General features: G+C 43.6%; 7 protein-coding genes across 11 annotated transcripts in view; 4 read left to right on the forward strand and 3 right to left on the reverse strand.

Moving 5' to 3' along the window:
• Nucleotides 1–7,193, reverse strand: part of umodl1 (uromodulin-like 1) — a gene marked incomplete at both ends in the record, with an annotated part of 91,805 nt that extends 84,612 nt beyond the window's left edge. The window contains 3 exons of the mRNA XM_084320478.1: nt 2,678–2,872; nt 5,637–5,668; nt 7,183–7,193. Of these exons, the coding sequence (XP_084176604.1) occupies nt 2,678–2,872; nt 5,637–5,668; nt 7,183–7,193 (238 nt within the window). The remainder of the gene's footprint in view (nt 1–2,677; nt 2,873–5,636; nt 5,669–7,182) is intronic.
• The window catches only part of zbtb21 (zinc finger and BTB domain containing 21), a 33,459-nt gene extending 10,421 nt beyond the window's left edge, over nt 1–23,038 (forward strand). Inside the window, exon 2 of the mRNA XM_084320139.1 lies at nt 16,784–23,038. Within this exon, the coding sequence (XP_084176265.1) occupies nt 16,789–19,878 (3,090 nt within the window). The 5' untranslated portion in view covers nt 16,784–16,788 and the 3' untranslated portion in view covers nt 19,879–23,038. The remainder of the gene's footprint in view (nt 1–16,783) is intronic.
• Nucleotides 23,039–30,304: 7,266 nt separating this feature from the next.
• Nucleotides 30,305–33,773, reverse strand: atg101 (autophagy related 101; the record flags this gene model as incomplete). The annotated part of the gene is made up of 3 exons (XM_084320479.1): nt 33,174–33,773; nt 32,776–33,063; nt 30,305–30,397 (listed from the first exon to the last, which is right to left on the reverse strand). Exons 1-3 carry the CDS (start codon nt 33,423–33,425, stop codon nt 30,305–30,307), a joined length of 633 nt encoding a protein of 210 aa, XP_084176605.1. The 5' UTR covers nt 33,426–33,773.
• Nucleotides 33,774–35,754: 1,981 nt separating this feature from the next.
• On the forward strand, nt 35,755–108,988 carry c2cd2 (C2 calcium dependent domain containing 2). Of its 2 annotated transcripts, none has more exons than XM_084320776.1 (13): nt 35,755–36,982; nt 37,561–37,656; nt 49,073–49,192; nt 60,032–60,133; nt 65,414–65,530; nt 78,013–78,121; nt 83,859–83,967; nt 84,200–84,264; nt 85,112–85,227; nt 85,682–85,850; nt 86,487–86,728; nt 88,367–88,664; nt 106,888–108,988. In XM_084320776.1, exons 1-13 carry the CDS (start codon nt 36,683–36,685, stop codon nt 107,112–107,114), a joined length of 2,070 nt encoding a protein of 689 aa, XP_084176902.1. In that variant the 5' UTR covers nt 35,755–36,682; the 3' UTR covers nt 107,115–108,988. The 2 variants fall into 2 exon arrangements, with proteins under 2 accessions (XP_084176902.1, XP_084176903.1); XM_084320777.1 differs by having other exon boundaries at nt 85,682–85,811.
• Nucleotides 108,989–111,201: 2,213 nt separating this feature from the next.
• Nucleotides 111,202–186,636, forward strand: prdm15 (PR domain containing 15). Of its 4 annotated transcripts, none has more exons than XM_084320033.1 (24): nt 111,202–111,253; nt 111,857–111,896; nt 111,986–112,079; nt 117,865–118,018; nt 119,512–119,664; nt 125,740–125,848; nt 127,928–128,011; nt 128,438–128,662; nt 130,538–130,717; nt 131,943–132,037; nt 132,622–132,709; nt 132,971–133,147; nt 136,736–136,830; nt 138,151–138,282; nt 143,602–143,748; nt 144,499–144,662; nt 144,767–144,846; nt 149,503–149,622; nt 151,156–151,287; nt 156,462–156,545; nt 158,761–158,936; nt 167,772–167,852; nt 178,869–179,090; nt 185,654–186,636. In XM_084320033.1, the coding sequence occupies exons 2-24, from the start codon at nt 111,866–111,868 to the stop codon at nt 186,185–186,187; spliced, it is 3,357 nt and encodes a 1,118-aa protein (XP_084176159.1). In that variant the 5' UTR covers nt 111,202–111,253; nt 111,857–111,865; the 3' UTR covers nt 186,188–186,636. The 4 variants fall into 4 exon arrangements, with proteins under 4 accessions (XP_084176159.1, XP_084176157.1, XP_084176158.1 ...); XM_084320031.1 differs by lacking the exon at nt 111,202–111,253 and adding an exon at nt 111,675–111,730; XM_084320032.1 differs by lacking the exon at nt 111,202–111,253 and adding an exon at nt 111,675–111,730 and having other exon boundaries at nt 132,971–133,138.
• Nucleotides 186,637–214,566: 27,930 nt separating this feature from the next.
• LOC311233513 (40S small subunit processome assembly factor 1-like) lies at nt 214,567–215,349 on the reverse strand (the record flags this gene model as incomplete). The annotated part of the gene is made up of 1 exon (XM_084320480.1): nt 214,567–215,349. One exon carries the CDS (start codon nt 215,347–215,349, stop codon nt 214,594–214,596), a length of 756 nt encoding a protein of 251 aa, XP_084176606.1. The 3' UTR covers nt 214,567–214,593.
• Nucleotides 215,350–219,772: 4,423 nt separating this feature from the next.
• Nucleotides 219,773–252,762, forward strand: ripk4 (receptor-interacting serine-threonine kinase 4). Its single transcript, XM_084320216.1, has 8 exons — nt 219,773–220,056; nt 225,990–226,281; nt 236,625–236,773; nt 237,167–237,216; nt 239,228–239,386; nt 240,123–240,235; nt 249,029–249,266; nt 250,417–252,762. The coding sequence occupies exons 1-8, from the start codon at nt 219,869–219,871 to the stop codon at nt 251,670–251,672; spliced, it is 2,445 nt and encodes an 814-aa protein (XP_084176342.1). The 5' UTR covers nt 219,773–219,868; the 3' UTR covers nt 251,673–252,762.
• Nucleotides 252,763–288,358: the final 35,596 nt, after the last annotated feature.

Genomic DNA, 288,358 nt, shown 5'->3' on the forward strand with positions numbered 1-288,358 from the left:
TGTCAGTGACAATTCACTCAGTAGTCACAATGTGTCCAAGGAACTGCAAGCGGTGTTGCATTAAGTTGCACTTCTTGAGGTTCAAGATGAGGTTTGCCTTCTGCAGGCGGAAAAAAACATCAGCCAGATCCTGAAGGTGCTGTGCTTCAGATTTTGAATAGACTATAATGTCATCTATGTAAACAAAGCACTTGACTCCCTTAAGATCGGCTAGCACCACTTCCATTAAGCGCTGAAATGTAGCAGCAGCATTCTTCAAGCCAAAAGGCATGACTCTAAATTCAAAGAGTCCGGCATGGGTCACAAAGGCAGTTTTCTGCTGACTGGCTGGATCCATCCTCACCTGCCAGTAGCCACTTTTGAGGTCTAAGGTGCTGAACACCTTTGCACCATTTAGCGATTCCAAGATTTCATGAATGTTTGGCATAGGGTAGGCGTCAAGATGGGTCTTGGAGTTGAGACCCCTATAGTCCACACAGGGGCGATCACCTCCATCCTTTTTCTTAACGATTACCATAGGCGCAGCCCAGGGAGACTTGGAAGGTTGGATAATTCCTTTTTCAAGCATGGACTTCACTTCCCTATCCACAACAGCCTTTTTCTTCGGTGAGACCCGATATGCTTTTTTTCTAACTGGCTGCTCATGTCGTTTGGATGGTGTGTGTCACCACCTCTGTTTGCCCAAGCTGCTCTGAACAGACCTTTGGCCACTGGAGTAGAAGGTGATGTAGGGCTTCCTTGGTGGACTGATCCATGTTAGCCTTGCTGACAAGTACTTGGAGATTGACTTCTTGCTGGGCTATAGGGGGCGCTGCTAAGTACAGCCCCACCCAGGGTTTCTGTTAGAAAAAATTGTTGCCGGTCTCCGTGTCCTGCAAGATTTCAATCTACCGGACAAATGGGATCAATTCCGGTCAGAGTTTATTGAGCTTAAAAACAATTGATAGGCAGGCTATATAAAGAATGACATCCTCAAGGCATGTAGATTTATAATATTTTAACTTAAAACTAGGCTACTTTTGCGTATACAGTCATTATATTCCAAATCAAATAAGTCCAGAGACTCCGTGCTGCTGCTGACTTTAAATCAAATAGGTGTCTCTGGGCAGTCGGCCCGACATTAAATACAGCAGTGTGTTATAATCACATTTTTATTAGCTAACTAATTCCGTTATATTGGACATTTGTATTAATTATATCAAGCGAAGAACTGAGAAATTTGGCAGAGAGAGACGGCAACATTGTCGTGGGTTTGCGTGATGACTATCTCCGCCTCCCAGTCCCAACAAAGCGATAAACAAGCAACTGCAGAGCCGCAGAGCCAGCGGTGCTTTCAGGTCCGGTCTGGGGACCGCGCAGCAGCGCCACCCACCCAACAGCTGAATTGCCAATGGCTGAATTGGAGTATTGCACTGTGCGCGCACAACTGTCAGCTCTGCGGCTCTGCAGTTGCATGCTTCTCGCAAATCTAGCTCCTGCTGCCAAACCAAATGAATCTCGACATCGCTTCACCAATAGTCGTTATCAGAACACGACACACATATCATAATAGAACACACATCGTTGTCATTATTAGACCTGCTTGGTGAAGCAACAATGAAACAAATGTAACTATGACCGGAGAGATTTAAATATGTCAGACTTCAACAGATTTTGCCGGTCAAAAACCGGTAATTACCGGACAACGGAAACCCTGGCCCCACCAATGGCTTCCTCCTTTCATCCCAGTGACCCTCCCATCCTACCTCCTCTTGAAGAAAGCGATGGAACTGGAGTTTCCCTCCAAGCCTAATCCCATATGTCCCTGACTTAAAGTCAAGTTGGATTCCCGTCTTAAACAGGAAGTCAAGCCCTAAAACAACTGGGAAGGTCAAGTGTTCTTTGCTCATAATGTAGGCATCCATCAGCCATAAGTCCTCATGCAACTCAAAACAAAGTTTAGCCCGCCCCCAAGCAGGATGAACTTTTCCATCTGCCAGGAGGAATGATTGCTCTGGACTTGATGTCAAGAATTCCTGAGGTTTCTTTATGTGTGTCCAGAGAGGCTCTTGCAGCAGGGTGTATGTAGCTCCTGTGTCCAGCAATGCATTGCACCTCACTCCACGAACCAATATTAGAACTACAATCTTACTCTGGTGTCCTTGAATGCTGGAGTCACTATGGGAGTCAGGCAGGAGTGTGCTCACATACCCTGGTCCTGTTCCCCTGTAACTCTCCTTTGGCTGTGTATCCTTACTCGGTTTGGGTCTCTTTCCCCACTCTCTACTTGCATTAGCATTGACTTTATCCCAATAGGAAGACTGACTAGACCAGTCGGCTTCAATGAGAGTCTCGATTCTCACCAGCTCATCAACTGTGTGGGCGGTTCCTCTAACACTACTAGCTAATTTGGGATTGCAGTTGCGCAAAATGAGATTGACTATCTCCTTTTTACTGTAACCTGGCCTCCAACGCATACACAACGCTCTATACTGGAATGCAAAATCTCGAATACTCTCTTTTTGGCCTTGAATCCAGTCCCGAAGCCTCTTCTCTCCTTCCGCCTCATAGTCTTCTGAGAGGAATGACCTGAGAAATGCTGATTTAAACTGTGCCCATGTCTTGACCCTTGATCTTTCCACCCGCCACCAATCTTTGGCCCTGTCCTTTAGCAGAGTATTTAGTGTTGCCAAAATACCTTCATGGGTCAGCTGATGAAGGGCCAGGAACTCCTCACACTTCTCTATGTATGACAGCGGATCAGTGTCGTCCTCTGGACCACCAAAGCAAGGAAACTGGACTTTCACCGGCAGTTTGTAGCTGTGAACAGGTGCTCCCATTTCTCTCCCCGAGCTCCCTCTGAACTCAGCAGGCTCGCTCCTAGGGTTGAAAACTGAAAAGTGAACAGATGGTGCATCATCCCGTACAGGAGTGCTAGCCCTCCTGATGGGGTTTTGTGGTTGAGCATTAAGCTGTTTGTCTCGTCTTTTCAAACACTCCACCGTTGACTGTTGGAGGTTATTAATATCGCTCTGAAAAGTCTGTTGTAGTCGTTGACATTTACGGTCAATGTAATACCTGAGAATGTCATCTTGTCTAGTTGTATTTATATGGAAAGCTTGGATCTCTCTTTCCACAGCACTCAAGCGTGACTGAAGCTGTGTAATGTTAGTAGCTACTTCGGCTTCCCCCATCCCAGAGGTAGATAATGCGCCAGAATGGATAACAGTGGCCTCAGGTTGCCGTTCCTCACTACCCCCAGAGCCGTCATCATTCACATACAAGTCATCAAGAGTCTCAGCTAGATCCTGTACAGGATCTCTTCTTGTCACAAAAGGGCCAGCTGTGAAGTCTATAAGAGCCTCATCAAGTTCTCCCTCTCCCTGGTCTGAGGAAACCTCTTCTCCAACAATACTCCCTTGAATAGGAGAATGCATAGATGTAGCCATGGTATAGCAACCCCAAACTAACAAAACAAAACAAAAGCTCCTAACAACAACATAGAAAATATTTTTCACTTTTTTTCTTCTTTTTTTTAAGTCCCTTCGTGGTTGCCATTTCTGTAACAAGCTTGAAATAATAAACAAACCTGTTCAGCAATAAAGAATGAGAGTACTGGAACAGTGTTAAATTCAAAGTGTTGTATTAAACAAAAGGAGGATCAAAATAAATGGGGCATCCCATAGCAACATATGGTACAACAAAAAGCATCTCAAACCAATAAGAACAGTCCTGTCAGCTTTACAGTCCATTAGCACCAACATAAATGTTCAGGCCTACCAGACCATGCAGCCCTGCATGGTAGAGCTAGTAGTGTCCAACAACACTCAAACCTTTGAGTGTCCAAAAGGTGATAAGTCCTGGGTTGATCCACATCTTCAAAAAGGAAAAGAAAAAGAAGTAATCCACTGGGAAGCACAACTGCAGCTGAACTGTCCTCGGTTTATGGAGAATCTTTTAGGAGGCCTGAAAAATCCCTCCTTCATCTCACAATAGCAGTAAGCCAAACAAAACTCCATGAGGCAATTATGACGAACCAGAGGTTATCATATAAAGGGAGTCAACACACGTGATACAAAGTTAACAAAGAATTTATTTAATCCTATCTAAACAAATAATAATCGAATTAAACAACAAATGTGTATAACAGACTGGACAGAGGATCACAAGTTGGTTCACTTGGTGGCTGATACAACCTGTGTCACTGTCTGATGGGGAAAGCAGATGGGAGAAGCAGATGGGAGAAGCAGACAGAAGGTAGAGCCATATGAAATCCGTTTTATTTTTTTCCAAATTCCATTTTATTTTTTTCCAAATTCCGTTTTTTCCGTTTTAATATTTCAGAATTCTGTATTTTGCTTTGTACGCTCATTTTACCATCAGAAATAGTGTCTAATAAGTGGGAATGAATAAATGTCCACAATTTAATAAGATATAACAGTCCATTTAATAGGGCTGTCTTAAATACTTCGAAGCTTCATTCATTTATTTCATTCGAATATGAAAATAAAATTTGATTATTAAAAAAAATAAAAAGGTATATATATTTTTGCAAAATCAACTCTGCCTCTCTTTGTTAACTACAACAAGCAATGCCATTTGTTATTTAAGATGAGGTTGGACTCGGCACTGACAGATTTGTGTTCATTGTGCTGCCTTTATGAAGCCTCAAATGACTGCTTACAATATTTCATGAAAGCAAAGTGTTTTGTTTGTCTAAGATTTAAAAAGGTTTAAACTTTACAGCACTGACAAAGTTGAACAAAGTGCTGTACAAGTCCCACAACATAAAAAAAAAAAAAGGTAAAAAAAAAAAAAAAAAATTTTAATAATTTTTTTTTTTTAGTTGATTCCATTTTTATTGCTCGATTCCGTGATCGCGGATTCCATATGGCTCTAACAGAAGGGTTAGACAAGGGAAACATATATAGCCTACTGTGCAGGCAGCTCTCTGCACTGCACAGGTGAGGGTAATTGGGTTAACGACCTACCCACTCCACCCTGCTCTCCCCATTTGCAGGTAAAGTGGGGGTCGTCACACCCTCCCCCTAAAGCTAAGGGTTCTACCCTATTAACAAATCACACTTTTATTTACAAACAAGCTAACCCAAATGTAACAATAATACTTTTTCCCAAATTCAAATCAAAATCCCCATTCCCCTCACCATCCTGCCTCCGCTCTCAGCAACATAGGGCCCTAGGTAGCAATTTTAAGAGAGCAGGAGACAGTAGGGATTGGGGAACAGACAAAACAAGGGTTACACATTAGACAACAGAACACACCAATTTCAAAAATACAAATTTCTCAAAGGGATATGAAAGAGCTAAATAAAGCAAACTAAGAGTCACTGGTTCAAAAACCTCACAGCAAACTCTACAATGTAACTCTTTATTCTCTCCCTCTAAATTCCAATCAAAATGGTTTATAATCTTCTTAGATATCCCTGGTATATACAAATAAACAACATCAATATCAAACAAACGAGTCCCCAATTGTCAAACATAAATATTAATATGTGGAGCAAAAGTACCTGAGCTTAGGAGTGGAGAAAGCCCTTATATGTCACAAACAAAGCAACAAACAAAGTGTAACAATAACAATTTCAGACACTACTCATCTCCAACACCCCTGCTGACCGGTCACCCCTTCCCCTCACCCTCCTGCCTCCGCTCTCTGCAACATAGGATCCTAAGAAGCAAATTAAGAGAACAAGAGACAGAAGAGATTGGGGGAACAAACGAGACGAGAAGAACAGAGAATGTTAAAAGATGATGCACTTCAGTGCATGTGAGCGGATCGGAGCGTGAGCGGCGCGGGGCGCGGAGCGGCCGGTTTTGACGTGAGCGAGGAGTGGGTTTTAAAATGAGTCGGCGCGACGTCCGGAGCGAGAGTTCTCCTCCGCTCCAATCCACTCCAGGCCGCTCACAGTGGTTTAACACTGATGTAATATATACATGCAGTACAATGCCAAAGCAACAGATGGCGATGTACAAACATGAAGGCCATTTTCAACCAATGAGAAGGGTGAACCTGTGATAGGCTGTTCGTTCAGGCTTTGTCACTGTAGAGACGCCCACACTCACTCCAGTTAGAAAAAGTATATCGACGCCATTGTTGTTGACGTTAGCTTACATGCTAACGTTAATGGCAGCGACCATAGCATTGTGGCTCGGCTAGCCTATCATCGCTTAATAGAGATAGTGAATGGATAAACAACGTTATTTAACATTGCAGAATGGCTACAATTACAATGCGGCTCAATACAAACAATTGTTAAGGGGCCCAGGGGGTGTAGACTGTTGTAGTTTGAGCTCATTTACACCATGCTCCAAAAAAAGAAGAAAAAAAACTGCCGAGCGATCTGGCGCGGGGAGCGGGGAGCGCTCGATTCAAGGTGAGCGGGGAGCGAGCGGAGAGCGACTTGGGGGCGGGGTCAACATGAGTGATTAGCGGAGCGGACCAAGCTTTAAAGAGCGAAGAGCGGATTTCTCGGCCGCGCCGATCCGCTCACGTGGTCTGATGCACTTCAAAACAATGGAGTCAACCCTATAATTTAAATCTACCATTTAAATTGAAATGGTCAACCACGCCCAGACGCATGTCATTAGGTGCTGGAAAGTTGCAGGCACAACAACACCATCCATCTCAGCACAATGACCATAAAGAGATTTTATCTTATTTTTGTCCCTTCTCTTTCTCTTTCCAATTCTCTTTTTCCCCGTTTTCATTTTCTCCTTCCCAACCATCTCACTCTGAATAGTCATGGGACCACCAACTTTCTGACCAAACCTCAGGTCATTAGGGCTAAACCCTGTGATCTCCTGGGCAACCTCTCTGGAAGCCAGTAGGAGCCATGGCAGTCCCCTCTCAGGAACGGGTACTGGAGAAGTGGAACAGAAAGAAACATTACTGTAGTCCCCATTATCCCCCCCCCCCCCCCCCCTTTAGATGGGAAAAAGTTGGTGGGCGTTAGGAGGTTCACATGTTCACATGTTATTGCATTTTTGCCTTTGGCAATAACATTTGTCTCATCAATCCTTCCAAACGGCATGGCTGTATCTAACCGCGTTTCTAAAGCCGGATCACTGTCCTGCTTCCTAACTAATGTAGTCTGCGACATGGACTGAAATGGGTCAGGCAGAACCAAACTAATACGAACAGTCTCAACATCCGCGCCCTGGGAAGCCCCCTGCGCATCACACCTTGCTGTCATTGCCTGTGTCACTGCACAGGCTGGATGCTCAATGACAACATCTGATATGTTGTCATTGTCAACATCGTCAAACATAGGACTAGGAGAGTCTTGTGAGTCTGGACTAGGAGAGTCTTGTGAGTCTGGACTAGGAGAGTCATGTGAGTCTGGACTAGGAGAGTCATGGGTGACTACACTTGGGAGAGGCCCCTCGGCCCGCACCCCGGCAAGACTGTCACCCAGTTTGATGTCCACACCATCAACAGGCAACTCAGCGCACACACCTCTCTGCACATCACCACTTCCCAAACCTGAAATGAGAGAAATGTTATGCACAGGAACAGGGAACACAGACCACGTTGGACGAGGAGAAAACAATAAATCTAGCTCCCTATGCTGCAGATCTATTTTGGCAAGCTCAGCCTTTTGCTTAATCTCCTCCAAAGCGAACCCTTGTCTGTGCTCTGCCTCATCCAAAGCCAACTGCCGTAGCAGAAGTTCCTTAAGTTCTGCCGCTCAAAACTGAGTGCCATAGTGCACTACTGGCCTAAACAAAGTGAGCCACACCCACAAACAAAGTGCCAAACGACACAGGCCTACAAAACAAACAAACCTATGCTGGGACAATGAAGCGTGAATACCAAGAAAAACAGTCTGATCAAATGAAACCTCCCCCCCTGACTAGCTACAGTGCCTAACTAACTAACTAACTACCTCAAAACCTCAATCTTCGTGCCACTACATGCAGGGGGTACTCATGCACTGGAACTCTCTGGGCAGAAAAAGTACCTGTTATACAGCCACTCCTCTGAGCCAGAAACGTGCTCCCGAGAGGACACAAGCGACAATGCTAGTGCCTGACTCTACCCACGTTTGCAGCCGCCTAAAAAAGAAAATACCAAGACAAGTCCCCCTATTGGAAACCTGGTATCTTTGCCTAACTGGGGATTTATGGTTCCTAAAACACACAGACTGTATTATTAAGGCATCAAACTCCAAAGCCTCAACACAAGCAAAAACAAACAAAACAAAGTAACAAATCTCTACCACAAGAAATCTGCACAAACAAAAAACTGCTACTTTCCCCAAATACCAAACAATCAAACCCCAAGAACAAAAAACAAATCACATGTGCCTACTCCCTAACACTGGCATACAAATAATTAGGCTACAAACAAATTCCAACCAACAGGCTACAAATACAAATACTAGCTGCAAACCTCAGGTCACAGACACTAGTCCAATTAAGTAGCCTAATTAGAGTATGCAGAACTGTGGAACATCATGCAATGTCTCTTCACGCTGTCTCATGGACAAGCTGCAGTAGAAAGGGGGTACTCTGTTAACAAGGATATGCTTGTTGAAAACCTACAGGAGAAGACGCTAATAGCAATGCGCTTGGTCCACGATGCAATGGCTGGGCACACAGATGAAGGTCTTCCAAAAGACCTCAAGCAACACTGCAGAGGAGCAAGGACAAGATATGAGATGTATTTGGAAGACCAGAAGAAGTTGAGAGAGCAAACCACCAAAGAGAAGAAAAGAAAGGAGCTCTGCCAGGAAATCCATAAAGTGAAAACAAAGTGGCGTTGCCTCCGGCTTGGGCCGGCCGTCATACTATCTCAATTGGCAGAGGTAGCGGGTGGAAGTCGATGGGTGGTAATCTGGTCGTTGTGGACAGCGACTCCTACAGGTCGGTTGGGGACGCCTGCACAGCAGAGACAGGAAATGGCGGGGTAGTGTGAGCCTCCCACACGTTACACCTCGCCAATGAGAGTCCGCGCTGGCAGGTGAAAAGATGTGACAGGCTGCCTCCTCGTGTACCAGAGGGGACACGTGATGCAAGGCTTCTATCCTCCCTACAACCGACCAGTGGGGGGAATATGCGAGTAACGTTCAAGACAGGGGAGGGGAATTGGCACAATGGAATTGGGATGGGAGAAAAATAGAAAAAGAGGAGAAAAAGTGGAGAAAGAAGATTTTACACTGCTATCAAAATCGGAAAGGGGTTGCTGAGAAAAGAGGTGGCGGCTCTAGAAGACAAAGCCCTGAAAGAGCTGCAAGAGTCTGTCAATAAGTTAAAGCAATGAGGTATGCGCAATAGCCTTTATGGATGTATGAAAGATTGTAATATTTATTGGTCACCCTCCTAAAGACAAATATAACACCATTTTAGCTTATGGAGATGACCAATTTTAACTCAAAATAACATTCTGTTTCAGATCTTCAGACTGTAGAGAGGAGGAGGAAGAGGGAAGGGGCAGGAGCCAGGAGGGCACAGAAGGAAAGAGGGAGGAGGAAGAGAAGAGGAGCGAAGACGAAAGAGGAGGATAAGAGAGTAGAGGATGACAGAGGTAAAAGGAAGAAGAGTGGATAGGAGTTGAGAAGAGTAGGAAGAGAAGACAGGAGCAGACACGAGGGGAGGTGTGGAGAGAAGAGGATAGAATGAGATAGGAGAGGAGTGGAAGAGAGAACATATATCAATCCCAGTGCTCATGTGTTTCAAAGTTCCAGTTCAATAAATTGTTGTTCATCTACAGCTTGTTGCATTATTTCATGCATTGATATTATCAATAAGACATAATCTCTAAGTATTTACAATGTAGTCTTGACTGGCACATATTTTAAATCAAATAAGTAGTCTGGTGTCCTAGGGGGTTGTGTGTGTGAGGGCAGGGAGCGAAATTAACTTTTTGACTCACCGGCCAGTGGCGGGTAGATGGGAAGAGTCTACCCGCCAAGCATATTTCTTACCTGCCAAAAAAAAATTGATTAAAAAAAAAATATATATATATTTTATATAAAAAAAAAATTTAAATAAAATATATATTATATAATCATACTTGTAGTTGTATTATCTGCGAGACATCGCCACCACGCAATAAGTCAAAATGCTTGCTATCTGCAAACAGCTCCACTGTCTGTGTGTATACTTGAGTAGCCTCCAGCTCCAGCAAGGATTCTCCGGCCCTGCAGCTAGACCCTATATTCAGCTAGACCCTACATTCAGCATGCAAGGATTCTCCGGCGATGCAGCTGGACCCAATTTTAACGTTACGGTTATTTTGTCAAATCACATTCAACATGCCCTCAGCTAGAATACGCATTCAATCAATGTTTTTTTTTTGATCCACTTTTTCTCCCATTTTTCTATATTTTCTCCCATCCCAATTTCGTATCATCCAATTCAACCCTCCCCTGTCACGAACGCTGTTTCTTGCCTCCCACAAGCCGGCTGCAATGTGGACTAAGTCATACATAGCACAAGTCCCCTCCGGTACTTGAGGTAACAGCAGTCGCATCTTTTCACCTGCGCAGCTCGATCTCTCAGTGTCGAGGAGTAACGCGTGGGAGGCTCACGCTGCCCCCGACACTTCCTGATTCTACTGCGCAGGCGCACCAACCGACTTGTAGGAGTCGCTTGTTCACAACGTTCGATCCCCACCCTTCAGTTTTCCCTCCCCGTAATACGGCCAATGTGTATTACTGCGGACGACCAGCTAAACTGAAAACAATGTGGAGAGCTGGATTCGAACACGCGAATCCTAGCGTCTCCACACTGGTGGCGAGTGCCTTGCCCACTACACCACCTAGCCGCCTACATTCAATCAATGTTATAAGACATTGATATCAGGAGCTATCTGTAGCTACTGCTAGCCCGGTAGATAACGTTAAGACAATTTAGTTTACTGGGACAGATCGATCTAAGTGAGCTAGCTAACGCAAGCTAGCTAACGAGGGAACGGAGGTACGTATTATGCAGCTCATGGAGGTCCGATCTAGACTAGAGCAGACTGCTACCATTCTGAGAGCTTAACGTTAGCACTAGAGCTGCGGGCGAGCTGCTACCATTCTGAGAGCTTAACGTTAGCACTAGATGCTGCAGGCGAGCTGCTACCATTCTGAGAGCTTAACGTTAGCAGTGGCACTAGAGCTGCGGGCCGCTCTGTGTTGATACGAGCAGAAGCCAATAGTATCCCGCTGCAGGGCTGGGCGGATATGACTCGTTGCCACGTTTTTTTTCAAAATAAGAATATCATACGAACCGAATGCTGCTAACTGCCGGAGCCATCGATATTATGACTCTAGCTGCGCTTGGGCCGGAAATGAGACCCGCACAGATTTTCAAAATAAGAGTATCGCTATGAACTACACGTCCACACGCCACACGGCGGGCAGGGCTCTCAGTGGCAAGCGCCAAAGGTAAAAACTGAGCGCCCCTGGCGGGCGGCGGGCTTTAATTTCGCCCCCTGTGTGAGGGGATGGGGGCGGAAAGCTTCAGGGGCCTATAGATCATCACTTAATATGGTACCTGGAAAATCAGGAGGTAGCATGGAAATAATTTCAAGGCAAGCGTGGGAACCCTGCCTGAATGTGTTGTTACAATGTATCTATTTCTAAAAGCACAAATCCAGAGTTGAATGCATAATATTGTCATTTGACGTAAACACACATCTTACAGCGTGATAATGGGGGGGGCGGGGGCAGGTCCAACATTTTACTGTGATTTTACTTTGTATAATGTGTATGTGACAAATAAACACTTTGACTTTGCCACTGTGGCGCTAAAATTATATATAAATTTTTTTTTAAAGTAAGTGGGCGGTACTTTAACACTGAGTCTTGACTTACTATTCGCTCTATATTCTGATCTACAGTTCAGAAAAACTTAAATTTGGTGTCAGAATGTTCACAACATCATCAACTTGTAAGAAACTGCCCAGTATTTACCTCGATTTCTATGGTAAAGAAACAAATAGCCACATTTGGCCAAAACCTCTACATCTATGCTCGCTTTAGTCTCCTACGGTGTGTGTGGGGGGTGCGCCAATAGACCCACCAATAGTAAGTGTTGTTATTATTTTGACCAAAGAAAATATCTCTTTTTTTCCCCCCAACTTTGCACTTTTTTTTTTTTTGTATTTTATTTTTTTATTATTTTTTAAACAAACACATAAACAAACATGACAACACACGATAAGATACACAAGCATTAGTTGACAGTGCACATCCAATGAAATCACATTTTAGTTAATTGTCATATATAGGATATACCCTTAATACCTGTTATCTAAAAACCTACACACATATGCTCCAGCTCGTACCCCCCCCTCCCGGACCCCCCATTGGATAATCCATCCATTTTCCCTCGCTCCTAACCAGACATTACCATTATATGCTAGCTTTTATTTTCTCCACCACTTCTAACCACAATGTCATTTTGGATTCATTGAGACCCAAAATTCTTGCTGTAGATATTTCTTGATAGATCACATCGAGATATGTAATAATCCAGACCTTTCGGCACATTTTTTCCGGTTGGAACCATTGTGATGCTATCAGCTTTTTAGCCACTGTGATACCCGATAAAACCAATCTCTTTAGCTGTGGATGTACTGCACACTCAAAAACATCATTCAGCAGTAATACAGAGGGGTGTACAGGTATATTCCAAGTTACGAGATTTGATAATTGCTGGGTCACCTCTTTCCAGAATATTTTAACTGGTGGGCAGTCCCAGTACATGTGCATAAATGTCCCCTCGTCCCCATTTGTACATAAAGAGCATTTGGAGTCTTGTATAAGACCCTTTTTTTCAGTCTTATAGGAGTCAAGTATGTCCTGTGAATATAGTTAAGATTGATTTGTTGATGGTCCGGGTTCCTTGATGTGAGTCGAACATTTGCCCAGGCTTCTTGCCAATCAAAATCACTTTCCAGGTCTGGTATATCCCTCCTCCAGACGGAGTCTAGGTGGAGGGTTTCATATGAGGACGTTAGTAATTGATGATAAAAATCTGAAACAAAACCTCTTGATGTCTCTCTTTCATAGAAGAATTTGTGGTATCTGTGGTGTTCAATTGGTTTCGTTAATGGAACACCTTGAGTCTTCAAACATAACAATAACTGTAAGTAAAAAAGATGTGTGGACTTGGTGAGATTAAATTTCTTCTGTATTTCTTCATAACTACAGAAACCCTGTTTGTTAAAAACATCCCCTAATGAGTGTATGCCTTGCTTTTCCCATATAGGGAATCTTATAGGTCGTTTTCCAATCAAGAGTGCATTGTTATTGAATAAGGGAGTATGATTGTGCCATTTATGTGGGTTAGGATATTTTTTTTGTGTTTCACGCCATATCCGGATCGCATGAGTAATTATGGGGCCAAATTTCCGTTCACAATGCTTGATTGGTAGTTTAGTGTATGCTATGTCCTTCAGTCTATGTGGGGCTACTATGTTTTCTTCTAATTTTCTCCAGGATACTAATGCTTGGGGATCAAACCATGTTGTCAATGGTCTTAATGTGTACGCCTTAAAATAGTGGAAAAAATCTGGAAATGCCATGCCACCGTCTGCTTTATTTCTCTGTGCGGTGGATCTTTTTATACGTGGTGGTTTGTTATTCCAAATAAATTTGTATGTGGAGGAGTGTAATCTTTTCCAGTAACCCTCTGGAGGGGGTAACGGTAGCATTGAACTGAAGAAGTTGATTCTAGGTAGTACGTCCATCTTAACTATTGATATCCGTGCCTGTACTGAGTTTTTAAGTTTTGCCCACCTATCAAGGTCGTCTTTGATTTTGTTTTGGATTTTTGTGTAATTGTGCTTCACCGTTTGTCTTATGGTGGGGAATATTTCCACTCCCAAGCATCTAAAATGTTTTACCATAGGTATCTCTCCTGGGAGGGTTATATCTTTTTTTGCAGGGGTGTTAAGTGGAAGGAAAGCCGACTTCGGCCAATTTATCTTGAATCCCGATAAATCTCCAAAGTTCTCAATCAACTTGAGCAGATGAGGCAGTGTGGTGTTGGGGTTTTGCATGAACAGTATTACGTCGTCCGCATATAAACTAATTTTATGTTGTGTGCCCTTGATTACGATTGGTTGTATGGATTGGGATTGTCTTATATATTGTGCTAAAGGTTCTAATGATAGATCGAATAGTCCGGGACTAAGAGGGCAACCCTGTCTAGCTGAGCGTGATACCGGAAATATTCCGGAGGTGATTATACCTGTAGTAATCATGGCCGATGGGTCTTTGTATACTACTTTAATCATATCAATGAAACCTTTACCTAACCCCATCTTCTCTAATACTGCCCATAGATACGACCATTCCAGCCTGTCCGGCATCTAGTACGTGCAGTATTCGTCTTATGTTATCAGTGATCAGGCGGCCTCTTATGAAGCCAGTTTGGTCCGGATGAACTAAAGACGTCATATGCTTTTGTAATCTGATGGCTAATACCTTAGAGTACAGTTTGATATCGGTTCCGAGGAGGCTTAAGGGTCTGTAACTACCGCACTCTGTGGGGTCTTTGTCTTTTTTGAGAAGGACTGTTATGAGTGCAATATTGTCGTTTTTATGGAAGTTCCCCTCCTTGACTGAGTATAAGATCATATTTAGTAATAAGGGTCCAATTATGTCCCAACAAGAAAGGTACATTTCTGGTGGGATACCGTCTCTTCCAGGAGCCTTACCACTTTGCATTTCGGATATGGCCTTCTTGAGTTCCTCTAGTGTGATCGGTGTTTCTAACTGTTTAGCGTCATCCTCTGAAAGTTTAGGGAGAATAATTTGATTAAGATATGTGTCCATTTTGTTTTGATCGAAGGTCGTTTCTGATTTATATAAGTCGGAGTAGAATTCTTTGAATGTATCGTTTATTTTTTCAGGGTCTGTTTCAAGTACTTGTTGTGCTCTAATGGTAGTTATATCTGCAAATGTTGCATTAATTCTTAATCGCATGGCTAATAGGTGACTAGGTTTAGAACCTTTGGAGTACTGCTGTTGTCTTGTGCTACGTATTTGTATTTCCGATTGTTGTCTGTATATGGCATTGATCTCTTTTTTTAGTACCTTAACTTGATTTTCTAGTCGAGTTGAGTTGTTGTATTTTAAAGAATTAAATAACGTTGAGTAAAGCGTTTCCAGTTCAGCCAGTTTTGTGCATCGATTCTTGCGCATTTTGGAGGAAAAGCTATCAGTGAAATCCTTGATCATTCCCTTTACCGACATCCATATTATTCTGGGGTCTTGCACCGAGTTTGCATTCTCCCGTAGGAATACTATAAGAGCTTCTTTGAGTTGTGTAATGAATTCCTTGTTATTAAGCAGCATCGAGTTAAATCGCCATCTTGGGGCTCGGGAAGATGGTATACCAAATGTTCCTTTTAGGAGTAAATAACAGTGATCTGATTGGGTATCATTTCCACTTCATAGTTATCAAATAGTCTCGGGGATGCAAAGACATAATCTATTCTGGATAATGTGTTATGTCTCGCAGATCGACAAGAGTACTTTCGGGTCGTGGGATTAAGTGATCGCCATAAGTCATTTACACCTGTAATCTTCGACCAATCCTTTAATGCATTAGATTAATTCTTTTGTTCGCTGGAAAAGGCGAGGTAAGATTTGTCCATCCTTGGATTCCAAATGGCATTAAAATCTGCACCTATTATAAATGAGTAATCGGGAAGGTCTAACATTGCTTTGGTTAGTGTAGTGAAGAAACCCTCTTCGTACAAATTTGGGGCATATACCGCTGCCAACGCTATTTTCCTGTTCTTGTTTACAATCATAGCTATAGTTATACGACCATCTGCATCAGACCATACTCCCTTTAATTCAATATTCAACTTACGTCTAACGACTATGGCTACACCTTGAGTTCTCGTACCAAAAGAAGAGTGACTAATATTATGATATGTGTTGTCCGCTAACGTATCTATGTCTTTCTCTAGAATGTGCGTTTCACTTAGCAGAGCAACGTCCACCTGTTCTTTTTTCATCAGTGTGAGCACGCTTTTGCGTTTGTGTTGGTTATTTATTCCCCCAGTGTTCAAGATCATTATATTCAAACTAGCCATAATCTATACATGTTGTTGTGTAGTTATTGGTAATGCTTCTGGAGTGCGAGGCAACAATAGATATACATCCAACTAGAGAAGTCCCGTTGAGAGCCGAGCTTAAAAACATACATACCGGTATATACAAATAAAAATCCCCTTCCCCCCCCCCCCCATCGAGAGTCGTACAGGATTGTGTCCCATAGACACATCCTACACTTATGACTCCCTCCCTTAGGCCACCGGATTACCCAAATTGAGTTTTGTAATCCTATTCTTCCTATGCTAATTGCCATAGGATCTAAAACTTTCATTCTAATTCGATAGAATGTCGCTTTTGGTCTTGCGCCTTCCCATTAATGTACTAACAATAGTTTGAAAAATGAAAAATATACCTTCATTAATATATTCATTTGAACCTTCTACTAACTTATGTAGGAAACATCAGAAAAAAGGAAAAGAGTGGAGATAAACACTAACCCCTTAAAATGAGAAAAAATAACAATGAAAGATAAAAAATAAAAAAAGGAGTGAGAACTAATATAAAACTCATCAGAGAAAAACAGATGGAATAAAATTGAGTAAAGAGAAAAAAGAGAAAAACAGAGACTTTTAGAGCTACATTGTGCAAATCTCTAAATCAGTGGACTTTGCACTTTTTTCAAGTTTGTGTCAAACCCAAGGCTGCACAAATCTGTCGTATGCATTATCACCTTGACAGAACTGCAATTAAAGTAATTTTCTTGTCTTGTCTTCTAGCCATCATGGAGAGCCTGGTGCACTACAGCAATCCCTGCCATGCCCCCTCGATGCTTGGGGCTCTCAATGAGCAGCGCTTGAGAGGCCAGCTCTGTGACACGGTCCTGTTGGTGGGAGACCAAAGATACCAGGCCCACCGGAGTGTTCTGGCTTCCAGCAGTGAGTACTTTCAGTCCCTCTTCTCACGGATGGACGCGGCAGACGCCATAACCCTAACCCTCAAAGTCATACACTTGGACTTCTGTGAACCCGACGCCTTTGAGATAGTGCTGAATTACATTTATTCCTCCTCGCTCTTTGTGGACAAAGGCAGCCTGGCGGCGATCCAGGAGCTGGGCTACAGCCTAGGAATCCCCTTCCTAACCAACATTGCAGCGACCAGGCCTCACGCATCCTACAGAATCTCCCGAAAAAGGCTGTCCTTCTCAGAGGAGGATGAGAATGACGGTCAGGCGAGGAGTGTCATAGTGCGTAGAGTCTGGGGCGACGCGTCTGTTCCCAGTCGCTCTAATTATCAGAGGAAAACATCTGAGAGGTTGTCGTCCCCACATTCTACTAGAGAGCAGAGTCAGCAGACTCGGCCTCCCTCACTACACAACTCGCATCACGAATCGGTAAAGAACCCTGAATCCACTGCCATAAAATCCGATGAAACAAGTATGGATTCTGAAAGAAAGTCTATCTATCCGTATGCCTCCATATTAAAGGGTAAGGCATCTCATGCCATGTCAGCGAGGCCACAGCTCACGTCGTCAGTGTCTTTCAGTGACGCAGACATACAGCACATTAGGTTACAGTCAGGTCTCAATGTAGTCACTAAAGAGGAGGAAGAGGAGCCTCTCTACCACCTGAAGGGACCCTTTCAGGGTCAGGCAGGTGAGCCAAGCCAGACAATTGACAGGAGTGGCCCGCTCATAAAAAGCCTGCTCCGTAGGTCACTGTCCATGGACAGCCCTGTCCCAGTCTTTTCTCCCACACTAGAGCTCAAGGAACTGCACAGCCGTGAACAGTCGGTTGTTAAGATGGCGGCAATGGCAACAGGGCAGGAATCATCGGAGTACAATTGCAGTCCAAAAATATCACCTCCACCGGTTCTCAGGTCCAAGTGCCACAGCAGGTACAAAGAAGAAGAAGACACTCAGGTAGGAGGGGAGGTTCACGTGAAAGCCGAGCCCAGCAGTCCTCTCGCTGACCCCGTGGAGATCATTCGAATCACGGTCGGGGATAGTTTGGCCAAAGACTTTCAATCAAATTATGACCACAGCTCCAGGCTGGACTTAAGTCCCGCTGGGAAAAGAAAGACTAGGGCAGACAATAGAAGGTACCCGTTCAAGAAGACTAGAGGGATGAACGATCACCTCCCTCTTGACGACATCAACGTCTCAGACTCGGCACCTCAGAACGCCACCACGGCGGACGACCGTGATGACGATGACGCTGAGCAGCTGCGGCAGAACAAGGTCTTCAGATGCTGGAGCTGCTTGAAGGTGTTCAGGTCCAGCGCGGGGCTGCACCGCCACGTCAACATGTACCACAACCCCGAGAAGCCCTACGCTTGCGACATCTGCCACAAGCGTTTCCACACCAACTTCAAAGTGTGGACCCACTGCCAAACTCAGCACGGTGTCGTGCAGAACCCGGCATCGTCCTCCAGCAGCTCCGTGCTGGACGAGAAGTTTCAAAAGAAGTTGATCGATATCGTGCGAGAGAGGGAAATAAAAAAGGCCTTGCTTTGGAAGCTCAAGAGGAACAAACAGGGGTTGCAAACGCCGGCGTTGACCAAGAAGAGGTCGAGAACCAACTTCATATGTCCGTACTGTGGGAAGGGTTTTTTGTTCCAGTCTCAATACAGACAGCATTTAAGGACACACCCGACTGAAAAAGCTGACCAGGAGACGGAGAGAGAAAGCATCCTCATTCAAAAACAGGACGAGATTGTTGAACAGAAGGAGAACACGGACGTCGAGGTTTACTCATGTAGGCTCTGCAGCGTGAAGCTGTCCTCGCTCTTTGAGCAAGGGGACCACGAGAGGGGTTGCCGACACGCCACGGTTTGCCCATATTGCGGCCTCCGCTTCTCGAGCCCGGTGGTCAAGAAGGATCACGAGGTGCACTGCAAGTACAAGAAACTGACGTGTCTGGAATGTATGCGGACCTTCAAGTCCTCCTTCAGCATATGGCGCCATCAGGTAGAGGTTCACAACCACAACATGATGACCGTTAAAGACCAGATGAACCTGAGGCATCAAGAGGAGAACAATGGAGAAGAGAACGACCTTCTCGGACAAGAGCACTACAGCCACCATGAGCCTATAGCTCCGGGGAGCTCCAGGGAGGACACCGTCTACAGTGACTCTTCGGGTCCTCCTTTATTTGACTCAGAAGACTCTTCATCCTTTGTGCCTGAGGACCTGAGCATGGGCAAGCTGGTAGTGAAAGAAGAACCAGTCGAGGAGTCTGTGAGCGAGAGGGAAAACACAGAGTCCAGCGCCACTGAAGAATCGGGTGTGTGGCCGTGTGAGAAATGTGGGAAGTTGTTCAGCTCTCACAAAGACCTGGAGCGGCACCAGGAACTGCTGTGCCACATCAAACCCTTCATCTGTCACATCTGCAACAAAGCCTTCAGGACCAACTTCCGCCTTTGGAGCCACTTCCAGTCCCACATGTCCACCGCTGACGAGGCTGGGGCCAGAGAGGGGGTGGAGAGGCACCCTTCATCTCCGTCACCCTCGCCACCCCCGACGCCTCAAACCTCGGGGCGTCCTGCCCCACAGGTTGCTCCGCTTAAACCAGCTCAGAAGGGGCCAGTGGCTGCAGTGGTGGCTGAAGAGCCTAGCAGTCCAGATCCTGGCAGCTCCTCTGTAACCACGACCAAAAGGCCTGAAGTGGAAAGGCAACACAGCAGCCACAGCCCCTTGTCGAGGTCAAACAGTGTGGAGAATCCAGCCGGTCCTCAGGAATCCGACACACTCTTCTACCATGCGCCTCCCCTCTCTGCCCTGACGTTTAAGAGACAGTACATGTGTAAACTCTGCCACCGAACTTTCAAGACGGCCTTTAGCCTTTGGAGCCACGAGCAGAGTCATAGTCTGTAATAGTAAGCATCACAGGAAATGATGCGAGAACGTTTATCTTGAGACCCAAAACTTAACATAAGCATTTACTCATCGTGTCTCAGCCTAGATAAGAAAGACTTTGAATGTATAGCCTATTTGCTTGCCTCCATGTCCTATATCCCGTGGCCATGTGCATTAGAGGTGTGGAAGTGAATGTGTGCAATTAACTGCTATTTTCTTGTTCATTAGATGCTTTACAAGTGATTTGATTATTTGCCTTTGAAATTAGATATACTCTTATCTATTTCTGACTCCCTTCATTTGCTTCTTCTATTTAATGATTTTTTAAAGTACTTTATATTGGGGCAGTGAAATCGAAGATCAGTGCTTTAAGCAGTCTTTTGTGTGTTAGAAGAAAGCAGCCGCAGTGCTTTAAAGCCCAGATTTTCTTTTTAGGATGTTGGATTTTTAATATATATATTTTTTTTTACATAAAGAAGTTGATATTAATGGTCTCACCAATCATCTATTGAGGGGAATCAGAAATGTATGCATATGATCTTTTTCTTTTGCAATGAAACTTGAAAGTATGATTTATAGTTGCATTTCTTTTTTCAGATTTAGCGTTCCACTTCAAATAGATACATTTGTTTCCTATTGATAGTTTTCTTTTATATTTTGTGTATACTTTGTATACTTTGTTATTGCTTTTGTGACGTTTCATATTTAGTGGATCATAGAATTGAATAAGACCAAATGTATGCAGATTAAAGTCACAAGCCATAGTTTCAAAACATTGTAGCATTCCTGTAGTTGATTTCATTATGCATGGGTAAAGCTGGAAATGTTTAAGTCATCTCAATTACCCTCTAGAATGCACTGACATACTGTAGAGGTAAGACTGCTGGTTTTTGACACGTTCTACTAAAGTGAAATATCCCTTTTAAGTATCTTCTAATAGCAGATCGCAAAATATCTTCCAATATCTATATAGAAATAAATGAACAGCATAAACAATGAGCATCGGAGCCCTGCCTGTATGCACAAGCTTCTTGGAAAATGGAAACATTTCCCCAAATGTTGCTAAATGTTATTAGTTTCACTAAATATCTAGTTCAAAGGTGCTCAAATGTTGTTCTTCAGGACCCAGGACACACTATGATTACAGACTCCCTTCAAATGTAGTTGCCCTTACGAAGAAGTATCATGGTAGTGGTAATCGTTTCAGTTTTACCCTGGTACTGGCCATTGTATAAATAATGTAGGCATATGGTACAACCATGGTAAAAGTTATGTATCGCTGTGGTACCATTTCTCATGTACTTGAATAATACCATGATATTGGACTTTGTAAAGTGACAATCTTTGGTAAAGTGGCTTAGAAACTGTACAGCAATATACAGGTAATTAACTAAGAAAATAAACTAAATATCTGTATAAATACCTGTACAAAATGGAGTTAAAACATTTATTGAAAGCTGATGCTTCCAGAAAGGTCTGGTGTCTCAGTTTCAGTTTGCATCCCCTCATATTTTAGAGTCATGTCCAAAAACGCTGGCTTGGCTAGTTGCTCATTATTTTGGCTACTATGGAAGTGAAATGAGATCCTAGTGATTTTCAGAGTGCTGAGGTGGTAGGTGCCTCGTGAGGGGAACATTTAGCTAAGGTGGTGTTGGCATGGAAAACTCATGGGAAAGATGTCAAACTGTGGTCAAAAGCGCATACCGCTCAACCGTGACAACCATATATAGACTATAGGGATGTTAGGTCAAATAGATGCGCAACCCTGTATCAAACTGACTTCAAATGTAAAGGCAAGGGCACGAACAACTGGGTGAATCTGGAACAATTCTTTGAGCACTTCATAAAGAGAGATACTATGCTGAGGTTACATTGCATGAATCCCCTGTTAAAAATAAATAATAATCTGGCAAAGAAGTCTATCGAGCAATGGGAAAATGTCATATGGCCAGATGAGTCACCTGTCACCCTGCTTTCAACAAGTAAACGATTGCATGTATGGTTCATGCCACATGAAGCCTATAGTCCACTTGGTTCCAGGGTTGCAGTTGGCTCTGTGGTGGTGTGTTTTTTTCCTGACATGGGTTAGGTCCACCACTCCACGGTAGATGCCAAGAAATATAAAGTAATTCTGAGTGATCGCCTTCATCCGATCATCTGAGTGGTTATGCAGAGATAATTGGCAACAACTTTTAAGTGAGAATATTTTTTCCTTCCAGCTTCCTAAGTCTAAGTTTGAACTAAGTCTAGGTTTCTGAGAGGTTTTGTACATACAGGCACAACTCTCACCATCAAAACGTCAAATTCAAGATTCTAAATTATTTATTGTCATGTGCACAGTTGAACAGAGTTTGCCGTACAATGAAAATCTTAGTTTGCTAGTCCACCCTTCACACACAACCACACAGATCATACAATACTTAACAAAAAAGAACTATTTAAATACAAGCGAATGCTAAAAATAAGGAGATGTTTTTTTTTAATAAAAAAGGTATAAGATATATATATACAAGGCACAAGTGAGTAACATTGACATTATTGCACATTCCGTTCACAGTGTAGGATCCAGTAGTGTTTACAAATGTAAATATATGGAGGTGACAATGGGTCAAATTAATGTGGATAGACCTGTGGGAGAAGGATGTCACAAAAGATACATAGTCTATATGCCAAGGCACATTAAAGCTGCTTGTGGTGGCCCAGTGCCCTTTTAGGACACTTACTTCAGGTGTTAACATTATTTTGTCACTTACCCAGTAGCTATACTAAAGGCTTTAAGTTGGTTTGTGTTTTGTGCTGATCCTACATTCAAAGAATAAAAAAAATTAAAAAGTCCTCTCCATTACACCTTAACATTGTGTCCTCTTATATGGAATCTTAGGGCTGAAAATATCTATAATTAAGCTCTTGCGATTATGGATGGAAAGGCCCACGCCACTACACAGAGACTTGTTAGAATGTGGTCACTTGAGAGAGCATGCTTTATACATACCCAATCTGTTATTACAGTGAGATAATGTAGCGTCACTGATGAGAGTGTTGTATAAGAGGTATTCACCCATAGTTATATTTGAATTACATACATTTGAGTTTCACTCCAAAATGTTCTCCATTTGAATATTTTTTTTTACCCACCATGACAAATTGATTGCTGGTATAGAATTATAATTCTATGAAATATTACCAAAATTATACCTTTTTAAAATTTTATAAATATTGAGCATTGAACTTTGGGGGGGGGGGGGGATTCATAGCTGAAATAAAAACCCTTTATTTGGAAATAAATCAAGTAAGCTTTAGAATCTTTGATGGCCTTGTGCAACTTTAGCACATTTAGTTATGTTTTCATAAAAGCACAACATTTTTATTTTAGGTTAACACATGTTTTTTTTTACTCTGGCCTTTAGAGATGATCCAGTCAAATAAGGGTGCATGGTGTGTGTGGAAGCAGACCTGTCTCTATTTGGGGACAGTGAGAAAGACTTCCATGTTGCTGACCTGCCCGAGACTCATTCTATAGATTGTGTTTTTGATTGTATTCAAATTTGTTTTACAGTGGCATTCTTAAACAAGTGTACTGTACTTCTGCTGTGGCTGTCATGGTTTATAAATTCAATCTGGGATGGTGAACTCATCCAATTTTTTTTTATTATTATTATTATTATTATTATTATTATTATTATTATTATTATTTTGGTTACACTACAGCCTGGGAAATTTCAAGTTTATGGATTGATTTTATTAACAGATTGCAGAATGGGTACAATACAGTACAGCTCAATACACACAATTGTTAAGGGGATGCAGACCAGAGAAAGACTTTCGTCTTGTTTACATCAGGGTCCCCCATTTTCAATTCATCATAAATGGAGTGACCCGTCACTAAATGAAAGGAGGAAGCAACATTGCAACACAAACTTCTTTGAGAAATTCTGTATTGATTATAGTGCTCTTAAATTTGTGAGAAAAAACATTATGAAATACATGTCAATGAAACTAGTAGAATATAATTTTGTGTATATGGCAGTGTTTGTACTCTCAATTTCGTACCTATTTTGTTAGTATACAAGAATTTATCTTTTTAGTATTACTGTGCTATCATTGCAATAATGGATATATTTGTATTCGTACTGGTTGCATTATTGTTGCTTTTGGAGACAGCAGTTTTGTCTAGAGTTTTTCTACAGTTTTTTGTGCTCCATTTCTGTAATAAAGAGTAATAACGGAAAGTGACTAAGTACAATTATTTGTGTTACTCATATCAGTGATGGCCCAGTGCACACATAAACAGGTTGCATGCTTTCATATCACCCATCATCACACCCACTATAATGTTACTGACATCAGACACATGCAGTAATGTTGAAACAATAGAAATGAGTGGAATCTATATATATATTTTTATATGTAATTACCTTTTTTTTTTATTGTGCTTATTAAGTTATGCTTTTAAGTTATGCTTACATAATACACAACATTTGTTCAAGTCAATCAACAATTAGAATTTACTCAAAACAGAAACTCGACATATTTAAGTTAGTAGAACTTTTTATTTAATGTTTTTAAACATTGAGTATACAAGATTCAAGAGTTTATTCATCACATACATACCAGGGCATACAGTGAAATGTGGTTGGCCATGCCCGCTATACGATTGTGCAATAAAACAATAGTAATAGTAGTAATAAAAATTAGATAACTAGAATAGACATGATAAATAGACATGTTAACAAATCACTGCATCCTATGTACACTCCTATACAATGTGCAGTTTTTCTTCTAAGTTATTTTCTTAATAAAGTGTCCTTATTCTCTTGCTATGGCCTATGGTGCGTTTGTGTGTGAACAAGTGTAGAATGTTGTGTGTGTATGTGTATGTGTGTGTTCATGTGTGCTTGTGTGTGGAGAGTTCAGTGTTCTGATGGCCTCGGGGAAGAAGCTGAGCCTAGCTTTCACACTAGCCATTCGGGGTCGAATCAGAGCACGATCGCACCAAAACTCTTTTCTTGCTGCGTATATACGGAGGTGCTTGCCTGACCGCAGCAGCTTTAACAGGCTGTTGTTGTGGTGGTGAGGGTCTTTCATGATTCTGCAGCCTCTGGATTTGCACCTCCTGTTGTAAGTCCTGCAGGGGTGGTAGTGCACTACCCGTAGTACGCTCTGCTGAGCGCACCACTCTCTGTAGGGCCTTCCTGTCCTGGGCTGTGCTGTTTCCAAAACAGGCAGTGATGTTCCCAGTCAGAATGCTCTCTACAGCCCCGGAATAGAAGGAGTGGAGTATCTACTCAATCTATTTAATTACTTTGAACATTCAGGTTTACAGTGTGTTACACACCTTGAATCTGCTCTATGTCAATTTCTCATCTGTATTACAGGAATCTTCATTATGCATGTCCTTGGTAGTGTTGGAGATATTACCTTCTTACCTTTTTCATTCAAGCTTAATTACAGCTCTCTCAGGTGGTTACTGGAGCTCTTGAAAATAGCCATCCCTTGTTACAGTTTTTTTTTTTTTTTTTTTTTTACAATTTGCTTGAAACGTTTTTTCAAACGGTTTTGGGGCCTTAAAGTATTTTATAGACCATTTCAACTATTTTAATTAACTGCTGTAGTCACACTTTGCGTCTCAAATGAATAGTATTATGTCATCACAATGACAATAACAAACACAGCTCAAAACTCCAAAATCTGACATTTAAACTGCTGAACATTTAAACGTTTCTGAAATGCTATTTACTAATAGGTAAACAGTGGCCCACACATATCCCATCTTCTCTAACATGGATATAATCTATAAAAAATATTGTGAAACACTCAGATGTTGTGCATCTTTTTCACTTTAAGCATTTTGTTCATTTACATTTTGTCATTTAGCTGACGTTTTTATCCAAAGCGACTTACAAGTTTTGTACAACAAGACAACAGGAAGGGTATAATAACATAATGTGGGTGTCTTATGTAGGGGTGGGGGGAAACATTGATACAGCAGCAATATATCAATGGGCGGCGTCAATACTTTTACCAACTAACTTGCATTTTTCCGCGATCTGATTGGCCACTGACGTTTCTGGTCATGTGACATCTGCGCCAATCGTGTGACGCCTGTTTCTATCACTGGTTAAGCTTAGGCACTCTTTCGAAGTTGGTTAAGGTTAGAGTTTGTCTTAGAGCAGGGCGATAGAACACCAGCCCTGATTCCAAACTCTAACCTTAACCAACTTCGAAAGAGTCGCCTAAGCTTAACCAGTGATATAACTAGGCGTTAGGTAGTTTGCAGGCTGTTAGAGGCGGAAATAGGCGCAGAAACAGGCGTCACGCGATTGGCGCACATGTCACATGACCAGAAACGTCAGTGGCCAATCAGATCGCAGAACGTGGAACTGGAAGTTTGTTGGTAAAAGTATAGACGCGACCAGGTTGCCGTGTTGCCAGTTACCCAGGTAGGGTATCTCCCGGGCCTTTCTGTGTGGAGTTTACATGTTCTCCCCGTGCTCACAAGGGTTTCCCCTCCCGATAAGATAAACCCAGTGGAAAAACATGCACAACAGATCGTTAACGCTGTTGCGTCCCTGACGAAGACGGACAGGAGCACTTGGATTGGTCCCCGGGCACGGCGCTCGCTGCAGCCCTTGTCTGCTCCCGGCTGCCCTTGGGGGGAAGGACGACAGGATGGGAAGTGCAGAGAACATTTCGTCAGAAAATATTATCACTTAAAAGTTGTTGTCTGGGTGGCCGGGTAGCGCAGCGGACTAAGCGTCTGTCTACCACCACAGAGCCAGTGGGATCGAATCCGGCTGTGGTGCCTCCGGCTTGGCCGACCGTCCATACTAACACAATTGGCAGTGTTAGCGGGTGGGAAGCTGGCGTGGGTGGGTCCTGGTCATTGTAAACAGCGACTCCTACAGTTCGGTCGGGGCGCCTGCACAGCAAGGGAAGGATCTGGGAGAGGTAGTGTGACCTTCCACACATTACACTCTCCCAGTGAGAGTCCGCGCTGCCAGGTGAAAATAAGCGGTGGGCTGGCTGGCTGGCTACACGTGTCGGAGGAAGCGTGTGATAGTCTCCGCTCTCCCAGACCGACGGTAGGGGGTAGAGTGCGCAACGACCAGGAAGGGGATTGGGAATTGGCATAACGACTAACATTGGGTTGGGAGAAAAAAAACAGAAAAAGATGGGGGGGAAAGATAATTAAAAAAAAATTGTTGTCTATTATCTCTGCATAACCACACTCAGAGGATGCAGGCGATCACTCAGAATTTTGCATGCCGATATCGATACAGTGTAGTATCGATATTTAAAAATAAATAAAAAGGTGTTTATATATTTTTTGGTTTACAATGCGATTTTACTGATTGGAGTGAAGTGAACATACTGAATACATTATTGCAGATGTTAATCAAGTTTTCCATTGGGGACATAATTTACAGTTGAAAAAAGGTAATAAATTGCAATATTGTGACTCTATGGTGATAACATCGTATTGTGGGGCCTCTGGTAATTGCCACCCCTACTCTTATGTAAGGTAGCATGTGCTCTTAGTACCAACACCTTCGCTTTTATATTCAACTAACACACCTGTCATTCGTTTTGAGTGAATTTCATCATTGCAGTCAGTGTTGAAGGGAGGGAAACATTTAGACAAATGAGATTAAGTAAGGACTGTTATCTGCAGACGGATGGATATTGCTGTGTTTTTTGTGTGATTTTTTGTTTTGTTGTATTCATAGAAAAAAAACATAGGGTCAACAGATGTTTGTATGGACACAAACAGCTAAAATAATGGAGACAAGAAAAAAAGTTTGCAAATAATTAATAGGTAGATGGGTATAAGCGTACCTACATACACATGGTATTGTGTATAATATATGTAATTGCAAATGGGCATCTCATGTACCTACATATGTATGTATTGTATACGGTAACTTCTACACATACAAATAATATTACTATACATACACACGTACAAATAATGCACCTAATCACATATGACACCCATACACAATTATAGTATGTGTATATTAGAGTGAGAGTTGCATATACATACACACAAGCACTCGCTCAATCATACGCATGTATTCACACACATCCAGAAAAAAGTTTAAAAAGGGGGAAATAAAGCACATTATGGCTCACTATTAATTAATGAGGCTACGAATTAAATCAAACTCTTGACACACAATCCATAGCAGAGGCCCAAGTATTCAGTGTTTCTAGTATTTTGGCAACGTTCATTTTAGCAGTTGATCTTTTTATTAATAAACATGTCATGAAAAAGCATCACCCTACTTCCATTGATCAGTGCAGTGTGGATCATACCATCCATCATTGTATTTATGACCATACCATCATTGTATTTAGCTGCTGTTGATGCTGCCAGAACTATTATTTTTTGTTGGAATGATATAGATTAATATTTGGGTTGTATTAAAAAAAACAGTAGAATTTTACATAATGGTAAATACATATACAGAATATTGGTTTAAGTGTCAGTAATATATAACCAAAAAGATTTCACAGAATTACAGTACCAGAGCATGCGCATTAGAGTATACCACCTCTGAACATTTCTCACGTCTATCATTACCTGTTAATTTAAATTTTATTCTGCAGTCTGGAGTGAGGTAGGTTAATCTAAAATGGATTACTTGGGCAAGATTCTTTGATGACGTACAAATATTATTCCAAACATTAGGCCAGTCAATCATAGAAAAATATTAATTTTGATTATTGATATTCTGCCATGAAGTGAGACATTCAAGTATGTTTTGGAGTGTTTTTGAAGCTATGTGCTACAGTGGCAACTTTTTGGACTATAGAAACTACCTTAGGAAGTCAACTTGGAAACTGTTCTAATTTGGAAAATGTCAAACTGGAAATCCTTCCAGCTTCATGCGTCAGGCCACCCCCCCTGTGCAGGAAATGTTTACATAGGTGAGGAAATCCATTCAGATATCTTTATGTAAAAGTCTGCTATCCAACGTAAATAATGTGATCTTACACAGTTTTTTCCAAGTTACTTATCAAGTAACTAAACATTGGTGTATGGCAATATTCATGCATGTACAGGTAGTTGACAATAATCTAAATGAAATATCTTCAGTGGTAAGAAATCGCTTGATCACCAGCAACCAACAAATTTAATTATTGATCACCAATCATTTAAAACATTGTAAATTATGGTGAGTTATCATTTACCCAAAAGGTACAATCTTGACATTATTTATTTAATTTGTTAATAACCAAAGATCATTTCAATACTTTGTTTATTAAAAAACAACGACAAAAAAACACAATATTATTTGTTGTGTCAAATGTTCATCAGCTACACTTTAGACAAATTAAAGCATGCAAATAAAATTTAGCTTTTTCACATTATACAATAAACAATCCTGGGGTATATAATCCTGACAACAAAGAAAAGAAAAGCTGCCACACCACCCTAGAAAGCAGTCATCTCAGACTGGCACCTTGGTCAAAGTGAAGTATATTCTAACCATGTAAAATAACTGCTATCAATGTCCATCAAAGATAATAGATTCAGATGCAGCTATCCATAGCTTTGGGTGATTGTAGCCTAGAAGCTAAGAGAAGCAGGCATGTGAACAAAAGGTCCCCAGTTAATCCCAGAACTGGCTAGGAAAGTCTGGATGGAGGAAGTGAAAGGAGTGTCTTTCTCTCTGACTCTCAACAGCTGTGCCACCGAGGTGTCCTTAAGTAAGTCACTTGATCCCCGTTTAGTGGCCAACATCAGAAGACTGTGGTTGTTTTTGGATAGCCCCAATGTGTGTAACCCCCTCTCTTCTCCCTGCAGCTACCACCCAAAGTAAACCCAGAGGCTCTTGCTAGAAATGGTGTATTTCACAGCAACTTCTGGAAGCAGCATAGTCATGCACAGGAAGTCAAATGTTTAAGGGGGTGGGGTGGGGGTATTTAGCCTCCCTTTCCTGCAATGTTGCAGGGAATTATCACAGATAGGAATTTGCTTACTCTGTCGTTACTGGAGAAAACTGGTGCGGGTGACATCACAAACAATACAATATATGATAAATATTTGGATAGAGTTTCATTGTTTTAATTGTGTTCCCGCATGTTGAACACTTTCAGATAGCTTGTCATCAAAATCCTGACGTATTGCATGTTGGGGAATCCTCACAGCGCCAGGGTATCTTTAATAATAATAATAATAATAATAGATTGGATTTGTAATGCACTTTTTGTTCGCTGGGATCCCAAAGTGCTACACTACAGGGTTAGAACATAGTTAAAAAATAAAAAATAAAATAGTTATTAGTAAAAACAATCAAATAAAATACAGAATAAAAGTAAGATAAAAATAGAACATAGTTAATTAAAAACATAGTATAAACAGACAATTTAAAAACAACAGCGCAAGAAAATAAAAATAAAAAGCTAACAGTTGAATAGGTAGGTTTTCAGGCCTGTTTTAAAAGAGTCCAGAGATCAGTCTTCTCATGGTGGTGCTTACAGAGGCACCCAGCGAGTCGGTGATCTGGTAAGTGATTTTGTAAAGGTATGGCTGGACATCATTGAGAGTTGTGTCAAACACATTGATTGATTGATTGAAAAGTTTATTAACAGATTGCAGAATGGGTACAGTACAGTACATCTCAATACATACAATTGTTAAGGGGATGCAGACCAGAGAAAGACTTTCGTCTTGTTTCCACCAGGGTCCCCCATTTTCAATTCATCATAACATATATGACATACATGACATACAGATAGACAGTACTGCTACATCTATACATTTATGACATATCAGATTTGCAAATACAGTACTGTTTGTGATACAAAAGTGTTCAGAAAAGGAGTGTATATACATTTGGCGTAGAAACTGTACATTGGAGGAGGTTGGTGGGGTGGGGTTGGGTGGGTTGGGTGAGGGCTGTACATTGGAGGTGGGGGGGGGGGGGGGGGGGGGGGGGGGTTGGGTAGGGGACACACACACATTTTACACTGTACATTGGAATGTTGACAAAGCCTTACTTGGTCATTTACTGTACAACTAGGTTAGGACATTTGTAGGGGCCAGTTTCGAATTGCAGTCTCACGTAGGTGTTTTTTGAGAGTGTTTTTGAAGGTGGGTAGTGATTCACATTCCTTTACAGCTTTAGGCAGGGCGTTCCACATTGATGTGGCATAATTGCGAAACGTGTTTAGTCCCTTGTTTGAGCCGAATCTGGGTTTTACATGATTTGTGGAGCTCCCTCTGGTGTTGTGATCGTGGTATTCACTGACCTTTGGGAAGTATTTTGACATGTACATGGGTACCTTGGTCGCGTAGTGTATCTTGTAGACCAGGCCCATTGCAAGTTGCTGTACTCTGTCGTCTACTCTAAGCCATCCTAGGTTGTCAAAGTGGGCAGGGGTGAGGTGGGTTCTAGGAGTCAGGTCAAGTAGTAGTCTGACTAGCTTGTTTTGAGATGTTTGTAATTTGTTTTTTAGTGCCTTTGAGGTGCTTTGGTACCATGAGGTGCAAGCATAGTCGTAGTACCCTTGAATGAGTGCTCCTGCTAGAGTCTTCAGGGTATTCTTGTTTACCAGAGAGGAGATCCGGTACAAGAATCGCGTTCGTTGGTTGACTTTTTTTATTACATTGGATGCCATTTTGTCACAGGAAAGATTAGCCTCTAGGATGGAACCCAGGTAGGTAATTTCATCTTTCCTTGTGACAATATTGTCACCCACTGTAACCGAGAAGTCGTCAGTCTTGCTGAGTTTGTTATTTGAACCGAAGAGAATGGACTCTGTTTTGCCCATGTGTAATGATAGTTTGTTGTCGGCGAGCCATATGCAGATTTTGCCTAGTTCCGAGCTGAGGGCTTTTTCAACCTGTAACTTGTTCTTGTCAGAGACCAGCAGGGCTGAGTCGTCCGCAAACAGGAACAAGTTGCAGTCACAAGCTGACGACATGTCATTTGCATAAATTAGGAATAGTAGCGGTCCTAGTATGCTTCCTTGTGGAACACCACAGCTCACTGTGAGGGGGGGGGATAGGGTACCGTTTACTTCCACCATCTGTTCCCTCCCCTCCAGGTAGGATTGTATCCAGCTCACTGATAGACTATCAAAACCAATTGCTTTTAGCTTGTCAATCAGAATGGTGTGATTGACAGTGTCGAAGGCCTTTTGTAGGTCCAGCATGACCATGCCGCAGTATTTGCCCGCGTCCACCTCTTGTTTGATGTGGTCGTTCAAGTAGAGAAGGCATGTGTCAGTGGAGTGGGATGTTCTGAAGCCAGATTGGAATTCGTAGATTAGATTTTTTTCCGCGAGGTATTTTTCGATCTGTTCGTATACTATTTTTTCCATGACTTTCGAGATGGATGTAAGGATAGAAACAGGGCGGTAGTTACCCGGGTCTAATTTGCTGCCCTTTTTGTGCAGGGGTGTTACTCTCGCAATTTTGAAGTCCTTGGGGACGTGTCCCTGTTTTATGGAGAGGTTTATTATGTGTGTGATGACTGGGGTGATGGCTGCTGCTGAGTCTCTGAGGAATTTGGAGGGGATGTTGTCATGGCCAGTGGCCTTGTTTGGTTGGAGGGCGCTCAGTTTTTTGAGTACCTCATCTGTAGTTACTATTTCCAGTTTGAAGTCGTCTTTGTGGACGCCTAGGTTCATGTAGTATGCTACTATGTGTTCTACCCCATACTGCCCTGAGTGTGAGGGTAGTTTGTTTACCAGTGTTGTGGCTATGTTTGTGAAGAAAGTGTTTAAGTAATTGGCTACATCCAGCTTGTCTGTGATGAGCGTGTTGTCCGTCTTTATGTTTATGTTTGAGAACCTGGTTTTGAGTTTTTTACTGCAGCCTAGTTGATTGTTGAGTAATTTCCAAAGTTCACGTGGTTTATTTTTGTTTTCCTCGGTTTTGTCATTGATGAAATTTTTTTTTGCAGTTTTGATCATGGAGTTGTCCACCTCTGACTGTGTGGGCATCTTTGGGAGGTATTCATGGCGGTTTATGACCTCTATAACGTTGATTACGTTCTCACCAAGCTTCTCACCCACTTTCTCCCGACAGATCTGTCTCTCTTGCTCACTGGCCAGGTTTACAATATTGACTTTAATGCTCCACACCTCCCAAGGAATGCACTCGTCAGAAAAAGGCCATCGGGACTTCTTCTTCTGGTAGAACTCCAGAGAGATTTGCCCGCCATCACTATCGGAGTTGCTCAAAGCATCCTGTAATGAATGCAGAGTAAACAAAGAAATTATCGGATGACCACTCACTGCATGCATGATACTCTGTAATCAAATATATAACAAATATATATATATATCATCATGATTACCTTGAAGTCACACACAACTTTCCTGATCACTCTGTCAAGCTCATCTGATGATACCCTGACAAAGGTGAAGTCAATAAAGTCGCAGTCTGTGTCGTGTGTGCCAACGGCGCAAATAGAGTATTTGCACTCTTTCTTGTAGTGGAATTTCCCCGTGCTGCGATGCATTAGAATGGTGTGTAGCAGACCAAGCATGGCTTCATAAACCTGTCTTGCCTCCACTGTCACCTCAAGGACTTCCGAACGACAGTTCATGGTGAAATGTGTTCCTTTTAGCGAAAGTACGGGTTTGAGCTAGCGTTAGCTAGTTAAGAATCGTAGTACGACAATGTGGTCCTTTGTCGTTATTCCTCTTCCATAAACAGGATTATCAGCTCCAGTCGCTGTGGTGGTGGACAGTCGTTAGCTAGCTGGCTAGCTTGTGTTGTTGTTCACATCATCACATGATACCTATAGCTATAACAGTGTCAGAAATGCCTTTCGCAGATTGTGAATTTAGCTAGAGGAACTGTAATGTAGATAACCATTAGCATTAGCTACATCGCATAGTGCGTCTAGTTTGTTAAAATGTCTAACTAGTGTGAGCAAACACAAGGGCTATGATGAACTGTTGCCCAAAGAAAAACTATCGATGTTATGAAGGAGGAGCCACACAATTTCTGACAACGTCAACAAATACGGCAGGCGGTGTAGCTCAAAGTACTATACTTTGGCGATTTCACCTTTACCGGTCACAAACAATGTATTTTTTTCCATTGACAGCGTTTACATTTTCCCATTTAATATCAGTACATATTCGTCTTAAATGCTACAGTAATTGCCACTAAGTGCATTCAAACGTTTGATATAAAAACAGATACAACTTCGCGTCCCGCATCATAGTCTCGCTATGCATGCTGGGAATAACTTCGTGTCACATCCAATAGGGTCCAGCTGCAGCGCCGGAGAATCCTCTCATTGGGCAAGCCTGTGAATGAATGAATGATGAATGAATGAAAACGTTATTTAACAGATTGCAGAATGGGTACAATACAGTACGGCTCAATACACACAATTGTTATGGGGATGCAGACCAGAGAAAGACGTTTGTCTTGTTTACATTAGGGTCCCCCATTTTCAATTCATAGTGACATTTATGACATACACAACATACATGACATTTATGGCATAGGGACATACATGACATACAGGTATTTACTGTTACATTTGTGACATATACGATATTCAAATATACAGTACTGTTACCCATAGATCCTGACAGAGTATATACATATGATGGGGAGGGGACTGTACATTAGGAGGGGGTGGGTGGGAGAGAAATATACGGTGGGGAGAGATACATATACGGTGGGGAGGAGACTGTACATTAGGAGTGGGTGGGTGGGAGAGAAATATACATACCGTGGGGAGAGAATAATATATACATGCGGTGGGGAGGAGACTGTCTATAGGAGGGGGTGGGGGGGTTTGGACATTTACGGTGGCCAGTTTCGAATTGCAGCCTCCCGTAGGTGCTCTTTAAGAGCGGTTTTGAATGTGGGTAGGGATTCACATTCCTTTACAGCTTTGGGTAGGGCGTTCCACATTGATGTGGCATAATTGCTAAACATGTTTAGTCCCTTGTTTGAGCTGAATCTGGGTTTAACATGATTTGTTGAGCTTCCTCTGGTGTTGTGGTCGTGGTATTCACTGACCTTTGGGAAGTATTTTGACATGTACATGGGTACCTTAGTCGTATAGTGTATCTTGTAGACCAGGCCCATTGCAAGTTGCTGTACTCTGTCGTCTACTCTAAGCCATAGGTTGTCAAAGTGGGCAGGGGTGAGGTGGGTTCTAGGTCAAGTAGAAGTCTGATTAGTTTGTTTTGTGATGTTTGTAATCTTGTTTTTAGCGCCTTTGAGGTGCTTTGGTACCATGAGGTGTAAGCATAGTCGTAAGTATACCCTTGAATGAGTGCTCCTGCCAGAGTCTTCAGGGTATTCTTGTTTACCAGAGAGGAGATCCGGTACAAGAATCTAGTTCGTTGGTTGACTTTTTTTTATTACCTTGGATGCCATTTTGTCATATGAAAGATTTGCCTCTAGGAGGTATGTGGCAGCCACGAACCTACTTTCTATAGAAGCAGCTATTGGATTGATTGATTGATTGAAAATTGTATTAATGTCAGCCTTGTTTCGAACTGGTTATGCTTAGGCCCCCTTTCGAAGTCGCCCTCTTTCGAAGTCGGTTATGCTTAGAGTTTGGAATCAGGGCTGGTGGTCTATCGCCCTGCTCTAAAGATAAACTCTAAGCATAACCGACTTCGAAAGAGGGCCTAAGCATAACCAGTTCGAAACAAGGCGGACATTAATAAAATGTTCAATCAATCAATCCAATAACACACGCTCACTTAAAACAGCGCACCTCCGAGCTGCTTCTATAGAAAGTAGGTTCGTGGCTGCCACAGGCTTGCCCCTTGAGAGGATTCTCCGGCGCTGCAGCTGGACCCTCCTCGTCACATCTCTCGCGACTTGTCTCCTCGGCTCCTGGGTCGCTGCCTCTCTCTCAGGAGTTCAGCTCATCTTGCTCCTGTATCCGCGGCGGTTAATCAAGAAGACGCGACCAGTGTTCTGCGAAGATGTATGAATTATTGGACCCAAAACGTCTGTGAACTTTGAAGTGTTTGGTGCACTGGGCGTAGTTTATACCAGTGACACACTGGCGGACTCGCGTCAGCAAGGTGTTGAAAGTGGTGTGCGCTGAGAGGAAGGCGAACACCGTAACAACGCTGCGTTGTCATTTCCTCAACAAGAACCACACCACTAGGAATCCCCAGCTTTAGCGATATAACCTTAACAGATATATAACCTTAACATTAGCAGCTAGTCCGGTTATCGGTCCCCAAGAGGTTTTGCCACCCGAGCCACAACAAAGCAAGTCCAGAAGAAGAGATGGTGCTTCGCTTTGAAGAGCTTTTCCGTGAGACTTCCCATTCACCTGGATATTTTCTGGTGGGTCTTAGTTAGCTTACATGTGGACAGTATAACGTTAGTTATGTAATAATAACTAATTAATTTGGAGAAACTTTGTTCGCTCGTTAGTCAAAGTTGAAATACCGAATGATCGTAACGTTAACTGTTTACTGTCGCTAGCTACCTAAGCTAACTAACAACAATCAGCTTGGGGCTGTTTCGCCTGTAATGTAGACGGGTCGTCACTTGAGTCTCGAGGTTTATATATTATATATTGTGTATAAGCTCCGGTATCTCTGTGATCCTTGTTGTTACTACAAAGTACCGCACCAGTGAACGCCAACATGACTGACCACAACTTTGGGTTAATTATTTGGCAGTCGAGTCACTAAAGCGGGTAACGTTACCAAAATGTTTTCGGAAGGATCGCCTTCTTCACCGTGGACTTTATTAACGCTCACCGCCGGCTAGTGAGAGGTCGTGAGAATGTCAGCGGATTTCTTGCAAGAGTAAAGGTGTGTGTTTTGACTTCGGGGCATTGTCGTCATTTCGTGGTTAAGGATGTCTGACTCCGAAAGTTCCTTTTCATATTTTGGCTTGGGAGACCCGCAGTGGCTTTGCATGGTCACACTGTTCGCCGCGTCGCTGGTGACCCTGCTGCTGTACTTGGTGCAGTATTTCCAACAAGGAGATCTAGGAAGAGGACTTCATCATCACCATCACACACCGATACAGAACAATGCTGCGGCGAAGGAGGAAGCGGACGCTCTGTTGGTCTGGGCGCTGTCACTGAAGAGCTGGACAAGTCAATGGAGAGGAGCTTGGTGCAGGGCGTTGAACCACGAATCGGGGAAGTCGGGGGTAAGTCTCATGCATAAATGTATAGATGTAGCAGTATTGTCTATCTGTATGTCGTGTGTGTCATCTATATGTTATTATGATGAATTGAAAATGGGGGACCCTGATGTAAACAAGACGAAAGTCTTTCTCTGGTCTGCATCCCCTTAACAATTGTATGTATTGAGCTGTACTGTACTGTACCCATTCTGCAATCTGTTAATAAAGTGTTCAATCAATCAAAACCACGGTTTTATACCTCTCTCTGGTTGATTACTTTCATGAAAGGTTATTTTTTTATTATTTTTTTAATGACAGTATGTTGTGATGTCTAAAACAATGTATTGAAAGGGCTGACACTGGCGGGCGAATGAATTATTTCCATACTCATAATCTCCCACATATCTGCGAAATCCTCAAAAGATTATTTCCAGCCCATTATGGGCATGCTACAGTGCGTGGAGTGTTCCTTCAACAGGGCTGATCATTGTTCATTTCTCAGCAAACACTTGGCTAATTATCACACTTGTTCTTTAATCCCCATGACAATGAGGTTTGTTATAGTTCTGCATATTTCTAATTTGTTCCCCTTTCCCATACAGGGCTCTGTTTTGATAACATTTCAGGAGGATGGTCTTCAGTCATCAGATTTGGTGGTCAGCCAAGTGTCCAGCTTCCAGAAGTCTGCTGGGCAGAAGGTACACTAGTCAGTTATCCATTGCATGTATACAAGAGGCTTGATTGTGTTACGTACATGCAAACTCCGTTGCCATTTTGAATCCAGAATAGGTCATCTGTGTGATTTGTGCAGATCAAATGAGGTTTTCAAATGGGGAGGGGGTGGGGGATCTCTGATCATTCTCATTACTGCTGGGCTAAATACAACTCTGAGCAGTGAGCCATAGGGGATTGAAAGCAGAAAGCTATGCCTTCTGAGTAGATCAAATTATAGTTGTCATGACTGACAGGAATGACGTGTGTGGGGGGATGCTACAGTCCTGGACCCCAGCCTTTCTGGAACGCACACACTATTGCATTGGTCACGTCTAGGATCGACTGTTGATAGACCATACCAGTTTGTGATGCTGCAGTAAAAAAAGAAGAAGAAATTGCTCTTGTGATTATTATTTAAACTAAACTAATGCTGAGGGAACTTGAATGTGAATGAAATCAAGAAAGCAACATTCAAGGACAGCAGTTACCATTACCTTATAGTAACCACATTGAAGCAAGCTTGTCACCCCTTTTCATCCCACATGAGTCTGATGGTTGAGATTGGTTTTGAGTGATCAAATCAAGTTTGTGATTCGAGGATGGTGTTTTGGATGAATGGGGTGTTGAGTGTCAGTGCAGCATCCTCTTCCTCTTGCAACAAGGAATGTTGCACTCGTTTTGGCAACTTAGACCAGCAAATTATTTATGGATTTCCCGTTTCCTAGCTTATGTACTCTTAATGTCACAATAACCTGCTGCTAACGTCTGTGTATTCCCACCCAAAGCGCTACTAATGGAAAGGGTTACTCCATGGCCAGTGCAACCTTTTAACTACCACACTACAGACGGTTCCGTCTGTAGTGTGGTAGTAAAAGGGTTAACCCTCTGTAGTGTGGTAGTGAAAGGGTTAACCCTTTGTCGTGTGGTAGTGAAAGGGTTGACTTAGGAACATCTGAGTCACACCATGTCTTATTAGGCTGCTTTGGCACTTGGAAGACATGTCCCCCTCCCACAAGAGCCAAACTGTTTGTAGAGATGTCACGCAGTAAGCACGTTTTCTTCTTTTACAACCGTGTCACAAGAGTCATACTCGTGGTGTCTTAAAGTAGTGTCTTAAAGTTCTTTCATACTTTTTTATGGCAGCAAACCAGAAAAGGTTAATGAAAAAAGCCAGTCGTCATCATCCTGTTTCATGAATCAAACAAATTCAGTGCTAACCCTCAATATATGTGTGCTGGATGGTGCACAAAAGGAATCCTGCCTATATATATATATATTAGTGTTGCACGATACAACGATACTAGAAAAGTATCGCCATACCCAGCTGTTAAAAACATTTCAATACTCCATTTTATTAGTATCGATACTTTTAGAATAATAGCCTGATGCTGTGTATTGTCTATGAATAGGCATAGAAAGAAGAGTAGGGTATATCTGCAGAGCCGCAAGCCCAACGTCTGGGCGGGGCTTCGTGGCTTGGACTAGGTTTGACTGTGCGTGGGGGGGGCGTCGTGGCTTGTACCTTGTTTTGCACTACTGCGGATGAGGGGGGGGGGGGGGGGCTCTCTCTCTCTCTCTCTCTCTCTCTCTCTCTCTCTCTCTCTCTCTCTCCTTGTTTACGACATACACAACATCGTCTTGTGTTACATTTGTGATTGATTGATTGAAAACTTTATTAACAGATTGCAGAATGGGTACAATACAGTACAGCTCAATACACACAATTGTTAAGGGGATGCAGACCAGAGAAAGACTTTCGTCTTGTTTACATCAGGGTCCCCCATTTTCAATTCATCATAACATGACATACAGATAGACAATACTGCTACATCTATACATTTATGACATACCAGATCTACAAATATACAGCACTGTTTGTGATACAAAAATAGTCTAAAAAGAGAGTATATACATTTGAGGGGGAAGAAACTGTACATTGGAAGATAAACATTTAATTGCATTATCTGAAATTATCTGCATTTAACATCCTGCTATCCTCAAATTTACAATTTACATTACATTTGGTTTACTTGAGGTAAATTTCACCCCAGCAATTTAAACCTCTAGAAAATTATTAAAATTGTAACCAAAGTTTGTGTCTGGGGTGCACAGGGTAAAACAATTAGATTTTACAATATTTCAGATAATGAAATTAAATGTTTATCATCAACTATCTAGTTAGTATTTATAGGTACATTGAGTCCATCCTCACCTCCATCACACTATGGTACGCTGCAGCCAAGGACAAAGGCAGGCTGCAGCGTGTCATCCACTCTGCTGAGAAGGTGATCGGCTGCAATCTGCCATTTCTCCAGGATGCGTGAACATTTAAGGCAACCAACTTGTGTTCAGCTTTTCTCTGATTGGCCACGACCCCCCGCCCCCTTTTGCCGCGAGCACGGCAGAGGTCCCTGCGAGCGGCAGAGGTCCCAAATGTAATGAATGAAATGCGGAGCTGTAATCTTTGTCCGAATCGAATCACGCGAATACACAACGCATTTATCAAAACAACTACGCGATTCACTCGTCACTGTACATCAGTGGAGGCTGCTGACTGATTAACTAGAAACTGTACATTGTAACGTTATATAATGTATAATGTTATTTCGCGTTTGTAACGTCATAAAACAACTACCAGATTCACGCGTCACTGTACATCAGTGGAGGCTGCTGACTGATTAACTAGAAACTGTATGCTGTAACGTTATATGTTGTTTCGCGTTTTTAACGTCATAAACCAACTACCAGATTCACTCGTCACGCTACATCAGTGGAGGCTGCTGACCAGATTATTATTATATTATATTATATATTAAATTATATTTTTTAAACATCCCCAACGCTGCAACACCCCCATTCCTCCCAGGTGTCAGGCGTCAGGCTCCTCATTCGCTTCCATTCATTTTGGGGACCATGTTCAAATATCATACTTCTGAAGTATAAACAAACTATACTGCTGTGACGATTTTGAATATCTTAACATGTATTTACGCCCTTCCTCTACGCGAGGCCACAGATGGGTTTTATGTAACACAAGGACAATGAATGAATTTTCTTCTATTTACAAATAATTGTTGATTATTACTGTTACTGTATTGTTTGTCTTGTTTCATGGGCTGCCAAAATGTTATATTTTGCACCAGGGAACTTGAAGGTTCATGCACAACATGTGTGTAACCTCAACCCTGTATTGCAAAATTAAGTGATATACAATTTTTTATATATAGTTATGGCGTTAACACTTTGGTTGCCTAAGGTTAAATTAATGATATACCATAGATTGCCAGCGCTATTTGTCTATGGAGAAAGTCCCCTTCTTTGCAGGGCTATAACTTTTTAAATTCTATTGCTACATTGCCATTATTAGGGCCCATTCAAAGTCCTATATGTATTGTTCATTGTGTAGCAACGTTAAACTTTTTCATTCACATATTCATAGTAAAGTATGGTCTAATGTATAAGTATGTTTTCATCTCTTTCTGCAGCTTTCTCCAGAACGTGATATATAGCCCCAAATGCATTATATTGATGATGAAATACAGTTTGATGGCAATCAGCGCGATATAAAAAATTCCAACTAGACGTACTTCTAGAAGTTACTACACGTCATCTGATGTTGACCGGATGGGCGAGGGGGCGTTTATAATTCCGTGGGCAGCGTTATACCAATCATCTAATGTGGGTCAAATGTTGATAATATCAGTTATTATCGAAGAAGGTAACGTTACACGCTGAAACTCACCCCAGTCTCCGCGCGCCGCTGGGCGATCATCGTCGAGTAGAAATTTTATCATTATGGGATATATTTTTACCCGGTCCATCTCCAGCTTGTATAATGGTATATACGTCCAAATCATGTTGTTTATCGAGTTATTGGCAATCGATCACTGTGTAGCGTGACGAGCCAGAGTCACATGAACCATAGCGAGCGCCCGGAAGTACTACGGTCGTCATGACAACCTCTATTCAACATCCTGTTTTGGCGATTGCGCCGATCGGCCACCAGATGGCGCTCCTGAACCGCCAGAGAGCTCAGTGGGTCCTGCTGGTGGATCTCAGGCCAGCGGAGGGACATTATGAATCCGATCGCAGATTTTTGAAATATTGATATAAGGACGCTGTACAGCGTCCCCCGGCAACTTTAGCATGGCCAGCAAAGACGTGAAAAGACGTGTCCCGGCACTCAAAGTGTTAAGCAACCGCGCGAACACTGCTGATATGGCATTAACCAACAACACAACGGCGTAACGAGCACCTCTGGCATTAACCAACAACACAACGAGCACCTCTCAGAGCACCTGGGGGAGCCTCATGCGCATGCGCGGCCGACAGGTCACTCTCTGCCGCGTTGCTCTCTGCCGCGGGCGGCGCAACAACACACAGAGCGGCAGGGCTAGCGCGGTCACATGGCCGTGTGGCCAAATCAGAGAAACGCTGAACGAAAAGCTGAACACAAGTTGGTTGCCATAAATGTTCACGCCTCCAGGACCTGTACGCCTCTCCAGAACTCTGAAGCGTGCAGGTAAGATTGTGGCCGACCCCTACCACCCCGGTCACAACCTGTTTGAGTCACTCCCCTCTGGAAGGAGGCTGTGGTCCACCAGGGCCAAAACCTCACCCCACAAGAACAGTTTCTTCCCCTCTGCAGTGACTCAGTGAGCCTCATCAACAAGGCTCGGGACCCTCACTCACTGTGTTACATCAACACACCCTACTGGACTATATACTTGCCCACTGCATTGTTACTCATTCTAATTAGTGTATATAATTGACCACATCTGCCCAGTTGTACAGCCCTGGCCTATTCCTATTTTATTTTTATATATGTGCTATATTTAATTTAGTTTATATCCCATATAATTTTATTCAACCTCTTATTTACTGATTCTGATGTAACTCTAACCAGTTAATTAACAGTCTCTCCATCAATGTAACTCTAACCATATTTGCATATCTTGTATGTCACAAACTTAAGAGATGGCAACCTCCACCCTCCTCTCAGCCCTTGCAACCTCCTTCGACAAGCTCTGTCCCCTCGTTGAGAAACCTGCCCGCCGTTCCCCACCCAGTCCATGGCTGACAGATCCAGTGAGAGAACAAAGACAGGTCCTGAGAGCAGCTGAAAGGAAGTATAGAAAGTCACGCCTCACTGCTGACATCGACACATATCACAACCTCTTGTTAACATTCTCCAATACCATTACTAATGCCAAAGCTTCTTTCTTTCACCATAGGATCGAGGCCTCTGCCAAGAATCTTCGCAAACTGCATGCTACCATGTCCTCCCTCCTCACTCCCCCCCACCCCCCCCTCCCTCATCTTTCTCTGCCGAAGACTTTGCGATCTTCTTTGAGGAAAAAGTGGAGAACATCCGCAGCTCCTTCTCCCAACCCCCACCCATTCCAAATGCTGAATCGAGAACCTCATCCTTCACTCTGTCATCTTTCTCTCCCATTACAGAAGCCGAGACCCTGACACTGGTAACGTCGAACCGTCCGACTACATGCCAGCTGGACCGGCTACCTTCCCCACTCCTCCAGACCATAGCACCAGACATCCTCCCATTCCTAACTGCAACCATCAACTCCTCACTCAACTCGGGGGTGGTCCCCACCTCCCTAAAACAAGCCAGAGTCACGCCCCTCATAAAAAAACCATCCCTGAACCCTACCGTCATAGGCAACTACCGTCCTGTCTCTCTTCTCTCCTTCCTTTCTAAAACACTTGAACGTGCTGTATCCAACCAACTTACTGCTTATCTCTTACAGAATGACCTCCTAGACCCTAATCAGTCAGGCTTCAGGACTGGTCACTCCACAGAGACAGCCCTCATTGCGGTCACAGAGGCACTTCACTTAGCAAAAGCGAAAGGCCTCTCCTCTGTCCTGATTCTCCTAGATCTATCTGCAGCCTTCGACACAGTCAACCACCAGATCCTCCTCGCGGCCCTCGCAGGAATGGGAGTGGCTGGCTCTGCGCTGACATGGTTGTCATCATACCTCAATGACCGCTCCTACCAAGTGTCATGGAGAGGGACCCTGTCGGCCACCCGCCCCCTGCGGACGGGTGTCCCCCAGGGCTCGGTTTTAGGACCCCTTCTCTTCTCCCTCTACACTAAATCACTGGGTAACATTATCACGTCTCATGGCTTCTCCTACCACTGTTATGCCGACGATACTCAACTCTTCCTCTCCTTCCCTCCCTCAGATATCCACGTCTCTGAGCGGATCTCGGCCTGTCTGTCCGACATCTCCGCCTGGATGACGACCAACCACCTCAAACTGAACCTAAGCAAAACAGAATTGCTCCACCTGCCGGCCAAATCCTCCCCCCTGACCGACCTTTCCATCACAGTCGAGAATGCAGCTGTGACCGCGTCCCCGACCGCCAAGAACCTTGGTGTTGTCCTCGACGACCAGTTGAACTTCTCTGCTCACATCGCAGCGACAACCAGAACCTGCCGATTCCTCCTGAGCAACGTCAGAAGGATACGCCCCTTCCTGACAAAAGAAGCCACCCAACTCCTCGTCCAATCAACAGTCATCTCCCGCCTCGACTACTGCAACGCACTGCTCGCTGGCCTCCCGGCCACTGCCACTAAGCCTCTTCAACTCATTCAGAACGCAGCGGCCCGCCTGATCTCAAACCTACCGAAGTCGGCCCATGTCACCCCACTTCTTAGGGACCTGCACTGGCTCCCCATTGCTGCACGAATCCGCTTCAAGGCCCTCGACCTAGCATACCGTGCGGCAAAGGGAACTGCTCCCGCCTACCTCCGGTCAATGGTCTCTAACTACACACCCTCAAGACCCCTACGCTCTGCATCTTCTGGCCGCCTCAGACCTACTCCTATCCAAGCTCCGGGAGGGTCATCAAAGAGAAGTCGCCTATTCTCAGTCCTTGCCCCACAATGGTGGAATGAACTACCCACCCCAGTTAGGACAGCCGAAACACGTCCAATCTTTCGCCGTCGACTAAAGACGCACTTCTTCAACCATTATCTGAATTAAAAAAAAAAAAAAAAATCTAACCCTAACTAACCATACTGTCATGCACTTGTCCTAATAAACTAACCTACACTGTAGCACTCAACACTTTGATGAACATTGTTACTCAGCTGATAGAGTTGTGCTCTTCCTGATGGCTTGTCGTACAGAACTTGTAAGTCGCTTTGGATAAAAGCGTCAGCTAAATGACTAAATGTAAATGTAAAAATGTAAATGTCCAAACCCAACCCCCTCCAATGCACAGCCCCCCCCACCCAACCCCCTCCAATGTACAGTTTTCCCCACCTACCCAACCTCTTCCAATGTACAGTTTCTTCCCCCTCAAATGTATATACTCTCTTTTTAGACTATTTTTGTATCACAAACAGTGCTGTATATTTATAGATCTGGTATGTCATAAATGTATAGATGTAGCAGTATTGTCTATCTGTATGTCATGTTATGATGAATCGAAAATGGGGGACCCTGATGTAAACGAGACGAAAGTCTTTCTCTGGTCTGCATCCCCTTAACAATTATGTGTATTGAGCTGTACTGTATTGTACCCATTCTGCAATCTGTTAATAAAGTTTTCAATCAATCAATCACAAATGTAACACAAGACGATGTTGTGTATGTCGTAAACAAGGAGAGAGAGAGAGAGAGAGAGAGAGAGAGAGAGCGAGAGAGCCCCCCTCATCCGCATGCGCAGTAGTGCAAAACAAGGTACAAGCCACGACGCCCCGCCCACACACAGTCAAACCTAGTCCAAGCCACGAAGTCCCGCCTCAAACCTAGTCCAAGCCACGAAGCCCCGCCCAGACGTTGGGCTTGCGGCTCTGCAGATATCCCCTATTGGGGCATATGGAATCCGCTAATGTCTTATTTCTAAGGCTGTCAATCTATTGAAATATTTAATCTGATTAATCGCATGATTGTCCATAGTTAATTGTGATTAATCACAAATGAATCGCATATTTTGTATCTCTTCTAAATCTACAGATCTTACCTTACAGATCTTTTTCAAGTTTTAATACTCTTATCAACATGAGAGTAGACAAATGCTTGCTTTATGCAAAAAAATTCATGTTTATTTATTGCCACAATGAGAAATACTGTCCAGAATCGTCAAGTAACTAAGATGTGCAAACTACATTGTAAAACAAAATTCTGAAATCATGAACAAATTTAATAAAAGCCCAACAAAAAAAATAACAGATGGGCATACCAATTTACTAACTGTTACATTACATAGTAATGATTACTAACTTTACACTGAACTATTCATCCCCATTTATTTTTGTTTAAGCAGCCCTTTAACACAAAAGGATGACCCTCATGCATTGCAAATTTGCATCAAGTCGCGTGATGCACAAAATAACATAAAATAAACAAATCATTTAAAACAATGAATAAAGTGTGCATGAAATGATAGGGTCAAGAAAAAGTTAGGAACTTGTTACATTCACCCACACAAGGGCTGAGGACTCTCTCTCACACACACTCCCACCTCTCTTTCTCTTGCCCCTTCCTCATCTCTCTCTCTCTCTCTCTCACACACACACACTCTCCCAGCTCTTTCTCTTGCCCCTTCCTCATCTCTCGCTCTCTCTCTCTCTCGCTCTCACACATTGAGTCAGAAACAAACATAGTGTCGAACCTACCCTGGGTAAATAAAGGTAAAAAAAAAACCAGCCCGTTAATCTCTCATCCAAAAAAATTGGCGTTAAAAGAATTTGCGCTAACTCATTAATAACGCGATAACTTTGACAGCCTTACTTATTTCACAATTCAAAGTTTCTGAATGGACTTTTGGATTAAACCAAGTTGTATGCTGTGATGAACGGTCTTTCCCAGCAGAACACTTACCAGCAGTTACTTAATGTTACACAGGTCGAACTACGCACGCTTTAGCTTGTCAACGTTAACACATTGTCTGCCACACAGTTTGCCCATCTTATACCACTCTCTGCCAGTGCTGTAACCCTATGGAGTCGTTCACCTTCTTTGCAGGGCTATAACTTTTTAAATATTATAGCTATATCGACATTACTATGGCCCATTCAACATCGGGTATCTATCGTTCCGGATGTGGGAATGTTATATTTTTCCATTCATACATTGTCGTGTTAGTACCGTCGTGAATATAAGTATGTTTTTAGAGTGTAGAGCAGTAATTCCTAGAAGGCGAGTTATAGGCCCCGACGCATATTATACATAATCGATTGGCGTTTCGTTCCTATACACGCTATATTAAAAAATTCAAATGCATATGATCGCTATACATTATGCTCCATCATGCATGAAGGAAAGGGGGGGGGGGTCGTTTATGATTCTTTGATTGTCAGTAACGGCTTTCTTTACAACATCATACGTTGTATGGATTCATTGCAATGAAATAAATGCACAATCGAGCTGGAATTAACGGTATATTCCTCTTACCTGTGACCGATGAGCCTGGAGAAAAAAAAATCAAATTATTTGATTTAGATCTGCTAGATACATTTTCCGTTTGTACAACGCAATAAACGCCGAAACCATATTGATTCTTGCGTCTCGAGAGCGATCCAAAGTGCGCTCGAGGTGTTTGTCTGGATCCACGTAACAAGATAGCTCTGCCGGAACTTTCCCCCCGATGCACAGAGCGCCACATCCGGTTTAGAGGGAAGTGCAACTCGCCCGAAATCCACCAGGCAGCGGTATTGAGGCGTTGCAATATCAGACAGAGTCCAGCTGGCTCCCGGAGCCTTCCTGGATGAATTATGAATGCCAATAGCGAATAAAGGAAATAACGATCATAAAAACGAGTAAACTCGTTGTTGGCGTTATTAGATTGGCGGGCAATAACGAGTAAACTCGTTTTTGCCGCAGGATGTGTTAAAGATAGCAGGAGCTGTCTGCCAACACAGATGTTGTTTCAAGAAATGTATTCACAAAATTGATTACCATCCAAACGTTATTGAAGACTCCGACTAACTTTTCCTAACTATTTTGTGACCGCAGCATTTGCATTCTCCTACAGTGGGGGAGGGGAGGGGCCGAGTGAGTCTCTCTCTCGCTCTCTCTTTCTTTCTCATACATTTTCTATAGGCTACTCTTTTTTTTTACATGAATTAGGCTAACAATCCTGAATCCTGAACCTATTTTATTCAAAAGGAAGATATTTATTTACATGTGACTGTGTATTATCATCTTTTTTAATATAATTGTTAGGGGTGTCGGAAAAAATCGATAGTAGTAGTATCGTGATACTTTGCGTGGCGATACTGTATCGATACAGGGATGCCAAGTATAGATATTAAATTATTCATAAAAAAAATTATAAGGAAGTTGCATTGTTAATTTCAATACCTGTAATAGTACAGTAGTCCACACACACACACACACACACACACACACACACACGTGCATTCAGTTAAGTTGGAATATGACTGTAATACAAACAGTTCAGTTTGTCAGGTACATGCAACACAGATTACAGTGTTTACATCTGTCTGCTTGAGAAAATACCATGTTCTGCAATAAAAATGATTGAAGTGAGATGAACAGACTGAACTTTATTTTATTAGATAAAACATGTTGACAAAGTTTTACTTTGCAGTTGAAAAAAGGTAATAAATTAAATTTGATCCAAAAAAATACAAGCAATACTCGCGATATATTTTGTATCGCGATACATATCGTATCGTGAGGTCTCTGGCGATTCCCACCCTGTATTTCTTGTGCTGGCGCAAGCACTAACATAGTGTGGAGTGGAGAGATTACACATAATAACACAGTATATAGCTCAGCAGCTGTAACGGAATCATTTTATTATTTGAGTTTCAACAGCATCAACATTTTAATTAAATGCGTGTGTGTGTGTGTGTGTAGAAGCAGAAGCTTACATACTATAACTGTCCATTGGCTCAGAACTAAGGAGACAGAAAAAGTGACAAGGGCCTGGAAGAGAGGAATAACCAGCATCTTATAATGAGATGCCTCATATTTAGTCATTCAATCTCTCAGGAATACATTTAGGGTGAGCCCTTCAGTGATGCTGAGATTACATTAGGTCCCAATAAAACGAAACAAAATTGGACATAATAAGAAACACAAAAATCTGCATCAGTTGAAATAAACAAGTCAAAAACAACTCTTGTTTCTCTCATTGACGGAGGAAACTTATACCCAAATGGACACACACACAGCGTAGTCTTTCACACACACACACGCACATGCACACACGGCACGCCACACACAACAGCAGACCGTGAAAGTGAATCAATTCCTGGTACAGCAGATACAGCAGATACCTTCCCTAGTCAACCAAGTTATTTACATACAATACATTTGCATTACATTTGAGTCATGTAAAACTGCAGTCACCTCCCTGGCGTCAAATGCATGGCCTCTCCGTTTGTCTTCCCAACAGGCTGCCTGCTGTAAAGTGGTTGGCGAGAAGCTTCAGTTCTCCCTCAGTGCTGCATCGACAGCCATGGCCACAGCTCCGCCCTGTCTATACAGAGTCAGCATCGCTCCTCTGGAGCTGCAGGTAAACACTGAAGCCGCACTGACATGATGTGTGTGTGTTGGGGAGGAGGTCTGAACCTCAGTTGTTTGTGACTGTGTTGTTTTGGATGTGCAGGGCCTTCCTTTTATTTTATAATTCATATATTCAAATTTTATTTTCTTTCTTTTCTTTGACATGAAACAAGACAAAACACAATACAGTAATAATAACAATAAACAGGACTTCACAGGACATAGCAATACGAATAACAACAATAATGACAATAGAAATAACATAATTAATATTTATTATACAAGGAAGTATCTTCAAGGTTTATGTATGCATTTATTTTTATCGTCACATCATTTTCAAATCATTATAAGTTTATGTTCTACCCTAAAAATGACACAGCGTTACTTGCTTTACCCTAAAGGGAGAAATAATGTTGGTTTGCAAATTTTTGTGCAATATCTCTAACACAATGAGGAATGGGGTCACGCATCTCCTCGGAAAGGCTTCTTGCGTGGTTTTATGGGAAGGCAATGATGACGCCCCTCTGATTCATTGAGCACGATGTGCTGCGTCGCCCAGAACCGCCTCGCCCCTCGCAGGAGAATTAGATTAAATGGCCGGGGTATCTCTCAGAGCTTGGCAAATGTCCTGACGACCTCGTATAAATCACGGTCAGCCCACGTCGCTCCCAAGACCGTTTGCATTGTAAAGGTAGCCCACTTATTTCATGTTCACTTTGTCAGGCAGGACAGGCGTAGGATGATCTAATGGGAATCACTGGTTACATGTGAAAACAATCCCAACTAATGAGTCAAAAAAAAAAGGTATACTTTTTATTACAGTAGAATAACAAAAATAATAAATACAGAACCTAAACATGAAAACGAATTATATTATCACAAACACCACAAAATACATTGGACATTTCCTCCCCCACTCCCACCCCACCACCCCAGGACCCCAAAACTAATGAGTCATTCTTAACTCAATCTGCGCCAACAACAAGTATATACGTGTTTGCTCGCCATGTGTTGAACGCCAACCACGTATATATACGTTATTCTATTGTTTGATCTTTTTCCTTTGATCCCTGCGCTACAGACTCGCCCGAAGCGATCTGAATCATTTTGGCACAGCCACATACACTTGAACTGCAATGCCGATCGACTATCACCAGGTGGTAGTATCATCTGTGTCTGAATTGGAATAGCTTGGTGTTGATAGACGTCTTCCTTTTTTTTTCTTTGTAGGGGCTCCGCCTCTTGCTTGAACATAGATTCACATTGATCGCCTTGAAATTCCAATGCCTAAGCGTATTTGACCATCGAAACGTGTATAGAGATATACACTGGTAATCGCGATGGCGATGCGATCACTTGGAATTATCCTTTTTGGAATACCTTATGGCTAAGGTAAGGTACATTCTATGTCTATTTTACCGAACCTGAAACATGTTTTTCTAATGATCACAGTTCTGTGTTTCACCGGACGTAAAACATGCTTGACAAACACAATCACAGTTTTGAGTTAAAACAACCCCCCCCCCCCCCCCTTGATGATTTTGTGAAGGTACATATGTACATGTCGTATACCTTTTGATTTGGGGTTTCAGGGAATCAACCAGAACGATATGAGCTTATTGCACATAAAGTTCAGCGTGTAATAAACTACAGTGTGTGGAAACGGATGCCTTTTTACATGTTGGACTATAAATAGTGTTTGTCAAATTAGCCATACCATTTTCCCCATAGCTATAATATAGAATATACAAATAGCTCCGCAAAGATCATGAATTATTGCGAAAACAGTCACGAAAAGCCGGCCTACTGTGACCGCAAGATGCGCGGTTACTGTGGCAGAGAAAGTTAATGAGAAATGTACTCGGGACGGGCATTGATTTTCGAATATTCAAATAGTAATTAAATTATAAACAATCTATTAGTTTATGCGAATATCCCAAAATGAAATATTTTCAATGTGTAGTGTATTGAGGAGGGACCTATTAACTGTTGCATTGCTGAACGGCTTGCTAACTAGCCAGGTAGCTGGCTAGTTAATGGCTGAAAAAACAAAAGAAACATGAAGAAAGAGAGACTGGAGATGTTACATGGTAGCAACGTTTTGTTCGTTTGTCATGTTCAGTGTTTCCCATTAATTACCTAGACTGTGGCGGCCCGCGGCCGTCTAATTTGTCCCGCCACAGTTTTATAATGAACCGAAAATATTTTTTTTATTATTACATTAACACATTCAGTGCCAACAACGAGATTTCTCGTTATTTCTCACCAATGCGTTGGCTGCCAATAACGAGTTTTCACGTTATTTAATCGTTATTTCTTTTATTAGCGATATCCATTCATTTTTCATCCATCCAGCCTGACGTTATCATTGGGAATGGCTCTGAGCTCAGAAAAGGGCAAATACCGCCGCCTATCATCTCCCGGATGGTAATGCACATCATTGGATTGGATTGGGTGAAAAAGTGCATCAGAGGAAAAACTCCGGTCCAGGGTTTCCCCATCTCTGGCAAGCAGTGTCTGTTACCACATTCACTGGGGAGGCTCGGAGCAGCTTTCGATTATGTGTTTCGGACTATAACGTTGGATCAATAAACACGATCAATATTTGGAATGGCGATCAGGAATTGGATTAATCTTTTTGCAGAACATCTGATGTGAGGTAAGGACTCTATTTTACCAGTATTGGGTTAATCAGATGTTTTTTTCATAGCGATCACAACGTGTCTGTGTGTGCATGTATGACGTTAGTGCTGACTAGGGATGCCCCGATCGATCGGCCAGCGATCGGTATCGGCCGATATTCAGTATAAATATGAGATCGGTGAATTCCGATAATGCTTTATTTTCGCTGATCGTTTCAGTTTAAGAATGATAGGGATGCCCCGTGCCGATCGATCGGCCAGCATGAGACCTCCGTTAGCTAGGTAGCTAACGTTAGCTCATGTTAGCTCACTGTTTAAACAAAATGACCCAGTAAACTAAATAGTTCACTTTATTTTAATACATGATGCATTGTCTAACGTCATCTAGCCGGCTAGCAGTAGCTACAGATGGCTCCTGATATCAATGTCTTATAACATAATTGACATTATTCGTTTTTGCAGCTGAACATTGGCTAATTAGCTATCATGCTTCATAACAACACTGCGAAGATGGCAATGCTGAATGTGATTTGACCAAAGCAGATAGGGATGCCCTGATCACGTTTTTTGCCACCGATACCGATCGTCTTGAGCCATATCGGCCGATACTGATCCGATATTGATCGTTTTTGGTTTTATATTTTTTTTCTTTTTCTTTTAAATATATACTTTTTTTATATTTTTCTTTTTTAATATATATATTATATAATTATACTTGTAGTTGTATTATCTGCAAGACATCGTCACCACGCAACAAGTCAAAATGCTCGCTATCTCCACTGTCTGTGTGTATACTCTGCTTTGGTTAAATCACATTCAGCATGCCCTCAGCACAGCAGGGTATATCTGCGGCTGTGGCTCTGCAGATATACCCTACTCCCTCAGCTAGCCCCGTTTGTGACTGCGATGCAAGCCGGGGCTCGAATACGCATCGAATCAATGTTATAAGACATTGATATCAGGAGCTATCTGTAGCTACTGCTAGCCGGCTAGATAACGTTAAGACAACGCCTCAGTGAACTATTTAGTTCAATGGGACATTTCGTTTTGAACAGTGAGCTAACGTGAGCTAACGTGAGCTAACGGAGGTATCAACATGCACTACTAGACTATTGCTGGAGCATTTGTTGATATCAGGAGCTATCAGTAGCTAGCCGGCTAGATACCGTTAGACAATGCCTACTAAAAGTGAATAGTTGACTGGGTAATTTTGTTTAAACAGTAACGATAGCTAGGTAGCTAACGTTAGCTCACGGTCCCATTCACTATAGACTAGAGCAGAGGAACCTCCTCTGTGTTTACACGGGTGCAGGAGGGGCAAGGGAGGAGGAGCGGCAGTTTGCAGCTCCATGTGTCTGAGACAGACAGCGAGTGAGATCTCCGCTAAGAATTGGATCATGTTTTTTGATCGGTTTTTACGATCGGCGAAAACAAAGCATTATCGGAATTCACAGATCTCATATTTATACTGAATATCGGCCGATACCGATCCCTGGCCGATCGATCGGGGCATCCCTAAAAGCAGAGTATACACACAGACCGTGGAGCTGTTTGCAGATAGCGAGCATTTTGACTTGTTGCGTGGTGGCGATGTCTCGCACATAATACAACTACAAGTATAATTATAATATATATATATATATATATATATATATATATATATATATATATATATATATATATATATATATATATATTTATAAAACCAAAAACCATCGGTATCGGCCGATATGGCTCATAGACGATCGGTGATCGGTATCGGTGGCAAAAAACGTGATCGGGGCATCCCTAGCGCTGACCAGGTCATGGATAATAGATTTTTCATAAGTACACATATACTATCGATAATCTAGCGTTTATTTGAAACTATTCATAAATCAGCCGATAAATTACAACGTGTTTTGTGTATTCCACTAAAGGGCTATTATCGTGGAATTTCTCTGAAATTACTAGAACTCTCCGAAACTATACTCGTATTCAAAACGGTATAAAACGGAAATGTACCAATGAAAAAACAATCTGTTTCATACATGTTGACTGCAAGCAAGTCATTGATAAGCGAGGGGTGTTTTAGACCCATAGCCATAATTTAAGATATAGTTTAAGCGTTCGCAAATATCCCCGACCTCCCATTGACTAAAGCGCTGGCACTCAAGGGGTTATCTGTGTAAAGGGGCGTGGCACCCAATGTGTTAAAAAAAGGGATTTTTTTTTTATATATATTTTTAAATATAAAGTTTGCTAATAGGGATGTATCAGTAGTATTGGCAGTGGTAGTAGTCGTAATAGTAATCCAGTATATTTTTTTATTTTCTAAAAAATAAACCAGTTCAACACACCACTTTTGCTTCATTTCTTTGATGGCTCAAATGTATGCTCTAGTCCAGCGTTTCCCAAACTTCTCCTCGAGGCACCCCAGCCGTTCCATGCATTTGTTAAATTCCACCACCAGCACACCTGATTCAACTAATAAAGGCTTGTTAAGTTGAATCAGGTGTGCTGGTGGTGGAATTTAACAAATACATGGAACGGCTGGGGTGCTTCGAGGAGAGTATTGGGAAGCACTGCTCTAGTCGATTTTGTGTTTTGAGCACAAAGTTCATCATAGATCTAGCCTCTTTATTTTGCATGTACAAAATACATGTACAAAAAAAAAACAATTCCGGGGGAGCATGCCCCCGGACCCGTCTAGACTAGAGGGTCCGAGGTTCACCCACCGCAGTCTCGCAAAGTCCTGTGGGAAACACTGATGTTGCTTCACTAAGTTCACACATTTCAAGCATCAGTGATGTAACGGTCAGAATTAATGCTTTTGTTCCCAGAAATACACTAGCTTTGTCCGCTAGCGTTAGCTGTTAGCAATGACAGCAGCCGGCTAGCTTGCTTGTTGGATTATCTCACATTCAACTATTAGTCAAACAAACCAAAACCATACGTTAACGTGGAAGCTCAGACATTTCAAGCATCAACAATGTGACTTTTCTGAATGAATGCTTTTGTTCCTGGAAATAATGTTAGTCTGCTGTGACTTGCACATATCTAGCCGTTTGCAATGACAGCAGCCAGCTAGCTCGCTTCTTTGATTATGTCACATTCGCTATTAAGTAAAAAACGAAATATGTTAATGTGGCGGGCTGTTGGGTAATGATTCACAGGCAAATAGTTTTTGGCTCATCCACAGCATTTTGCAATGTTTCCCTGCAAGTTCTCCCTCACCAAATGTACACGCTATGTTGAGATTAAATGGACCAGATGTGAGAGATCTTTTGTATATGGATATGTTGCAGTTATTGTACATTGTTTTTAAGCTTTTGTGTTAAGACCTCACAAATGTGAGAGGACCGTAAGTGGCTGTGGATGCTAACCCAATTGAATGAAGGCTATTTTTAAACCAATAAGGTGCTTTGGTTGCTTTGCCGTCGGGCTGATCTCATTTTGCCCCAGTAAATACAATCTCAGTGACGGGTTAGAAGGCTAAAGTTAGGTAACTGTAGGTTGGTGAAGCAGAAATCCAAGGCATTTATTTGGAATGAGTAATAAACACACACACACACACACACACACACACACACACACACACACACACACACACACACACTACATTGGTCTATTATTTTGCCACTTAGTCTATTTAAAACTGCACAGGTGTCAGTGTGTCAGTGTGTCAACAGTAGTACCAACAGCTTTTATAGTATTGTATTTTTCATTTGTTTTTATTTAAAAAATATTTTCTTATATTTATAATTTTCTTTAACGTAGTTTACTAAAAATATATATTTTAGCTTTAATTTTCGTTTTAGTTGACTATAATAACCTTGAGTACTACTGGGCTTTTTTCATTGTTGTGGGGAATTTACGTGACATTCCTACTTACAATGAGATAGCAGTTACCTTTTTACAATTAGTCTTTAAACTGTTTTCTAGCATGTTTATCTTTTTTTAAGTGTGGATAAATCAAATACCTTTTCCCCACCTGCCCAGCAAGTATAATATATCCTACCTGCTTGACCCGTTGAACCAATACCAGTCTGTCATTAATGCAGGCTGTGATGTTGTGCTGCTGGATCCATCTAGACGTTCTCCACTGCTATCTGATAAGGCCTTTGTTTGGTAACACAGAGGCGGCTGAGCGCTCACAGTGGAATCCAGGCATGCCGGGACAGGACGGCCCAGTCTGTTCTCTCTGTCTCTGGGCCTAGTGGACACTGTTGCTGGACTGCTCAGTTTACTGTACAATCATTGTTGCTCAACGTTCCCTGCTAGACTGAAGCAGTGTTGTTTCCCTCTATTTCTTTTTCCCACTACTTGGCTTTGTGGATGAGAGAGAGACGTTTTTGTAAATGTGCATAGGATGTTTACATTTTGATTTTATTTAATTACGGATCCCCATTAGCTGGTGCCATAGCAACCAGCTAGTCTACCTGGGGTCCACACAAAAAAAACATACAAAAACATTTATTATTGCAAGTCAGTACTCAACACACCATTATGAAACTAACAATTAAGATGGCTAAAATTACATGCAAGCACACAAAAAAAACAAAAAATCTACTGTAAAATGCAGCAGATGTTTTGAGGCAGGTTATTCCAATGAGTTAATGCTCTAAAATAAAATATCTCCTTAACCCTTTAATCGCCAAGGACGACTTTAGATGTCATTCCTCGCCATGCGTAATCTGCCAATGACGTCGTACAGCGTCTTTGAGATCAATATTTCAAAAATCTGTCATGGCAATCATATTTCACCCACGGAGACTTGAGATCTCCTGTAGATCTCCTCTCAACTCTCCAACGGTTCAAGACCGCCATCTGGTGGCCGATCGGCGAATCGCCAAAACCGGAAGTGAGCGGCCGGAAGTGGTGCTCACCCATATTTCGTCCGGCCACTCGCTATCGCTACTAGCGGGACTCCATCTTGATACACTGGACTTCGATCCGTTGCCAATAACTCGATAAACAACATGATTTGGACGTATATAGTATTATACAACCTGGAACTGGACCAACTAGATCGACATCCCATAATAGCGAACTTACTGCTCCACGCTGATCGCCCAACGCTACGAGGAAGCCCTGGTGAGTTTCAGCGTGTTTGATTATTATTATACATACGAACTGCTATGAACAACATATCACCCATACTACATGAATCATTTAAAGTCGGCCACAGACTTATAACCCCCCCCCCCCCCCCCCCCCCCCCTCTGATCACCAGCAGATGACGAGGCGTGACGTTTAGGACCTTGTAGAATTGAAATTTTAAATCTGACGTCAATCGGTATCAAACTACATTTGATGATCTAATATATGTATTTGTGGCTATAACTCACGTTCTATGGAATGCTGCAGAAAACGATAAAAACATATTTATACTTTAGACCATATTTTAGTATGAATGTGTAAATGAAAAAGTAGAACGTTGCTAGATCCTAAACGATGGATACTTGATGTTGAATGGGCCATAGTAATGTCAATTTAGCAATACAATTTAAAAAGTTATAGCCCTGCAAAGAAGGGGAACATCTCCATAGACAAATAGAGCTGGCAGAGGACGGTATAAGGATGGATATAAGCGTGGCAGAGAAAGGGTTAATAAAGCGTTGGTTTTTGGACCTGGCAAATCAAGCTGCCCACTACTGGAACCTCTAGTGTAATGCTCGTGCACAGTATTACTAAAAACAATCTGTTTATGTATAAAAACAGGAGTTTACTGCTCATGACCAACTTGAACAGCACAAGTATATTAAAAGACTATCTATTTTCAACGTTAAGCCAAGAGAGGCGGGCATGCACACTGCTCACATTAGACCTTAGTGAGCAGCCCAGTACCAACCGTGCTGCCCTGTTCTGGACCACCTGGAGCTTCCTGAGGTCACCACTGGCAGCAGATGACCACATTACAGAGCAATAGTCAAGATGACATAAAACTAAACTTTGCACTATCTGACATAAAAGGGGACGGGCAACAAAAGAAGCACATTTCCTGGAAATACCAATTGCTCTTCCCATTTTCAAAACAATATAATTAATATGCTGAGACCAAGACAGGGTGCAATCCAGCATCACTCCAATGAGTTTAGTACTTTCAACTTCATACTAGTACCCAGTCATGCACAACTTTAAGTTCTCTGCTAAAAACTTCATTAAGTACATATAATGTGTATACATGTATATAAAAGAGTATATGGTGTTGGCAACACATAAAATTAACATTATTTTCACATCCTCATTATTCTTTAGAATTTTTTTTTGATGAATGTAATGTATTGTAATGTAAGGATTTAGTTTAAAAAAAGGAAATTGGAATAATTGCCAAGACAACATTATAGACCACCGCAATACTTCCGGTATTCTGAAATCATGGGAGAGAGAGAGCGGGGAGAGAAAATTAATAAATGTGGATGAGAGCCTTGATATTAAGTGGTTGTAGGTACGGCTGTGGGGGTGCGGGAGACATGATCCAATAGACTTTTATACGCCTGAGTCTCCTGAACACGGAGAGAGACCAGTCCCAAGTCGATCGGCACTTTCTCGGCCGAGCTATAGTCACCTTTCCGCATCTACTCCCGAACTCTGCATGCACAGATTGATAAACCTAGAAATCGAGACACTCCGTGGGCAATCTGTGCATGCGTAGTTTGAGAGTAGGTGCAGCCGCGCCGCTCTAAACCACATTTCATGGGTGCATGAGGAAGGATAATAACGATAATCTAGCGTTGATTTCAGGAAGATTCGATAATCAGGCGAAAAATGACCGTGATAAGTGGATTCCACTAAAACGAAATTTTCGCGTCTTTTTCCTGGGATAACTCGGAAGCACCCAAACTATATTCATATTTAAAACGGAAATATACGGATGAAAAAATTATCAGTTTTTTGCACGTTGACCAGAAGCAACTCACTGACAATCGACGGTGTTATTAGATCCATAGCTATAATATAAAATATAGGTTTAGCTCTACAAACAAGGTGAGCGTTTTCATGGGGTTAATGGGCGGCAAGGCCAGATGCACTTCCCGGAAAGGGGCGTATCACCCAATGTGTTAATGGGAAATTCAAATGAGTTATTTTTGGCGATAGGATAACTCTAACCTACATCATTTTGGTCATACACACGTGCCAGAATTAATCTGAAGGAAATCCTAACATGCAAGGTGTCTAAATTATGTGTTTTTAATGGGGAATAAAAATACAAGTACATTTTTAGGATAAGATAACTCTAACCTACATAATTTTGTGTTTCTAAATAGCCAAATTTACACTTTTCTTGCTGTCTAAGAATGAGTGGCACCCCTTGATGTCTGGCCAAGGGGTTAAAAATGGTAAAAATCTGCCATTTTGAAATCCAAAATGATGTAGGTTAGTTATCATATCCAATAAATAAGCCCGTATTTGAATTCCCCACAAAAAAAACACATTTTAGACACCCATCATGTTAAGATTTCCTTCAAATTCATGTTGGCACAAAAGTATGGCCCGCCCTACTCTGGGATCCTCAGGGTGAAACTTCAAGGTTGATGAAGGAGGGGTAAATGTTGTCAGATTGAGGACAAAATTCACCAGGAGAGTTTTCTTGACTACTATAACGGACTCTGGGGGTTGGAGCTTAGACTTTCCAACTTTCAATTTGAAGGACCACCCTAGTGTGCTGGTTAGGGATGGCCCGATCAGAATCTGACCCGATCATGTCGTATTTTAATTGATTGGTAATGATTGTATTGGCTATATTATATACTTTTTTTTTTGTAAAAAAAAATTAAGAAAACCAGTAGGGGAAAGCTGGGATGTGTGCTGTTTTTTTCTTTAAGCAGAGCTATTAGATTACCAAGCATATCTGACCTACAGTGGATTTTTCTTTTATTATTATCTAGAAAAATACAAATATCGGCTCAGGATTCAGTATCGGCAGACATAAATATAAAATTACTCTGGCAGGGGGACTTGATTGGGACATCCCTAGTGCTTATAAACTCGCAAATATACAGGGAAATTGTATGACATTATCTGCTGCTCATGTACTATATGTCTGTACTTGCAGGCTGCAAGATGGCATGCTGTCGCAGCTAGGTTTTATCATGCACTGCTCACCAAGTTCCAAAACAGAATCCCAATCAGCTTTCGACACCCACATCAGTGACCAACGTAATGTCTTATTACCATGGAAACCTGTGTGTCGTCATCTTGTTTCACCCTTCTGTGTTCCCCAGCTTGACCTACAGATGCGAGAAACTGAGGAGCAGATCAAGGTGAGCTGGGGGGTGTCCCAGCTTGAGACCTGGGACATGCAGCTCACCTCCGCCTTACCACAGGTAACTGAGAGCACAGAGCCACAAGGCTCCAGTATAGAACTGCTGTCTGAACCATTGGTACTATGATTAATCAAGACTAAGACTAAGCCTTTGATGTTGGCGGGGTGGGAGATTCAAACTCCACCCCTAATTTATATTGGTTCTTCAAGGGGAAACACTTAACTTCCTGTTTACAACAGGGTTCACACAAGGTCCTTGAAGTGCTTAACACAGGGGGCGCACTAGTTATCGCTTGAATGCCAGCCTTTTGGGATTGATTTTCCGATTTTCGCGGAGCTATTTCTATATTCTATATTGGCTATGTGTCTAATACGCCTCTCGCTTATCAATGACTTGCTTGCAGTCAACATGTACGAAACGGATTGTTTTTTCATCGGTACATTTCCGTTTAATACCGTTTTGAAAAACTGAAGTTTCTGAACATTTCTCGATTATTTTTTTGTCATTTTCCGGCTGATTTATGAATCGTTTTCAAATAAACACTAGATTATCGATAGTATATGTGTACTTATGCACGCTAGAGAAGCGGGCTGAAAAATCGATTATCTATGACCTGGTCAGCGCTAACGTCATATACACACACGTTGTGAAATATGTGAAAAAAACATCTGATTACCAAAAGACTGGTAAAATAGATTCCTTACCTCACATCAGATGTTCTGCAAAAAGATTTTTTCAATTCCTGATCGCCATTCCAAATATCGATCGCGTTTATTGATCCAACATTATGTACTCGAAACACATATTCCACGCTTCTCTGAGGGTCCCCAATGAATGCAGTAGTCTCGGGTTACATTGCCTGAGAAGTAAAATGTGGAATCCGGGTTTTTTTCCCCCCATGCATTTCCATTGAGTCCAATCCAATGGGTGCAATACCATCCGGGAGACGATAGGGGGTGGTATTTGCCCTTTTCGAGGTCAGCCTGTCCCAATGATAACGTGAGGCTGGATTGATAAAAAATTTATGGATATCGCCAGTGTTGGGCAAGTTACTTTAAAAAGTAACTAGTTACAGTTACTAGTTACTTCTTCCTAAAAGTAACTAAATTACTTACTCCGTTACAAATGATAAAAGTAACTAGTTACTTCAGAAAGTAACTATTGCGTTACTTTCAAGTGTTTTTTTTACATAAACAACATACACAAATCTAAACTATTTTAATGTTGCTGTGGGACAAAGTGAGACTAGCCTCCAATCAAATGCCATGTATGTAGATATTATAATTACTATGTTTATATAGTGGATCATACAAATACAAACACAATAGATGTTTTGGAACTTTTGATATGTATTGCCCCTCAACAGGCCACAACTGGGCAACATTAAATTATGCTTGTTAAGCACTATACTCGCTTGTGTTGTCGATGACTCGCTGTGTGTCAGACTCTGGAGGCACCCACCCACCTCTACCTCTGATTGACTTACCATGACGTTTTACTCAACCTCAGCCAATCGCGCTGAGGTTGGCTGAGAAGAAGAACAGTATGCCTCTCGGTGCAGAGATCTGTCTGATGAAAAAAAAACAGCTTCAATCATAGACAGTAACGTGCTGCATTTTTTGGCAGTAACGGTAACGGCGTTATTAACACTATGGTCGCCAAAAACGCCTTACCACGTCATTCCCCGCCATGCTCATTCTGCCAAAGACGCCGTACCATGTCTTTGATATCAATATTTCAAAAATCTGTGATCGCAATCATATTTCTCCCCTGGAGACTTGAGATCTACTGTTGATCCCCTCTCAACTCTCCAACGGTTCAAGAGCGCCATCTGGTGGCCGATCGGCGGATCGCTCAAACCGGAAACAGGAAATGGAAGCTGGTGCTCATTCCAATTCGGTCCGATCACTCGCTAATAGTCCCAGGACTCGAGCGCGACACAATGGATAGTGATCCGTTACCAATAACTTGATAAACAACATGATTTGGACGTATATACTATTATACAACCTGGAGATGGATCGCATATTTCTACATCCCATAATAGGAATATTTCTGCTCCACGCTCATCGCCCAACGGCCCGAGGAAGCTACGGTTAGTTTCAGCGTTATTTTTTAACGTGTTCGATATAAACTGCTCTGATGATCATATCACCCACACTAGATGAATCATCTAACGTTGGCCACGGAATTATAAACGACCCCCCCCCCCCCCCCCCCCCCCCCCCCCCATCCGGTCAACATCAGATGATAAGTAGTAACTTCTAGAACAGGGCTATTCAACTAAATTGTTCAGGGGGCCACATTGTCAGAAACCCAAGGGGCCAGGGGCCGGACTGCCACGGCGCCTCCCCGTGCTATGAATATATGTACACTTGACACAACACGCAACCACATTTTCACAACTTTTATTTAACTACATTGCAAAAGTAGTATACTTTTCAAAAAAAGTGCTTCATTTATGTGCCACATCTGCAACATCTCCTGCAGAAAGTGCTTCATTTATGACTGTGCAACAACTGCAACATCTCATCTTCAACATTTCAATATAAAAATAAAATAAAAAACAAACAAGTGCATGATGTGCATCTGAACATTCTAACATCAACACTTGAACAAAAAAACACTTATAGTGCAGCTGAGCTTATGAAAAAGTGCTTCATGTCTGTGCAACAACAGCAAATCACAGCATCTTATTAGCACTTATTGTCCACTCTTAACTCTCAAACATCAGGGGGGTGGGGGGCAGACAGGCCTAGCCTACATACACACATCTAATGAGAGCGATTGCACTTCTTTGACTGGGCAATGGCAGAGAAAGAGGGTTCATAGGAAGTGAGGGCTACCCGCAAACAGTGATGCAAATGCTCATTTGTCAAGGAGGCACGTTGCTTGTTTTAATGGCATTCATGTGAGAGAAACTGGATTCACAGGTGTATGTTGAGCCAAACATTGTTAGCACAGATATTGCCAGTGTTTTTATTTTGGGGAATGTCTTGACATGAATAGACTTTATCCAAAATGTTGTGGTGGATTCATTCTCAAGTGCCTGCTTCAGAGCAGATGCTGCTTGCATGTCAATTATTTCAAGTTGCAGGAGACCTCATGGTACCAAAGCACCTCAAAGGCGCTAAAAACTAAATTACAAACATCTCAAAACAAACTGGTCAGACTACTGCTGGACCTTACTCCTAGAACCCACCTCACCCCTGCCCACTTTGACAACCTAGGATGGCTTAGAGTAGACGACAGAGTACAGCAACTTGCAATGGGCCTGGTCTACAAGATACACTACACGACCAAGGTACCCATGTACATGTCAAAATACTTCCCAAAGGTCAGTGAATACCACGATCACAACACCAGAGGGAGCTCCACAAATCATGTTAAACCCAGATTCGGCTCAAACAAGGGACTAAACACGTTTTCGCAATTATGCCACATCAATGTGGAACGCCCTACCCAAAGCTGTAAAGGAATGTGGATCACTACCCACTTTCAAAACCTCTCTCAAGGGACACCTACGGGAGACTGCAATTCAACACTGGCCCCTGTAAATATCCTAACCCAACCCCCTCCAATGTACAGTCATTTACCTAGTATGGTTTTGTCAATAGTCCAATGTACAAGTTTGTTTGTTTGTACAGTGTCTCCTCCCCCCCCCCCCCCTCAATGTACAGTTTTGCTTGTTTATACAGTGTGCCCCCCCCCCCCAACCACCTCCAATGTAAATCACCCAGTATGGTTGTCAATATCCCAATGTACCCAACCCCCCCCCCACCCAACCTCCTCCAATGTACAGTTTCTACGTCAAATGTATATACTCCCTTTTCTTGACTCCTTCTGTATCACAAACAGTACTGTATTTGCAAATCTGGTATGTCATAAATGTATAGATGTAGCAGTACTGACTATCTGTATGTCATGTATGTCATATATGTCCTGATCAATTGAAAATGGGGGACCCTGATGTAAACAAGACGAAAGTCTTTCTCTGGTCTGCATCCCCTTAACAATTGTGTGTATTGAGCTGTACTGTATTGTACCCATTCTGCAATCTGTTAATAAAGTTTTCAATTCAATCAATCAATCAATCAATCAAACCTTCATCAATGTGAAGTGATGCAAGGAACTCTTGTCCTTTTGTGGAAATAGCAGCTACATTGGCAAATGGGTTGCTCACAAAATGCATCAATTCTCTGGACATGTCAAATTCATCAAATCGACTTGCAAAGTTTTCCCTCAATTTATCAATGAAATCTGTCATTAATTGAGTGACTTTTGGCTCAATTGTGCGTGTTAACGTTGACATGAAAAGAAAAAAGTTAAATTTTTTTTTTTTTTAATTATCATGTAATCTTTGGCGGGCCGGTCAGAATCAGCCCGCGGGCCGCCAGTTGAATAGCCCTGTTCTAGAAGCACGTACATTTGAAAATTTGTATCTCGCGCCGATTGCTATCAAACTGTATACAATCATCAATATAATGCATTTAGGGCTATAAATCACGTTCTGGAGAAAGCTGCAGAAGACGATAAAAACATACTTATACTTTAGACCGTATTTTAGTATGAATATGTGAATGAAAAAGTATAACGTTGCTACACCCTGAACAATAGATACTTGATGTTGAATGGGCCATAGTAATGTCAATTTAGCAATACAATTTAAAAAGTTATAGCCCTGCAAAGAAGGGGAACTTCTCCATAGACAAATAGAGCTGGCGTGGGATGGTTTATTAAGAATATAAGCCTGGCGACCAAAGTGTTAAGATTGGAAGAGTAATCATTTAGATTACTCGTTACTGAAAAAACGAACGCCGTTAGTAACGCCGTTATTTATAACGCTGTTATTCATAACGCTGTTATTCCCATCACTGGATACGCTAATAAAAGCAATAACGCTTAAATAACGAGATTTCTCGTCGTTGGCACTCAATGTGTTAAAGTGCTTGATAAAAAAAAGTCAAGGCCTGGAATTCCTTGATTTTTTTTTTTTTTTAACAAGGTGCTTAAAAAGTCCCTGAAATTAAAATCTACCTGCATTGGAAGTTTTGTTCATCCATGATCAAATTGTTCTGAATCAAGATTTTTTTTTTTTTAATCTAAAGTGTAACTAATTGTCGGAAATTGGTTTTAAGCCATAAATATTGGATCAGACCCCCCCCCCCCCCAAAAAACCTGTATTTAAAAGTGAATTGTATCCTTTTAAATGCCCTTTTATAATGAAAAATAGTGCTTGGAAAAGTACTTGAAAGTCCTTAAATTTCATATTGCAATGTCTGTGGGAACCCTGTGAATGGTGTAATTTGAGTCTTGCACCACTGTCTCTCTCTCTGTCAGGGCGATGCCCACGGCTCCAGTGTGGCAGCAGTGAGGGAGAAGCTGAAGCAGCTGCTGTGTGCGGCGCGTCCCTCTGTGCTGCTGAGCTGCAGGCCCGCCCAGGCCACGGAGCTCAAGGTGAGCAGAGAATACACTGTATGAAAGAGCTGCAGGCCCGCCCGCCTGTACCCGTTCCGCAACTGTAAGTTACTTCCGGGGTAGGCCTGATTGGCCCCGACAGGCACGTGACGCGGCAAACTCAGGACGCGCAACGAGGCTGCTGAGAGCTGTCGCGTGGAAATAGGCTGTCTATTGCCATTCTCTAAGACAAACTCTAACCTTAACCAGCTCCTTAACAGCGCCTAAACTTAACCGTTCTAACCTTAACCAACTCCGAAACAATGCCTAACCTTAACCTTAACCTTAACCATGCCTAACCTTAACCATAGAAAGAATATTGCCATTCTCTAAGACAAACTCTAACCTTAACCAGCTCCTTAACAGCGCCTAAACTTAACCGTTCTAACCTTAACCAACTCCGAAACAATGCCTAACCTTAACCTTAACCATGCCTAACCTTAACCGGCGAAAGAATACACGTTAAAAAAAGAATCACGTTAAAAAAAAAATTTGATGGGATTCGAACTCGTCAACAACGGACCGCAGGATCGCAGGACCGCTGCTCTGCCAGGTGAGCTGAAGCGCCGAATGAAAATCATGGCGGATTAGGGCGGTTCCATAATTCCGCAAGCTCTGCCGCTCCGCTCCGCGGAGCGTGCCGCGCGGCAGAGAAAGTTGCGCGTCACGTGCCTGTCGGGGCCAATCAGGCCTACCCCGGAAGTAACTTACAGTTGCGGAACAGTTACAGGCGGCCCGCCCAGGCCACGGAGCTCAAGGTGAGCAGAGAATACACTGTATGAAAGAGCTGCAGGCCCGCCCAGGCCACGGAGCTCAAGGTGAGCAGAGAATACACTATGAAAGAGCTGCAGGCCTCCCAGGCCACGGAGCTCAAGGTGAGCAGAGAATCAATGATTTTATTTCGGTCTTCTTTTACAAAGCAATGTACAGTAGTAGAAAATTTATAAAATAAGGAAAATGACCGAAAAGGTGTAGGCTGAAGTCGAGGCTTATAATTGCCTTCCCTTTTTTACATTACATTATTTACAAAAAAAACACAATTCAGTACACAATTTTGCAAAAACAAAAGGTTACAAAAGTTTCATAGTTTTATATACAAATCGTATACACATTTATTTATGTTTTTTATATATATTTTTGTCATGATTTTAATAGTTATGTTACAATAAAATATAATTAGGATAATACCGTAATTCCTCTTAATAGTGACCCCGGCTTGTATTTGCTTGAACTGTAGCGGGTACCAGGCTTTTATTAGGAGGAGGCATGTATAAGAGAGAGGCCTATATTTCAAATTTTCAAACAGATCATAATGAATAAATCAACATTTTGTGTCGGTTTGAACCCAGTAAAATGTACTGGGTTCATTTATTGAAACCAAGTGCTGTATGAAATAGTAAACAGTGCAATTACAGGTGGTCACTGGTCATTTCAACGTTTTCAAAGTGAAATCAAGTAACTTTACCTTAGCAGCTCAGTATGCAGCTCAGTATATTAGTAACCCGGCTTGTATTAGGAGGTCGGCTTATAATTGCTTAGCTCAAGAGCGCACCCGGCCATTAATAGAGACCTGGTTTGTAATTGAATACCGGTCACTATTAGAGGAATTACGGTAATAAGGTTTTATATTTATTTATGATATTTTTCAGTACAGTCTACAAAACCTGATATTTTTATGAATACACTGCAACTTGTACGAACAAGCCGGGACTGCTTTGCATCCATCGTTGCTGTGATAATTGTAGTCCATTTGAGTACATCTCAAATGACTGAAAATGTGATTGACAAAACAGCTGTTCTAACTGATTGTGATTAGAGTTGTTCCGATACCGATACCAGTATCGGAAATGCCTCTGATACTGCCTAAAATGCTGGTATCGGCGAGTACCCTCTAATTCTTTGCTCCGATATCATTATGACGTAATTGATCAACAACACGTGCAGTATCTTCCTGCTGAGAGTGAGCGTTATAAAACAAACGTGTTTTTAATCGGCCGTGAATTAAAGTGTCAATGCCGTTTGTCATTTTAACAGCAGATACTTTCTTAAATTCCATCGTCCGACAGCGGTGTGACAGGGAGCTTGCTGGTGTTATTTAGCATTAGCTGAAGAGCTAGTTTTAGCTTAACGTTACCTTGGCTAATGTATAGGAGCCAAAGCACTCATGCGTTATACCTTATTTCTATTGGCTTAGTTGGCTACACTGTTTAGGTCTACATTTCAGAATACAATGGGACTTAGCTGTATATTTAGGTTATTGTATTATATGAATGTTTATATGTTTATTTTTACAACCTTACATTGAAACGGCATTAGGAATATTGATTGGATTTAGATAAAGTCATTGAACCGTCTTATTTGTCATAATAGAACATTCTAGAACATTTGTGATGTCACAGTATGTCATAAATAGAACATTCTAGAACATTTGTGATGTCACAGTATGATGTCATAATCAAACATTCTAGAACATTTGTGATGTCACAGTATGATGTCATAATCAAACATTCTAGAACATTTGTGTATCTATATTCAACAATTCTCTCAGAAGAGCGCATCTTGAAAAAGTGCTGAGCAGTACTGAACAGATAGACTAAACAACATAGATTGGAGCCTGTATTTCTAGACCAGGGTGCCTTGCCTACCGTTTTGCTGTGGAAAGAGCCGGCAAGTTGATTTACGGCTTTCAGGTGTGGAGGAATTTTGTCATGTGTCGAGTCAGCTGTGATTTTGGAGACTGGGAAAATACAGTTTTCTTACCTTGTAGTAGTGCCGTGAATATTTAGGAAAATAGCTTTAGGATCACTTCTGTAAAGAAAGACTTCGCTGTGGAAGAGAAATAAACCTTTTGGATATCTTTGTTTTACACCTGAGCGGCTGTGGACATTATTTTTCTTTATCAATGAACGTACTGCTCACGAGTAAGCAACTTTAACCAGTAGAGTTGACTGTCGGCCCTCATAGCTAAAGTTGGGACTATTCATAATCCAGCAATAATGGCTGCAGACCTGCAAGCAAAGTACAGCAAGTTGGCAAAGGAGTATTCCAAGGTAAATCACTTTTTCACCAGTACTGTTACATTCTTTCCATCTACCTTTAGCTCACGCTAGCTAACCTAGCTCACGTTAACGTGGCTAACCTGTGTCGTCACTGATCGACAATTAATGACATAATGCGGACAGCCATACCTGTGACAATGTTTAGCTTTTAGTGCCACATGTCTGAGGCGGAGTCTCAAAAGAGAATGTTGAATATTTATTGTCCTTAAAAATCACAACATACACATTACTACTAGCCAGAGCCTCTGCTAGGAGCTAACAAAAACGGAGCAGCCTGGATAGGAAGTGCAACAACGTGTCCGTGCGGAACCAATGTACCAACAACCATTCCGTGGGTGAACTCATTGAGCATAGTTGTCAATTAATGATACTAATACTAATCTATACAATCATCTGTTGTTGAATAAATACCATTACTTTCTAGTTATTACTTAACACTTTGATCGCCATGGTTAAATTCATAATTTACCATCCCTAGCCAGCTCTATTTGTCTATGGAGAAGTTCCCCTTCTTTGCAGGGCTATAACTTTTTAAATTCTATTGCTAAATTGACATTATTATGGCCCATTCAATGTCCTATATCCATTGTTCAGGGTGTAGCAACGTTATACTTTTTCATTCACATATTCATACTAAAATATGGTCTAAAGTATAAGTATGTTTTTATCGTTTTCTGCAGCTTTCTCCAGAACTTGATTTATAGCCCCAAATGCATTATATTGATGATCAAATACAGTTTGGTAGCGATCGGTACCAGATGAAAAATTTCAACTGGAGGTACTTCTAGAAGTTACTACGTATCATCTGATGATGACCGGATGGGCGGGGGGTCGTTTATAATTCCGTGGGCAACGTTATATCATTCGTCTAGTGTGGGTCATATGGTCATCAGAGCAGTTTATATGGAACACGTTAGAAAATAACGTTGAAACTCACCGTATCTTCCTCGCGCCGTTGGACGATCAGCTTGGAGTAGACAGTTTTCGATTATGGGATGTTGATTTAGATGAACCATTTCCAGGTTGTATAATACTATATATACGTCCAAATAACATTGTTTATTGAGTTAGGGCGAGCGATTGATTATCCAGTGTGTTGAGATGGAGTCCGGCTAACGATCGCGATTGCCCGGACGAAATATGGATGAGCACTTCCTGTTTGGCGCGTCACTTCCTGTTGGCCGATCTGCCGATCGGCCACCAGATGGCGCTCTTGAACCGTTAGACAGTTGAGTGGAGCTCACCAGTACATCTCATGTCTCCGGAGGAGAAATATGATTTCGATCACAGATTTTTGAAATATTGATATCAAAGACTAGTTACGGCGTCTTCGGCAGAATGAGCATGGCGAGCAAAGACGAGTTACGGCGTTCCCGGCGATTAAAGTGTTAAACAGTATCTGTAGCTGTAGAATTTTTTTTAAATAATTTATATAATGTACTTTTTTTTATTAATGTATGCACTGGTATCGGATCAGTATCGGTATCGGCCGATACCCAAAGCTTAGGTATCGGAATCGGATCGGGAAGGAAAAAATGGTATCGGAACATCTCTAATTGTGATTCTATAGAGCTATACATGGGGACATCGCATCAAACTATTTATCCTTGCAATGTTTAATCTATAAATTACTCTCGTGAAGATTTCAAGGGAGGAAAACACGGGTAAAGAGGGATGCGACTGTTTGCATCCCTTCACTGTTACAACAGCTATGTCCATATTCATATCGACCTGGTGTTGTTCAATAATTATACTATTCAATGTACAGTCAGACCTGTAGTGACACTATATTGCCAACCATGTAGGCCTTAGGGCTGTCTTAAATACTTCGAAGCTTCGTTCGATGGCACAAGCTTCGAACATTAAAAAAAAATCGAAGTTAAAAAAAAAAAACGTTAAATTTTATTTTTTTTACTTCGATTTGTGTGTGTGTGAGAGAACTACCCATCCCAGTTAGGACAGCCGAATCCCATCCAATCTTTCGCCGTCGACTAAAGACTCACTTCTTCAACCATTATCTGAAATGATTAAAAAAAAAAAAAAAAAAAAAAAAAAAAAAACGTGACTAACCTTACTGTCATGCACTTTTCCTAATAAACTAACCTACACTGTAACACGCAACACTTTGATAAACATTGTTACTCAGCTGAGTTGTACCCTTCTTGCTGTCTTGTCGTACAGAACTTGTAAGTCGCTTTGGATAAAAGCGTCAGCTAAATGACTAAATGTGTGTGTGTGTGTGTGTGTGTGTGTGTGTGTGTGTGTGTGTGTGTGTGTGTGTGTGTGTGTGTGTGTGTGTGTGTGTGTGTGTGTGTGTGTGTGTGTGTGTGTGTGTGTGTGTGTGTGTGTGTGTGTGTGTGTGTGTGTGTGTGTGTGTGTGTGTGTGTGTGTGTGTGTGTGTGTGTGTGTGTGTGTGTGTGTGTGTGTGTGTGTGTGTGTGTGTGTGTGTGTGTGTGTGTGTGTGTGTGTGTGTGTGTGTGTGTGTGTGTGTGTGTGTGTGTGTGTGTGTGTGTGTGTGTGTGTGTGTGTGTGTGTGTGTGTGTGTGTGTGTGTGTGTGTGTGTGTGTGTGTGTGTGTGTGTGTGTGTGTGTGTGTGTGTGTGTGTGTGTGTGTGTGTGTGTGTGTGTGTGTGTGTGTGTGTGTGTGTGTGTGTGTGTGTGTGTGTGTGTGTGTGTGCGTGCGTGCGTGCGCGCGCGTGCGGGGCCATTGGGTGGGGCCGGGGGACAAATACACTGGAGGAAAGTAACCCAGCTCAGCACTGCCCAAATTATATCATCACTATTGCCTGTTTGAAGGATATCATCCTCAAATACATATACACCTACATGCCTTGTAGAATTCCACACATAAGAAAGAAAGATACTGGGATGAATAAACAAAATAGGAAATAAAATTTAGATAAGGTGCTACTGAGATGTTTTGGTGAGTTCTTTGTTTTTTTGTGGAAGTTGCCCTTCTTAAAAATGCATGAACATTCACTGATAATTGGTCTGTAGTGGAGTCTACAAGGTCTACATTGCCGGACCATGTAGAATCCGGACCTTGTAGACTGACATAATTCTGTGCATAGTTTAGTCTACACAGGCCATATTTCAAATAATCAAAATCTTACTTCATTCATCTTAAACATTCTTGATTTGGGGGATTGGTAGTTCCCATGAAATCTGCAGTTGTTCAAACGACAACAGTGATCCACCTTGAATTAAATCACACAGCCGAGTGAAACCTTGTTGGCTCAGTCACGAAAGGGGCTACTTAATTAATTAATCCAACCCACTTTATTTATAGAGCACATTTAAAAACAACAAAGTTTATGAAAGTGCTGTACAAGTCCCACAACATAAGATAAAAAAAAAATATATATATATATATATATATATATATATATATATATATATATATATATATACAGGGCCGCCTCAGGGGGTGTGCGAGCAGTGCGGTCGCACAGGGCCTCGCGGGAAGGGGGGCCTCGCAAAAAAAAAAATTAAAAAAAATTAAAAAAAAATATTTTTTATTTATTATTTTTTATTTTTATTTTTTTTATTTTTTTGCGAGGCCCCCCTTCCCGCGAGGCCCTTTTTCATCACATACCTAAAATCTAGTTTTGCTTATATGCTTATATATTTCACATTAGACACGTTTGTAGAATGTGTCTGACTTGTTCCTGGGTCTGCACCTGGGTCACTATTGGAGCTCTGGTGCTCTGCAGCATACATACTATTGGTTTCAACGAAGGGAGTGGTTACTTACATCATAGTACGCCGCCGGAAACTTAAACGAAGAAGAAGAAGAAGAGTCAGCTGCGTTTGAATATTTCACGCGTGCAGCTTTTGACTATTATGCTTAGTTATGCCAGCCAAGGTCGGTCATTATCAGTCGGTCAGTCACCAAGGAACGTTGACGAAAGGCGGGACAAATGGCCGGAGCCTTGTCATGCAGTCGGGATATAGCCATGGCCCATGATGATGTCGGCTAGTAGCTAGCTTAGCTAAAGGCTATCTAGCGTTAGCTAACCTGCAGCCAAGGATGAAGAGGATGGTCGTTTGGCAGATGAACTTCGTCAACTCCACGCGGTTGTCTCCATCCTCTTGGACGTTTGGTGAGTTTTTAACCTATTCTATTAACTCTATTCTATTCCCGCCGTGGACATCGCTCTCTCTCTCTCTCTCTCTCTGGAGCTAAACTGGCCGACTAGCTAATAGTACTACTAGTAGCTAACGGTGTGTGCCTGGTGTCAGCACCTGGCTGTATGTAGCCGCATAGCTTGCTTCTGCGTTAGCTAATGGTTAGCGATAGCCTGGTTGAGCTAACTGTTAGCCAGTTAGCTGTTTGGCTTCGACGTTAACTGCCGGCTGCGCTCGGCTGGGAACGTTCGTTTGATGCTATCAGTTAGCCTTGAGTTAGCTGTTAGCTTGTGCTACGACCATTGACATTAGCCGTGAGAATAGCAGGGGGTTCTGGCACTCTGACTACGACATCATCTTTGACAGAAGATGTAGTCGGGCCTGCACCATGACAAGGCTCTGGCAGCAGCTTATTTTTGTCCCGACAGCGAGAGGCCTTTCGTCAACATGGAGACCTGTGTTACGGCCTTTCGCCCTGCGTTCCTTGGTGCAGGTAAGATTAATGAAAATGTCATGACATTACCCCAGTGCCCCACTCTTCCTTCCTTCCCCTCCCGAATGTTTTATTAATAACAATGTTTTTTTCCAGGCAAAACATATGCTACTTCACAACATTTGGAGATACGACATGTGCTGTGTGTGAATGTCTTGGTCGTTTGTGTAGCTTGGGTAGCGTTGGGCCGTTGGCCAAAGCTGTGTGTGGCCTGGTGTCACAGTACCTGGCTAGCCTATTTAGCTGATGTCGGCCATTGGCTCCTTGCTGCTTTGGTTTCTCTGGTATAGACCCTCTTCTCTTTGGATTTAAGTGTTGATCTTTGTCCTTTTGGATCTCTCATACATGCTCTCTCTCTAACATACACACACATGCTCTCTCTCTCTCTCTCATACATGCTCTCTCTAACACACATGCTCTCTCTCTCTCTCTCTCTTTTTCTAACACACACAGTCTGCCTATGGCGGCCTTTCTCGATGGCTAGGCTGTGCTCGCTGAGTCTGTATTAGAGATGTTCCGATACCATTTTTTCCTTTCCGATTCCGATACCTAAGCTTTGGGTATCGGCCGATACCGATATTTATCCGATACCAGTGCATACACAAAATAAATAAATAAAAGATTATATAAATTATACTCTTTTTTTTTCAGATACTGTTATACTGTTTTTTAGTAATAACTATAAAGTAATGGTATTTATTCAACAACAGGTGATTGTATAGATTTGTATTAGTATCATTAATCAATGAGTATGGGGCTGCAGCACTGCAGATATACCTTACTCCAATGATCCACACGGACATTAAACTGTGTTACACTCGCTATACCCAGTGGCTCTGCAGATATACCCTACTCAGTCTGTAAGCTAGTGGCAGATAGAACGTTTGAATGTTGTGATTTTCGATGCAAAATAAATATTCAACATTCTCTTTTGAAACTCCGCCTCAGACTCTTATCCTTTGGCACTTGGAACTTGCTGTACTTTGCTTGCACGTCTGCAGCCATTATTGCTGGATTATGAATAGCACCAACTTTAGACACGGTAACGTTATCAAGCTAAGTTAGCTGACCTAGCTCGTCTTCCCGCATTGACATTTGATAACGTTAGTCAGCTAACGCTAGTCAGTAGCTACTTAACTTAAATACGATTCACCGTGGGTGCATTATTGTTGATAGACGGTCACGGACAGTGTCAGGTCCTGGAGAAAGGACAGGCGATCATCTGATTTGATGTAACGGGCGGATGTTGTTCCAACTAGCTAGCTTTTCAGCTAATGCTATCATAACACCAGCAAAACACATCCTGTCCGAGCTCTCCGTCACACCGCACTGTCGGGGACAATGGAATTTAAGAAAGTGTATCTGCTGTTAAAATGACACAGCATCACACTTTAAAACACGTTCATTTTATAATCCTCACTCTCCGCAGGACTCGGCAGGAGATAAATTACATCATGGGATCGGAGGCTACAATTCACATGTATCGGCCGATACCGATACCAGCATTTTAGGCAGTATCGGCGGCATTTCCGATACTGGTATCGGTATCGGAACAACTCTAGTCTGTATAGTCAAGGATCTTCAGTCACAGTGCTCAGGTATTCTGCCACTGTGTACTCTCTGTTTAGGGCCAAATAGCATTTCAATTTCTTTCCAATGTGTCTCTCTCTCTCTCTCTCTCTCTCTCTCTCTTGGATTTAAGTGTTGATCTTTGTCCTTTTGGATCTCTCATACATGCTCTCTCTCTAACACACACACACATGACAAACACACATGTTCTCTCTCTCTCTCTCTCTTTCTAACACACACAGTCTGCCTATGGCGGCCTTTCTCGATGGCTAGGCTGTGCTCGCTGAGTCTGTACATAGTCAAGGATCTTCAGTCACAGTGCTCAGGTATTCTGCCACTGTGTACTCTCTGTTTAGGGCCAAATAGCATTTCAATTTCTTTCCAATGTGTCTCTCTCTCTCTCTCTCTCTCTCTCTCTGTACACTGTATATTGACTGTAGAACGGGAGTTAAAATCGAAGCTCGGCCCCGAAGCTTCGATTGCCAAAAAAAGCTTCGAAGGTCAGCCCTAGTAGGCCTATGTAAAGACTGATGTGACTGTTGGTAATATGTTTATATTCAGCGGTAGCCATCTCTTATGTTGTATTCATCATATAATTTCATGTACTAATGTCAGACCTGCATTGAAAACAACCGTCGTATTACCGTAACCTCTTAAGCCCTAGCCCTATTTTCTGAAAATCTGCCTAAAAATACATACCGGTACCTAAGTAAATGGAAGATTGTTCCACTTCTACAATCTATTTGCATGTTCTTGGTATCTAGGAACGTCTATAGATCTTAGGGAATGTATTCCCAGTGTCAGAAATATTGTGTCTCAAGATTCAAGAGGTGTATTACTCTTACTAGGCTTGAGTAAATTGTAATAAACGAAAGGAGAATATACATTTTATTTTAAATTAAAAAATGTTCATTGGCGGTGAATAACACCATGCTAAAATTGACCAGACATGACATTTTATGAATTACCACCGAGCTCATTCAGCACTTTCTTGAGATGATGTGTACAAAAAAAATCGAAGCAAATTAATAAAGGGAAGATGATTAAACAGAATGTTTTGTAGATACAGTACTGAATTCTGCCATCCGGACACATGCAATTTGAAATATGATTATAGAATATCAGGCCTATAAATGACCTTATTATGGCCAAGTCGCACATCTATGGATTGGGCCAAATCTCCCCTTTCCAATGGCACAATTCAATCTGGATTTAGTATCACCAGGCGTGATTCACAAACCGTGAATGAAATCTACTGTAAGTAATTAATTTATCCGCCATTTTTCATCAGATTGCAACACCGTTTTTTGCTAGACGTTCACAGAAAGGTATAGAAACGTATTTTTATAATAATATTTTATATTAAAAATATAATTTCTGGCAACGTTCAGGTTTGTTCCCGCCGTGAGATATGATCCCGAAAATAAAGAAGAAAAAAAACCTGAAAAAGAAGGTAGATGATTGACAGGGGCTGGTGTGAGCTGGGAAGTGTAGTTTTCTTTTTATTCGAAAGAACATCGAAAGCCCTGGGTCTCTTCTCTCAAAAGACTACACTTAAGTTAGGTTGCGCCAAATCCTTGCGTCATTCCTCGTCTTTTTCCAACTCGATGCCCTGAGATTTCTATAACTCATATTTCACTAATAACACTTAAAACCATTGGTAAACAAACATAGTGCTGAAAATATACACTTTGACTGCTGTTTTGACAGGGTTAGGGTCTTTACTCTTGGCTACATTTGAAGGGGGAAAAAAGCAACATTAATTCATACATTCTGTACAGATGGATTTATGGCGTGATGTCATTGTCGGTCCGGTACCGGACCGCTCGGGCTTAAAGAGGTTAAGCTCTGGTTAGGCTTGTATAGTTTGGATAAAGCCTGCATTGTCATCATCTTTTCACATTAGCTGAACATCTTTTGGAAATCATTTCAAATTCACCATCACCAGTATTCATTGTTTGAGTCAAAAGCTTGATTGTGGAGGTGTAAACCATAAAGACTAAATGCAGCAGTGGTAGCTACATCACATTGCAGGTTGTGTAGCCTATTCAAATTGTGTTCCTTGAAATGTTTTTTTCTTTTTTTAAATAAATATATAGCTCTGTAGCCTAAGCAATCTGTTTCTGTATCGGCCACACATTTCTATATCCCTAATTAACACATCTCTCTTTGCAATGCATGCATACCTAATTAACTTAAAGGGGACATGTACTATAAATGTCATTTTTCAGTCTCTAGCATTGTATTATAGTAATAGGAGTTAGTATCAATGTGTTTTAGTGTATAAATACCATATTTGCGGATTGCTCTGATTCAGCTCAGATCATTTCCTTCTTCAGTAAATTAGGCCATCCTGATTTGAAGGCCTGAATGACGTTACTCATTCTAGCTAATGCCCGCCCACAATCTACATAGACTGACTGTACACAGCGAGTGAAAACCACTTCCTCATACTCTGCGTGCACTCTGGAGGGAGAGAGAGAGAGATAGAGAGCATTCAGGAGCACTTGGGGGGGGACCTGCTCCGCCACACGCACCTCCGAACGGGAGAGTGATAGAAAGAAAAAAAGGAAGAGAGGGAGGAAGGGAGGCCCCCCCCCACAAGCTGCCGCGAGAGGCAGAGAAAAAAGAATGGCCTGTCTTTTCTCTCTCTCTCTCTCTCTCTCTCTCTCTCTCTATCTCTCTATCTCTCTATCTCTCTCTCTGTCTACCAGTCGCAGACTGTGGACTGACTGTCACTCAAAGTGCTTATGGGCGGAGCCAGGCCATAACAGCCTGAAATCTTGAAGCTGAAAAATTATGGTTTTGAGTACTTGATTAGAAATATAAAACAATGCATTTTTTTTGAAAAAAAAACGTACAGATGTCTTCAATACACTCACAGGAATTGTGTAAAGTTGCCCAAATAGTGCTAGGAATAGCAGTACATGTCCCCTTTAAGAAACGCAACAACATTGTATACAGTATTCTAGTTTTACCTTTTTTTGCCATGGAAATGGTATTATCTTTTCCTTTGTATAGGTAATAAACATTTCTTAAAAGTCATTACATTTTAAGTTGAGACTTGTTCAGATACCCTGATATAGTTTGATTACTTTATTATAATTGATCAAATTCACAGTCATTTGGATTGACTTTACAATTTCAAATACATGGGTTAAAAAAAACATCAAAACAGACTTATATGGTTCTTCAGTGCAAGGGTTAATTTGCTCTGTGTGTTCTCTCTGCCAGGAGGTCCGTAGCAAGTTGGTATCGCCACCAAAGCCGCCCCGTGCACACGACTGGAAGCTGTTGGTGAAGAACTTTCGGGTCACGCTCAACCAGGAGGATAGTGCGGCAGGTAATGTAGGACAGTAGCCTCTTGTCACAGGGTTGAAATTGCAATGGTAGAACATTCAGTTCAGACCTTGGTGACGGTCTGAACTGAAAACGTATAAGAATGTCCCTTCACCTTGTCGCCCCCCCACCCTCACTCATCTGGTTGGCATGTGGGTGAAAACTGCTCTTGATGCTTCAGCCCCATCATGGTGGATTTAACATATGGCAGATGTTTAGCTGTTGCGCCATTGGTTCTGCTATGATGGATAAAACATACAACAAAACACATGAGTAAATGTGACCTATTTAACTTTGACATCACTGCTGCACCAGAGGATGGAAGCGGGCGATACATTCAAATGATTCAAGACTGTGATTCTGTAAACGGGTCAGCTGTCAAGACTCATGGAATATGATGGTGGGATACTTTACCATTGCATGCAGTGGAAGACAATGAAGTAGATATTTTAGTTTGGTGGCTTAAAGGCAGAGGCTGCCGTGTCTGTTTTTAAGTTGACCCAAGGCGTCTATATTACCAAGGTTTTAGTCACCGGTGTGGAAGTAAACAACAGCTGGTGCTGACATGGGACCGGTGGTCGTGGAACTTCTACATTATCATTGTTGCTGTCCAGAGTCCAGGGTTCGAAATTAACGGGGGCTTGGGACCAAATGCCCTCGAAAATCAGTTAAGGGGGGCAAAAAAAGCCCAAGACAGTTTACTAATTATATATATAATTATATGCTCTACAGTGCGAGCATTTCACTCATTTTCCCCTAAAAATATGTGCGAACCGGGGGAGCTCCAGTAGCTCACCGCGTACCTCGAACGCTATTTCGTCGTCAGGGACAACCGTGCGCGTCACGGATCTGGGGTAGCGAGTTCGACTCCCGGACTAGCCGTATTTTCTCAGTGTCTTTCCCCCGATCTATACCCCCATTCAACCTGTTTCTGTCGGTCATGCTTGACCAGAAAAAAGCGATAAACGCTAAAAGAACCAGCTGACTGGTCAAAGTTTAAAAAAATAAAAATATGTGCGAACCGGAAAAATCATTTACTCGCAGGGTGCGAGTGAAGATTACAAACTCTGTAGTGCTTTTTTCGCTCCGCTGCTAATCGTTCAAAAACTACAAGTCCCACATTGCACAAGCCTCATAAACGTTCCAATCACAGTAGAGTTTCCTGTGGTGACGCGGCTGGTTTCATGCGAGAGAAAGGACACGATAGATAACAGTACGCGCTGGAAAAGAAAGTCACGGCAAGTTATACATTCAGAATCAGACAACGCTAAAAATTCAGCCAGCCATGAAGCCCATTAATTTTTATTTTGAGCGAAAGAGAGACGAGGAGAAAGAGGAATCCGGCAAGGCAGCGGATAACGTTATATTGACGGCTGTTAACGCTAGCGAAGTTAGCACACGCACATAGTATTGCACAGATGTGAGTCCCGTTCCCGTTTGCACACGCACGTACACACTAGGGATGTGCATCTCCATCACTGAGGCCGATGCGATGCGCATCTCGATACGGTGCCATCGATACGATACATTAACGATACATTTGAAGCACCGGGCGATGCGATACGATTCGATACGATTTGATTTAACATAATGCGATTCGGGGCGATACGATGCGATTCAACACGATGCAAAATAATGATACAATTTTATGGTATGACAGAGGATTTGGTTGTATTCCTTATATGCAGCTTATATTATTATTAAAAATAAAATAATCTACTGTAAGACAATTTATATAAAAACTCTTGGGTGCCTAAGACTTTTGCACAGTACTGTTTTCTATCCACTTTAGCTTAAAAACACATGCACACAATTTATATACACACTACTGTGAGACAATAATAATATTTCAGATAATGAAATTAAATGTTTATCATCAACTATCCAGTTAGTATTTATATTGTAACGTTTGGCCATCATTGAAGAGAGAGAGAGAATCACAAACGGTGGTTTAAGAGAAATATTTAAAATGTGATTCATTCATTGCGCACTAGTTAGATGACCAATTGCGCATGTTATGACTTTGAACGCCTGCCATTTCCACTGCAAAGACGCCACATAAGTAACGATATGATGCGTCAGTCAATGAATATACAAATCAACGTCGACGTCATCAAGGCAAGCCTAGTGTGTCAATGCACTGAAACACCAGCTGGCCAGTTCCAGAACACATCCATCAGTCTCATAGTTTAAAAATACAAACTTTGGGCGGTCAGGTGGCGTAGCGGAGATTGTGCTCGTCACCAATGCAAGAGGCTGCGTTCTCGACTCCCGGAGAGTCAGCATTGCCTTGGCTCGGGCTGATCGCTATACTAACTCGTTTGGCTGAGTTAGGGAGAGGGGAGCCGTGGGTGGGTCCTGGGCGTTGTGGACAGCGACCCCTACAGTTCGGTCGGGGCGCCTGCTCAGCGAAGGTAGGATCTGGTGAGAGGTAGTGCGGCCTTCCACACGTTACACTCTCCCGGTGAGAATCTGCGAGGCCAGGCTGGCTGCCGGCTGGCTGCACATGCGTCGGAGGAAAGCATGTGACAGTCTCCGGCCTCTCGGACCAACAGTAGGGGAAAGTGCGCAACAACCAGGAAGGGGGTTGGGAATTGGCATAACGACTAACCGTGTGGGATGGGAGAAAAATCGGAAAAAGAAGGAGGGGAAAAAAATAATAAAAAAATAAAATAAAATACTAACTTTGAACTACCTATTTTAGTTCTCCTAGGCGTTCTTTACACTCTTTCATGCCCCTGGTGCTGGTACCGTGGAAGCATGTAAACAAAGTGGCACAAATTGTAGTGAGAGGTCTATGTATGCAGACTAGTGTGAAACGTGCATGTTAGGGTGCATCAAAATACACATTTCCAGCGTATTGATTTGTCTGGGTGCTAAAAGTGTTACCATCCATATAAAAACAATACATTGCAAAATATTTTTGCAATACGAGGTGATTTAGAGGTGGAACGGCACATCAGTTTTTATGGCAAAAGGGGGTAACCGTAACAGGGGGTAATAGGTAGGTACTGTGTCCCTTCACTCTGTCCTCCCCCAACATGACCTGCTGTTAGAGTGTGTGTGTGTGTGTTACGCACAAGGTTGCAACATTGTTACATTTCAAGCACGGAGACCTGTCTGCTCCCATATTTCCACACATTTTACCCTCTGTTTTGAAAACATTTCCTCGCACCTGCAATTTTTGGGGGGTGGGCTTTGTGAGGTGTAGTCTGACGTCACTTTAGTTTCCCGCGCGGTCCACCCGTATAGGGATTTATCATTGGGAAAATGTATTATCGGCTATTGTAATAATTCTGCCTCATGGACATTGGCAAGCTTGGCAAGCCCTTCTATCACTAACATTATTGTTTAAGCATTTTTGGTTGAAATACAATTATACGTAATGTTGAGCTATAAATTGTGGATGAATACACACAGAAAGGTACAACATGCCAATGTTCATGGTTTATTTGTTTTAAACGAGATGATTTAGAAATGTGTCCATTGGAAATACATTGCAATTTCAAGCGAGGTGGACCGGCCGGAATGAGATTTGCAAGCCAAGTCCAATATTTTTCAAGGGGATTCTCTATCTTCAAGGTTTTCGTAAATATTGGATTCACTAGACCAAGCCAGGCCTGGCTCATGTCCTAACAAGGTTTAAAACGCTGGATCCTTGCTGCATGTTGTAACAGAGTATTTAGCTTGCGGCTATGCATGTCTTGTCTTCCAGCCCATCCATTATTTACCATCATAGATGTTCGATTGGCTGACTTCCTGTTACCCGTTGTGGAATAATAACAAAAGCAATATTTAACTTCACTGCAGCCTGATTGATTTGGTCAGCTTGATTTGCTCAAGATTATTAATTTAATTTTAGAATTGGTTATAGGATCATGTGTCGTCAACAGGTTGTGTTCTGTATATAGACTATAGTAGTTAGCGCTGTGTTTTGCTTTGTGTTTTGCAGGCAGTATGAATCCCCTGTGTGTTAGTAGTTAACACTGTTGTTGTGTTCTGCAGGCAGTATGAATCCCCTGTGTGTTAGTAGTACTGTGTTCTGCAGGCAGTATGAATCCCCTGTGTGTTAACACCGTGTTTTTCTGTTCTGCAGGCAGTATAAATCATCTGTGTTAGTAGTTAACACTGTGTTGTTGTGTTCTGCAGGCAGTATGAATCCCCTGTGTGTTAGTAGTTAACACTGTTCTGCAGGCAGTATGAATCCCCTGTGTTAGTAGTTAACACTGTTTTTATGTTCTGCAGGCAGTATGAACCCCCTGTGTGTTAGTAGTTAACACTGTTTGTATGTTCTGCAGGCAGTATAAATCCCCTGTGTGTTAGTAGTTAACACTGTGTTCTGCAGGCAGTATGAATCCCCTGTGTTAGTAGTTGACACTGTGTTCTGCAGGCAGTATAAATCCCCTGTGTGTTAGTAGTTAACACTGTTTTTGTGTTCTGCAGGCAGTATGAATCCCCTGTGTGTTAGTAGTTAACACTGTTCTGCAGGCAGTATGAATCCCATGTGTTTGTAGTTAACACTGTGTTCTGCAGGCAGTATAAATCCCCTGTGTGTTAGTAGTTAACACTGTTTTTGTGTTCTGCAGGCAGTATGAATCCCCTGTGTGTTAGTAGTTAACACTGTTCTGCAGGCAGTATGAATCCCATGTGTTTGTAGTTAACACTGTGTTCTGCAGGCAGTATAAATCCCCTGTGTGTTAGTAGTTAACACTGTTTTTGTGTTCTGCAGGCAGTATGAATCCCCTGTGTGTTAGTAGTTAACACTGTTCTGCAGGCAGTATGAATCCCATGTGTTTGTAGTTAACACTGTGTTCTGCAGGCAGTATAAATCCCCTGTGTGTTAGTAGTTAACACTGTTTTTGTGTTCTGCAGGCAGTATGAATCCCCTGTGTGTTAGTAGTTAACAGTGTGTTTTTGTGTTCTGCAGGCAGTATGAATCCTCTGTGTGTTAGTGATTTGATTTGATGTTTTTTATTTTCGTGTCTTACATACAGGTGTATGCCCAGCCCATATGGGCTTACAAGACACATAACAATAAGTATATAATAGTATACTTTACCAATTACTTAACAAATGACATATAGACCAAGATGGCCACAAGAATAATAAAATACAAGAAAATACAATAAAACGTAATATAACACAAGCTGTACGCAATGTAAATAAACAAAGAAACAAGAGGAATTCAAATACAATTATATAGGATACAGTGTGTTTTGTCTCAAGTGCCATGCCTTCTCCAAAAATCCTGCAAAACCGAAGATGTCCTCCACAAAAAAACAACTTAACATACAACTCTCAGACTGCCAAAACAAATCCGGATTTACAATTTGAATTTTCTCAAATAAAGCCCTTCTCAAAGCGGTGTACAAAGGGCAATAAAAAACAAAATGATATTCATCCTCCACCACTCCCAGATCACACAGAACACACAACCGCTCCTCCTCAGGTTTACCCTGGAATCTACCCACTTCCACAGCCAATGGCAGGGTGCCAGACCTCAACTGGGCACACAGAGACCTCCGTCTTCTCTTTAAGTTTAACATTACATAAGGTTCAGTAAAAGTTAACTGTTTTTGTGTTCTGCAGGCAGTATGAACCCCCTGTGTGTTAGTAGTTAACACTGTGTTCTGCAGGCAGTATGAACCCCCTGTGTGTTAGTAGTTAACAGTGTGTTCTGCAGGCAGTACTGTATGAACCCCCTGTGTGTTAGTAGTTAACAGTGTTTTTGTGTTCTGCAGGCAGTATGAATCCTGTGTGTGTGCTGCAGCTGGATGACCCTCCGCAGAGGTTCTCCACATCAGTCCTGAGGAACACAACCACGCCTGCATGGGATCAGCCATTCATCTTGTAAGCTAAGCTGTAGCTGTCAACCACAGCTTTCTTCAGAACTAGTTCAACAGGAAAGGCCATTATACTATCACATTCAGCTACCAACGTATTTCTCATTGTTATTGTATTACCACGAAGTCCGGGAAGTAGTCCATATGTTTTTAATTGCTTAATGTTTCCACCTGTACCATCACTTAACCCGATCCTGTCTTTCTCAATTGTTCCTCTCTTTCTCTCTCACTCTCACCAGTGAGCTGAATGGACGATCAAAACAGCTCAACATCCAGTTGCTGGATGACGGGAAACCCCAAGACAGTAAGAGTCTATTGACTGAGTATAGAGTCGTGTAACACGATAACTACCGGTTGCCAGCCTGTATATTATCTTCAGAGCCGGGAGTAACATGGGTGTGGTCAGCCCAGGTCCGTCCCATATTGTGGATGTTCCCAGCCAGAGTCTCTTAGATGGGATTGTTCTTGGTCACACTTGGCCTCACACCGAACCTGAGACAACCTCTGGATAAACATGTTGTTGTGCTGCTTGTAGAATGACCCATCCCACTTCCCTTCTTGTTATTGTTTGCTAGCGACCTGCTTGTGAGATCTGTTGATGCCTCTCTCTCCACCATTTCATTTAGCAGTGTTAGTGTCAATTACCAAGTGCCTCGCTGTGCCTGTTGTTGGCTTCTAGATCTCGTCTTCCTCTTGAGGAGTTCTCCAATTTTGTGATCTCTCCATTTCTTCTTTAGGTAGCAGCTGGCTTTTAGTTGCTGGTAGTTCCTTGCTTCTGTGCTGTGGCTTCCGTTCACAACAAGTTTGGCATTTTTATTTCAGCTTTTAGTTTTATTTATGTTTTCCACCATCGCATTACCCACATGTGGTCTTATGACACAGGTCTATTACTGAGCTTTCACACTAAGCAGTGCAGAGTAGACGCTGGTTTCACAGTAAATATGCAGGGGTCAACTTAACGTGGGTCGACCCTTTCATCCTGATGGTCATCCTGGGTCTGAACCGGGTCATTGCTTTGGTCTGAACAGGGTATTGGTGTTCTATTACGAAAGAAGAGGCCTTGTCCTACTATTCTTGGACACAAGCCATAACTACAGTATGATGATGAATCATCAAGTCTGATCTGGATGTGTGTATTTCTCTTTTTTTAGATTCCTTACTAGGTCAGGTGTCGGTGCCTCTTGATCTCGTGAAGAAGCAACCCAAAGGACCGCAAACATTTGCACTTATGACCAAAGACCTAGTGACTGGGTCACTTACTACTGAGGTAGGACCAGTTTATATGCTTATCTGATATTTTACATCAAATGCTGAATCAGAATCAGAAAGGTCTTTATTTGCCAATTAGTTTTCACATACAAGGAATTTGCTTTGGACCTTATCTCTGCGACATTAGCGGACAGACATTAACAGACAGATAATACAATAAAGAGGTGGAGTAAAATAAAATGAAATATGAGCCAAGTTAAGCACAATAGAATAATATAATTATGAAATTAAATATAGGCCAGGGCTGTACAACTGTAAATAAGAGGTTGAATAAAATGATATGGCATATAAACTAAATTACTATCGAAAACTATTGAGAAACTATTGAGTTACAATTAAACACTTAAACAGTTCATGTTTTATACATAAAATAACTGAAATTCAGAACGTCATTGATTATTTCCTTTTTTTGTGTGATTGTTGTCACTGTCCACCTAATTTTCCTCTCCTAGTTTACCTACCTGGAACCCAGTGAGGTGAGGTCCTGGCAGCACCCCAACCCAGCCCCTACTAAGAAGGTGGAAATGGACCGTACGGTCATGCCTTGTGGCACGGTAGTCACCACCATCACCGCTGTGAAGAGTAAGCCAGGCCGACCCCTCCCTCTTGGACTTGTCACTGGTAGGCACAGCATCAGCAATTCAAGCAGGGGAGAGGCTTAATCTGAGAAGTAATTTGCTTTTCCCCTAATTGGTATAAAACGGAGCAGATGTATGCATATGGTTGTATGCCTGTACACATGGAGGTTTCTGTGGATTTCAACCCTGCGTACGTCACTACAATAATACAAGGCTTTAGATTTACAGTAGTGCAGGGGTTCTCACACTTTTTTATACCACAACCCCATTTTATTCAGGATTCTTTTTGGCGCCCCCTCACTTGATCTATCGCGTAATTTCAACGGGGAATTAAGGAATATCAAAATAAAAGCACACGTTGAACTTGATCATGCATATTTATTAGAACATTTAATTACAGCACTGTTATCAATACACATTTATAAAACGAGGCATATTATGTTGCCAGAACAGAAAAAAGTTTAAAAATGTGTACTTGCCAATGCGCGACCCCACTGTCACCTACCCACGACCCCACTTTGGGTCGTGACCCGTAGTTTGAGAACCGCTGCAGTAGTGTATTTGGATAGAGGAAATGGGCCAAGAATTTCAGTTAATTCTTCAAAAAATATATATATTATTATCAGCCATAACTTCATTCCAGGCATTAATAATGTCCCCTTTTTGTCCTTTCTTTTAGAACCTTGCATAAAAGCTTCACCAATCAAGTCCAAACTGTCGGAATGTCGCATGTCGGAGCTGCCGTCCTCACTGGGGGGCTCCGTCAGCAAGGCCCTGTCTTCCTCCGACACCGAGCTGCTGATGCTCAACGGCACCGACCCTGTGGCCGAGGCTGCCATCCGACAGCTCCACCAGTCCGCCAAGCTGAAGACCAAGTCCCCGGTCAAGAAGAGCACCATCATCATCTCCGGCATAACCAAGGTAGAGACCCATGCAGTCAAACAGGGTTTAGCTTTTATTATGCAGTACAGTATATAGACCACCGCAACACTTCATGGGGGAGAGAGAGTGGGTGTAGAAAATGAATGAATGTGTGATGAGAGCCTCGACATTAAGTGGTTGTAGCTACGGCTGTGGGCGTGCTGGAGACATGATCCAATAGATTTGTATACGCCTGAGTCTCCTGAACCACGGAGAGACCAATCCAAAGTCGATCTGCACTTTCTCGGCTGAGCTATAGTCACTTTTACGCACCTACTCCCGAACTCCGCATGCGCAGATTGCCCATGGAGTCTCTCTGGATTGTCCAGAGATCTAGGTTTATCAATCTGCGCATGCGTAGTTCGGCAGTAGGTGCGGGAAAGTGACTATAGCTTGGCCGAGAATGTGCTGATCGACTTGGGATTGGTCTCTCCGTGTTCAGGAGACTCGGGTGTTATAAAATTGGATCGTGTCTCCAGCACCCCCACAGCCGTAGCTCATCATCATCAGGTGGCTTCTTCGTTCCGAAGGTTGCCTATCACTCTCCAACCTATTCTGTCTCCTCTTCTTCTCTCCAACTCCGTGACTCCGCCTCTCACTCCGCTCCAATCACAGACGTCATCTACCCAGCCTCTTCTTGGTCTTCCACTTCCTCTCTTTCCATTCACCTTCCTATTCTAACATTAGCCTTATGCCTCCAGTATAAGTTGGCAATTATTCTACAACCACTTAATGTCAAGGCTCTCATCCACATTCATTCATTTTCTCTCCCCGCTCTCTCCTCCATGAGGTCAATGTAACGCGGAAGTGCAGTGGTCTATACCTTGGTGATGAATTAATGATTGCATTTATAAAGAGCTTTTCTAAGGCACTCAAAACGCTTTACAAAAGTAGGGTGGAAATGGCCTCCTCCGCCACCAATGGGATACAGTACGTGGGCTCACTGGCTGCCATACACCAGCACCAGGCAGACAACTCACTACACAGTGGCTGAAAGTAGGGATGCACCAATAGGGAGGTGTAGTCTGACGTCACTTTAGTTTCCTGCACAGTCCACCCGTACAGGGATTTATCATTGGGAAAATGTATTATCAGCTATTGTAATAATTCTGCCTCATGAACATTGGCAAGCTTTCCATTTTTGCACTCAATGAGTTCCCTTCTATCACTAACATAAATTATTGTTTAAGCATTTTTGGTTGAAATAAAATTATACGTAATTATTTTACGATTAATTGCGAATATTTTCATGTTGAGCTATAGATTGTGGATGAATACACACAGAAAGGTACACCATGCCAATGTTCATGCTTTATTTGTTTTAAAATTAGACTATTTAGAAATGTGTCCATTGGAATTTCAAGCGAGGTGGACCGGCCGGAAACAACAGTGACGTGACCTACACCTCCTTATACTGGTCTGATGATACCAGGCAAAAACATTTCCCCAATTCTAAAATCAAATGCCAAGAACCACGTGTAACCTGCCAGAAATCAAAGCAAAGTGACTTGATTTACTGCAGTGTGACACATTGAAGCATGTTAGATGGATTTATATCTTATCATTTATCAAGTGCTGTATAAAGTGTATGATGATGATGATGATGATGATGAGGGTTTTGGCTTTATTATTTTCCAGACACCCGTGTCTCAGGATGACGAGATGGCTATGATGGCAGACTACGCTGCGGCGATGGACGCTTCCATGTCGGAGAGGGGTTCTACTCAGGACGTCACCGTGTCGGAGACGGGTTCTACTCAAGACGTCACCATGGCGATAGCATCGGGAACGAGTAGCCCTTCGGATGTTACTGACGCCCAGGAGGGCCCTAGTGGACTAGGTCGTCCCCCAGTAGACTGGGAGAGCCACACCGAAGACTTGGACAATACCTCCCTGTCCCTCTGTGTATCTGAGGCCAGCTGCAAAAAGAGAACAGGTGAGAGGTCACAGGAATAATCTCCTAGCCACACTTAAGGTAGTGGAAGTGGATTTGTTATCTTGTTAACACTTTCAGCGCCAGGGGTCGCTGTTTACCTTACCGTTGAAATGCCATCGCCTTTTAACATGGGGATACGTGGCTGTGTTTGCAGGCCTAAAGCTATATTATATATTATAGCTATGGATCTAATAATATAGTCGATTGTCATTGAGTTTCTTCCGGTCAAGATGCAAAAAACAGATAATAACTGCATGTTTATGAATGAAAATATCGAATAAAAGAAATTACGATGAAAACCTGCGTATACTCGCGTTTTCGGGGGTCCTGGCGCTCAACCTTCGGCGAGTTAACCCGACTTTAGTCCGGTCCGGCGCCCAATGTGTTAATGTCCTATCAAGGTTTGGGATTGTTCCATGGTAATACCAATCAAATGCGGGTTAGGTTTACAATGTGAGTAAACTATCTGACCATTCACTATGAATTGAAAATGGGGGACCCTGATGTAAACAAGATGAAAGTCTTTCTCTCGTCTGCATCCCCTTAACAATTGTGTGTATTGAGCAGTACTGTATTGTACCAATTCTGCAATCTGTTAATACAGTTTTCAATCAATCAATCAATCAAACCACAGCCTAATGCCACGTTTATACTCCTGTGCCTGCATTTGTCTAATCTATCTATCTATCTCTATCTCTATCTATCTTATCTATCTATCTATTTAAAGTGCACCAGTCATACAGACAATCACTTTGTTTTTAGGGAACAAGGACGCTGCTAGCTTGTCAATTTTATGTTTTAAATCTTTTTATTTTTCATGAGGTTTCACATTCAATCGACAGATCTACAGAATGTTCAGTGTCGCTCTCATGAACAATTTTTAACAATTTTCCTTGTGCTCCCCACTCAATCCATTCTCCCATCTCTCACTCACACTCACACACACTGGGACATACACGCGCACACACGCGCATACAGGCATACACACATACACACATACACTTGCCCACATACACACAAATAAACAATTTGACAACAAAAAAAAGAAAATAATAATAATAAAAATAAAGTAAAATAAAGGGACAGTAGGTAAATCATACGTAAATAAGGAATAAGGAATAAAAGTGCAAATGTCGGTATTGTAAACAGTGACATTTTATAGCACCCAGTTGCTCACACCCGCTTATCGATGGCTACTCCGACAGAGAAGGGTCCGGGCCGCGTGTAGCTGTTCCGCAACAGTAAGTGACTTCCGGGGTAGGCCTGATTGGCCCCGACAGGCACGTGACGCGCAACTTTCTCTGCCACGCGGCACGCTCCGCGGAGCCCTTACGGAATTACGTAACCGTCCAAATACGTCATGACTCTCATTCGGCGCTATAGCTCACCTGGCAGAGCAGCGGTCCTGCGATCCTGCGGTCCGTTGTTGGTGAGTTCGAATCCCATCAAATCTTTTTTTTTTAACGTGATTTTTTTTTTAACGTGTATTCTTTCGCCGGTTAAGGTTAGGCATGGTTAAGGTTAAGGTTAAGGTTAGGCATTGTTTCGGAGTTGGTTAAGGTTAGAACGGTTAAGTTTAGGCGCTGTTAAGGAGCTGGTTAAGGTTAGAGTTTGTGTTAGAGAATGGCAATATTCTTTCTATGGTTAAGGTTAGGCATGGTTAAGGTTAAGGTTAGGCATTGTTTCGGAGTTGGTTAAGGTTAGAACGGTTAAGTTTAGGCGCTGTTAAGGAGCTGGTTAAGGTTAGAGTTTGTGTTAGAGAATGGCAATAGACAGCCTATTTCCGCGCGACAGCTCTCAGCAGCCTCGTTGCGCGTCCTGAGTTTGCCGCGTCACGTGCCTGTCGGGGCCAATCAGGCCTACCCGGAAGTCACTTACTGTTGCGGAACCGGTACACGCGTCCGGGCCGCTGCGTGTTCAGCTCCATTTCCCAGACCCGACCCCGTGGGGGCAGGGTTTGACAGCCATGCGCAGGCAACCAGGCACTTATACGCAGACAAAGAGCCTCAACAGATCAGCTAATCTAATCTGCTAAAACTCCACGTCTGTTATTTAGATATGACACATTTATAGGACTACATTATGAGTTTCCAGTTGAGTATAAAGTGGATTCCAAAGTTCTTGAAATAAGTGACCCTGGTTGTGCTTTTCAAGCGTTATCTTTTCTAAGGGAAGAAACTGAGATATTTGTTCTATGAACATATTGAATGTTGGTGCGATTTCATTTTTCCATAGAAGAAGTATACATTTCTTTGCAAAATATGTTATGTATACCAACAGTCTGCATTTCTTTTGGTCTAAGTGGCAGTTTGTTATATTATTTAATAGATAGACACATGGTGATAACTCAAATTCCAACTCCATGACAGATTTAGTAAATAAGTGGATCTTGTTCCAGAAATGCTTCAATTTGCTACATTGCCAGAACATATGCAGAAATGTTCCTTCTTTAATTTTACATCTTGGGCAATTTGGTGAGTTTTCTTTCGAGATTTTGTGCATTTTTACAGGAGTAAGGTAGAATTTATGAATAAATTTGAAATTACTTTCTTTGATCTTATTGCTTGTAAAGGGAAAGAAAGTTCGATCACAGATATCTTGCCAATTGTTTTCTTCAAATTTCGTTGCCAGGTCCGTCTCCCAGCATCTTAATAGAGCTGGGAAGACTGTTTGGCATTCATTAGTTAGAATTTCATATAGTTCACTGATTTTACCTTTAATTGTGGATGAGGTAGTTAGTTTTTCTTCCAATTCTGTCATTTCAAAGCTTAACTTGTTTTCTTTAGTAAGTGAACTTAAAGTGCTTTGAATTTGCATATATTTTAAGAAGTCTGAGTTAGGAATGTTGTATTCTTCTCTTAGCTCCTGAAATGCTTTTAATTTCCAGTTTTTATGAAAAAGGTCTTTAAGTTGAGTTACCCCCAAGTGTCTCCACTTGTTTATATCAGTTGAATGAAAATATTTTTTTAGGTCAGGGTTTTGATGAATAGGTGAATAAACAGAGATGCATTTAGTTATGCCAAACTTTTTCGAGCAATCTTTCCATGCAGATAGGGTATTCACAACCGTGAAATATTGCTTTATATTTTCTATTTTGTCAAAATTCTTTATAAAAAAAAGAGTTTAGAGGTAAAGGATCAACCTGTCCCGCTTCTATCTGTATCCAGTGTGAGTCTGGTCCTCCCAATGACCATGATACTATAGTTCGAAGTTGGGCTGACCAGTAGTAGTGTTGGAGATTGGGAAGACCTAGACCACCCATGGACTCAGGTTTCATAAGAGTCAGTAATTTAATCCTTGGTTTTTTATTGGACCAAATAAATTTTGAGATACGTTTATTCAATATGTTAAAATATGTTAGGTAGCAGGGTACATTTTGAAAGAGAAAGTTCAATCTCGCAATTTTAAATAAAAAATGTCAAGCCCTTTGTTATATATATTAGTGCCGTCAATAGATTAAAAAAAATGAACTAATTAATCTCACAATTATTATTTTTTTATCCACTTTTTCTCCTTTTTTTCTATTTTTCTCCCCTCCCAATTCCGTTGTGCCAATTCTCCCCTCCCCTGTCTTGAACGTTGCTTGCATATGCCCCCCACTGGCCGGTTGTAGGGAGGATAGAAGCCTTGCATCACGTGTCCCCTCCAATACACGAGGAGGGCAGCCTGTCGCATCTTTTCACCTGCCAGCGCGGACTCTCATTGGCGAGGTGTAACGTGTGGGAGGCTCACACTACCCCCGCCATTTCCTGTCTCTGCTGTGCAGGCGTCCCCAACCGACCTGTAGGAGTCGCTGTCCACAATGCCCAGATTACCACCCATCGATTTCCACCTGCTAACTCTGCCAATTGAGTTAGTATAACGGCTGGCCAATGCCGGAGGCAACGCCGACAGCCGGAGTCGAACCCGGTGTCTCTTGCGTTGGTGACGAGCGCAATGTCCGCTGCGCCACCCAGCTGCCTAATCTCACAATTTTCTGTAATTAATCTAGATTAATCTAGATTAAACATTTTATTTTTCTACTTAACACTAGCCATATCACTGAAGAAGGACATAGTTCCGAAACATGTCTGTTTCCAATTCAGGCTGCCATTAAAACTATTGAACCTGAGAGTGCTGGTCCGGCTATCCTGCTTTTGTTATATTCAAATTTATGGGATTACAGCACCCAGTGTCAGAACTTGAGAGCGCGGTCTAACTTGACAATCTACTTAACACTTTCAATGCCGGAGCTTGGTGCCCCTGAACATGGTTGAATGCCAGCACCCACTTCAATGATAGCGTTGTGAACGCATAAACTATGTCTTAAATTATGTGTCTAATCTGGCCGTCGCTTATCAATGACTTGTTTGCAGTCAACATTGTCGAAACTGATTGTTTTTTAATCGGTTCATTTCCATTTTATACCATTTTGAAAAACCCTTGTTTTCTTGAAAGTTTCAGGAAAATATAAAGATTCTGTGATAAACGGCCTTTACTGGAATATTCTGTATTGTAGTGTATTGAGAGGGGACCCTATTAACTGTTACACCGCTGAACGGCATGCTGGGTACTACAGCTTGCTACCCAGGTAGCATAACAGTCTGTTAACAGCTGGGAGAATAGAAAGGAAATATGAACAAAGAGACACTGGAGATGTTACATGGTATCAACATCGTTTTGTACGCTTGCCATGTTGTTTCACTAAGTTCACACATTTGAAGCATCAGTGATGTAACGTTCAGAATTAATGCTTTTGTTCCCGAAATACGCTAGCTCCGTCCGCTAGCGTTAGCTGTTAGCAATGACCTTGCTTGTTAGATTATCTCGCTATTAACTCATTCAGCGCCAAAGACGAGTTAACTCATTTTTTGGCCGCCATGCGTTGAGCGCCAAAGACGAGTTAACTCGTTTTTAGATCCTTTTTTCTTTTATTCGATTTTTTAAATTCATTACAGGCTCACGGACCTCAGTGTTACCATCGGAAATCATTCTGAGATCCCGAGAGTGCATTACCGGCCGCATCCTGCTAGGTGGCAGTATCGCCCACCCTTTGAAACTTTATTTCACACTGTGTCACATCTAATTTCGTCCAGGCGGAGAATTTAGATCAAGCCAAGTAAATTGCTTCATCCGAGCACTTCGAAACGCGTTCAGCACACTTGAGGCATATCTTGTGCCACTTCATGTCAGGGACCCGATCGACATCAATACTGGAAATCGCGATCAGACAATTGGAATATTCTTTTTGGAATAACCCAGATCAAAGGTAAGGACTATGTGACTATCAATTCCACCTTGATCCTACAATGATTTCATATCGATCCAGGTGATCAACGTATGTAGTATTCAAAACTAATGCCGTTGCTGGCTATCAAAGCATAAAAAAAACGACCCCCCCCCCCCCCTTTCATGCATTCATGATGAAACATAATACCTATTATATACCTTTGATTTAGAAATAGTAGCGTGTCCAGGCGAGCAACACGAACGCTTTTAGCTAAATGCACATATCGCTCCATAACGCAGTTACAAGAAATTAGCCAGGATCACTCTATGAAACTATACAATATTGCGGCTGGGTGGCGCAGCGGACTAAGCGCTCGTCACCAACGCGAGAGACACTGGTATCGAATCCGGCTGTCGGCGTTGCCTCCGGCTTGGCCGGCCGTCATACTGGCTCAATTGGCAGAGTCAGTGGGAGGGAAGCCGGTGGGGTGGTATTCTGGTCGTTGTAAATAGCGACTCTTACAGGTTGGTCAGGGCGCCTGCACAGCGAGGGAGGGAGATGGTGAGGGTAGTGTGACCTCCCACACGTTACACCTCACCAATAAGAGTCCGCGCTGCCAGGTGGAAAGATGCTGCTGGCTGTCTCCTATGTCTCGGAGGAAGCATCTGATAGACTTCAGGGCTCCCTAGACCGACCAGTGGGGGGCACATGCGAGCATGAAAAAAATTATTCTTTTTCACATGTTGTACGAGGGATAGTTACTGTCAAATGAGCCATAGTATTGCCTCCATAGCTATAATATAGAATATAGATATAGCCCTGCAAACACAGCGACGCACAGTGAAAATCCCTATCTTTTACAGCGGTGGCCCATTGAGTACAAGGATGGATAGAACGGCTGGCCGTGAATGAGTTAAGTAAGAACAAACTAATCGAATAGTTCCAAGTGACTATCAAATAGTAATTTTGTGAGTTACCCATCCCTAGTTCCCGCTTCTAGATCAGTATCACTCAGTAGCAGCCTACCTCATTAAAAACTGACTTAATTGGAAATGCTTGGACACTGACTTAAAGGTAAATCAGTGCTCTAGCCTTTTCTATATTTGGTTTGGTTTTAATACAGTATACACATGTTGTTGCCTCTGAACAAAGCAGCCTATTCTGACCCCCTACCCCCCTTGATACTGTTGTACTGTATCCTGACTGGTTTGAACTCTCTCCTTTGCCACCTCAGTGAAAATCGGAGTAAGTTCTATCATGAGAAACCTTTAGCTAGTACCTTAATCAGGGTTGCGTTGGTTATTTCAAAGCTGGTTGCACTATACGTTTTATTGACGTCATGTTCCCTCGCGTGCGCACAAGATGTAGCCTTCAATATATAAAGAAATGATATTGTCAACAGATATGGTGGAAAAACAAACAATGTTTTAAATGTAATTGTAGTTACATTGTTAATTTAGTTTGTATTTACTTTTCTAGTTTAAGTTGTCACGTTTGTTGTTGGATCCCAGAACCTTCGAGGTGGCCCGTTTATTTTAATGAACATCAAAGATTTGGTACAGCGGGTTGGGGTGATCATTTTTTTTCATGGTGCTGAATCCCCTTTCACATTCTGCAGTGCTGCATGGAATGACTTTTGTGCATACCGGTAAGTATTTTACTGTGTAGTGTAGTGGTTGGATAGGATAGGATGGAATAGACACAGAGCTCCCTGCCCCCTCCCCTCAGGTTTGGTGTGAACGATGGTCTGACTCAGGCAGAGCACCGTTCACACCAAACTTGTGAATGTGATTGCCATTAATGGATTGCATTCCACGCGTTATTGTTATGCTTATGCTAGGTAGCCAGGTACACGCGACGAGTCGAGTGCAGCGCGTTCTTGAGTGCACGCACATGCTGCTCACAAAAGCTGGTTACACGGTGTGCAACCCCGTCCCATGAGCAACGCACCTCTGACCTTAAAGGGGAACTATTTTACTATTTCTTTCACTATTTGGGCACTTTTACACAATTCCTGTGAGTCTATGGAACACCTCTGTAATATATATATTTTTTTTATTCATTGTTTTGTATTTCTAATCAAGTCCTCAAAAACAGCATTTTTCTACCTCAAGATCTCGAGCTGTTTTGAGCCTGGGCTCCTAAACCACTGTGTGGCCTGCGCCGCCTCTTGAACATTAACATGCAGCGGTGTCTTTATGACATCACATATAGGCACATTTTCAAATGACTCAGTTCAGTGAGGGTGAATATTGTGAGAGGAGAATTGGAAGAATGCGCCAATATGAGAATTTTGAGACATACCGTACTTTTCGCACTATAAGCCGCACCTGAATATAAGCCGCAGCAGCTAAATTGAATGATGTGTACATATATAAGCCGCACTGGACTATAAGCCGCAGGTGTTTTAATGTTTAATTACCATATGTAATTAGCATTGGGACACAATACTGTCGGACAAATAACAAGAATTAACTAATTTACAAGTTGTATTAAGTTTAGCAAATAAGGGAACAGATAAATAAAATGTCAATGCAGTCAAAAAAGCAATATTTAGATTTTTACATTTTCGGGTTTGGTCACGTCGAGTCACATATAAGCCGCACCGCTATATAAGCCGCAGGGTCGAAAAATGGGGAAAAAAGGTGCGGCTTATAGTCCGAAAAGTACGGTAGATCATATTAATATAAGTTCACATAGCTAGGAAACAATGCTAAACACTCAAAAAGGCCATTTATAAGATAGTTCCCCTTTAACAAATTTTTTCGCCATGGCATTCATAATTCATCCAGCCTCCCTCCGGATCGCAGCCGGACCCTGTTCTGATATTGCAACGCCTCAATACCGCCGCCTGGTGGATGGTCGGGCGAGTTACACTCACGCCAAACCGGAAGTTGCGATCGGTGCATCAAGGAAATTCCTCTGCCAGAGATATATTGTGGCGTGGATCAATATACACACTCGAGTGCATTTGGATCGCTTTCGAAACGCAATAATCGATATGATTTCTGTGTTTATTGCGTCATACAAACCGGAAATGGATCTAGCAGATCGACGTCAAATAATTGGGATATTTTTCCTCCAATCATCGGCGAACGGTAAGACGAAACTAACGTTACTTTCAGCTTGATTGTCCATTTCTTTGTTTGCGATCCATCTGATCAATATATCAACCCATACTAAATAAAGCCGTTACTGACGATCAAGGAATTATAAACGACCCCCCCCCTTTCCTTCACGCATGATGAAGCATAATGTATACCGATCATATACATTTGAATTTTTTAATATAGCGTGTATAGGAAAGAAACGCCAATCGATAATCTATCATATGCTTCAGGGCCTATAACTAGCGTTTTTGGAATTACAGCAGAAAAGCTTAAAAACATACTTATATTCTCGACGGTATTAACACAACAATGTATGAATGAAAAAATATAACGTTCCCACCTCCGGAACGATAGATACCCGATGTTGAATGGGCCATAGTAATGCAGATATAGCTATAATGTTTAAAAAGTTATAGCCCTGCAAAGAAGGTAAACATCTCCATAGGCTTACAGCGGTGGCAGAGAGGGCATAATGATGGGCACAATGCATGGCGCCCAATGTGTTAATGATGAGTAGACTAGACTAGATAATATCCATGTGACTTTCAGATGGAATCATTGAGATATTAAAGGACCATACCATTCTAATCTTGACTTCTCGCCATTAGCATAGATTGCCCGTCTTCAACAGATTTTGTGTACATAAGTGTATACTTTAGTAGATCTCAGCCTACCTTTTTGTATGCTTTTTTCCCGCTACACCCTTTTGAAAGTCACTACATTGTTTATTTAATCTGAAATCCCTGTATTACTATTTTCCCCAGGGTTCGTAGTTCGTACGGGTGCTGGAAATCCTTGAAAATGCTTGTATTTCAATGTGGTGTTTTCAAGGTTTGAATAGTGCTTGAATTATGTATAAAGTGCTGGAAAGTTATTGAAATTGTAATTGCACTGTATACTTTAATAATAAATCGTTATCTGACTGAATAGTTTGCTTTTTAGATAAAGAAATAAAACTCGGAGAGAGCCTAAATGCTTTTGCCTTTCACGCAAAAGTCCTCTCTCGAGCCTCGCCACTCACGTGATTTCGCTTGGATTGACCCTTAGTGTTTTTTTTTATGTGTGCCATCTGATGGAACAGCGTGTGGGGCAGCCAACATGCCGGGAGGCTGCCGTTTTAATTACCTCTGACTTGAATATACAAAATATAATGCATGGTTGAAACGAGCACATCCTCGAGTAGCTTGCTTTAATCCCAGTAACGTTAGCGAGCTTCTTATTTATTTGTTTAAACGTTAGCAAGCTAGTGAGCTATTATTATTATTAGCGTTGCCACAGATGGCTATGTTTATTGTTCATGTTGACAACGACAAGTGACACCGTATATTAACACATTGGACGCCAGAGGTCGCTGTGGGCGTATGGCCGTTTGTGCCAGCGCTGTAATGCAATGGGGGTAGATCCCGGTGTTTGTAGTGCTAAAACTATATTAAATATTATAGCTATGGATCTAATAACAACGTTGAATGTCAGTGAGTTTCTTCCGGTCAACATGCAAAAAACAGATAATTTTTTCATCCATACATTTCTGTTTTATACCGTGGTGAATATGAGTATAGTTCTAGAGTGATTCTGTGTAATCCCAGGAAACTACGCTATGCAGCAATTCGTGCAATTCACTAAACTTCATTTCTCGCTTGTACACGGTACTGTTTTGAAATCACATCTATATTATCGGTATTATGTTTCATCATCGATGCATGAAAGGGGGTGGGGGGGGGAAGCCGGCTCTCCGTGCTTTGATCGCAACCAACGGGACACGGCCCACACACACCACAGACACATGCTGCAATTGCGGGGGGAAAAATGATCGGATCAACGCAAGATTGATAACATGTAGTCCTTACCTTGTCTATGATGTACTGCAAAAAGAATAATCCAATTATCTGATCGCCATTCCAAATACTGGTCGCGATCGTGTGTCCAACATTATCCACCAAAGAAAATTAACGGGGGGACAGGGACCCTCGTCGATTCCATCCCTATAAGCGCTTGTCTTGCTGGAGTGTTTAGACCCCGCCTGCACGCTGCAGCTCGGCCTAGAAAACAAACCACATCATTTCAAATGGGAGTGCATTAGCGGCCGCAAGGCGTTAGGCGGCGGTATCTGCCCGTTGCGGTCTCAGACAGAGTGCCACACAGTCCTACAGCATAGTAGGATGAATTACGAATGGAAATAGCGAATAAAAGAAATAACGATCCAATAACGAGTTTACTCGTTGTTGGCAGAATTCGATTGGCGGGTTATAATTAACGAGTTAACTTGTTTTTGGCGGCCATTGTGTTAAGGTGAGTTAATAAATTCACTCTGAAAATCTGCTCCGCTCTGATAAACTGATGACGTCCAGTGTGCACAACTACTTTCGTTTAGCTAACGCCATTATGCATCGGAGCTGTGGTTTCGCTGTGATCAACATGGCTAACAAGCAAATCTTTCTATTTTAAGGAATGTTCTGTAGGATATGTCTGCAACATAAGAAGCCAGCTACTAGGGGTAGCTGTTTGTGTGAAATAACAAGAGAGGAGACTAGAGCTTGTGTCAACTGTGTCTGTCTGTATTGCAACCAATAACATGGGCATCATATAGCTTACTTAGGCATGGTCTAATTCTCATAACCCACGACTGCGTGTGGTGTAATGGCTTTTATACAACTGGTGCATTCATCCAACCTTATTGCTATACAATAAACACACATTAATTGAAAATTTATTGACAACCATCCGCAGAAAAAGTAGTTCCAAAATAAAAGAGACGTTGCCTCCGTGAGCAGCGCTGTTTCAAGGCATTCCATCTGTGAGCGTGTGTTATGGGATTGATTGATTGATTGAAAATTGTATTACAGATAGACAGTGCTTACATCTTTATACAATTGCAGAATTCATCCAACCTTATTCCTATACAATAAACACACATTGATTGAAGCATAATGGACGTTGCGTTGTCAGGTTAGATGCCGTTTACAGTCAAAGTTTTGCTTGTACACGGTTGCAATTCAATTCCCCCTCCTCACAGTCCTCGCCAGTTGCGTTAAAATACGTCATTGGTTATAGGCTTTTTAAACAATTTAATAGGCTAAACTTCGTTTTATCTTCTTTAATTCACATTTGTTATTACCAGATTGCAGAATGAGTACAATACAGTACGGCTCAATACACACAATTGTTAAGGGGATGAAGACCAGAGAAAGACTTTCGTCTTGTTTACATCAGGGTCCCCCATTTTCAATTCATCATAACATATATGACATACATGACATACAGATAGACAGTACTGCTACATAGACATTTATGACATACCAGATTTACAAATACAGTACTGTTTTTGTAGGGTGATTATGGTTTATTTACATTGATTGTAACATTCCCGGTTATAGTGCAGTTTGTGAAAAGAGTATCTGGGTCGTTATTTTGCCTCTTAGCTGGAACAGAATTCTCAGAACCTTCTGCACCTTCTGCAATGCGCTTTTGCGCAGATGAGCCTGCGAGAACATGGCTATAATTTCGCCTGTCTTCAAAATTTGGGGTCCAATAGGATTGCAGGAAAGACTCGCATCTATGGCCAGTGACAGACATAATCTCCCTCGATTTATATTTTGAATAGGTTGCTTCAAAGCATGCCGTCTAACAGTGAAGTGAGCGGTTGTTATTGGTTTGATTGATTGATTGGACATTTTATTACCAGTGAAATGAGTGTCCTTTTGACTAATGGCATCTAACAACAGACGTTGCGCGATATTTATTTTGTTCCACAATGACTCATGACCCACCAATTACATAATCCAACTATGACCTCTGCCAGTGGGTCTTGGACTTCCTGACGGGCAGACCCCAGGTGGTAAGAGCCGGCAACTGCACCTCCTCATCCATCACGCTCAACATAGGGGCCCCCCAGGGCTGTGTTCTGAGCCCCCTCCTCTACTCCCTGTACACACATGACTGCGTAGCACAGCGGAACAACAACACCATCATCAAATTTGCTGATGACACAGTAGTGGTGGGCCTGATCTCTGCCAACGACGAAAGGGCCTACCTGGAAGAGGTAGAGAACCTGTCACAGTGGTGTCAGGAGAACTGCCTCTCCCTGAACGTCAGCAAAACAAAAGAGATGATTGTGGACTTCAGGAGGTCGGGGGTCAAGGACTACAGCCCCCTCAGCATCGACGGGGCACCGGTTGAGAGAGTGAACAGTTTCAAGTACCTCGGAGCCCACATATCCGAGGACTTGACATGGACCAGTGGACCACACACATTGACAGTGTTGTGAAGAAGGCACGACAACGCCTCTACTTCCTCAGGCGCCTAAGGAAGTTCCAAGTCAGTCAGAAGATCCTTAGGAACTTCTACTCATGTACAATAGAGAGCATCCTGACTGGCAACATCACCTCCTGGTTTGGGAATAGCACTGCACAAGACCGTAGCAGACTACAAAGAGTGACACGTTCAGCCGAACGCACAATTGGAGGGGGGCTTCCCACAATCCAGAACATTTACAACAAGCGGTGCAAGGGGAAGGCTAAGAGAATTATTAAGGACTCGAGCCACCCGAACAACTGCCTCTTTGAACTGCTGCGGTCAGGCAAGCGATACCGGAGTCTTAAGGCGAGCACAGAAAGACTCAGAAGAAGCTTCTATCCCCAGGCCATCAGGCTGCTAAACGAACAATAATCACTATGCAACAACCATCAAATGCACACAGCACACACACCCACACGCACACACTCACTCAAACAAACAACACACTGCAGCACCCACTCTCCACACTTTAGATCACACAAACACACTTACACTTTATATTTATTGATAAAGGATTTGCACTACAACTCGTACACCTACTGTGAATTGTACCTAAATTGCACCTCGTCCCATTTCTCCATTTCTGCCTTGCACTATATAGTATTGTATATTAGTACACTGCACAGTATTGTATATTGTATGGTAACTACGTCTATTCTGCATCGTACATTGTACATATGTCTAAACTGAACACTGTGACCTCATTTTTTTTACTTCTAATTTTACTATGTTATTTTATTTCATACTTATCTTGTCTTGCACAGTCTCTGGAGCGCAACAGTAAGAAGCATTTTGTATAAAAGTATTCTGTACTTCTGTATGACAACTATTAAAGAAACTTGAAACTTGAACATTGTGTAAGAAACTAACACATTCCATGTGACAGAATCGTTTTTGAATTAGTCGTTATGGCGCTTTCAACACATCCATTCGTAAAGATTATTGTCCGCCATCTTTGGTTTTTCCTAAAAAGTCGAACTGGCGGGAGTGATTGTAATTCGGTTGTGGGCGGGTTCTGGGATCACGAGCGTGGGTTATGAGAAATAACCACGTCTAACCTGACTGTTTCAGCCAATCAGAATCGAGAAATTTGCATGCCATTGTATGAATCCTGGTACCTGCTGGGACGTACCAACTGAACACACCACTGTGGGGGGGTTGTATAAAAATCCTAGGTTGATTTGATTTTGTATACATTTTAAGGCTCAAGCAGCTGATTGACTGCCTACCTCAAAGACTGTTCTCTCTCTTATTTTGCACATTTTCAGTAAATATTTTATTGAAATTGAAGTTTTATCTGGTGATTATTTGAGTGATTGTTTCATATTGGCTCAGCTAGGTTACCGTACTTTTCGCACTATAAGCCGCACCGGACTATAAGCCGCAGCAGCTAAATTGAATGATGTGTACATATATAAGCCGCACTGGACTATAAGCCGCAGGTGTTTTAATGTTTAATTACCATATGTAATTAGCATTGGGACACAATACTGTCGGACAAATAACAAGCATTAACTCATTTACAAGTTGTATTAAGTTTAGCAAATAAGGGAACAGATAAATAACATTTCAATGCAGTCAAAAAAGCAATATTTAGATGTTTACACTTTCGAGTTTGGTCACGTCGAGTCACATATAAGCCGCACCGTTATATAAGCCGCAGGGTCGAAAAATGGGGGAAAAAGGCCGCGGCTTATAGTCCGAAAAGTACGGTATATAGGATGCCAAGTCTACTTCATATTGGTTGTTTATAGCACAATAACATCTGATTTAATGTGATGGAAGAAGTGAAATGATCATTTTGAGTAAATATTTAATTTACCACAGCCGCATAAGATGCTGGAAAAGCTTGAAAAGGCACCTTGAAAATGCTTAAAGTTCTTGAATTTTGCTTTGGAAAAGGTGTAAGAACCGTTTACTGATTCACACACATCTCATCTGTCTGACCTGCGTTATAACTTTGGTTCTGCCCTCCGAGCTGTCAATCGCAATGGAGCCAAGGGAACCGCTGAGCTGAATTTTACGCTTGAAAAATTCTTCCTTACAAGTGCTGCATTTCGCGGCTGGGTGGCGCAGCGGAGATTGCGCTCGTCAGCAATGCGAGAGACTCCGGTCTCGAATCCAGGTGTCAGCATTGCCTCCGACTTGGGCCAGCCATCATACTAACTCGTTTGGCTGAGTTAGCGGGAGGGAAGTTGATGGGTGGTAATCTGGCGTTGTGGACAGCGACTTCTACAGGTCAGGTCTGGGCGCCTGCACAGCAAAAGACAGGAAGTGGTGAAGGCAGCGTGACCTCCCACGCGTTACACTTCACCAATGAGAGTCCACGCTGTCAGGTGAAAAGAGAGCCGCTGGCTGTCTCCGCATGTGTCGGAGGAAGCATGTGGTAGACCTCAGGGCTCCCTAGACCAACCAGTAGGGGGCACATGCGCACAACAACCAGGTAGGGGAGGGGGGGAATTGGCATAATGACTAAATTGGGATCTGAGGAAAAGCACAGACAATCAGGCGGAGAAAAAGAGGATACAAAAGAAAAGTGCTGCATTTCAGGTTTCCAGGTACACTCTTTATGAATATGGACAAAACGTAAACAAACATGATATCTCAAATAAAGCAATTCTGGGGGAAATTGTGGAGGTTTATGTACACTATGTGGATGAATGAATGAATGATGAATGAAAACTTTATTTAACAGATTGCAGAATGGGTACAATACAGTACGGCTCAATACACACAATTGTTAAGGGGATGCAGACCTGAGAAAGACGTTTGTCTTGTTTCCATCAGGGTCCCCCATTTTCAATTCATATAGACATTTATGACATACACAACATACATGACATTTATGGCATAGGGACATATAGGTATTTAGTACTGATACATTTGTGATATAAACGGTATTCAAATATACAGTACTGTTACCCCTAGATCCTGACAGAGTATATACATATGATGGGGAGGGGACTGTACATTAGGAGGGGGTGGGTGGGTGGGAGAGAAATATACATACGGCGGGGAGGGAATATATACATGCAGTGGGGAGGAGACTGTCTATTAGGAGTTGGTGGGGGTTTTGGGCATTTACGGTGGCCAGTTTCGAATTGCAGCCTCCCGTAGGTGCTCTTTAAGAGCGGTTTTGAATGTGGGTAGGGATTCACATTCCTTTACAGCTTTGGGTAGGGCGTTCCACATTGATGTGGCATAATTGCGAAACGTATTTAGTCCCTTGTTTGAGCCGAATCTGGGTTTAACATGATTTGTTGAGCTTCCTCTGGTGTAGTGGTTGTGGTATTCACTGACCTTTGGGAAGTATTTTGACATGTACATGGGTACCTTAGTCGTATAGTGTATCTTGTAGACCAGGCCCATTGCAAGTTGCTGTACTCTGTCGTCTACTCTAAGCCATCCTAGGTTGTCAAAGTGGGCAGGGGTGAGGTGGGTTCTGGGGGTAAGGTCAAGTAGTAGTCTGACCAGTTTGTTTTGTGATGTTTGTAATTTTGTAATTTTGACTGGAAAATGAATCATTGATAAGTGACGGGCAGATTAGACACATAGCCATAATTTAAAACATAGATTAGGCGATATTAACGCTAACATTGAGGTGGATGCTGGGCATTCAAGCACTAAATCGTGCGCCCCCTGCTGGGCACTGAAAGTGTTAATTGGTATCACTCCGAAATCACGTTTCAACCAAGTCACTAACGTAACGTTGCTGTCATGAGCCTGCGCTATGGTACCCTACAAGTGATCAAATAAATAAAACATCCAACTCGCACAACGACTCGGCAACAAGTTGCATGCGGGCCGCACTAACACTAAACTTTGATGTCAAGTAGGGGGCCGCAAAATATCATCCAGCGGGCTGCGAGTTTGAGACCGCTAGAGGATATAGTGGTCGCTCCCTTCTTCGTTCATCATTCATTGTTTCCATAGTGTTTATGTGTACAATTTATCCACTTAACCTAATTCACTTCCATCATTATCATCATTTTAATTAGATTGTCAAAGGAATGAATATCTGGCAAAGCTCCTATTTAGTTTAGTTTATTTATTTAGCACATTATTTAAAAACAGTGCTAGTAGGGAACGAAGCCCAAAAGGCTTGTACAAAGTTCCACTCTCATCCCATCAATGTCCATAATCAAATATGAACGAAATACAGTAAACATGGTCAAGAAAAGAAACTCAAAACAAGATCAGAGACATAAGGCAAACACCATAACGAAAGAATTTAAGATAGACACGGATAGATATCGTGTTCAAAACACAGCAACAAGAGCCACAAAAAAAATGTACAAGAAGGCAAAGGAGAGGAGAATAACATGTGAAAAATATATAATGAAGAAAAAGAACCAGCCATATAGGTAACACTGAAGATCATGTCAAGTTTCTATGATGCAGAAACCATGACAGGGTTCTCACTTTGTTTAAAACGAGCACTAAAGAGGAACGTTACCTTGGCAAAGATTGAAGTTGTTATTTTCTGCCAGATGAAGTTGTATTTCTGTTTATCAGACAGGAATTGCAGCCCCATCAACAAGGCAACTGAATACTGTATTGTGCCGAATATAAAAGTTGAGTAGAGTTGTTGAGTTTATTTTATCTCGAACAATCAATCATATAAAAAACACAATCAAAATTATAAACTAAAGAAAGAAAATAGTTTCTTTAAAAAAGAAATTCCTAGAAACGGCCATTGTCTTATTTTCGGGGGCGAGACTAAATGTCGCCATACAACAGATTACGTCTAACGAGTACATTTCTTTCTCTCTGCACCTTCCTCTCCCTCTCACACACGCCTGCAGTAATGGGTCACTGGGTGCAAAAAAAAACACATGCGCATACACACCTGACAGATCATTTTGGAAACCCACGCTCTGCGTAATACCTACTTTTCGGTATCCCACTTATAGGGCATGGGATAGCCCCCATGACACTGCCATATTACATTTTTTCCCATTTTGCAATAAAAAAAATGGAATGCCTTGGTAAATCTCTCATTTCTCCACAAAGCACATTTTGGCCTCCTTAATTGTTGGTCCAATCATAACCAAATTTGGCCAGGAGAATTATGGACAAACCAATTCAACGGTTGTTAATGTTGACAGATTTTCGATAGCTTCTTTAATTTAGCTAATACTCAGTGTCTCCCACCTACCCCTCCTACCCAACCCCCCCCACCCACCCAACCACCACCAATGTACAGTCCCCCCCCCCCCCCCCCACACACCCACCCAACCCCACCCATCTTTCACCATTCACAATAATGTGAATTAATAGATCATGCATATGCCAGCAAAGTAAAGTATGAATGAGCAGTAGGAGGAGCTTTTATTTTCCCCGCCAGACAGAATTTCTGGAAGATTATTTTTCCAGACTTTAATCCTTTTCCCCTCTTTAAAACCTGGCAATAACAACTCTGTACCCTAGTTATTCCAGCTATCTCAAAGTTGCTTATAACTTTAGAGAATTGAAATATAACGTGTGTATAACAATCCCACCCCCTTAAATTAAGTGACTTTTTCAGTCAGGCCCCCCTTGGGTAATTGGAAACATTTAGTATGCCTGTCATTTAATTACATTAAATGTCTCTCGTTTTCTCTGTCCACAGGCAGCTTCCTGCACAAGAGCGCCAAGCTGTTCTTCCGCCGACGGCACCAGCGCAAGGACCCGGGGATGAGCCAGTCTCACAACGACTTGGTTTACCTCGAGCCACCAGCGACGGTCGACCGGGCCAGCCGAACAGCCACGCTCAGCCGCATGCTCAACCGCAAGCTGCTTCCTAAGAATAAGAGCAAAGCAAACGGCTCCACCTCCTCAGGAGAGCCACATGCGTGACCCGACTAAGGCTGAGACCACTTATCGATTTATAACTGCGTGAAATCGATAAGTGTCGTCACTTATAGATTTGTTTGCATGTGTAAAAGAATAAAAGGATTAAAATACCTTTTTCTTAAAAAAAGAAAAAAAACGTATTTAATGTTAGTTCGTGTGTGTGTCGTGGGCCAACTACAGCATCGCAAAAACTACAGTGAGTGCACATGACACACACACACGAACTAACGTTAAATATATATTTTTTTTCTTTTTTAAGAAATATTTGATATTTATAATTTGTCCCGATTTATCTATTCTTCCAAATGACATATTGTCTCAGCCTTAGAGCCGACCCTGCTTTGGCTCCTCGCACAACCCTGAAGACCATCACCTACTCCACTTTGCACTGGGAGAGACGACCCCTCTGTGCCCAACCCACTTACCGGGTCACCTCTATTATGAATAGGAAGACTGTGCAGTTGGAAAATGTACTTCTTTATCCCCCTTTTGTTCCTGCTCATTTGCTATAACTTTTTGAGAGAACCATGGGAGGCCACGTGTGGGTGACTCTATCCTTCATTTCTTTACATTCATGGCATTTCAGAGGATTTTATTTTGAATTGTCTCCTTTCGTTTGACTTTATGCAACATTACTAAATATTTTCTCTGGCCTTGCAAACCACAGAAAGAACATTGGACAGTCGCCCCATACTGCTCTTTAACACTGAGGGTAAGGTAATCCATTTCTGAGGGTGTTCTATGGTGGCCCAAAAAGGACCAAAGATTGGAAAAGTGGTGTTTGGTATGATTTGCACATTTTTCAGATAATTTGTCTGTTAAACATGAGCTTCTTTTTACAGTGCAATGATGAGAGCTACTCTTACGAGACTCCGACGATAAGGTTTTAACTAGTATCCGGCCTCTGCAGTTATGATTCCTGTTTGAGTAATTGACAAAGGGAGACCGTCTTTTCACACAGGCTCTGTAAAGTGGGAGATTATTTTAAGAACAGTATATTGACTGGAGAAATGTCATATCAAGCATTTAATTTGAATTATTTCAAATTAGCAACACTATACACTAATTAATTACCAGTAGCACAGAGAAAAACGAGCTCCAAGCTTCTAGCAAATGTAATATCTAAACTAGATATTAGAAGTGATTACTCAAACGGATATCCAGAAAATGTTTGCCTAATGTCTAATCTACATATCTGAACATATCTGATCACTCATTTGTGATTGACATCTACATCTAAATCCATCAGCATGTCTATTTCCCAAAGTAAAATCTCCCATATAGAAAACAAACACCATTCCAAAACATTGCAGTGATGTGGTGGATAACACAACAATTTTAATATATATATATAATACTGACTTCTCATTGAATTATTATTTGTTGTTATTTTATTTGCTGTGTTTTCAAATGATATGCAATTTCCACTCAGCTTCCTAAATATGAATCCTCTACACTACTGTTATCAATGAGGTTGTTATTGTGGAAAAGGGAAAGTCAAAAGAACCAATCTTGAATGAGGGACTGTGACACTACCCCAAGCCATACTTGTTGAGGTGTTGACTAATGAACTGTTAAATTACATTAAGGTTGCTTCACGTATGCATTTCCATCAAATTGAGTTCTCATTCTATTTTAATGTTTGACTGTTTTTAAAAACATGTATTGTACCTTTTCAATACCTGAACAAAAAGTGTGAAAATCTTTTGGGGGCTATTGAATGGTTTGATTTATTTTATTTAAATTTCTTTTTTACCCAGCTAATGATTGTATTATTATTTTTGTAAACGGCTTGTTGAAAAGGTGTTTTTGAATATTGGTTCCTTCATGTTAACTACTGTTTTCTTTTAATGGATTAAACCTACTTGGTGAGTTCAGCTATAGCCTTGTTGGGTGAGGCCGCACACTGACGGATGAAAACGGACAGCTACCCTGCGGTCCTTTGATGTGGGTTGTTATCTCTGGGGAAAGGCTAAGTTTTAGACTTGGACCAACTGTGTGGCTCCATGTCTTGATTTGTGGTCACCAGGCGAAGGGGATCTCACTCACCGTCAGACTTGTGTTTTGGACTGTGGAATGTGACGAGCCACGAGAGGCCCAGCCCTGCACTCTCACCTGCTCTCTCTCAACTCTACAAGTAGCCTCTCTGCACATGCATATCCAAGAAATTTTAGTTATTGCGTTGAGCTAATAATTACATTGGGCTTGCATGCCATTCGTGTTGATATACTATGCAGATACAGTGCTGGTTGTATTTGAACTGTGGTGGGACAAATATTTACAGAACAGGGATATGATTTTCAGGTTTTTCTTTGTTTCTTTTGTGGTGCGTGAGGGAGTGTTGTAAGAGTTCTGCTATCTCCCCACCCTGCATGCTTTCATTGCCATTTTCCTCGGCAGGTTGAAGAACATAATATATTCCATTATAAAGAAACCAACCAGTCTGCCACAAACGCCTTTTAAACCTCTTGAGGAGGACAATGACACATTGGTGGTTTAAACATGCAGACTTAGCCCTTATACGTGGCGGTCTGCAAGTATTCATCTATTATGCATTAAGTAAGTAGTAGGCCTGTTGGTGAGTAATAAACTGCTTCCTGATGTTTTATTGGCATCTACTCGGTGCACAGAACCTGAATGCCTGCTGCAGAACGTCGGTCTCTACCATGCAGGGATTACCAATTAACATATCAGGTTATTTCATCTTCTCCAGCAATAAATATTGACTGAAAATGTACTGCGTTTTTACCCTTTTAATTTATTGGCTTGGCTATAAAAAAAATGATATATAAATATATTGATTGATTGATTGATTGAAAAGTTTATTAACAGATTGCAGAATGGGTACAGTACAGCTCAATACATACAATTGTAAAGGGGAAGCAGACCCGAGAAAGACTTTCGTCTTGTTTACATCAGGCTCCCCCATTTTCAATTCATCATAACATATATGACACACGACATACAGATAGACAGTACTGCTACATCTATACATTTATGACATACCAGATTTGCAAATACAGTACTGTTTGTGATACAAAAAGTGTCCAGAAAAAGAGTATATACATTTGACGTAGAAACTGTACATTGGAGGAGGTTGGGGGGGGGGGCTGTACATTGGAGGTGGGTGGGGGACACTGTACATTGGAATACTGACAGCCATACTTGGTAATTTACTGTACAACTGGGTTAGGACATTTGTAGGGGCCAGTTTCGAATTGTAGTCTCCCGTAGGTGTTCATACATACAGTGCTGAAATTCAAAGTTAAGTGCAAAATTATTGTGCACCTTTGATCGATTGAAAGTTATCTACCCAAAGCTGTAAAGGAATGTGAATCACTACCCACCTTCAAAAACACTAACCCAGTTGTACAGTAAATGACCAAGTATGGCTTTGTCAGTATTCCAATGTACAGTGTCCCCTACCCAACCCCCCACCTCCAAATGTACAGCCCCCCACCCAACCTCCTCCAATGTACAGTTTCTACGTCAAATGTATATACACTCTTTTTCTGGACACTTTTGTATCACAAACAGTACTGTATTTGCAAATCTGGTATGTCATAAATGTATAGATGTAGCAGTACTGTCTATCTGTATGTTGTGTATGTCATATATGTTATGATGAATTGAAAATGGGGGACCCTGATGTAAACAAGACGAAAGCCTTTCTCTGGTCTGCATCCCCTTAACAATTGTATGTATTGAGCTGTACTGTACTGTACCCATTCTGCAATCTGTTAATAAACTTTTCAATCAATCAATCATCTAAACCTTTAATAAGGATGTGTTTATTTCGGACTTTTGGTTCAATAGTCTGATATTTAAATGTACAATGACTTCCTGTGCTGATTTAAAATATAATGGTGACAGTGATGTGCTTTTGCAGAATAGTGGCTGGCTGTGGCGCTATAGTAGGCCTACTAAGGAACATGTACATTGAAGTCCCGGAAACGCTCTTATGCAGTCGTTGATTCTTGGAAACGTGGGTGGAAACCGGTTGAAAACAAGTCGAGCAGTTGTACAAGACTACAATCCCCACAATGCAATTCCTGCCGCTTGTTTCCGGTCCTGCGCCGTTTCTGGAGCGGATTGGAACCCGGAGTCAGGATTCGATAAATGTGTAGTCCTTTGGAAAAGAGGTAACATGTTTATCACAGATTTGTGCAGTTTTCCATGAAAATAATGACGCAGGTTTGTAGAAAATGTGCAGCTTGTCCTTACAGTTTACTCGGCTTCGCGCTGAGACGCCTCGTTCCCGGCGTGTTGACATTGAAGTGTGCTGGCTCCAGATGGGCTTTGCGTCTCCGTTCCATCCGCCATGCCGATTGTTCTTTGTTACAGACTGAAGAGGACGGAGCATTCTGAGATCGGAGTTAAAACCCGGCTAGAGTTTGGAATCCAGTGAAATCCTGGATCCCATCTCTACCCGGATCGTATACTGTTCATTCCTGGGTGTACCGGGAGCGTATGCCAAATAAACTAAAATACAAACGAGTTTCTTCATATTTATTTTTACAATCCGTGTCCTCTGCTGTAGTCAGTTCTGGTGCATGGAAGATAGCCAAGTGTCTTAGATTGAATGTGTGATGACCTGGAAGACCAATTTCACATTGAATGTAAAGATTCCATATGCTAAAATGTACATTTTCATAAATTATTTCTTTATGATTAGCTGTTTGATAGCAATGTTTTGCCCTCCTCCTATGATCTTCCATGTAATAATCTATTCACTGCATTTGTAGGTTTGCATAATGGCTGAGCAGACACCAGATGAGTTTATCTGTAAGTATGAATACAACTCCACAACTCTTGTGTGTCTGTAAGTAAGAGAGACACTGTGGTCTGACTGTGTGTTCCCTCTTATATCCCAGGGTGTGAGGACTGTGGCCAGTACCATGACTCGGAGTGTCCTGAACTGGGACCACTGGTGACCGTGCAGGACTCCTTCGTCCTCAGCAGAGCCCGGTGAGTGACCGGCTCTATCCAGTATAAATGAACAGCCTACCATCGGTGATGCTGGCCCCCAGTGGGAATCAAACCCCTAACCACTGCGTTGGAACCATGCTCTACCCCCACTGAGTGAAATGTATTTTGTCAGGGTTCCACTGCTGTCACATTCAATTTATACTTGTATGACGCCTGAAGCTGGGCATAGACGAGGAACAACCAATAACGGGGACATCCGTGCTCGGCAGAGACTGGAATAGCGATGTCACGTGTCTGGCTGCCAAGCTATTTGTCTTGTTATGGACAGTTTTGTCTCCCACGCTTTTTTACATTCCACATAACTATCATCTTTATAATTAGATGGCTTGTAGATGAAGGGTTCTGTCGTACACATGTTATTGTAGCCACATTCATAACCCATTTGGTCACATGAAAGCTGTCCACAGGCGGGAAGAGACATATTGATGTACGGCTATGCAGGTGGTAAAAGATGATCACAATATGTACAGTGTTCCACACGGCTTGTTAGGTTATTTGTGGTGGTGCCAAACTGGGACGGGCGATGTGTGGAGTAGTGGAAAGACAAGTGCATGCAAGACAAAGACATTATTAATGTCCTAGGAAATATATTTTTGTGGTTGGTGTTTTTGATACTGTGGTGGGCTCTATGGGGAACCGTGGATCATGGAAAACCTGGATTGGTCTTGAAATGGAAAAAAAGTGTTTAAAAGTTATGGAAAATATTAGGAAATGTCATGAAATGTTTATCTTGAATTCAACTTCAAAGAAAGGAAAGAAAGAAACTGGTAAATGGTGAGGGGGTGGCAGTGGCTCAGGAGGTAAAGCAGTCGTCCGCAGGTTCCCGGTTCGATTCCCCTCTCCTCCCGGGCAGCGTGTCGAAGTGTACTTGAGCAAAAGACACTTAACCCCTAACTGCTCCCGATGAGCAGGTTGGCACCTTGCATGGCTGCCTCTGCTGTCGGTGTGTGAATGTGAGTGAATGGGTCAAATGTGAGGAACAAATTGTAAAATGTCAGGCTTGGCAGCTGATAGATTGAGAAGGAATAAATTAATAACCCCCAAATAACAAATTTCCTGATTACTTACAGGTAGAATCTGTAATGACGTCATAACAGCGACCCCTAGGCAAAAGACCTTGCTTAGAGTTTAGTTGGGTTTACCCCCCCCCCCAATTCAATCAAATCAAATCAAATTTATTTGTAAGGCCCGACAACACACGTTAATGTCCCCATGGGCCGGACACGTCTTCTTTAAACAAGTCAAGAAGAAACATCACAATAAGTCAAGAACAAAACAAGAACACCATAAGGTCCAACACATTTAAAATAAATGCAAAATAAATGAATGCAACACTGAACACTCCCAGACATACCCCACGCGAAGGTAAGGAAAAACTCACTAAAACCTAGCAATAGAAAAAAATGCACCACAGGCAATGTGGAGGAGAGAAACCTTAGAAGGGCCATTCAAGGGGGGATCTCCCTTCTTAGATGTCGGTGATAGTAGTGTTGCAGACTAACAGTTGGTAAGCATGCACTCATGTGTGTAGTGAAACACAGATGAGTGCATGCAATAGCAACTGAACATTTTGAAAAATTTAAGATAAAGCTGATAGCGATAGCAACTGAACATTTTGAAAGATTAAAGATATAGTGGATCTATTTGAGGCACAGGGGCGGCGCAAAGAGGGTCGCATCCTCCCCGTCTTAATCACGGGACGTTCAACACTCCGACTCCGGTCATCACTCCGAGACAGCCGGAGACAGGGGGCGGCGCAGAGAGGGTCGCAACCTCCCCGTCATCATCGCGGGACATCCAGCACTCCGGTCATCACTACGAGACAGCCGGGGACAGGGAGACAGGAGGGCACGCAGAGAGGGTCGCATCCTCCCGGTCTTCATCATGGGACGTCCGACACTCCGGTCATCACTCCAGGACGGCCACTCACAGGGAGACGGGACAGGCGTTAGACAGCTCGCGTGATTGTGGTGGGCGGACATAGCAATAGATACAAGTGGTAAGCATATATGTGAATAGAATAGATATATGAAGTAAGCATATTATGTGAATAGAATAGAAGTACTTAACCCAGCAATGAAACCACGTTTCAGACGGTAAGAAGCTGATCCATGGCCTCGGTGGTGCACGTAGAACAGTCACTGCAATCTTGGCCAAGACCCAGAGACATCCACCACCTTGGTCAGCACTACGAGACAAGCACTCAGAGAGATGGGGGGGGGGGGTTAGAGAGTTCCCATGTTTGTAGTGGGCGGAGATGGAGCAATAAATACATGTAGTGAGCATATGCATACATGGTGACAGTAGAATCATAGTATATAAGAAAATTGTGAAATAGAGTAATAGATAGAACTACTGCAAGCGTATGGATACAGGATGAGATACAAGACAATAGCTCAGGGCCGTATGCCCCGGGCCCATGGGGGCAGGAGGAGTCACTCAGAAGGTTCAGCACTGCAGGCCAGACAGAAGGCGTTATGAAGCTGTTCCATGGGACCGGTTGAGACGGAGACTGCGGTTAAAAGGTTCTCCCATATCTGCAGAAAAGCAGACATGGGAGAAAATAGACATCCTAACTAAACTAGACAGATTAATCTAAAGGTCAGTCCCTGACCAGGTGAGATCAGGGTAGGTTGAAGGAGAGAGAGAAAATATGGGTCTTAACACATCCAGCGCCAAAAACGCTGAACAGCGTTTTTGAGATCAATATTTAATTTTTTCGCCATGGCATTCATAATTCATCCAGCCAACCCCCGATGCCCGGGACCCTAGATGTGACTGCAACGGCTCAATACCACCGCCTGGTGGATGGTCAGACGAGTTACACTCTCGCAAAAACCGGAAGTGCCATCGGTGCATCGAGGAAATTCCTCCGGCGCAGGTAGGGAGCGCGGTAGACAAAGGCTCTGTGGCTGGCGGATTTCTTTTTAACCCTAGGAATCGATAGAAGCCCCGCATTTTGTGAGCGCAGAGCATGAGCGGGCGAGTATCAGGAGATGAGATCGGATAAATAGAGCGGTGCAAGCCCATTAAAAATGTTGTAGGTGAGGAGTAGCACTTTAAAGTCAGATCGGCTTGAATAGGAAGCCAGTGTAGGGCGGACAAAACTGGTGTGATGTGATCAAATGTTCTAGTTTTAGTTAGTATCCGTGCAGCCGCATTTTGCACGAGTTGAAGATTTTTGATGCTTGAATTAGGTAGGCCTGAAAAAAGTGCATTACAGTAGTCTAGACGTGATGAGACAAAAGCATGAATTAGGGTTTCAGCATCAGCCAGAGTTAAAATGGGGTGAATTTTTGCGATATTACGAAGATGGAAGAAGGCAATTTTGGTGACATTTTTTATATGTGCATTAAATGAGAGGGAGGAATAAAAAATTACTGAGGTTTTTTATGGTGGAGCTCTGGGATACATGACAAGTATCAAAGTTGAGGGAGATGTCCTGAAACAGGCCTCTGTGGTTTGGGGGACCAACAATTAACATCTCAGTTTTATCTGCACTAAGGAGTAGAAAGTTTTGCGACATCCACTTTTTGACGGCAAGCAGGCAAGCCTCAAGATTTTGTAATTGGGAGGAATCATTCTGCTTAATAGGTATATATAATTGGGTGTCATCAGCGTAAAAATGAAAGTTTATGCCAAATTTGCATATGATATTGCCGAGGGGTAGCATGTAAATCGAAAATAGCAAAGGGCCCAGGACAGAGCCTTGTGGGACACCACATTGCACTGGGAGGGTCTCGGATGTTAAATCATTATAGACCACGCAGTGTGTTCTATCAGTTAAATAAGATTTAAACCAAGCAAGTGCGTGACCCCGAATGCCAATCATCGTGCAAAAGATGGGGGAGCCCTCTAAAAGAAACAATACTTTTTAAACTATACTACTAACAATACTCTTTAATCTATAGTACTAACAATACTTTTTAATCAATAGTACTAACAATACTCTTGAATCTATAGTACTAACAGTAACAATACTTTTTAATCCATAGTACTAACAATACTCTTTAAACTATAGTACTAACAATACTTTTGAATCCATAGTACTACTAACAATACTTTTTAATCTATAGTACTAACAATACTCTTTAATCTATAGTACTAACAATACGTTTTAATCCATAGTACTAACAATACGCTTTAATCTATAGTACTAACAATACCCTTTAATCTATAGTACTAACAATACTCTTTCATCTATAGTACTAACAATACCCTTTAATCTATAGTACTAACAATACTCTCATCTATAGTACTAACAATACTTTTTAATCCATAGTACTAACAATACTCTTTAATCTATAGTACTAACAATACTCTTTAATCTGTAGTACCAAGTAGACACTTGTGGATATTGTTGTGGAAGATTTTATTTAGCAAAGGCAGATGAGCTGTAGAAATTGAGATTGAGTCAAGCTATTTCAAAAGAAAATCGTTTATTTCTGTGATCACAGAAGTATACTCCAGTTTGAGACAAGACAATGTGACCTGTACAAGCGCCTGACCAGAAATGGAGGACGATCTCTGGGCAGACTTACAATTATACACAAGATTGATATGAACAAAAACAACAGGGGTTCATGGGGTTTGTCGTATCGGAAAGATAAGCTGTCGTGTGCCTCGTGCAGACATCTATCTTGTTGTTAGCGTTCAAATGTTGCATCTGGGCCTGAGTAGAATCTAACAGTGAGTGGATAGGTGATTTAAAATGGTTTTCAGGCAAAACAGGCCGCCTGTACACTAGTTGAAAAAATACGCTGACTGGTCAAGGCAAAACAGGCCGTCTGTACACTAGGTGAAATATGCTGACTGGTCAAGGCAAAACAGGCCGTCTGTACACTAGGTGAAATATGCTGACTGGTCAAGGCAAAACAGAGAATATGTAATAACAGAAACGCATGACATTTTCCATAACAATATAGTACTAACGGTTGACTTTGACAAAAGAGCCCCCCTCCCTCTCTCTCTCTCAAATGACTTGGTATACGTTGCACACCATAGACGTATATAAAGGCTAGATGACTCGCCCGCGCTGCTGGCCAATGGTGACCGACGTTGCCATCTTGCCACAGGCAGCACGCCCACTCATAACATGAATGTCTGGTGCATGTACTATTGAAATAACCATAGCTTGCTCAATTTTCAACCGATTTTCAAATGCTTTGGTTTGTTATAAACGTCAGAGATGTAGTTATCATACAGCATACTTATAATGGACGTTCATATGAAAAATATTTCAACATGTCCAAGCATCATATCATAGCCACGTTAATAACGTTTGTAATAAACCAAACCATTTGTAAATCGGTTGAAAATGTTGCAAGCTATGGTTATTTCAATAGTACATGCACCATAGACATTCATGTTATGAGTGGGCGTGCTGCCTGTGACAAGATGGCCACCGGTGAACTACGCTGGAGACTCTTTAAATTAGTATTAGCAACAGTAACAGTGTATTGCACTACTATTACTACTACTGTTAACTGTTAACTGTTACCCGTTATTGCACAAATTTATTGTTACCTGCTACCTGTTATTGCACAATTTTATTGCACAATTTTTTTTGTATTGGATTCTATTATATATTGTACCAATTGCACATTGTTGCGGGCAAGACCACCCGCATTTCATTGTATATCCGTATGCCGTGACAAATAAAACTCTTGACTTGACTTGACTCCGCCTTGCACCATCTAGTTATATATATCTATGTTGCACACTGACTACAACTCTGGTTCCATGTGTTTGTGTGATGGATCAGGTCCTCCCTGCCCGGCAGCCTGGAGATCAGACAGGTGGCAGACGGGGAGGAGGGGGTGTTCGTCCAGCGACGACTTGTCAAGAGGACAAGGTTTGGGCCATTTGAGGCGAAGAGGGTCTCCCACCTGGAGAAAGAAGGGCCATTTCCTCTGAAGGTATGGCCACAATACATCCTGATCAACACTTAAAGGGGTATTCCACCGGAATTGACTTTTCGGTTGTACTTGTGCCAAAGTAGATATTTTCTTAATATAATATATCATATAATATACGTTTAGTTGTTGAATGAGTTTTGAGTTATAAGCTCCCAATATAAGGAAAATGACAATGACATCATTGAATTGCACTGCCTCACATGGTTGAAAGAAAATTGTATGGACAGTCACGTTAACGTACCTATATTAACACAATGGCCGCCAACAACGAGTTTACTCATTATTGGGCGCCAATCGAATAACGCCAATAACGAGTTTACTCGCTTTTGGGATCGTTATTTCGTTTATTCGCTATATCTATTCATAATTCATAGCTGCAGCCTCTGCAGACCCTTCAGAGCCTGTCTGAGCTGGCAGACGGTCAACACCGCCCTCTACTGCCAGGCGGAGCTATTGCATCTCATTGAAAATGAGCTGGTGTGTTTTAGGAGGCGATCTGAGCCGGGCGGTGGGGTTTAAATATTCAGGCGAGCCTGTTCTATACAACGATGGCATTGAACAGTAACTCCGCCCGCCCGTCATTGTGAAACGGTCGGTAGTGTGGTGCGGACCTCCACAAGCATTATTTGGAATTGCGATCAGATATTTGGATTATCTCTTTTGCATTACATCAGATACAAAGTAAGAACATGATATATGAATTTGATTGTTGATCTGACATTTATTTCTACCGCGATCACAGCTATCTGTGTGAACCGTGTATGGCTGTTTACCGTTGACTGCGGTGGGGGGGGGGGCGAGCGCCCCGCTATGACGGTCATTTCATGTATGGACGAGGAGACATACTAATGATAATCTAACGTTGATTTCAGGATGATTAGATAATCAGCCAAAAAATTACAACGTGATGACTGGATTACAGTAAAATGCCTTTTCTCGCCTTTTTCCTGGAATTACTGAAAAACACCCAAACCATACTCTATTCAAAACGGTATAAAACTGAAATGTACGGATTAAAAAACAATCTGTCTCGGGCATGTTGACTAGAAGCAACTCACTGAGGGTCGACGGCGTTATTAGACCGATTGATATAATATAAGATATATTTTAAGCATTCGCAAATGTCACAGTCTAAAACTATATCCATTGAATAAAGACCTGGCGATGAATGGGGATCAGCGCCCCCTGCTGTGGTGGTCAATGTGTTAAACAGAATAAAATAAACATGTTGATGTTTAATTTAGGTACGGGAACATGACTGCAACTTGATGATTCAAGGAAATCACTTGAGCACTCATAACTTGAAATTACATTTTTTTAGAAATATCTCGGCACGTTTTAGGCAAATGTCTAAATGTATAGAATTACAACCTAAAAGTCAGTTTCTATGGAATACCCCTTTCAACGAATCCATCACTTATTTGATGTTTAGTGCAGCATCTATTCTCTGTATTCTTCTGACTCATTTCCTGTTGGTTTCTCCGTGGGTATAGATCTTCCAGAGAGATGGCATTGTGGTGTGTTTTGACTCCGCCAACGAGGATGATTGCAACTGGATGATGCTGGTGCGGCCGGCCACCGACCACAAACACCAGAACCTAACCGCTCACCAGCAGGATGACGAGCTGTACTTCAACACCTCACAGGTACCTAGGGATGGGTACCGAATCCGGTACGTCTACGGGTACCGACCGAATCACGTCGGTTCTAGACCTGCTGTCATGTGACATGTAGGGTATGTAGTTCTAGACCTGCTGTCATGTGACATGTAGGGTATGTAGTTCTAGACCTGCTGTCATGTGACATGTAGGGTATGTAGTTCTAGACCTGCTGTCATGTGACATGTAGGGTATGTAGTTCTATACCTGCTGTCTTCAGTGTCTTGTGACATGTAGGGTATGTAGTTCTATACCTGCTGTCTTGTGACATGTAGGGTATGTAGTTCTAGACCTGCTGTCATGTGACATGTAGGGTATGTAGTTCTAGACCTGCTGTCATGTGACATGTAGGGTATATAGTTCTAGACCTGCTGTCTTGTGACATGTAGGGTATGTAGTTCTAGACCTGCTGTCTTCAGTGTCTTGTGACATGTAGGGTATACACAGGTCACAACATGTTTACAGGAACGTTTTGGAGTTGTATTTGGAGTGTATTTCGTGACTGTAGGGCACTGTAGGGAACGTCAGGGTACAGGTCTGACCCACTTCCAGTGATGAAGCTAAGCTACGCTAACGGAGCGGCTGTTCCCTAAGCCTAATGCACGCACAGAGAAGAAAAGGGTATGTATCTTCTTGTCTAACTCCAGGGAAGATGGCAAATAAGCTAATTTCCCAAAATGTTGGCGTTTTCCTTTAACACTATGATCGCCGATGACGAGTTTAGACGTCATTCCTAGCCATGCTCATTCTGCCGAAGACGCCGTAACTTGTCTTTGATATCAATATTTCAAAAATCTGTGATCGAAATCATATTTCCCCTCCGGAGCCCTGAGATACACTGAAAAGCTCCACTCAACTCTCTAGCGGTTCAAGAGCGCCATCTGGTGGCCGATCGGCAGATCGCCAACCGGAAATGACTCTTTGAACCGGACATGCTCATCCATATGTTGTCCGGGCACTCGCTATCGTTAGAGAGACTCCGTCTTAACACAGTGAACATCGATCGGTGCAAATAACTCGAAAAAACAACATGATTTGGACATATATACTATTATACAACCTGGAAATGGATCGGGCATTTCTCCATCCCATAATAGAACAAATTCTGTTCCACGCTCATCTGCCAGCGGCGCGAGGAAGCTACGGTAAGATTCAGCGTTATATTCTAACGTATTCCATATAAACTGCTATGATGAACATATGACCCACCCTGGATGAATCATCTAACGCTGCCCACGGAATTATAAAAGACCTCTTTCTTCACTCCTACACAATGTGCTGCAAGCTGCTTAACCCTTTCACAACCACACTACAGAAGGTTAACCCTTTCACTACCACACACTACAGTCGGTTCTGTGTATTGCCAACGATAGGTTATGACTATAAGCAGGCAGCGCACCGAGGAAAACCAGGCAACAGGCTGTTAACCCTAGCCTGGAGACTGCGGACGAGACAGGCGCCAGAAAGGACAGCTGAACACAGCCGCCCCGGCGGAAGGGGCGTATGCTGGCGTTGTTGCATGACCAAGGCTCCATTTAAAAAAAAATCCACCCAGAGGGATCGAGGCAGAGAAGGCTGACACGATTGGCAGACGTCATGAACGTGCAGGGGCACCCTCAACCGGTTAACCCGGGAGTTGACACTGCAGCAACACACCAGAGAACCAACCACCCAGGCGTTACCCTATGCGGTGGTTGGTCCCATAACCCCTCAGGAAAAAACCCCAAAACACACCTGCGCTGTCGCAGCCCGTGTTCCAGTTTCCAACAGGGTTATCCCGGGCCTACGGGTCAACAAAAACATTACTTCGGACCGGGCCCGGTGATACGGGGAGCACAGGGTCCCCCAAGGAGGCCAAGACCACCCCAACAGGCCCCTCTTCGCCATGCGTAAGAGAAGAGCGTAAGAATGGAAAACCAGCCCCAGCACCCCGTACTTGGTATTCCCAGGAGGTCACCCAACCAAGTACTAACCAAGACCAACCTGCATGGCGGCCGAGATCCGACGAGATCGGGCGCGTACAGGTTGGCACGGCCGTAAGCCATTACGACAGAGTAGAATACAATGTACCCAACAAGGGTTCCATAGCGCTCAACCCTGTGACACCCGGACCGACCTAGCATTTTTCCCCCTGAAAAAACCCAAGTCCCTCAGGGTACCAGAACAGCAGATCTGCATCCCCGGCGGACAACGGGTCCAACTGATCCGGACCAGCGCGACCAGAACCAGTCCCGTGCCCTAACCACGCCGACATGCCAACTCCAGGAGAAGGGGCAGATATGCGTGTTGATCTTAAACATAAAAAGAAGGCGCCACTCAGACGTTCCGGTGCGAACCGCGCCCGGCAGCCCACCCCCAGGGCGTGAGACCCTTCCACATATGTTCAGATCCATTCCGTTATCATCCCCTGATATGAACGAGAACCCGTCGACAACCACACAGGGCGTCGGAAGAGGAAAAACCCCCATCCCAATTGCTCTATAAAAACGCTGTTTTAACCCCAAGCAATCAAGGCGCGCCAGTCAGTTACCTAATGTCCAACAGAACATCCTGAGCTAGCACTATGTGTGCGTTGGGCATATCCACATCAATAATAGGCTATTTAGACCATCTTATTGAATCCCCAAGACGCCCAGGGGAACGACAAGAGGGCGGGATGCAACCAACTCCATGAATGAATGAATGAAAACTTTAACCAACAGATTGCAGAAAGGGTACAACATAGTACGGCTCAATACACACAATCGGTAAGGGGCGGCAGACCTGAGAAAGACGTTAGTCTTGTTTCCATCAGGGGCCCCCATTTCCAATTCATATAGACACATCCAACTCTTTATAATAATAAAGAAGAAGCATCACCCGTATGAACCCAACTGCACAGCTGGGAGTAAAAAACCCGTTTTCACATGATTTTACATCCAGTCACTCTTTTTTAATCAGAGAGTAAAGACTAGACCCTCCCAGAAAACCTTCCCACACAAGTGGTAGTCATGAGAAAGACATGCCAACTGTGAGTCACGTGACCAACTGACTCAAGTTTACACATAAATCGAGCGCAGCAGACCCGTGAGCCCTACGCTCTAACTCGACACCTTAAGACACCGTAACTCATGGAAGGCGTCGCCATAGCAACACCGCTATGACGGGGGGAAATTCTGCCGGCTCCTCTTTGTAATAGGAGTTGGCAGGATAACCCCCCCCCCCCCGCCAAGACGTCTCACCGGCTCGGCCCTGACTGGCTCAGCAGAAGAGATAAAAATCTCCTAAACCAATCAAGTGGGAAGGAGGGGTTTATTCGACACCCCCTCACAAAAAACCCTTCGTTCCCTACACACAGAAAACAACCGTAGCCATTTTGAAAACCTCCGGTAGAATGCTAATGTATAGCGTAAGCTAATACAATGCCCGCTACCCACAAAATGTGAACAGGATTTACAACAAAAACAAGTCGCATGTGTGTGAATCCTACACCCGTTGACTATGTCGTACATAGCAAAAAACGCTGACCGAGAGTAACGGCTAGGCCGTGGAACGTGTGTGTACGAGTATTACTGCAACTAACACAGCATTGTGAGACACATATACTTAGTTCAAGCAATGGAATAACACCAGTTTCTACCTGCATGTGGAGCGTCAGGCTAATAAAACCGCCTATGACTGAGTGTATGTTGCAGACCTTGCTTAATCTCGTAACACAACACGACTCATCTCACAACGTAAAAGTGCAGATTCATATTTACACAACCCCACCATATGATTTGTTGAAGAAACACACAGTTTGTTTGGCCAAAAAACATAGTCCCCCTTATGTCGGGGAACTTTTTATTATCACACGTTTTTTTAAGGCACAAAATCATAGAGGGGCCGGGGAGGGTGTAAAGGAGAGGGGACACAGAGGGGAAAAGTCACTCTCAGCGGCGTCTGCCACCTCGCGCCGCTCGAGTCTTGCCACCCCGAGGAGCCCCGGAGGGACGGTAGGTTACTGTCTGCTGGTCTCGACGTTCCCTACCGTCTCCTCCGGTCGTGGATGGGCCGGCGGTAGCAGAAGCGCCGTCTCTTCTCCTGGCCTTCTTGGAGGGGCCAGCAGCGGCGGTAGAGGCAGTGGTAGGGACGACGGAGACAGCTCGACGTCGTGGAAGCCTTCTGACTCCACCGGCAAGGACGGGAGGCGGAAAATGGGGTTGGAGGATGGATCTCTCCTCTGCCATCTCTCTGCATGTTGAGGTCATCAACCGCAGGGCCTTCCCGAACAGACCAGCGTCGGAGAGGGCGGCCGTCAGAAGAGGGGCTCTCTTCCGTTCCGGCACACGGGCCTGCTCCAGCCAAAGATGACGCTGGCCCAGGGTGGCCAGGGCGCGCACTTTCCCCATGGCTATGGCCAGCACCTGGGAAAGGTGCAGGACAGCTCCTGCCGCCTGGGTGATCTGATCGCATTTTACCTCGTTCAGATCCGTGCCGCCCGTCATAATCCCTGATACAAATCTAGCCAGGTGGGCGATGTTAGACGCCGCAGCCAGCGATTGTGTACCAGCGATGAATGACTGGTCACCCCAATATGCCAATCGCCTAGCCGATCTACCCTGGAGGACCGGCTTGCATAAGGGTTCCCACACCATATCCGGACAGAGGAGAGCGGCCATCGGACTATCAAGCCGAGGCACGCCCTCCCCCATACCTTTGACTAACCCCGACACCCGCGTAACTGGTACGTAGGTGGGGGTTAGTCCCATGATGTTGACAACCGCCTGACCCTGACGAACATAGGCCCCCATTGAGGGGAAAAATGGGTAGACAACGTCCACCCCTCTCACTGGGCGACGCTGCCAGCGATGACCTATGAGATCATCAGGGACAGGTGCAGGCAATGGCAGCGGCAGCGGCACGCCGTTTGCGGCGGCGGCTACCGCCATGAGCTCGGGAAACAAAGCCTGCAGTTCCCCCTGCGGACCTTCCTCCACCGAACCCGCATCCCTCACATGCAGCAGGCTGCAACTGGTCAAGGAGCCACAGTCTGATGTGGCCGATAGTAGGGCATCCTGCTGATGAGGCCAAGGTGGTTCCTCGACATCTTCGAACAGGGAGTCCCACGGAGCCATTTCTCCCCCCTCCGGTGTTTCCTGGATAGGAGGGATACTCTCCTCCACGGGACCATCATACAAGAATCCGTCCGCCTCTTCCATGAAGTCCTCAGTTTCCATTGGAAATCCAGAGCCGGACGCATCCTCGCTGGTCTCCAGCAGTTCCCCAAAACCAGGCCGTTCGCGCCTGCATGCTACCATCTTGCGACGTGAACGGGCAGACGCGAAAAGTTTGCGTCGCAAATCCTCCGGCTCCAGGACAACCCCCCATTCACCAACGGACGATTCCCTGGAACCAGAGGAACCAGAGTCGAGATCAGGCCATCGCCGGAGCGACGGCACCGACTCCTCGGCTCTTCGGAGAGGCAAACTATCCATCGGCTGTCTCCTGGGCTGGGTCGGCAACCACGAAAGTGGCAACAGCCCAGCACCAGAACGCACGACGGAGGCGGGAATGGAGAACCGCTGGTGAAGAGTAGGTCTAGCGGGTCTACTCTCCGAAGAATACATTATGACCCAAACTTTTTCTTTACAACAGATATGAGAGAAGAAAAAATTAAGCACAATGTAGACTTGTCACAACTCTTTTCAACTAATCAACACGTCAAGTGGGGTACTACCGAGGCACTTCCTTGTGGTGAAAGCGAGAAGGAGAGCAGGTGACCACACACCTGCTTATGAAGGTAAGCTGATGAGGGGTGTGGTCAGACTAATACTGGTATTAAAGGTACATTTGTGGAATTTATTCAGTGCGCGTGCACGTACGCGAGGGAGTGCATGAGTGATGCCAAGCGGATCCCCTAATGAAACAGAACTGTCGTGTGGCAGTGAGAGGGTTAACCTTCTGTATTGTCGCAGTGAAAGGGTTAACTATTTGTCGTGTGGCAGTGAGAGGGTTAACCTTCTGTATTGTCGCAGTGAAAGGGTTGACCCTTTGGTAGTGTGCTAGTGAAATGGTCGAGCTTGACCTCCCTCTGTCCTCCAGGACGTGCTGCCCGGGGCCGAGCTGAGGGTCTGGTACGGGGCCTTCTACGCTAAGAAGATGGAGAGGCCCATGCTGAAGCCACCAGTCCAACCACCACCAGCAGCAGCAGGTGGGCATTCCCGACCTAGTATTATGGTAGTTTGTTTGGTGTTTTTACTGTGGTACTACTGGCCATTGGATGAATAATGTTGTCATGGTACCGCCGCTCGCCATGTTTTCATTTAGTTCCTAATAACACGGTAATACAACTAGTAGCACTAAAGAATTATGTCAAAGACACTCACGGTCAAAATGTATTAACAAAAGGGAAAAGTGAACCATGAGTCAATGCAAAAAAACTAAAGATTTATTAGGGAACTTTACAGGCTTAGAGTCCCAACAAACACAGAAGGCACAAAACTCTCTTGGAGATGATCGAATAATAATCTAATTTAAACCATGACAAAAAAAAATCTACATTGTGTAACTCCTTTCTCACTACCATGATATGTGACCAAAACATTTTTGTGAGGTAGTTCCCATGACCCTAACATTTAAAACACAGCCACTTATTTGTCTTCTATATCCTGTTTACTGTTCGAGAGCAAACACATTGTTCCCATGGGGAGAAAGAAATCATAGGGGCCACCAACTCATTTGCTCCCAGGGTTAGGGGGAAAGCCTGTATCATAGTGAGGGTATGTCACCTAGTGGCAGAGCTGCAATGTTGCATGTTTAAGAGATGAGTCATTGTTTTGGTCTGCGGTTAACCAGGCAGACAACTCACTACACAGTGGCTGAAAGTAGGAGTCTGGCGTCACTTTAGTTTCCCGCACGGTCCACCCGTATAATTTATCATTGGGAAAGTGTATTATCGGCTATTGTAATATTTTTGCCTCATGAACATTGGCAAGCTTTCCATTTTTGCACAAAATGAGTTCCCTTCTATCACTAACATTATTGTTTGAGCATTTTTGGTTGAAATAAAGTTTGTTGTATAACGTTTTTAATTTGTCGTTAAAAAAGAACTACACTTGCCAGTGCTGTCGCCTAATACAGCCAGGAGTCTACGCTGTGGTGACGTCAGTCAGCAGCGCCAAAGTGAGTGTAGTTCCTCAGTGAATGAAAACATAAACGTTATTATTTAGCTACTTTCACGATTAATTGTGAATTTTTTCATGTTGAGCTATAGATTGTGGATGAATACACACAGAAAGGTACACCATGCCAATGTTCATGCTTTATTTGTTTTAAACAAGACGATTTAGAAATGGGTCCATTGGAAATACATGGCAATTTCAAGGAGGGTGGACCGTGTGGGAAACACCAATGACGTAACCACTACACCTCCCTATAGGCGCAGCATTGAGCCCATATCCAACAGGTGAAAGTAAGCCGGTACCATCCATCACATTTTAATAGGATTAGAAGTGGACTCTGTATCGTCAAAAGATGCTCGGCAACCAACTCTAAATAAAAGCATGATGCCTTTATGTATTTTGCATCGTTTACAAAAGGCCCTTTTCAACCATGGGAAGTCGACTACCACCCCGAATGCAAAGAAATATATAAACTGTTTGGGGGATCATTCCATTTGGGCTGTGGGGGGTGCTTAATGTCTGAAGGAGTTGACTGAAGGCGTCTTGTCCTGCAAAAGCATGCAATTGGTCCACTGATGGACACATCTTGATATTTGTCTAGTGTGTGAAATCCTCTTTCAGTGCCTCTGTGCCCGTTTTCTTAGGCAGTTAGCCTCGCTGGTATTCGCACCATTAGCGTTAGCCACGCTTCTAGACCTCTTTGCTTTTGGAAAGAATGATAAATATATTTTTTAAATCTACTAAGAGGTTGGCAGTCGACCAATGCTCCTTTCGATCGATTAGTCGACTATCCGACTAGTCGAGGTCAGCCCTACTGGAATGCCTAGACATTTTCCAAACACCAGCTGACCTTTGACCTAATCTTTGTGGGTCTTTACACCGTGGTGCAAATGCAGACAACGGTGAGCTGAAGGAACATTAAAGTTCAATGAAAAGTCCCAAATGTTCCAGGTAATTTCGGGTTGAAACTGAACTAGAATGATCACAGAGTCTAGTTATTTTAAATACTATAGTTTGTCCCGAGGCAGTAGCCCACCAGCCACAGATCCTACCTGGGGTTTGAGCGACTATATATCAAGCCTTTTGACTCGACTCTGATCTCTCCCCAGATATGTCTCCATCCTCCACCAAACCAGAAGCCTTCGGGAAGGCTGGAGCTCCTTTACTCCTAGTGGTAGAAGAGAATAATGCAGGTAAGCTCACTCACAAATATTCTCCAAAATATGTAAACCGCATTGTACACAAGGTCCTTGAAGTGCTTAAAGTGATTGATAAAAAAAAAAGAAAAAATGTCTAGGCCTGGAATTCCTTGAAAACAGCCAATTTCTTATCTAAAGTGTAACTAATTGTCGGAGATTGGTTTTAAGCCATAAATATTGGATCAGATTTTCTTTTCAATAGAAAACTTTAAAAGTGAATTGTATCCTTTTAAATGCCCATTTAAAATGGAAAATAGTGCTTAGAAAAGTACTTGAAAGTCCTTGAATTTCATTTGCAATGTCTGGGAACGCTGTGTGGAGTAGAGGTGGGGTTCAGGCTTTGTGGTCACACTGCAGTTTAATTTCTGATGGATACACCCCCCTCCCTGGAATAATAGTATAATTTCTCTCTCCTCGCAGGCGACCTGTTGAGTCACCTTCAGGAGGTAAAGACTGTCACCCCGCTCTCAGTGGACCAGCTTCTGTCCCAGGAGTCTGGACTGGCGGCCCCTGATGATGATGATGACGACGTCACTCCCGGTCCTGTGCCCCGCCGCACTGCCAAGCCGCCACCCAAGAGGTTGCATGGACGAGGAAGGAGGGCCAAGGGACGCAGGTGTGGTGCTGTTTTGAGGAAAAACAGAGGTGAGAGTTGTAGCATGGCATGGGTTTGGTTGCTGTTCAGAAGACCTGGGTCAAAATTGTTTTAAAAAGACATTCTTCGTGTTTGGAGTGGCAGATTGGTGGGTGGGTGTGTCATATAGGATAACCTATTGGTGGGGGGGGGGTCATATAGATGTGTCATATAGGATAACGTATATTTGTTTCATATAGGATAACCTATTGGTGGGGGGGGGTCATATAGATGTGTCATATAGGATAACGTATATTTGTTTCATATAGGATAACATATTGGTGGGGGGGGGGGGGGGTCATATAGATGTGTCATATAGGATAATGTATATTTGTGTCATATAGGATAACATATTGGTGGGTGGGTGTGTCATATAGGATAACATTGGTGGGTGGGTGTGTCATATCGGATAAGGTATATTTGTGTCATATAGGATAATATATTGGTGGGTAGGTGAAGATAATGAACATGCATCCATCAATTCTCTGTGGCCCCAATGGGAATCAAACGACACAAGCTCTGGTGAGCGGAGGGACCAGTGACACATATTTAAAGGGGAACTATTTTACTATTTCTTTCACTATTTGGGCACTTTTACACAATTCCTGTGAGTCTATGGAACACCTCTGTAATATATATATTTTTTTTATTCATTGTTTTGTATTTCTAATCAAGTCCTCAAAAACAGCATTTTTCTACCTCAAGATCTCGAGCTGTTTTGAGCCTGGGCTCCTAAACCACTGCGGGTCGTCGTCTTCCCCTGAACATTAACATGCAGCAGTGACTATATGACATCACATATAGGCACATTTTCAAACGACTCAGTTCAGTGAGGGTGAATATTGTGAGAGGAGAATTGGAAGAATGCGCCAATATGAGAATTTTGAGACATAGATCATATTAATATAAGTTCACATAGCTAGGAAACAATGCTAAACACTCAAAAAGGCCATTTATAAGATTGTTCCCCTTTAATTGAATCTCCCTCCGTCCTCTCCCTCTGTCCTCTCCCTCTGTCCTCTACATCTGTCCTCTCCCTCTGTCCTCTCCCTCTGTCCTCTCCCTCTGTCCTCTCCCTCTGTCCTCTCCCTCCGTCCTCTCCCTCTGTCCTCTCCCTCCGTCCTCTCCCTCCATCCTCTCCCTCCATCCTCTCCCTCCGTCCTCTCCCTCCATCCTCTCCCTCTGTCCTCTCCCTCTGTCCTCTCCCTCTGTCCTCTCCATCTGTCCTCTCCATCTGTCCTCTCCCTCTGTCCTCTCCTTCCGTCCTCCCTCTGTCCTCTCCCTCCGTCCTCTCCCTCCGTCCTCTCCCTCCGTCCTCTCCCTCCATCCTCTCCCTCCGTCCTCTCCCTCCGTCCTCTCCCTCTGTCCTCTCCCTCGGTCCTCTCCCTCCGTCCTCTCCCTCGGTCCTCTCCCTCGGTCCTCTCCCTCTGTCCTCTCCCTCGGTCCTCTCCCTCCGTCCTCTCCCTCCATCCTCTCCCTCCGTCCTCTCCCTCCGTCCTCTCCCTCCGTCCTCTCCCTCCGTCCTCTCCCTCGGTCCTCTCCCTCGGTCCTCTCCCTCTGTCCTCTCCCTCGGTCCTCTCCCTCCGTCCTCTCCCTCCATCCTCTCCCTCCGTCCTCTCCCTCCGTCCTCTCCCTCCGTCCTCTCCCTCGGTCCTCTCCCTCGGTCCTCTCCCTCTGTCCTCTCCCTCCGTCCTCTCCCTCCGTCCTCTCCCTCCATCCTCTCCCTCCGTCCTCTCCCTCCGTCCTCTCCCTCCGTCCTCTCCCTCCATCCTCTCCCTCCGTCCTCTCCCTCCGTCCTCTCCCTCTGTCCTCTCCCTCGGTCCTCTCCCTCCGTCCTCTCCCTCGGTCCTCTCCCTCGGTCCTCTCCCTCTGTCCTCTCCCTCTAGACGCTAAGCCCTCCCCGGGTGAAGGAGAGACCCACCACGGGAGCAGCAGTCTGGGTCCTGCTGACACCACTGCTGTGAAGAGGCCCAGGTCCAGGGAGCAGAAGAGGGTTTACCGCTGTGGCCTCTGCAACAAGGTGTTCCAGAACAGCAGCAACCTCAACAGACACGTCCGGTCGCATGGTGAGCGTTAGTGTTTCTAAGGCTAATCCTCTTCTGTTGATTAGTTAACTAACACCGTTAGGGGGGGGGGGGGGGGGGGGGGGGTATTTTTTGGCAAAAAAGTCAAGGCCTGGAATTCTTTGAAAACAGCCAATTTTTTAACAAGGTGCTTAAAAAGTAATTGAAATTCAAATCAACCATTTGCATTGAATGTTTTGTTCATCCATGATCAAATTGTTCTGAATCAAGAAATAGTTATAGTTTTTATTCTGTTTTAATAAAATCTGACGAGTCGCTGTCTCGTGCGCTCCAACTGCTTTTCCTCATTTATTCGCGTGTGATGCTCTAGTTGGTGAGCAGGCCAAGAAGATGCTTAAAAAAAACAGTATTTAAAAGTGAATTGTATTCTTCGAGTGACATCCTTGAAACTTATAAATAGTGCTTGGAAAAGTACTTAAAAGTCCTTTAATTTCATTTTGCAATGTCTGTGGGAACCCTGGTGGGGGGGGGGGGGGGCTGCTTCTTGGAATGATTTCTCATACAATAGTACTCAACGATATGCTTTGGTATTTTATACGCATTACATTTAAAATGGCCCTTCTTCTTGGGGAGCTCCAGTAGCTCACCGCGTATCTCGGCGCTATTTCGGCGTCGGGGACAACCGTGCGCGTCACGGATCTGGGGTACACGAGTTCGACTCCCGGACTCGCCGTATTTTCTCAGAGTGTCTTCCCCTGATCTATATCCCATTCAACCTGTTTCTGTCGGTCATGCTTGACCAGAAAAAGCGATAAACGCTAAAAAATGAAGTTTTAAAATGGCCCTTCTTCATGATTGCATTTATTTGCAGAAGGACAATTAATGTGGGAAAGCATTTTCATATTTGCTGATTACTATTCGACGTGCTGACTAAATCAAAAGTTGACAATTTTGTGACAAAGAATATCTCTAGTCGAAGGGAGCCCTGGTTGTCATCTGTTAATTTATCTCTCTCTTGCTTCTTTTGGGCTGTTTCCTTCAGCCCCTTGGCGATCAGTGTTTTATGTTAATCTAAAAGTCAATACCCCACTAACCTATGGACAGTTTAAAAACACAATTACAAATCTCCCTGTTTTGGTCTGTGACTGTCTGTAATTTTTATCTTATTTAATTGTTGTAAATGAGGAAAACCTCAAATGCCTTTTTCGAGGATAAATAAAGGTGTGAATGAATGAGTGAATTCATCTTTTTCTGTGATGTTCTTCAGGCGATAAGCTATTTAAATGTGATGAATGTGACAAGCTGTTCAGCCGTAAGGAGAGCCTGAAGCAGCACATCTCCTACAAGCACAGCAGGAACATGGTACGTGCTCCTGTTTGTAATTATTAACACCCATTCAAACACCATCAACAGGCCCCAAACATAACCTGCTAAATTCTAGAAGTTGGACATTTCTAAAGACCCACCCTCTTTCCTTGATCCTACAATCACAACGGTTGCTTCCCTTGTCCGAGGGAGGCAACCGTTGTGATTGGAGGATCAAGGAAAAAGGACAGGCTTGATATAGGTTAGGTTATCTGTAGTGACGACGAGGTCTTTAGTCGTACAGGTGTTCTCTGAATGGGTTAGGTGTATTGTAGCTGATTAAACACAAGGAAGGACTGATTGCTTGAGAATCTCTTCTAGGTAGGTCTCTTACAGATACAATGACGCTCACTAGTTTTTAATAATTATATTTATTCTTTTTTTATGATTAAAATACCTTTATTTTACATGGCAAGATGCATGATCAATCATGAAATACTCAAGAAATTGGTCTAATCTGGTTATTTGTAGTTTTAGCGTCTGTAGGTTTTTAGTAAACATTCTTTGGCCCAGATTACGTGTGGAGAATAATTCCCCTGCTAAGTATGTTAAATGTATTTCCTGTGTCTCTCCTCGAACAGCCTGATCTGGAATACAAGTACAAATGCAACACGTGTGAGAAGTCATTCCGCCTTGAAAATGCCTTAAAGTTCCACAACTGCAGGACCGGTACGACCTGAAACTTATGATTTGCTTTTTGTGTTGTATCATCAAGATCAATTGATGTTATCTCCAGCTTTAACCCTTTCACTACCACACTACAGAAGGTTAACCTTTCACTACCACACTACAGACGGTTAACCCTTTGTCGTGTGGCAGTGAAAGGGTTCTTTATTGTCGCAGTGAAAGGGTTAACCCTTTGGTAGTGTGGTAGTGAAAGGGTTAAAACAGTATATTAATATGAACACGTTGTTGTTTTCTGTTTTCCAGATGACAAGACGTTCCAGTGTGACATCTGCTCGCGGTTCTTCTCCACCAATAGCAACCTGTCTAAGCACAAGAAGAAGCACGGCGAGAAGCTCTACTCCTGTGAGATCTGCAACAAGATGTTCTACCGCAAGGACGTCATGCAGGAGCACCATCGCAGGCATGGTGTGGGTGAGTCCTGTGAGTGGAGACGCACCAGACACAGTCGAATTAACTCTAGTAATAAGAAACACAGTAGCAGGGTTCGCACAAGGTCCTTGAAGTGTTTAACTTTAAAGTGCTTGATTTTTTTACCAAAAAAAGTCCAAGGCCTGGAATTCCTTGAAAACAGCAAAAAAGAAAATACGAGGTGCTTAACAAGTCCTTGAAATTCAAATCAACCATTCGCATTGAAAGTGTTGTTCATCCATGATAAAATACTTCTGAATCAAGAAATACAATTCTGAAGTGTAACTAATTGTCGGAAGTTGGTTTTAACTCTTAACCTGCCACCCCCAAAAGTGGCCTTTTTAGTTCTCATTTTTGAGGACTGCATACTTTTTTTGCAAACCAAAACAACATACGTTATACTTATAGCACATGCATGAGCCTGGACTCTTTTGAAAGATGACATTCTGAAGTTTCTGATTCAGAAAGATAATTACATTTTAGTGCTAACGTAATAGAGTAACATAGGTCTGAACTTGAGTTGTAGAAAAACTTGTTACTCAAGTTTTTCTGTAGTAGTTAGTAGTCCAGAGGTAGTATTTCCCCAGAAGGTGGTATGGCTTACAAATCCATACGGACCCATAGCCTGAAGCCTTATGTAGTACATGTCCAAATTCCATAAAGATCCATTCAGAAATGAGTGATTAGGAGTGATTTTGGTCAACTGTGTACAAAAGAAAAACTGAGTTTTCTCATAGACTTCAATTCATTCGGCTGTTTTTCTCTTCCTGTTTTCGCTCGTTAGTTTTTCACCAGATCTCTGATTCATACATCCGCAGGTGGGGTATCATTGGAAAGCCACACTTATTGGCTACAACCCAACAATCATTTTCGAGATCGGATCTAGATTGACGGAACTAGAGCCCCAAGAGTCGGGAGTGGTATTTTGTGCAATACCGTGTACTTTGCACAAGCCTCAAATACCGGCATGTAACTCGCGAACCACTGAACGGATTTTGTCGGATTTTGTCGCTATTGACAGGCAACAAATAAGCCTTAAATTCGATATACAAAATATGCACACCTGAGCCACTAGGGGTCGCCAAAGTGCCAGTGGGCAAATCATCCTAAAAACTTCCCACATGCGGGACGTTGCAGGTTAAGCCATACATATTGAATCAGATATATATATATATATATATTTTTTTTGTATCTACTTTTTTCTCCCATTTTCTATTTTTCTCCCATCCCCAATTTCGTATCGTCCAATTCTACCCTCCCCTGTCTCGAACATTGTTAGGCCATGCCTCCCACAAGCCGGCTGCAATGTGGACTATGTGGGCTAATCGAAAGGACTAACCTAAAGTTAGTTGTTCACCAACAATCTACAGACACAAACAAACACAGAACCGGACTGTTATATTAAATTAATTGATTGATGTTTAACGCGTCCGTGTCCAGTCCTTTCGATTAGCCCCACCGTTCATTGTAAACAATGATGCATGTAGTAGTTACTGTGTGTTGTTGTAGCCACCGGTTAATTCGCGGTTACGGCGTAATCAATACTTCCATTTGTATAAATTGCGTTAAGCGGAGTTTAGTATTCCTGCCTGGCTGAGGAGCTTGTCGCGGCTCATGCGCATGCGCGCGCTCGGCCAATCAGAGCAACGCGGAAGGGCATGTTGGCTGCCGAAAGTATTCACGCGTCCCCTTCGGTACTCGAGGATGCAACAGTCGCATCTTTTCACCTGCACAGCGCGATCTCTCAGCGTCGGGGGTCTGCGTTTGGAGGGCACGCCGCCCCCGTCGCTTCCTGATTCTGCTGCGCAGGCGCACCAACCGACCTGTAGGAGTTGCTGTCCACAACGTCCGATCCCCACCCATCAGCTTCCCACCCCCTAATACTGCCAATTGTATTAGTATGAACGACCAGCCAAGCTGATAGCAATGCGGAGAGCTGGACTCGAACCCAGCGTCTCCTGCATTGGTGGTGAGCGCCTTGCCCACTGCACCACCTAGCCGCCCCGGATCAGATTTTATATATATATTAAAAAAAATGGCATTTAAAAGTGAATTGTATCCTTTTAAATGCCCTTTTAAAATGAAAAATAGTGCTTGGGAAAGTACTTGAAAGTCCTTGAATTTCTTTTTGCAATGTCTGTGGGAACCCTGAGATAAGAAACACCAGATACAGTAGACTTAACTAGTAAGATAAGAAACACCAGACACAGTAGACTTAAAGGACATTTTGGGAAATTTGCTTATTTAACATCTTCCCTGGAGTTAGACAAGAAGATACATACCTTTTTTGTCTCTGTGCGTGCATTTAGCTTTGGGAACAGTCACTCCGTTAGCGTAGCTTAGCTTCATCACTGGAAGTGGGGGAGATCCGGAGCTTCATCACTGGAAGTGGGGGAGATCCGGAGCCTGACGTTCCCTTACACTGTATACAGTCACGAAATACACTCCAAATACAACTCCAAAACGTTCATGTAAACATGTTGTGACCTGTGTATTCACCACGTGGAGAAATAAAAAATAATTGAATTAGACAATTACGTTTTATAAGCAAATATACTCTGAACTATTTTTTGCCTAACCACTCCTCTCTGAGCACAGCCAGTGATTTCAATGTGTTGTCGTGATTGTTGACATTCTCATTCATTCAAAGGATCCGAACCGATTGAAGTTTATGGATACCATGACTTAAAATCCTCTTACCTTGACGATTAAAAGCCTCCCCAATTTAGGAAACAGTAATCCAATGGCTGGTATTGTTATACCGGACGCTCTGAGCTAACCGGAGCTAACGCAGATCAGGATGGTAAAGCATATATATTCTGGGGTTTTCAAAATAAAAGTGCGACGTTTATAGCAGCGGAAAACGTTTATTTTGTACATTATCTAACGTTAACACGAACCTAAACTAACTTTAGGTTAGTTGTAACGTTAGTTTAGGTTCATGTTAATGTTAGATAATGTACAAAATAAACGTTTTCCGCTGCTATAAACGTCTCACTTTTATTTTGAAAACCCCAGAAATTCCAATTATTTTATGTTGATCAGCTAGATCCATTTTCCGTTTGTATGATGCAATAAACGCAGAAAGCATATTGATTCTTGCGTCTCGAAAGCGATCAAATGCACTCGATTGTTTGTCTTGATCAACATAACAAGATATCTCTGCCGGAGGATTTTCCCCGATGCACAGAGCGCCACATCCGGTTTAGAGTGGAGTGCAACTCACCCGAAATCCACCAGGCGGCGGTATTGAGGCGTTGAAATATCAGACAGGGTCCAGCTGGCTCCCGGAGCCTTCCTGGATGAATTATGAATGCCAATAGCGAATAAAGGAAATAACAATCATAAAATATTTTATTGGGTTTGAATATATTTCTAAATATATTTGTTTACAACATTGTACTTCTCTTCAGATGTAATAAAAAAAAAGTGCTTTAGTTTCAACTTGCTACACCGTCACGCGGCTGTATGGGATGGCGATTCGGCTCGCTAAGCAACCAACAGGGATCACTCGGACCATGACTTACTGTACATACCATATCATAACCGTAATGTCTTATTCTCATCTGTGTACTTGTAACTGTCTGTATCTCTGTCCAGGCCACAAGCACCTGAAGAGAGAGGAGCTGGAGGCCAATGGAGAGGAAGCGACCAAGTACAGGAAGGAACCCTCGCCCTGTCCCATCTGTGCCAAGGTAAGATCACAAACGCAAAGGAGAGCTACAAGATGACTTATGACTCAACGTAAACATTAAGAATAATCTTTCAGCGAGGGCTGGGCAATATACCCTTATTAAATATCATCAAACTGTGTCATCATCAGTGTTGTAGTTGAGTCACTAGATCTAGAGTCCGGCTCGAGTCTCGAGTCCCTAGTGTCCGAGTCACCAAAGAAAAGGAAAAACGGGGCGGCTGAGTGGCGCAGTGGGCAAGGCGCTCGCCACTAACGCAGGAGACGCTGGTATCGAGCCCAGCTCTCGGCGTTGCTACCGGCTTGGCCGGCCGTCATACTAACACAATTGGCAGTGTTAGAGGGTGGGAAAGCCGGTTGGTGGGGATTGGACGTTGTGGACAGCGACTCCTACAGGTCGGTTGGGTGACGGCGGTGCGGCGGAAACAGGAAGTAGCGGGGGCAGCGTGAGCCTCCCACGCGTTACTCCTCGCCACTGAGTTCGAGCTGCTGCGGTGAAAAGATGCGACAGGCTGCCTCCTCGTGTACCGGAGGGGACACGTGATGCAAGGCTTCTATCCTCACTACAGCCGACCAGTGGGAGGCATAGTCTAGCAACGTTCAAGACAGGGGAGGGAAGAATTGGATAATACGAAATTGGGATGGGAGAGAAAATTTAAAATAAGGAGAAAAAGTGGATAAAAAAAAGAAAAGAAAAACGGTATTTATCTATTAACAAGTCCTCCTCTGAGTCTGCACCTTCCGAGTCCAAATGCAGTCGATGCTAGAGTCCAAGTCGGAGTCATCACATCAGTGCTCAAGTCCAGGTCGAGTCACGAGTCCTGAAAATCAGTCCAGGACTCTGACTCGAGTACTACAACACTGGTCATCATATGGTAGATGTTTTTAATATTGTGAATTTGGCCCAGTAACTCTGCAGACTCCCCTCGCATTTTTCATTTTCTCCAAATAATGTTCAAATGAACCATAAATAAATCCTCCATTGTTAGTTATACGGAGAAGCGTAACGTTTTTTTGCCTCAGTGTCAGTGAATAATCAGATGTAAACAAAGTTGTACCCAGCCGGGACCTCTTAACCCTTTCACTACCACACTACAGAAGGTTAACCCTTTCACTACCACACTACAGACGGTTAACCGTCTGTAGTGTGGTAGTGAAAGGTTAACCGTCTGTAGTGTGGTAGTGAAAGGTTAACCTTCTGTAGTGTGGTAGTGAAGTGGTTAATGCTGAAGTGCGGATTGATATGAACCAAGTGTTCTGAGGCACAGGTCTAACCACATGACTTCCCTCAATGACTCATGTGCGTGTGTGTGTGCGTGTACAGGTGTTCTCCTGCAGGAGTAACATGAACAAGCATCTGTTGACTCACGGAGATAAGAAGTACACCTGTGAGATCTGCGGCCGCAAGTTCTTCCGTGTGGATGTCCTGAGAGACCACATCCATGTTCACTTCAAGGTGAGAGTCTGTATAGAGGAGGAGCTTCAAGGGAAGCAACCAATCACATGTCTTCACTGCCAATACACAATCTACATACAGGAGGAGCGTTCGAGGGAAGCAACCAATCACATGTCTTCACTGCCAAAACAGAATCTGTATAGAGGAGGAGCTTCAAGGGAAGCAACCAATCACATGTCTTCACTGCCAATACACAATCTGTATAGAGGAGTGTTCAACCAATCACATGTCTTCACTGCCAATACACAATCTGTATAGAGGAGGAGCTTCAAGGGAAGCAACCAATCACGTGTCTTCACTGCCAATACACAATCTGTATAGAGGAGGAGCGTTCGACCAATCACATGTCTTCACTGCCAATACACAATCTGCATAGAGGAGGAGCGTTCGAGTGAAGGAACCAATCACACGTCTTCACTGCCAATTAGGGCTGCACGATTAATCGGTTTTAAATCGAAATCGCGATTTGGAATGATGCAATTATCAAATCACAAAAAAAAAGAAAATCACAATTTCTTTGACTTTTTTTTTTTTAAATGTGTTTAACCAGGAAGTCCAATTGAGATACAAGATCGGTTTGGGAGAGGGAGGTAAGGGGTTTTAGATTGTGTGTTGTGAAGTTTAGACTTCAGAGAGGGAGAGTAAAGTACAGAAAAAAAGGTAGCGTTGGGTACCGGTATCGATTCCCAGGTAAAAAGAAACATGTTCAGGCTCGGTGTCCCGAAAAGACCCACCGCGTAGGCCAGATGCAAGCCGCATTTTACAATAAACCTCTGTGGGGCTGCTTAATATTTTTTTAATTATAATCGCAAATTTAATCGCAATCGCAATATCTGTCAGAAAAATCGCAATTAGATTATTTTCCAAAATCGTGCAGCCCTACTGCCAATACACAATCTGCATAGAGGAGGAGTGTTCGAGGGAAGCAGCCAATCACATGTCTTCACTGCCAATAGACCACTGCACTTCCGCATTACATTGAGCTCATGGAGGAGAGAGCGGGTGGAGAAAATGAATGAATGTGGATGAGAGCCTTGACATTAAGGGTGTCTTCTCATTAGGAACGGGTGCTCCGCTCTGTCCTCGCTCCGTCCTTGAGTCCGAACTCCCCCCCTCCCTCTCCCCCCTCTGTTTTGTGTACACACTGCAGTCTTGGTTCGCTCCCAGCCAGGCACAATTGAGAGGAGAGCAACTCTCTATAGTCTATATATTTCTGAATTAACCAAAACAGTTACATGGGACATTTTCGCTGTACCTCGGGAAGTAATGTACCAGCTAAACCTACACGATGGGTTAGATACACGCAGGATTTTGGATACTTTTCCTACACTAAAAACATTATGGCCATGCCGCGCGCTAACCACATAACGGTAACCACTGGTTGGTTTTGGCCGATTATGCTGTCCACTGCATCAAACCAAGGAAAATATATTGAAGCCTCATCTTCTTCACTTTTAGCCCGACATTGTTGACTAATCTGTTGTACCCATGCACGCACATTTTCTAATAAAAGCATTATTAGACATGCCAATCCAACAAAAGACGTGCTGGTCACGCTGGAGAAAAGAAAAGAAAAGATGTTGCGTTTGTCTTTTACATGTTATTTGTTATTCTAAGATGCTAATTCATCTGTATCTGGATAACCAATGAACGGATTTTGTCGAGGCAGGTAGCGTTATTTCGGGGAAATTGATATCTATAGTCTGGTATATTTTTCGTCCAGGAAAAATGGAGGCTCTAATTATTATTATTCATAGAGACTCTCAAGCAATAATAATTATTACAGCCTCCATTTTTCGTGGACGAAAAATATACCAGACTATAGATATCAATTTTCCCAAAATAACGCTACCTGCCTCGACAAAATCCATGCATTGGTTATCCAGATACATGAATGATCATCTCAGAATAAGTGGCTTTGTACACACGTTTTAGCTTATCTTTTACAGCTTACGTTTTGGGCAATAATTATTTAGAGGCTCCATTTTTCGTGGAAGAAAAATACATCAGTCTAAATAAATGCATTCGAACAAGAAACCAATGTATAGCAATGGCAAAATTGCTTACAAAATTGCTTGGGCTTGTAACGTGGCTTCATCGATCCACTGAGCCGTGAGGCTCAACATGCTTGTTTGGTTGAGGTCTGAACTCGCCAAATTGCCCATAAATATAGTTTTTGTGGGTATTGTCCAGTTGTTGCTATATGTTTTTATCTGCCTAAAATGCAAGCAAGCATGAAAGCATTGTTTGCTTGCACACCACGCCCTGCTCCGTCGTCGGGGACACTGGCGCGCACCCGAGACCACCTATTCCAGCGGTCCCGTCTTGGACCAAATCAGCGTCCCCGGTGACGGGGGGAGCGTTCTCATCACACTCTATTTTGGTGCGATCGTGCTCTGATTCGACCCAGAATGGCTAGTGTGAAAGCCCCCTGAGTAGTTGTAGCTATGGCTGTGGGGGTGCTGGAGACATGATCCAATAGACTTTTATATCTATCGGCCAATACTGACACGATCCATCGACCTACTGAACAGTATAGACTTGGAACATTAGGTTGGGGACAGTGGACAAAAACGATTGAGATTATATTCAAATCTTCTCCATTAAATGTATCTAACATGTTTCTATTTGTCAAAAGAATTACAGCAAATCAGGTTTCTTTGCTTTTGATTTCTGACATGTTGCACACAGTTCTTGGTACTGGATTTGAGTACCAATACCCCATTTTAGCCTGGTATCAGACCAATATATGATACCAGTGTCATAGGTTCTGGTGGATCCCTGGAGGTTTCACACTACACTTAAGCCCAGGTCTATATAGAGAGCCTCAAGGCTGGATCCACCAAGCAGAGCAGTTTCTAGCTTTTTGTGGGCCCTTAGCGAAATGTTGTTTGGGGGCCCCTATTTTGTGAAACTGGTGGGGGGATTCCAAACCCTTTAAGGTGGGCATGCATTTAACATTTAACTGCATCAATCTGGTGCACTTTAACACATTGGGCGCCAAGGGCGGAAAAAAGTCGGGTTATCTCGCCAGTGGTTGAGCGCCAATCACGAGAAAAGTCGGGTTTTGGTCGTTATTTCTTTTATTCGCTATATCCATTCATAATTCATCCATCCAGCCTGATGTTATCATTGCGGCCGGTATTGCACATCATTGGAATCCCTCTGGCTTGGGCTGTGCATCGATCTAAGAAGTCCGGTCCGGGTTTTCCTTCTCGGGCATGAGTAACGTTATAACACATGGATTGGGGACACTGGAGCACCGTGGATTCATGTGTTTTGGTGGATAAACGTTGGACACACGACCGCAATCAATATTTGGAATGGCGATCAGATAATTGGATTATTCTTTTTGCAGTACATCATAGACGAGGTAAGGACTATATGTTACCAATCTTGCGTTGATCCGATGATTTTTTTCGCAGCAATCACAGCGTGTGTGTGTGTGCCGTTGGCTGCGATCAAAGCACGGAGGGGCGGCTTTTCCTCCCCCCGCTTTCGTGCATGCATGATGAAACATAATACCGATAATCTAGCATTTATTTCAGAATGATTCAATAATCAGGCGAGAAATGGCACGATCTCTAAGGAAATGCATTGAAGCGCTGTTTGCTGGAGTTTCTTGGGATTAGACAAGATCACTCTAAAACTATACTCATATTCACCACGGTATAAAACGGAAATGTATGTATGTATGTATGTATGTATGTATGTATGAAAGAATTATCCGTTTTTTGCATGTTGACCGGAAGAAACTCACTGACAATCGACCTGTTTATTAGATCCATAGCTATAATATTTAATATAGGTTTAGCACTGCAAACACCGGAACTTATTCCCATTGAACAAAGCGCTGGCACGCAACGGCCCAACGTCCATAGCGACCCCTGACGCTCAAAGTGTTAAGAGGAAAAGAGGCTAGATCCGTGAAAAAAAATTATATATTTTTTTCTCACAAATTCAAATCAAACATCTCAAGTTGACCCCAGCAATGACAAAATGATAATAAATAGGAAACACTGGGGCTCCCCTAGATCAAGAAACTCCTGACAATGTACAGGATTTACAGAATCTGCATTATAACATCTCCCAAATGCACATAAATGAGACAGATACTGCATTTTCCTTACATTTCTGACTTACAATATTGAAATTTAAATGGAACTATTTAAGATAAAGTTAAAGTTAAATAAGGTTTGAAAATGCAACTACATTTTTGTCAGTGAGCTTATGTATTTTTTTCTTTTTATAAAGGAATGCCCACTTGCGGTCATAAGCAGTAGCCTATCGGTTAAAATTTCAAAGCTGATGATTTGTTACATCCCTACAGGATTGAGTGAATACAAATATTATTTTTAAATTATAATTATTATAAAATTATAAGGCGCCCCAGTGGCGCACCGCATACTGCGACGCAGACCTACGCGGTCGACCCAGGTTCACCTCCCGCTCCCGGACGGATTTGCTGCATGTCCTCCCCCACATCTCCCGTTCTACGCTCCCATTATACGCTAAAAATTTAAAATTATGGCATTTTAGGGGGCCCCTATGTAACCGCATAGTCCGCATATGGCAAGAAACGGGCCTGCCACGATGACCATGACGAGTTTTGAATAGGAGAAAACTGTATTTATTTATTCATTTGTTTCTCTAAAAGAGGCTACAGCAGAAACCATCGACAACATTTCCTTGACAACAGTGTGGAAATTCAGTGATCATCACTGGAACCAAGATTCTTTTGATTTAAGCAACTCGCTCTAGAACGCTGGTCCCAGATCAGCCCCAGGGGTTGTTTACTTTTGCATCAGTGACTAAACCTTATAGAAACCTTAGGTTCAACATGCTTCCTCTATACCAGCGGTTCTCAAACTACGGGTCGCAAGTTCGCAACCCAAAGTGGGGTCGTGGGTAGGTGACAGTGCATTGGCATGTAAAAAAAATTATAAATATATATATATTTTTAATGCCTCGTTTTATAAATGTGTATTGATAACATAGTGCTGTAATAAAATATTCGAATAAATATGCATGATCAGGTTCAACAACGTGTGCTTTTATTTTGATATTCCTTAATTCCACGTTGAAATTACGCGATACATCAAGTGTGGGGTCGCCAAGAAAAATCCTAAATAAAATGGGGTCGTGGTATAAAAAAGTTTGCTGTATACAGGCTCTGTATAACCCTCTTAGGCTCAGTGGGTTCTCAGGTACTGACGGAACGAGGAGCATTCACACAGTGTGTTCCAAAGCGGCCTATAACCCAGACTTGAATCACTGTGTCCAGCGGGTTGAAGTTTTCCTCGTAATATGTCTTTCCAGGACATAGCCTTGATGGACGAGCAGGAGAGAGAGGAGTTCATCCAGAAGATCGGCATCTCAGTGGCCGATAGTGATGAGACTGACGATGATGATGAAGATGAAGAGGACAATCCAGAGCACCACAAGTACAACTGCAAGAAGTGCCAAGTAAGCTACACACACACACACACACACACACACACACACACACACACACACACACACACACACACACACACACACACACACACACACACATACATGAGATTTGAATATGAATCAAGGTTCAATTTAACTGTGCTATATTCATTCATTTGAATTTTGACATGATGTTTAACCTTTTCACTACCACACTACCAAAGGGTTAACCCTTTCACTGCGACAATACAGAAGGTTAACCCTTTCACTACCACACGACAAAGGGTTAACCCTTTCACAACCACACTACAGAAGGTTAACCCTTTCACTACCACACGTCTGTAGTGTGGTAGTGAAAGGCTAACCTTCTGTAGTGTGGTAGTGAAAGGGTTAAGTACTCATTTTCATCATCACTGGGTAATTGCCGGTGGGGGGGGACACACACACACAGACCTTCATTTGTAAGACTATGGACTGTAAGACTATGGATAAGCATTTCTCACACATACCAATTTATTCTCGTGAACCCATTTGTAGCATATGAACAGTTGAACTACGAAAAGTTGCACACCAATTTCTGTTCTTTGTTGCCACTTCCCTGTGACTTTTACGGTTAAATTAATGTTATAATTAGGTTAGGGTTATGGGTTAGGGGTGGGGTTACAGTTGGAGCTCGCACTTACCCTACAAAAAGTGGGCACTCATGAGAATAACCTACACACACACATATTATACAAACAAACATACAGTATAACCATTGTACTCTGTCTATTTCTCCAGTTGTCCTTTGCCAAAGGAAAAGACTACCTGAAGCACATCATGGAGCAGCATAAGGAGAGAGGCTACGGTTGTGTCATCTGTAATCGACGCTTTGCCCTGAAGGCCACGTACAACGCTCACCTGGTCATCCACAGAGAGCAGCTCCCTGACCCAGCGGTGCAGAAGTAAGATGGGGCAGAGAAGAAGGGACGAAGGGGTTGAAACGACCAAAGCCACAGTACAAATGATTATTAACCATCTTTTTTGGAACTATTCTTGTGTCCTTAAGGTATATTCATCCATGTGAGATTTGCGGCAGAATCTTTAACAGCATCGGCAACCTGGAGAGACACAAGATCATCCACACAGGTGACCACAGGCGGAATTATATTCTTAATTTTAGGATTCATCATGATTTATGCACATTTTAAAGCAAATAAAATCCACCTTTTTAAATCTATAATAATAAATAATAATATATTTGATTTGTAATGCGCTTTATAATTGTGGAGCAAATCTCAAAGCGCTACATTTTAAAAGAACATAAAAACTAGCAAGAGTAAAAGAAGAAAGAATAAAAAATAGGCAAGTCTAAAGCTAGCAAGGAGTCAGAAGAACACTAAAACTATTAACAGAGTAAGAGAAACATAGAATAAATAAACTGGTAAAAGAAACTGGTTCAGATTCAGATGACTTTATACACCATACAATACAACAGTAAATAAATAATTATAAGTAAAGTGCAAGACAGGACAGAACAGTGAGACAAAAATAAGACTGTAAAAAGTGCAGTGGTTGGGGACATGGATACAGTGCAGCACAAAGTTCAAGTCCAGCCCTAGCAGCTCGCCATAGAGGGGGGGGGGGGGGGGGCGGGGGGACACCTGACTCGTTTACCAGGCGAGCTACTGATGGGAAGAAACTCAGTCTATGGCGGGACTTTAGTGTCTTGGGCAGCCGTAGCCGCCTGCCGTGGGGGAGCATGTTAAAGAGGTTGTGACCCGGGTGGGCGGGGTCTGCCATGATCTTCCTCGCCCTCCGCAAGGCCCTGGTGGAGTGTAGGGACTCGAGGGAGGGAAGGGGGCAGCCGATCACCCTCTCTGCCGAGCGTATCACCCGCTGCAGCTTGGCCTTGTCCCTGACCGTGGCTGCAGGGAACCAGGTGATGATGGAGAGGGTGAGGATGGACTGGATGATGGTGGTGTAAAACTGGACCATCATGGTCCTCAGCAGCCTGAACTTCCTCAGCTGACGTAGAAAGAACATCCTCATCCTTTTGTTGAGAGCGATGGAATTCAGCTCCCATTTTAGTGTCATGCAGAGGAAGCGGCAGGACTCCACAGAGGCCACGGGGGTGCCTCCCAGAATGATCGGGGTGGGGGGGGCTGCCTTCCGCCTGAAGTCCACCACCATCTCTGTTTTCTGGGCGTTGAGGTCCAGGTTGTTGCAGCTGCACCAGCTCTGCAGCCTCTCGATCTCCCTCCTGTAGGCTGACTCATCCCCCCTGGATATGAGACCCACCAGGGTGGTATCGTCCGCAAACTTCAGGAGTTTGACCGAGGGGTGCAGAGAGACGCAGCTGTTGGTGTACACAGGGAGAAAAGTAGTGGGGACAGAACGCAGCCCTGTGGAGAGCCAGTGCTAATGGACCTGGGATCGGAGATGTTGATTCCGTAATGTGAAGTCCGTAATCCACCTGCGGGTAGAGTCCGGCACCTGCAGCAGGGACATCTGATGCTCCAGGATGTGCAGGAGGATTGTGTTGAAGGCCAGGCTGAAGTCCACCAACAGAATCCTGGCGTAGGTCCCTGCAGTGTCCAGGTGTTCCAGGACCAGGACGTAATGCAGAGCCATGTTCACAGCATCGTCCGTGGAACGATTGGCTCTGTATGCAAACTGCAGGGGGTCCAGAAGAGGGTCTGTGGTGGATTTGAGGTGGGCCAGGACAAGGCGCTCAAAGACCTTCATGACCACAGACGTCAGGGCGACCGGTCTGTAGTCATTAAGGCCTGTGACCTTGGCCTTCTTAGGGACAGGGATGATGGTTGAGGCCTTGAAGCACACTGGGACCCGACACAGCTCCAGTGAGGTGTTAAAAATATTAGTAAACACTGGGGACAGCTGGTCGGCGCAGTGCTTCAAGGTGGCAGGTGAAATAGAGTCAGGGCCGGCTGACTCTATAAAAGAACATTAAATGTGTGGAGCAAAAAATTTGATAAAAATCAACAAAAGGCTGGAGGGAGCTTAGGAGTAACCGGCTGGGTTATAGAGCAAGACTGAGTACGTAGGTGAGGGGACTGGGGACACTGTCACAGTCTGGTGGACGTCTGGGGACACAGTCTGGTGGACGTCTGGGGACACTGTCACAGTCTGGTGGACGTCTGGGGACACTGTCTGGTGGACGTCTGGGGACACTGTCTGGTGGACGTCTGGGGACACAGTCTGGTGGACGTCTGGGGACACTGTCTGGTGGACGTCTGGGGACACTGTCTGGTGGACGTCTGGGGACACAGTCACAGTCTGGTGGACGTCTGGGGACAGTCTGGTGGACGTCTGGGGACACAGTCTGGTGGACGTCTGGGGACACAGTCTGGTGGACGTCTGGGGACACTGTCTGGTGGATGTCTGGGGACACTGTCACAGTCTGGTGGACATCTGGGGACACTGTCTGGTGGACGTCTGGGGACACAGTCTGGTGGACGTCTGGGGACACAGTCTGGTGGACGTCTGGGGACACTGTCTGGTGGATGTCTGGGGACACTGTCTGGTGGACGTCTGGGGACACAGTCTGGTGGACGTCTGGGGACACTGTCTGGTGGACGTCTGGGGACACTGTCTGGTGGATGTCTGGGGACACTGTCTGGTGGACGTCTGGGGACACAGTCACAGTCTGGTGGACGTCTGGGGACAGTCTGGTGGACGTCTGGGGACACAGTCTGGTGGACGTCTGGGGACACAGTCTGGTGGACGTCTGGGGACACTGTCTGGTGGATGTCTGGGGACACTGTCTGGTGGACGTCTGGGGTCACAGTCTGGTGGACGTCTGGGGTCACAGTCTGGTGGACGTCTGGGGTCACAGTCTGGTGGATGTCTGGGGACACTGTCTGGTGGACGTCTGGGGACACTGTCTGGGGACACTGTCTGGTGGACGTCTGGGGACACTGTCTGGTGGACGTCTGGGGTCACAGTCTGGTGGACGTCTGGGGACACTGTCACAGTCTGGTGGTTGTCTGGAGACACAGTCTGGTGGACGTCTGGGGACACTGTCTGGTGGACGTCTGGGGACTGTGGCAATTCCAGGTGTAGGGGTTGCAGAATAAAACAACAGACAGCCGAGTTGTGTTTCCCAAAATAATAGTTTCCTTTTTTATTTTCAAACAAAACATTCCACTGTTCTCCTTACTCTCACTGACTTTAACTTATACTCTACGACTCAGCCTAACTGTCTGCCTGGCGGCTTCTCCGCTTACCGGTCTGTCTCCTCGCCTCTGATGTGAGAGAGTGAGCGTGTGTCCTTGGCCCCTATTTGCTCACTCTCCTCAACAACACGCGCATCGCGTCGTGATTGGCTAGCTGGTCTCGATGGCCTTATAGCTGCAGGTGCGCCTGGAAGTGGAATCCCAAATATGGGCAGAGCCTAGCCATTGGGCCGTTACGTAGCGCCCTTCGATCGCCATGCTTTGGGGTTGCCACAGGACACAGTCACAGTCTGTCAGGAGCATGTGTGGGGGGGTGAGGAGAGCTGATGCTGGACTCCCCATGTCCACCATCCCTCTGACAGAAGACAGCTGGTGCTGAGCATGGAAGGTTTCACAATCAGCCTCATAGGAGTAGGGGGGTCTTTTATAGGGAGGTGTAGCTCGTTCAGCCACAGACTCATTCCCCCCCGACACTCAACTAACCGCCTCGGACAGTCCTTCATACCAGCGGCCATCAGGCTCCACAACAGTGGGCAGCGACTAGCAGCCTCCAGGCTCCACAACAGGGGGCAGCGACAGCGAATGCTACCAGACATTGACCTGGGACTTATAGGAACCCAAGGAGGACAACCTACACTACCTTAGGCTTACTGCACCCTATGTGGATACTGTGATACTGTGAATAATGTATATTCAGTGGATACCGTGATACTGTGAATAATGTATACTCAGTAGATAGTAAATTATAACACTACCTCATGCATACTGCACCTTATGTGACACTGTGAATAATGTGAATATTCCTCAGCTAGTCAGATAGTAAATTATATTGACCATATTGATCAAATTGTTTACACTGCCTGTGTTGTTTTTTACTACCTGTATACTGTGTTGTTTTACTACCTGTACCCCCCCCCCCCCTCCCCCCCATGCTGCTATGATGCCTGAATTTCCCCAAGGGGATCAATAAAGGAATATCTTATCTTATCTTAGTCTGACGTCACTTTAGTTTCCTGCGCGGTCCACCCGTATAGGGATTTATCATTGGGAAAATGTATTATCGGCTATTGTAATAATTCTGCCTCATGAACATTGGCAAGCTTTCCATTTTTGCACAAAATGAGTTCCCTTATATCACTAACATTATTGTTTAAGCATTTTTGGCTGAAATAAAGTTAGTTATAAGGTTTTTAATTTGTCGTTAAAAAAGAACTACACTTACCAGTAGAACGCCTGTCGTTCAGTGCCGTCGCCTAATACACGTCACGGCCATTGTGTAGTTCCTCAGTGAACGAAAACATAAACGTTGTTATTTTGCTACCTTTACGATTAATTGCGGATTGTTTCATGTTGAGCTATAGCTTGTTGTGGATGAATACACACAGAAAGGTACACCATGCCAATGTTCATGCTTTATTTGTTTTTAAACAAGACGATTTAGAAATTGGTGCATTGGAAATACATAGCAATTTCAAGAGGGGTGGACCGTGCGGGAAACAGCCATGACGTAACCACTACACCTCCCTATAGACTGTGAAGGCAGATGGATTGTGGCGCTGCTACCATAACAATGGTGATCAATAACAGCGTGTTTGTATTGATCCAGGGGTGAAGAACCACGGCTGCAACCAGTGCGGCAAGTCGTTTGCCAGGAAGGACATGTTGAAGGAGCACCTCAGAGTTCACGACGACATCAGAGACTTCCTGTGTGCCGAGTGTGGAAAAGGTCAGAGGTTGTCTGCAAACTGAGTGGTGTCGTCTCATACCCAGGGTTCGCACAAGGTCCTTGAAGTGCTTTAAAGTGCTTGATTTTTGACAAAAAAAGTCAAGGCCTGGACCTCCTTGAAAACAGCTAGTTTTGTTACAAGGTGCTTAAAAAGTCCTAGAAATTCAAATCAACCATTCGCATTGAAAGTTTTGTTCATCCACGATCAAATTGTTTTGAATCAAGAAATGTTATCTTTTTATTTAAAGTTATCTAATTGTCGGAAATTGGTTTTAAGCCATACATTTGCAAGTGCAAAATGGGACGTATACGTGCCGGCGCACGTTATGTGATATATATTTTACATATGTATGGTTTCTTTCCACGCTGGGCACTGGGCCGAGCTTCCAACCTCTCACTTTCAATGGCATGCGGCATAGTTTCTTTAATAGTTGTCATACAGAAGTACAGAATACTTTCATACAAAATGCTTCTTACTGTTACGCTCCAGAGACTGTGCTAGACAAGATAGTATCAAATAACATAGTATAGCATGTAATTTAGAAGAAGAAAATGAGGTCACAGTGTTCGGTATAGACATATGTACAATGTTCTGAGTTACCATATAATATACAATACTATGCAGTGTACTAATGTACAGTACTATATAGTGCAAAGCAGAAATGGGATGAGGTACAATTTAGGTACAATTTACAGTAAGGTGTACGAGTTGTAGTGCAATCCTTCATCAATAAATATAAAGTGTGGGGAGTGGGTGCTACAGTGTGTTTGTTTAAAGTGGGTGTGTGCTATAAAGTGTGTGGAGTGGGTGCTACAGTGTGTTTGTTTAAAGTGAGTGTGTGCGTGTGGATGTGTGTGCTATGTGCGTTTGGTGGTTGTTGTTGTGTAGTGTTCATTGTTCGTTTAGCAGCCTGATGGCCTGGGGATAGAAGCTTCTTCTGAGTCTTTCTGTGCTCGCCTTGATACTCCGGTATCGCTTGCCTGACCGCAGCAGTTCAAAGAGGCAGTTGTTCGGGTGACTGGAGTCTTTAATGATTCTCTTAGCCTTGCCCTTGCAACGCTTGTTGTAAATGTTCTGGAGGGTGGGGAGCCCCCCTCCAATTGTGCGTTCGGCTGAACGTGTCACTCTTTGTAGTCTGCTTCGGTCTTGTGCAGTGCTATTCCCAAACCAGGAGGTGATGTTGCCGGTCAAGATGCTCTCTATTGTACATGAGTAGAAGTTCTTAAGGATCTTCTGACTGACTTGGAACTTCCTTAGGCGCCTGAGGAAGTAGAGGCGTTGTCGTGCCTTCTTCACAACACCGACATAAGGACATTAGCCATGAATGCTGGTATTTCCTTCCACTCTTGTATTAATCAGGACTGTGCATCTGGTGAGAGAGTATTCTAAAGGTTTGAGCTGTGCTCCCGTAAACCATATTGTGCGTGTCGTCTCATGGCTCGCAGTTACTCTCTGTAAACGTGCGCCAAGATGACAAATGTGGATGATGTTTGAAGATTAATTAGCCCGATCTCAACTCTTTCCTTGTGTAGGCATGAAGACTAAACATGCTCTCAGGCATCACATGAAACTTCACAAGGGCATCAAAGAATATGAATGTAAGGAGTGCAACCGCAAGTTTGCTCAGAAGGTCAACATGCTCAAACACTACAAGAGACATACAGGTGAGTCATTTGTACTTGGAGCTTGGTTCTTGGAGGCAAACTGTGTGTGTGTTGAACCTCTTATTCACTTTGATGAATTATTATGATGTATAAACAGGGTTCGCACAAGGTCCTTTAAGTGCTAAGGCCTGGAATTCCTTGAAAACAGCCAATTTTTTAACAAGGTGCTTAAAAAGTCCTTGAAATTTAAATCAACCATTCGCATTGAATGTTTTGTTCATCCATGATCAAATTGTTCTGAATCAAGAAATCGTTTTTTTTGTTCTGTTTTAATTCAATCCAACTGCTTTTCCTAATTTTTTCGCGTGTGAGGCTCTAGCTTGATCTAGCTGGCAAGCAGGCCAAGAAGATGCTTAAAGAAACAGCATTTAAAAGTGAATTGTATCCTTCGAGTGATATCCCTGAAAATGAAAAATAGTGCTTGGAAAAGTACTTAAAAGTCCGTGAATTTCATTTAGCAATGTCTGTGGGAACCCTGTATAAACCAGAGCCCAGGTTAAATTCCTGGCAGTGGTAGCTCCTGGCTGGGCCAGTTGTTCCTATGAACACAATATGGCAGTGTTTGTGGGTGGGAACTGGGAAGCCAGTGGGGTATGAGTCCTGGTCGTTGCAATAGCGACTCCTACTGGCCTGTTCAGCAGGGATGGGATCTGGGGATGATGGCGTGAACCTCCATACGTGTGTTACGCTCTCCCACTGAAACTCCTAGCTGTCAGGTGAAAAGAAGCGTCTGGCAACTTCACATGTATTGGAGGAGTCTACGCCCTCCCCAGACCGACAGTAGGGCAGCATGTGGTAGTCTACACCCTCCCCAGACTGACAGTAGGGCAGCATGTGGTAGTCTACACCCTCCCCAGACTGACAGTAGGGCAGCATGTGGTAGTCTACACCCTCCCCAGACCGACAGTAGGGCAGCATGTTGTAGTCTACACCCTCCCCAGACAGACAGTAGGGCAGCATGTGGTAGTCTACACCCTCCCCAGACTGACAGTAGGGCAGCATGTGGTAGTCTACACCCTCCCCAGACTGACAGTAGGGCAGCATGTGGTAGTCTACACCCTCCCCAGACCGACAGTAGGGCAGCATGTTGTAGTCTACACCCTCCCCAGACCGACAGTAGGGCAGCATGTGGTAGTCTACACCCTCCCCAGACTGACAGTAGGGCAGCATGTGGTAGTCTACACCCTCCCCAGACTGACAGTAGGGCAGCATGTGGTAGTCTACACCCTCCCCAGACTGACAGTAGGGCAGCACAACGACCAGGGGGGGAGTTGGCGACTAAATCAGGGATGAGTGCAAATGATAAAAGGCAAAAAGGAACAGCAATTCATAAATGCTGTCTTTCTACAACTTTGATGTAAATATATAATTACAGTTCAGTGTCTCTCTCTTCATAATAGCATGCTATATGTTTATATACCAGGGATTCTTAAACTATGGGTCAGGAGCTCAACCCTACTAAAGCTACAGGAGTAGACAACATGCCCGCTAGGTTCCTTAGGGATGCAGCTCAGGTTATTTCCCCCAGTATAACACATATTGTGAATCTTTCCATAGAATCAGGAACGTTTCCAAGTGAGCTTAAGCTGGCCAGAGTAATACCACTTTACAAAAAAGGCAGCAAGCAGGACCATGGTAACTACCGGTCTGTGTCCATCTTATGTGTCATGTCCAAGGTCATAGAAAAGATTATATATGAACAAATTGATCAATATATTACATCCCATAACTTGCTATATGAATTTCAATCAGGGTTTAGAAAGTCCCACTCCACAGACACCTGTCTTCTGTTTCTAACAGATCACATTAAGAAAGAGATAGACAGAGGAAATCTCTGTGGTATGGTGATGTTAGACCTACAAAAGGCATTTGACATGGTGGACCACACTATCCTCTTAAGGAAGTTAACAGCGATAGGTTTTAATGGTATGGCCACAAACTGAGCCAGCTCATACTTGAGGGGAAGGGAACAATGTGTAGAGGTGGGAGGGGTCCTTTCAGATCTGAGGACGGTGGACTGCGGGGTCCCTCAGGGAAGTGTGCTGGGGCCCTTGTTCTTCCTTCTTTATATAAATGACATGCAGTCAGCCTGTTCATGTGATCTCCTGCTCTACGCTGATGATTCGGCTCTCATGGTGTCAAATAAAAGCAAAACGGTTATTGAAAGCAGACTTAGCATGGCGTTAGGAAATGTCAGTCAGTGGCTTTCAGAAAATCGACTCTCTCCATTTAGGAAAAACAGAATCCATTAAATGTTCTACTACAAGGAAACAGAAAAAACAGGAAGGTTTCAAGATACAGTTAGGATGCAGCGGCTGGGTGGCGCAGCGGACATTGCGCTCGTCACCAACGCATGAGACACCGGGTTCGACTCTAGCTGTCAGCGTTGCCTCCGGCTTGGGCCAGCCGTCATACTAATTCAATTGGCAGAATTAGCGGGTGGAAGTCGATGGGTGGTAATCTGGACGTTGTGGACAGCGACTCCTACAGGTCGGTTGGGGACGCCTGCACAGCAGAGACAGGAAATGGCGGGGGTAGTGTGAGCCTCCCACACGTTACACCTCGCCAATGAGAGTCCGCGCTGGCAGGTGAAAAGGTGTGACAGGCTGCCTTCTCGTGTACCGGAGGGGACACGTGATGCAAGGCTTCTATCCTCCCTACAACCGGCCAGTGGGGGGCATATACGAGCAACGTTCAAGACAGGGGAGGGAAGAATTGGCACAATGGAATTGGGATGGGAGAAAATTTTTTTTAAAGGAGAAAAAGTGGATAAAAAAAAGATACAGTTAGGTAGCTCAGTGGTCACCAGTACCAAATCAGTGGTGTATCTAGGGTGTACTTTTAGAAAACACACTCTCAGGTGTTTTTGTTTTTGGTGTTTTTATTTGTATATTAATTATGTATATGTTTTGGGCCCCTTTGGTTGTGTGTCTGATGGCCGCGGGCTCGGAAGGGGGAGGGGCCTTTGGTTCGGGGTCTTGGCGGAGCATGGTGTTATAGAGGCGTGATGCTTTGGTTCGCTGGGGCGCCGGACCAGGGGTCCTCGAGGGATGGGGATAGTGGCTGCTGTGTCTGATGAGGGTGGGGGCTCAGGATGTTCACTGTACAGTATGTCTCCATTATTGTCTTCCATTTTTTTTCTCTTGTGTAATAGGTTGCTGTTTTGTGATGTCTTTTTGTGTATTATTGTTATTGTTGTATTGTGATGTGTCCTGTTCCATGTAAAAAAGTTTAAATAAAAAAAGATTTGATCACCAAAAAAAAAGAAAACACACTCTCAGTGGAAAGCATGTCGAAAAAAGTAATAGCCAAGGTTAACAACAGAATAAAATTCCTAGCAAGAAATTCCAAATACCTGGACAGGAAAGCTCTTAGAGCACTTGCAGGGGCATTAGTTCAGAGTCATTTTGACTATGCTTGCTTGTCCTGGTATGCCCCCAGCAACTTGAAAAATAGACTTCAAACTGCCCAGAACAAGCTAGTTAGGATAGTCCTGCAGCTCCCCACTCATACTCACTTAGACCAGCCCCACTTCAACAGGCTCAGGGTGGAAAAAAGAGTATCCATGATAAAACTATGCCTCGTCTATAGGATTTATAAAGGGGAGGTGCCAAGCTACCTTCACAATTACTTCCAATATGTAAAAAACAATTATAGCCATGAAACCAGAGGTAAGAGACACAAACATAGTTCTGTTTAGATTCAAACTCATTTCGTACGGCCAGCAGACCTTTCTTTACTCAGCTGCAGTTCTGTGGAACAGCCTGCCCAGCAGCATTAAACAGGCCCCTGGGTTAACTGGTTTCAAAAAGTATGTACGATCATGGCTATTGGCATAGGAAAGAGAGGGTAGCATATTTATTTATTATTATTTTATCTACAACTGTATATGCATATTGTATCTTAATGTTTTATGATGTTGTTTTATGTTGATGTTTGTCCTGTTTTTTAATACCAGGGACCATGATGGAAATAAGTGCTTGCATTTTATCATGTTTTTATCCCTTGGATGATGTCTCTAATCCACAATAAAATCAATCAATCAATCAATCAAGACCCAAAATGGGTCTCCAGTGGGCCCCCACTTTTTTTACCAGTATGTTTTAATGTTGACTATTCTAGGCGGTTCTTTCATATAATTTTTCTTAATATCGTTAGCCTCATACGATAATTGCCTAAGAATCCTTTTGGCCAAATTGAGATTTCTGTCTAACTGTAATCTCCTCACACTGCTGCATCCCCCTGGCTTAGTGTCCTCAGCCAATCAGAACGCTTGTTACGTTAAAAAATCCCCATCTGAAGGGGCGGTTAGGTGGCCGAGCGGAGATTGCGTTCGTCACCAACCCCGGAGCTGTGAGCTAGATTCGCCTGTTCGAATCCAGCTCACAGCTCCGGGGTTGTCACCAGCTTGGCTGGCCGTCTGCACTAATACAATTGGCTGTATTAGAGGGTGGGAGAAGCTGGCGGGGTGGGTCCGGGTCGTTGTAAACAGCGACTCCTACAGTTCGGTCGGGGCGCCTGCTAAGCGCGGATAGGACTTGAGGGGGATAGTGTGATCCTCCCACACGCTACGCCCTCTCGATGAGAATCCGCGCTGCCAGGTGAAAAGAAGCGGTGATTGGCTGGACGTGTGTCGGAGGAAGCACGTGGTAGCCTCCACTCTCCCAGATGATCTGACTGTGGGGGGTAAGTGCGCAGCGACCAGGAAGGGACTGGGAATTGGCATACGACTAACATTGGGATGGGAGAAAATCGGAGGAAAATGGAGGGGGAAAAAGAGCAATAAAAAAATAAAAATAAAAAAATCCCCATCTGCCTAACTCACTCGTGTGACTTGTGCATTTTAATGTTACATACACAGATGACTTAGGCAAGTATAACTTAGTGTATGACATGTATGTATGTATGAGGAAAAATGCCTAAGTCACAACATATTTAGTTTAAAAGTCACCTTATTTTGTTACGCAATGGTTGTTGTGTTTTTGTATTTTTGCAAACTTGTTGATACACCTTGTGGAACTTATTTTCAAAATATAAATTCAAAACTCGTACACATTTGCTGACAAATTAGTTTTTTCTTCTTTTCCAAAAACCTTGAAAAATGACTTGGGCAATTATCGTATGAGGCTAACGATATGTGTATTATCCTAAATATTTTTTGTCTTTTTCGCCAGGTATAAAGGACTTCATGTGTGAGCTGTGTGGGAAGACCTTCAGCGAGAGAACTACTCTGGACACGCATAAACTCATCCACACAGGTGAGAGAACCTCTGGACGCACATAAACTCATCCACACAGGTGAGAGAACCTCTGGACACGCATAAACTCATCCACACAGGTGAGAGAACCTCTGGACACGCATAAACTCATCCACACAGGTGAGAGAACCTCTGGACGCACATAAACTCATCCACACAGGTGAGAGAACCTCTGGACGCACATAAACTCATCCACACAGGTGAGAGAACCTCTGGACGCACATAAACTCATCCACACAGGTGAGAGAACCTCTGGACGCACATAAACTCATCCACACAGGTCAGAGAACCTCTGGACACGCATAAACTCATCCACACAGGTGAGAGAACCTCTGGACGCACATAAACTCATCCACACAGGTCAGAGAACCTCTGACTGAAAACAGTCCACTGTTCTCCTCACTCTCACCGACTTGAAATTGACTGTCTGCCTGGCGGCTTCTCCGCTTACCGGTCTGTCTCCTCGCCCCTGATGTGAGAGAGTGAGCGTGTGTCCTTGGCAACCTAGTTGCTCACTCTCCTCAACAACACACGCATCGCGTCGTGATTGGCTAGCTGGTCTTGATGGGCCTTATAGCTGCAGGTGCGCCTGGAAGTGGAAGCCCAAATATGGGCAGAGCCTAGCCATTGGGCCGTTACGTAAGCGCCCTTCAATCACCAAGCCCAGTGGTGGCTTGGGGTTGCCACACCAGCTAGTTGGTCCATTTATCAAAATGTGAAGTGATAAACAGACTGAGGGAGGGGCTATAGTAGGGATGAACAGAGATTCCCCTTATCATCACTTAACCCCCTATAGCAGCAATAGGTCTCCCTATTAAAACGCTTTATTTTATAAGTGCTCTATTTGATGGGGGACTAAACAAATTCTACAGTGGCTATTTTGATTTGTACTTAACGTTACAATCTGTAATGCTGCCAAACAGCAACCTCTAGGCAAAGGTGACGCTTTGTTTACATTTCTTTGTTTTGGTTTGATGTGTGAACTGAATTTGAGTGTGCATATGGGGTTTCTATTGGGGTTACTATTGCTGACAACACCTCTGGCTCTAAAGTGTGGCCAGAAATACACCTGACCTCCTGAATTTCCCCAAGGGGATCAATAAGGGAATATCTTATCTTATTTTACGTTATCTTATCCTATGTTATCTTATCTTATATCCCCTCAAATCCAACCTGCATGTCGAACCAAAACAAAGAAATGTAAACAAAGCACAGTACCAAGAGGGGCTCTTTTGCCTAGAGGTAGAATATGTAATGGCGTCAAACTGTGACATTTGACACCATTACAGATTCTACCATTTAAAGATATGGTTACAGGAAGATATTTATATAGAGATCTTTGTTTTATACTTGCAAACCCAGTTATCTGCAGCAGGTAGGTGTATGGTCGGTCTTATAACATCTTGCCAAAAAGACTACAATTGTGAATTTATCCAGCTGGCTAAAACTGACACATTAATGTGTACTGTCCTTTTTAAATAAACTGAAACTGAAACTGAACTGAGGTATAGACCACCACAACACTTCCGGTATTCTGAAATCATGGGAGAGAGAGCGGGGGGAGAAAATTAATGAATGTGGATGAGAGCCTTGACATTAAGTGGTTGTAGCTACGGCTGTGGGGGGGCTGGAGACATGATCCAATAGACCAGTCCCAAGTCGATCTGCACTTTTCTCGGGCCGAGCTATAGTCGCTTCATGTCTCCCGCACCCCCACAGCCGTAGCTACAACCGCTTAATGTCAAGGCTCTCATCCACATTCATTCATTTTCTCCCCCCACTCTCTCTCTCCCATGAGCTCAATGTAACGCGGAAGTGCAGTGGTCTATACTAGGGTTCTCAAACTTTTTTATACCACAACCCTATTTTATTTAGAAAAATTTTGAGGACCCCCCACACCGCATAATTTCAACATGGAATTAAGGAATATCAAAATAAAAGCACACGTTGTTGAACTTGATCATGCATATTTATTAGAAATTGTATTACAGCACTATGTTATCAATACACATTTATAAAACGAGGCATATTTAGCATATAGGTTACCAGAACATAAAAACATTTATTATAGATTTGTCTTTTTTTACTTGCCAATGTGCACTTTGGGTCGTGACCCGTAGTTTGAGAACCGCTGGTATATAGTGACTCATCTGGCTGTTAACGCCGGTGCCTATCCAGTTGGATGACTCTTGCCTTCTCCTCTGGCCTCCTGCAGTTGGTAAGACCTGGACCTGTGGCACGTGTGATAAGAAGTACCTGACGGAGTACATGCTGCAGAAACATGTCCACCTGACCCACGAGAAGGTGGAGGCCCAGTCCTGTCACCTGTGTGGGACCAAGGTGTCGACCCGCGCCTCCATGAACCGCCACCTGAGAAGGAAACACCCAGAGGTGAGTGGCGTGTGACCAGGGGTGTAAAGTACTTGAGTAATTGTACTTCTTTACAATACTTAAGTACTGTTTTGGGGGATTTGTACTTTACTCGAGTATCATTAGGTTATCATTGTATCATGAGTATCATTGTACTTTTACTCAATTACATTTCAGAGAGAAAAAACATACTTTTTACTCCTTGCATTTAAAATGCACACCTACAACTTACAAATTTCACAGGTCCAACCATTTTAATTAGTATATTTGTTTTTCTGGCCGAACTAACGTTAACGTTATTAATCCTGCGGCCGCACTTTATTTAAAAACAGCCAATCAAATCCCCATCAATGGAAAATGAACCCGCCCATACCCATGCTGATTGGTCCTTGTGCAAGACTAGAAAGCGGGGATCTTTGATTAAACACCTGCTATCAGAAGAATAGACAGTCAGAGTGACAAGCTCAGGCATTAAAGCGTTCCGTCTTGGGACGGATATCCGTCCATTTGATTTGGAGATTCCGTCATTTGATTCGGAGTCGTGACGGATTTTAACCTGAGCCAATCAGAGGCGTCAAATATCCTTTTTTCCCCTACCGCGGCCGCACCAAACAGTCATTTGCGAGCAATCGGCAAATTCTCAGGCAAATGCAACCAACCAGAAGGCGAGATTGTTCTGAGTTTACAGCCCTTTCACCCGCCTCCGCTGTGCTCAGCACCAATGGGAAGCGCCCATTTTGAGACTCTCTAGCGTCTAGCTCTACTCGCGAGTAAACTTGACTCATCAACAACATGCGGCAACTTTTACGAGACCGTAAGTTCATTTGACTTATTCTAGTCTAAAGAAACATATATATTACTATTGCTATTGATACATCTAGGTAACGTGAATGCCACAAAACGAATGCCTTTTGTTAATCAGAACGTTATTTACGCGACAAGCAGTGTGTTGTTGTCGTTGTTGTTGTTGTTGGTGGTGTTTCGTGTGTGTGCTTGCGCCGCTCGCTTTCTGATAAATGTATGAATGTTGATAAATCTAGATAACGTTAATGCCACAAAACGAATGACTTTGTTAATCAGAACGTTATTTGCGTTATCAATTGTTTTTAAGCTCAATAAACGTCTTTCTCCCATTTGTCCGGGAGATCTCTGGGTAACAGTACTGTATATTTGCATATCATATATGTCACAAATGTAACATTACTATATACCTGTATGTCATGTATGTCACTATGAATTGAAAACGGGGGACCCTGATGTAAACAAGACGAACGTCTTTCTCTGGTCTGCATCCCCTTAACAATTGTGTGTATTGAGCTGTACTGTATTGTACCCATTCTGCAATCTGTTAAATATTGATTGATTGTTATTAACAGATTGCAGAATGGGTACAGTACAGCTCAATACACACAATTGTTAAGGGGATGCAGACCAGAGAAAGACTTTCGTCTTGTTTACATCAGGGTCCCCCATTTTCAGTTCATCATAACATATATGACACACATGACATACAGATAGACAATACTGCTACATCTATACATTTATGACATACCAGATTTACAAATACAGTAGCCTATTGTTTGTGATAAAAAAATAGTCTAAAAAGAGTATATACATTTGACGAAGAAACTGTACATTGGATGTGGTTGGGTGGGATGGGGGGGGGGGGGTTGTAACTATACATTGGATTATCGACAACCTTACTTGGTCCCAATAAGAGGGTCTCGTGTATTAAATAAAGTTTTCATTCATTCATTCACTCTGGATCTTGTAAATCCAGTAGCAATACACACAATTGTTAAGGGGATGTAGACCAGAGAAAGGCGTTTGTCTTGTTTACATCATCAGGGTCCCCCATTTTCAATTCATAGTGACATTTATGACATACACAACATACATGACATTTATGACATAGGGACATACATGCCTTACAGGTATATAGTAATAGTACTGTTACATTTTGTCACATATACGATATGCAAATATACAGTACTGTTACCCAGAGATCCTAACAGTAAATATATACATATGATGAGGAGGAGACTGTACATTAGGAGGGGGTGAGTGAGTGGGTGGTAAATAAATATATACAAACGGTGGGGAGGAGACTGTCCATTGTTGTTGTGGCATAATTGCGAAACGTGTTTAGTCCCTTGTTTGTATGATAACAAGCCGTTTAGTTCATGGTTCAAAGTGGGGAGGGGTGCTAGCTCGCCATCAATCAGAAGCTAGCCACAAGACTTGCATTCACGCTCTCCAGCACACAACAGTAGGGTCTATAGTCACAGTCAGGACAGTAGGCTCGCTCTACAAGTAGGCTCCCTTAAAACGCTAACACTATTAAAAAAAAATACAGTAGAGGTTAAAATAAGAATATGACTTGGCCAGAAAAAAAGTTCAGTCAGGAGATTTTTTTTTGCTTTAATCCCTGGACAAGCTACAGAAGATGGCCACAAACGATAATACGAGTGAGGAAGAGGACGAAACGGAACATTTCATTGCCCCAGTACTTTTACTTTTTAGTACTTAAGTACATTTAAAAGTAGAAACTTTTTTACTTTTACTCAAGTGTGTTTTTAGCCAGATACTCTGACCTTTACTTGAGTACGATTTTGAGATGGTATCCATACTTTCACTTAAGTATAGTTTCTGGGTACTTTTTACACCCCTGTTGGCGTGTGACCATGAGTCAGTAGGGTGAAACGATACGGACCAAATATCATATTACCATTATTTCACGAGACACATTTCCTCTCCATGTGGTTTAAGGCACTTTCGGTAGTATATTGTGGGAATTCGTGCTATTTTTATGTAATTTTGATGACATCACGCAGTCAACTGTTGGATTTCCTAGTGATGACTCAAGTAAGTCCTTCTATTATATGGACCTAGTGTTACAGGGCTTAACGGAAGTGTATCTGCCACTCTTCACAATATCTCATTTATTAGAGATTGTGATGACCTGTTTGAACCACTCCAGTCTGGGTTCAGGGCTAAACACAGCACCGAGACCGCCCTGATCAAGGTAAAAAATGACCTCCTCATGGCTGCTGATGCTGGCAACATCAACATCCTCATCCTCCTGGACCTCTCAGCTGCTTTCGACACCATCTCACACTCAATCCTCCTAGACCGCCTGGAAAGTGTCCTTGGCATCACTGGTACCCCCTTGTCCTGGTTCACATCCTACCTTACCAACAGGTGGCAGTATGTTTCCCTCGGGGGGTCCAGGTCAGCTCCAGCACTTGTTAAACAGGGTGTTCCCCAGGGTTCGGTGCTAGGTCCGCTCCTTTTTATCATTTACCTCCTCCCACTCGGTGATATCATAAGGAAACACGGCCTCCACTTCCACTCTTACGCAGACAACACACAGCTTTACCTCCACACCAAACCCTCGGCTCCCCTTCCTCCCCCCTCCCTCACTGCCTGCCTCCAGGACATAAAAACATGGATGACCACCAACTTCCTTCAACTCAACAGCAAGAAGACCGAATTAATAGTTGTAGCCTCCCCAGCCCTCCTCCAAAAGATCGACCACCTTGTTCTCTCCGTGGATGGCTACTCCATCTGCCCCTCCACGGAGGTAAGGAACCTGGGCGTAATACTGGACTCAACCCTCTCATTTCACCCTCACGTCAAGTCTGTCACCAGATCCGCCTTCTTCCACCTCAGAACCATCTCCCGCCTCCGCCCCTCACTCTCCGACACCTCAGCGGAAACACTCATTCACGCCTTCATCACTTCCCGCCTCGACTACTGTAACGGAATCCTTCTTGGTGCTTCCAAGAAGGTTCTGGATCGCTTACAGTACGTCCAAAACTCTGCTGCGAGGGTCCTCACGCGCACCAAACCCTGGCAGCACATCACCCCCACCCTGCAAAAACTCCACTGGCTCCCCATCAACTACCGAATCCCCTACAAGATCCTCCTCCTCACCTACAAATCCCTGCACGGGTTGGCCCCTTCCTACCTGACCAACCTACTCCACCCCTACACTCCAGCACGAGGCCTCCGCTCCTCCAACTCCGACCTCCTCACCATCCCCTGCACCAGGCGTTCCACACTGGGAGACCGAGCTTTCGCTGTAGCTGCCCCCAGACTGTGGAACTCCCTCTCCCCCCTCATCCGAGGCTCTGACACCATCAACCTCTTCAAAACCAAGCTAAAAACCCACCTGTTCACACTTGCCTTCACGCAACACGGCCCCGCTCCCAAGTAGCCCACCCCTGACTCTTTTAAGCCACAGATTCCGTTGTTTTGTTTTGTTGTTTGTTTGTTTTGTTTGTTAATTTCAACCACTTCACCCAATTGGACAGCACCTTGCTTCCTTCTTTATCTCTTATCTTATTTGTTTTTTCCCGTTGTTACTATACACAGATATTCATAATTTTTTTTTTATCTTTTATTTTTTCTTCAACATTTTTTTTTCCATCCTTTCCTTGTACAGTGTCCTTATTATTATTATTATTATTATTATTATTATTATTATTATTATTATTATTATTATTATTATTATTATTATTATTATTATTATTATTATGTGTATTTTCATATTTATAAAAAAAATCCCATATTGCAGTCTTAATGATATGGATATGTTTTTTTTCTTTTCATATTGCGATATCAATGTGAATTACATTTATTGTTCAACCCTGTAAGTTAGACAAGTTGTAATAGTGTGGCAGCTTAGCTGAAGAATTGTGCACTTTGTGATAAAAGCATCAAACCTGGTACATAATGTAGCTTAATATGTTTAGAAGAAATCTGGATAAATAAATAATTTTAAAATTCGCCCCCTAGGCAGGCATCAATGTTATTAGATCGTCTTTAGGGGGCCCCCCCCCCCCCTAAATTTCATATCAGCCATTATGGAAAGACAGGGGAGATTCAGAGATACCAATAGTATTATTGTAGTCCAAATAAAACCAGAGATATGCCATTTTATATTGAATGTCACCAATGCATGTTGAAAGTTTCTAGTAAATTTGGAGACATTCAATATGTAAAATGGCATATATCTGCTTCCATTTGGACCAGAACAATAACATTGGTATCACTGGAAAAGTAACATTCTCCTCTGTATTTTCATCATGGCTGATATGAAATGTAGGGGTGCTACAGCCCCCCCTAAAAGTCATCTAATAACGTTGATGCCTGCCATGGCCACTAGGGGGCGAATTTGCAGTGGCCCAATATCCATTTCCATCCATTTCTTCTAAATATAGTAAGATACATGTGTACCAAATTAGGTGCTTTTATCACAAAATGCACAATTCTGTTGAAAATGTGCGCTAAGCTGCCCCACTATAAGGTGTCTGTCCAGTCTTAACACTTTGAGTGCCAGCAACGAGATATGTCGTTAGTTCATGCCGACCGTTGAGTGCCAACCGACGAGAGATCTCGTTTTTAATCGAATTTTTTTTTATTATCGATTTTAATTCATATTTGAATTCATATTTCATCAATCTAGTCTCACGTTAGTGCTGCAAACTCACTCTGAGCTCCATTGGGAAAATACCGCCCCCTATCGTTAGGGCTGGGCGATATGACGATATTATATAAATATCGGGTACAGTTCATTAACGATACACTTTTTTAACGTATCGTGGATATCGTGATGTTTTGCCCAAGAGGATTGTGTCGCGTCAATCTGGTCCACCCCGTTCAAACTTTTGAACAACGCCGCTCCCACACACACACTACTGCATCAAAGTTAGTTAGTACTTATGATTAACAAAGGCATTCGTTTTGTGGCATCAACATTATATAGTTACACGTTATATAGTTACACATCAGCGTATTTACCCAAACATAGCAACGTCCGATGACGACATAGATAGCAAGCGTTACTGTTCATATCTCAGTCCGTGCCGAGTTGTGCGTGCCCATTCTGCGGTCTGTTAATAAAGTTTTCAATCAGACAGATGTATGGAAAGGCTTTTATTATAACATTTGTTGCAGTAAAATCATTATGCCTCGTTGTCATGCTGCGGTGCGCTAGTAATCACTCGTCGGCTGCGGTGAGCTGTTGTTGTTGTCGTTGAGCTGAGCTCTCGTTAAAATCAAGGAGGGCATTCAGGAAGTAAAAAAAAGAATAGCGCTGCTTGCCGATTGGTGCTAAGAACAGCAGGGCGGGTACAAGCGGTGTGACGTAATTGGCAGACTCGACTGTCAATCAAAATTATTCTGTTGCCGGCTAAATTATTGAATGAATGAACGTTATTAACGATTGCAGAATGGGTACAATACAGTACAGCTCAATACAACAACAGTGGACTGACTGGAGGATGAAGACCAGAAAAAGACTTTCGGCTTTTTTACATAAGGGTCCTCCATTTTCAATTCATCAAAACATTTAGAGACATACAAATATACAGTAGTTTCATAAAAATGCTAAAATCCTATTGATTGATTTAAAACTTTATTAACATATTGCAGAATGGGTACAGTACAGCTCAATACATACAATTGTTAAGGGGATGCAGACCAGCGAAAGACTTTCGTCTTGTTTACATCAGGGTCCCCCATTTTCAATTCATCATATTTCATATCTAAATCATATAATATCTCATTGCTAAATATATGCAATATATAATCTAATAATCCAATAATCTAAATCTAATATATAATATAAAAATGCTAAATGCATGGGTATTTTATTTTGTCTTTAATGTTAGCTTGCAAACTCAAATACTGTCTTGGTAAGCCTCATAATGAATTGTTTGGGGAAAAAAAGAAAAACATCGTGATGCGTATCGTGTATCGCCGAAAGGTCAGAAAATATCGTGATATCATATTTAGGCCATATCGCCCAGCCCTACCTATCGTCCCTCCCTGTTGTACTGCACCCCATTGGATTAGACTGAATGAAACACATGGGGAGGGGGGGGGGGGGGGGGGGGAATCCAGCTTCCTCATCCAGCTTCCTCATTTCCACCCGAGGGGATCAAAGTAATTTCCGAGCCCCAAAACAGCGTTGTGTGTGTGTGTGTGTGTGTGTGTGTGCTGATCAGGAAATAAGAGATTTGATTTTTCAGCCCGCTTATATAGCGTGCATAAGTACATATACTATCGATAATCTAGCGTTTATTTTTCATAAATAGGCCAAAAAATTACACAGTTTGTGTATTCCAGAATATTCCAGTAAAGGGCGTTTATCACAATCTTTATATTTTCCTGAAACTTTCAAAAAAGTTTTTCAAAATGGTATAAAACGGAAATGAACCGATTTATAAAAAAAAAAAAAAAAAATCTGTTTAGACAATGTTGACTGCAAACAAGTAATCGATAAGCGACGGCCAGATTAGACACATAGCCATAATTTAAGACGTAGTTTATGCGTTCACAAATATGAGAGCTCTATCATTGAAGTGGGTCGTGGCATTGAACGGGGGTAAGGCGCACCGCATGGCTGGTAATCAAAGTGTTAAAGGTCCCATGCATTATAAATGTCATTTTTCAGTCTCTAGCATTGTATTATAGTAATAGGAGTTCGTATCAATGTGTTTTAGGGTCTAAATACCATATTGGCTGATTGCTCCGATTCAGCCCAGCCCCTCTCGTGCTCTAGTAAATCGGGTCATTTTGATTTGAAGTCCTGAGTCACGTCATTAGGCGCACAGTGATGCGATTGGCTCTGTGGTTGGAGCTAATGCCCGCCCCCATTCTACCTAGACTAGACAGCGAGTGGGGCTGCGGGGCCGAGAGGAAGAGAGAGCCGAGAGAAAGGAAGAGAGAGGGAGAGAGAGGGGGCACTTGGGGAGGGGGGGGGGGGGGGGGGGGGGTGGTACCTGCCGGCCGCGCGCCACACGGGAGATTGAAAGAAAGAAAAGAAAAAAGTTGCCCCGTCTCATCAGCGAGAGCCGAGTGGGAGAGAAATGAAGAGAGAAGGAGGGAGGGAGAGAGAGGGGGCACTTGGGGGGGGGGGGGGGGGTACCTGCCGGCGGCGCGCCACACGGGAGATTGAAAGAAAGAAAAGAAAAAAGTTGCCCCGTCTCATCAGCGAGAGCCGAGTGGGAGAGAAAGGAGAGAAATGAAGAGAGAAGGAGGGAGGGAGAGAGAGGGGGCACTTGGGGGGGGGGGGGGACCTGCCGCACGGAGGTCCGTGCGACACACACCTCCGAACGGGAGAGTGATAGAAAGAAAAAAAGGAAGAGAGAGGGAGGGGCTTCTCTCTCTCTCTCTCTCTCTCTCTCTCTCTCTCTCTCTCTCTCTCTCTCTCTCTCTCTCTCTCTCTCTCTCTCTCATGGTATAAATGATTATTTGTGTAAATAAGGTTATACGCCGACCATTAAGAAAATACATGTTAGTTTATGAATAAGGGGCCGGTAACTATATAACTATAAGATTTATTCTTCTTCCTGCTCCTTTTGTCCATGGAATGACTATTTATGATTTTTTTAAATGAAGAAACTATGATTGTATTATTCCATGTGGCAAATAAAAACTCTGAACTGAACTGAACTCTCTCTCTCTTCCCCCCCCTCCCTCCCTCCCTCTACCAGTGCAGACTGTGGACTGACTGTCACTCAAAGTGCTTATGGGCGGAGCCAGGCCATAACAGCCTGATTTCTTGAGGCTGAAAAATGATGGTTTCGAGTACTTGATTAGAAATATAAAACAATGAATCTTTTTGAAAAAAAACTTACAAATGTCTTCAATAGACTAACAGGAATTGTGTAAAGTTGCCCAAATAGTGCTAGGAATAGCAGTGCATAGCCCCTTTAAGATGGTCCATTTATTTGACTGCATAAGCTACAGTAGTCTTTGTAGTAAGTCTACAGTAGTTATTTTTGCTGTGGAGGAGTCATTTTCACTGATGTAGTGACTCAGCCTCTTCTCTTTGTTTACCTTCAGGTGGTGTCTGTGAGAATAGACGACTTTGATGATCTTCAGGAAGCTTCGACAATCGATGATTCATCTATAAGCATTATGCAGGTGAGGTCAAAGCCTTTGGGATTTCTATGGATGGGGAGCCTGTACGTTAATGCCAAGCAAGCAGTGCAAAAATGCTTCCGCATTCGTCACCGCACGCTAGTGCGGTAAAGCGCCCTTCTTTTCAGACAAATGCTACCGTGCGTGCACCGGCGGCGGCGTGCTCGCTCAGGTGCGTGCGTGCGCCGGCGTGCTCGCGCGAGGTGCCCGCGCATGCGCATGAGATCCCGCCTTGGTTGACACGAGCGGAGCTCAATATATATAAGTCACCGCCCCTTATTCAGTATCTAGCAATAGCTCAATTGGCAAGGACACATGGCTGTGGATCCTATGGCTTGTTTGCTGGCGAGTTCGAATCCCATCGAAAATATTTTTTAACGTGATTTTTTTTTAACGTGTATTATTTCGCCGGTTAAGGTTAGGCATGGTTAAGGTTAAGGTTAGGCATTGTTTCGGAGTTGGTTAAGGTTAGAACGGTTAAGTTTAGGCGCTGTTAAGGAGCTGGTTAAGGTTAGAGTTTGTCAAAGAGAATGGCAATATAATTTCTATGGTTAAGGTTAGGCATGGTTAAGGTTAAGGTTAAGGTTAGGCATTGTTTCGGAGTTGGTTAAGGTTAGAACGGTTAAGTTTAGGCGTTGTTAAGGAGCTGGTTAAGGTTAGAGTTTGTCAAAGAGAATGGCAATAGACAGCCTATTTCCGCGCGACCTGGGCGCTGGGCGGCGGAAAATGAAAGGCGCATTACTGCATGCCACTACGGTAAATTTTTGCACTGCTTGCTTGGCATAAAGCTACACGCGGATGGGGAAGGGGGGGGGGATTGTCTAACTGCCGAAACTAGAGGCACAACCCAAACTATTCCACCCGTTGACCATTTTGATAACAAAATCTGTTTCGAATTACATTGTTGTAACTTTCAAGACTCAAATAAATGGCTTAAAGATTCAGTACAATGAAAATCATGTTTTTCAATCTCGTTGCATTTTTAAGAGTTGATGTAAAATTACCCAAAATGTTAGAGCTGTTGTTGTTTTTGGGAAAATTATGACTAAAGCCCTTTGATCTCTATCCCCCTGGATATCAATGGGTCAGTCACATCTGCTGCTTTGATTGGCCAATCAGTCACATCTGCTGCTCTGATTGGCCAATCAGTCACATCTGCTGCTCTGATCGTCCAATCAGTCACATCTAGTCCTTGTCCCCAGCACAGGCATTGTAGTCACATCAATCATCTATAGCAGTGGTTCCCAAAGTCGGGGTCGCGACCCAAAGGTGGGCCGCGAGCAGCCACGGGTGGGCCGCAAGATTTAAAAATAATATATATATATATATATATATTTTTTTTTTTTTTTTTTTTTTTTTTTTATATATGTCAGGCCACTGAACTTAGAAGCAGGCCAGGACAGTGTTTCTAGTTGTATTCTAAAATTGTATTCTATTGTATTCTAAAATGTGACTATATGGTTTTATATTAACTTAATAAATAAACAAAACGAAAAATCTACTTATTTCAACGAACATTTCAAACTAAATAACAGATTATGCACATAAAACGCTGAAAACAACCGAAGCAACAATAGTATTTTAATGAGGCTATTATTATTATCATTATTATTTTGCAACAAGTTAGCCCTCTCATAAATAGCACATATAAATGAATAACTAACTTGAACTAACTTAATAGGATTGAAGTGATATTTGGCTTAAAAAATCGGTCACCTGGCAAAAAAAAAAGCCTGACGATGTCCATTGGGCCGCGGCTCTCTGACGCCTTATTTTCTGGGCCCTGGCCTGAAAAGTTTGGGAACCCCTGATCTATAGGGAGGTGTAGTCTGACGTCACTTTAGTTTCCCGCACGGTCCACCCGTATAGGGATTTATCATTGGGAAAATGTATTATCGGCTATTGTAATAATTCTGCCTCATGAACATTGGCAAGCTTTCCATTTTTGCACAAAATGAGTTCCCTTCTATCACTAACATTATTGTTTAAGCATTTTTGGTTGAAATAAAGTTAGTTATAAGGTTGTTTAATTTGTCGTTAAAAAAGAACTACACTTACCAGTGCTGTCGCCTAATACAGCCAGGAGTCTATGCTGTGGTGACGTCAGTCAGCAGCGCCAAAGTGAAGTGTAGTTCCTCAGTGAACAAAAACATAAACGTTACTTTTACGATTAATTGCAAATGTTTTCATGTTGAGCTATAGATTGTGGATGAATACACACAGAAAGGTACACCATGCCAATGTTCATGCTTTATTTGTTTTAAACGAGACGATTTAGAAATGGGTCCATTGGAAATACATTGCAATTTCAAGCGAAGTGGACCGGCCGGAAACAGCAATGATGTAACCACTACACCTCCATATAGTAGTGAACAGAAGGCCATGCCCCCTCAGCTTACTGAGAGTTGTCTGTGCTCAGAGAGGGCGACCTAAAACACTTATAACAAACAAATGATACATCTGAAGCTGAAAAGAATATACTTATGACATTAACTGGTTCGGGGCCAACCACGTGTATATATACGTGTTTAGCTCGTTTTTGCTTTTATTCCATTTTAATATGTCACAGAGCTGTATTTTGGCTGGAAAATGCATATTGGGACTCCGAAAGTGCAGTACCGGCCACATCCTGGTATTGGTGCTGTCTCGAGAATGCAGTTTCCCCTGTTGCAGACCGGGTGTCACTTTTTTTTTCGCTCCGGGTGGACTTTTCTGTTAGCCTAAAGCTATTAGGCCGTATGGTGAAGGCTGTATCGTTTCATCCCGTTCCCACCTCGGCAAATTACACAATTTTCACTCTGGGTGAAAGATATATTGGTGTAGATTTAGGAACAAAAAGTTCTCCATTGACAAAATAGCCCATTTTGCGCAATCATAATGGTTAAGTCGGGGCTAGATCTTTCCTCGCGAACGGATATTTGGTCACCACATAGTTTTATTTGACACAATTGGTGCGAGTTCTGTCACGTATCTTGCACTCAACCAATAGCAGCTCTCCTTGTTGCCAAGTTACAGACAACAAGAGATTGTGTAAACGGTAGCGTGATGTTATCGTGTCATTCACGGAGTACATCTCGACGCAAATGGACAACAAACACATTCTAACGCTCACAAAATAGTTTCAAAACAATGTTGTATGCATATACGCTACTTGATATAGGCAATCGATTGAATACAGCTGTGAAACGGGCGATAACTTTCGTGTTATTAACCATACTGTACATTTAAATCATATCGCCTTCTATCTACACCAACAACACAGCATTTCACACACCGATGCATGACGTCCTGTCGGGGCAATTATTCAATAAACCTCCATAAACACACAATCCGTGATGCATGCAGCACATTTGTATCAAAAACACTTTACTTTGTGATTCCCAACCTGCAATATTAAAGATGCTGGTACAATTTTCTAAAGATCGAGGTCGTACACAAAACAGTTCAGTGGATAGTATAATGACATTAATTAATAATTAATTTGGAATAATGGAATAATGTCAAACAATTTACAAATCAATAAGTTACTCATTAACCTTTTTATTTTCCATTTAACACTTTCCGTGCCAGCCATGCGGTGCCCCGGAACCCTGTTGCGTGCCAACGCCCACTTCAATGATAGAGCTCTCATATTTGCGAACGCATAAAATATATCTTAAATTATGGCTATGTGTATAATATGGCCGTCGCTTATCAATGACTTGTTTGCAGTCAACATTGTCGAAACGGATTGTTTTTTAATCTGTTCATTTCCGTTTTATACCATTTTGAAAAACGCTCGTTTTATGAAAGTTCCAGAAAATTCTGTGATAATCGCCCTTTACTGGAATATACTGGAATACACAAAAAACGTTGTAATTTTTCGGCCTATTTATGAATCGTTTTCAAATAAACGCTAGATTATCGATAATATATGTGTACTTATGCACGCTATAGAAGCGGGCTGAAAAATCTATTATCCATTTCCTGATAAGCACACACACACACACACACACACATAGGGCCCACGTTGATATATATGTGAAAAAAGCTCTGATTATCCCAAGACTGGTCAAATCGATTCCTTACCTCAGATGTTCTCCAAAAAAATTATTCCAATTCCTGATCGCCATTCCAAATATCGATCGCGTTTATTCATCCAACGCTGGGTACTGGAAACATACATTCTCAGCTGTTCTGCGGCCTGGCAATGACTTCGATCGTCTCGGGTTACTTGTCTGACAGTAAGTAAGTAAAAAAAAAAATCTCCATCCGTTTCATTCAATCCAATCCAAAGGGGTGCAGTACCATCCGGAGAGACGATAGGGGGCGGTATTTTCCCAATGGAGCTCAGAGAGAGTTCCAGTGGTAACGTGAGGCTAGATTGATGAAATATGAATGGAAATAGCTCATTAAAAAATAAAAAACGAGATCTCTCGTCTCGTTGGCACTGAACGGTTGGCATGAACTAACGAGAAATCTCGTCGTTGGCACTCAAAGTGTTAAAGACAAAATAGAATGCAGGTACAAAAATAGATTCAAGAGGTTTATTCGTCACATACATACACAAGTTTCAAGTTTGTTTATTATTTATCACAATAAAATATAGTAAATAGTCAAATAGGTAGTTTACGATGAAATGCTTGGTTCTGTATGAGCCCCTGAGAGTGTGCTTCATACAGTAAAAAAAGTAAGTAAGTAAAAAGTAAAGTAAAGAGGAATATTCAATATACATATATACAATATACACTACAGAGTAAAATTAGTAAAGAGTGAGGTGTGTGGAGAGATCAGTGTCAAATGCCCCGTCCGAATGTCCTAGCTGGTATCATTAGTTATCAGGGGTATGATGTTGATTACTTTTAAGATAAGATAAGATATTCCTTTATTGATCCCCTTGGGGAAATTCAGGCATCATAGCAGCATGGGGGGGAGGGAGGGGGGTACAGGTAGTAAAAACAACACAGGCAGTGTAAACAATTAGGTCAATTTGGTCAATATAATTTACTATCTAACTAGCTGAAGAAAATATTCACATTATTCACAGTGTCACATAAGGTGCAGTATGCATAAGGTAGTGTTATAATTTACTATCTACTGAGTATACATTATTCACAGTATCACAGTATCCACTGAAATATACATTATTCACAGTATCACAGTATCCACATAAGGTGCAGTAAGCCTAAGGTAGGTTGTCCTCCTTGGGTTCCTATAAGTCAGATCCGCCTTCTTCCACCTCAGAACCATCTCCCGCCTCCGCCCCTCACTCTCCGACACCTCAGCGGAAACACTCATTCACGCCTTCATCACTTCCCGCCTCGACTACTGTAACGGAGTCCTTCTTGGTGCCTCCAAGAAGGTTCTGGATCGTTTACAGTACGTCCAAAACTCTGCTGCGAGGGTCCTCACGCGCACCAAACCCTGGCAGCACATCACCCCCACCCTGCAAAAACTCCACTGGCTCCCCATCAACTATCGAATCCCCTACAAGATCCTCCTCCTCACCTACAAATCCCTGCACGGGTTGGCCCCTTCCTACCTGACCAACCTACTCCACCCCTACACTCCAGCACGAGGCCTCCGATCCTCCAACTCCGACCTCCTCACCATCCCCCGCACCAGGCGTTCCACACTGGGAGACCGAGCTTTCGCTGCAGCAGACCCCAGACTGTGGAACTCCCTCTCCCCCCTCATCCGAGGCTCTGACACCATCAACCTCTTCAAAACCAAGCTAAAAACCCACCTGTTCACACTTGCCTTCACGCAACACGGCCCCGCTCCCAAGTAGCCCACCCCTGACTCTTTTTAAGCCACAGATTCCGTTGTTTTGTTTTGTTTTGTTGTTTGTTTGTTTGTTAATTTTAACCACTTCATCCAATTGGACAGAACTTGCCTCCTTTCTTTTTATTTATTTTTATCTCTTATCTTATTTGTTTTTTCTTGTTGTTACTATACACAGATCTTTTATGTATTTTATTATATATATTTTTTCAATTTTATTACTTACTTTTATTTTTTTCCATCCTTTCCTTGTACAGTGTCCTTGAGTCTGAGAAAGGCGCTTCTCTCTTAAAATTCAATCTATTATTATTATTATTATTATTATTATAAGTCCCAGGTCAATGTCTGGTAGCAGTCGCTGTCGCTGCCCCCTGTTGTGGAGCCTGGAGGCTGCTAGTCGCTGCCCACTGTTGTGGAGCCTGATGGCCGCTGGTATGAAGGACTGTCTGAGGCGGTTAGTTGAGTGTCGGGGGGAATGAGTCTGTGGCTGAACGAGCTTCTCATCTTGACTAGCTCGTCGTAGAGGGGGTGGTAGGGGTTCTCCATGATGGCAGCCAGCTTCCTTATCATCCCCCTCTCTGCCATCACCTCAAGTCTAGGTAGCTCGACTCCCACCACGGAGCTAGCCTTCCTCACCAGCTTGTTGAGCTTGTTGGTGTCCCTTGAGTTGATGTAGCCTCCCCAGCATGCCACAGCATAGAAAAGGATGCTGGCCACTACAGACTGGTAAAAAGACTGCAGCAGTCTGTTGCACACGTTGAAGGACCTGAGTCTCCTCAGGAAGAACAGCCTGCTTTGTCCCTTCCTGTAGAGGGCCTCTGTGTTATCCGACCAGTCCAGTTTATTGTTCAGGTGTACCCCAAGGAACTTATGAGTCCACCATCTCCACATCCACCCCTTGGATGGAGATTGGAATCGGGGGGGGCCTCTTCTTGCCCCTCCGGAAGTCCACCACCAGCTCCTTGGTCTTACTGGTGTTGAGTTGGTTGCTCTCGCTCCACCCCACGAAGCTCTCCACCAGGGCTCTGTACTCCTCCTCATCATCGTCGGTGATGTAGCTTACGATGGAGGAGTCGTCTCAGAACTTCTGCAGGTGGCACCCGCTTGAGTTGCGGCAGAAGTCTGAGGTGTAGAGGGTGAAGAGGAAGGGTGACAGCACAGTTCCTTGGGGGGCGCCGGTGTTGCTCACCAGTACGTCAGACTGACTGTCCTTTAGTCTGACGTACTGCGGCCTCTCAGTGAGGTAGTCCTTGATCCAGGCCACCAAGTCGTGCTCCAGCTGCATCGCGGAGAGCTTCTCCGCTAGCAGTGACGGCTGGATGGTGTTGAAGGCGCTGGAGAAATCAAAGAACATAATCCTCACTGAGCTGCGCGGCTTCTCCAGGTGCGTGTACGCTCTGTGGAGCATGTAGATGATGGCATCCTCCACCCCGATGTTTGCCTGGTATGCAAACTGCAGGGGGTCGAGGGAGTCACGCACCAGGGGCTTGAGGTGTTGCAGGACCAGTCTCTCAAACGTCTTCATGACGTGTGACGTCAGAGCGACTGGCCTGTAGTCGTTGAGGGTGCTGGGTCGTCCCTTCTTGGGCACCGGGACAATGCAGGAGGTCTTCCAGAGCTGGGGCACCCTCTCCAGCCTCGGGGAGAGGTTGAAAAGATGCTGGAGCGGTGCTGCCAGCTGCTCCACACAGCTGGCAGCACCGTGTATTGCTGTGTATTCCACCTCTGGTCTAAGAAGGAGATGGGAAAACGTAATACATTTGCCATATGGGGTGTGGCCAATGCAGGGAAAACAATGTTCCAAAAAGCCATGTCCTTGGTAGTGCCACTGTGTGCATCAGTGAGTAAACAGTGATACCTTTCCATTCAATGATTGTGTCAACAGTCTGATGATTATCTGGGAAGAAGGCCTGATGAGGGGGTCTGTGGTCGAGCAGTGCAAAGGGATTATGGAAGGTAGTAATACATGGATTGATGTGAAGGGAAAGGGTGGGGCTATGGTCAGGCCTACGCCTGTCCTCATGACCACCAACTTTGATACAAGTATTGAGGCTGTTGCAGTTGATTGAGGCCTCAAGGATCTGGTGTACTCCCTGTAACAGGTTGTGTGATATCGCACTTCCATGGCCACACAGTCTTTGTCTTGGATATGCAAAAGAAGGCTGGTGTCTTGCTTCACCTGGGCAGCTCTCAGCAACAGGCCTTTAAATAAAATTGGAAAATGACATGAGTGTGTGTTGGGACTGAGAATTTCTTTGATGTTATCTATGTCAATCTGTGTTAAATCTCTGCAGACTTTGTGGAGACTGTGGCTTCACCCCCCCCCCCCCCTAAGCTAACATACTTTAAACATCACTATGAGATAACTAGTAGTAAAACTACATACAGTCTCAGCACAGCATCAAATAGTGTATTTTTCACATTAGTGTAGCTAGGCTTTTTTTCATACCTGCAGACAATGTTTCAGCCATAGATAGATGGTCCCTCTTGCGTTTGCCCTTCACAGTCACATATTTGTCCCTTTTCTTGCAAATGATGCACAAGACTGGAAGTACAGGTCAGACAAAAGCTGGTAAGCCTGTCCTGGATCGAAGTTTCTTCAGAGGACTTTCACTTGTAGAGCCATGTTCTGTAAGTTCTGGCTCTACTGCATCCATATCTTGAGCTGCAGAACACATAGCCCGTTTCGCAGCTGTATCCAAGTGTTTTTTGTCGATAAAACGCCTACAGCAAGTAGCGTGAAAACCAGCATCCCCGGAACATTGGCAAACTCGATCTCTAAACAATGTTTGTATGTATCTGCAATGATACGATTATCTACTCCGCTCGACGGAGTTTCTATATCTATCCCACTGTGTCTGTGTAAAATCTTGTACACTTTCTTTCTGAACGGACGTGAGATGCATATAACATTGTTTCGAAACCTTTTTGCGAACTTTAGAAGGTGTTTTTTCTCCATTTTCGTTGTCTTCTGTACTCGTCGATGAGTACAGTGCCTTTCAGTTGCTTCCATTATTACTGTTTACACAAATCTCTTGTTGTCTGTAACTTGGCAACAAGGAGAGCTGCTATTGGTAGAGCGCCAGATACGTGACCGAAATTGCACCAATTGCGTCAAATAAAACTAGAGGTGACAAGCATCCGTTTGCGAGGAAAGATCTAGTCCCGACTTTAAAAAAATTATTGCGCAAAATGGGCTATTTTGTAATTTTTTTTTTATCCACTTTTTCTCCTTATTTTCTATTTTTCTCCCATCCCAATTTCGTATAGCCAATTCTCCCCTCCAATTCTCCCCTCCCCTGTCTTGAACGTTGCTAGACTATGCCTCCCACTGGTCGGCTGTAGTGAGGATAGAAGCCTTGCATCACGTGTCCCCTCCGGTACACGAGGAGGCAGCCTGACGCATCTTTTCACCAGACAGCATGGACTCTCAGTGGCGAGGAGTAACGCGTGGGAGGCTCACGCTGCCCCCAATACTTCCTGTATGATGACTGGCCCAAGCCGCAGGCAATGCTGACTCGGGAATCGAGAACTTTTTGTTCCTAAATCTACACCAATATATCTTTCACCCAGAGTGAAAATTGTGTAATTCACCGAGGTGGGAACGAGAATAGTTTTCTAGCCACTTCTCAGCCTTCACCATATGGCTTCACCAGTTCGCCTGGAATACTTTTTGCGACGCCGAATTCAGTATGCAGTAAAGGAATATAGCATCAGCCAATGGACATATCGATCTACCAGATGGCGATCAAATAACTGGGAAATTCTTTTTGGAATACAACCGGCCACAGGTAAGAGCGATTTGACGTCAATTTCAGCCTGATCGGGCCTTGTTCTCATAGCCATCCACCCGGTCAGCGTATGTTGTTGCAATCAATAATCAGAAACGACTTCCCCTGCCCCGATCATATGCATTTTGATTTTTAACTCTAGCTTGTGTAGGGCCGAAATGTCAATCGATTTAACGTTATTAGCTTAGCGCCCTATAACTAGCCTTGCAGGAATTATCCCAGACCATTCCGATATAACATTCATATTCACGACGCTATAAAACGGGAACGTATTGATGAAAAAATTATTTCTTTATGGCATATTGAAGGGAAGGTTTATACTGTCAATTCACAATGACAATGGACACATAGCAATAATATAAAATATAGATTTAGCTCTACAAACAACCTCACGCACAGTGAAAAGTTGTAATGAAAAGCTGGCCTCCTAGAGTGGGGCCTGTCTAATCGAAATGGCCCCGAATGTGTTATATTCCACAATAAGAAACGTATTTTTTTTTTAATTTTATATATATATATCTCTGTTTATTGAGTTTTTCCCAGTGCAACCAACATTTACAAAATGATATGTGCTTGAAAGTTTTCCATTTGAAACACAAAACGGAACACAAAGGACAGCAGACATCAAAACAAAGTGACAGACAGACAAACAAACTGTTTCAGAAAGAAATTATAATAATGGTAATAAAAAAATATGAAAAAAGAGTAAATATTTTTTTTTATAAATAAGGTAAAAAGGGGCGGTCAGGTGGCGTAGCGGAGATTGCGTTCGTCACCAACCCCGGAGACGCTGGATTCGCCTGTTCGAATCCAGCTCACAGCTCCGGGGTTGTCACCAGCTTGGCTGGCCGTTCACACAAATACAATTGGCAGTATTAGAGGGTGGGAGAAGCTGGCGGGGTGGGTCCGGGTCGTTGTAAACAGCGACTCCTACAGTTCGGTCGGGGCGCCTGCTAAGCGCGGATAGGATCTAACTTGGGCGGTAGTGTGATCCTTCCACACGTTACACGCTCTCAGTGAGAGTCCGCGCTGCCAGGTGAAAAGAAGCGGTTGATTGGCTAGACGTGTGTCGGAGGAAGCATGTGATAGCCTCCACTCTCCCAGACCGACTGTGGGGGGTAAGTGCGCAGCGACCAGGAAGGGGATTGGGAATTGGCATAACGACTAACATTGGGAGGGGAGAAAATCGGAGGAAAAAGGAGGGGGGAAAAGATAAAAAAAAAAAAATTAAAATAAGGTAAAACGGATAACAAGACATAAAAAAATTAAATAAGGAGATACATTTAAAAAGGTGAGTACAGCGATTCATAGGTCAACCAACTCTGGTGTTTATTTGAGATGTCGTGCTCATTCCAAACTTATTGCATTGACAGGTGCATCAAAGGAGAAACAATAAGCAACTTATGACTGAATTAAAAAAACATCTTTGTACTGGATGTTTAAATGTCCTTCGCTCCTTTTGCAGTCCACTCTGACCCTGGACAAGCTCTTGTCTCAGGAGAGGCCCAGCCGGCCCTCCAGGCAGCCCAAGAAGAGACACAAACCCGTGGTGGAGCCCGAGCTGTCCGAATCGGACGAGTACGTCGACTTCACAGATTCGAGGCACAGCAACGCCATCACAGAGTTCCACTCTGTTATCGTGGGCGACGAGACGGAGACGAGCTCTGCCGTGCAAAGTATTCAACAGGTACACACGCCTAGATTTACACTGAACGGAACTGTGTGAGCCATCATGTCAAGGTAACTGTGGTGAAATGTGTTCTTTTAGAACAGTACGTTCAGATACAACGCAAAGAGAAATATTGTCTCACTTTACTCCCATGGGTTTGGCAGTTGGTGAGAAGACATGCTCAGGGCTCGAAATTAACATGTTTACTTTGTAGCACTGGTGCTCCCAACTTCAAAAAGTTGGGTGCACCAGCAAAAATGTAGGAGCACCCACCAAAATGTAAGGAGCACCAACAATATATAATGTAATCCTTTTTTTTTATTGATAAAAAAAACGACTAACAGTTAGGGATGGGTATCGTTAGGATTTTATCGATACTACTACTCTTATCGATACTGCTTAACGGTTCGGTACTTTGCTGATACTCTTAACGGTTCTTTTAGATTATTATTATTTAGGAAAAAAAATTATATATATCTATATATGTAGGCTATATCTGTACTTGATGTTTGTTTGTTGTGTTGCATATTTGAAATAAACTTCAATCAAATCAAACCCCCCCCCTTAAAAACTAAAACCTGTGTTTAACCTAGCCATCTATAAAACATCATGCTAAAACTGTGAAACAAAAATGTCCTACTCCCCTAAAGAAAGAAATACATAGCAAACATGACTCAGTTATGCAATAGTGCTGCTGCTTTTTATTTGGTTAAAATCTTTGAGTTAATAAGACTAAAAGACTACAATATGACTACAACGATTTCATGACGTCTTCCTGTCCTCGCATGGCGGCTTCCTGTCCATGCAATGCACGGAGCATTAACGTTACATATTCAACAACAGATTGCTGCTAATTAAACACTTCATGGAAACGGAGTAACGTTATGTCGAGTTCATACGTGTAGTGTAGTATGAACTCGACATAACGTTAACGTTACTCCGTTTCCATGAAGTGTTTAACACTTTAATCGCCGATGACGTGTTTAGATGTCATTCCTAGCCATGCTCATTCTGCCGAAGACGCCGTAACTCGTCTTTGATGTCAATATTTCAAAAATCTGTGATCGAAATCATATTTCTCCTCCGGGGTCCTGAGATATACTGCTGATCTCCACTCAACTCTCTAGCGGTTCAAGAGCGCCATCTGGTGGCCGATCGGCAGATCGCCAACAGGAAGTGACTCGTCAAACAGGAAGTGCTCATCCATAAATCGTCCGGGCACTCGCGATCATTAGCAGGACTCTATCTCAACACACTGGATAATCAATCGCTCGCCCTAACTCAATAAACAACGTTATTTGGACGTATATAGTATTATACAACCTGGAAATGGTTCATCAGGATCAACATCCCATAATCGAAAACTGTCTACTCCAAGCTGATCGTCCAACGGCGCGAGGAAGATACGGTGAGTTTCAACGTTATTTTCTAACGTCTTCTATACTAACTGATCTGATGATCATATGACCCACACTAGATGAATGGTATAACGTTGCCCACGGAATTATAAACGCCCCCTCGCCCATCCGGTCAATATCAGATGATACGTAGTAACTTCTAGAAGTACCTCCAGTTGAAATTTTTCATCTGGCACCGATCGCTACCAAACTGTATTTGATCATCAATATAGTGCATTTGGGGCTATAAATCAAGTTCTGGAGAAAGCTGCAGAAAACGATAAAAACATACTTATACTTTAGACCGTATTTTAGTATGAATATGTGAATGAAAAAGTATAACATTGATACACCCTGAACAATACATATAGGACATTGAATGGGCCATAATAATGTCAATTTAGCAATAGAATTAAAAAAGTTATAGCCCTGCAAAGAAGGGGAACTTCTCCATAGACAAATAGAGCTGGCTAGGGATGGTAAATTATGAATTTAACCATGGCGATCAAAGTGTTAATTAAGTCCGTTGCAGATGGATGGTACACTGGTAGCTAGCTAACTTTAGCCACAGCTGCAAAAATGAATTTCAATGATGTTATGAGCTATCAGTAGCTAGCCAGCTAGATAACATTAGACAACGCCTCGTGTATTAAACTAAAGTGAATAGTTTACTGGGCCATTGTTTAATCGTTGCTTTAGTGATGTTAAAAGAGGACCTGCACGCTTGCTATCTTTGGTGCTAATGAGACTGGTCTGTGACAAGACGGGTCTGTGAGGGGGAGGGGCCATGAGGGCACTGCGTCAACTGAACCAATCTAAAATCAGCATTAAAGGTAAGAACTAGGGATGTCCGATATTATCGGCCTACCGATATTATCGGCCGATATTGGCATTAAAATGTGACATCGGAAAATATCGGTATCTGTTTTTAAAAAAAATAAAAAGATTTATTTTTTTATAACCTTTATTTACCCAGGCAAGCAAGTAAGAACAAATTCTGATTTTATTTATTGTCAAAAGTATGCATAATGTTGTGTTAATTCCACAACAAGAGATATGTAATGTTAACACTTTAATCGCCAAAAACGCTGGAACACGTCTTTCCCCGCCATGCTCATTCTGCCAAAGACGCTGGACCACGTCTTTGATATCAATATTTAAAAAATCTGTGATCGAAATCATATTTCTTCCCCGGAGACATGCGATGTACTGTTGAGCCCCTCTCAACTCTCCAACGGTTCAAGAGCGCCATCTGGTGGCCGATTGGCGGATCGCCCAGGGCGGAAACAGGAAGTGGAAGCTGGTGCTCATTTCAATTCGGTCCGATCACTCGGTAATAGTCTCAGGACTCGAGCTGATCACAACGGATAGCAATCCGTTACCAATAACTCGATAAACAACATGATTTGGACGTATATACTATTATACAACCTGGAAATGGATCGCATATTTGTACATCCCATAATAGGAACATTTCTGTTCCACGCTCATCGCCCAACGGCGCGAGGAAGCTACAGTAAGATTCAGCGTTATTTTTCAATGTGTTCGATACTAACTGCTCTAATGATCATATCACCCACACTAGATGAATCATATAACGTTGGCCACGGAATTATAAACGACCCCCCCCCCCCCCCCATCCGGTCATCATCAGATCATACTTAGTAACTTCTAGAAGCACGTCCAGTTGAAATTTTTTATCTCGCGCAGATTGCTATCAAACTGTATTTGGTCATCAATATAATGCATTTGGAGCTATAAATCACGGTCTGGAGAAAGCTGCAGAAAACGATAAAAACATACTTATACTTTAGACCGTATTTTAGTATGAATATGTGAATGAAAAAGTATAACGTTGCTACACCCTGAACAATAGATATAGGACGTTGAATGGGCCATAGTAATGTCAATTTAGCAATACAATTTAAAAAGTTATAGCCCTGCAAAGAAGGGGAACTTCTCCATATTAAATAGGGCTGGCGAAGGATGGTAAATTATGAATTTAAGCATGGCGATCAAAGTGTTAATTACCTCAAATTATTCCGTTTTTTGGGGGGGGGGGACGACCCTGCATATATCTGTATCGGTTGATATCGGTATCGGAAATTAAGAGTTGGACAATATCGGTATCGGTAAAAAAGCCAATATCGAGCATCCCTAGTAAGAACGTCAAGCTCACGCTTGATTGGTTAGAATGGTCACTGTCAACTCACTGGCACATACTGAGTGACAGACAAACTAGCGAATGTACAGCGAAAGGGGCGTTCGGGGAGGAGGAGGAGGTCGCACGAATGCTCCCAATTATATTTTGAGGTCGCACAGATACAATTTCTGTCACAATTTCGAGCCCTAGTTAGTGCCTTTTGGTCTCAACATTAGCATGGTTGACATTTACAAAAATGTATTTTTTCTAAATATAACCTATTCAATATCTACAGCAGTGGTGCCCAACCAGTCGATCGCGATCGACAGGTAGATCGCGGGCTGATTTCAAGTAGATCTTGATTAATAAAATTAGATTATAAAAAAAAAGAAAAAAAATTGTTTTTGTTTTGCAAAATCAACTCTGCCTCTCCTTGTTAACTACAACAAGCAATGCTGTTTGTTATTTAAGATGAGGTCGGACTCGGCACTGACAGATTTGTGTTCATTATGCTGCTTTTATAAAGCCTCAAATGACTGCTTACAATATACAATTTTGGCTGGTAGCTCTCGGCTAGGTGGTAAATTAAAAAGTAGATCTTGGTTCAAAAAAGGTTGGGCACCCCTGATCTACAGTATAGGCTACAGAGCATTCATAGTAATACATTTACATTTACATTACATTTAGTCAATTAGCTGACGCTTTTATCCAAAGCGACTTACAAGTTCTGTACAACAAGTCATCAGGAAGGGCACAACTCTATCAGCTAATAATAATACAAATTATTAATATATTTCTGATTTGTAGTGCGCTTTATAATTGTGGAACAAATCTCAAAGTGCTACATTGTAAAAGAACATAAAAGCTAGCAAGAGAGTAAAACAAAGAATATAAAATAAGCAAGACTAAAACTAGTAAGGAGTAAAAAGAACACTAAAACTAGTAAAAGAGTTTAAAAAAAACATAAAATAAGAAGGGCTAAAACTGGTAAAAGAATATAAAATGTGTGGAGCTAAAACTAGATAAAAATCAACAAAAGGCTCTATTAAAAAGAGTTTTGAGGCCCTTTTTAAAAGCATCCACAGTGTGTGGTGCTCAGGGAGAGCATTCCACAGACTGGGAGCGGATGAGCAGAAAGCCCGATCTCCCATGGTGCGGAGTTTAGTAGTCTTATTTCATATTCATTGTGAAGATATACCTGTATTTTCTCCGTCTCGCCTTTCAATTGACTTCATTATGCATTCACGCAGCCTCAAAATGTGGTTTTGTGTTGTATTTGAACATTTGTTTCGCATTGTATTTGAACGTACAGTAAGACACTGGGGGGGGGGGGGGTATCATGCTCAAATCATGAGAAAGGACCACTGTTAAAGGAAATCTGAGTGGGAGGGTTTCGCAAGTTGGAATAGCTGAGTGTATGTATTATTATTGTTGTCAGTGACCAACAACAGTAGCTGATTCCACAGCATTTAAAGGAAATTAAAGGGGAACTATTTTACTATTTCTTTCACTATTTGGGCACTTTTACACAATTCCTGTGAGTCTATGGAACACCTCTGTAATATATATATTTTTTTTATTCATTGTTTTGTATTTCTAATCAAGTCCTCAAAAACAGCATTTTTCTACCTCAAGATTTCGAGCTGTTTTGAGCCTGGGCTGCAGGTGCCACCTAAACCACTGTGCACCGTCGTGTTCGCCTGAACATTAACATGCAGCAGTGACTATATGACATCACATATAGGCACATTTTCAAACGACTCAGTTCAGTGAGGGTGAATATTGTGAGAGGAGAATTGGAAGAATGCGCCAATATGAGAATTTTGAGACATAGATCATATTAATATAAGTTCACATAGCTAGGAAACAATGCTAAACACTCAAAAAGGCCATTTATAAGATAGTTCCCCTTTAAATGAAACGACAATCGTGATGTATTTTATAGTAAAATAAAAGTACAAAAAAGATGGGTGTTTACAGCAACAATGTAAGCAAATGTACAATGCTTATGGGCTGATGCATGCCCAGTTAAAAGGAGGAATCCACACACAATATGCCCATATATGGACCAAGAGAGGGTCAAAAAGTCCGATAGCACCTTCTGAATCAGACAGATAAAGCGATGATTTTATCCAGATTATTTGATTATTGCCACTTCCCCAAATGTATGAATCTAGCTACTAACTGGGGAGACAGAATTACAGATAAAGGAATATAGCAGGACGATCGGTTACGATAGTTAAACCTCACGTTGAACAGGGATTCTCAGTTAAACTGGGCAAGTGTCAACCCCAGTCCTGTTGCAGTCGCTCAATCTCCAAAAACGTTGCATCAAATTTCCAAACAGGCGTTATTTAGACTAACATATTTGGAATTTCGATGGTTACATTCTTGCCTGAAAATGGTCCTAGGTCTACTGTTAGTGTGTATGTTGCATAGCAACCGCCTTGAAGTGCAGGCAGCCAGGTTTCTTTTAATATGTCTCAAATTCATTGCTAAAAACTAAAAAAATATATTGTCCATCCACATCCTTATTCTATTTTTGTCTGCTAAGCTATTGGGAAAGGTTTTAGTTTAGCAATGAACACATATGGAAAAAGGAGGATGATCCAGGCACTCCACTTGAACAACAACACGAAAGAAGTCAATTAACCCTTTTACTACCACACTACAGAAGGTTAACCTTTCACTACCACACTACAGACTGTTAACCGTCTGTAGTGTGGCAGTGAAAGGTTAACCTTCTGTATTGGCACAGTGAAAGGGTTAACCCTTTGGTAGTGTGGTAGTGAAGGGGTTAAAATGGTAATCTGGTCGCAGGGCAGATCAGGTGGCCTTGCCTATGAATTGTAATCAAATGAGATTGCAAAAAATTGGAATAAATTAATAACAAAGTACATAACAAGTTAATTTAAATGGCAACACAGACATGTATTTTCCTTTCTTTTTCATTGGCACAATTTTCGCTCATCGTGATTTTGTCGATGGTTCTACCGCGTGCCTCACTATTTGAACTGACCCGTTGTTGATGCTGTTTCTAGGTGGTGGTCTTGACCGACTCCAACATCTCATCAGCTTCCTCCCCCAACAACACTGTGGGCCTGACCAACATCACAGTCACGCCCATCATCAACCCCGCCCCCACCCACTTCACCAGCCTACAGCCCGTAGCTGTGGGCCACCTGACAGCCGGCGATCGGTCCCTCACTCTGGACAATTCCATCCTCACCGTCACCTTCGACACCGTCAGTGGCTCCGCCGTGCTCCACAACCGACCCGCCGATCTGGTCCCGGAGACGGTGGGTCCCGGCGGAAGCGGCTCCCACTCCGTGGCCCACTTCATCAACCTCACCACCTTCGTGAACCCCATGGGCCACCAGCTGGAGGGTCCCACCCTGGCCTGGAGGCCGGTCCCGGCGGCCGAGAGCACCCAGATGGTTTCCGTGGTGCAGGAGGGCGCCCCAGGGGACGGTCAGGAGCCTCAGGTCCAGGGCCCAGAGCAAGGCCAGGCCCAGCCTCCACCCACCCAGCAGCAGCAGCAGCCTGACTCAGCACAGCAGATGTTCAGCTACTAGAGACCTGGAGGCGCTGGCCACCTCCATGGTTAAAACACTTGTACAAATTGTTATGTAGAAAAGTAGATTTTATGGAACTTTTAAAAAAAAGAACTTTGAACTTTGTCACCCAGATGCCTAATATATCCCTCATCTGGCTTTATGGAAGTTGTTGATGTCTTGTGTCCCCCCAAAAATACAGTATATACATTTATTTTATATTGTCAAAACCACATTGAAGGTAGCTGTTCAAAATTGTTATGTATGTACAGGGCATTTGATCATAAATATTGTCGGTTAACTGATCAATTTACATTTGAAGCCAGTTAATTATTAATTATGGAACATGTGAATGCCTTACCAACTTATTTTTAAACATGCATCATGCAAATACAAACACAAATCTGCTGCTTGTGATGAAATCCCATGTTCATATATTTAGTAAATAAGCAGACAGAATAAGATGGTAAAGCAGGAATTCATTATGTTGCAGTTAACCCTTTCACAACCACACTACAGAGGTTAACCTTCTGTAGTGTGGTTGTGAAAGGGTTAACCCTTTGTCGTGTGGCAGTGAAAGGGTTAACCTTCTGTATTGCCGCAGTGAAAGGGTTAACCCTTTGGTAGTGTGGCAGTGAAAGGGTTAAAGCTGCACTGTGCCGTTTCGGAAGAGGGGGGTTTGTTTGCGGAGCCTGCGAAGGTAATTCATAGAATTATTCTATCTTATGTTATCATAAATGAAAAAAATTATTCAGGCACTGAACCAAATGTAAGCCTGGAATAATTGCAGGCCGTGCCTTTGTAAATCGCAATGAAATAGTAACTTTTCAAGTAGCTTTAAACTCTATTTCCAGGGATCCAATTTTCCTCTGAGGACTGTTTGTTTAGTCAGTTATGAAAATTAACCTTAGTAATTATTCACTTCTCTGACTCACAAAACCTTTACAACTGTCTGCTAATTAGTCAGTTGGTTTGGTTTTTGACGACTAAAACCTTAGTCGATTAGACGTTTTGGAATTTTATTTTAATTTCATGTTGAATGAGTCATGTCCAGTTTTACAGATGTGTTGATGAAATCAACTAACTGTCAACAATGAATTTCTTTAGTTGAGGACAGACCTGATTGCAGTGCTTTCAACCTTCTGATTTGTGGCCAAGCCTACTCATATTGTAGAAATCAATCTTCAATGTTGTTTATTTCTTCAGAATGGTGACCGAGGGTTGTCCTCAGATCTATCCAGGCTGCCAGTAAGACCCTTGTGGTGCATACAATATTTTATGTGAGCTCTTACTCTTACACCCAAATGAGGTTTAAATTCTGAAAGCCGGTTAGTAGTATTAATACAAATTCCATTTGGGAGTGTGAACTCAGCTTAACATTTGTGACAAAGAGTCCATGCCCCATTTTTTTGTCTGTGGAGCAAGCCTATTATTTTACATCCAGGTGACATCACAAATTAGAGACTTCTCTGATTTCTGGAAGGAGGGGGGAAATGGTGCATTTTCACAAATATTGACTGAACTATCCTGGGGCATAAGAATAATACAAGAAGGGGTAGCGCTCCCTTGAATGTGGGCTACATGTTGGTCTTAACAATGCTATTGTTCATACAGCACTGAGATTAGAATCAACATTTTATTCACCTAATATCACAAATGTACCAGAATTTGTCATGATGACAATGGTGTCGAAACAAATGGTCTGACAAACACATTGACAACAGTACCTCACATAGGCTACATCTATTTAGACCCATTATTGGTTCTATACACTGTATCAGCTATGGTTCTTAGTAGGTGGTAATTACATCCCTAATATTATGTGTCCACTGCAAACATTCATTACCCCAAGAGGAGGAACCCTGTTGATTTTGACCATGACCTTTCTTGTAGCCACCATTAGGCCAACCTTATAATTTTCAAATGAGTGAAAATTACTCATTAAAGAATATATTATTATTGTGATTGAGTAGCTTGTGTAATTGTATATATATATTTATTTATTTTTTTGATCCACTTTTTCTCCCATTTTCTATTTTTCTCCCATCCCAATTTCGTATCATCCAATTCAACCCTCCCCTGTCTCGAACGCTGTTTCTTGCCTCCCACAAGCCGGCTGCAATGTGGACTAAGTCATACATAGCACGAGTCCCCTCCGATACTCGAGGTAACAGCAGTCACATCTTTTCACCTGGGCGGCGCGATCTTTCAGCGTCAGGGGTCTGCGCTTTGGAGGGGCACCGCCCCCATCGCTTCCTGATTCTACTGCGCAGGCGCACCAACCGACCTGTAGGAGTCGCTGTCCACAACGCCCGATCCCCACCCATCAGTTTCCCACCCCCTAATACTGCCAATGTGTATTAGTACGGACGACCAGCTAAACTGAAAGCAATGTGGAGCGCTGGGCTCGAACAGGCGAACCCAGCGTCTCCAGTATTCGTGGTGAGCGCCTTGCCCACTGCACCACGTAGCCGCCCTTATATATATATTTTTTTTTATGGTTTTCAAAATCAGTCATTTTACTTTTACGTATATTTAGTTTTAAGTATTGTATTTAATTTAATTACATTTTAAATAGCATTCGTTACAAGCTAGACATTTTGTAGGTTTTCCATAAGCTTTGCGCCAGACTGTAAACTTGTAAAGTGCAACCAGTCAATGCAGCCAATTAGCAATGAGAAGGAGAACAATCTGGTGCTAAATCGAGAAGCATGCAGCTGCAGAGCAGCGCTCTCAGGACCGCGCTGTGAGGACCGCTCAGCAGCGCCACCCACCCAATGGCTGAATTGGAGTATTGCGACTGGACTGCGAACATTGTCGAATACACGCTGACGTCAAGAGACCGCCGCCATCTTGGAGAAACAATCTGATTGGTTCTTTGAGTATTGCACGAGGCTGTGCACGGATGAGATAACACTGGGAACGAGGTTAGCACGAGGCTGTTTTATTGTGGATCCCCATTAGTCTCTACACCAAAGTGAGACTACTCTTCCTGGATTGAACGGAAGTAACGTTACGTTAGCATAACTAACACTTGAATAACTACAAATGAATATAAATATAGGAGATTTTTACAACAAAATTAACTATGATTAAGTTCTGTTATATTTCAATTGCCTTACTTTTTACATAAATATAAGGTAACGGTATACTTTTGCTATATGCTATACACTACAGTCTATGTGATGTGGGTACGTATGATGGTAATTAAGGAATGGTGAATATTATGTTTAATGTAAATATGTGTATACTGGATATGAACAGCAGTATTATAGGCCTACAGCAGTATTGTACAGCCAGCAATATTATACATTATTATTAGGGATGCTCGATATTGGCTTTTTTACCGATACCGATATACCGATATTGTCCAACTCTTAATTTCCGATACCGATATCACATTTTAATGCCGATATCGGCCGATAATATCGGACATCATTTCTATAGAAATGTGAAGAAAAAAAAATTGAAAACCGATACCGATATTTTCCGATATCACATTTTAATGCGGATATCGGCCGATAACATCGGACATCCCTAATTATTATACATGACTATTCTATGCAAGTAGGCTATGTCTAAGCTATTTTACAATATTATACATGAACTATGTGCAATTATGCATAAGACTACATAAGACACTACATATGTGGGTATGTCAGGTGGTCTTGTGGTCAAAGTTATGTCTGGAATCATATAAGAGCGTTCAATTTGACCAATTAGGCCCTTTATTTTTCTAGATGCATATCACCATTCAAAATGGGACATCTTTGCCGGAGCTGCAGAGATGTACCACGTGCTGCCAGCACTTTCACTGCCCTTTCTGTGATGCATCTTTATTCAAACCAACAAAGTTGAGTAAGTTGAAGAGCCACTTGGAGGCCCATTTCAAGCAGGGAGTTTCCTATGAAGGTAAAGTTGGGCAACATTCTCTGGGAAATGCAAATGGAGTTACAGTAGAGAGTGAGACCAATTCCATTTGAGAAGTTAATCAAAACTAACCCTTCTGTGATGTCTGTGGCAGTTATATGATTTAGATGTTGTTTAGCATATTCAATTGACAAATGATCATAGAATAATAAGGTAAAGAGGTGGAGAAGAACAAGCCAGAAAGCCAATCAGCAGAGTTACATCCTAAATGATTTCTCATGAACTCAAATTAAGCTGCATATGGATTCTAAGAAATTACAAGTGGGTAAGTAAGTGGGCTACTCAAATATTAGCTAAAAAGCTATCATACATCTCTGGTGGTTTGTGAATGCCATTAGTCTGGTTGTCTCGCTAGCTCACTACAATAATAATGAGCTTGTTCGCTAGTTAACCCTTCAGATCAAATAACGTTAATTTCATAGTAAAATCGAAAAGTAGAATGCAGCCTGGTCTATTTTAGGATGTCCAACATACTGTAGGTTATAAAGGCTGCAAAACCAACAGTGCTTTATAATTATAGCGTAAACAATAATAGACGTTAACACATAACGCAGTTGCAATCACCTTAACTTAATCTGCATTCTTATGTGGAATATTACCTGGAGTCAACTTTCCCTACAATAACCAAGAGTAACACAACACACCCAGGCCTCAAGCATAATGTATGCTTCAAGCAGCCACATGCTCATAAGAGCCTTAATCTTGTCATGAACAATATATTATCCTATAATCTACCACCTCTACGTGATACAGGCTCCTCGTGGACAACAATTGTGCTATATATAAGGATATATATGAGGTTTTTCAGATTGTATTTAATGTAATTATTATTATTCTAATCCCGGCTTTCCCCCTACTACCACTGATTCTCACAAAACGTGCTGTATATGGCACCTATGGACCAACATTAAATGTGTTATTTAAATATTTGATTGGTCAAACCATATGGCCGACACCCACATCCAATCAAATTTAGGGAAAGGCATGGTAAACAAGAAGAGATGTTACTTGTGAATACGTTGTCCAATTTGCACCACACTTGACAAATACAGTAGGTTTGTCGTGAGATAGCTGAATTATTGTGTTGAGGTGTGGGGAAATACCTATGAAACCAACCTACTTTCTTTGGTTATGCTCCAAAAAAGAGCAATCTGAATTGTAACCAATGAGAGCTATAAAAAGCACATACAAATTCTTTGTTTTTAAAAGTTTCAGTCCTGAAATTAAAGGACCTGGTGGATTACAAAACCGCCCAGTTCATGTACAGAGTCATACAGTACATCACAGCCTTCCTGACAAGATACAGAAAATGTTCTGTGAGAGAGCGGGACTCCAAAGATATAACCTTAGAGGGGAATTCAAACTGGAACAGCAATCTTCAAGAACAACCAGGAAGGCTATGTGTATTTCTCTGTGAATGTATGAATGAAAACTTTATTTAACAGATTGCAGAATGGGTACAATACAGTACGGCTCAATACACACAATTGTTAAGGGGATGCTAGAACGTCCGCCACCACAGGCTCTGCTGGGACACAAATGACTGCCGGCGTTATTAACACCTTACCTCCCGCCAGATCGTTACAGAGGATTAATGACACTCCCTCGACAGGGAAGCGGTTATCCACACCGATCACGACCGGTCCCGACACCAGATCCGATTCTAAATGAATAGTATGTAGCGGCATTTTCATAATATGTCTACCAAAAACTCTGACCCTTATCCCAGCATGTGCTTTTGACCTGTTATCGAAGGGTAGCACATTCCTACGGATAACTGATTGAGACGCAGCAGTGTCTCTTAAGATAGTCACAGGAACCTTCCTATTGTAGAAGGGTGGATTATCCCTACTTTATGAGAGTAGATGTGCACTGTCACCAGGTAGTGGGAACACAGCAGATCTGGGTCCGGCTGAGTCCCCGACTGTAGTGTAGGGGTATTAGAATTGGGATTTAGCAGAGGGAGCGGATGGGGCCTAGGGTTTACTAACCTAGGGGTGCTGCGCTGGTCCTTCTTGCCCTCCAGGGCGACTTACAGTAATTCCCCAAACACCCACACTTCCCCTAATACTTCCCACACCCGGTGGCAGTAGTGATAGATGATATAATTTCTCCCCAAAGCAGTACCTTTCCTTGTTGACGAACGGAGACCTGTCCAGAACACCTGCCCCAATGATACATAGGCCGTGGATAGGCAGGGGTTAAGCAGTAATGCACATTAATCGAAAGGAAGGGGTTAAACAGTAATGCACATTAATGGACACACACACATTGATCCCATTTGTACGCCTCTCCTTTTATATAAGTTTGGTTATGCAATCAATACAAGGCACAATGCATGGCACTTAGATCTTACACGTGTAGAAGGGTTAATATACTTTTCACTCGTCCGCAGGGAGAGAGAGAGAGGGTACTGGCGAGCTCCGCGAGCTACTCAATGGGAATGATTATTATTATACGCACGTGCGGTCTGCACAACTTAACCACACAACACATGTAACCAGAAAATACAGTGGGCCCACAGTTGAAACAAAAATCCTATCTAAGCCGGCATTACCCAAAACAACAAACGTCGGGGCGCCCCTAGTCACTGGTGCACGTGCCAGTTCAATGTAATTATTCTCTTCGCCCTTAGAGGGCATGCTCTCGAAAAGGAGAATGTTCGCCGATAAAGTTCCAGTGCTCGGAGCGCTAACAGTACCTGGCTTGAGTGTACCAACCGAGTGCTGGCCTGCTCCCGCACCGAATGTCCGTGCCGCGAGATGGCCGTCAAACGGTCCCGTGGTTGTCACCTGTGATAGCAAGGGGCTGGCTGGGCTGACGTTTAGGCAGGCGAGAGCTGGACTGGCTGTCGGCTAGGAGAATGCTGGAGGCGGGTGCGGTCCAGCGACGTCTGTTGTGGTGTCCGCTGCGGGGCTGGGAGACGGTGGAGCGATGCGCGAGCTAACTGTGCTACTAGGCCTATACTTGAAGCTAAGCTTGGGGTCAGTGCGACCCCCTAGCCTTCCGCCTATACTTTACTAAACGCAGCGCGTGGAATATCCACAGCACACTCCGGCAGTAGAACGTCTTTTTCTTGGTTAAAACGTACCCTAAGCACTATACTGGGAAGCTAAACTGTTACTATCCCGCACCGTGGCAGGAGTCGTATTTCGTGTGTCTTTAGTATCGGGAGCTCCTGCTCCACACGTCTGCTTGCTTCAATGGAAAACGACGAAGAGAATATCTCGTTGTCTGAGCCCCTCCTTCCGCCAGCCTCTTCCTCACCTGCCGTCACCAGCCCAACGTCGCACCAGCTCCCCTTGGTGGCAGTCCAGTGCCATGTCCCACTACTAAATGTCAATATTAGGAGATGGAGAATCAAGACTGGTCAGCGAGTTACACAACGTTATCATGAACACAGTAGAGTACAAGGAATTAGAGTTAGACACATTGAATTATTGTTAGACATATTCAGGTGTCTACACTATGATACCAACCCTCTGCTAATAAATGGTAAATAGGTTGCCATGCCTTTACCCCTAGCAGTGGGTGTCACCACCAACGATATCTGCGGCATCTGCGTGGTAGGACGGTTAACCCTGTGAAGGAGAGCATAGCAACTGTCCTTTATGTGTCCTTTTCTTCCACAATGAAAACGCACGCTAGTGTCCCCCCCCATTCCTCGCTCACTAACCCCACATGCGTTGCTACTGCCAGAGGCTATCGGTTTGTCATCAGAGCTCCACCTCTGCCTGCCCTCCGCACTGGGACAGTCAGGCTTGACAAACAGCCCCCTGTGTGTTAAAACAAAACCTCTGCCGCTACGCCTCCGGCACAAGTTTGTATGCCCTAAGGATCGCAGCCTTTACCACAGCGTAATCCTGGGTGTTTGGGCATAGTGACGCGTAAACGTGTTGTGCTTTCCCGGTGAGTGCGCTCTGGAGAAGCAACGTCCACTGGTCATTAGGCCACCTCAGAGTCGTGGCTATATTTTCAAACATAGACAAATATTTGTCCACATCCTTCTCTAAAAACTGTGGGACCAGACGCAGGTGCCTAGTAGCATCGAATCTATCCTCAGGGTGCACCACCCACGCCTCTACCCCAAGCCTCCTAAGCTCAAGCTCATGCACACGCCCACGTTCTGCTTCAGCGCAATCACGGTCGACACGCTCCAGCTCATGCACGCGAACACGTTTCGCCTCAGCCTGTTTTAATTGCTCGAACTTAAACTCCAGTTCCAACTTCCTCAGCACTAACTGGTTAGCAGAAACCGGGTCTATCTCCTCCTCCTCATCGCACACAGAACACTGAAGAACGTCCTGGGTGGTTAAAGCCTCCACCAGCGCTAAATGCTGCTGCTCTTTCTTCATGCCCGGGGCAAGCCTAACACCATAATGCTCTGCTATCCCAGCTAGTACCTCCTTAGTGCATAAGCCCAACAAGCCGACCGTCGGCCTAGTCACAAAGTCACCCAATTTCACAGGCATCTTTGCCCTATCACGGTTGCACAACTTGGAAAAAACAGGGGGAGAAAGAACACAAAACCCAAAAAAAAACTAGAGCCGCCCCTTACCACTGAGTATGACCAACCAATTAACATATACATTTAAAAAAAATAAAAAATTACGGCTTCACCCTACATGTCTGTACAGTCTGTTCCTAATGACTCTGGCCACCGCTCCACTACTGCAGTGCTTATGATTGTCCCAACCCCAACTGCTAAACACTACAACTATACACTAAAATAGAGAAGAGCACTGGTATGACCTCCTGAAGCATCCACACTTAAAAATATTCGCAAAAAATGTTGTGTGTTCAACAAAAGAAAACCTAAAGCCCATCCCTTAAACGTTTCCATCCCTTACTATAAGGCCCCCTATATAACTAACGCTAGACATACGCCGGCCTAGGAGGAGCCTGAGAGGGTTTTTCTACTACCCCGACCAGCATAGACGGTATGTCTCCCAGGCGAAGGAAGGAACCAAATGTAGAAGGGTGGATTATCCCTGCTTATGGGAGTAGTTATACACAGCCACCTGGTAGCAGGATACAGTAGAGTTTTATCTATCTGCACCCCCGTCTTTGGGCCCGGAACGTCGTTCTGGAGGGCGGGCAGCAGGAGCGGATGGGGCCCAGGATTTACTAACCTGGGGGGTGGTACTCTGGTCTTCCTCGCCTTCCAAGGCGGTCAGCAGTAGCTCCCCACACACTCTCACTTCCCCCAGTACCTCCGTTAGCCCTCCCACACCCAGTGACTGTCAGTTCAATAGTTATATTGGGCTTCCCTTTAAGCAGTACCCTTCCTTGACCACCTGTATAGACCCTCAACGAATATGCTGCGAATGGGGTGGAAGGGTTAAATAAATATACCACAGTCACAAGTATTTACCCGGTCAACAAGGTTAGCATATGATCAGAAATAGACACTCACACCGTGCTCCCATTTACTTCTCCTTTATATAAGCCTGGTCAATTAGCAGTTACAAGTTATACTTTATGTGGTTCATATGGCATGTATTCACATTCATTCAATCTTTATTTATACTCGATAATACACTGAGTAATTAAACTCATTTACAGTGCCGTCGAGATGTTACATACACAAGTGTCACAGTGTGTTCATAAATATAAAGACATCTGACAATCAGAATAATTGAGAGCACATTTTAAAATACATTAAAAAAAAATAATAAAAAATCTTTTAAAAAGAATAAAATAGCTCAAAATTAAAACAGAGGTAATAATTTAAAAACAATTACATATTGTGGTGACCTGATTGGTCATTAAGGTTCTAAACCGACCCATAGACACTAGAGTGTCTAGTTTCAGTGTTTCCTGCAGGGTATTCCATGATGTAGGGGCAAAAAAGCCAAAAGCAGATCTACCAAGTTCAGTACAAACTCTAGGCACTCTAAGTGTAAGCCAAAAACTGGATCGTGTACGACAGGGTCCAGTGGTCCATTCCAATAAAGAACTAATATAATTTGGACAATCTCTAATTATGGCTTTATAGATAAAAAGATTGCAATGCAACTTACGTCTCTCTGCCAGAGAGGCCCACCCGACCTTATTATATAGGATACAATGGTGAGTACCATAACTATCACCGGTGATAAATCTAATGGCTGAATGATAAACAGAGTCTAAGGGCTTAAGAGTGGAAGCCGCTGCATGTCTATAAATCACATCTCCGTAATCCAAAACACATACGGCACCGGGTGCTCTCACTTGTATTATAGGGGAACACTATTCCCAACATAGGCACCTCGTGCTCAATACATTAATAGTAAACCCCGCTTGGATTAGGGGAAGACCCAGGCACATGGTAAAGAGTTCAATGGGAATTCAAGAACGTCACAGTGATTCACAAATACAAAAGAAATCATTTACATGTGGGCCCACGTTACCAAATAAAACCTACACTAAAGCCGGCTTATAATGTTTGGGGTACCCCTAGACACTGGTCGTTAGCGTTCGCTCGAATGGATACTGTTGTGGGCACACGAGGTACCGTTGTACTTAGCCAAGATGGCGGACCCACTCTCATCACCTCTCGTCCGGGTGACAAGATGGCGTCGGGCGATCCCGCGAGCACAGCCAGCGGGCTGGGGTAGACAGCATGGGCAGTGGTGGAACTGGAGGAGCGTGCTGTGTTGTGGCGACCTCTGCTGGTGGGGAGAGGTGTCCTCTGCGGCGTCGATGAGACGTCCACTGCGGGCTGCTGACTGGGCTGGCGCGCTCTAAACTGTTTGGCTACCTTAAACACAGCTAAACTGTGGGTCTTAGTGAACCCTCCTGCTATCGTCTGTACTACTAACGCAACGTGGCTGTATGCACCACCGGTCTTCAGCGACGCTCGCAGTCCCGGCGCCATGGGCAGGCATTAGGGGGCTGGGCCCGCCCACTGAGTCAGCTGTGCCCACCCTGGTAAATTTTTTATTTTTTTTTTGTCAATCAAAGTAAACTATCCAAATCCTTAGTCGGGGACAGCCCTAGTGGGCACTGATGTCAACAACAACACTACTGAAGCTAGCACGGAACTCTGTGAGAATTCGTTTTCTACCCTCAAGAACGTCTTTACAGAACATCGCCTTAGTATGCTTCATCGACGCAACTAAGGCCAATTTAATTCAGTTGGCATTTGAGAAGGACTTAAAGGAAAACTCCAACATTTTGGGAAATTAGCTTATTTAACATCTTCCCTGGAGTTAGACAAGAAGATACATACCTTTTTTGTCTCTGTGCGTGCATTTAGCTTTGGGAACAGTCGCTCCGTTAGCATAGCTTAGCTTCATCACTGGAAGTGGGGGGGTGCAATAGCCTGACGTTCCCTTACAGTGTCCTACAGTCACCAAATACACTCCAAATACAACTCAAACGTTCATGTAAACATGTTGTGACCTGTGTATTTACCACGTGGAGAAATAAAATATAATTGAATTAGACAATTACGCTTTCTAAGCAAATATACTCTGAACAATTTTTTGCCTAAGCACTCGTCTCTGCGCGCAGTCAGTGATTTCTACGTGAAGCCGTGTTTGCACCGGAAAGCGTTTATTTTGTACATTATCTAACGTTAACACGAACCTAAACTAACTTTAGGTTAGTTGTAACGTTAGTTTAGGTTCGTGTTAACGTTAGATAATGTACAAAATAAACGTTTTCCGGTGCTTTAGACGTCGCTCTTTTATTTTGAAAACCCCCAGAAAGGAAGTCATTATATTTGCTTTAGTGACCGTCCGGTTCTGTGTTAGCTCCGGTTAGCTACGTGCAGTAGTTAGTATTATATTATCAATACCAGCCATTGGATTACTGTTTTCTAAATTGGGGAGGCTTTTAATCGTCAAGGTAAGAGGATTTTAAGTCATGGTATCCATAAACTTCAATCGGTTCGGATCCTTTGAATGAATGAGAATGTCCACAAACACGGCTTCACGTAGAAATCACTGACTGCGCGCAGAGACGAGTGCTTAGGCAAAAAAAAATCCGAGTATATTTGCTTAGAAAGCGTAATTGTCTAATTCAATAATTTTTTATTTCTCCACGTGGTAAATACACAGGTCACAACATGTTTACATGAACGTTTTGGAGTTGTATTTGGAGTGTATTTGGTGACTGTAGGACACTGTAAGGGAACGTCAGGCTATTGCACCGCCCCACTTCCAGTGATGAAGCTAAGCTACGCTAACAGAGCGACTGTTCCCAAAGCTAAATGCACGCACAGAGACAAAAAAGGTATGTATCTTCTTGTCTAACTCCAGGGAAGATGTTAAATAAGCTAATTTCCCAAAATGTTGGAGTTTTCCTTTAACAAAAAAGTTCAGGAATGAGTGGAGGGGCAGTGTTTTAAGAAGATTTCACTCTGTCCCCAAACACTGCTTGCCTCTCTACTTATGATGGTGAGTAGCCTGTGGAGGAATTTTGTTTGCTTTTTTATGCACCTTATTTTTGTCAGTTTGTCAGTGAATTCAGAAGTGTTGAATAAATGGAGACTTTTCAAAGATATAGAATAGAATAGAAATGTATTATCCTGAGGGAAATTTGACACTGCAAATCACTCAACATTAAACATTTAGACAGAACAAGTCACAAATAAGAATAACAAAACAAATGGCCTAAGAATAGAATAAAATGAAATAGAATAAAAATAGAATAAAAGATACAGTAAATAAATACAGTAAAAATATACTGAAGTCTACAGTAGGTGTAATATTGCACAGTGCTGTTTAAAAAGTAAGAGTCCAGGAAGATGGTAACTGTCACTCTGCTCAGTGATGCAGTGAGGCACAGTGATGCATTGTATAGTCTGATGGCTGTCGGAATGAAGGACTTCCTGTGCCGTTCAGTGCTGCATTTAGGTAGTGTGAGCCTATAACATGTTCCTCCTGTCAGCCAAGTCTGTGTATAGTGGGTGGGAGGGGTTTTCCCTGATGGCCTGGAGCTTAGCAAGGTTCCTCCTCGCCGCCACCCTCGCTAGAGTCCAGCTCCACCCCAACCACGCTACTGGCCTTCTTGACCATCTTATCCAGCCTGTTTGTGTCCCCTGCTCTCAGTCCGCTGCCCCAGCAGGTCTGTTATATATATCCGTTCAGTCTGTTTTTGTATAAGTGAACGTTCTTAAGATAGAGAGAAATTAGATTTTTCAATTGCCTCTCTGCTGTTTAGTTCAGCACTGTGGGCAGCGCCAAGCAAGCCACAGTGCCGCTGTCCCAGCTGAAACGTATAAAAGGGAACCTGTGTTGAAAAACCATTGTGCCCCCCCGAGAACATTTTATGCCCCCCCACTAATTTGTTTCTGCAACCTGGTCTGGACGCTCGCCTGGTGATATACTTGAGTCACTATAGCCATTAGCAGCATGCTAATACACCGCACACACTGCTACTATAACACGTTATCTATGGACGTTGGTTCTTCTTTCCGTATCGCTTACTCACACACTTCACTATCGCTTGTACAGTACTTCTAGGATAACACGTTATCTAGCAAGTACTCTCTATCACCCGTCGCTCTCCAATGGGGCTCTTCAACGGGACTCTTCCAACGGGGCTCTTCCAGAGCACACGCCCGTTTTGACCGCTCACGTCCGAGTTCACTGTCAAAGAGGACTTCCTTGTGTTCCGCCCTCCAGGTAATCATCTCTCGCTCGTTGCTTCTCTCGCCTCCGCTCCACCTGCCACCACTGCCCCCTGCTGGCAACCGCAACTGATCCCACTATAGGACCACTCCAGAAAGGGAGAAAGATGCTTCAATGTCATGTTAGTGATCCATATCGAAGCCGGAGAAAGAGGAGCACCTCGCATCATTAGTAGTCCGGGCGAGATATCAAAAGGAACACTGTTTATCACACGTTATACACACACAGGGGAAGTAACAAGTTAGTCAGCACTTCTGAATACTTAGCAGAATATTCAGGATGCTACATTTCCCCCCACTTTAAATTTGCCAAGTCCTCTGCAAGTTACCTCAATGAAACCAGTTTAATCACATGAAAACGGTCCTTAGACCAACAGTTTCACACATTGTTTCATTAATTGTACACATTGTTCCACAAACACACTCTTTAGCACATAGTCCTGGCGATACCGAGCGGGTAGCCGACCTCTGGTGCTCCTCTGGGGCCGGGTTCGCTCAACCCGTGTCAGATTCGTCCGTCCCTGCCGGCAGGTCGTCGGCCACGGCTTCGCCCTCCGAGGCCTCTGATGGGCCGCCAGCAGCGCCCTCCTTGCCCCTGTCTCCGCCGTCTTCGCCGTCATCGCCGTCCTCTCCTGAGGGGACCAACTCTACCTCTCCTCCCTCGTTTGGTGCTGCTTCAGCGACGACCCACGGGGCCCTGGGTGGGTTACACGCCCTAGGGTGCGGTTCTCGAGGGTAAACGAAGGCACCCCCCACGTCTGATTCGGATGAGCTCCGCGATCTCATCGGGATCCTCCGGGGAGCCCTCATCCGCTCTTCCGGGTCGGAGGCCGGGAAGGAGCAGATCTTGAGTTGATCTCTATGCACGGTTCTTTCGGGGCCCCCTCCTTCGGGACGAACCGTGAACACCGATGTCCCTTTTCTGGCTCTGCTTAACCACCATGTAGGGCGTGGGCTCCCACTTGTCCTGTATCTTGTTGCGGCCCTTGGGTCGGTGGTCGCGGATCAGGACTTGGTCCCCCGCCCTCAAGAGTGCGCCCCTGGACTTCCAGTCGTATATTCGCTTGCGTCGGTGCGACGCGTGCTTTGCGGTGGCATTCGCGGCCTCCGCGGCGGCCTTCAGTCGCTCGTGGTGTCCCTGGACCCATTCGTCTAGGTTCTCTGCACCGTCGTCGACGACATCCCTGCCCCCCAGGACGTCTCGGGGCATCCTTGTGTCCCTCCCGAAGAGCAGATAGAAGGGGGAGTATCCCGTGGAGGAGTGTATGTGGCAGTTGTACGTGAGTACCAACTCCGGCAAGTGTTCCTTCCAGTCTTTCTTCTTGTCCGCTGGCAGACTACGTAGCATGTCGTGCATGGTTCGGTTGAACCGTTCGCACTGCCCATTCCCCTGGGGGTGGTATGGCGTAGTGCGGCTCTTTGAGATCCCATAGAGCCTACAGAGCTCCTTGATCACACTGGACTCGAAATTTCGCCCCTGGTCGGCATGGAGCCGGGCGGGGCAGCCGTAATAGACAAACCAGTGTTTGATGATCGCGACGGCGGTGGTCTTTGCGGTCTGGTCCTTGGTCGGGATGGCGATGGTGAACCGAGTGAACATATCTGTCAATACTAATACGTTCTCGTACCCGCCCGCCGACATCTCTAGTAGGGTGAAGTCCATGGCTAGGACTTCCATGGGCGCCATTACGTTGGTGCAGGTCATCTGGGCCTGTGCCTTCGGGAACACGTCCCGGGCCAGTGCACACCGCTTGCACTGCTGCACCCAGCTCTTCACCTCTTCGGCCATCCCGACCCAGTAGTAGCTCCGCCGCATCAGCTCTATGGTCCCCCTTCCACCGAAGTGTCCCCCGTCTTCATGCTGGGTCTCATAGATCCGCCGCCGCAGGACCGCAGGTACCACCAGCTGTAGGACCGCTGACGCGTCTGAACAACACCTGTTGGTGCAGACGGAACCTCTCCCACTGTCCGTATATCTTACCTGTGTCCATTTCCTGTAACTGGGTCTTAGAGGGCTGGACTCCCCGGGTCACCGCCCGCCACACCGGTCCCAGTTCGGGGTCGTCTGCCTGAAGTTGCCGTAACTCCGCCCAGCTGTATCCGCTGTTCCCCTTCTGGGTCACGATCTGTCTTGCGACGACTGTCGGAGCCCCCAGCGGTTCGGTCCGTCCCTCAGGGCTTAGGAGAGCCCGGACTTCGTCCGCCGGGATCACCACATAGCCTTCGCATGCGACTAGGGCGGGGGCCCTCGATGGGACGGCCCGTTCCTCGGGGACCAGCCGAGTATGGGTGCCCGTTGAGTACGGTATGGGTGCCGTGATCGTGAGGAAGTCCTTTTCGGTGTCCTCTACTTCCGGTTCTGGCCTCATCGGCATGCGTGACAGGGCGTCAGCGTTCTGGTTGAGCCGGCCGGGCTTGTAGTGGACCACGAAATCATACTCAGTCAGCTCAGTTCCAACGCTGCTCCACTGCCCCCAGATTGGCCGTGCCCAGGTACCTCAGCGGGTTGTGGTCGGTGACCACGGTGAACTGAGCGTATAGCAGGAGGTCTCTGAACTTTTCTGTGATCGCCCACTTCAGGGCGAGGAGTTCCAGCTTGAACGCGCTGTAGTTCTGGTCATTCCTCTCAAACCCTTGTAGACCTCTGCTTGCAAAAGCAATGACGCGCTCCACGCCCTCTTGCTTCTGGCTCAACACTGCCCCCAGCCCCAAGTAGCTCCCGTCGGTGGTCACGATGAAGGGAAGTCGGAGGTCCGGGTAGGCCAACACTGGGGGCTTCATGAGGCACTCCTGCAGGTGGTCGAAAGCCTCTTGGCACTGGGGAGTCCACTTGAATGCCTCGGTCCGTCCTTTAACGAACCCCTTCTTTTCTTTCCCCATCAGGGCATGCAGGGGCTGGGCTACTTGGGCGAAGCGGGGCACAAACCGCCGGTAGTAGGACAGGAACCCGATCACCTGTCGCACCTCCTTCGCCGAGCGTGGCGCCGGCCAGTCCTCTAGCGCCTTTACCTTGTCGGTGTCGACCTGGACACCGGCCGCTGACACGATGTGTCCCAGGAATTTCACCTCTGTCTTGAGGAGAAAACACTTCCTGGGCTTGAGTTTGAGCCCATGCTCCCGGAGGCGCCCGAACACCAGGTCCAGTTTCTGGCAGTGACTCTCGAAGTCGCTGGCGAACACCAGCACATCGTCCAGGTATACCAACAGGACATCGAAGGCCAGGTCCCCCAGTACCGCGGTCATCAACCGCTGGAACGTCGCCGTGGCGTTGCACAGCCCAAAGGGCATACGGGTCCACTGATAAAGGCCGAAGGGCGTCGTGACGGCCGTCTTCTCTTGGTCCTCTTCTTTCACCGCCACCTGAAAGTAGCCTGCCGTGAGGTCGAGAGAGGAGAAGATCCTGGCCTGCCCCAGGGTGTCTAGGGACTCCTCTATACGGGGTAGAGGATACGCATCTCGGTGCGTCACATTGTTCAAGCGGCGGTAGTCGCAACAGAACTGCACAGAGCCGTCTTTCTTAATAACGATCACGGCCGGTGACGCCCATGGGCTACAGCTCTCCACGAGTACGCCTTGGTCTACCAGGTCCTGCACGTGCCGTTTCACCTCCTGGAAGACGTGGGGCGGTATCCGGCGGTGCCGTTGCTTGACGGGGTGTGCGTCTCCGGTGGGGACGTAATGGGTGACCGTGGTCGTGTAGCCGTAATCTCCGTCATCGACGGAGAACACCGTCTTGTGTTTCTCCAACACCTCATTCAGTCGGCTCACTTGGGCCGGGGTGAGGTCTTGGAGATTCGCCTGGACGGGCACGACGAGCTCTCGGGTCCTCTCATCGGCCGCCGCCGGTGTCGGTTTGTCTCGGGTGTCAATCGCCGTCACCCTAACTCCCCCGTTGACTTCTTCCACGGTCACCCTCTCCTTGGGCCGTACTTGCCTGGGGCAGTGGAGTTCCGCCAGTCGGGACCGGGGCCGGAGCACGATCTCGGCGTCGGTCGGGTTCATTAGACGCACGGTACTCTTCCATTCAGGGCGTACGTCACCATGTTTGCTATTAGTAGGCCGGGTGGCAGTTTGGCACTCGGAGTGCTCTCGACCATCACGGGACGCCGCATCCCCACCGACGTCTCGCAGCGGCCTGAGACGATCATCTCGCTGTGCGGGGGGACGACCACCGGGTCTCGGCCGGCCACCTTCACATAGCCCATTTTTCCTGGGGCCGTACACTCCCGTTCTGTCTGCCTCATGGCAGCGACAACTCGGCGCAGTGCGACACTATCGGCGCCGGGCCGACGACTACTGGCGAGACGCATCCCCTTGATCCCCTTGAAGAGGCCGTCCACTCCGCCGAGTACGTTCATCCCCAGAAGTCCCTGGACGGCGTCTCTCGCGGGTCCTCGGAGGGGGTCGTCTTTCACAATGAATATGCACTTTCCGGGGAACGTCATTTCCAAGCACTTCACCTCTGCGTACAGGCACCCCACCACGGGGATCTCCAAACCGTTGGTGGCCGTGAGGGTGATCCAGTTGGCGGAGGTCAGCTTCTGTTTTGGGAAGTTTCGCTTGAAGTGACTTTCCGACATGGTCGTCACCTCGGCTCCAGTGTCGAATAGGCAGCGGGTGTCCACACCATCTATTTGTACCTCCAGGGTGAAGCATTCCCCGTGTACCTGCTGCTCCTCTGGGCTCTCAGCGACTGGGTCGGCGGCTCCTGTCGCGACGGCGTCAATCGCCCTTTTCGGTCCGGGTCGGGGTCTCGACGGGCCCGGCGCTTCGGGAGCGGGAGAAGGGGCGGGGCGTGGTCCACCGGCGGGGCAGGGGCAATCTCTGGCGATATGGCCCGGCTGTTGGCAGGTGTAGCATATCAATCGCCCGTCCTCGTCTCGGCGGGGCATTCCACGCGGGGCCGCGGACACGTCTCCCCTATGTCGCCGTCCGGCGCCGCCTCTCTGGGGCGCGTCTCGCTCCTGTTGCAATGCCTGGAAGAGCTGTTCCTGGCGCTCGCCCAACCGCTCTTGGCCTGCGAACAGCTGTCGGATCGACTCTTGGAGTGTGTCTGCGAGAGGAGGGGTTTTGCGTCCCTCTGCGGCGGCGGCGTGGACCAGGACCCGGGCGGGACCCTTCGTGGGGGGCAGGACCATCTCTTCCTCGGACCAGTTTATCGCTGCCATCATCAGGTCGATAAACGTCCGTCCCCCGTTCTCCCTCATGGACCTCCTCATCTCCCGTCTCAGCATCTCGTCCCTCAGGCCGAGCACAAACTGCTCCTGCAGCCGGGCGGCAGGATCGGTGACCTGTCCGGGGTCTGTGGTGCCTACTTATGCTGTTAAAATATATAGTTTAGTAGGCACCACATGTAGATAGGGACATTATTTTCTGGTTGTGGGTTAGCGTCCGGTGCACCACGTACTCCTGGGGCGGTCAATGAAATGATTGTATATGATCTTTGACTGGTAGCAGGTGTGGTTGAAGAAAGTTAGGTCTACAGGGCATTAGTTTAAGGGTAGGTAGGTAGAAATCATAGACAGGACACCTATGCCGACATTAGAGGGTGGGGTGCGAAGTATCAAAGGTGCAGACAGGGAGCTAGAGGGCTCCTCAACATTTAGGATGGAGGGATTTGTTTCACTGGTTGGTGAATTAGGATCAAGGCAGGCTATTACAATATGGAGAGATACAGGAGCTTTCCAGTCTCTCATTCTGGATGGGATTTTGCCATTTTCGGAAGATTCTTCATTGCATTCCGGTGCCATTGTTCAGGGCTTTGGAGGAGGCTTTGTGAATACTCCTTTGCATGAGGTCTCGCTAAACTCTCCCTTAGTATCAGGCAATGTTGTCGTAGGAGTGTGTTCTCACATTCCCATAAAGGGGGTGTCCTTCATTCTGGGGAACGATTTGGCCGGTGGCAAAGTGCTGGCTACTCCAGTTGTAATTCCCGTCCCTGTAGTTTCTGAGGTTCCTGATGAGCTCGCACAGAAGCATCCAGGAGTGTTTCCTGTGTGTGCGGTAACACGTGCAATGTCAAAGGTCAAATGTGACACCCATGAGGTTGTTAACTTAGATGGTGATATGACACTTAGTGACACGTTCTTTGTTGAGTTGAAAAGTGGCCCTGATGAGGGTTTTGGTAAGGTGATACCGTCTCATGAGCAGTTGGTACTAGAGCAAAACAAGGATGTCTCCTTGTCGTCCCTCTTTGAAGAGGCGGTTTTAGAGGATGAAATGGTAGATACGTCTCAAGGATACTTTGTTAGCAATGACGTGCTCATGAGAAAGTGGACACCACCTAACCTGTCCAGTCTGGATGACTGGGGCAGTGTGTTTCAGATTGTTGTTCCAGCCGTGTATCGTCCTGATATACTGCATCTAGCACATGATCATGATCTTGCTGGTCACATGGGGGTCAGGAAGACTTATGACCGTGTGCTGAGACATTTTTGTTGGCCTGGTTTGAAGTCAGATGTGGCACAATATTGTCGCTCGTGCCATGTGTGTCAGGTGGTTGGTAAACCAAACCAGAAGATCCCTCAGGCTCCTCTGCAGCCTATCCCTGCCGTTGGGGAACCTTTTGAGCGGATCCTCATTGACTGTGTTGGTCCCCTCCCTCGAACTAAGACAGGGAACCAGTACCTTTTGACTATTATGTGTGCAGTGACCCGTTTTCCTGAAGCCATTCCTTTACGCAAGATCACAGCCCCAGCTATATCCAAAGCTCTGGTTAGGTTTTTTTTCGACTTTTGGCCTACCAAAGGTCATTCAATCAGATCAAGGGTCTAACTTCATGTCCCGTCTCTTTGCTCAGGTCCTCCAGCAGTTGTCTATCCAACATTGCCCTTCCTCTGCCTATCATCCAGAGTCCCAGGGGGCGCTGGAGAGATTTCACCAGACTATCAAAACAATGCTGCGGGCATATTGTACGGAGTTCGACAAAGACTGGGATGATGGAATCCCTTTGCTTCTGTTTGCTGCTAGGGAGGTAACCCAGGAGTCTCTTGGATTCAGCCCGGCTGAGCTGGTGTTCGGCCACACAGTGAGGGGTCCTTTGAAACTGCTGAAGGAAAAGTGGTTGGCTGACCAGACTCCTTCCTCTACTAATTTGTTGGACTATGTGTGTGACTTCAGGCTTAAGCTTAGTAGAGCATGTGAACTAGCGAAAGAGAACCTAAAGGTAGCCCAAGGAAAAATGAAGGTGTGGTATGATAGGCGGGCCCGACATAGGGTGTTCTCACCGGGAGACAAGGTGTTGGTTCTCTCGCCTATTCTTGGGTCTGCATTACAGGCTAAATACAGTGGGCCATACTCCATTGAGCGCAAAGTTGGTGAGGTCGACTACTTGATTAAAACTCCCGACCGCAGGCGCAAGAGTAGATTATGTCACGTCAATATGTTGAAGGCGTACAATGATAGGGCTCAGATTGACCAGTCAGGGTCAAGCTAACAGTTTCTGCATCTCCTATTGTAGCCGACTGTTCTGTGTCGAAGGAGATTTCTCAGGGCCGGTTGCCAAACACCCAGATACTAGGTGACTTGGACTCACACCTGTCGTACTTACCACTTCCTGAGCGTACGGATGTGGTGCGCCTACTTAGACAGCATACACGTTTGTTTTCTGATGTCCCTAGTCGTACTAATGTACTCGAGCATGACATTGATGTTGGTAGTGCAGGACCAATTAAGCAACATGCCTATAGGGTGAATCCGGAAAAACGAAGGATCTTGAGTAAGGAAGTAGACTATATGCTGAGACATGGCATTGCGGAGCCCAGTTCTAGTGCGTGGAGCTCCCCCTGCCTGCTTGTTGATAAGCCAGACTGCACTCATCGGTTCTGTACTGATTTCCGTAAAGTTAATACAGTAACCAAGCCGGACTCGTACCCTCTGCCTCGGATGGACGACTGTATCGATCGGGTGGGTTCAGCAGCCTTTGTAAGTAAATTGGATTTGCTAAAGGGATACTGGCAGGTTCCGCTTACTCCGCGAGCACGTGAGATATCCGCTTTTGTCACACCAGAGAGTTTCTGCCAGTATACAGTGATGGCCTTTGGCATGCGAAATGCCCCAGCGACGTTTCAGCGGCTAGTGAACAAGGTCCTGGGCGGGGTAGCGTTCTGTGAGGCATATCTGGATGACCTGGTTATCCACAGTTCCTCTTGGTCACAACATGTGGAGCATCTGGCCGAAGTGTTCAAGCGGTTGGGTGATGCTAACTTGACAGTTAACCTTGCGAAATGTGAATTTGGACAGGCCACGGTTACCTACCTGGGTAAGGTGGTTGGACGTGGGCATGTGTGCCCCGTTACAGCTAAGGTGGAGGCTATAGTGGGCTTCCCTGCTCCCATCACCAGGCGGGAGTTAAAGCGCTTCCTAGGTATGGCAGGGTACTATAGGAGTTTCTGTAGGAACTTTGCTTCTGTTGTTGCCCCTTTGACCAATCTGCTCAGTCCTAAGGTACCTTTCGTGTGGACTGAGACTTGTCAACAGTCTTTTGAGAGCATCAAGGGTATTCTGATTAGCGCTCCCGTTCTGTCAGCTCCCGATTTTCAACTGCCATTCAAGTTGGCAGTGGATGCTAGTGACCTCGGTGCTGGAGCCGTCCTCCTGCAAGAGGATGCATTAGAGGTGGAGCACCCAGTGTGCTACTTTTCTAAAAAGTTTGACAGGCATCAACTGCACTACTCTACTATAGAGAAGGAGGCGCTCGCTTTGGTTCTTGCCTTGAACCATTTTGATGTTTACGTGGGATCCTCCAGTTTACCCCTTGTTGTGTATACAGACCATAACCCTTTGGTTTTTCTTCGCAGCATGGTGAATTCGAATCATCGTTTGATGCGATGGAGTTTGTTCCTCCAGGCGTATAACTTGGATATTCGCCACATTCGTGGGAGGGACAACGTGCTAGCAGACGCCCTCTCACGATCATAGTACCGGTGTTTGTGGTACCCGTTATCGCTGTGGTGGTAGAGGCCCTGACAACTAAGGGGTCACAGTTGTTTTTTGTTTTGTTTATGGGTTGTTGTGTAGTGGTTGCCTCTTGGGCAACCAGTTTGGTGGGGGAGGTGTTATGTACTAGAGGCCTGGTCACTCCTGTTTCACCAGGGCAGGCAGGTGAGGGCTGCCAATTAGCCAATTAGTGCTGATTGGTTACCTGCTGGGGAGCTTCAAAGGCAGACCCAGAAACACACATGCACGGTCTGTGCCTAGTGAAAGAGCTGTCAGGTTCTTACAGTCCTTGTCCGTTGGGTTACCAGTACATTAGTTTATAGTTATATAAGTAGTTCCTTGGTTTAGTAGCATTTTTGAGTTAGAGCACAGGGTTTTGGTGTTGATTACACATAGGTTGCGTACCCATGAGCCAGGGTCGTAACAATACTAATACAATTGGCAGTATTAGGGGGTGGGAAGCTGGTGGGTGGGGATCGGACGTTGTGGACAGCGACTCCTACAGGTCGGTTGGTGCGCCTGCGCAGTAGAATCAGGAAGCGACGAGGTCGGCGTGTCCCTCCCACGCAGACCCTCGCCGCTGAGAGATCGCGCTGTGCAGGTGAAAAGATGCGACGGCTGCCTCCTCGAGTACCGGAGGGGACACGTGATGCAAGGCTTCGTCCACATTGCAGCCGGCTTGTGGGAGGCATGGTCTAACAACGTTCAAGACAGGGGAGGGTAGAATTGGACAATACGAAATTGGGGACGGGAGAAAAATTGAAAAATGGGGAGAAAAATAGATTAAAAAAATTAAAATAAAAATGCTCATCAGCACCAGGACTGACGGTCGTAGGATTCCATGGAGGCTCGGCAGGCCTGTTTTGAATCAACTGACGTGTTCCTTGATCAATATGGCGAGGAGGATATTGGACCTCATTCACTAACATTCTCATAAGTTTCCTCGTAAATAACCTTGTAAGAGGAAACCTACGATAGTCAGATTCCTGAGCGCGTGGAGAGGTGGTGGAAGGGAGAGGCTAAGCATTGCACCTGGGTCGTGCTGACCCCCATATTCAACAGGTAGCACAAAAGTGATTTGCGACTGATTCATTAGATTAGATTCAAACGTATGTTAGTGCGTCTTTGCTAATAAACTATAGATTTATAATATATATTATTAAATATATAGCCTACATGAAAGGAATGGGGTGTGCTGAGAGCAGAATGTAGATATGTCCATTCTATTCCACTATAGTTATATCCGCACGATTGAGTTTAGTTCTTATTTATTCAGTCATTTGCAGTGTTTGTATGGCTTTTATTTATTTTCGGACATCACGATGTCTTGTTGAAATGTAAAGCAGGGTCATCTGTGCTCAGCAAGTTACCCTGGGTAAATAAAGGTTAAAAATAAATAAATCCCGAATTTCCCCAAGGAGATCAATAAATGTATATCTTATCTTAAAACAAACCCTAGATTTCCAAGGACATAAAGTTGCTCCTCAACAAGAATGTGGCCTTCGGGAGTAGAGGGACGGGGAGGAACTCGAGGGTGTTCATTGGAATCCGAGGAGCAAATTAAAGGAGGGAAAGAACACCTGCGGAGAGAGGGATGAGAGCACCCTTAGAGGGATGAGAGCACCCTTTAGAGCGCAGTGTGAGAAGTATGGAGAGGGATAAGAGCACGCTTCAGAGCGCAGTGTGAGAGGGATGAGAGCACACTTCAGAGGGATGAGAGCACCCTTTAGAGCGCAGTGTGAGAGGGATGAGAGCACCCTTTAGAGTGCAGTGAGAGAGAGGGATTAGAGCACGCTTCAGAGTGCAGTGAGAGAGAGGGATTAGAGTGCGCTTCAGAGCGCAGTGTGAGAGAGGGATGAGAGCACGCTTCAGAGCGCAGTGTCAGAGGGATGAGAGCACGCTTCAGAGCGCAGTGTCAGAGGGATGAGAGCATGCTTCAGAGGGATGAGAGCACGCTTCAGAGCGCAGTGTGTGAAAGGGATGAGAGCATGCTTCAGAGGGATGAGAGCATGCTTCATAGGGATGAGAGCACGCTTCAGAGGGATGAGAGCATGCTTCATAGGGATGAGAGCACGCTTCAGAGCGCAGTGTGAGAGACAGGGTTCGCACAAGGTCCTTAAAGTGCTTGATTTTTGACCAAAAAAAAGTCAAGGCCTGGAATTCCTTGAAAAACAGACAATTTTTTAACAAGGTGCTTAACACTTTCAGTTTCTGGATCGTTATGTCTTTTATTCGCTATTTCCATTGATAATTCATCGGGGCAGCCTGTGCAGGCTGTCCTGAATGGGTCTGAGATCGCAAACGTCCAATACCGCCGCCTAACGCCTTGCGGCCGCTATTGCACATCCTTGGATTCACTCTGGCTCAGCCTGTATGTTGATCTAACAAATCCAGTCCAGGTTTTCCTACTCGGGCAGTAGCAATGGATAACACATGGATTGGGGAGAATCAAGCACCGTGGATTCATGTCATTTCATGGATTATCTTGGCAACACGATCGAGATCAATACTTGGAATGGCGATCAGATAATTGGATTATTCTTTTTGCAGTACATCCTAGTCAAGGTAAGTGCTATATGTTATCAATCTTGCGTTGATCCGAGCAGGCATCCATTGTGATCCGTGTGTGTCCTGTAACGTTGTTCCACAACGTATGCCATTGGTGACGATCGAAGCATAACCCCCCCCCCCCCACCCTTTCATGCATGCATGATGAAACATAATACCGATAATCTAGCGTTGATTTCAGATTGATTGTTGATCCAAGCGAGGAATGGCACGCTTCCTAATGAAATGCAATAAAACGCTGTTTAGCGGCGTTTCCTGGGATTACACAGAATTACTCTAAAACTATACTCATATTCACCACGGTATAAAACGGGAATGTATTGATGAAAAAATTATCTGTTTTTTGCATCTTGACCAGAAGTAACTCAATGACAATCGACTATATTATTAGATCCATAGTTATAATATTTAATATAGTTTTAGCACTGCAAACACTGGCATGTACCCCCGTTCATTACAGCTCTGGCACACACAGCCATACACCCACAGCGACCTCTGGCGCCCAATGTGTTAAAGGGTCTTGAAATTCAAATCAACCATTCACATTGAAAGTTTTGTTCATCCATGATCAAATTGTTCTGCATCAAAAAATTAATTTTTTTTATTTAAAGTGTAACTAATTGTGGGAAAAGTCATAAATATTGGATTCGGGGGAAAAAAGAAAAAAAAATACATTTTAAAATGAAAAATAGTGCTTGGAAAAGTACTTGAAAGTCCTTGAATTTCATATTGCAATGTCTGTGGGAACCCTGGATAGAGGAATGGAGAGGGATGAGGAAAATTACTGGATATAGTTAGTCAACAGGCCTGGAGACAGCAAACGAGTTGAACCTGTTTCTCAACAGGTCTGACAATGGGACCCCTGGCCAACCACCTCCTATTCCCAGCTCTATGATCCCCCACACATCCTCTCTCCACACGATCCCTTCTGCTGGACAGGTATTTTATCTAACTCTTTGGGACAAGCCCACTGTGACCTCTCCCTGACACCCTACATGCTGCCCTTTTGACTCCTGAAGCCACCCCCCCTGTTTCTGAACCAGGGGTGTAAAAAGTACCCAGAAATTATACTTAAGTGAAAGTATGTGTACTGTCTCAAAATCGTACTCACGTAAAAGTCAGAGTATCTGGCTAAAAACACACTTGAGTAAAAGTAAAAAAGTTTCTACTTTTAAATGTACAGGTCTACTAAAAAGTAAAAGTGAAAACTAAATTTTTTTCCAGGGCAATGAAATGTTCCGTTTCGTCCTCTTCATCACTCGTACTATAGTTTGTGGCCATCTTCTGTAGCTTGTCACTCTGACTGTCTATTCTTCTGATAGCAGGTGTTTAATCAAAGATCCCCGCTTTCTAGTCTTGCACAAGGACCAATCAGCATGGGTATAGGGGGGTTAATTTTCCATTGATGGGGATTTGATTGGCTGTTTTTAAATACATTTACATTTAAATGCAAATGTAAATAAAGTGCGGCCGCAGGATTAATAACATTAAAAGTTAGTTCGGCCAGAGAAACAAATATACTAATTAAAATGGTTGGACCTGCGAGATTTGTACTTTGTAGGTCTGCATTTTAAATGTAACGAGTAAAAAGTATGTTTTTTTTTTCTGAAATGTAATTGAGTAAAAGTACAAGTATACAAACCTAATAATACTTGAGTAAAGTACAAATCCCCAAAAACAAGTACTGTAACGAAGTACAATTACTCAAGTATTTTACACCCCTGCTTCTGAACCTACTGAACACAACAAGCCCGCCACCGGCCCCTTTTCCCCAGCCTGTGCATCACTGTGACCGGGTGAGGAGATAGAGCTCAAATCATGTGTCAAAAAAAAAAAGTCCAATGCCAACTACCTGCATTGTTAATGACTTTAGATTGATGGCATACCCTCCCCACATAATGAAGACCATCGAGAGTGGTCTTCATTACATAGGCTATGAGACTCACATTGTGGACATCTACTAGCCCCTTCCGTGACTGCGATGTGCAAGCCAGGGGCTTTTGAATCCGCAGTCACTCGCAGCTCCATAGCTCGCAGGCTAATTTGGACCACCAAGCACTGCTTATAAGCTCGGGGTGGGTCCGAAATATATCAGATATGAATTTCAAAGTTACCCAGCTTGCACATCGCAGTCACAGAAGGGGCTAGACATCTACCTGCTCTACAGGGCTTACTCTCACCAGGACGAGACTGAACACATGGTGAGAATCATGTTCTTTGACATTTAACGCCATTAAACCCCTTCTGCTGAGGGATAAGCTCAGTGGCAAGGCAGGTCGAAGACACCATGGAGCGACAGTGGCTCGGGAGGTAGAGCAGATTCCCGGTTTCTTCACCTGAGCCGGTTGTGCCATCCTTGATGCTTGTCTCCACTGCCCTCACGCTGTCTGGCAACGTTGTCTGGCACAGTCTGGCACGCTGCCTAGTCCACATCCATGAATTAGTAGGAGGTGATCCAGGACACGGACCAGCTCAAGCCCTGTACCTTTTCCAATTCCGACCGGGAAGGGCGTGCGTGGGTCCCCCAGAGGACTCCTACACGTTCACAGAGCTCTTCCGAGACAGACGTGGAGCCCGTGTCCCAGAGCATGTAACCCACCTAGGTCCCCTTGGGTCGTCGCTGAGGTCGTGCCCGACGCGGGAGGAGAGGTGGAGTCGGACTCATCAGGAGAGGACGGCGAAGATGGAGGCGAGGAGGGCGATGCGGACGACCAGCCTGTAGCTCAGGAGGACGAGGCCGCTGCCGACGACCTGTCGGTGGGAACGGACGATTCAGACACGGGGTCTGAAATGGGAGGAGTCGGACCACTCCGGCCACAGAGGAGTACTAGAGGTCGGCTACCCACCCGGTATCGTCACGACTATGTGCTCAAGAGTGTGTTCGTTGAACAGTGTTTGCAAATTGTGAATAGTTGTGTGAAACTGTTGGTCTAAGGACCGTGTACATGTGTGCGTTTCACTGGTGTAACTCTACTAAACTGGGGGTTGTGTAACTTGCATTGGGACTTTGCAAGTTTAAAGTAGGGGGAAATGTAGACACCTGAATATGTCTAACAATAATTCAATGTGTCTAACATTAATTCCTTGCATTCTCTGTGTTCGCGATGACGTTGTGTAACTGGCTGACCGCTCTTGATCCTCCCTATCCTAACATTGACACTTAACTTGCTGACCTCTCTTGATCCCCCCTATCCTAACATTGACACTTAATAGTGGGACATTTACATTTAGTCATTTAGCTGACGCTATTATCCAAAGCGACTTACAAGTTCTGTACGACAAGTCATCAGGAAGAGCACAACTCTATCAGCTCTACCATCAGAAGGTTCTACTTCCCTTATTTTTTTTTAGACAGACAGACAGACCTTAATCCTTAATCCTTTGATATCCTTAATTTGATGCCCTTAACGTCCTTGGAGCTGAGGCGAAGCATGCCGTTCTTGAAGCGCCCCACCTGACCTGAGGGGGCGGAGCCTGGACCAGAGGACGACCTCTTCTTCTCGTCCCTGATCTTATTATTTGGCTTCTTCGTCTTCTTCTTCAGCTCCTGCGCCTCCACCTTAGCCTTCTGTTTCTTGTCCTTCAGCTGCTCCTGGAGGAGCTTGTAGTTCACATACTGCTTCTTAGGAGCCCTGGCTCCCAACATGACGGCTCTCTCCTGCTCAAACACCCTCTGCTGCTCCTTCTTGTAACCGGTTATCCCAAACCGATGGACCTCCAGCCGAGCCTTTTCTAAATTGAGTCTTTCAGCGTCTTCCGTTTTCTTTTTCTCAGTCATCCGTGAGGGCTTCTGCAGCTCAGGGGCTGCTCTTTGCGGGGCCCTTGGTCTCTTGGTGGGGTCCTGGAACGTCACTACCTCCACATGAGCTCTCTGCTGGAGGGATGGACCTGTCTGTTCACGGTTAGCGTGGTGTGTGTTGGTATTGTCCAGGTGGAATTGGACACCCAGACTCTCTGTCCTGCTGTCTTCAGCAGCAACATGCTCCTCTTCCTCCTCCTCCTCACATCTTTTACGCTTCTTCTTAGATTTCTTCTTTGTTTGTTTATCACCGAAATCGTAGAGCGTGCTCAAAACTTGATCGAGAAATAACTTGTCATTGTCTTCTTTGCCGTTGGTTTTGTCGCTCATTTTTAAATGAATGTAAACCAAAGCTTCGATACAGAAAGAACGCCGTGAAATCTTTAGGCTAGACTGGTAGCTAACTGCACACATCTACGAATGACAACAACAAACTCGCGTCCCACTCCCACGTGTAGCGAGACACACGTGACACCAGACTGGTACATGATACAGGTACCGCCAGGGGGAGCTGGTGGCGACGTTGGGCAGGGAGACACAGGTGAAGAAGGATGGGCTCAGGGCGCGGCGCCGACGGAGGAACTTCCTCTTCATCGTTTTCCAGAGAAGGAAGAGGTCGCACAGAGCTGGAGCTCCGGACATCAAGCACGCGAGATATAAACCCAGTTTACGAAGCGGGTTAGTAATGAGTATGCGATAGCTTAGCTTTTAGTTAATGCGGAAGAGACATTGTGAACGAAGAAGCAGACGAGCTACTGCCGAAGAGTGTGGTAGATAGAGTTGGCTTGAGTGCAATGTGGGACTTGTAGTTTTTTAACGATTTATCGGCAAAAAAAAAGAAAAAGCACGACCGTGCGAGTAATTGATTTTTCAGGTTCGCACACACATATTTCTAGGGGCATATGCGAGCAATATGGTTGCACTGTAGAGCCCTGCCATCCCTAGGTTAGTGAATCCTAGGCCCCATCCACTCCCGCTGCTCGACCTCCACTTCAACATTCCTGGCCTACAGTCGGGGACTCAGCCGGACCCAGCTGGACCCAGCTCTGCTGCGTTCTCACTACCAGGTGGCCGTGTACATCCACTCCCATAAAGCAGGGATAATCCACCCTGCTACACTAGTAATAACATAATCAAAAATCCAAATCGAAAGTTTTATATAATACCAGTTGAGGCATCACGGATAGCTGGCAGCTATCAAGAGGGCAGATGTAGACTCAGACGGGAGAGTCGATCAAAGCAGACCCTGGCCCCCAAGTCAAATCATACGTATGTTTGCTCAACCCATTTCATAACAGGTGAGAATAAGGAACAAATATGTATATCGTAAATTAAGTTTTATTGGCTGTGAGGCTGTAAACAGCAGAGAAATGTTAGCTGCTAGCTACTTCACCATATAACGTTAGTCCATTCTCTTCAAAAAGCCTACATGCCTTTTTTTTCGCCTTATAATCACCAGAAAGGCTTTCGAAAAAGTGAAATGCCATGTTGGCCTCAATATTTTCAAAACAAATTATATGAAAAGGTTATGAAATGAACAAGAATGTGATAAAATATGTAATAAAAACGGAGCTCAACGCATACATTTGATCATAGAAATCCGTTTGTTTTCCACCATACCAAGATGGCGGCGGTCTCGTGACATCAGAGTGTCTTCGAGAATAGCGTGGAGTGGAGAGATAACACACAATACATATAATAATTCATGGACATATACTATACTTTGTTCCCTGTTTTTCAGCATTTAGCTACATTGTATGTAATGATAAACAATGTGATAGTAACGTGTGGGTGTTATATTATTTCAAGATAATAAAGTAGCTATAATGAGTCGATAGATAAAAAGCAGTAATGGCATGTATAGGTTACTCACCCTACTCATGTACAGTAGGCATCCACACTACACAGCTTTTTTTAGACATAAATAAACTTCATGGCTCATCTCCTACTCTGGGTATTCAGTAGGTGGTGTCAAAGAGGCAACTAACTACCCATGTGACCTGAGGATACTAATAAAAACATTTAGAAATATTAAATTGCAAATAGAATCAATTGTTGATTTTTCTGGTAAATAAATCATTTAGATTATCGACTAATCGATAAAAGAATCGACAGATTAATCGATAACAAAATAATCATTAGTGACAGCTCTAAAACGCACACTGTCTGGAGGGAGCAAAAAAGGAGAATTTATCCAGCCAATAAAGGAGCCTCCACACACAGACTCAGCTGTAGCCAGGCGGATGGTAAAGCAGAGCACTGGGTCTTTCAGGGAGGTGATGGATGGCCCAATGACACTGAACGGGAACACAGACGATTACGAGGTAATACAAATCCAATAACACCGGAACAGTGGGGGGGGGGGATAATAGACTATTATTAAAATAATAGCCTGAAAGAGGTTTGGGGTTTTTATAGCTTTTTTCCCACTGATTCAAGCACCTTGATTAAGCTGCAATGTTGCAACATACTCTGTTTTTCTAACTGTTTGATTGAAGACCCGGCAGGGGAAGTGGGTGTTGTTGCCTAATGCCTGGTCTTGGTGTGGATTTAGCCGTCTGAAAGGTTATCTAGGTGGTGAGAAAGCGTCTCCTAGCAGTGGGAGGACTGGGACTGCTCCATATTGATTGTCTGTAGTGTAGGCCTACCATTGTGTCACAGTCGACACCATCCACAACCACAATACGCACATACGCACAAACTGTCACTGATATCTGTGAGGGGATTAAAAAAAAAAAAAAAAACAATAGCATGATTGATCCTATAAAGAAGAATCACCAGGTGAAACTGACTTACCAGAAGAAAACAACTGATTTTGATTAATGGGTCAATTAAAGCAATTGTGTCATTCCAGTGATCAAGAGGTGTGACCACACCCCACAGTGGACGGGCTAGGCCTGGTGACGACCATAATGCATACGTATGTATGGGGGATTTTGCACTTCAGATAAGATATGGGCCCACACCTCAAATGGCCTAGTGTCAAACCTTCTCCTCTCTCACAACCGTATCTGTTGTTAATGGTAATGAGTGCTATGTGTCTGTCTGTAGACTACTAGCCTGAGGGGCCCAACACTGACTTGTGTGTGCTGGCAGGAGCCAGGATAGTGGTATATAGGTTCCTCTCTATGACCCATTTTGTGTATGCATTTTTGGAATGTCTAAGATTTTATCTTAGAATTCTAAAATCATAGATTTCAACAGCCGGTAGCCATCATGACGTCGCCATTAGAATGTCCAGTTCACAAAATTCTACTTTCGCCAAGTGAGATCGCCCACCTGAAAGGGTTAATATGCCTGGATGACATTATAGGATATGGTAGGGTGTATCGTGGTGGCAATAGTCTTTTGTGATTTACATATTTAAACTGAAACAATAGCCACCAACCTGAACTGTAACAGCTCTCATGATTAGCACATTTCACTCACCTGCTATACTTGAATCCACTTTTTGATGCACTGCTAATGGAACAAAATATATCAGGGATTTAAGTTCATACATCCTTTTAGAATAGAATAGAATAGAATAGAAATACTTGATTCATCCCGAGGGAAATTTGGCACTACAAATCGCTCACAGTAAACAGTAAACATTTAGGTAGACAAAAACAAAAAGTCATGAATAAGAATACAAATAAGCCTAAGACTAAAATATGGTCCGGGATATACATTTCCTATGTCACATTCTAATATAAAATATACTAATATAAAATGCCCTATGTTACATTCTAATATAAAATATACAGTAAAAATATCCAGAATATACAGTGAGTGTAAAATGTTGCTATGTCGGTCTAAAAGTAAAAGTCCAGGAAGATAGTACTGTCACCCTGTGCTCAGTGATGCAGTGAGGCACAGCTGAAGCATTATAACGTCTGATGGCTGTTGGAATGAAGGACTTCCTGTGCCTTTCAGTGCTTTTGAGAACAAGATCCTCACCCCCCACACACAAACATCGATTGTTCAAGTTGTGCGTTGATATCCCAGCTATGCCAAGTCACCGGCATATTTCAGTGTGTGGTATTCACTAGTAATGACATGGCTTGTGGGTGCGGACAAGTGGATCCTATCGTAATGAATGGATCTGTGCTTAGAGAGGAGGATGACTCCACACATTCCAACCCCCATCTGGCCAATATCAGATATCCTGCATATAATGTTATGGAATATTCCCCTGCTGTCCTTAGGGTGTCATGCAGGGACAAAGGTGTGTTTATGATACACCAGCATTCCTTACTTCTCGAGTTCTGTCTTATTATGAATATTATGCTTTTTTTTCTGGGTGGAAATATGAGAATGTATGGCACTTCGGGGGGTTCTGTGGGGAAATGCTTTTGAGGCAAACACTCAACAAAAAGCACCTAGTAGTAGGGCTGCAAAGCAAATTTTCATAACATTAACTGTCTGGCAAACCCAGGAAGTGATATGAATGAATGAATGAATGAATGAATGAATGAATGAATGAATGAAAACTTTATTTAACAGATTGCAGAATGGGTACAATACAGTACGGCTCAATACATACAATTGTTAAGGGGATGCAGACCAGAGAAAAAACGTTTGTCTTGTTTACATCAGGGTCCCCCATTTTCAATTCATAGTGACATTTATGACATACACAACATACATGACATTTATTTATGTCACACCTCAACAAGCCCGGCCCTCTTTTCCACCTGAACAGGAGGGGAGGGGCCAGGCTGACTGAAGTGGAGAAAAACAAGGAAGTGCTCTCACACAGGAGGCAGGTTGCTGTGTGGATGTTCAGTTCTCGCAATAGTGTGTTGGAGAGCGAGAAGACGAGAGAAGGGGATATCAACAAGGCTGCAGGACTCCCCCCAGGTCGGATATGGACGTTGTTCCACACGACACTTCTTCTGGGAATATGGGGCTGCTGAGGTCCTTTGATTCCTCAGAGTTTGGCAACTGGGAGAAGATAGGCTCGGGTGGCTTTGGACAAGTTTACAAAGTGCGGCATGTACAATGGAAAACATGGCTGGCTATCAAATGCCCCCCCTGCCTTCATGTAGACGACAAGTAAGTGTCACACACACGCACGCACACACACCTGATCTTGAACTTCACCAATAATGATTTGTGGGAATATATGGCAGATGCCTCAGTCAAGTTCTTTAAGAGTCGGTGTTCTCTTTCACAAAGTGTGATTACAGTTGAAACACTTGTGTACTACTTTGTTTGTACTTTGTTTTTTAAAGTGAGTGCACGGTTTAATAAGGGTCTCAACACAGCCTGTCTCTATCAGCCAGTGATCGGCTTTATGGCCGCAGACAGACGAAAGTTTACTTATGACTCGTGAGGTGAAAAGTCATCCACTGCTGGTGAGATGTGTGTTGAGTCATTCTCAGCCATGAGACGCAGTGCGAGAGTAGAGTTTATTCATTAGACAACTGTTTTTGAGTATTCTGTTTTTCTCTATCGTAGGGAGTGTAAATAATCCCACTTTATTGATTGAAAAGTTTATTAACAGATTGCAGAATGGGTACAGCTCAATACATACAATTGTTAAGAGGATGCAGACCTGAGAGAGACTTTCGTCTTGTTTACATCAGGGTACCCCATTTTCAATTCATCATATGACACACACGACATACAGATAGACAGTACTGCTACATCTATACATTTATGACATACCAGATTTGCAAATACAGTACTGTTTGTGATACTAAAAAAAAAAACAGATCATGTCCACAGGGTTTAGGGGTCACTGTCACAACATTCCAAACAAACGCAAAAACAACTAATAAAATAAAATCTTATCTTATCTTCAATCAAACATTGAAGTGATCTTCAGCAGGCCCCCTGGGGCTTTATTTAAATAAATATCCATCCATTAAATGAACAAGCTGGTCTTTCTCTTCAGGGCCCCCAGACATTACTCAGTGTTGTGGAATGCTGTAGCTTTACTGATGATCAGGGTAATGTGCCTTTGTGTGCATCATGTTCTTTGGTGCTGCAGTAAAAAAAAAAGTGTGTTGTGAATTATGGGGAAGTCTGTGACATTGTTTGATCATAACCGCTGCTCTGTGTGTGAGTTTGTGTGAATGCTAGTGTTTGTGTGAATGCGAGTGTGTGTGCGTGCAAGTGTGTTTGTGTGAATGTGAGTGTTTGTGCGTGCAAGTGTGTTTGTGTGCGTGCAAGTTTGTGTGAATGCTAGTGTTTGTGTGCATGCAAGTGTGTTTGTGCGTGCAAGTTTGTGTGAATGCGAGTGTGTGTTTGTGTGCGTGCAAGTTTGTTTGTGTGAGTGCAAGTGTGTGTTCCGTCTGTAGTGTGGTAGTGAAAGGGTTACTGTAGTGTGATTGTGAAACAGTTTACTTTAACCCGTTGTCGTGTGGCAGTGAAAGGGTTATCCTTCCGTATTGTCACAGTAAAAGGGTTAAGGGTTTCTTCCCCAGAGCCATCACCACCTTGAACTCTAATATGCACCAATAACTCACCTTATACTTTTTATATATTTTTATCTAGCACACTCCCAGGAGCTCATACAGAAAGCATTTCATGGAAAAGTATTCTGTATGTTACTATGACAACTAATAAAGAAACTTTAACTTCTCCCACACTGTGCAACATCCTACCCCCCAAGTGCAATATACACAGTGCAATACCCACCCACTACTGTCTGACACTGTGATTGGTATTTTGTATATTGTATTGTAACATTGTTTATTGTATAGTATTTTATGGTTCTTGTATAGTATTTTATGGTTCTCTTTTATTACCCATGTGGTTTTATATTCCACTACTGCACCTTAAGTTTGAGTCCCAAAATTCGTTGTATGCAAATATAATGATAATAAAGTACAATCTAATCTTAAACCATTTGGTAGTGTGGTAGTGAAAGGGTTAAGGGAGATGCGTTGTAACATTCCTTACTTCCATATTGAGTTACTGTATGTCTCCTAATGGGTGACAAAATCGTGCCCACGGGAACGCTAGCCTGCGTGTTGTGTAGCCGGCACATACAATGTGGCGCACTTTATCCACACTGGCTCTGTGTCATGGACAATACAGTGGATCAGGTTCCTTTTAACCTTCATATCACTGCAGGCGACGTGAGACCTTAAAGCAAGACATGCGGCTCACAGACTGGTTTAATGAACCCTTCGCTGCAGTCGTCTTTCTTAACACTACTTATGTCATATATCTCTATCGCTTTCCTCTACCACATCGTCAACATTTGTGTAAAAAAAAAATATATATATGGCCTTTAACACTATGGGTGCCGGCCAGAAATCCGGAAAATGACTGTGGATTGCCAGCGCTATTTGTCTATGGAGAAATTCCCCTTCTTTGCAGGGCTATAACTTTTTAAATTCTATTGCTACATTGCCATTATTAGGGCCCATTCAAAGTCCTATATGTATTGTTCATTGTGTAGCAACGTTAAACTTTTTCATTCACATATTCATAGTAAAGTATGGTCTAATGTATAAGTATGTTTTCATCTCTTTCTGCAGCTTTCTCCAGAACGTGATATATAGCCCCAAATGCATTATATTGATGATGAAATACAGTTTGATGGCAATCGGGGCAATATAAAAAATTTCAATTGGACGTACTTCTAGAATGATCTACGTATGATCTGATGATGACCGGATGGGCGGGGGATCGTTTATAATTCCGTGGGCAGCGTTATATCATTCATCTAGTGTGGGTGATATGTTCATCATAACAGTTTATATGGAATACGATCAAAAATAACGCTGAATCTTACCGTATCCTCCTCGCGCCGTTGGGCGATGAGCGTGGAACAGTCATTTATTTATTATGGTATGTAGAAATATCGGGTCCATTTCCAGCTTGTATAATAGTATATATGTCCAAATCATGTTGTTTATCGAGTTATTGGCAATCGATCGCTATTTATTGTGTCGAGATCGAGTCCCGGGAGCCAAACAGAGTGCCCGGAAGTAATATGGCCGACCAGCACAACCTCCATAGCACTTCCTGTTTGGCGATTGCGCCGATCGGCCACCAGATGGCGCTCCTGAACCGCCAGAGAGCTCAGTGGGTCCTCCTGGTGGATCTCAGGCCAGCGGAGGGGAAATATGAATCCGATCGCAGATTTTTGAAATATTGATATAAGGACGCTGTACAGCGTCCTCCGGCAACTTGAGCATGGCCGGGAATGACGCTGTACAGCGTTTCCCGGCAGTCAAAGTGTTAACAGGAAGCAAAGATTTCAGCTTTGCCCCTAAAGGGTCATGACTTCCTTGACACTACTTATGACAGTCTGGTGTCTTATATCTCTATATCTCTTTCCTCTACCACATCGTCAACATTCCAACAACAACAACAACATTTGTGTAAAAAAAAAAAAAAATTGCCTTAACAGGAAGCAAAGATTTCAGCTTTGCCCCTAAAAGGGCCATGACATCCTCCTCCAAACTTGTGGCGCAACTCTCGGCAGCAGCATCCTCTGAACCTGAACCAATAGATGCTATCATCACCAAACATCTCCAAAGGTACACAAACTGCCCCCGCGTGCACACACACACACACACACACAGTGACTCAAAGCCACCTTTGTCTGGCCGGGTTTGAGGCTCTGCTGCCGCTGCGTCTGTGCTGCTGTGGGGGCAGACAATGAGAGAAGTTGTAGAACCGGTCTTGCCAGGCCTCTCCGTTAAAAAGAAGGGACGTTGTTTGATTCTAAAAGACTTGCAGAGAAGCACGTCGTCTGTGAAGTGAGGGATTAGTTCATCACGAGTCTGCTATATTATCCACATTATTATTTTTGTTGATTTTATTTGTATGTGTGTGTAGTATACAATTATTATTTTATGTCTGTCGGATTTAATGGCATGACTCTCTGGGGTGTATTATTAAGTGATTAATAATGAATGAGTCGTCCTTTGACATTACCGTTGTGTAACCTGATGCACAAATAGGAGATTTCTTTTTGCTCGGTACAGCCCCCCCCCATACGTCTCAAAACAATACACAATGGTACCACATATACTGTCCGTCTGTCAATCAGACACTGCATTTAGCATTTGAAGTGCAGTCATTCCTGTGATGCAATAATAATAATCTCTTATCAACCTGAATTTTGTTTTCAAAGCGACCTCTCCTTGAGATCTCTGAGATCTCACCTGCTGTGTGACAGGTGGCATCCTGCAGGGGCCAGAGAGACTGATAAAAGGGGTTGAGTAAGAGGCCTGAGAACAGGACGCCTGTTCATAATTACTGCTCTCCCGATGCTCTCCAGACATGGCTGGAATGTTATGCTCATGGCTTGCATACTTGGAGAAACTTTGGCCCGTAAATGATTCCTGTGCTTGGGGGGGGTCACTGATTTACCACCCGTAAGGTTAATGGTGAACGGAGAGGCTAGCAGGGTGCTCTTCCAGCTGGACGTGTGCTGTGTTGGAATTTGGAAAATGGTATGCCAAATATATAGGATCAATGGGGGCCGTAAAATGTACTTGGTTGGTTGGTTGATTTATTGGTGGTCAGTATAGGAGGAAATCAATCTTGTGTCGTACAGCTGTCAAATCTATACCGATATAACAAAACAAATATGTGACTGTAGCAACAGTGGCACAGAAAAAACATGACATAATAGACTGATTAGGTACATTGTTTCTACACATGTATATCCCTATTTAAAAAAAAACACGCCTTTTATTTATCGTACTACTACTTATTGTTATTGGACACACACCCTGGCCCTGCACCTTATCATGCACATACACTACATGCAAGACACTTTCTGTACCAACAATTGACTATTTTATCTTACCTTATTTTATGTTGATGTTACTACTACCACCTATTGTTACCATTCTTGTATTCATTGATGTTTCTTAATTGTGCACTGTTGAGTCTGAGCTCGAAACACAAGAATTTCATTACCTGTAATGCCCCCTGTATTGTTGTGTATTTGACAAATAAAAAACATTCGATAGTCTCAACACTCAACAGTCTCATTTCATAATGTGATTGGAGGATGTGATTCTCAACTATCATTGTCTGTTCAACTCGGTAGTAGACGTATAACCACACTTGTTATATCTACTCCTTGATTAGCTTAGCTGAGTTACAAGAAAGCCAAAGGGAAATTCATTATAATAACTTTATTGTACTTTATACTTTACCGATACACAATTACAATGGTGAGCGAAATTAGCGCTCCTCTCTCTCTTTTACTCCAGAATAAAAAAAAAACTCCAGCGTTCTCTCACTGACTCACCCCCTGAACAGAACTCTTAAAGCAACACTCATCCCCCTGAACAGAACTCTTAAAGCAACACTCATCCCTCTGAACAGAACTCTTAAAGCAACACTCATCCCTCTGAACAGAACTCTTAAAGCAACACTCATCCCCCTGAACAGAACTCTTAAAGCAACACTCATACCCCTGAACAGAACTCTTAAAGCAACACTCATCCCTCTGAACAGAACTCTTAAAGCAACACTCATACCCCTGAACAGAACTCTTAAAGCAACACTCATCCCTCTGAACAGAACTCTTAAAGCAACACTCATCCCCCTGAACAGAACTCTTAAAGCAACACTCATACCCCTGAACAGAACTCTTTTTTTTTTTAAACTTTATTTTTTAGCGTTTATCGCTTTTCTGGTCAAGCATGACCGACAGTTGTAGGGTGAAACGGGAGAGAGAGCAGGGGGAGACATTCGGCAAATGACGGCGAGTCCGGGAATCGAACTCTGAGTCAACCAGATCCGTGACGCAGCACGGAGTCCCGCGACGCAGCGCGGTAACATGGTGTGCTACTGGAGCACCCCCAGAACAGAACTCTTAAAGCAACACTCATCCCTCTGAACAGCTCTCTTAAAGCAACTCATCCCTCTGAACAGCTCTCTTAAAGCAACACTCATCCCTCTGAACAGCTCTCTTAAGCAGCACTCGCATTTACATGTATTGCTACAGTAGTAGTACCAGCCTTAGCATTGGACCTAAAAAGCAACATTTCCCTCTGTTCCAGGGAGCGAGCAGAGCTGCTAGAGGAGGCCAAGAAGATGGAGGCGGCCAAGTTCCGCTACATCCTGCCCGTGTATGGCATCTGCGGGGACCCCCAGGGTCTGGTGATGGAGTACATGGAGACGGGCTCTCTGGAGACCCTCCTGTCCACGGAGCCCCTGCCCTGGGAGCTCCGCTTCCGGATCATCCATGAGACGGCGGTGGGCATGAACTTCCTGCACTGCATGAGTCCTCCCCTCCTCCACCTGGACCTCAAGCCAGCCAACATCCTGCTGGACGCACACTACCATGTTAAGGTGAGATTGTTTTCTCTGGAGTGTTACCTTTTTAGTATGTCCGTCTCCTCCTCCGCGTGTCCTCTCCTAACCTCCGTCTGCACCGAACTGACAACGGAGAGACGTAGGGTTGGGTACCACATATGAATCGATACCGGTACCCAACAGTACCTTTTTTCTGTGCTTTACTCTGAAAAAAAGTAATCCAGCTACCTCAGTTGTAAAAAAAAATTGTCCAAACTTCTAATTATTTATTTGGAACAATTTGTTAATATATTTATATGTATATATATATATATAATACACACACACATCTTTAAATAAAAAATTCTGTTTTACAAAATAACAACTATAAAACTACAAACCATGCAAGACGATATAAAAAACTACAATCAGAATCCATAACCAGTAACCACACTTGCGACCGTTTTCAGCTTGCCATTGCCCTGACTGCTTTGTTGTTGTTGAATCAAGTCAAATCCTAGGTAAGCGTGTATTGTGCGTGTGAACGTGCTGCACACTTCATAGGTTTCGTTTCGTGGTGAACTAAAAAGCAGCATGTGACGATGATCTAACACTTCAGGATCATAGTAGGGCTGTTTATTAACCTCAGCGCTAAGCCACAGGGGGAAAAGTGTCAAATTAACCCTTTCACTGCCACACTACAGAAGGTTAACCCTTTACTATCACACTACTGACGGTTAAGCACAGTAGTGCCATCCTAGGAGAGGTGCCTAAAAACTCTGATACATTTCTTTAGGTCAAATCCAAAATGTACACTAAAATCAAGCCAATATTTCAAATGGATATTCCTCTTAACATTACTTCTCTCTACATACCTCCTTTTTGTACGATTTGAGTTTGCCTCACAACATCACTCAACGCAACAGGACATGACCTATGGGTGATTCTGTCGATCATTAGTCATAGTCACTCAGCCATCTAAACAGTCTTCTTTCAGTCCCATTGTCTCCTAATTATCTAATTATGCCACTTTAAGCCTTTGAACGTCACTTACTAGTAGATCAAATATCAATCACTATGTAAATGAAAGGTTACAGGCTATTTTGTGGAAGATCTGTAACCTGAGCACCCAAGCAAGTTAACGGTACATCAAAAAAGATCTGTTTTTATATGCAGTTAAATAAATAAATACTGACAGTTATGCATAAAGGGGAGGTTCATGTTTATTTTTCTCATAGAAGCCTAATCCTAACAATGACTTGCTAAGCTCCATCTTTGGACATTCAAAATGTTTTTGCACCTGTATTTTTGTTTCTGAGAAATCTGCATCAGACTCCTGTTAGCTTTTCAGCTAGTGTAAGTTAATGGGGTATGAAAGCATAAAATACCATATCCAAGCCATTCCATTTTAAGCTCCAAGAGTAGCCAAAGAATAGAATGGGAAGAAATCACTTGTGGGCTATTTTGAGAGAAATTATTTCATATCCCCATTGACTTGTATACTCGAAGCAAAATACTCAAAGTGGCCTCAAAGGTCACTGTGGGCCCCTCAGGGGCTCTTCAGATGCCAAAATGTTTTCTTTTTTAAAGTGACAAGATAAAGGGGATGGTACCGTCATCAGCACAACATTTACATTTAGTCATTTAGCTGACGCTTTTATCCAAAGCAATTTACAAGTTCTGTGCGACGAGTCATCAGGACAAACTCGACACAAACGTCTTCCATCCAGGTTTATGAAGAAAAGCACAACCAACAAAGGAATCTTTACTATCCAAACAATTGTACAGTTGTAGTTAAGAGCTTGACCAAAGTGCTCCTAGTGAGTCGTGACTGAACCCACATGAGAGAATAGAACGGACCAGATGGAGATCAAGACTCATGGTGATCTCCCAAGTAGTAAATACAACAACATTCTACAGTGGTAGCTTACCGTTGCATACGTACAGTGTTTAATATACAAGAAAAATCCAGAAAACCACGAAAGCATAAAGAGTAGTAGGAGAAAGACAACAATCAGCAAGATTCTGTCAACCCATTATTAATCACACAGAGCTTGACCAAAGTGCTCCTAAGAGGAATGTTTTCCTATGACAAACCCACTTACATTCAGTTAGAAGTAATCTTTGGTGAAAAGTAACTAATTGCAATTACTCTAGTTACTGTAATTAAGTTGGGTTTTAAGTACCACAATTTTTTTAGTACTTTTTTCCCCTCTACTTTAGGAAGTTTGAGTTAGTACGTTGTATTGTTGACCATAAGACTAGTGAGTACATTGAGATCTTTTCATTTACAGTAAAACATACATACAGATTTTACTTTTCTTTAAATCGAAGAAGAAAAAAAACTGGACCATCCTCAAACCTTGGACTTGGACTTTCATTTTACTGAGACAGTTTTGAAACCTGGATAGAGTGGAGCTGGCCTCATAATTATGTCTTTCTGTAATGTGTTTTTTTCTGCCTTTGGGACTCTTGTGTTCTACAATACATGGTTAGTTAGTTTTAATACATGGCAGCCTGTAAAGACATGACATGAGACATTGTTTTAAGTAGTAATTACTAAGGCTGAGACCACTTATCGATAACTGTGTGATTATCGGGGCGGCTACGTGGCGTAGTGGGCAAGGCGCTCGCCACGAATGACGGAGACGCTGGGCTTTCCTGTTCGAGCCCAGCGCTCCACATTGCTTTCAGTTTAGCTGGTCGTTCATACTAATACACATTGGCCGTATTAGGGGGTGGGAAATTGATGGGTGGGGATCGGGCGTTGTGGACAGCGACTCCTACAGGTTGGTTGGTGCGCCTGCGCAGTAGAATCAGGAAGTGTCGGGGGCGCGTGTACCTGTTCCGCAACAGTAAGTGACTTCCGGGGTAGGCCTGATTGGCCCCGACAGGCACGTGACGCGGCAAACTCAGGACGCGCAACGAGGCTGCTGAGAGCTGTCGCGTGGAAATAGGCTGTCTATTGCCATTCTCTAACACAAACTCTAACCTTAACCAGCTCCTTAACAGCGCCTAAACTTAACCGTTCTAACCTTAACCAACTCCGAAACAATGCCTAACCTTAACCTTAACCTTAACCATGCCTAACCTTAACCATAGAAAGAATATTGCCATTCTCTAAGACAAACTCTAACCTTAACCAGCTCCTTAACAGCGCCTAAACTTAACCGTTCTAACCTTAACCAACTCCGAAACAATGCCTAACCTTAACCTTAACCTTAACCATGCCTAACCTTAACCGGCGAAAGAATACACGTTAAAAAAAAAATCACGTTAAAAAAAAAAGATTTGATGGGATTCGAACTGACCAACAACGGACCGCAGGATCGCAGGACCGCTGCTCTGCCAGGTGAGCTATAGCGCCGAATGAGAGTCATGGCGTATTTGGACGGTTACGTAATTCCGTAAGCTCTGCCGCTCGGCTCCGCGGAGCGTGCCGCGCGGCAGAGAAAGTTGCGCGTCACGTGCCTGTCGGGGCCAATCAGGCCTACCCCGGAAGTCACTTACTGTTGCGGAACAGTTACACGCGTCGGGGGCAGCGTGAGCCTCCCACGCGTTACTCCTCGCCACTGAGAGATCGAGCTGCGCAGGTGAAAAGATGCGACTGCTGTTACCTCAAGTACCGGAGGGGACTTGTGCTATGTATGACTTAGTCCACATTGCAGCCGGCTTGTGGGAGGCAAGAAACAGCGTTCGTGACAGGGGAGGGTTGAATTGGATGATACGAAATTGGGATGGGAGAAAATATATAGAAAATGGGAGAAAAAGTGGATAAAAAAAAACTGATTATCGATATTTTTTACATGTAATAATTCTTTCTAAAATAAATATTATTTAACGTTAGTGTGTGTCACGTGCACTCAGTTTTTGCGATGCTGTAGTTGGCCCACGACAGCGAGTCGTACTGTGCACGCTGCCAGTAGCGATCAGAAAGATGCCGTAATATTAATAATAATTCAAATAATAATAAAAATAATAATAATACAAAAATCGATATTTATCGAATATTTTGTCCTGATTTATCGATTCTTCCAAATGGCATATCATCTCAGCCTTAGTAATTGCATGGTATATGTTGTGAAGGTTGAAAGTACCAGTTGTTTCAGAATGTTCTCACATTGCTGTATAGTTGGTTGCAAAAGGGAAATAAAACCGTTATCCCATTCTGATGGCTCTGGTCTGTTGGGCAAGGTGAGTGACTGTACCTCTTTATGCCTTTTGCACCTGTACTACTGTTTTTACTAACCCTTGTGTCAAGAGGGCAAACCACTTCTATATATTAAACCCATGTGTCCTCAGCAATAGGGGTTTAGTGTGATCACTGATCATCACTATAGATCCTTACAGTCTCGATGGATATCCTGCACTCTCTAAAATGTGCTGTACAGTATCCTTGAAGGTCAACTATGCAGCACAACTATTAATGGCTGAGATTCTAATATGGATTCTGATTTATAAAGGCTTCTAAGAGCATGCTGTGCTGGGAGTGGGAATGCTAAATACTGAACCTGCTAGTTAACAAATGTTTTATAAATCTCACCTTTGACGGCCAGGTAATCCCCCTCTCCCCCTCAGTCACAAATCTGGGGGTTCGATTTGACCACCACCTGACCTTCAACATCCACATAAAACACCTCTGCAAGACCTCGTTCGATCACTGGAAAAAATATATCCAAATTCCGTCTCACTTTAACCCTGTCAGACGCAGAGAAGCTTGTCCATGCCTTTGTCTCCTCAAGACTGGAAGACTACTCTAACGGACTCTTCATCGAGATTCCTGGCAAGAGCATCCAAAAGCTGCAATACATCCAGAACAGCGCTGCAAGGATCCTGATGAGTCTGTAAACACTATCGCATAACCCCCATCCTCCACTCACTACATTGGCTCCCCATCTCATCCCGGATCAATTACAAAATCCTGATGCTCACCCATAACTGCATAAACGGACACGCACCCTCTACCTTCAGGAACTCATCACATTTACATTACATTTACTTTTAGCTGACGCTTTTATCCAAAGCGACTTACAAGTTCTGTACGACAAGTCATCAGGAAGAGTACAATGTAGGGATGCCCCGATCGATCGGCCACCGATCGTTATCGGCCGATAATCAGTATAAATATGTGATCGGTGATAATGCTTTATTTTCGCCGATCGTCAAAACCGATCGAAAAATATGATCCAATTCTTAGCGGAGATCTCACTGCTGACTTCTCTCTCAGACACACAGAGCTGCTTGCAGCGTACGGCCCCTCCTCCTCCCCAGCCCCTCCCGCACTTGTGTAAACAAGAGCCTCGCAGTCTGCTATAGTCTGGTGCATGCGACGTGAGCTAACGTTGGCTACCTACCGAGCCAACGTTACTGTTTAAACTAAATGACCCAGTGACTACATGAGGCATTGTCTAACGTTATCTAGCTGGCTAGCTACTGATAGCAACAAATGCTCCAGCAATAGTCGAGTGCATGATAAGTTACCTCCGTTGACTCGGTAGCTCACGTTAGCTCACGTTAGCTCTAAACTAAATAGTTCACTGAGGCGTTGTCTTAACGTTATCTAGCCGGCTAGCAGTAGCTACAGATAGCTCCTGATATCAATGTCTTATAACATTGATTCGATGCGTATTCGAGCTGAGGGCTTGCTGAATGTGATTTATACCAATACTGCAATAGGGTTCAGCTGCAGCGCCGGAGAATCCTGGCCATAGCTGGAGGCTACTCGAGTACACACAGACAGTGGAGCTGTTTGCAGATAGCGAGCATTTTGACTTGTTGCGTGGTGGCGATGTCTCGCAGATAATACAAGTACAAGTCTAATTATATAATATATATATTTTATAAAAAAAATTATATAAAATAATTTTTAATTATTTCTTTTTAATCAAAAACGATCAGATCGGTATCGGCCCATATGGCTCAAGACGATCGGTGATCGGTATCGGTGGCAAAAAAAGTAATCAGGGCATCCCTAGTACAATGTTCATCAAAATGTTGAGTGCTACAGTGTAGGTTAGTTTATTAGGACAAGTGCATGACAGTAAGGTTAGTTAGGTTTTTTTTTTCTTTTTTTTTCAGATAATGGTTGAAGAAGTGCGTCTTTAGTCGACGGTGAAAGATTGGACGGGTTTCGGCTGTCCTAACTTGGGTGGGTAGTTCATTCCACCATTGTGGGGCAAGGACTGAGAATAGGCGACTTCTCTTTGATGACCCTCCCGGAGCTTGGATAGGAGTAGGTCTGAGGCGGCCAGAAGATGCAGAGCGTAGGGGTCTTGAGGGTGTGTAGTTAGAGACCATTGACCGGAGGTAGGCGGGAGCGGTTCCCTTTGCCGCACGGTATGCTAGGTCGAGGGCCTTGAAGCGGATTCGTGCAGCAATGGGGAGCCAGTGCAGGTCCCTATCATCACTCCACAATCCTCTACCCGTACCCTCAGATCTACAGATAGCCTGCTCCTTTGGGTCCCCAATACCCGGCTCTGCACCATGGGTGACCAAGCCTTCTGCACGGCTGCACCACGCCTGTGGAACAGCCTCCCCATCCAGCTGAGAGTACCACAGAGCCTGGACTCTTTTAAAGCAGGCCTGAAAACTGTTTCAAAAGGCCTTTGACTGTTAGCTTTTTATTTACATTTTTTTTTTCTTGTGATTTTTTTTCTTTTTTTTTCTTGTGCGGTTATCTTTAATTTTCTGTTTATACTATGTTTTTAACCATGTTCTATTTTTGGGGCAGCTGGGTGGCGCAGCAGACATTGCGCTCGTCACCAACGCAAGAGACACCGGTCTCGAATCCGGCTGTCAGCGTTGCCTCCGGCTTAGGCCGGCCGTCATACTGACTCAATTGGCAGAGTTAGTGGGAGGGGAGTCGAAGGGTGGTAGTCTGGTCGTTGTAAACAGCGATTCCTACAGGTCGGTCAGGGCGCCTGCACCGCAAAGACAGGAAAATGGCGGGGGCAGTGTGAGCCTCCTACACGTTACTCCTCGCCAATGAGAGTCCGCGCTGGCAGGTGAAAAGAAGTGACTGGCTGCCTCCACATGTATCGGAGGGGATATGTGATGGGCTTCTATCCTCCCTACGACCAGCCAGTGGGGGGAACATGCAAGCAACGATCAGGACAGGGGAGGGAGAATTGGCACGAGAGGAAATTGCGATGGGAGAAAAATCACAGAAAAAGGGGGAGAAAAAGTAGATCCAAAAAAAAAAACGATGTTCTATTTTTTATCTTATTTGTATTCTGTATTTAATTTTTTTACTAATAATAATAGCATTTTTTAACTGTTTTAACCCTGTAGCACTTTGGGATCCCAGTGAACAAAAAGTGCAATACAAATTCAATTTATTATTATTATAGATCTGAATTGAACTGTCCTCTTATGAAAACGATGCTATTTGCATGGCTAGGTAGAAGAAGGCCAATTCAAAATGTTATTATTTATTTTTTTACTTAACTTTATATCTGCTATAGATTCTGAACGTTGGTAATATGTCTCTTCCTGTTTGAGAATTGTAGGGAACAAGTTGAGGATGGCTTAGGGGTCATCCAATATGTTTGTTAACCAGATATGGAAATGTTATGATGTAATTTCAGCATTTTAAGACAATTATCTGCTATAAGTGTCCAATTTGAGCAAATTGTCACATGATTTTTTAATTGTATTTGTTTATTTATTTTTACACCCCTTCTAGGACATCTTGGTGTCAAACAATACACATGTTGACCAAATCTGGAATTTCTGTAAATTTGGCCTTTTAAGACATTAGCCTACCTGCTATATAGCTATCAGCCGGCTACATCACTAATAGTGCACTGAGACATTAGCCTACCTGCTATATAGCTATCAGCCGGCTACATCACTAATAGTGCACTGAGACATTAGCCTACCTGCTATATAGCTATCAGCCGGCTACATCACTAATGGTGCACTGAGACACTTGGAGGAACATCCTTCACTTTGCATAAACTGGAGCCCGTTTTTTGTTATGATATTGTTTTTATTTGGACCAGAATTTGATATGAGGTGTGTGTGGGTGTGTGCTGAAATGGAAAGGTACCAGCCCAGGTCATTCAGGGCAGTGGTTCAGACCTTTCTGACACTGTCCCACTTCAGTTAAAACATTAAATTACAAGTTTCACTAAATTGCTGGTTGCTCTTAACTATGCATTGACTGGAAATGTTTTTTCTAAAAGCAGGCTCTCGGGTGTGTGAGATTACTGTGTGTGATCATAAAAGCAGGCTAGCAAACATGTGCGCTTCTAGAATCCTATTTTAGTCCCATGTTCTAAAGCTGCTTGGGCTGTATTATGCGTATATTGTCGTTGTCGTTTTGCGAGCTATATTATTTACCAAATATCATAAGACAAATATCCGGTTTATTCAAATTCATTAGACTATAGTGCTCTTATCTTTTTATAAAAAAAATTATTTTATTTTTTAAAGCATTGATTCAGAGTATTCTCAACCTATCAAATTGTAATTAACACTTTGGTTGCCTTGGGTTAAATTAATGATATACCATAGGTTGCCGGCTCTATTTGTCTATGGAGAAGTACCCCTTCTTTGCATGGCTATAACTTTTTAAATTCTATTGCTACATTGCCATTATTAGGGCCCATTCAAAGTCCTATATGTATTGTTCATTGTGTAGCAACGTTAAACTTTTTCATTCACATATTCATAGTAAAGTATGGTCTAATGTATAAGTATGTTTTCATCTCTTTCTGCAGCTTTCTCCAGAACGTGATCTATAGCCCCAAATGCATTATATTGATGATGCAATACAGTTTTATGGCAATCGGCGCGATATAAAAAATTCCAACTAGACGAACTTCTAGAAGTTACTACACGTCATCTGATGTTGACCGGATGGGCTAGGGGGCGTTTATAATTCCGTCGGCAGCGTTATACCAATCATCTAATGTGGGTCAAATGTTGATAATAGCAGTTAGTATCGAAGAAGGTAACGTTACACGCTGAAACTCACCCCAGTCTCCGCGCGCCGTTGGGCGATCATCGTCGAGTTGAAATCTTATCATTATGGGATGTAAATTTACCCGGTCCATCTCCAGCTTGTATAATGGTATATACGTCCAAATCATGTTGTTTATCGAGTTATTGGCAATCGATCACTGTGTAGTGTGACGAGCCAGAGTCGCGGGACCTATAGCGAGCGCCGGAAGTACTACGGTCGTCTAGGACAACCTCTATTCAACATCCTGTTTGGCGATTGCGCCGATCGGCCACCAGATGGCGCTCCTGAACCGCCAGAGAGCTCAGTGGGTCCTGCTGGTGGATCTCAGGCCAGCGGAGGGGCATTATGAATCCGATCGCAGATTTTTGAAATATTGATATAAGGACGCTGTACAGCGTCTCCCGGCAACTTGAGCATGGCCAGCAATGACTTGAAAAGACGTTTCATGGCAGTCAAAGTGTTAAGTGAATGCAGCATTTTAGTTTGACAGCTGAACCTCTTGTCATCCTCAGGCTATACTCCACACAGCACACCAGCAGTGTGTCGAGAACCACTGTTTTACACTTTGGTTTGAAAAGGAACTTTCAGTCGTGATTCATGAAGTGATTAGTAATTTTAATAATTTTTTTTAAACGACAGCCCTGCACATGCTCTGGGCAGAAAGGTGTCTCCTCCTTTGCAAACTGAGCTACAGGAGAGGACTGGGTGGGAACCGTTGTTTCCCTGCAGCGGTGCCTTTTTTATGTGGATGTAAACACCTCACCCGGGCCTGTCCTGACAGGATTCACACTCTTTTTTTCTCCGTGTTGTGTGAGTGTGTGCACTCCTCCGTGCATAATGTGTTAGAGGGCCTCTCCTTTCACAAGAAGAACGCTACTACAGGCCAGGACACGGCTGGGGTTGCCCTTGTCATGTCACAGATGCAGTGCTTTACAGTAGCTGCTATACTCACAGCACCGGGTAATAATAATAATAAATTCAATTTATAACGCACTTTATATTTGTGACAATCTCAAAGTGCTACAGGAGATAAAGAGAAATGAAAAAAGTTAAATGAATAAAAACGATTAAAATGAATAAAACAACCAATGAAATGGAAGAAACATACAGATCAAAATAAAATAAAAATTAAGATAAAGAAATAATTAAGGCAAATGCCTTGAAATAAATGTTTTTAGGCCACTTTAAAAAACCTCAACAGACTGTGGTGCTCTCAGATGGTCGGGGAGGGCATTCCACAGCCGAGGAGCAGCTGAGCAGAAGGCCCGGTCACCCATGGTGCGAAGGTGTGTCCTGTATGGGTTGGAGTGTGTTTGAGTAGACTTTTAGTCATCTTCTGTGTCTGCCGGTGGACCTCTTGCTTTTTGTCTGAAGTATATATGTTGTAAACTATAAAATAAATACTTTTTATGGAATCTTATTTGTCCCCCAGATATCAGACTTTGGTCTGGCGCGATGGAACGGCCTGTCGCGAGCTGATGACATCAGCAGGGACGGCTTCTGCGGCACCATTGCCTACCTGCCCCCGGAGCGTATCATCGAGAAGGATAAGGTGTCGGACACCAAGCATGACGTCTACAGGTCAGCCTCTTCATCAGTGTCTGTGTTCTGTCTACTACCCTCTCTTGCCAGTGTTTCTTACCTACTCTGTGTTTGGTCATTTGTTTGTTTAACCCTTTCACTACCACACTACAGAAGGCTAACCCTTTCACTACTGAAAGGAACCCTTTCAGTAGTGAAAGGGTTAGCCTTCTGTAGTGTGGTAGTGAAAGGGTTACCCCTTTGTCGTGTGGCAGTGAAAGGGTTAACCTTCTGTATTGTTGCAGTGAAAGGGTTAAACCGTTTGGTAGTGTGGTTAAGTCATTACTTTGTGCCTGACAAATGAGTCATTTCATGTTTACATTGAATGATGATCACAGTAGATCACTCTTGTGTCTGGTTCTGATCCCTTTTGATCTCTCACCTGTCCCACAGCTTCTCCATTGTAATCTGGGGGATCCTCACACAGAAGAAACCTTACCAAGGTGAGTTGTATGATCACATGCAGATTAGAGTTACGGACGTAGTCGACGGGAGAGTTTTCGTCGGCCATGTTCAGTTCTTAAAACTTTGATCTTATATGTGAGCTTGTACATGTGAAAGAGTTTTTTGGATTTGACTACTTATTTATAATAAGGAACGAGTAACTACGATCATATCTCTGTCCAACTTTGAAACCTTTGTAATTTCTTTTTTTTTTATCACATTTATTTTTATACTTTTTTTTTACATAGAATATTAAACAAAACATGACAGCACAAATACAGTAATACTAATAATAAACATAACAACACCAGACAATAATAACAATAACAATAATGACAATAGAATAACCGTAGAATAACAAAAATTATAAAAATAATAAATACAGAACATAAAAATGAAAATAAATTATATTATCACAAACACCACAAAAGACATTGGCCATTTTCACCCCAGGACCCCCCAGGACCAACACCCCTACTCCGCTGCTAGATAGTGGCCTTTACTTTATCGGCCGTTGCGATCCACAGCTCAATGCTGGCTTGTCCCACCCCAATTACAGAAACCGTTGTCATTTAAAGGTCCTTTTGAGTTTGAATAAACTCTGCCTGTGCCATTTTTCCCTATTGTTAGGTTTTAGTGAGTTTTTCCTTACCTTCGCGTGGGGTATGTCTGGGAGTGCTTGCATTCTTTCATTTATTTGCATTTATTTTAAATTTGTTGGACCTTATGGTGTTCTTGTTCTGTTCTTGACTTATTGTTATGTTTCTTCTTGACTTGTTTAAAGAAGACGTGTACGGCCCATGGGGACATTAACGTGTGTTGTCGGGCCTTACAAATACATTTGATTTGATTTGAATATGGCCACTGGTGATGTCATTGGGGAAACTGAATCCTTGCGTTGTGTTAATTACAGCTCTATGTCATGATATGATAGGGTAACAGTCCCTATAGGACAAGGTATTGCTTGTGTCCTATTTCATTTTGGATGTGTGTGTGAGATTATGTGCAAAATAAATCGGCATTGTTTTTTGGTGAAGTGCCCCTTTAAGAGACGCTCTTGGGAGACACGTGATGTCACAGCATCATGAGATGATGACATAATTTCAATGAACTTGTTAATTTTTCCCCCCACATCAAGTCAAAGAAGTGCACACATTGGCTGTGTCCTTTTGTGTGTACACAGAGGTGTGTGCATGTTTCTGTTGTGTGTGTGTATATAGTGTGTGCTTCTGTTGTGTGTGTAGTGTGTGCTTCTGTTGCGTGTGTGTGTGTGTGTGTGTGTGTGTGTGTGTGTGTGTGTGTGTGTGTAGATAGGGCCTGTGTGTTTACCTGGTGTTTCCAGGCAGGCTGGTGGACAAGGCTAGACTAGCGGGTGGAGTGCTGTTTTTTTTCAAGGAATTGGCATTTCAGCTAACAGGTTGGCACGGTGGGGTTGGCACGGTGTCCATTCAGACTTAATGAAACGGTGAGAAAAGCCCCCCCCCCCCTCTTGTTTGCCTCCTCCCTCCTAGAAGGACTATTCAGACAGAGGCACCTGTGAGTAAGAGGCCTCTATGCCTGTTTGCTTTGAATGGTTGACTAGGTGATTCCGTAGCCTGATAACGGAGGCCAGAAGGAGGTCTGACGGATCTATCCAGGGCTGCTCCCGTGGGAACAACAAGCCACCTACACACCCTTATCTGAACACACAGGAAGAGGGTGATAGACCTGCCTAATGGACTGTCAATATGGCTCTCCCAAGACCTTAGTTTATATGGTTTACTGACTGACGCATGTTAGTTAGTCGGGTCGTTTGGCTTCGAAATATGCAGTCGGTGAGCAAAGTCGGTTTTGTTTGTGTGTAGATTAATGTTCCGATTATTCAAATATGAGACAAAACATTCTACATGACAAATAAACATAAATTATGTACATCTCTGTTAATTATTATGAATTCTAATAAAAGTGTGATTTGGTGAGTGAATGTGAATTTGTGATGATGAGCCTAATGTCCTTTTGTATTTGATGAAGGAGAGAACAACATCCTCCAGATCATGGTGAAGGTGGTGAAAGGGGTGCGTCCTGACCTGGGGGCCGTGTCACGCTGTCGACCCCTGGCCTGCACCGGGTTCCTGGGTCTCATGCAGCGCTGCTGGGCCACCATCCCCAAGGACAGACCCAGCTTCCAGGGTGAGTCGCACTGGACCACAGACCTCATGGTTCATCCTCAATCAGCTTGTTGTTATTATAGGTTTAGTTTATTGGATTCTTTTTTCTTTTTCTTTTGAGGCTTGTATGTACAGGGACCACACAAGGTCCTTGAAGTGCTTAAAGTGCTTGAATTTTGCCCAAAAAAAAGTCCCTGGAATTCCTTAAACAGGCAATTTTTTTTAAACAAGGTGCTTAAAAAGTCCTTGGAATTCAAATCAACCACACATTGAATGTTTTGTTCATCCATGGCATGATAAAATGTTTCTGAATCAAGTAATTGCATTTTTTTCTCTAAAGTGTAACTTATTTTCAGAAATAGGTTTTAAGCCATACATATTGGATCCGGTTTTTGTTACAATAAAAAAAAAACGCATTTAAAAGTTAATCGGATCCTTTTTAAATGCCCTTTTAAAATAAAAAATTTAGCTTGGAAAGGTACTTGAAAGACCTTGAATTTCATTTAGCAACGTCTGTGGGAACCTTGTATGTAGCCTCTCGTTTGCTTTTTAAATATCAACTCGGGTGAGAAGAGTCACCAGAACGACAGGACGGTGTATTTCTATTGTACCAATTTTATTTTACGACTGATACGTTATCCATCCAAAAAAATATCCACGTTCACCAACAGTATAAACATTCATCAACTGTGGTGCTCTTTTGCCAAACAACATTCTTGTGAAGCCTGACCTCAAATCTTCTCCGGTTTTATTATTAGAGATCACATCTGAAGCAGAGGACCTTTGTTCTAAACCTCAAGAGGATTCCAAGACTCCGACTCCAGCATCGGAACCGGAGCATAGCCGCTGTAGCCGACTCCCTAGTGACCAGGTAATAACATGACGACAACAATTCCATTCGTCTTTCCTTTTATTTGTCTTTCCACTCGTCTTTCATTCCTCATGTGCAGAGTCTCCTACAGAGACAATAAGTTACGGTAGTTAGTTATGCAGGGTTCGACACAAGGTCATTGAAGTGCTTAAAGTGCTTGATTTTTGAAGAAAAAAAAGTCAAGGCCTGGAATTCCTTAACACTTTGAATGCCCATCACGAGATATCTCGGGTTATCAGCCCGCCCCCTGAATGCCCATCATGAGAATTCTCGTTTTATTTTTTTTATTAGCGATCTGAATTCATATTTCATCAACCGAGTCTACCGTTGGTAAACCTGCCCCACCAGGCACTCGGATGTGAAAAAAGCGCCCCTATCGTCTCCCAGGTGGTAATGCACCCTTTTGGATTGGACTCAATGAAAATGGATGAGAGAAAAAAAACTCCGGAATCCACATTTTACTTCTCACGCATGTAACCGGAGCCGATCAGATTCATTGTGGACCCTCAGCACAGCGTGTAATATGTGTTTTACAGTATACGCGTTGGATCAATAAAAGGATCGATTTTTGGAATGCCGATCAGGAATTGGAATAATCCATTTGATCTCAGGTAAGGAATCTATTTGACCAGTCTTAGGATAATCAGACCTGTTTTCACGGAGATATAAGCTTTTCCCCTATATGTGATATGGCTGTTTGACTGTGCGGCACCAGCGTGCATACGTACACATATACTATCGATAATCTAGCGTTTATTTAAAAACGATTCATAAATAGGCCGAAAAATTACAACGTTCTAGAATATTACAGTACAGGGCGTTTATCACGGATTCTTTTTTTCCCCCTTGAAAACGAGGGCTTTTCAAAATGCTATAAAACGGAAATGAACCAATAAAAAAACAATCCGCTTCGACAATGTTGACTGGAAAATGAGTCATTGATAAGCGACGGGCAGATTAGACACATAGCCATAATTTAAAACATAGATTAGGCGATATTAATGCTAACATTGAAGTGGATGGTGGGCATTCAAGCACTAAATGTGTGCCCCCTGCTGGGCACTGAACGTGTTAAACAGCAAAAAAAATTACAAGGTGCTTCAAAAGTCCTTGACATTCAAATCAACCATTCGCATTGAAAGTTTTGTTCATCCACGATAAACGTTTTCTGAATCAATCAATAGTTTATTTTTATTTAAAGTGTGTAACTAATTGTCGGAAATTGGTTTTAAGCCATAAATATTGGATCAGATTGTTTCTATAAAAAACAGGTTTTAAAAGTTAATTGTATCCTTTTTAAATGCCCTTTTTAAAATGAAAAAGTGGTGCTTAGGAAAGTCCTTGAATTTCATTTGGCAATGTTTGTGGGAACCCTGGTTATGTTAAGGCAATATGTTTGTGTGTAGGTTTGTACCCAGGCAGCATGTTGGTGTGTAGGTTTGTACCCAGGCAATATGTTTGTATGTAGGTTTGTACCCAGGCAGCATGTTTGTATGTAGGTTTGTACCCAGGCAATATGTTTGTATGTAGGTTTGTACCCAGGCAGCATGTTGGTGTGTAGGTTTCTACCCAGGCAATATGTTTGTATGTAGGTTTGTACCCAGGCAGCATGTTGGTGTGTAGGTTTGTACCCAGACCAAATGCCTATAAGATTCCCTGGCCGTGTTGTTGTTGTTGTGATGATAAAGACATACTCTGTTTAACTCCTGACAAAAAGGTTATATCAGCAGGGAGGAATGCAGCCTTGCCGGGTTGTATTTAACCACTGTCCTTTGCCATGTCCTGGGTGTTTGATGTTAAGTGGCAAAAACTGGGGGCAGATGTGTACTTCATAAGAAGGTGTGGCTATATCCTGGTAGCCTGGTGGGCATGTTGCCATGTATGGCGACGCAGTGATGCAATTGTTAGCCATGTTGACTCACAGCAAAAGGTTCCGGGTTTGAACCTGAGTGGCTGGGTGGTGGGGGGTTGTTCTCTCTGCGTGAAGGTTGCATGTTGCAATCACTGGTCACACCTCAGTCTTGTCGAGAGGTCTGAAGAAATTTACAATTACAGTATAATAAGTACTGTAGTATATATTATAAATATATATTACATTATAGATACATATTGTGTGTGTGTGTATATTAATCAATCAAACTTTTAATACAGACTCATGGTCCAGATAAAACAAAACATACACAACCTATATAAAATTACGTGCAACAGGCATAAATAACATCCCTTAAAATACACATCAACGTCCCACAAATAGACAGCTGTGCCAATGTCTCCACATCGATGAGTGGTAATGTGTGGCACTGAACCTAATGTCCGTTAAAACCAGAATGATCTCATTTCCAGAGTCATTTAGCCGACAGATTAATTTATACATAGATTGTGTGTGTATATATATATATATATATATTAAGGCTGTCAATCGATTAAAATATTTAATCTGATTAATCGCATGATTGTCCATAGTTAACTCGCGATTAATCGCATATTTTTTATCTGTTCTAAATCTACTTATCTTTTTCAAGTTTTAATACTCTTATCAACATGAGAGTCAACAAATGCTTGCTTTATGGAGCCATTTAACACAAAAGGATGACCTTCATGCATTGCAAATTTGCATCAAATTCAAAACAGAGTGATGCACAAAATAACTTATAATAATTTAAAACAATGAATAAAGTGCATGAACTAATAGGGGAAAGAAAACGTTAGGAACTTGTTACATTCACCCACACAAGGGCTGAGGACTCACCCCCCCAGCCCCCCCTTCTCTCTCTCACACACACACACTTGATTGATTGATTGAAAATGTTATTAACAGATTGCAGAATGGGTACAATACAGTACGGCTCAATACACACAATTGTTAAGGGGATGCAGACCAGAGAAATACTTTCGTCTTGTTTACATCAGGGTCCCCCATTTTCAATTCATCATGACATTATGACATACAAATATACATTACTGTAAAATAAAAGACAATATATACTTAAGACATGCATAAAAGAAAATATATACATTCGAGGGGGAAGAAACTGTACATTGCGTGTTGGACATTTACCGGGGCCAGTTTCGAATTGCGTTAAAATAATTGTTCGTTAATAACGCATTAACTTTGACGGCCTTAATATATGCAGTATATATATATTAGGGATGCTCGATATTGGCTTTTTTACCGATACCGATATACCGATGTTGTCCAACTCTTAATTTCCGATACCGATATCAACCGATACCGATATATGCAGGGCCCCCCCCCCCCCCCCCCCAAAAAAACTGAATAATTTCAGGTAATTAACATTACATATGTCTTGTTGTGGAATTAACATAACATTATGCATACTTTTGACAATAAATAAAATCAGAATTTGTTCTTACTTGCTTGCCTGGGTAAATAAAGGTTATAGAAATGAAAACCGATACCGATATTTTCCGATAACACATTTTAATGCCAATATCGGCCGATAATATCGGTAGGCCGATAATATCAGACATCCCTAATATATATACATATACTAACTAGTAGTGGGACGATACATCGATCCAGATCGATATATCGATCTATTATCAATAATCAAATAGGATCGATGCAGCGTAAAAAGATCGATATTGCGATACTCTTATTTTGAAAATCCGGTGAGTCGTATCCGCCCAGTAGTCTGAAACGACGTGTAGCTCTGTACAGCAGAACAGGGCTACAGAGCGCCTATTTTGCAACCCGATATACGTCTGTGCAGTTTTTTCCCTGCAACGGGTCAAATGCATCTAACATGCTTTGCATCGTCGCCATTCCTTTATGCCCACGTCGCGTGGGCAGACTTAAATTAACACTTTGGGTTCCGGGAAACGCTTTACAGCGCCTTCCCGGCCATGCTCAAGTTGCCGAAGGACGCTTTACAGCGTCTTTAATATCAATATTTCATCGGATTCATATTTCCCCTCTGCTGGCCTGAGATCCACCAGGAGGACCCACTGAGCTCTCTGGCGGTTCAGGAGCGCCATCTGGTGGCCGATCGGCGCAATCGCCAAACAGGAAGTGCTGTGGAGGTTGTGCTGGTCGGCCATATTACTTCCGGGCACTCGGTTTGGCTCCCGGCACTCTAGCTCGTCACAATATATAGCGACCCATTGCCAATAACTCGATAAACAACATGATTTGGACGTATATAGTATTATACAAGCTGGAAATGGTTCATCAGGATAAACATCCCATAATCGAAAACGGTCTACACCACGCTGATCGTCCAACGGCGCGAGGAAGATCCGGTAAGATTCAGCGTTATTTTTGAATGTGTTCCATATAAACTGTTATGATGAACATATGACCCACACTAGATGAATGATATAACGCTGCCCACGGAATTATAAACGATCCCCCGCCCATCCGGTCATCATCAGATCATACGTAGATCATTCTAGAAGTACGTCCAATTGACATTTTTTATATCGCCCCGATTGCCATCAAACTGTATTTCATCATCAATATAATGCATTTGGGGCTATAGATCACGTTCTGGAGAAAGCTGCAGAAAGAGATGAAAACATACTTATACATTAGACCATACTTTACTATGAATATGTGAATGAAAAAGTTTAACGTTGCTACACAATGAACAATACATATAGGACTTTGAATGGGCCCTAATAATGGCAATGTAGCAATAGAATTAAAAAAGTTATAGCCATGCAAAGAAGGGGTACTTCTCCATAGACAAATAGAGCTGGCAATCTATGGTATATCATGAATTTAACCCATGGCACCCAAAGTGTTAACGTTACGTTAGCTGCTTAAGCTAACTAAGCTCCCCTCTCCTGTGAGAGAACAGGAGAGGGGACTGGGGAAGGAGGGGGGGGGGGGCGGGGGCATTCTGTGTGTGGGGACTGGGGGAGGGGCATTCTGTGTATGTGTGCATTTGGGGCGACAGTGGCTCGGGAGGTAGAGCAGTCGTCTGGCAATCCGGAGGTTCCCGGTTCGATTACCGCTCCTCCCGGGCAGCGTGTCGATGTGTCCTTGAGCAAGATACTTAACCCCTAATTGCTCCCGATGAGCAGGTTGGCACCTTGCATGGTTGCCTCCGCTGTCGGTGTGTGAATGTGTGAGTGAATGGGTAAAATGCGAGTAACAAATTGTAAAGCGCTTTGGATAAAAGCGCTATATAAAAAAGCAGCCATTTACCATTTGAAAAGACCAGATTAAGTCAGGAGTATATTATATTGATAGTATTTACTGAGGATGGACAGATAATGTTGATATTTAAACATGAATACATAATAAATGTATTCATGATCATCATGCAACATAAAACAATTGTAGAAACAGTTTGCGAGAGGGAGGGGTTTTAGGTTGCGTGTTGTGAGTTCCAAAACATTTTACTTAAAGTTTACAGCTCAATATATAAAAACGTGGCACTTTACAGTGAACAGGAGGTCTATTTGTATTAAAAACAATAGATTGTTTTTCATTTAAATGTTTGGAAGAGCTCAAAAATGAAAAACGTCAATTGATATTTCCGTAGCCTTTTTTTAGTTGATCTAAATGTGACTGATTGTGTTAAATGGGCACATAATATCGTCTCATATCGATCGCAGGCACCTGAATCGAATCGTATCGTATCGTGGCAGACTTTGTGATATCGGCAAATATCGTATCGTTGTCCAAAGATCGATATTGTATCGTATCGTGATAACTGGTGATTCCCACCCCTAATACTAACTCAGTTTTAAGAAGAAATGTTATGTTTTTGAAAGAAATCAATGCTTTTATTCACCATGGTGGCATAAACATTTTCAAGAGGTTCATTTTACATATTACATTATTTTTATTATTATTATGATTTCAATCTTTACATATTTCCCATTTTACTGCAGTGTACAAACGACACACTGTGGTACCTCATCTTTTAAAGGACCCTATTCAAACACTGTCTGGCATGATGTTGACTAGTACGGCCATCGTTTCATTGATCGCTTTAATATTGAGAAAGTGCCATATCCCCTCCAATACAATCCAATGGGGCAAGTGTTTTAACCTTCAAAAGCCAAGATACATGTTTGATACATATAGATGATAGGGATGTGCACAACTGTTCTTAACTCTTTGGTGGCCACGCTTTTTCCATAGAACGCGAGATAAAACGCATTATATGCAATAAGCCCAAACCATTCTGGTTGATCCCCTGAAACTCCAAATACTCCCAAATCAAAGGTGTACCTTCACAAAATCATCAAGGGAGGGGGGGGGGGGTCGTTTTAACTCAAAACTGTAATCGTGTTTGTCGAGCATGTTTTACGTCCGGTAAAACACAAAACTGTGATTGTTAGAAAAACTTGTTTCCTATTCGGTAAAATAGACATAGAATATACCTTACCTTAGCCAGAAGGTATTCCAAAAAGAATAATTCCAAGTGATCGCACACGTTTCGATGGTAAAATACGCTTCAGCAACGGAATTTTGAGGCGATCGTTGTGAATATCTGTTCAAGCAGGAGGAGGAGCCCTTACCAAAAAAAGGAAAACGTGTATCAACACCAAGTCATTCCAGTTCAGACACAGACGATACTGCCACCTGGGCAAATGGGCCAGGGATGGCTAGAATGATCCGGATGATGATTTAGAACGGGATTAGAGGAAAAATATCAAAGGATCTAAAAATGTATTATTACGTGTTTGGCGCTCAAGCGTTGGCGAGCAAACACGTAATATTACGTGGTTGGCGTTGATTGAGTTGAGACAGAATATTAAAAAATGATACCCCCCCCCCCTCGAAAACAAAAACAATTTCTGTTTCAGTTTAAATTCAGTTAAAATGTTCAGTTTCAGTTCAATTCAGTTATTCTTTTTAATAGAATGGATAATTAAAATCAAAGGGTATTGCATATAAATAGGCACTTCAGATAATCCTTCAGAACGTTGATCGGCTCAGCTGACCGACAATAAATCAAAATTACACCATTCACCATCGTAGCCTATAATAACAGCATTGCATTGGCCTATCAACCGGTTTTAATAAACAAACAAACAGTAGCATGTGCATCTTTTAGATAAATTAGGCTATGAAAATTAGGCCGTCTCTAAATATAAAAATGCATTAAATAAGAATAGTTTGCTTCACAAAAAAGATTATATATATATTTTTCCACTCTGACATGAAAATCGAATGTGGAGACTGGCACGACTATTTGAAAATTTGAACTCATCCCTAATATATGATGCATATAAAAAAAAATTAAACGGGAAGCTCACAGTATAATCACATGCGTGTTCTGAGGAAATGGTTGCATCGTTTCAAAAACTTCTTATTTTGGAAAAGGACATGCAGTATATCATGGTTTTTGACATTTTTAAAACACTTGCCCCATTGGATTGGAGCCTGGGTGGTGAAAGGATGCAGCCCAATGCTAAGTGTCATGCCAAACAATGTATATAAACCATATTATAACTACATAGAGGTGTGGTCAGCAGTACCAAACCCTCCCCAGACCAAAACTAAAAGATGTTAAACAAAGCGCAGTACCAAGGGGTGCACTTTTGCCTAGATGTCGCTGTTTGACGACATTACAGATCTTTAACACACACAGGGTTCGCACAAGGTCCTTGAAGTGCTTAAAGTGATTTTTGACCCAAAAAAAAGTCGAGGTCTGGAATTCCTTGAAAACAGCCAATTTGTTTAACAAGGTGCTTAAAAAGTCCTTGGAATTCAAATCAAGCACACATTGAAAGTTTTGTTCATCCATGATAAAAAAAAATCTGAATCAAGAAATTGCATTTTTTGTGTAACAAATTGTCGGAAATTGGTTTTAAGCCATAAATATTGGATCAGATATATATATATATATATATATATATTTTTTTTTAAATAAACGCATTTAAAAGTGAATTGGATCCCTTTTTAATGCCCTTTTAACTCATTCAGCGCCAGGGATTAGCCGGGTCCCGTTGTAGCTATGCCACGCTTTAAAGATAGGAGTGCATCACCTTGTTTGTAGAGCTATATATATATTCGGCGGGGGGGGGGGTGGGTGGGGGGCGGGGGGGGGGGGTGCCGTGGTTTCTGATTATTGATTACCAATAACGGCATTAGCCTCAGTAGCCTCATTCGTTGACCGGGTGGTTGGCTATGATAACAAGGCCCGGTCAGCATGAAATCTACGTGAAATCGTTCTTACCGTGGGCCGGTTGGATCCCAAGAAGGATTTCCCAGTTATCGATCGCCATCTGGTAGATCGATATGTCCATTGGCTGATGCTATATTCGTTTACTGCATACTGAATTCAGCGTCCCAAAAAGTATTCCAAGCTACATGCTACAGGCATAGCTTCAGGCTAACAGGAAAATTCACTGCAGGATGAAAAAAAACGTCATCCGTTCTGCCACAGGGAACACTGCATTATCGAGACAGCGCCCCTACGAGGATCTGACCGGTAATGCACTTTTCCGAATCCGGGGAGTAGGGTAAATCTGCAGTGCCGCTCGGTGACATTGAGTAGGATATTACAATGGAATAAAAGCCAAAACAACCTATATACATGGTTGGCCCTCAAGCGTTGGATCCGAAACACGTATATATACGTGGTTGGCCACGAATGCGTTAACGGCAACATACAGGTCCGTGACATTGAATCGAATATTAACGAGTAAACCCATTGTTGGCGCAGAAAGTGTAAAAAAAAAAAGTGCTTGGAAAAGTCCTTGACAGTCCTTGACAGTCATTGAATTTCATTTTGCAATGTCTGTGGGGACCCTGCACACAGAAGAGCAGCTTGTTCCAGTATCCTGACCCTGCTTTGTGTTCAACAGGGTAACGAGCAAAAGCCAGTCCGGCCAAAGTCGGCCATGTTACCAGAGAAAGACTACAGCCTATCGGAGCTGCTGAGCCAGGTGGATTCTGGGATCTCGAGGAGCTTTGACCGTGTGAAAGAAGAAAGCTGCCACAGCAAAGACAACACTTGCAAGAGGCTGTCGGGAATCTCCTCCGTGGACTCTGCGTTCTCCTCCCAGGACTCCATCACTCTCTCCTTTGAGAAGGAAACATATGGTGGGTGCTGTTTATACAATCCACACCGTGGGAACAATTATGAATATCGGAATGAAAATATCGCTATCAGAAAATATGGCATTAATCATAATTACAATGTGTGTACTAAGGATTTGTATAGTCTACTTTGATTGGCCAAAATTTTTCGATAGTCGACTGTTTTTTATTTTTATTTTTATCATTCCATTTGGGCTGTGGGGGTGCTTGATGTCTGAAGGACTCAACTGAAAGCTTCTTGTCCTGCGAAAGCATGCAATTGGTCCACTGATGGATACATCTTGATATTCGTTTAGTCGGGTGAAATCCTCTTTCAGTGCCTCTGTGCCCGTTTTCTTAGGCAGTTAGCCTCTCTGGTATGCGCACCATTAGCGTTAGCCACGCTTCCAGGCCTCTTTGCTTTTGGAAAGAATGATCCCAAAGAAACGAAAACAAAATATTCTAATATAAAAAAAAGAAATGTGCATTGACTAAGAGGTTGGCAGTCGACTACGGCTCCTTTCGATCGATTAGTCGACTATTCGAGGTCAGCCCTAGTGTGTACCAACTAGGGCTGACCCCAATGCTTTGAAGCGTCGATCACTTCTATGGTAATCAATGCCAACATTGTTATTACAAAGCTTCGTTTTCTTTGTTTTTGGGTTGTGGTTTTTTTTCACCACTCCAAAAATGAGTCCACATCGACATAAGAAATTCCTTATGAAAATAATAATCCAACATTTTTAAAATCAGTTCTTCTCAGACGAGAACATTTAGTCACAAGAACTTTCACGTAGCTCTCATTTACCCACCGCATCGAAACTTGAAAATAATTAATCTTCAATTATTCACTAGTAATTACTACTGAAGCTTTGCACCTGGGAGAAGCTTTGACATTATGCCATCTGAACATTAAGGTCTGATGTTCATATCAGTGGTATTCATAGAGATGAATGCTTGTGATTCTTGGCTTAACCCTTTCACTACCACACCACATAAGGTTAACTTTTCACTACCACACTACAGACGGTTAACCGTCTGTAGTGTGGTAGTGAAAGGGTTAACCTTCTGTAGTGAAAGGGTTAACCCTTTGTCCTGTGGCAGTGAAAGGGTTAACCTTCTGTGTTGTCACAGTGAAAGGGTTAAACCTGTTCTTCCCCATCTCGCTGTTCAGACTCCGGAGAGGTCCAGAGGAGGAAGCTCTGTGAGGCCATCAGGACCAAGGACATTGCCAAGCTGATGAAGATCCTCCAGCCTCAGGACGTGGACATCCTCCTGGACGGAGGAGGCAGCCTGCTCCATCATGCCGTCGCCCTGGCCAACGAGGAGGCCGTCAAGTTCCTCCTCCTCAACAACGCCAACCCCAACCTGGCTAACGGCCGCGGCTCCACGCCGCTCCACCTGGCCACGGAGAAGCTCCTGAAGCCCCTGGCGGAGCTGCTGCTGGGCCGGCGCATCACCAACGTCAACGCCAAGGACGAGGACCAGTACACCGCCCTGCACTGGGCCGCGCAGAACGGCGACGAGGCCATCGCTCGCCTCTTACTCGATCGGGCGGCCGCCATCAACGAGACGGACCGCCAGGGCCGCACGCCGGCCCACGTCGCCTGCCAGCACGGGCAGGAGAACGTCGTCCGGGTGCTCTTGAGCCGTGGCGCCGACGTCCGGGTCAAGGGCAAAGACGATTGGACGGCGCTCCACTTGGCCGCCTGGCAGGGCCACCTAGGCATCGTCAAGCTGCTCGTCAAGCAGGCCGGCGCCGACGTGGATGGGCAGACGACGGACGGCCGCACGCCGCTCCACCTGGCATCCCAGCGGGGTCAGTACAGGGTGGCGCGCATCCTGATCGAGCTCGGCGCGGACATCCACACGACCTCCGCGGGGCGCAACACGCCGCTGCACGTGGCGGCCGAGACGGGCCACACCAGCACCTCTCGTCTCTTGGTCAAACACCGAGCGGACATCGAAGCCCGGAACGTGGATGGTCACACCGCCCTCCACCTGGCCGCTCACCGGGGCCACCTGCCCACGGTCAAGATGTTGATAGAGGAGGGGGCGGAGCCACGTGGCACCTGCCATGCCCTGCGTACCCCCTGCCACCTGGCGGCGCACGGCGGGCACTGTGAGGTGGTCAAAGAGCTTCTCCTCCACTGTCCGGACGGCGGCGGCTTACCGGACCAGCAGGGCCTCAGCCCGTTGCACCTGGCCGTACAAGGCGGGCACAAAGACATCGTTACCTTTCTGCTACCGCGGGACTCCATTACCCAGAGTGCAGTGCAACCGGTGGTGGAGGACTGCCCCAAGCCGCTGTCAGTGGTCAAGCGGCAAGTGGTGAGGAAGGTGGTGATCCTCAAACTGACGGAGTGTGACGAGGATGAACAACACTGTCCAGAGTCCTCGAGCTCACAGCGAGCCTCGGCCCCCTGCTGAGGACAACGCAACGCTGTACGGAACTTTCTAGAACTTTCAAGTCACTTTTTTATTGAAATCCCCACATGGTTGACACGGAGGAGGTATTTTAACCCTTTCACTGCCGCACTACAGAAGGTTTGTAGTGTGGCAGTGAACGGGTTAACCCTTTGTCGTGTGGCAGTGAAAGGGTTATTAACCTTCTGTATTGTCGCCGTGAAAGGGTTAACCATTTGGTAGTGTGGTTAGTGAAAGGGTTGAGCTTACGGGACCAGCTGTTTGTGTAGCTTTCTGTACATATTTTTATTACGCTATTACAGCAGTGAGTCATCATTCATTACCAGATGGTATGATTCAGGTGGTGCTTTGGGCTTTTATTAAAGCACCTAATATCTCACCTTCATCACCTGGAGTATTTTAAAAAAGGATGGAAAAGCTTTTGATGTAAATAATGTACACTGTAAATAGATATTTTATAAATAGATCCCCGGATCCTCTGTCCTGCTAGTTGAATATAGATTCCTTGGCATGTTTTCCTTTTTTGTGTTCTACTTTTATAAGGACATTTGTTGTTGCCAGAGTTATGATTTTTGCCATGGCCTGTTTGTAAACCTTTTTTTATATAGTATGTTGTACATGCTATAGATATAGGTGAGTGCTGTTGATCATCAGAGTCATAATATTCATAATAACCTATTACCATGAGTGTTCTATTGGTATTATACAACTACTACATCATCCATTTAAAAAGAAGAAATGCATTTTTTAAGCATTTAATTTTAGGTAGTTTTTTCCCCACCTACACAAGCATAAAATAGATGTTCATTGCAAGGCATCATTCGTTACTTGATCATCTAAATAGTCCGAATTTTACTTTGCAGAAGTGGGATCTCAGTCAAAATATAAAATCAAGAGTCTTTATCTGGTTTTGTAACAGCTGCTATCATCTTTACTAGAACACTGAATTATTTCATTTGACAGTGTGTACAAATGGTATATGAATATTTTTTTTATGGTGAGAAATGATATGGGTGGAATATTTTTTGGCCAATCACATTGTTCAGTCAGAAGAACTAACTGTTGAATAATCTCAAAATAAAACAACAATGTCAACACTGAAATATGACGCGTGTGTTACTTGCTGAGGGAAGGGGGAGGGAGATGAATCCTGCCATATCATCTGAAGAGAAAGCCAAACGGGGCAAGGGTTTAAATGTTATGGTTTTAACTCTTCTGCTTTAAAGTGGATACTAAGTTATTTGTCCTCTAGATCACAGAAGGTGTATCTAAATGGCAGCCTGTCCAGTAGCAGAGGTCTAGAGTGTGGTGTTCCGCAAGGAAGTTGCCTAGGACCTTTGCTCTTCTCTGTATTTACTAATGACCTATCTTGGGCTACCAAATGTGCTACAACAGTTCTTTATGCAGATGATTCAACATTGTATTATGCTGCACCATCATGCAATGTACTTAATGAAGTTTTGAGCAGAATCAAATCAAATTTATTTGTAAGGCCCGACAACACACGTTAATGTCCCCATGGGCCGGACACATCTTCTTTAAACAAGTCTAGAAGAAACATCACAATAAGTCAAACAAAACAAGAACACCATAAGGTCGAACAAATTTAAAATAAATGAATGCAATGCAAACACTCTCAGACATACCCCACGCGAAGGTAAGGAAAAACTCACTAAAACCTAGCAATAGGAAAAAATTCACCACAGGCAATGTGGAGGAGAGAAACCTTAGAAGGGCCAATTCAAGGGGGGATCTCCCTTCTTAGATGTCGGTGATAGTAGTGTTGCAGACGGACAGTTGGTAAGCATGCACTCATGTGTGTAGTGAAACACGGATGAATGCATGCTTCATCTAAGATAGAGCTGATAGCGATAGCAACTGAACATTTTGAAAGATTAAAGATAGAGCTGATAGCGGATCTATTTGAGGCACAGGGGCGGTGCAATCACGGGACGTTCAACACTCTGGTCATAACTCCGAGACGGGGCGGCGCAGAGAGGGTCGCAACCTCCCCGTCATCATCGTGGGACGTCCAGCACACCGGTCATCACTACGAGACAGCCGGAGACAGGAGGGCACGCAGAGGGGGAGCAGAGAACTTAAAGTTGTGCATGACTGGGTACTAGTATGTAATAGACTTGTCCTTAATATCTCCAAGACTAAATGTATTGTGCTGGGAACAAGGCACAGGTTATCTACAAATCCAAAGCTTCATTTAAACTTGTGTAATTTGGCAGTTCAACAAGTTGAAAGTACTAAACTCCTTGGAGTGATGCTGGATTGCACTCTGTCTTGGTCTCAGCATATTAATTATATTGTTTTAAAAATGGGAAGAGCTATTGGTATTTCCAGGAAATGTGCTTCTTTGGTTGCCCATCCCCTTTTATGTCAAATAGTGCAAAGTTTAGTTTTATGTCATCTTGACTATTGCTCTGCGATGTGGTCATCTGCTGCCAGTGGTGACCTCAGGAAGCTCCAGGTGGTCCAGAACAGGGCAGCGCGGTTGGTACTGGGCTGCTCACTAAGGTCTAATGTGAGCCGTATGCATGCCCGCCTCTCTTGGCTTAACGTTGAAAATAGATTGTCTTTAATATACTTGTGCTGTTAAAGTTGGTCATGAGCAGTAAAACTCCTGTTTTTATACATAATCAGATTGTTTTTAGTAATACTGTGCACGAGCATTACACTAGAGGTTCCAGTAGTGGGCAGCTTGAATTGCCAGGTCTTAAAACCAACAAGGAGATCTTTTATTTTTAGAGCATTAACTCTTTGGAATAACCTGCCTCAAAACCTCTGCTGCATTTACATTAGATTCACTTTTAAAAATAATCTTAAATTGTTTTTAACACTAAAGTAATTTTTAGTTTTTGTTTTACACTAATGTAATTTTAGCTATCTTAATTGTTACAGTAGTTTCATTATGCATTGTGTGTACTGACTTTTAATAATTTTGTTTTTGCAATAATAATTGTTTTTGTATGTTTTTTTTGTGTGTGGACCCCAGGAAGACTAGCTGGTTGCTATATGGCACCAGCTAATGGGGATCCCTAATAAAATCAAATCAAAGGGTTAACAATGTCCAGTCTGAAGAACAGCTCTATTGTTTCATTGTGTACAACCAGGGGTGTAAAAAGTACCCATAAATTATACTTAATAAGTGAAAGTATAGGTACCGTCTCAAAATCGTACTCAAGTAAAAGTCAGAGTATCTGGTTAAAACACACTTGAGTAAAAGTAAAAAAGTTTCTACTTTTAAATGTAAATGTACTTAAGTACTAAACTTTTTTTCTGACTATTCTTCTGATAGCATTTTTTTTCCTTTTTTTTTTTTTTTTTTTTTTATGTCAGCATCCCTATGTGCTGCATGTTTGTTAGTGTGGTAATTTCTGTTGGTTTTTAGTACTTTTAAACATCCATTTTTAGTAAGTAGTTTTCATTTGATCCTATAATTTTTTCATTCACCGATTTGTGGATTTCTTTTAGTGTCCTGAAAGGCGCCTTATAAATAAAATGCCTTATTATTATTATCATCCAGGAGGGAAAAGACACTTTGGATAGTAGGGACTGCATCTCTGCCTGTCCTGACCAGGAAACACTTTGCAACTGTGATCTCCTCTGGATATTGTAATGTGTGGCGAGGGGTTGCAGCAATTCCACTGAGAGAAACTGGTCTGAGGCTGGATGCCTGTATGCCTCGGCTCTCATAAGTTGTTATCCAACTCATGAGAACCTGCTCTCAAGCTCTTGCAGCATTCTGTCGAGGATAGAACAGTCTGTCTCAGCTGATCTCCTGAGCTGAGGTCTGAGCTTGTGCCACAAGATGACTCAACTACATACTCGTCCATCCTTTTCTGCTTCCTCCTTTGGCTGGTAGTATGTTCCTCAATCCCAAGGCCATTACATATGGCCTTTGTCCTGTCATACATGTCCACTGCCATCTCTGAAGTGCGATAACCTTTGAGTGTGTCCTGCACTGTGCTTTTAAATAGTACAGATAGGTATTGAAGATGTGCACTTTAACGCAGCAGCACCTGGAGCCATCCATACCCATGTCCAGTGTCCACTGACAAAGACATGCTCATGATACTGTGATAAACTATAATAAGCTTTAATCGAACACTGGTTCATTTCCTCGGATAGTCCGGTTGGTTTGGGGTGGTGTGAATGCAAAGCGGACCAAAGGCAGGAAAAGACCCAAAAATCGATTTTTTTTTATGAGAAGACTGAAACATATGTATATAATGAAACACACAATACCGTTTTTCCCCCCCCCCGATTGCTTAAGCATGATTTTGAAAACGGGGCCCGGTGTTTCAAAACACACAATTAGCACAACCACACACACAATTATCAGAACACCTCAGATCCTTTGCTAAATTAAACACTTGTCAAAACCATACACTAATTTATAAAAACTACATTTTGTTACCATATGAAACACATGTTTCATATGACTTAATTCTGTTTGAACCAGTTACACACTCCTGTGCTTAACCTAAAACACATTTTGCAATTCTACTTCTCAGTGATTAGAGTACTGTAAGTGAAGTATGCAGAGAATGTGCAAATATACAATAAATTCACCAAACACTACACAAGACCAATGCTGTAGACTGATGAAAATATAATGTATTTATCTCCATATACCCAAATCAATGATGCAGACTGATGAAAATATACATTTTCTCTCCATATAACCAAATCAGTCAATATTTCAACATGGAGAATCACAACAAAACATGTTCCAGTTTTCATGCTACTATGTGCATAACACTGTAAGCTCAGCAAATATCAGACAAACATAAAATACTGTATCCAGTACAGGTTAAAATTACAGTAAAACATTAAAACATTTAAATAGAGTACAGAAAATACTAGACATTATCTCTTTGCCTAGCTGGATCTGGCAAGAGAATTTTTTGTTGTGATTCTCCATGTTGACATGTTGACTGATTTGGGTATATGGAGAGAAAATTTATATTTTCATCAGTATGCATTGGTTGTCTTGTGTAGTGTTTGGTGAATGTATTGTATATTTTCACATTCTCTGTGTACAGTACTTCACTCTCCTTCCATTTTGGTTGAAGACAGGTGAACTCACCTGCTGCATTTTTATAGTGCTTAAACCTGATTGGTGTATCTACAATTAAGCAATGGTGTGTTTGTGCATCTGATGGCTGTGTTTAACCAATTGGCTCATATGTGTGGTGATTTGACATTCTGTGTCTAATGTAATGCAAGTGTGTTTAGTGTTTTGCAAATCACTGTGTGTATTGATTTGCAAAAAGTGTGAGGCTGACATTGTCTGTGCTACTCCTCTCGGGCACCCGAGACAGAGAGCACTCAGCCAGTGGCCAGTCCCCTCAGAGGCAAAGTTCTGTAGTTTTTCACACAGCAAGGAAAATAATACAGTCGGGCAATCTTAACAAGAATTAACGTATTTACAAGTGTGTCAGTGTAATGGTGAAGTCAAGTGCTTTGAGCAGGATAAACTTATAACTTATATTATATATATGTTACAGTATATAAAAATACTGTTTTACTTTTGTGCAGTAACTGAAAGCTGCCACACCCCCCCTTCCAACATGCCTGATTGTTATGCATTTTACTCTGCCAATTGGCGACCCAATAAAAACGGGTCCGCTCGAAGGCCATGGTTACACTAGGGAAAAACAGCAACGTTGTATTTTCGAATGATTACGTTTGCATGTCCAAGTTAAAAGGAAACGCAGTTTTGGCAGGAAAACACGTTTTCCTAGCGGCAACGCTCAAAGGGTGTTTTCGTTTTGAAAACTCGCCGACAACAGTACCATGTAATTTGCGCAGATCAGATACGGAGCCGTTCATGCCCACGCCCATGTGCAGTAGAGACAGACGCCAAATTCTCCTCTGGCTGGACCTCGACTCCGTCCATTAGTCCAAACATCAGAACTATTTCTGGGAGTCACTTGCAATATCGCCCTATAATTAATATAATTTGCTGTCTCCCGACACCAACCGGCCATATGGGGAGGCTATACAGGATATCAGCTGCGTCCTCCTCAGATTGCTTATTCATGTATAACACGCACGGTTATTTCCAGTGTTTACAGCAGAGCTGTCCCAAGTAGCTGCGGCTACCAATGTGTTGTCAAGTTATTGTTATAAGGAGCCCAGTCCAAACTACAACAGTCTGCATACCCTTAACAATTGTGTGTATTGAGCCGTATTGTATTGTACCCATTCTGCAATCTGTTAAATAAAGTTTTCATCCATTTCTACTAGCGTTAACGTTACTACGTTAATAGCCTCGATGCTAACTATATACATGGAGAATGCCATTCACATTAGCATGTAGCTAACAACATCGGAGATCTTTTTGTGAGACTAAACTATCCGCTCTTGTGGAACGCCCTACCCAAAGCTGTAAAGGAATGTGAATCCCTACCCACATTCAAAACCGCTCTTAAAGAGCACCTACGGGAGGCTGCAATTCGAAACTGGCCACCGTAAATGTCCAAACCCCCCACCCCCTCCTAATAGACAGTCTCCTCCCCACTGTATGTATATATTCTCTCCCCACCGTATGTATATTTCTCTCCCACCCACCCACCCCCTCCTAATGTACAGTCTCCTCCCCACCGTATGTATATACTCTCTCCCGACCGTATGTATATTTCTCTCCCACCCACCCACCCCCTCCTAATGTACAGTCTCCTCCCCATCATATGTATATACTCTCTGTCAGGATCTATGGGTAACAGTACTGTATATTTGCATATCGTATATGTCACAAATGTAACAGTACTATATACCTGTATGTCATGTATGCCATAAATGTCATGATGTCATATATGTTGTGTATGTCATAAATGTCACTATGAATTGAAAATGGGGGACCCTGATGTAAACAAGACAAACGTGTTTCTCTGGTCTGCATTCCCTTAACAATTGTGTCTATTGAGCCGTACTGTATTGTACCCATTCTGCAATCTGTTAAATAAAGTTTTCATTCATTCATTCATTCATTCATTCATTCATTCATTCATTCATTCATTCATTCATTCATTCATTCATTCGTTCATTCATTCATTCATTCATTCATTCATTCATTCATTCATTCATTCATTCGTAGTCAAGTGACTGAGCTCTTTATACAAGGACTAACACTTCTCTTTATACAAGGACTAACACTTCTCTTTATACAAGGACTAACACTTGACAATATTGAATGGTATTCACTGTATTCTGTGTCTGTAAAAAATCTGTATGTTGGTCATGTTTGTAGACCCTGGGGTAAAACAGGCATATAATCCTTCAAAATATTAAACTCAACATAACTTCAAGAAAGTATGTGAATATTCCCCACATTGACACAGTGGGGGAACAAAACACAGAGTGGGTCATTAAACCCTTTCACCACCACACTACAGAAGGTTAACCCTTTCACTACCACACTACAGACGATTAACCGTACCACACTACAGATGGTTAACCGTCTGTAGTGTGGTAGTGAAAGGTTAACCTTCTGTAGTGTGGCAGTGAAAGGGTTAAAGCAGGGTTTCCAAATCCTAATCAATATAAAATCAATGTGAATTCAAACGTGACTGTTAAAAAAAAAAAGATTTTTGGGCTGCATGCAAACTGCTGTGAAAGTCATGCAGCTTGACAAGGCCAGTTGTTAACGAGAACAGCTAGATTCTGTTCCCCCTTTCTCTACCACACTACCAAAGGGTTAACCCTTTCAATACCACACTACCAAAGGGTTAACCCTTTCACCACCACACTACCAAATGGTTAACCCTTTCACTGCGACAATACAGAAAGTTAAAACCCTTTCACTGCCACACGACAAATGGTTAACCCTTTCACTACCACACTACAGAAGGCTAACCCCTCTGTAGTGTGGTAGTGAAAGGGTTAAGGAATGAAACGCTGCACTGCTCTTTCTCACGCTTCGTTTTCCATGTGTTTCAGATGTTGAGGTCACAGGATAGTTCATCTTCAAGATGAGGTCAAGATCTTGATCTGATCTGATCTGAAATCTTTATTTCAAACATGTAAATACAAACAAAATAAAACAAAAACAAATCATTAATCTCTAGCAATAAAATATATATATTTATTTATTTTTAATCCTCTCTTTCTCAGATTTTTCTCTTTTTCTCCCCATCCCAATTTAGTCATTATGCCAATTCCCCCCCTCCCCTACCTGGTCGTTGTGCGCATGCTTCCTCGGACACATGCAGAGACAGCCAGTGGCTCTCTTTTCACCTGGCAGCGAGGACTCTCATTGGTGAAGTGTAACACGTGGGAGGTCACACTGCCTTCACCACTTCCTGCCTTTCGCTGAGCAGGCGTCCACAACGCCAGATTACCACCCTCGACTTCCCTCCCTAACTCAGCCAAACGAGTTAGTATGACGGCTGGCCCAAGTCGGAGGCAATGCTGACTCCGGGAGTCGAGACCGCAGCCTCTTGCATTGGTGACGAGCGCAATCTCCGCTACGCCACCCGACCGCCTTATATATATATTTTTTTTTTAAAGAACATAACTCAATTTACATGTTCGAAAAGGAGTAGGAAGAAGTTCACTTATTTAATCCTACCCATTTTCCACTACTCAAAATGAATGTAATTTCTTACTAATTTAAAACCTTACAAAGCAAATATATATATACAAATATATGCAAAACATAAAAAAAGAAGAATATATATATGTAAAACATGAAGAAAAGAAAAGAAAAATGTAAACACCAGTGAATGTCAAATCCCTTCCTCATCCCTGGCCTATACATATGCATTTTACTCTAATGTTTTGAATATAACTATTTTTTGAAGAGCCTTAAAACTTCCAAAAATAGTTTTCTTTCTGAGGGGCCATATGCCCAGCAGACGCCTGCAGCTTCTTCTGTCACTTATAATCTGTTTACACCGCAGGTACACCTGCATGTGTTTAGGAATTATGGGCCTTGATACTAGGCAAACTCTGCATGTCTGCATCTGTAGCTACGTTTTTATTATTATTATCTGCAAAGCCTCTGCCCAGCCAGACCCCACAAAGCATGCTTAGATTGGTACAGACCATGGGAACTGCCCTCAAGGAGGATCGCAGGGTGTAGAATGATGGGGGTGTGTGAGAAGGGGGCTGACACTCTACCTGCACTTTCCAGCCTATTGGCCAATTTCTTCGACCACTTTTAAGTTTTCATCACCCGCTAGACTAACATGCCATCCTTCATTCTTGATAGCTGAAGGGCTGGGTTTTTTGTAACCTGAGTCTTCTGAGCTGAGTACTGGTGCTTGGTGATGCTTTTAAGTGCCCTGTTTTTATAGCTCATGTTTGCTAAGACCTGCCAAATGACTTATACAACCTATCAGAGGTCTTTGTGTCTGTGTGCAGAGAACTATCACACTTGTTGCATAGTTATCCTCCAGCCATTTGGAAGCTAATCTGCTGTCCAATCATGGCTCTCTCTCATCAAGCCATTAGCCTGTAACTGTAAGGCTTGATAAATAGGTTTGGTGTGCTACATACAGTATTTTAAAGTGTGTATCTTTTGACTAAAGTTCTCCTTTAAACCTTGACCATGCACAGCACATAATTTCAAAGCCCCAAGCCAAGATCTTAATGACCATATGAATTTTTTGTAAATTCTCACAGATTTTGATGAGTTTAACGGTATGCAACTTTTGTAACTCATCCTAATGCAAAATACATTTGAAATTTGACTCTGTTACTTGTATTTAAAAAAATCTAACCTTTGGCAACATGTTTAATTATCTTTATTCTTGTATTTCAGTTTCAAAATAGTAAGTTTGACCAGTAAGAACTTTATAGCATAGCAATTCCTTGTGAGAAGAGTTATTATATACCAAAGCTCTCCAGTGCCACATGTAGTCTTTTGGTGGTGGGGGGGACCATTTCGTTTACCTTTAGGTCACAGATTGGGCTGGTTTTCAGTACACATGGATTTGGAAAAGATAATCTCATAGCTTCATCCTCGTGGAAAACATTCCCTGTCACGTCATGTCTTCACCTGGTTCAGTCTCATCAACACTTTTTTATTTTGCATGAAATCACAGCAATTCATGAAATGAAAACGTCGACAGCATAATACAGACTTAAACCATGAAAGCTTTGAATACTTTAAATAACTTAAATAATAACTCAACTAATAATGTGTTAACCCGGAAGCATCAAGAATAAATATTTAAACTGTGAATGCAGTTATGACTGAGTAATTTAAACCTACATTTTAGGAGAACACTGAACACTGATCTCTCCACACACAAGCAAACATGAACACACACACACAGCACACATCCTGCACTCTCTCACACACAAACATACTACAGGTCACTTTAAAAAATAAAAAGGTCACTTTAAAAAAACATAACTATGTTTTTGTATAGTATAGTTAGTATAGTATATATATATAGTATAACTGTATATTGTATAGTATATTGTATATTATTGTATATAGGACTCATTACCTTTATAATTATCATAAGCTTATTTTATCTTAGTACTTTTTATCATGTCTATTTTATTATCCATTCTATTTTATTCTATTATTTGTATTTTTTATGCACAATCAAGGCGGGCATGGCCACCTTCATTTCACTACATTTCTCGTGTATGTATGTGACTAATAAATCTCTTGAATCTTGAACTAAAGTCCACTACTTGTTTGAGAGGACTGTTATCTCACAGATGCAGGTCATACAGACAGCCTGTCCACTTCAGTGAAGAACTTCCAGGCTACTGTCCACTTCAGTGAAGAACTTCCAGCCTGTCCACTTCAGTGAAGAACTTCCAGCCTGTCCACTTCAGTGAAGAACTTCCAGGTTAGTGTCCACTTCCATGAAGAACTTCCCAGCTGCTTCCTCAATTCCTTCTAATACGTTACTGCTGGTCTGAGACTCCTCTGCTCCCTTGGCCCCAGACGCTGCTCATAAACCCCTATGTCCTGCTTATCCAGAGAAGGGTTCATAGTTGAAACTGTAAAAAGCATGAATAGTATACATATTTATTATTATTTTTATTGTTTTAGGTATGTAAACCTTATAACATATCATCTTATGAGATACTATCCAAATGCAAGATAATTTGTGGGGTGAATTAATTTGTATGGCTGTCCTCTTTGACTAAAGAAATTTATTTTGATTTCAATGTTTTTCAATGTGTACATTTCTCTCAAGACCAGGTCCAGGCTCCTGTGGCACACACACTCTCAGGTCAACCCGTTCTGTGGCTTCAAATGAGGTGGGCTCACAGTGAAAGATCATCATAGCTTCCTCCAGGGTCACAATATCCGGGAAGAAGTCACCATCTACCCGAGGAATCAAGCTCAAAGAGGCTGGGGGTGGAGGGTGCTGCTACTCCAGGACCCTGGCTCATGAGAACACTGTCAACCTGCTAATGTGCAACCAGGCAGTGTCAACATGGAGTACCCATGTGAGGAGCGTTGTTTGGCAGAGGCACTAGTGAAGTGTGCATCCCCTGAGGAGCAGCGTGGGCAGGAAGGTGGTGGCCCCAAGTCCTGCCCAAGAGTGTGTCACACGGCCTGGGGGCGACATAGACCAGAGGACCCATGGATGGACACTGCATGACAATTTCCCCCTGGGCAACTGAGGTCCTTTGTCTCATGTCCCAAACGGATATCAAAAAGGACACAATGTTATCTATTTTGTTTGTATAATTATAAGACAGCAAAAACATGGTATAGTGTGTTTGTCTGGTTACCTTTCTGTTCATAATAATACTACTACTACTACTACTACTACTACTACTACTACTACTACTACTACTACTACTACTACTACTACTAATAATAATAATAATAATAATAATAATAATAATAATAATAATAATAATAATAATAATAATATTATAATAATAATAATAATAATAATAATAATAATAATAATAATAATAATAATGACAACTGGTCTAATTCAAATAATGGCTATTGGTATCATAGAACTATCACAAATGCAGTTGGTTGATTACTATAATACTGTAGTGGTTAATTTGTACAGGCTATCAAGACATACAAATCTTATTGGAAGAGTGACAGTCGCGAGGAGTGTCATGATTAGTCATCGTCGTAGACATGCCTTTTGAAACAACTTTAAATGATATCTATGTATGTGTGTCTATAACATATCATCTTATAACATATCATCTTATGAGATACTATCCAAAATGCAAGATCATTGTGGGGTGAATTTATTTGTATGGCTGTCCAAAAACATGGTATATTGTGTTTGTCTCGTGACACAAACGAATAAGTAATAATGGGATATAAAAAAGGACACAATGTTATCTATTATATATATTAGCAAATGTTAATAAGCCAAAATGGCTTAAAATCGATTTTCTTATATGTAACGTGAATGCCAATGGATAGGCTATACCAACCTGTGGAGGATTCTGGTCATGTGGAAACTGCATTTCTCTGTGGTCCATCTTTCGAAGCTGCTTTCATAGATAAAGCTGAGATGTGGTTTTGAGATCCCTTTTGTTGTTCCCTTCTGTTTGTTTCTTTGGCAACATTCTACCAAAGTCAATAGAATCCCATGAGGATGGAAATAATTCTGTGCAAGCAAATGTATCAATTAACTGGAATGTTTTAGTAAGTTATTGTATGTTTTGTGTACCAAGATGATTAATAAAGTGCCACTGTTTTAACAGGATGCCAGATATTCCTACATTTGCATTAGAAACAAGAAAATACATATTTGGATATGTTTCTAGTTATCTGGCAAGCCTGGCCTTTCCTTCCCTGGCATGATCTTGCAGTTTCCAAGAATAAAATACTTCCTTCTTTGAAGTTTGTGAGGCTGTTCATCTGCTCAGCTGCCTGTGACAGGGTTTCTTCAGGCAGTCTGAGTCACACCATACTGCTGATTGACCAACCTCAAACCTCTCATTAACCCCTACAGTTACCAAAAGGTATGACACAAGGCCCATGTCATCACATCCTAGACCAGTCAACCTCAGGTCAGTCACATGTCCAGAGAGTGGCTCTCTGTAGAGATTCAAGATTTCAAGATTGAAGAGATTTTTTATACATACACAATACATGTAGTGAAATGAAGGTGGCCATGCCCGCCTTGATTGTCCAAAAAAATACAAATAATAATAGAATAGATAATAGATGGACATGATAAAAGGTACTAAGATAAAATACTATACAATGCTAAGCTTATGAATGAAAGGTAATGAGTCCTATATACACTACTATACAATATACAGTTATGCTATATGTAACTATACTAACTATACTATACAAAAACATACATTTAGACTGGATTGCTTTATAAGAGGTGGATGATCTGAAATGGTGGTCGTTTTACCAGCGTTAATCGTAACAACTGTTCTACACTCATCATATGGCTGCTGAGAGCAGAGATATCACATAATCACAGGACGCTGGGGGCTGTTTTTCTCCTCCGCTCCTCCCCTTCGTCTCCACCTCACAGAACTAGTTCAACGAGATCTTGAGAGCTCGTCTCTGAAGATGTGAAGACAAGCTGCGACCTGTGAACAGGCCCCCGGGGTAAAGTAGTGTATGTGGGCGCACTCAGTCAGTGATGAATTCCACGATTTATGGAAGTAGAGGCAAGAGGCAACTAAACTAAATGCACCCGGTTGAACTCATGGAAAGTTACTCATTGATGGACGTGAGGTACAAAGACAGGGGGGGTAGCGTGTTCCTTTGCAAAGGATTCATGACACGCGATATGTGAAGTTAATGTTCATAAAGTTTTGGAAAGTTGTATATATATATATATATATATATATATATATATATATATATATATATATATATATGAATATATATTTATATATGAATAAGGGGTTACCTTTCTGTTCATAATAATACTAATAATACGACTACTACTACTACTACTACTACTACTACTACTACTACTACTACTACTACTACTACTACTACTACTACTACTACTACTACACTACTAATAATAATAATGACAACTGGTCTAATTCAAATAATGGCTATTGGCATCATAGAACTATCACAGGTTGATTACTACTGTAGTGGTTAATTTGTACAGGCTATCAAGACATACAAAGCGTATTTGGAAGAGTGACAGTTGCGAGGAGTGTCATGATTAGTCATCATCGTAGACATGCCTTTTGAAACAACTTTAAAGGATTATCTTTGTATGTGTGTCTGTATGTCTGTGACTCGCATATGTGCAGAACCATTCATCTGGTCGACTTCCGTTCCGGTGCCATTTGGCTAGATGGTGGCACTATAACAATTAACGTTAGGTTCTGTTAACACTTAGTGAACGCTCAGCGTTCATTGCATATATCTCGCTTCAGCATATATACACTGAATAATTTCACAAATGTACCTTTAAATGCCAGCATTCATCTGGCCACACCCCCATCCGCTTACCTATATAAGCAGGGGTGGTGCCACACACTCATCTCCTTCCCAACAAATTTGAAAATTGAATGAATGAAAAATCAAGGGCCTGCAGCGTCGTCTAAACGCTGAGCGTTCACTAAGTGTTAACAGAACTTGGTTATAGTCATAACCTAACGTTCTGTTTCACACCTAGCTCACGCTCAGCGTTCATTGCATAATAGGAGCTGAGCGGGAGCTAGAAGCTCGACAAATGTACCCTGCTGAGGCCCCCCACAACCATCAGACCAGGGAGGGCCGAGCCCCCCGACCCACCCTAATGGAGGGCACCCCCCCTATTGGTGGCTTCACGGGAGGGCGACGGACCCGACCGTACGAAGAGGCACTCAAGCAACTCAACGCACAGGGTGAGCAGACCGTGGCTTGACCCCACGACTACACACACGCACAACCCGCATGCCACCCGGGAACGAACGGAGGGAAACAACCTCGTTACTGCCCCCAGAATCACGGGGTCAAGGGCAAACCCAACCCCGTGGCAAGGCCGTAGCAGCGGAGCGCGAAGGAAGACCCAGACCCACCAAAAGGACTGGACTCCCTGGAATGGGGGCCCGGAGAAGTCCATGATGCCAGCATCAAGACCCCACCAGGTGGGCACGTAGTGCCCTGCCCCCCACATCGCCAGTGTATTCAGACAAAAGCCCCTCAGCCGAGCGGGCCCTGTCCCCCCAATAGTACACCGCCTGGCACACTGACCCTGCAACAGGCAGTCAGCATGGCCGTAAGCACACAAAAAAGGTTAACCAACGGAAGCAGGCAGCGCACCGGGGAAAAACCAGGCAACAGGCTATTAACCCTAGCCTGGAGACTGCGGACGAGACAGGCGCCAGAGGGGACAGGGCGGAAGGAGCGGAAGCTGGCGGCGTTGCATGACCAAGCCTCCATTTAAAAAACCCCACCCAGAGGGGTTGAGGCAGAGAAGGCTGACACGATTGGCAGACGTCATGAACGTGCAGGGGCACCCTCAACCGGTGAACCCGAGAGTTGACACTGCTCCAACACACCAGGGAATCAACCACCTTGGCGTTACCCAATGCGGTGGTTGTTCCTATAACCCCTCAAGAAAAAACTCCAAAACACACCTGCGGGTATACACCGGCTATACCGCAGTACAAGTGTTTCAGTTTTCAAAAAAGGGTTAACCCAGGCCTACGGGTAGACGAAACATTACCTCGGACCGGGCCTGGCGATACGGGAAGCACAGGGTCACCAGAGGAGGTCAAAGACCACCCCAACAGGCCCCTCTTCGCCATGCGTGAGAGAGGAGCGAAAAAGAATGGAGAACCAGCCCCTAAGCACACCGTACTTGGTATTCCCAGGCGGTCTCCCAACCAAGTACTAACCAGGACCAACCTGTGTAGCGGCCGAGATCCGCCGAGATCGAGCGTGTACAGGTTGGCATGGCCGTAAGCCATTACGACAGTGCTGAGTAAAAACGTACCCAACCAGGGTCTCCATAGCGCTTAACCCTGTGACACCCGGACCGACCTGGCATTTTTCCCCCTGAAAAAAGCCCAAGTCCCTCAGGGTACCAGAACAGCAGATCTGCATCCCCGGCGGACAACGGGTTCAACTGATCCGGACCAGCGTGACCAGAACCAGTCCCGTGCCCTAACCACGCCGACATGCCTACTCCAGGAGAAAGGGCAGATATGCGTGTCGATCTTAACATGAAAAGAAGGCGCCACCCAGACGTTCGGGCGAACCGCGCCTGGTGGCCCACCCCAAGGGCGTGAGACCCCTCTACATATGTTCAGATCCATTCCGTCATCATCCCCCAGACATGAACGAGAATCCGTCGATAACCAACCCAGGTCGTGGGATGTGGTCGTCGGAAGAGGAAAAACCCCCATCTCAGTTGCTTTATAAAAACGCCGTTTTAACCACAAGCAACCAAGGCGTGCCAGTCAGTCGCCTGTTTACAGCGAGCTAGCACTATACGTGCGTCGGGACACACCCCCATCAATGAACAGGCTATTTAGACCTGTTATTGAATCCCCAAGGCGCCCAGGGGAACGACAAGAGGGGTGTGACACTTCCTAACTCCAACACTTTTTGAATAGAAAAGAAGGAAGCATCAACAGTATGTATCCCAGTCTACACAGCCGGGGGTAAAAAAAATTCACATTTTTACATCCCACCACCCTCCCATAGGAAGGAGACGGGGATCCCCAGAGAGACTTCCCACGCAAGCTGTACAGATTGAAAAGAATATATTGCACCTTGAGCCATGTAAAAAATTGGTTTTAGGGCTCTCCGGGGAAGAGGCACTGAACCCATACACACTCAATAATCGAATTGAATCGAATACATATACAATAGGACACCTTCTAGAGGGTCCACTCACTTTGACAATCTGAGGAGGAAGGCTCTGTACTCTGATGGAGGCTCCCTCACATGGAAGGAGGAGTCCGAACCCCCCCCCCCCCGTAACGTGCCGAACCGCAACGTGACGGGAACCTTGAAGGACAGGGGGTGTACCCCTGACCGACAGAAACAAGGGGGAGAGGAAAGGTTACCAGTTCACCCCTTTACGACCACACACCCATGATACGATGTAATGACAAAAAGAGAATATGACACAGTCATAGTCAGCTCTATGAAGCGTTTGACAGCTCCACACAGCGCATGAGCTAACCTGCTATCTGATTTTTACTAAGGAAAAAACACAGAATAGAGAGGGCTCTAAGAGCCCCGGTCCAACATACACATGTGCTTCTGTGGCCAGTCCAACCCAGTTGTAGGTCACATGACACACACAACCCACCATCACCTACAAAAAATGGCAAAAACACTCTACAGAGGAACGCCGTTTTTCATAATGAGAGAATACATAATTCTCGATTAGAAATGGGATTTGACGTCAGAGGAGACGCTCCGGTCTGTGTTTCACGGCACAGACTGGAATGTGTTCCGCGACACAGATAACATTAATGTCTACACGGAGACAGTGCTGGACTATGTTTGTACTAGGGTGGAAGAAACAATCCCCACTACCACAATGAGAGTTTACCCAAATCAAAAACCCTGGGTAGACAAATCCGTCCGTGAAGCTCTGAGAGAGCGCACCAAAGCATACAACGACGGCCTAGTGGCAGGCAACATGAATGACCACAAGGTGGCGCGATACAACGTAAGGAGGACAGTGTCAGAGGCCAAACGGCGCTACAGGGATAAAATTGAACTCCAGTTTGAACAAGCTGACTCTAGAGCTATGTGGCAGGGGCTCAAAACGATGACAGACTACAAAGGCGCCTCCCTCAAACTGAACAGTGACATCTCCTTAGCAAATGACCTCAATACCTTCTATGCAAGGTTTGATGCTGGTAATAACAACACCAGCTCACAAGCCACGGCAATGGGGGGGGGGGGGTCGGCTGCTGATGGAGGCGCAGTGTTCAGGGTAACAGAGCATGAGGTGAGGCGGACCTTTAAAAAAGTGAATATCAGGAAGGCAGCAGGTCCGGACGGCATCCCCGGCCGCGTCCTAAAAGTCTGTGCCGACCAACTGGCCCCAGTATTCACTGACATATTTAACCTGTCCTTAGAACAGGCTGTCATCCCCACCTGCCTGAAGAAGTCCACTATTATCCCTGTACCCAAAAAATCCAAGCCTGCTTGCCTCAACGACTACCGCCCTGTAGCTCTCACCTCCATAGCCATGAAGTGCTTTGAGAAGCTAGTAAAGGGCTACATCTGCTCCTCCCTCCCCATCAACATGGACCCCCTGCAATTTGCATACCGCCCCAACAGGTCCACGGAGGACGCCATAGCCCATGTGCTGCACACAGCAGCATCACACCTGGACAAGAGGCAGGGGAACTATGTGAGAATGCTATTCATCGACTACAGCTCGGCATTCAATACCATAGTCCCCTCCATACTCATAGCCAAGCTCAGGGACCTGGGCTTGGGCTATGACCTCTGCCAGTGGGTCTTGGACTTCCTGACTGGCAGACCCCAGGTGGTGAGAGCAGGCAACTGCACCTCCTCATCCATCACCCTCAACATAGGGGCCCCCCAGGGCTGTGTTCTGAGTCCCCTCCTCTACTCCCTGTACACACATGACTGTGTGGCTCAGCGGAGTAGCAATACAATCATCAAATTTGCTGACGACACAGTGGTGGTGGGCCTGATCTCTGCCAACGACGAGAGGGCCTACCTGGAAGAGGTCAAGGTCCTGGCGGGATGGTGCCAGGAAAACAGCCTCTCCCTGAACGTCAGCAAAACAAAGGAGATGATTGTGGACTTCAGGAGGACGGGGGTCAAGGACTACAGCCCCCTCAGCATCGACGGGGCACCGGTTGAGAGAGTCAACAGCTTTAAGTACCTCGGAGCCTACATATCCGAGGACTTGACATGGACCACACACATTGACAGTGTTGTGAAGAAGGCACGACAACGCCTCTACTTCCTCAGGCGCCTAAGGAAGTTCCAAGTCAGTCAGAAGATCCTTAAGAACTTCTACTCATGTACAATAGAGAGCATCTTGACCGGCAACATCACCTCCTGGTTTGGGAATAGCACTGCACAAGACCGAAGCAGACTACAAAGAGTGACACGTTCAGCCGAACGCACAATTGGAGGGGGGCTCCCCACCCTCCAGAACATTTACAACAAGCGTTGCACGGGCAAGGCTAAGAGAATCATTAAAGACTCCAGTCACCCGAACAACTGCCTCTTTGAACTGCTGCGGTCAGGCAAGCGATACCGGAGTCTCAAGGCGAGCACAGAAAGACTCAGAAGAAGCTTCTATCCCCAGGCCATCAGGCTGCTAAACGAACAATGAATGAACACTACACAACAACAACCACCAAACGCACATAGCACACACATCCACACGCACACACTCACTTTAAACAAACACACTGTAGCACCCACTCCACACACTTTATAGCACACACCCACTTTAAACAAACACACTGTAGCACCCACTCCCCACACTTTATATTTATTGATGAAGGATTGCACTACAACTCGTACACCTTACTGTAAATTGTACCTAAAATTGTACCTCATCCCATTTCTGCTTTGCACTAGATAGTACTGTACATTAGTACACTGCATAGTATTGTATATTATATGGTAACTCAGAACATTGTACATATGTCTATACCGAACACTGTGACCTCATTTTTCTTCTTCTAAATTACATGCTATATTATGTTATTTGATACTATCTTGTCTAGCACAGTCTCTGGAGCGTAACAGTAAGAAGCATTTTGTATGAAAGTATTCTGTACTTCTGTATGACAACTATTAAAGAACTTGAACTTGAACTTGAACTTGATTAGTATCGGCCACAGGCCTTGCTAAGCACACACGACAGCGACCAAACAATCTTTTCTTTTAGGAAAATAAAGTTTCTCCAGCAGTTTTAGCACAACCTCAGCAATCAAGCTAAGGGTTACATCGCATCCCTACCACACAAAAGACACAATATAGTGCAACAACATGTCTGATAGGAGGATGAAAAAGTCCCCAGAGAACCGGGGGGAAACACAATCCTCTTATTTTACCCTTAATACGGCCAGTTAAAACAGGAAAACCTGTTAATATGTGAACACACTGTTCATTGTCATCACAGGCTGAGAAAAGAACATTATTTTACTCACTTGTCACTAAGCATAGCTTCATAGGTTAGTTACCTTAGTTGTGAGTACACGGTACATATAAACACACATGATGTTTCTCACACAACAAACAGATCATTTTCACATCTGTAACAACCCGATTTGCACGGAGAAGCTAACTGCCAGTGACAAAGACAGTTCACACATAACTCGCACCGTATCCTGAATGCATTGCAGCAACACACGTTTTGGGAAAACATCGTCATTCACAAAACATTTAGAAAAGTAAAACCAGAAGACGTGTTATAAGGTCTGGTCAAACCTTGTCCTACCCGGAACGTAGATCAGCGAAGTGCAGTCACAAGACACCGTAGAAACACAGCCGTCCTGTGTTGTTCGATCCGGGCAGCGTCGCCGCTCTACCCGTCGCAACGGTCCCTTTGTTGACGCAAACCTTGCCGTCCTGGCTCAGGGCAGGGTCGACGAACATCCCCTGTCAAAGACGACGTCGTAGTCAAGAGTGTAAAACATGTTATAATCAAAGCACGTTCAACAGAGTAGCATTAAGCTAACGGCCGCTCCAACCGTCGGTCGCTATTACCCCTGCTCGCGAGACGCAGAGCGAACGGCGCATGCGACCAGAGGGGAGCTCACGGCGGCGCGCGAGTAACCGAAGCTACCTCGCGCTGGCCCTGTCCGATAGCAGCAAGCTAACGTTTCCTAGTGATCACAACAGCTAGCGCCGCAGCTAACAGCTGACTGGCCAACAGTAAGCTAAGCAGCTATCACCTGAATTTGTACACAATGATATAACACTCACCCAGACAGGCCGTCGTTCTGAAACCCTCCTCACTTTTTAAGAGAAAAGAGAAACAAGATGTCAACACAGCTTTACAACGGTGATTTTACCAACACCCGACGGAATCAGCACAATACCAAACTGGCCTGTGTAGCTGACTTGAACATGGATCTTCCGCTATCGAACATCCATGCACATATCTCCTCGTGAAGGAATACTCTCATTTGGATATGAAAGAAGGGGCTACACGGTGACAGGGAGATACCCACTCGTCCAGAAAACACAGGGATCACCAGTGTTAATGGTCGCGGCCCACTAGTTAAAACTACAATGGTCTTCAGACCAAGGTCTTCTGTCGCCTAGGTCAGTGGTTCCCAAAGTCGGGGTCGCGACCCAAAGGTGGGCCGCGAGCAGCCATGGGTGGGCCGCCAGATGATTTAAATTTTTTTTATTTTTTTTTGTCAGGCCACTGAACTTAGAAGCAGGCCAGGACAGTGTTTCTAGTTGTATTCTAAAATTCTATTCTATTGTATTCTAAAATGTGACTATATGGTTTTATATTAACTTAATAAATAAACAAAAACGAAAAATCTACTTATTTCAACGAACATTTCAAACTAAATAACAGATTATGCACATAAAACGCTGAAAACAACCGAAGCAACAATAGTATTTTAATGAGGCTATGATTATTATCATTATTATTTTGCAACAAGTTAGCCCTCTCATAAATAGCACATATAAATGAATAACTAACTTGAACTAACTTAATAGGATTGAAGTGATATTTGGCTTAAAAAATCGGTCGCCTGGCAAAAAAAAAAAAAGCCTGACGATGTGCATTGGGCCGCGGCTCTCTGACGCCTTATTTTCTGGGCCCTGGCCTGAAAAGTTTGGGAACCCCTGGCCTAGGTGGCTGAACAAAGGACCCTAGCCTGGGGCCGGTTTTCATAAACTTTGTCAAGTAGCCCCCATAGCACTAACAGACAAGTGAAGCCTGCCAGCGACAGTACTCACCCAACCTGAAACCCACCGCTCCTCACAACAGCGGCGCATCTTACAGTTCAGCTGTGGCCTGAAAGGTTTCACCCCAACAAACACAGCAAGGAACTGCAGTTGAGAAGCATGCAGCGGCGTGCTCCCAATACGAAAACCGGTGGAGGGTTTTTAGAATGATCACCATCTTCCAGACACTCCAGTGACGAAGACAACATTGCCGTATTTTCTCGAAAATTGTGAGAGAGAAAATAAAGATATGATGTCAACGTATCTCCTTGTTCTTCCTCTCCTTGTAAACAATATTTTTCTCCACGTCAAGTGGGCATATGAGCAACACGTTGCTTGTGATGAAATTTGAGAAGGAGATGAGTGTGTGGCACCACCCCTGCTTATATAGGTAAGCGGATGGGGGTGTGGCCAGATGAATGCTGGCATTTAAAGGTACATTTGTGAAATTATTCAGTGTATATATGCTGAAGCGAGATATATGCAATGAACGCTGAGCGTGAGCTAGGTGTGAAACAGAACTGCATAACTGTTCATCCGACCGACTTCACACTTGGTGGTTGTGTTGCTGATTTTGGCATGTAACGTAACCCTTTCAATGCCCCACTACCAAAGGGTTAACCCTTTCACTGCCACACGACAAAGGGTTAACCCTTTCACAACCACACTACAGAAGGTTAACCCTTTCACTACCACATACTAGGGGGTTGGAAACGTTAGGTTATGACTATAACCAAGTTCTGTTAGTTAGGGGCGATGCTTGGCATCGCTACTGCACTATCTCGCGTACGTGCACGCGTACTGAATAAACCACAAATGTACCTCTAATACCAGTATTAGTCTGACCACACCCCTCATCAGCTTACCTTCATAAGCAGGTGTGTGGTCACCTGCTCTCCTCCTTCCCAAGCTTTCACCACAAGGTGAGGACAAGGGCTGCAGCGGCCGTCCGATGCCAAGCATCGCCCCTAACTAACAGAACTTGGTTATAGTCATAACCTAACGTTCTGTATCGTTAGTGGCTTAGCTTGGCATCGCTACTGCACAAGGGAGGCCAAGCGGAGCCACTTGGCTGACAAATACACCCCGCTGACAGCCCCCCAAAACCATCAGAACAGGGAGGGCCGAGCCCCCCCGACCCCCCCTAATGGAGGGTAGCCCCCCTATTAGGGACGTCACGGGAGGGCGACGGACCCGACCGTGCGAAGAGGCACTCAAGCAACTCAACGCACAGGGTGAGCAGACCGTGGCTCGACCCCACGACTACACACACGCACAACCCGCATGCCACCCGGGAACGAACGGAGGAACAACCTCGTTACTGCCCCCAGAATCACGGGGTCAAGGGCAAACCCAACCCCGTGGCAAGGCCGTAGCAGCGGAGCACGAAGGAAGACCCAGACCCACCAAAAGGACTGGACTCCCTAGAATGGGGGCCCGGAGAAGTCCATGATGCCAGCATCAAGACCCCACCAGGTGGGCACGTAGTGCCCCGCCCCCCACATCGCCAGCGTATTCGGACAAAGGCCCCTCAGTTACTGCACCTGGTATTCCCAGGCGGAACCAACCAGGCCAGAACCTGCCCAGCTCCCGAGATCGGACGAGACCGGGCGTGTTCAGGTCGGTATGGCCGTAAGCCGAGCGGGCCCCGTCCCCCCAATAGCACACCGCCTGGCACACTGACCCTGCAGAATAGGCAGTCAGCATGGCCGTAAGCACACAAAAAGGTTAACCAACGGAAGCAGGCAGCGCACCGGGGAAAAACCAGGCAACAGGCTGTTAACCCTAGCCTGGAGACTGCGGACGAGACAGGCGCCAGAGGGGACAGCTGAACACAGCCGCCCCGGCGGAAGGAGCGTAAGCTGGCGGTGTTGCATGACCAAGCCTCCATTTAACAACCCCCACCCAGAGGGGTCGAGGCAGAGAAGGCTGACACGATTGGCAGACGTCATGAACGTGCAGGGGCACCCTCAAACGGTGAACCCGGGAGTTGACACTGCTCCAACACACCAGGGAATCAACCACCTCGGTGTTACCCAATGCGGTGGTTGTTCCTATAACCCCTCAAGAAAAAACTCCAAAACACACCTGCGGGTATACACCGGCTATACCGCAGTACAAGTGTTTCAGTTTCCAAAAAGGGTTAACCCAGGCCTACGGGTCGCAAACATCACTTCGGACCGGGCCTGGCGGTACGGGAAGCACAGGGTCACCAGAGGAGGTCAAAAAACCACCCCCACAGGCCCCTCTTCGCCATGCGTGAGAGAGGAGCGAAAAATAATGGAGAACCAGCCCCTAAGCACACCGTACCTGGTATTCCCCGGCGGTCTCCCAACCAAGTACTAACCAGGACCAACCTGTGTAGCGGCCGAGATCCGACGAGATCGAGCGCGTACAGAATGGCATGGCTGTAAGCCATGACGACAGTGCTGAGTAAAAACATACCCAACCAGGGTCTCCATAGCGCTTAACCCTGTGACACCCAGACCGACCTGGCATTTTTCCCCCTGAAAAAAGCCCAAGTCCCTCAGGGTACCAGAACAGCAGATCTGCATCCCCGGCGGACAACGGGTTCAACTGATCTGGACCAGCGTGACCAGAACCAGTCCCGTGCCCTAACCACGCCGACATGCCTACTCCAGGAGAAGGGCAGATATGCGTGTTGATCTTAACATGAAAAGAAGGCGCCACCCAGACGTTCGGACGAACCGCGCCTGGTGGCCCACCCCAAGGGCGTGAGACCCCACTACATATGTTCAGATCCATCCCGTCATCATCCCCCAGACATGAACGAGAATCCGTCGACAACCCACCCAGGTCATGGGATGTGGTCGCCGGAAGAGGAAAAACCTCCATCTCAGTTGCTTTATAAAAACGCTGTTTCAACCACAAGCAACCAAGGCGTGCCAGTCAATCGCCTGTTTACAGCGAGCTAGCACTATACGTGCGTCGGGACACACCCCCATCAATGAACAGGCTATTTAGACCTGTCATTGAATCCCCAAGGCGCCCAGGGGAACGACAAGAGGGGTGTGACACTCCCTAACTCCAACACTTCTGGAATAGAAAGAAGGAAGCATCAACAGTATGTATCCCAGTCTACACAGCCGGGGTAAAAAATGTTCACATTTTTACATCCCACCACCCTCCCATAGGAAAGAGACGGGGATCCCCAGAGAGACTTCCCACGCGAGCTGTACAGATTGAAAAGAATATATTGCACCTTGAGCCATGTAAAAAACTGGTTTTAGGGCCTCCGGGGAAGAGGCACCGAACCCACACACACTCAATAAACGAATTGAATCGAATATACATACAATAGAAAAGGACCCTTCTAGAGGGTCCACTCACTTTGACAATCTGAGGAGGAAGGCTCTGTACTCTGATGGAGGCTTCCTCACATGGAAGAAGGAGTCCGAACTCACAGAAGGCCTGAGTAGGCGCTTGGTGAGGAGGAGCCCTGACCACCCCCCCTGAAAACAGATCCATCACATGGACCTGAACAGCACACGGAAGTCCTACCAACAGAGACGCGCACGGTGACGTACTCTATGGCGGGGGAATTCCTGCGGTGCACACGCCCAATATACCAGGCCGTGGGACCAGGAACTCCCTCCCCCCCCCCCCCCCCCCCCCCCGTAACGTGCCGAACCGCCACGTGACGGGAACCTTGAAGGACAGGGGGTGTACCCCTGACCGACAGAACAATGGGGAGAGGAAAGGTTACCAGTTCACCCCTTTACGACCCCACACCCATGATACGACGTAACGACAAAAAGAGAATATGACACAGTCATAGTCAGCTCTATGAAGCGTTTCACAGCTCCACACAGCGCACGAGCTAACCTGCTATCTGATTTTTACTAAGGAAAAACACAGAATAGAGAGGGCTCTAAGAACCCCGGTCCAACATACACATGTGCTTCTGTGGCCAGTACAACCCAGTCGTAGGTCACATGACACACACAACCCATCATCACCTACAAAAAATGGCAAAAACACTCAACAGAGGAACGCCGTTTTTTTTCACAATGAGAGAATACATCATTCTCGATTAGTATCGACCACAGGCCTTGCTAAGCACACATGACAGCAACCAAACCAATTTCCCTTTAGGAAATAAGTTTCTCCAGCAGATTTAGCACAACCTCAGCAATCAAGCTGAGAGTTACATCGTATCCCTACCACACAAAAGACACAATTAATGCACAACATGTCTGATAGGAGGTGATAAAGTCCCCAGGGAACCGGGGGGGGAAACACAATCCTCCTATTTTACCCTCAATACGGCCAGTTAAAACAGGAAAACCTGTTAATGTGTGAACTCACTGTTCATTGTCATTACAGCCTGAGAAAGAACATTCTTTTACTCACTCGTCACCAAGCATAGCTTCATAGGTTAGTTGCCTTAGTAGTGAGTACACGGTACACATAAACACCATGATGTTTCTCACACAACAACCAGATCAATACATCACGATCTGCACGGAGAAGCTAACTGCCAGTGACAAAAACAGCTCACACACAACCCGCAACGTATCCCAAATGCATTTGCAACAACACACGTTTTGGGAAAAAACACCGTTATTCACAATACATTTAGCAAGGTAAAACCAGAAGACGTGTTATGAGGTCTGGCCAACCCCGTACCTACCCGGAACGCAGATCAGCGAAGTGCAGTCACAAGACACCGTAGAACACAGCCGTCCTGTGTTGTTCGATCCGGGCAGCGTCGCCGCTCCACCAGTCGCTACAGTCCTCTTTGTTGACGCAATCCCCGTCTAGGCTCAGGTAGGGTCGACGAACATCCCCTGTCAAGGATGACGTCGTGGTCAAGAGTGTAAAACATGTTAAAATCAAAGCACGTTCAACAGAATAGCATCAAGCTAACGGCTGCTCCAACCGTTCGGGTGCTATTGCTTCCGCTCGCGAGACGCCGATCTAACGACGCACGCGATCAGGAGCGAGCTCCCGGCGGCGCGCGAGAAGCCAAGCTACCCCGCGCCAGGCCACCGACCGGCTAACCGTAAGCTATGAACATGTAAACAATGACATAACACTCACCCAGACAGGCCGCCGTTCTGAACCCTCCTCACTTTTTAAGAGAAAAGAGAAAACAAGACGTCAACACCGCTTCACAACGGTGACATTACCACGTCCGGCGGAATCAGCACAGTACCAACTGGCCTGTATAGCTGACTTTGAACATGAATCTGCCGCTATCGCACATTACATGCACATATCCCCTCGTGAAGGAATACTCTCATTTGGATATGAAAGATGGGGTCTTAACACGGTGACAGAGAGAATCCACTCGTCCAGAACACACAGGGATCACCAGTGTCAATGGTCGCGGCCCACTAGTTAAAACTATAATGGTCGCCAGACCAAGGCCTTCTGTCGCCTAGACGGCTAAACAAAGGACCCTAGCCTGGGGCCGGTTTCCATAAACTTTGTCAAGTAGCCCCCATAGCACTAACAGACAAGTGGAGCCCGCCAGCAAAACACTACTCACCCAACCTGGAACGCACCGCTCCTCACAACAGCGGCATGTCCGACAGTTCAGCTGTGGCCTGACAGGTTTCACCCCAACAAACACAGCAAGGAACTGCAGTTGAGAAGCATGCAGCGGCGTGCTCCCAATACGAAAACCGGTGGAGGGTTTGTAGAATGATCATCATCTTCTAGACACTCCAGTACGAAGACAATATCGCCGTATTTTCTCGAAAATAGTGAGAGAGAAAATAAAGATATGATGTCAACGTATCCTTGTTTCCCAAGCTGTTCCTAATCCAATTTCTTCCATCATGGTGTCAAGTGTGGGGATCTACCGAGGCACCTCTTCCTTGTGGTGAAAGCGAGAAGGAGGAGAGCAGGTGACCACACACCTGCTTATGAAGGTAAGCTGATGAGGGGTGTGGTCAGACTAATACTGGTATTAGAGGTACATTTGTGGTTTATTCAGTACGCGTGCACGTACGCGAGATAGTGCAGTAGCGATGCCAAGCTAAGCCACTAACGATACAGAACAGGACTACGTCCTCTGTCTTTTTTCTACTGTTTTTTTTTACTTTTCTTTCCATAATCCCAACAGACCCAAAGGTATGAAACTAGACATACAACTAGTATAACCCTTTCACTACCACACTACAGAAGGTTAACCGTCTGTAGTGTGGTAGTGAAATGGTTAACCTTCTGTAGTGTGGTTGTGAAAGGGTTAAGCCTTTGTCATGTGGCAGTGAAAGAGTTAACCTTCTGTATTGTCACAGTGAAAGGGTTAACCCTTTGATAGTGTGGTGGTAGTGAAAGGGATAACATGCTTGTTATACTAGCTTATCAGGAAGGGGCTAATATAATGCTCCAACAGATAGCTCTGTTACCATTTCATGCATTAATTACCGGGTGTTGTCAAATCACACCAAGGTCATCATGGAAAGTCTTTAAAGAGCACCATCAATTACTCATAAACTTGGGAATGGGTGAACTCACAGAGGAGACCATTCGATCTTCAGAAGCGTTTGTCTGCAGAATATATGATGTGGACAAAACAGGCTCTGTTGATGCAACAGGGCATATACTGTTCTCCAAGACCGATAAAGCAAAATGATGTTAGAAAGAAGTGATGATGTCTGTGACGTAGGTAGGTTCGTCATCCTCCTTATTATTGTAATTGTATATGGTGTAGTGTTCACCTGTAATGAATTCCCTCTTGTGTTTCCCCTGCTCAGGTGCCGCCCGCCCCTTCCTGTAGAGTGTGCTGATCACCCGATGATGATGGCAGCTGAGGGCAATCACTCATTAAGGGGCGGGTGGATAAAACCTGAAATCCTGCACACAAACATGGCCTTTTGCCATTATCACCAGACTGTGTATTGTGGGTTGTGTCTGCCTTTTTTGCCATTGCCACTATGGAGTGGATTGAATATTGTGTTGGCCCTTTTGCCATTGCCACTGACCTGTGTGGATTGTGGGTTGTGTTGGCCTTAGCCCAACTGTTTTGGGACTGTGTGAACCGTAGGTTCACTCTGGTATGTTTGAATAGCCTTATTGTGTTTATGTTATTGCTGGGTGGTTCCCAGGTTGCCAACCATGTGTGTTGTTGTGTCCTGTGACACTAGGTCACTTGTGTGTGTTTAGTGTTTCCCCCTTGTTTTCCCCTTTTAGTGGGCTTATTGGTCAGGGAGTTACCTAGTACCTTATTTGTGCATCTTATTGTATATCCCTGTGTTGTTCTCCCTTCCCTTGTTCTAAATTGTGTTTGTGGTTTTCATTCCTCGTATGGTAATAAATATAATTTACTTGGAAAACGCTTTATTATTTCCTCCTACCGGGACCTGTGCTAAATGCACTCCCTGAACGGGTTGGAGGTTCAGGTTCAACAACAGGTTCAGGTTCAGGTTCAACAACCCGGTTCAGATGGGCGGCTGGGTGGCGTAGCGGAGATTGCGCTCGTCACCAATGCAAGAGACTCCGGTCTCGACTCCCAGAGTCAGCATTGCCTGCGGCTTGGGCCAGTCGTCATATCTCAATTGGCAGAGGTAGCGGGTGGAAAGTCGATGGGTGGGGATTGGATGTTGTGGACAGTGACTCCGGGGTCATCCCTATGTTCCCCGGGCTCTATGTTCCCCAGGTTCTATGTTCCCCGATTGATTGATTGATTGAACATTTTATTAATGTCCGCCTTGTTTCGAACTGGTTAAGCTTGGCGACTCTTTTGAAGTTGGTTAAGGTTAGAGTTTGGAATCAGGGCTGGTGGTCTATCGCCCTGCTCTAAAGATAAACTCTAAGCATAACCGACTATCTATCGCTACCGGGGAACATAGGACCCGGGGAACATAGACATGCTCCAGCGACTCCTACAGGTCAGTTGGGTGATGCCTGTACAGCAGAGACAGGAAGTATCGGGGGCAGCGTGAGCCTCCCACGCGTTACTCCTTGCCACTGAGAGTCCGCACTGTCTGGTGAAAAGATGCGACAGGCTGCCTCCTCGTGTACCGGAGGAGACACGTGATGCAAGGCTTCTATCCTCACTACAGCCGACCAGTGGGAGGCATAGTATAGCAACATTCAAGACAGGGGAGGGGAGAATTGAAGGGGAGAATTGGCTATACGAAATTGGGATGGGAGAAGAAATAGAAAAATAAGAAGAAAAAGTGGATAAAAAAAAAAAACCCGGTTCAGGTACATTTATATTATTATTAGACCTTTGTATGTGACAATGTCCTTGCATGATGTTAGAAGTGATGATGTCCTTGCATGAATATGTTTTCGTCCAACAAAGGCAGTAAGTGAGTGAGACGTGATTTCAGTTCTGAGTCAGTAAGACTCGCTTTGAGTCAAACCATAAACCGCATATAGACTACAACCAACTCTCTTTCATGATAATTCATTAAAAATCCTTCCTTCAAAACCATGACCTCAATAGTCCTTGTGTGGTTCAATGGCCATTGGGAGGGATTGACATAACACATTGCCCTGGCATGCCTCAATAAGCATCAAGGGGTATTCTGGGGTAAAGTTGTGAACCTGTGCATTGTTTCATGGATTAGAATAGAATAGAATAGAATAGAATAGAATAGAATAGACTTTTAATTGTCATTGCACACAAGTATACAACGAAATTTCAGGGGAGCTCCCACAGACCGTTGTTGTTGTGTAATTCATTGGTAGCTAATTTTATAATTAAGCATATGGCTTATCACTGATGACATTCTCAGACCCTCAAAACATAGGTATATAAACACTAATTTCTCATGTTTGCTTGCCTAGTTACAATATTGGAGAAATTGCAGTGCTAATTAAAATGTGATATCGGTATCGGTTTTAATTTTTTTTTATTAATTATTATAATTTTTCTTTTACATTTCTATAACCTTTATTTACCCAGGCAATCAAGTAAGAACACATTCTGATTTTATTTATTGTCAAAAGTATGCATAATGTTATGTTAATTCCACAACAAGACATATGTAATATTAATTACCTGAAATTATTCAGTTTTTTGGGGGGGGGGAAACCCTGCATATATCAGTATCGGTTGATATCGGTTGATATCGGTATCGGAAATTAAAGGGGAACTATTTTACTATTTCTTTCACTATTTGGGCACTTTTACACAATTCCTGTGAGTCTATGGAACACCTCTGTAATATATATATTTTTTTTATTCATTGTTTTGTATTTCTAATCAAGTCCTCAAAAACAGCATTTTTCTACCTCAAGATTTCGAGCTGTTTTGAGCCTGGGCTGCAGGGCGGCACCTAAACCACTGCGGAGCGTCGTCGTCTATCTCAACATTAACATGCAGCGGTGACTATATGACATCACATATAGGCACATTTTCAAACGACTCAGTTCAGTGAGGGTGAATATTGTGAGAGGAGAATTGGAAGAATGCGCCAATATGAGAATTTTTTATTTTTTTTTATGAGACATAGATCATATTAATATAAGTTCACATAGCTAGGAAACAATGCTAAACACTCAAAAAGGCCATTTATAAGATAGTTGAACAATATCGGTATATCGGTATCGGTAAAAAAGCCAATATCGAGCATCCCTACTTTAAACATGTCTTAATCACATTATCTGACCCTCAAAACATAGACTCTTTGTCATTTTTGCTTTCCTGGTTACCGAGTTATTGGAGAAAATAGTCAATTTTATGGCCATTTTGTTTATATATTATAAGGTAAAAAAATTTAAAATGTTCTTGGGAACCAGGCCTTCAAAGGGGTAATTAAGTGATGAATTAGCGTGTGTGTGATTTCAAATGTGTGTCCTCATGAAAAGATTGTTCTCACTCTCTGATATGATATGATCAAAGAGATGGGTGAGGCAAGTGAAATTACTTCTCGGGTCGAAACCATTTCTTCCTATTTTGTTCGCCTGGACTCCTTGTGTAAAAATGCTTGTATAGCATCAACCCTTTATTGTATAATCAAGGTACTTATTTTCCAGGATAACCTGGGCTATCAGAAAATCTATGCTACAGTTGTGTCACATGAATGTATAGTTATATCACTATATACTAAATGAAAAACAAATTGGAAAAATCTCACAGAACATTATTGAAAACTTTTGGGAATCAATGGGGGGGGGGGGGGGGGGGTAGGATTCTATCCAACACACAACAATTTTTTTTAGTTATTTATCTATTTTTATGTATTTCTTGTTTTGCCAAAATCACAAAATCACTGACCCTCAAGGTCAACGTCAGTGGCCCTCCTGCTGGTTTTGGGTTGATTGTCAAATGGAAGGAGGGACCCCATGTTGCTCCTTTATTGTTGTGCTTTTTGTATGTGTTAGGCTGCGGTTACACACAGGGCCATTTTCGTTTCGTTTTCAGGGTCAGTTTCGCTTTTCAGAACGCAACGTAATGGCAGGCAAGTTAGACATTGTTTTTGCCTCCTGAGCACAGTGATGTATATACATGTAGTACAATGCCAAAGCAGTAGGTGGCAGTAGGTGGTGATGTAGTTCAAACATGAAGGCCAATCAGAAAAGTTGAATGTGCCAATACACTTCCTGCAAAAAATCAACAATCTACCATCTTTAAATGCCTCGCGTGAGCCATTTAGCCAACGTAGCATTTATTTTTCAGCAAAGAAAGTGCAATAAAAGTGCAATAAACAAAACGGATACTTTCACTGTGTGTTCTGCCTCATTTGTTGATGAAACAAAACTAACATCAACATAATTGACCACCAAGAGCGGAGTTTAGTCTCACAAAAAGATCGTCGCTGATTTTGTTAGCTTACGTGCTAACGTGATTGGAATACGCCAGTATAACAGTATAGCATTGTGGCTAGCAGCGAAGTTTGTTAGCTTACGTGCTAACGTGATTGGAATACGCCAGTATAACAGTATAGCATTGTGGCTAGCAGCAAAGTTTGTTAGCTTACGTGCTAACGTGATTGGAATACGCCAGTATAACAGTATAGCATTGTGGCTAGCAGCTTGGTAACGTTAATGCTAGCAGAATGAATGGATGTAAACTTTATTTAACAAAAAAAAAAATTTTTTAATTGTAAATAATATGTTGGGCTAATGTTTAAATTCAGTTGTAAGTTATAACACACATTTTCAACTGGGATAACCTTATATTATATTTTGTTTACTCAGTCTTATGAATCAAATCAAATCAAATCAAATGTATTTGTAAGGCCCGACAACACACGTAACTTAATTAATGTAAACAAGACGAAAGTCTTTCTCTGGTCTGCATCCCCTTAACAATTGTGTGTATTGAGCCGTACTGTATTGTACCCATTCTGCAATCTGTTAATAAAGTTTTCAATCAATCAATAGGTCATTTTATACAGTGAGGCCTAGTTAAAAGAAATGGTGTCACCACATTGAAAGGGCTACTATTAGGACTCAGCAGTGTATGGACCACAATTTCTCTGGTGTTAGACCTTTGTGTCAAAGTTGAAATGTTTTGAAAACAAAGTTATTGCCATTATAGATATATTAGATGTGGCGTCATAATGAATTGCCATTCTGGGATGGGACCATATGCTTACCTGGGTACAGTTCTAAACTTGGAACATGTGGTGAAAGAGGCTTATGTTGTCATTCTCATTAAGAAGGCTTATATTCTAGCATTTTCTAACAAACTAACATGTCTAATCAACCATTTATACCACATATGGGTGTAAAGTATGATTTATGCTAAATCCAGACACAGACAAAGAAAGTGAGCAGCTAGCATTTAGCGCTTAAAGGATAGTGTATGTGTTGCATATGTAGCAGGGTGGATTATCCCTGCTTCGTGGGAACGGTTGCTGGCAGTCACGAGGTAGCTGGACACAGTAGAACTCTGTCTGACTGCACCCTCGTCTTTGGGCCTGGGGCGTCGACTGGAGGCTGGTAGTGTGAGTGGATGGGGCCCGGGATTTACCAACCTGGTCTGGTACTCTGGTCTTCCTTCCCTGCAGCAGGGCGGTCAGCAGTACTCCCCAACACGCTCCCACTCCCCCCAGTTGCTCCTTAAACCCTCCCACACCTCGTGACTGAATTGTAATCAAATACTCTGAGTTCCCCCCGCAAGCAGTACCCTCTCTCAATGACCCTAGAAACCTTACAATGAAGAGGGAACGGTGGAATAGGAAAGGGTTAATTGTATTAAAATTACTGTCATGTACGCAGGTCTGATAATAACAACTGGAGGGCGGCACATGAGCAAAAGCAGCCCCTCTCAGTAAATATGTTCAAAATCAAGGTCCCAGGTGTAGGTGAAAGAAGACACAACACAAGACGTTTTCCAATTAGTAAAGTATATATTTATGGTGGTAGGAATTCAAACCTCCACCATAATGCAAGAAGGGGAAAAGGTAAGGGAGGACAAACAATACATACAGGTACACAAACAAACACTTAGTAGTTACGATACAACCTTGGGCCCATCCTAGGCCACCACAGCTGTGGAGTCTAACCCACACTCCATGTGATAAAATGGCACCGTGCCACACAGTGTTGTTTTAGGCCATAGACAGGCGAGACAGCAGCCTCCCCACTCCACCATAAGGCAAGTGACTTCCAGCAATGAGACTCCCGTGTGTGTGTCATCTTCCCGCTTATATTCACTCATCCCACTAACTGCCCACAGGTGTAATCAAGCAGGTGCAATCAGCTCAATCAGGAGGATGAGTGGTCTCTGGGAAGAAGAGAAGAGGCAGCATTAAAAGATGACACATCACACCACCAAGAACAACATAACCCAACTCATGATACTAATCTGATGTTCACATGGTCTCCTAATACAGTAACAATGATAATGACCAACCCACGTACGTCACACCTCCCCCCATAAGAGCGAACCCGCAGGGTTAGCAAAACATTATCACCCATTATCAACCAACATCCGATTAGCATCACAGAACAAAAAGAATAAAAATAGAAAGGTCCACAGACAAAACAGCAGCCTACACCATAAAACCAACCCATGTCAGATGCATCAGCTGCCGGACGTGGCTGGCACATTCCTCATACCGAGGCCATGACGGTATACCGTAGTCAACCATACGCGAATTGCTCAATGGTGTTCGCACTCCCAACATCAACCCCGTGCGTCCTGTAAGGCACATTAGAACACAACACAGCATGTGAAACAACAGTCCTGTCACATCTCAACTCCGACGAGACGCGGGCAGGACTTTTCATTAGCCTATTCACATGACACCAGCGTGTCCTCCTCCGCTGCCCGAGCGTATGCAACATATACTTAGTGGCAGAGACCTTTCCCCTTACCACATAAGGTCCTGAGAACCGGGCAGTGAGCACCGTACTAGGCGTGGGCAGCACAATAAACACCTCATCCCCCGCCTCAAAATGCTGCGTCACCGCCAACTTGCAAAACTCACCACAGACCGAGTCACCCAACGCTAGACCTTGGTCTCGCTTCCGCTCCTGTGCACTAGGGACAGCACAAATAGAAGGGACATTGGGGTGATTATTAATCAATGCATCACACAACAAGTTCGTAAATGGAGCGTCTCCAACCTCCAACACAGGGACGACCTTACCCCCAGCGATATCATTCCCCATGACGAAATCCACGCCCTTTACGGGAAAACATGGGCGAACCGCGACCGGAAAACAACCTGTGATCAGTGCAGACTGTACATGCACCTTATGCAACGGCACGCGCACACACCCCATGCCAATACCTCTCACCAATCCGCTCGACCGACAGGAGTCCACATCCAATGGTAATACATCAGCCAGGATGAACGATTGAGAGGCTCCTGTATCACGGAGTATTCTCACCCGTTGGTAGTCCCCAACTTTACCCGACAGGGACACACAACCATCAAACAAAAAGGGCTCAAAAGAGCTATGCTGGTCAGGACATGACACCGTACCAATCAACCCCACCCCTTTCGGTTCCTGGGCTGACTCCCTGGTCTCCTGTCGATCCATTAGCGCATGACAGTCCTTCACAAAATGCCCTTCTTTTTTACAATAATGACACACTCGCTCATCACCCAAGGCATTTCGAGACGGCGGTGAGCGAGGTCGGAATGGTTGCTCGTCACCTCCGCGATACGGCGGCCCCGACGGAGAAAACGCGCCCCCTCCTACATACACACCATTTCGTACAGAAACATTTTTGTGGATCATTGCCAACTCGTCACACAAAACTGCAGCTTCCTGGAGGGTAGAAACCTTTCGCTCCTCTAACTGTATTATCATGTGTTCGGGCACAAATTTTTTAAATTGTTCAATGAGGATTAACTCGCTCAAAGCCTCGACCCCATCCACCTTACACGCTTCACACCAACGAGTGAACATCGTCCGTTGTTCATGGGAAAATGCCACATGTGTTTGCGAGGGAGTTTTACTTAGTCCCCTAAACCGCTGCCTATACGCCTCCGGCACCAGTTCATATACGCGCAAGACAGCACCCTTCACTTTCTCATATACCATGCTGTCCTCCTTCGATAATAACTGGCATGCGTCCTGAGCCCTACCCGTGAGCTTATATTGCAATAATAGTGCCCACTGATCCTCCGGCCAATGCGAAGCCCACGCTACCCGCTCAAAATTAACAAAAAATGCTTCCACCTCAGACTCTCGAAAAACAGGAACCATAGAAATATGCTGCCCAACATTAAAACTGCCCTGGTAACCTTCAGATGAGGGCGAAGAAGAGCCAACACTCTCCAGTTCCATCCTCTTTAGTGTAATCTGGAGCTCTCTATCCTTCTCCTTCTCCCTTCCTCGCTCTTCCCTGTCTTTCTCCCTCTCCTCTCTGTCTCGTACAGCCGCTTTGTCCTCTCTGTCTCGTACAGCTGCTCTGTCCTCTCTGTCTCGCTCCTCCCTGCGCAAAAGCGCTCTCTCCTCCATCTGGAGACGGGCAAAA

The sequence above is a fragment of the Notolepis coatsorum genome (assembly GCF_963971535.1).
Source record: "Notolepis coatsorum genome assembly, chromosome: 8".
Taxonomy (NCBI): Eukaryota; Metazoa; Chordata; class Actinopteri; order Aulopiformes; family Paralepididae; genus Notolepis; species Notolepis coatsorum.

Bases quoted from the DNA above. Each gene is read 5' to 3' on its own strand.
- c2cd2 (XM_084320776.1), top strand. From the start codon at position 36,683: ATGTCTGACTCCGAAAGTTCCTTTTCATATTTTGGCTTGGGAGACCCG. The intron at 84,265-85,111 runs GTAAGAGTCTAT...CTCTTTTTTTAG, and splicing joins TGACGGGAAACCCCAAGACA to ATTCCTTACTAGGTCAGGTG. The intron at 86,729-88,366 runs GTAGAGACCCAT...ATTATTTTCCAG, and splicing joins TCATCTCCGGCATAACCAAG to ACACCCGTGTCTCAGGATGA.
- prdm15 (XM_084320031.1), top strand. From the start codon at position 111,701: ATGACCTGGAAGACCAATTTCACATTGAAT. The intron at 111,731-111,856 runs GTAAAGATTCCA...CTGCATTTGTAG, and splicing joins AGACCAATTTCACATTGAAT to GTTTGCATAATGGCTGAGCA. The intron at 158,937-167,771 runs GTGAGTGGCGTG...GTTTACCTTCAG, and splicing joins TGAGAAGGAAACACCCAGAG to GTGGTGTCTGTGAGAATAGA.
- ripk4 (XM_084320216.1), top strand. From the start codon at position 219,869: ATGGACGTTGTTCCACACGACACTTCTTCTGGGAATATGGGGCTGCTG. The intron at 226,282-236,624 runs GTGAGATTGTTT...TTTGTCCCCCAG, and splicing joins ACGCACACTACCATGTTAAG to ATATCAGACTTTGGTCTGGC. The intron at 236,774-237,166 runs GTCAGCCTCTTC...CCTGTCCCACAG, and splicing joins ACCAAGCATGACGTCTACAG to CTTCTCCATTGTAATCTGGG.